At 34.1% G+C, this 243862-nt stretch overlaps 34 protein-coding genes, 1 long non-coding RNA gene and 2 other non-coding genes across 78 annotated transcripts; 20 read left to right on the top strand and 17 right to left on the bottom strand.

Moving 5' to 3' along the window:
- Positions 1 to 4415: 4415 nt before the first annotated feature.
- Positions 4416 to 6715, top strand: LOC103832909 (FAD-linked sulfhydryl oxidase ERV1). Its single transcript, XM_009109006.3, has 6 exons — positions 4416 to 5113; positions 5471 to 5548; positions 5866 to 5913; positions 6106 to 6170; positions 6254 to 6331; positions 6462 to 6715. Exons 1-6 carry the CDS (start codon positions 4919 to 4921, stop codon positions 6565 to 6567), a joined length of 570 nt encoding a protein of 189 aa, XP_009107254.1. The 5' UTR covers positions 4416 to 4918; the 3' UTR covers positions 6568 to 6715.
- A 10323-nt stretch (positions 6716 to 17038) lies between these two features.
- LOC103832908 (QWRF motif-containing protein 2) lies at positions 17039 to 21219 on the top strand. Its single transcript, XM_009109005.3, has 6 exons — positions 17039 to 19210; positions 19551 to 19670; positions 20128 to 20244; positions 20324 to 20413; positions 20567 to 20674; positions 20770 to 21219. The coding sequence occupies exons 1-6, from the start codon at positions 18041 to 18043 to the stop codon at positions 20836 to 20838; spliced, it is 1674 nt and encodes a 557-aa protein (XP_009107253.1). The 5' UTR covers positions 17039 to 18040; the 3' UTR covers positions 20839 to 21219.
- A 995-nt stretch (positions 21220 to 22214) lies between these two features.
- On the top strand, positions 22215 to 22844 carry LOC117127361 (uncharacterized protein At4g02000-like). The gene has a single exon (XM_033277493.1). The coding sequence runs from the start codon at positions 22215 to 22217 to the stop codon at positions 22842 to 22844; it is 630 nt and encodes a 209-aa protein (XP_033133384.1).
- A 5474-nt stretch (positions 22845 to 28318) lies between these two features.
- LOC103832907 (UDP-glycosyltransferase 79B5) lies at positions 28319 to 31034 on the bottom strand. Its single transcript, XM_009109004.3, has one exon. It carries the CDS (start codon positions 29768 to 29770, stop codon positions 28415 to 28417), a length of 1356 nt encoding a protein of 451 aa, XP_009107252.1. The 5' UTR covers positions 29771 to 31034; the 3' UTR covers positions 28319 to 28414.
- A 248-nt stretch (positions 31035 to 31282) lies between these two features.
- Positions 31283 to 33904, top strand: LOC103832905 (mitotic checkpoint protein BUB3.2). Its single transcript, XM_009109001.3, has 9 exons — positions 31283 to 31532; positions 31596 to 31726; positions 32092 to 32174; positions 32301 to 32567; positions 32660 to 32735; positions 32824 to 32904; positions 33229 to 33307; positions 33399 to 33499; positions 33595 to 33904. The coding sequence occupies exons 1-9, from the start codon at positions 31419 to 31421 to the stop codon at positions 33680 to 33682; spliced, it is 1020 nt and encodes a 339-aa protein (XP_009107249.1). The 5' UTR covers positions 31283 to 31418; the 3' UTR covers positions 33683 to 33904.
- Positions 33905 to 33938: 34 nt separating this feature from the next.
- On the bottom strand, positions 33939 to 36061 carry LOC103832906 (telomere repeat-binding factor 1). Of its 3 annotated transcripts, none has more exons than XM_033276949.1 (7): positions 35816 to 36061; positions 35341 to 35511; positions 35080 to 35258; positions 34854 to 34938; positions 34683 to 34772; positions 34269 to 34587; positions 33939 to 34186 (listed from the first exon to the last, which is right to left on the bottom strand). In XM_033276949.1, exons 2-7 carry the CDS (start codon positions 35488 to 35490, stop codon positions 34167 to 34169), a joined length of 843 nt encoding a protein of 280 aa, XP_033132840.1. In that variant the 5' UTR covers positions 35491 to 35511; positions 35816 to 36061; the 3' UTR covers positions 33939 to 34166. The 3 variants fall into 3 exon arrangements, with proteins under 3 accessions (XP_033132840.1, XP_009107250.1, XP_009107251.1); XM_009109002.3 differs by having other exon boundaries at positions 33941 to 34189; positions 34266 to 34587; XM_009109003.3 differs by having other exon boundaries at positions 33941 to 34186; positions 34266 to 34587.
- A 518-nt stretch (positions 36062 to 36579) lies between these two features.
- Positions 36580 to 41433, top strand: LOC103832903 (nucleobase-ascorbate transporter 4). Of its 6 annotated transcripts, XM_009108998.3 has the most exons (13): positions 36580 to 38426; positions 38672 to 38769; positions 38861 to 39037; positions 39116 to 39216; positions 39307 to 39382; positions 39479 to 39538; positions 39639 to 39823; positions 39908 to 40004; positions 40093 to 40238; positions 40321 to 40412; positions 40641 to 40718; positions 40809 to 40969; positions 41042 to 41260. In XM_009108998.3, exons 1-13 carry the CDS (start codon positions 38339 to 38341, stop codon positions 41258 to 41260), a joined length of 1578 nt encoding a protein of 525 aa, XP_009107246.1. In that variant the 5' UTR covers positions 36580 to 38338. The 6 variants fall into 6 exon arrangements, with proteins under 6 accessions (XP_009107246.1, XP_018509478.1, XP_033133263.1 ...); XM_018653962.2 differs by having other exon boundaries at positions 40809 to 41433; XM_033277372.1 differs by having other exon boundaries at positions 39639 to 40004; positions 40809 to 41433.
- Positions 41316 to 44205, bottom strand: LOC103832904 (ATP-dependent Clp protease proteolytic subunit-related protein 1, chloroplastic). Its single transcript, XM_009109000.2, has 9 exons — positions 43893 to 44205; positions 43080 to 43195; positions 42761 to 42970; positions 42573 to 42677; positions 42425 to 42487; positions 42215 to 42326; positions 41902 to 41963; positions 41637 to 41819; positions 41316 to 41541 (listed from the first exon to the last, which is right to left on the bottom strand). Exons 1-9 carry the CDS (start codon positions 44125 to 44127, stop codon positions 41461 to 41463), a joined length of 1167 nt encoding a protein of 388 aa, XP_009107248.1. The 5' UTR covers positions 44128 to 44205; the 3' UTR covers positions 41316 to 41460.
- Positions 44206 to 52671: 8466 nt separating this feature from the next.
- Positions 52672 to 55304, top strand: LOC117127420 (jacalin-related lectin 34-like). Its single transcript, XM_033277753.1, has 4 exons — positions 52672 to 53117; positions 53219 to 53674; positions 53788 to 54261; positions 54348 to 55304. The coding sequence occupies exons 1-4, from the start codon at positions 52977 to 52979 to the stop codon at positions 54789 to 54791; spliced, it is 1515 nt and encodes a 504-aa protein (XP_033133644.1). The 5' UTR covers positions 52672 to 52976; the 3' UTR covers positions 54792 to 55304.
- A 3175-nt stretch (positions 55305 to 58479) lies between these two features.
- Positions 58480 to 62158, top strand: LOC103832902 (jacalin-related lectin 34). The gene is given in 7 exon segments (XM_033277492.1): positions 58480 to 58497; positions 59818 to 60261; positions 60345 to 60534; positions 60537 to 60571; positions 60573 to 60788; positions 60890 to 61330; positions 61399 to 62158. Coding segments are annotated over 7 exon segments (1653 nt in total). The 3' UTR covers positions 61708 to 62158.
- A 1601-nt stretch (positions 62159 to 63759) lies between these two features.
- Positions 63760 to 64983, bottom strand: LOC117127360. The gene is made up of 2 exons (XM_033277491.1): positions 64425 to 64983; positions 63760 to 64148 (listed from the first exon to the last, which is right to left on the bottom strand). The coding sequence occupies exons 1-2, from the start codon at positions 64981 to 64983 to the stop codon at positions 63760 to 63762; spliced, it is 948 nt and encodes a 315-aa protein (XP_033133382.1).
- A 1055-nt stretch (positions 64984 to 66038) lies between these two features.
- Positions 66039 to 70255, bottom strand: LOC117127168. Of its 8 annotated transcripts, XM_033276593.1 has the most exons (7): positions 69529 to 70242; positions 69320 to 69379; positions 68621 to 68714; positions 68089 to 68283; positions 67840 to 67977; positions 67649 to 67738; positions 66039 to 66293 (listed from the first exon to the last, which is right to left on the bottom strand). In XM_033276593.1, the coding sequence occupies exons 4-6, from the start codon at positions 68281 to 68283 to the stop codon at positions 67658 to 67660; spliced, it is 414 nt and encodes a 137-aa protein (XP_033132484.1). In that variant the 5' UTR covers positions 68621 to 68714; positions 69320 to 69379; positions 69529 to 70242; the 3' UTR covers positions 66039 to 66293; positions 67649 to 67657. The 8 variants fall into 8 exon arrangements, with proteins under 8 accessions (XP_033132484.1, XP_033132488.1, XP_033132482.1 ...); XM_033276597.1 differs by lacking the exon at positions 68621 to 68714 and having other exon boundaries at positions 69529 to 70255; XM_033276591.1 differs by having other exon boundaries at positions 68801 to 70243.
- Positions 66386 to 67159, bottom strand: LOC117127359 (glutathione S-transferase T3-like). The gene has a single exon (XM_033277490.1). The coding sequence runs from the start codon at positions 67157 to 67159 to the stop codon at positions 66386 to 66388; it is 774 nt and encodes a 257-aa protein (XP_033133381.1).
- A 458-nt stretch (positions 70256 to 70713) lies between the features above and the next one.
- On the top strand, positions 70714 to 72937 carry LOC103832901 (tubulin alpha-2 chain). 2 transcript variants are annotated; one of them, XM_009108997.3, is made up of 5 exons: positions 70714 to 70980; positions 71350 to 71584; positions 71683 to 72053; positions 72128 to 72588; positions 72671 to 72937. In XM_009108997.3, the coding sequence occupies exons 1-5, from the start codon at positions 70888 to 70890 to the stop codon at positions 72888 to 72890; spliced, it is 1380 nt and encodes a 459-aa protein (XP_009107245.1). In that variant the 5' UTR covers positions 70714 to 70887; the 3' UTR covers positions 72891 to 72937. The 2 variants fall into 2 exon arrangements, with proteins under 2 accessions (XP_009107245.1, XP_009107244.1); XM_009108996.3 differs by having other exon boundaries at positions 72128 to 72936.
- A 233-nt stretch (positions 72938 to 73170) lies between these two features.
- Positions 73171 to 74603, bottom strand: LOC103832899. Its single transcript, XM_009108995.3, has 4 exons — positions 74240 to 74603; positions 73869 to 74095; positions 73668 to 73775; positions 73171 to 73445 (listed from the first exon to the last, which is right to left on the bottom strand). The coding sequence occupies exons 1-4, from the start codon at positions 74427 to 74429 to the stop codon at positions 73323 to 73325; spliced, it is 648 nt and encodes a 215-aa protein (XP_009107243.1). The 5' UTR covers positions 74430 to 74603; the 3' UTR covers positions 73171 to 73322.
- A 1779-nt stretch (positions 74604 to 76382) lies between these two features.
- Positions 76383 to 76462, top strand: TRNAL-UAG. Its single transcript has one exon. It is a non-coding gene; the product is annotated as a tRNA-Leu (tRNA).
- Positions 76463 to 76553: 91 nt separating this feature from the next.
- Positions 76554 to 81220, bottom strand: LOC103832898 (putative branched-chain-amino-acid aminotransferase 7). Its single transcript, XM_009108994.3, has 9 exons — positions 80564 to 81220; positions 80224 to 80401; positions 79834 to 80010; positions 79615 to 79746; positions 77696 to 77791; positions 77472 to 77588; positions 77250 to 77345; positions 77050 to 77162; positions 76554 to 76936 (listed from the first exon to the last, which is right to left on the bottom strand). Exons 1-9 carry the CDS (start codon positions 80764 to 80766, stop codon positions 76810 to 76812), a joined length of 1239 nt encoding a protein of 412 aa, XP_009107242.2. The 5' UTR covers positions 80767 to 81220; the 3' UTR covers positions 76554 to 76809.
- A 2415-nt stretch (positions 81221 to 83635) lies between these two features.
- TRNAL-UAG lies at positions 83636 to 83715 on the top strand. Its single transcript has one exon. It is a non-coding gene; the product is annotated as a tRNA-Leu (tRNA).
- A 20-nt stretch (positions 83716 to 83735) lies between these two features.
- Positions 83736 to 84763, bottom strand: LOC103832897 (branched-chain-amino-acid aminotransferase 6). Its single transcript, XM_033276589.1, is given in 6 exon segments — positions 83736 to 83982; positions 83985 to 84098; positions 84180 to 84287; positions 84289 to 84405; positions 84482 to 84567; positions 84664 to 84763. Coding segments are annotated over 5 exon segments (564 nt in total). The 5' UTR covers positions 84560 to 84567; positions 84664 to 84763; the 3' UTR covers positions 83736 to 83835.
- Positions 84764 to 91436: 6673 nt separating this feature from the next.
- On the top strand, positions 91437 to 102294 carry LOC103832895. Of its 14 annotated transcripts, none has more exons than XR_004450396.1 (11): positions 91437 to 93258; positions 93468 to 95366; positions 95523 to 95964; positions 96036 to 96667; positions 96779 to 99205; positions 99291 to 99427; positions 99509 to 99643; positions 99935 to 100179; positions 100384 to 100447; positions 100542 to 100695; positions 100799 to 102294. It is a non-coding gene; the product is annotated as an uncharacterized LOC103832895 (long non-coding RNA). The 14 variants fall into 14 exon arrangements; XR_004450399.1 differs by having other exon boundaries at positions 91451 to 95366; positions 95523 to 95607; positions 95784 to 95964; XR_004450404.1 differs by lacking the exons at positions 91437 to 93258; positions 93468 to 95366 and having other exon boundaries at positions 95432 to 95964; positions 96036 to 96213; positions 96296 to 96403; positions 96603 to 96667.
- Positions 102295 to 103202: 908 nt separating this feature from the next.
- On the top strand, positions 103203 to 108283 carry LOC103832894 (receptor-like protein 30). The gene has a single exon (XM_009108992.3). The coding sequence runs from the start codon at positions 105836 to 105838 to the stop codon at positions 108026 to 108028; it is 2193 nt and encodes a 730-aa protein (XP_009107240.1). The 5' UTR covers positions 103203 to 105835; the 3' UTR covers positions 108029 to 108283.
- A 5073-nt stretch (positions 108284 to 113356) lies between these two features.
- On the top strand, positions 113357 to 118168 carry LOC103832893. Its single transcript, XM_009108991.3, has 13 exons — positions 113357 to 113766; positions 113840 to 114209; positions 114731 to 114808; positions 114939 to 115096; positions 115864 to 115939; positions 116099 to 116166; positions 116302 to 116548; positions 116868 to 116984; positions 117103 to 117209; positions 117288 to 117338; positions 117435 to 117518; positions 117619 to 117782; positions 117860 to 118168. Exons 2-13 carry the CDS (start codon positions 113900 to 113902, stop codon positions 118008 to 118010), a joined length of 1611 nt encoding a protein of 536 aa, XP_009107239.1. The 5' UTR covers positions 113357 to 113766; positions 113840 to 113899; the 3' UTR covers positions 118011 to 118168.
- A 1640-nt stretch (positions 118169 to 119808) lies between these two features.
- Positions 119809 to 127825, bottom strand: LOC103832892. Of its 3 annotated transcripts, none has more exons than XM_033276340.1 (25): positions 127607 to 127825; positions 126926 to 127437; positions 126720 to 126844; positions 126552 to 126646; positions 126242 to 126466; positions 126073 to 126163; positions 125777 to 125828; positions 124762 to 124827; positions 123656 to 123807; positions 123469 to 123539; positions 122902 to 123096; positions 122764 to 122802; positions 122319 to 122426; positions 122155 to 122244; positions 121992 to 122067; positions 121809 to 121905; positions 121659 to 121728; positions 121403 to 121579; positions 121210 to 121332; positions 121030 to 121113; positions 120763 to 120947; positions 120535 to 120673; positions 120386 to 120445; positions 120244 to 120315; positions 119809 to 120131 (listed from the first exon to the last, which is right to left on the bottom strand). In XM_033276340.1, the coding sequence occupies exons 2-25, from the start codon at positions 127423 to 127425 to the stop codon at positions 120024 to 120026; spliced, it is 3000 nt and encodes a 999-aa protein (XP_033132231.1). In that variant the 5' UTR covers positions 127426 to 127437; positions 127607 to 127825; the 3' UTR covers positions 119809 to 120023. The 3 variants fall into 3 exon arrangements, with proteins under 3 accessions (XP_033132231.1, XP_009107236.1, XP_009107237.1); XM_009108988.3 differs by having other exon boundaries at positions 126926 to 127443; positions 127624 to 127825; XM_009108989.3 differs by lacking the exon at positions 124762 to 124827 and having other exon boundaries at positions 126926 to 127443; positions 127624 to 127825.
- A 993-nt stretch (positions 127826 to 128818) lies between these two features.
- LOC103832890 (sirohydrochlorin ferrochelatase, chloroplastic) lies at positions 128819 to 130613 on the top strand. The gene is made up of 6 exons (XM_009108986.3): positions 128819 to 128976; positions 129067 to 129302; positions 129391 to 129452; positions 129882 to 129992; positions 130105 to 130197; positions 130331 to 130613. Exons 1-6 carry the CDS (start codon positions 128915 to 128917, stop codon positions 130451 to 130453), a joined length of 687 nt encoding a protein of 228 aa, XP_009107234.1. The 5' UTR covers positions 128819 to 128914; the 3' UTR covers positions 130454 to 130613.
- Positions 130614 to 130843: 230 nt separating this feature from the next.
- On the top strand, positions 130844 to 135440 carry LOC103832891 (putative disease resistance protein At1g50180). Its single transcript, XM_009108987.3, has 3 exons — positions 130844 to 132030; positions 132107 to 132253; positions 133550 to 135440. The coding sequence occupies exons 1-3, from the start codon at positions 131148 to 131150 to the stop codon at positions 135295 to 135297; spliced, it is 2778 nt and encodes a 925-aa protein (XP_009107235.1). The 5' UTR covers positions 130844 to 131147; the 3' UTR covers positions 135298 to 135440.
- Positions 135441 to 136776: 1336 nt separating this feature from the next.
- Positions 136777 to 143916, bottom strand: LOC103832888 (alanine--tRNA ligase). Its single transcript, XM_009108985.3, has 23 exons — positions 143606 to 143916; positions 142917 to 143155; positions 142497 to 142637; positions 141864 to 142010; positions 141570 to 141722; positions 141021 to 141150; positions 140715 to 140811; positions 140425 to 140545; positions 140138 to 140197; positions 140002 to 140052; positions 139833 to 139928; positions 139608 to 139709; positions 139354 to 139476; positions 138925 to 139068; positions 138767 to 138838; positions 138606 to 138681; positions 138383 to 138525; positions 138190 to 138298; positions 137914 to 138101; positions 137727 to 137816; positions 137447 to 137629; positions 137178 to 137357; positions 136777 to 137070 (listed from the first exon to the last, which is right to left on the bottom strand). Exons 1-23 carry the CDS (start codon positions 143880 to 143882, stop codon positions 136999 to 137001), a joined length of 2994 nt encoding a protein of 997 aa, XP_009107233.1. The 5' UTR covers positions 143883 to 143916; the 3' UTR covers positions 136777 to 136998.
- A 9826-nt stretch (positions 143917 to 153742) lies between these two features.
- Positions 153743 to 166361, top strand: LOC103832887 (serine/threonine-protein kinase TIO). Of its 4 annotated transcripts, XM_033278164.1 has the most exons (24): positions 153757 to 153994; positions 154065 to 154120; positions 154214 to 154327; positions 154401 to 154475; positions 154539 to 154631; positions 154732 to 154806; positions 154899 to 154991; positions 155456 to 155519; positions 155606 to 155690; positions 155853 to 155925; positions 161037 to 161105; positions 161207 to 161287; positions 161452 to 161521; positions 161603 to 161755; positions 162008 to 162146; positions 162320 to 162491; positions 162594 to 162695; positions 162772 to 163269; positions 163382 to 164530; positions 164795 to 165028; positions 165152 to 165295; positions 165381 to 165461; positions 165537 to 165725; positions 165920 to 166171. In XM_033278164.1, exons 3-24 carry the CDS (start codon positions 154238 to 154240, stop codon positions 166169 to 166171), a joined length of 3981 nt encoding a protein of 1326 aa, XP_033134055.1. In that variant the 5' UTR covers positions 153757 to 153994; positions 154065 to 154120; positions 154214 to 154237. The 4 variants fall into 4 exon arrangements, with proteins under 4 accessions (XP_009107231.1, XP_033134056.1, XP_009107230.1 ...); XM_009108983.3 differs by lacking the exon at positions 154065 to 154120 and having other exon boundaries at positions 153743 to 153994; positions 165920 to 166361; XM_009108982.3 differs by lacking the exon at positions 154065 to 154120 and having other exon boundaries at positions 153756 to 154064.
- Positions 166362 to 167064: 703 nt separating this feature from the next.
- On the bottom strand, positions 167065 to 170096 carry LOC103832886 (BTB/POZ domain-containing protein At1g50280). The gene is made up of 3 exons (XM_009108981.3): positions 169573 to 170096; positions 168313 to 169488; positions 167065 to 167532 (listed from the first exon to the last, which is right to left on the bottom strand). Exons 1-3 carry the CDS (start codon positions 169633 to 169635, stop codon positions 167188 to 167190), a joined length of 1584 nt encoding a protein of 527 aa, XP_009107229.1. The 5' UTR covers positions 169636 to 170096; the 3' UTR covers positions 167065 to 167187.
- A 3664-nt stretch (positions 170097 to 173760) lies between these two features.
- LOC103832884 (transcription initiation factor TFIID subunit 15) lies at positions 173761 to 177390 on the bottom strand. 5 transcript variants are annotated; one of them, XM_009108978.3, is made up of 8 exons: positions 177240 to 177390; positions 176459 to 176616; positions 176008 to 176348; positions 175704 to 175895; positions 175026 to 175109; positions 174529 to 174610; positions 174283 to 174406; positions 173761 to 174201 (listed from the first exon to the last, which is right to left on the bottom strand). In XM_009108978.3, the coding sequence occupies exons 2-8, from the start codon at positions 176579 to 176581 to the stop codon at positions 174005 to 174007; spliced, it is 1143 nt and encodes a 380-aa protein (XP_009107226.2). In that variant the 5' UTR covers positions 176582 to 176616; positions 177240 to 177390; the 3' UTR covers positions 173761 to 174004. The 5 variants fall into 5 exon arrangements, with proteins under 5 accessions (XP_009107226.2, XP_018508935.2, XP_009107227.2 ...); XM_018653419.2 differs by having other exon boundaries at positions 176459 to 176613; positions 177260 to 177389; XM_009108979.3 differs by having other exon boundaries at positions 176459 to 176610; positions 177240 to 177387.
- Positions 177391 to 185956: 8566 nt separating this feature from the next.
- On the top strand, positions 185957 to 189699 carry LOC103832883 (phytochrome-associated serine/threonine-protein phosphatase 1). 2 transcript variants are annotated; one of them, XM_033278169.1, is made up of 11 exons: positions 185957 to 186137; positions 186184 to 186296; positions 186390 to 186536; positions 186637 to 186704; positions 186832 to 186889; positions 188145 to 188255; positions 188369 to 188419; positions 188512 to 188655; positions 188734 to 188829; positions 188919 to 188990; positions 189353 to 189699. In XM_033278169.1, the coding sequence occupies exons 2-11, from the start codon at positions 186216 to 186218 to the stop codon at positions 189434 to 189436; spliced, it is 912 nt and encodes a 303-aa protein (XP_033134060.1). In that variant the 5' UTR covers positions 185957 to 186137; positions 186184 to 186215; the 3' UTR covers positions 189437 to 189699. The 2 variants fall into 2 exon arrangements, with proteins under 2 accessions (XP_033134060.1, XP_033134059.1); XM_033278168.1 differs by having other exon boundaries at positions 185991 to 186137; positions 186178 to 186296.
- An 888-nt stretch (positions 189700 to 190587) lies between these two features.
- On the bottom strand, positions 190588 to 194633 carry LOC103832881 (putative E3 ubiquitin-protein ligase XBAT34). The gene is made up of 8 exons (XM_009108975.2): positions 193205 to 194633; positions 193021 to 193117; positions 192357 to 192385; positions 192169 to 192263; positions 192009 to 192081; positions 191519 to 191687; positions 191286 to 191371; positions 190588 to 191189 (listed from the first exon to the last, which is right to left on the bottom strand). The coding sequence occupies exons 1-8, from the start codon at positions 193304 to 193306 to the stop codon at positions 190860 to 190862; spliced, it is 981 nt and encodes a 326-aa protein (XP_009107223.1). The 5' UTR covers positions 193307 to 194633; the 3' UTR covers positions 190588 to 190859.
- Positions 194634 to 197731: 3098 nt separating this feature from the next.
- LOC103832880 (protease 2) lies at positions 197732 to 201708 on the top strand. The gene is made up of 11 exons (XM_009108974.3): positions 197732 to 198003; positions 198538 to 198821; positions 198904 to 199098; positions 199224 to 199570; positions 199797 to 200088; positions 200208 to 200366; positions 200447 to 200812; positions 200893 to 200958; positions 201047 to 201095; positions 201217 to 201340; positions 201465 to 201708. Exons 1-11 carry the CDS (start codon positions 197832 to 197834, stop codon positions 201553 to 201555), a joined length of 2145 nt encoding a protein of 714 aa, XP_009107222.1. The 5' UTR covers positions 197732 to 197831; the 3' UTR covers positions 201556 to 201708.
- Positions 201709 to 212718: 11010 nt separating this feature from the next.
- Positions 212719 to 217088, top strand: LOC103832879 (CCA tRNA nucleotidyltransferase, mitochondrial). The gene is made up of 8 exons (XM_009108973.3): positions 212719 to 215097; positions 215173 to 215225; positions 215335 to 215384; positions 215459 to 215557; positions 215787 to 215896; positions 215979 to 216257; positions 216316 to 216378; positions 216449 to 217088. Exons 1-8 carry the CDS (start codon positions 214702 to 214704, stop codon positions 216971 to 216973), a joined length of 1575 nt encoding a protein of 524 aa, XP_009107221.1. The 5' UTR covers positions 212719 to 214701; the 3' UTR covers positions 216974 to 217088.
- A 408-nt stretch (positions 217089 to 217496) lies between these two features.
- Positions 217497 to 219566, bottom strand: LOC103832878 (scarecrow-like protein 3). The gene is made up of 2 exons (XM_009108972.3): positions 219336 to 219566; positions 217497 to 219064 (listed from the first exon to the last, which is right to left on the bottom strand). The coding sequence occupies exon 2, from the start codon at positions 218999 to 219001 to the stop codon at positions 217664 to 217666; it is 1338 nt and encodes a 445-aa protein (XP_009107220.1). The 5' UTR covers positions 219002 to 219064; positions 219336 to 219566; the 3' UTR covers positions 217497 to 217663.
- Positions 219567 to 220086: 520 nt separating this feature from the next.
- On the top strand, positions 220087 to 225052 carry LOC117127317. The gene is made up of 2 exons (XM_033277334.1): positions 220087 to 224481; positions 224742 to 225052. Exon 1 carries the CDS (start codon positions 220947 to 220949, stop codon positions 223494 to 223496), a length of 2550 nt encoding a protein of 849 aa, XP_033133225.1. The 5' UTR covers positions 220087 to 220946; the 3' UTR covers positions 223497 to 224481; positions 224742 to 225052.
- A 181-nt stretch (positions 225053 to 225233) lies between these two features.
- Positions 225234 to 227358, bottom strand: LOC117127318 (B3 domain-containing protein REM7-like). 4 transcript variants are annotated; one of them, XM_033277343.1, is made up of 5 exons: positions 226933 to 227358; positions 226375 to 226437; positions 225991 to 226285; positions 225823 to 225908; positions 225234 to 225741 (listed from the first exon to the last, which is right to left on the bottom strand). In XM_033277343.1, exons 1-5 carry the CDS (start codon positions 227128 to 227130, stop codon positions 225442 to 225444), a joined length of 942 nt encoding a protein of 313 aa, XP_033133234.1. In that variant the 5' UTR covers positions 227131 to 227358; the 3' UTR covers positions 225234 to 225441. The 4 variants fall into 4 exon arrangements, with proteins under 4 accessions (XP_033133234.1, XP_033133235.1, XP_033133232.1 ...); XM_033277344.1 differs by having other exon boundaries at positions 225823 to 225905; XM_033277341.1 differs by having other exon boundaries at positions 225234 to 225908.
- An 8136-nt stretch (positions 227359 to 235494) lies between these two features.
- LOC103832876 (7-dehydrocholesterol reductase) lies at positions 235495 to 239329 on the bottom strand. Its single transcript, XM_009108970.3, has 13 exons — positions 239057 to 239329; positions 238259 to 238481; positions 238117 to 238172; positions 237919 to 238021; positions 237764 to 237829; positions 237268 to 237381; positions 237029 to 237155; positions 236814 to 236914; positions 236355 to 236480; positions 236189 to 236253; positions 236019 to 236100; positions 235846 to 235928; positions 235495 to 235759 (listed from the first exon to the last, which is right to left on the bottom strand). The coding sequence occupies exons 1-13, from the start codon at positions 239140 to 239142 to the stop codon at positions 235693 to 235695; spliced, it is 1299 nt and encodes a 432-aa protein (XP_009107218.1). The 5' UTR covers positions 239143 to 239329; the 3' UTR covers positions 235495 to 235692.
- Between the last annotated feature and the right edge of the window lie 4533 nt (positions 239330 to 243862).

Here is a 243862-nt window from a genome sequence, read left to right as displayed (position 1 = left end):
AATTATAAATTTATCAATTGAATATACTTTTATCATATTTATTTAAGTATAATAATTATATTTTAACATGATCATGACTATAAAGTAGATAAAATAGGATATAATTTAATTATTTTTTAATTTATAAACGATAACTTAAAATACATTAAGTTATTGTTACGATATTTTTACACAGATTTATTAAAAAAATTTAAATATAATATATACAAATGAAAATATATTATGATTAAAGTATTTACAAAGATTTTATATTATTAGCTTTAAAGAAATAGATGTTAATTTTTATACATGTATTATATAGTTTGCTAATGTTAACCCGTCTTACCAATGTATTATATTTATTTTTGAACATAAATATTTATACTTACGAAAATAAAATATATAAATTTATAAATGTAATACAATTTTATTATATTTAGCTCAATATAATAATTTCTTTTAATATGATTGATTATGATTATATAACAGACAAAGTATTAAAGAAGTTTTTATTTTTCATTTTATAAACGATAACTGAATGTATTAATGTATAATAATATTTCAAACTAATTTCAAAATTAGTGAAAATATATAAATATAATTTTGAAAATGAAGATCTTGTAAAAATCTTTTAAAATAGATTTGTTAGGATTTTAAAATAAATATATTTATATTTAAAATGAAAAGATATCAAAAGATATTATGATTAAAGTATTTTAAAGATTATATGTATTATTAGTCTTAATAAAATACATTTAATAAAATTTCTAAGTGATAGTCCAAATTAAAAATCACACATGAAAAAAGTCATGACTTCTATTTTAATATATAAGATTTTCTCATTTAATTGATGAAATGAAAATTTGTTAACAGATAAATATATGAAATCTATACTAAGAAGTGGCGGTATACTTCATTTGCAGAGTTGCAGAGGAGGAACGTTCGAGAAAATGTGCTAATATGTTAAACTTAATTGCCTTATAGTTTATCTCTAGGTATCTTCGTCATGTTTCTTCTATATCCTTACTACTGACGTTTATATTTTTAGCGCTTTATGGCTATCGTCTATCTAAAGATGATGAATAATAAAAAATATTGTAAGACAAAGCAAAATTGCATACTACACTGATCCGATGAAATGAACAAGGGAATGACTCCAATGAGTAAAACCCTCAAGCTGATCCTATTCATCAATTTTTTGTTTAAAGAAAACTGGAAGCCTTTTCAAGTTACTTTATATCAAAGAAAAATATGAATAATGCGAAGGTAGTTATTTTTTTAAATATTTTCAAGGTTCATTTGTTAACGTAGTTTGAACTGAATATGTATCTCTGATTTATGCGGTCAAGTTGTGAATATAGATCACAAAACCGGAGACATATGTAAAAGTTGACAAATAAAAGCATATTATTAACAATTGCTATTTATCATATCAATAAAAGGATGAGAGTGAACTTGGAACATGGGACACTGTTTTTTTCCTTATTAAAATACTGCAAGTAATCACAGAGAGATGTGACTACAAAAAAAAAAAACATAGAGATGTCAAAATAATGAAATACAAATGAAAAATAACATATGAGCTACAAGACTCACAGTCTAGGTTGGTGTAGATATTATGTAATCAATTGGACAAAGTGCCTCTTTGTACATCACTTGGACAAAAACATATTATGTGATTTTATCCACTAAAACATACACACTAGGGAGATGGACAAAAACTCATTACTTTAGAAAAAACATATGAACATATCTAACCATTATGCCTTATTACTCAACAAATGAAGTCCAAGAACATAACACTTCTAGGCAGAGGTAGAACAATCATGTAAACATCAACATAACTCATTAGAATAGTTATCATAACAAGACCAAATCCTAACAAGATCCCATCAAAATACTTCCCTAAAGTAATATTAGATCATACATATTTTATAAGGACAATTATATACAGTAATGTTCTTTGTTAAACAAGTGCATTAGTTTTTAAATAAATAAAAAAATTAACTACTACCCAACAATTCTACATCCATGAAAGGACGTCCAACGAATAGTCACTGTGATATAGCATATATTGTTAAAAAATATACAAATCAAATTAATTTGGAGCAATATGATTTAGAATATTTTATAGTTGGAAAAGAAAAAAAAATTTAGCAAAAAAAAAAAGAAAAGTAAAACTCTTTACTAAAATAAATTCACAATATAAAATGATATACTAGTAAGCTTCCAAGAAGTTACTATGTAAAAGACTTTATCTAAGGCATTGTGCTGTTATGTTGGCCTTTTTTTTTATATGAAATTTTCCAGTTAAACTATATACTTTAGGGAAGTACATTGATGGGATCTCGTTAGCGGCAAGTATTTTGATGGGATCTTGTTTGGATTTTATCTTCTTATGATAACCATTCTAGTGACTTATGTCAACCCCTACATGATTGTTATACTTCGGCCTATAAGTGTTGAGGTTCTAGTTGGATCTTATTTGTTGAGTAAATAAGCACAATGGTTAAATATGTTGAGAAAAACCACATTTGAAATCATAAAGTTGGTAAAAATTTACATTTTAAATCTTCATGTTTGACATCTAACATTCTAAACAATGAAACTAATTTTCGTAATACATTAAACATTTAAATTAGCTTACTTAATCGTCAAGTAAAAGTTACAACCGGTACTTTTCATTTGTCGGTAAAATAGGGGACGTGGCAGTTACTTTTTTCATTTTGTTTCATTATTTTAATAAATAAAACAGTATAACAAATAAAAGTTATATAAACTTTTGAAATAACTTGAAACAATTAGATAAAAATTCAGGAAAATCAAAAATAAATTGAGGAAAATAAAAGAAAAATAAAAGAAAATAAAAGAAAAATAAATAATATTTTTATAAAATTTCAGAATAAAATTAAAATATTCAAAATAGTGAGTTTTTGTTTACCTCCCTGATGTGTATGTTTTAGTGAATAAAATCATCCAGTATGTCTTTTTAACAGAATCTTGAATAATTGCGATCTTTTTTCTATCAATAAAAACACGAGAGTGAATTTGGAACAATCTAAAATGTGTGTTTTTCTTATTAAAATACTTAAAATTTTACAAAGAAATGTAACTGAAAAAAACATATGGACGCCAGTATATAAATGAAAAATACAATATGAAACTACAAGATTCATAGTCTAGGTTTGTGTGAGTAAAGCTTATAATTTAACCACCACAAGTTAAGATTCAAGTGTAAATATTAGGTCATAGTATTATTTTTTTATTTTCGTGACGCCAGTATATAAATGTGCAACTTATTTTTATTTTCGTAAATCGTAAAACTACTCTTAATAACAAAGTGTATAGAGTAGAAAAAAACTATAAGTCATACTCCAAATTTGCTAAAAATGAAACAACAATAATAAAACAAACTGTTTTGAACTTTGTCAAAAATACAGTCAACAATAATTTATAAAAGAAGAATACAAACTCAGATTAAAAACTTACATACAGTAGTAGTAAAAAGTAAAAATTCAACAAATTTAAAACATACAATCCGAGAGTCCGAAAAAAAAACTAGTTAATATAAACATTAAAAAATGGATGAGATGGATATAACAGTAGTCACAGGACTCATGACAAAAACAAATCGATGTATTCGTGAAACCATGTGGAATCATGTAATATACATTACACACAGTATATTAAATAATTTCTAGCATTTGTTTTTTGAGTTAATTAATTTATAATGTACATATTATACATTACACACAGAATATTATATCCAACTAGGTTAAGATCTGCACATTGTACATGAACATTATATTTACTATTTTTATGTATTATATGTTCGTTTACATATTTATAAAATAATAAATACATATTGAATAATTAAAAATAAATAAACGTTACATATATAATTAAATTAGTGTGAACACAAAAATAAATTTTATTAATCCAAACAATCCTTTTTTCTATTTTAGATGGTATATAATTAAATTTAAATGACATTAAAATATATATAGTATATTTTAATATTGATATATATTAAATGATGCTTTCAACTCATATAGTTTTTGATAATTTGTATATTTTTATAAAAAAAAAACTTTAAATCATTGATGACAAAATTTCATTGTGTGATTAGTAGTTATAGTAATTTTTAAATTTTTAAAAAAATTCAAGGCTAAGTTTAAGATTTAAATATTAAGTTGTCAATAAAATGTTCAAAGCAAATTTTGAAATTTAAATATTTATATATTTTATATGGTATATAATTTAATTTAAACGATATATATATATATTTATATATCTATTTACACTTAATAGCTATTAAATGAGACTTTTTACTTATATGATTTTGTAATCATTTGTATTTTATCATAACAAAAATTTAAATCATGGAAAAAAATTTGAATGTGAGATTTTTAACAGTTTTACTAATTTATATTCATTTTTAAAAATTAAAATATAACATATACAAAAAAATCTAATTTTTATTAAATGGTTAATATAGTTGTTTAATCTATTTTACTAATTTAAAATTAAACAAATATGATAGAGAATGCACTAATTTTTATCAAATCTTAATTATTCAAAATCATTAATTTTCATATATATTTTAGATACATTAGAAAATTTCGTAATTTTTATTTAAGGGAAGAATGAATAACATTAATTAAGAATTTATAGTTAGTTTAACAAAATCTTATTATATATTTAGATGGACCAACCTGTACAGATTTTAAGATTTATTGTGGTGACGATACATGACTCATGTAATTTCATGATATTTAGGACTGTAAATGCAATTATGCATTAAGCAAATTAACTATTGTCTTTTTGCAATTTTTAATATGCGATTTTCATTTTTTTTTTCACACAAAAAGGAAAGCAACGGTCTCTAAACTATCCACCATCTCTCTCCTCGTAACATTGTCCTTCAACAAAGACGAAAATGGCTGAGAATCCATGGCAGCCTCTTCTCCATACCTTCGAGAAACTATCGAATTGCGTCCAAACTCATCTCTCCAACTTCATCGGCATCGAAAACACTCCTCGTTCGTCACCCACAATCCAAAACCCAATCTCCTCAGACTCTTCCCCAACAATCACAATCAACAGTTCTAATCTTCAGAAAATTCCCCTCAAGGTTCGAATCTTTCTCACAAAATACAATTAGGGATTCAATTCGGTTTAGGATTTGTTGTTGTTTACACTCTTCAATACATTCACCACCAAGTGTTCGATGAAATTCCCCAATGAGCCACTTCTACCTTATCTTGGTTACATTTAGTCGAACCATCTCTACGATGTTGTGGTATGAAAATAGTGTAACTAGCCATGAAAAGCTGTGTCCTGCTTCCATATTTTAAGATTTTCTTGCTAAAGGTTTCACCTTTAGACACTTATTGGAAAAGGGTTTCATGAGTAAGTATGTAAGCCCATCTTCATTATACTGCACTATATTATGTTGGTACCCTTTGTAGCTTACACTGTCTTCTTTCAGGACAAGCCTATAGGTCCTGTGACTAAAGAAGATCTCGGAAGGGCTACTTGGACATTTCTCCACACTCTTGCTGCGCAGGTTGGGGTTTCTTGATTTTCTTAAATTCTAATCGTATTTTTAGTAACCATACTTATCCTCCTTGAAACATGAGAGATGAACATGCTTAAGAGGTATCTTTTGGGTATAGATTTTTTGGTTGGAACTCTTTGAGATTAGGGAGAGCTGAGAGTGCTCTTTGATTCGCTTTAGATTGCCCTCTGTTCAGTGAAATAAAGAGTTCTGGTTCAGTTTATCACGTTAATGAGACCTCTACCAGGTTATAAGTAGATGTTTGTGTATTGTTTAATCTCAGGTACGTATTCTGAATCAGATGTTTTTTTTCTCTTTCTCATCAGTATCCAGAAAAACCAACAAGGCAGCAAAAAAAGGATGTTAAAGAACTGGTACAACTCTTCCGACCCTAGTCTATATGTAATTTATATAAGTTAGTTTATCAGATCAAGTTGAAATTTATAGTAATGCTAAAACTTTCATCTTGATACTTCTAAAATATATCAAGACTTGACCTTTTCGACCAGCAATCTCAAGGGTTCTTCATGTAAAAGCTTATAATGAACATTTTTTCGGTGGTGTAGATGGCAATACTTTCTCGAATGTACCCTTGTAGAGAATGTGCAGATCACTTCAAAGAGATCCTAAGGTAAACTTATCTTGTAACTCATTGCATCTTACTAGAGTTGATTTTCATCACTAGTTCACTCTTCTTTATTTGGTTCGTGATAGATCGAATCCTCCACGAGCTGGATCTCAGGAGGAGTTCTCGCAGTGGCTTTGCCATGTACACAATACCGTAAATAGAAGGTAAACTGAAAGGAGAGTAGTGTTAAAGTTATAGGGAGGGACATTTTGATACATCTCAAAGTTGTGGGGCATAGTCAGAGAAAGAATTGAGAAACTTATGATACATATGTGCAATTATAATATTTTGCAGTTTGGGGAAATTGGTGTTCCCTTGCGAGAGAGTGGATGCAAGATGGGGCAAGTTAGAGTGCGAGCAGAAAAGTTGTGATCTTCATGGAACTTCTATGGACTTCTAGACCTCATTATATTTTTACAAATTTACGACCGATTTTATTTACTATTTTATGGAAAGACAATTCCAACAAAGTAAAATTAGGTTGTATTAATTACAAATAATGAATAAATAAATAAATAATATAAATGGTGGAAAACATATAGATCGTGCTTAAATTAGTGTCCTTCATTTTTTGCAATTTGTCTAACGTCGCCTCTACGAAACTTGTGAACAACCAAAATCAAGTACTTAAATTACATATTGGTTTTGATTCAAGGGCACTCATGATTTGATAAATATACTGAATAATTACTTGGATATGCTAAATAATTTTATAATATTATACACCAAACAGTTCCCCATGTGTATCATGTTTTGTGCAAACCCCATATTTCAAATAATCGAGTAATATTGAATTTTGATCTGTTTACAGAACCGTCGACCGGCCTTGAGAGAAACAAAAAGCTTGGATTTCCAGACATTTATTTAAATCATCGGCAATTAAATAAAATTAAAGTGCTCAAGCAGTTTAGTGGTAAATGTAGCTGGTACGAAAAAGTTTTTAGTAGTTCATTCCTTTTCATCTCTATTTTTAAAATCTATATTAGATTTTGACCCGCGTTTAGAAAGCGCGGGTTTATTTTTGAAATTAAATAAATTCTTCTTATATAAGAGATAATATATATGTTTGAATACATTTATCCGAGTACACTGAACCGTACCAAACTGGAAAAAAAAACTAAAAATTAAGCTAAAATTTCATAAATAATCGAGCATAGAAAAAATAGAAACCAAAGTAAAGACCAAATCTTATATATTAAAAGAAAAGTCATGACTTCTTTTCATGTGTGATTTTTTTAGTTTGGATCATTCCTAGAAAATATCATATTTAACATAAGTTTATTATTATATCTTTCAATATCTTTATCTTTTAAATATATTTAAAATGTTCTAACAAAATCTTTTTAAAATCTTCTTAGAATCTTTTTAAATTTACTTTCAAAAATTAGTTAGTTTTAATTTAAATTATCATAAAATATAATTATAAATTAAAATTGAATATAGTTTTGGTTTATAAACGAAAATTTAAATAAAATGAAATTAATTAATTTCACAAATACATTTATTAATAATTTTTAAATATTTTGTTAGAAATAAATATTTATTTTTAATTTAATTTTTTTAAATTTGTTTTCTAATAAAATAAAAATCATGATTTTTTGATGAGTGATATTTTTATTTGGACCATCATTTAAATTTTATATTAAATGTATATCAATAATGCTAATATACATAATATTTTTAACTACTTTAATCATAATATCTTTTATATCTTTTAATTTTTCTAATTTTTTTTTTTTAAATTCTAACAAATCTCTTGAAAAAGATTATAATAAGATCTCAATTGTCATAAATTGAATATAAATATTTTCAACTAATTTTGTAATTAGCAATGAAATGTTACTAAAAGAATACAATTATATCCTATTTTATCAATTTTATAATAATATCTATCATTTTAAAATAAAAATGTTATATTGAACAAAATATGATAAAATTATTTTAAATTGATAAGTTAACATATTTTATTTTCATAAATATAAAATATTTATGCTAAAAATATAATATGTTGGTATAAGGGTTAAACTATAGAATACATGTATAAAAATTTAACTTATCTTAAACTTTTTAATATACAGTAATTTATTATATAAAATTAATAAACATTAAAAAATTACTAAAAAAATCTAGCGATTTGAATTACGGATCATGATTATAATAAATTAAATACAAAACTGTTTTCATGTATGTCGTTTCATGTATTAAAATTTTAGTTTAGTAATCAAACGCAAATTCAATAAGACAAATATATAATAAGAAACATATATATGTGATGATTTTAATTTACAGCATGAAAACTATAAAATTATTATATTTGGTATAATTATATAAATATTTAAATATGTGAGTAACATTAACAATATATAATAATTATGTAAAACCAAATATCTATATATATAAATGTGAAAATATATACCCGCACGGTTGTGCGGGTGGAAATCTAGTGAATACTTAAAATTTTAAAATACAAATTCTATACCTAATAAAGATAACTAAACCATTTAAAATTTATACTATTAATAGAATTATATGTGGTAATGATCACATTTAAATAATCTATCATATATTCATATGGATTTATTGTTAGAGCAATTATATAATAGATTATGAGAGAATAATAAATGAATTTATTTAAATCATGTAAAGTATTTATATAGTTAGAGAAATATTAGTTAAGACCAAATTAATAGTTAAGTCTAATGAAATGGTCCAACAACCTTGTTTAGGTAGATTTTTTAGAATTGCTTCCCTTTTAATAGTATAGATTCTTTCAAAAGAATAGTTCTTAACTAATAAACATTAGTTTTTTTCTTAGTTGTTTCAGATTTTTATATGCTCAGGACTGACACTGGACTTAAAGTAAGAACTATACTTGCAGTTAAATATAGAGAATATTCTACTTGGGGATTAACTAAAATTTGCATTTCTCCATTACATTTGTCACAGAAGCTACTTGTTCGAGACAAACTATTTTGGAATTTTGTGTAGTGATGACTACACCACAGAAACAACACATTTAAAACTCCTGAAAAAATTGGTAGACATGCGAGAAACTTTGTAAACAATTTATTTAATGACTTACAAATAGAAGCTTACTTCGTTTTTACACTCAAAAATTATATTAAGAGAAATAGAAAAGGAAAGAATATATAAGATACATACACAGTGATAATGTAAGAAAAATCGCACCAAAGTGTTTTAGAAGGACTATTTTGTTTTAATTTACATGAAATTTTGAGATTTTAAGATTAACTTTAATTTTATTTGAAACTGTTCAACCAATTAAATTTTACAGTCTTTTTTATGATTAGTTAACTGATTTTAAAATTATATCCTTGAAATACTTTTTTAGAGAAATAATTTTTTTTTAATCTTTGTATACTACTACAAAACATCAAATATTATGAAATAAAGAGAGTATAAAAATGTGTTGGGGACATAAGTGAAAAGGATGCCCTGGAAAATAGAAAGGTGAGAGTATTAAATGATCACTAGATTTTGACCCGCGCTTTCAAAGCGCGGGATTACATTTTGTTAAAAAATTATTAACCCGTATAGATCTAGGTGTTTGGTTTTCGATTCGGTACCACATCATCTTTTCGGTTTGGTTTTGGTTCGATTTTGATTTTTAGTTTTTGGTTCAAGAGATATATAAACTGTTCAGTTATTTATGATTTATAAATTTGGATTTGGTTTTGGTTTTGGTTTGATTATTTTGTTTTTCGGTTCAAATAACAATGTTAGAAATCTGATAAAATTTTGAGTTCAATTCAGTTTTGGTATGGATTTCGTTTTTTTATCTTGATTAATTAATGTAAAATCATATTTTGGATAAAATTTTGGATTACTTTGATAAATTTAAATATTTTGATACAAATTTTTTTGGGGTATTCGGTTCTATTACAAAATTAAGATAATGTTAATATTTAAAATAATAGGGTAATCAAGTTTTATAAATAATATTTTAAGATATTTGCTCATTTTGAAAGAAAATATAATTAATAAATTTAAGATACAAAACTCTATTTTGTTTATTAAAAATTAAATACTATTCTCAACACTTAAGTTGGGAAGCATGAAACCTCAAAATCATATATGAACTTGAAACAACACATACCTAAGTTTCAAAAGAAAAACACAACACATATACTTTCTTTTCTTTTTTTGAAAAAAAACACAACACACATACCTACGTATGATTCGTAGGAAAACATGAAACAACACACATACGTAAATGGTATCGGATTGACTCTTTAATCTTATAAATCTTTATTAAATTTAAAATATAAACACACATACGATAATACAGTTAAAAAAATACTATATTAAATAAAATTTGTTAACTAAGTGAAAAAAATTTCTCACACAGTCTCTTGTGAGAATGAACAATATGTATTTGAAATATGGGACATAATTACTTCTGAAAATTTCAAAGATGAGATATACATAATTTATCCTCTTTAAAAAATCAGTGATTTAAGAATACGTTATATAATTCAAACTGAAACCTTTGTTTTGGAAAATCAGATCATTTAGATTCTGGAATCTCTTATTCGTTTGGCTTTACTTAAAGCCTTATAGATATTTTGTTTTACTTAAATACTTATAGATATTTCAAGTAACAGATGTCTTCTCTTGCTTAAAAGGAGCTCAGCAGTGATTCTCAAATAAGGTAGTGTCATATAGGCTACTACATATGATGCAACAGAAGCTAAAACACAAAGTAACACAAAGTATGTAATACTTTAAATACTTACATGTTTATAGATATAATATTTTTCTTGTAGCATGAATTTTGATCCCCTGCAAAACGATAGAAAAGATAAACAATGAATTAAATTTTCATCAGGATAACGCTACACTCATTTAAAATATTACGGGATTTATAAGATAAAATAGACTCAACCTTTTTGCCTGAGAAAATAATTTTCAAGGTCTCACCAAATTGTGCAGTAATTGCTTCTATGTGTGAATGACCTTAACTTTGATGAACCATGTCGTTTTGCAAGGCTTCGCCTCGTCAAGGTATGCTACTCTCTGCATAGCCACATTTTGTATGCAAGAATGATGAAGAGAACGTGGTTGCCTTGACTGATATATGTGTTCGTATTTATGATAGTCAATAGGTAGGGTTGTTTAGATAGTCGGATGTAATATGGTTGTAGAAAATCTAGTTTAAATCGCATATCTTGCAAATTGAGGCAATTCTAGTTATGGATAACTCAATATTACGTTTGGTAAATTTATTGTTAATTATATTCAATGATCGAAGATTCTAGCATTTGCTAGTTGATATTTGGTGTTTGAATATAAAGTTAGAGTAACGTAATATTCGTTATTGTTAGGTAATTATATATTAGGCTGAAGATTCGCAACCACATTCGGTTACCAAATCTGTGTAGTTATTTAATAGTAGCTAAAAGCTTTTAATGGTTATGATATTCTGTGTTTGTTTAGAAATTTAGATATTCGACCATTTACTTTTAAATAGTATAAAAATGACGGCCGAATATGCCTAGTTTTCATTAGTTTTATCTAATTTTCTTTTGCAAAAAAAAAATCTTTAATATAATAGCTATTTTCTGTTAGCAGAAATCGTGGAAAATGATGGTTACAACAGGCATATTTGGATTGAATATAGGTGCGATACCAGTTGTGATTGCATGTCGAATTAATAGATCAATATTATCATCTTTTTTACAGAAATATTGCATAAGTTTTAAATAGTAATTAATTTTTAAATCATTACTGTGGAATATCAATCGAGTTTGCACACAATACAAAATGAAATGTTTAATATTAAATAATTTATTCAAATCGGTAAGACAATAAAGTTAGGGTTTACGGTTTGTTTAGCAAGTTCAAAGATTAGTGTATAGGGTCTTTTTGTGTTTAGGGTTTGTTTTTATAAAGTATATGATTGGGTGTACCCATTGTAATCACAACAGTTGTTCTATATCTATGGTTGAACGGTGCAATCGTTTGTACATTGATTGTAAGTTATGAATGGTTGAAATATTATATGGAAGAAAGTATAGTTTTAACGTTGAAGCTTGCACAATCCAATATTCAAGTTAAGTCTCCTGAAAAATTGAAATGTTAAAGGGTCAGTGTTGATGGAACTTGATGATTTGAATTTCAATGGACAATTTTTTTCGTACATATAGTGTTTAAGCAATGAAAACCAGAGTGTTATAGCAATTCAAGATGGTTTAAAAACTTTGATACATATATATCTATACGTTTATGTATGATAGAAGAGATAGAAAAAGATACTTAGAAATGGTAAATTAACTAAACCCGGACAAGTTTCTAAAGTTAATGAGATGGTTAATTAAAACGTTTTTCATAAATGATAGTATTTAATTAAAATCATAGTTTAAACATAATCCAGTGGCATTGTCTTGTAAATATTGTTGAAACGGAAAAGTATCTCAAAAAAGGGCCTTCTGTTTTAATAGTATTGATTACTTATTTGTCAAAAAAGATTTTGAATATTTTAAATACTTTCAAAGTTGGCCAACAAATATATTTTGGTCTCTCTAGTGAACGAACAAATATGACTAGCCATAAACTATGAAGTATGCTTCAAGTCACATATCTTAAGAAACTTCGCTCATAAAATATTAATCTATAATGATTTTAAAAGAGCTTTTATGTACAGTAATGGACATGGACCTTACAAACATACTAATAAAACACTACTACAATACATGCCTCATGCGTGTAGTTATATATTAGCCTAACATTTGAACTTTATATCAATTCTTTAATGTCATTTTGGATGTACATTTCTAAACTTTTTTTGTTAAACAAGTACAAATCTTTTTTAATTTCAACTACTATCCAACAAATATATCATCTATTATAATGACGTTTACGAAGAGGCATTGTGATATATCATATTGTGTTTAGAATATATAAATCAAATTACTTTGAACCTAGATGATTGAGAATATTACAGTTGGAAAAGAAAAACTTGTTACATAAAAGTTCCACTAAATAATACGATATAGTGCTAAATATTGTGCCTTCAAGAACTGAATATAATGATAAATCTGGATTGATTGGTCTAGTAGAAGGAATAATTTAGAATAACGTTATAAGTTTGGATATGTTTGAGTAAACGAATGCAGAAAAATGTTTTTGGCTATTTGGTTACCGATCTTAGGTGTATAGTAATCTGAAATAAACTTATTATTACCTGAGAACATGCTCCATCCAGATAATAGGAAGATATGTCAAGTAGTTTGTATTACTATCTTCGCAGTGTCACAAAAATAAGTAATGGAAACTTCAAAAGGAAATAACACGCACGCTATTGCTTTGTTAGTGTAATGAAGTTGTCAAAGTAGTTAGATGGTGCTTTTGTGTTTGTGAGATAGAGATAGACTCTTATTAAAAGGCCTTTTCCTTTTTTCCAATTATTAACAATCAAAGAGATGTCATCCCCACACCTTATCTAACAGTTTGGTTTAGTGGTTTAACTACAAATCTTAGAAGACAATTTACTTTCAATTGTTTAAAAACTTTGAAAGAATCAACGTATACATGATGAAAATGATCCCGGAGTTTTGGGGGTGTGCCCTGCCCGTTTTCGAATCGATTAAGGTACGCATCTGTTTATTGGAAGACCAAAAACTTAATAAGACTACATTTTATACATTGATATCATTAATATACGTATTCTGTATCCTAAGCATTCAAAACAATTTCATTGGGTGATTTTCGTCTCTAATTTAACAAAATTGTAACAGTACTAGTCGATGATGCATGTTCGTACACTCGTATCATTAGAACTGTCAATGAGCATGCACACGAGACTTTTTAGCTAGTACATAACTATATTAATATAAATGTATATTTTACTCCCTTCGTTTAAAAAAGATAAATATTTAAAAAAATTGTTTCACAAAGATAGATATTTTATATTTTTATGAAAAAATTGTAAACTTCAAAAAAAATTGATTTTATTCAATTAATATTGGTTAAAAATATTAAAAATTAAAAATTGCAGAAAACATTAATACATTTCTTATAGTGATTTAATGTGTTTTTTAATATGTGTGAAAACGCTAAAAAAATTATCTTTATGAAACGGATGGAATAATAAATATTTGAAAATTTTTATGTTTCTTCGTTTAAAATTATACTAATATAGGAAAATGATGATTTTTTCCTAAAAATCATCATTTAAAAAGTTGTTTGTATTGCTAAACCCTCATGATGCATGGTTTTTTTTTAAAGGTGATGCATGGTTGTTTGTTGATAAATATTCTTGTTGTTAACATATTGAAACTTTTGAGTAAAGCTCTTTAAAAGAAGTTCAAGAGGAGCATGATCATTTCACTATTATTACCATATCACTACTATTTATATACTCCCTCCGTTTTTTAATATAAGTCGTTTTACAGCTATACACGTAGATTAAGAAAACCATTAATTTCTTATATTTTCTAAACAAAAATATCATTAATTATTTACCTAACCACAATTCAACCAATAGAAAAATAGAAGATATATTATCATTGATCATACAACATTAATTATTAATAAATTTTACATACAAAACCGAAAACGACATATAATTTAAAACAAAAAAGTTTCTCTAAAACGACTTATATTAAAAAGCAGAGGGAGTATAAAATATCGAGACACAAACGTTAATTAATTATTTGATAAATTCTAAACTGATTGTTATTATTATTATTTTTTTTAATTGTTATTACTGTATTATTTAGAGAGTGGTTTAAGATAGCTTTGACTCTAAGCAAAAATGACTAAGCATGGACTAACTAACACTCACTACGAAGCAAGAAAAATATTAATGGAAGCTTAAAGTGACATTACATCTTTTGATTTTCTATAAATATTTCATTAACGTTAATAGCAAAATACATTACTTTGCTTGTAGTGATATTATCTCATTCTCACGTACGTACACACTTTCCTTGAGAATAAAATTTAGGAATCCCTACATAAATTGACCCATTCTTTTCTCTCTCGTTGACTTTATATTGACCGTATACGACCGAAACAATCAAGAGTAAACGTAAAAGCTCATATCTTAGGAAAAAAGGTATAAAATAGCATATGAATTTTTCTTTAAAAAAAATATGGGAAAATTTGGGAAAATACATTTATATGAGATTTTAATTTGAAAACTACACAATTATTTATTTATTTTGAGAACTACACTTTTGTACATGTAAATTGACTAAATTATCCAATCTGTATATTTAAAATTATTGTTATATAATTTTGTCATAACTGTTATTTAAATAGTTAAACTAAAAATTTCACAAGAATGATATTTTTATTTATTTTCTTTTCAGAAAATACTATTAAATCTAAATAATATCTTTTTTAAGTATATGTTTATTTTTTCTGAAAAAATTATATATTAAAACAAAAGTCACAATCTTGATTCATGTGTAATCTTTTAAAAAATACACTTAATAGACATATTCATAGAAAGTCATGTTACATTTAATCTCTAATTTTATCATTTAAATTTGGGCGTACCAAAAATTTTTATTGGGCTATCAATAATTAAATTTAAACGATATATGATCCATTAGATTTTAGATAATATAAATTAAATAGATATAATTTAATGTTTTAATATTATACCTCCATATGTTAAATATTTAAATATTTGTCTATGTTAACTTTTAAAATTATAAAGATTTTTTTTAAATAACAAAATTTATATTATCTAACAATAATTAATTTTTATTGCCTTAAACCAATAAAAACAAATTTTAAACTATATAGTTTATTTTAAAAATTAAACAAAAACTAAATGTTTAATTATTTACTCGATAAATTTCGATAATATAAATCTATGAAGCGAAAAGTTTAATTTTTTAAAAAAATTCTAAATTTGTGAAATATTAAAATATCTTTGAATATGACAATAAAACAATATTTTACTAATCTTTATATATATATTTACAATTTTAATAATAAAATAATAATGTGAAAATAATAATCTGAAAATATATATAGAAAAAGATACAAATACATGTGAAAGTTTGAAACAATCTATTCAATGAAAAAATATACCGTAAATTTATTATGTTTTAAAAATTGATAGACATATATATATTATAATATATATCAATTTAGAATTGAAAACAAAATATTTATATAAAAATAAATGAAAACGAAAATCCGCGCAACCAACGCCACAAGAACATTGTGACAACATTCTATCTAAAAAATGATTATATAAAAATACTATTAACTTCTTTGGAGTCTTGAGTTTTTTCTTTATTAACTTTGTAGACATCAGTTTCTTAGTCGTGAGTTTTTTTGCATTACAAACTAAAGTTAGGTATGACAAAAAATTTTTTTTATAAATTATTGATCTAATATATAATGCTAGAAAAGTTATGATTATTTCAAAACATAAACAATTTTGATTTTTTAAGTTTTATATTGAATTAGGGTAAAACTGTGTTTTCACATATGAGAAAGTGTAATTATCAAAAAGAAAAAAATAAGGTATATTTTTCAAATTTCAAATCACAAACAGGGTATTTTTCAAATTCTCCCTATATATATATATATATATATAATATTCTTTGATTACAAATGCATTATTGACATGATTACCTGTTTTCAATAAATTTGAGTCAATAGTAATTCTTTTTTTTGTCAAGGGAATTAATAGTAATTCAATAAATTTATTTATTATAGAAATTACTAGTAACAAAGCATAGAAAACTTCAAAAATGATATTTGCAATTATTTTTTTAAAACAGAAAAGTTTACGTGTTGGTTCTGTTAGCTAGATTAATTTGTGGGTTTTTTTTGTAACACTTTTTTTTTTTTAATTTGTGGGTTAATATATGGAAACTATAAGTATAAGAAGAATACCAATTTAATTAAGTCTTTCTCAAAAAAGTAAATCAATTTAAGCACATGCAAATGTTCAATCAACTTTATAAGAAGCTTAAAGATAAACCAATTTTTCCTAAAATGTTTTTCTGATGATAATTATTCTCAAGAATGATAATATAAGATTTCATGGTGGCCAAATATATGTATCAGAGGAGAGACAGTATCATTTTGGTTATTTTATGTGAATTCGTGTAAACATTATAGTTAAATACCATGTTATATAAATCAGCCACGATAGCTGGAAGATCTATAATCTACACAATAAAAAAAAAAGAATTTGACAAACCACAATTTTAAAATTTGAATTATGCTAATTAGCTATAATGGCTGCACTTACCATAATAGATCACAAATTCGCCAAGACTGAAAAATTTAACGGACTAAAACTTTGAATTAACTGATAATGAAGACTGCATTTATTCAGGTAACTACGAATTAGCAAAATCGCAAGAAAAAAAAAACTACCTTATTTTTCTTGTAATTTAAAAATAATAATGCGAAAATCATGGTTTAGGGAGATATTATTATACTGTAGAAAGGTCAGAAACTAAACTAACATCTGACAAATCATAACAAAAAAAAAAAAATAGGAATAAACATGCCAAACTCTAAAGTTGATGTAAACTTCTGAAAAAAGCCAAAATAATAATAATAATTTAAAGAGGTCATAAAAACCCAAAACAAAAATAAGATTTTGAGGAAACCTCTACCCCAAATCCACAAACCCCCACTTGCATTTTCTCCCCCATCTCCCATCACTCTCTCTCTCTCTCTCTCTCTCTCTCTCTCTCGTCTTCCTCTGCTCCGAAGCAACACAAACTGCAAAAATTCCTTCTTAAATCCCAGAATTTGCAAAAACCAATCTCTAAAAGTTTCGGTTTTGATGAGTTTGAGTGAGAAAAATAGTCAAATCTCTTGAACGCAATGTGAGGATCAACGAATAAGAAGAAGAAGAAGACCAAACAATGGTAGCTGGAGTACTCTCCAGCACTGACCCAAGAAACGCACCTCGAGATCGGCCCAACAATGTCGGAAGCGGACAAAGAAGACCAACAAGAGGCAAACAAGTCCCCTCTCGCTACTTATCTCCTTCCCCTTCTCACTCCCTCTCCTCCTCCACCACAACAACCTCATCCTCTTCCTCTTCTTCCTCCTCCGCCTTTCTCAAGACAACTAAACGACACCCATCTCCCTTACTCCCTCGCCCTACAAACTCCACTTCAAATCCCATCAAAACGCCGTCGTTACTACCTAAACGCTCGCAATCGGCGGACCGTCGCCGACCCTCGGCAGCTCCGGCCGAAATGTCGGTGGCGACGAAGATGCTCATCACTTCCACTCGGAGCTTGTCTGTTTCCTTCCAAGGCGAAGCCTTTTCGCTTCCCATTAGCAAAAAGAAGGAGCCTGCTTCTCCGCCGGTTTCTCACCGGAGATCGACGCCGGTGCGAGATCAGAGGGAGAACTCGAAGCCGGTGGACCAGCATCGCTGGCCCGGAGCTTCCCGGAGAGGAAAGTCCGAGCCTTTTGCGCCGAATCCGCTCTTTGGTGAGAGTCCTAGGGTTTCTATTAATGGAAGGTTGAGTTTAAATATGGAAAGTGGAAGAAGAAGAAGAAGACCAAACAATGGTTTATTAACCTCTAGTGACGTCACTGCTTCTGATACTGATAGTGTTTCTTCTGGTAGCACTAACGGCGAAACCTCCAAGTCAAGGAGCTTGGCTTCTTCTGCTAGGTTCTGGCAAGAGACTAATACCCGGTTAAGGCGGTTGCAGGATCCCGGTTCGCCTAGTGTGTCATCTCCTCGTGGTATGGCTTCTTCTCCTGTAAGAGGTGGTGGTGGTGCTGCTGCTATTCGCTCTGCTTCACCGAGTAAGCTTTGGGCTACTACTACTACTACGACTTCATCTCCAGCTAGGGCTCTTTCGAGTCCTTGTCGAGTGTCTGATCAGATGAATAACCGCAAGGACACGCCTTCGATTCTTAGCTTCTCTGCTGATATTAGGAGAGGGAAGATTGGGGGAGATCGTGTTGTGGATGCACATTTGCTGAGGCTTCTGTATAACCGTTACTTGCAATGGAGGTTTGTTAATGCGAGGGCAGACTCTGCTTTAATGGTGCAGAGATTGAACGCAGAGGTATGGCTTATGAGTTTTTTCTTTTTTCTTTTTATGGATTGTATAAGCCACACCTGCTGCAGAATTAGAAAAGGGTATGATTAGTTCGTCTACGCTTAGGATCTAAATGCATTTATGGAACTTATCGTTTAGTCTCATTCTAGGTACTAACACCCCCAGATAAATCATATGACAACATGGAGTTTAAGCATGAATGTTATAGTTAATTTTTTTCTGCATATAACTGTTAGTTGAAATCTTTCAAGGAGATGGTTGTAAGTTTAAACTGAAAGACATTGTTTCTTGGGGGTTTATGGTATAACATAGAATGTGATAACACTTCTTGTTTTCTCTTTGCCAGAAAAACCTGTGGAATGCATGGGTATCAATCTCTGAACTGCGCCACAGCGTTACGTTAAAGAGAATCAAGTTACTTTTGCTAAGGCAGAAACTGAAACTGGCTTCTCTTCTGAGGGGGCAGGTAAGAATATGAACCTCTTTCTATTAAGATTTCTCTTGATTAAGATTTGTTTATTTCAATTTTTGGGAAAGAAGACAGATTATTCTGTGGAATTTAGCTTAGTGATTCATTCTTGCTGTAGAGAGAAAAGAAAGTTTTGGATATAACTTAATTTAGTGCAGAATGGTAATTGTACTGTAACAGGTTTAGCAAATGAATCTGGACTCTAGCTAAATTGTTTGTATGGTAGGTAAAATTGTTAGATCTACCACTAGAAGAAGTTGGTATACTTACTTGCTTAGATTCATTTCACAACAACATTCTGAATCTCTGACAAGGAAACATAAGATTTTATTTATTTTGAAACTGAAGCACTAGAATCCCCCTTGGGTGGTGCATATAAAAATAAAGAATAATAGTATGGATGTTGATTTTGATATTAGTAAATAATAACTCGCTTGTGTATTTGTTATTGTAGATGGGATATCTAGAAGAATGGTCTCTTCTAGACAAAGATCATTCAAGTTCTTTGTCTGGAGCAACCCAAGCCTTGAAAGCCAGCACGCTTCGTCTACCTATTGTTGGAAAAACGGTGGTGAGTTACCTATGTGACATAATATACTAATAGCCCTGACATGATTGTTTTGGCTTTAACTTTTAAAACATTGTGTTAGGTTGATATCAAAGACCTTAAGTATGCTGTTAGTTCAGCTGTTGATGTAATGCAAGCTATGTCATCTTCCATATTCTCGCTTACTTTGAAGGTAAAGTGCTCTTTGTCTCTCTATCTCAGCGATTAACTTAAAAACTGTCTTTTCAAAGCTAAAATCACATGTCTTGAGTCTGAAATGTAATTTGTCTTGGGACAACCCTTGTGTGTTTATGGATTAAGCTCATTTCTGTTATATTATGGCTAGGTTGATGAAATGAATTCTGTAATGGTGGAAACGGTGAATGTAACTGCAAAGGAAAAGGTTTTGCTTGAAAGATGTCAAGGTTTCTTATCAAGAGTAGCAGCAATGCAGGTAAACAAATTTTCTTCTTGTTCTTTTGTCAGGTTTAGATTTATCTGCAATGTCTATATTCTGACATTGACTTGGGGTAAACACAAAACAAACAGGTTACAGACTGTAGCGTGAAGACGCACATAATACAACTAAGACCAATCACAAGCAGCTTGACTTCATGACTCTAGAAAAACTGATCTTCCTCAAGAGAATATATTTGTTCTTTTTGACTACAACAACAACAGTTCTCACCAAGAACAAATTTGCTAACACGGGGCCTTTTTCTTCCTCGAATCTCGACCTTATCGTTTTCAAACCAAGATTAAGGATGAGGCTCGCGGGTTTATTGTCGCCATCTCTCTCTCTTTCCCCTTGCTCTCTCTCTTGCTTCTCGTAGTTTTTTGTTTTTATGTAAGTTTGCAGGTAATTCCTCTAAAGTAAGTAAGCTTAGTTTTGTATACAAAAGTTTTCTTCTTGTGTACATATAACAGATGTAGTAATGTAATGAATCACTGATTTTGTCTTTCCTTTTTTTTGTTATAGACTTGTTGACGTTTTTATAATGTTAAGCGGTCTTGTCTTTCTAGTTTATGTGCCTCAACGCCTTGTTTGTTGTTAACCTTGAAGTCCACTGATTTAGATCCTGATCTTTTTATAAGGTGGTACCATAATTTATACCAAGCATCTCTACATTTTGAATATTTGTATAAAAGTACATTATCTTTCTATAATTTATACGGTGTTTTGCCGGTTACTTTGTATAACATTTTGTTCAGGATAATGATTTTTTCCGGTCAACAACTCCATTAGATTCGAGTGAATATGGAGCAATAGTTTGGTAGATTAATTCTATGTTCTTTATAGAATGCATTAAATGGATCATCATACTCACATCTTTTATGGCTTCTAACTCTATCTTTATAGTTGTTCTAAGTTGATTTTCAACATCGAATTTTAATTCTTTGAATTTATCAAAGGTTTCATCTTTATTACGTAATAAATATACATAATAATATTTTGTGCAGTCTTCTATGAAAGTCATAAAGTATATTTTCTCTCAGTTTTTATGTATTTTAAGTCACATAAATCAAATCTAGACGTTCATTTATTCTTTCGACATGAAGTGATAAAGTTTTTGTGAGTTTAGCATGTATGCATACTTCGTGGAAGTCTTTTTCTCTCTAATATTGGCGATTTCCGGCAAGGTCTAGTGATCGTTTATTGCCTTTTTTAATCAGCTCTTTCCCTCGTCGTTGAGTGGATCTTCAATTACCGGCAATTTTTGCTACGGTATCTTTTTTGGAAAGTCTTCAGAATTTCCTTTATTGGTGACCGTCAAACCCAAGTCTTTCTCTTTTTCTTCCTCTTGAGATCCTACTTTCCTTATTCCTCCTCAATCAAACCTTAACTTTCCGGTTTTGTTATGATTTCTCAAAAAATCGTCATTGAATTTTGCCATATTAATAGTAAATTCTCATCAATTACGTTAGACCTTCACCCGAAAAATTCTCATCTCCGTCATAGCTTGATCTGCTTTGAACTTCCGACTACGGCGAATATGGCTGATATGCTCCAAAAAGCAATTAACGCTATGTCTATTGAAGACAATGAAGCACCCCTCTCTCTCCCAGATGAACCCCGCTTCAGAGTCTTTGATGCTAATGAGACAAGTCTTCTTGGAAGGCTGCTGAATCCAGATTGTCAATCGATGACAAGGATGATTGAGTACATGCCGACTGCTTGGAGGGTTTACGATCGAGTCCGAGCAATAGCTTTATCTCAAGATCGTTTCCAGTTTATCTTCCAGAGAGAAGAAGACCTGGAGACAGTACTGAAGGATCGGCCTTGGTCTTACAACCATTGGGCTATGGCTTTAGAAAGGTGGACTGCTAATCCTCCGGAGGGCTTTCTGAACTCTATGGATCTGTGGATCAGGATCAGGAACATACCGGTGAATTATTTCACTATTGATACCATGTTTGCTTTGGCGTCAGAAGTTGGTAAAGTGGAAGAGATCGCTTACGATCCTAAGATTTCACATACCAAGGAATACATCAGAGCCAAAATATGTTTTGACGTCGCCAAGCCAGCGAAAGCTTCTAGGAAACTGAATATTCCTGGAAAAGAGCCGGCCTTGATAGAGTTTGAATATGAGAAAGTGCATAAGCGGTGCTTCCATTGCTTGTGACTTACTCATGAAAAAATTTGATGCCCATTGTTGAGGAAAGATGGTAACAAAGAAAAACAAAGCATGAGGGGGCAGGATATAACATCAAAAGCTAATGTTGGAGATTTTGCAAGCAAAGCTCTGAAGATTCTCGATGGTCCCCCGGGGTTTCCTCCACTGTTTCCAGAACTTTCTCAGCAAGATAGGAAGATGGCTCTGTTATACATATCTCATGCAGATGATACGGAGAGGAATGCAAGAATTGAACGTGTGAAACAAGGCATTGCAGATAATGCAGCAGAGGCCTCTATTAGACTAACAAAGATCACTCATGAGCTTGATAAAGGGAAGGGCCATGTCTTCTCCTACATGGACAATCCAGTTCCTGCTAAGAAGCCTAATTTGTTGGGCATTGGAACATCATCGGAGGAGGATAAACTAGATCACCACGAGGAAGTAGCTGAGTCTTCTGCGACTATAAATACTTCTGTCTCTGCTCCTACTCAGATTCTGACGGGTTTTCAGCTCGGCCCTTCTTCGGGGGGGGGGGGGGCGAGTTTCCGGGAATTTGAGCTTAAGCAAGTCACAGAGGAAACGTCCTCCATCATGGAAGAGAAGGAACAACACGAGACAAACATCTGCTCTCCCGGTCTCCTCAACACGATCAGATTCTCAATCATCCCCGATCAAGATGAAGAGAAAATCTTCACCACCACCTTACTCATCCGAACACAAAACCCCAAAGATCACCAAACCTTCGGTGGCTTCCGTATTGAAGCCGCTGCTGCCCCAATGAGTATTCTGAGCTGGAACTGTCGAGGTGCAGGAGGCACTGAGACAGTTAATCACCTCCGGGGACTTAGACGTTAATTTTTCCCGGATTTCTTATTTTTAATGGAAACAAAGCAGCAGTCAGAGTATGTTAAAGGTTTACAAAAAATTTTGGGATATGATCATTTGGTTACAGTTGATCCGCTTGGTTTAAGCGGGGATTTGGCGTTGATGTGGAAAGATAGTTTTAAGGTGTCGGTTTTGGAAGCAGATAATAGAATCATTGATGTGAAGGTTTCTTATGGTACATTGGATTTCTATCTCACATGTGTGTATGGAGATCCAGTGAGGGCTAGAAGAAAGGAGGTGTGGGATCGCCTTGAGAGGATTGGTTTGGTGAGAGACGAGGCTTGGATTTTGGCTGGTGATTTTATTGAGTTAATGTCAAACGAGGAGAAATCAAGAGGAGCGATCCGTGAGGAATCTACATTTTGGGATTTCAGAAACTTGGCTCAGAATTGTAAGTTGAAGGAGATCAGATTTACTGGTAATAGCTTATCTTGGAGCGGGTGGAGAGAGAAGGCTTGGGTCCAATGCCGCCTTGGTAGAAGCTTTGGGAATAATGAGTGGTTCACCTTGTTCTCGCGTGTGTGTATGGAGTACCTTGATATGTACGCCTCTGATCATAGACCAATTCGGATCTGTTTTACTCATGAAAGAACTGGAGCACACAACAAGCGGTTTTTCTTTGACAAAAGGATGACAACAAGAGAGGGGTTTGAAGAAGTGGTAAAACAGAGTTGGGGTGGCGTTAATGGTGATAAGAGCACCATCATGGAGAGAATCATTCGTTGTAAACAGAGAATAACGAGGTGGAAGAAGCGTACTGACATGAACTCCAGAGATAAGATCACTCGTCTTAAAGCGCTGCTTGAAAAGGAGGTTTCCAAAACTTGCCCCTCCAACAGAGTCATGCAACGTCTAAAACATGAGCTTGCTTTTGCGTACCGTGAAGAAGAAACCTACTGGAGACAAAAATGTAGGGAGGAATGGCTGAGGGAGGGGGACAGAAACACTAAGTTCTTCCAGAACTGTGTTAAAGGAAAATGTATGCAGAACAGAATTTTAATGTTGTTGGATGATCTGGGAAGAGAACATTTCTCTGAAGGATCCAAAGGAAATATTGCAGTGGACTTCTTCAGAGAATTGTTTCGCAGTTCAGACCCGTTTGACCTTGAAACATTGTTTATCCGCTTCAGAGGAAGAGTCACTGATGAGATGAATGTGCGGCTCACGTCACCGGTGTTAGAAGAAGAGATTAAAATGGCAGCCTTCTCTGTTAAAGGAACCAGTGCCCCAGGAGATGATGGTCTAACTGGAGCCTTTTATCAAAAATATTGGCATATTGTTGGACCGAGTTTATCTGAGGAAATACAGAAATTCTTTCATACATCCATAATGCCGGACGGGTGGAATCACACTTTGCTCAGTCTCCTCCCGAAGATCACCAAGCCAACAAGGATGCAAGACATGCGACCCATCAGTCTCTGTTCGGTGCAATATAAGATCATCTCCAAAATTCTCTGCAACAGACTGAAAACTATCCTCCCTCAGATAATTTCAGACACACAAGGGGCATTCATATCCGGGAGATTAATATCTGATAACATTTTGATCGCACATGAGATGGTCCATGGTCTTAGAACCAACACTAAGGTGTCAGAGGAGTGCATGGCGATCAAAACGGACATGTCGAAAGCTTACGACCGTGTAGAATGGAATTTCCTTGAAGTTCTGATGGAGCAAATGGGTTTTGATAGAAGTTGGATTCGCTGGATCATGTCATGTGTATCTTCTGTCTCGTTCTCTGTGTTGTTAAATGGTAACTCCCACGGGTACATCAAACCAGAGAGAGGAATAAGACAAGGAGATCCCTTATCTCCATTCCTGTTTATTTTGTGCGCAGAAGCATTAGTTCACTCGCTAAATATGGCTGAGGAGATGGGGCGCATTCAGGGTATCAAACTATCTTCTTCAGGTCCTGCTGTTCATCATTTGTTATTCGCTGATGACAGTTTACTGCTGTGTAAAGCAAGCGGCACTGAAGCAAAGGAGATCCTTGAATGTCTTAAAGCTTATGGAGATGCCTCTGGACAGGTTATTAACCTGCAAAAGTCATCAATCATCTTTGGTTCCAAGGTAACTGACTCTATCAAAACGGAAGTTAAAGACATTATGGGAATTGATCAAGAGGGTGGTGAGGGCTCTTACCTCGGTCTTCCGGAATGTTTCAGTGGTTCCAAAAGGAGACTACTGAGCTTCATCAAGGAGAAACTCCATGGGAGACTGAATGGATGGTTTTCGAAATCACTTTCCAATGGAGGGAAAGAAATTCTCTTAAAGTCAGTAGCTATGGCTTTACCTGTCTATGCCATGTCCTGTTTTAAACTCCCTAAAGAGGTATGTGCAAAGCTCACTAGTGCAATGATAGAGTTTGGTGGAGCAGTGGAAATAACAGAAAAAAGATCTCATGGGTGGCATGGCAGAAGCTGTGCAAAGACAAAGAGTTGGGAGGACTAGGTTTCAAGGACATGGAGAAATTCAATCAGTCCTTGCTTGCGAAACAAGCCTCTCGTATTTGGCAGAATCCTGACTCTCTTCTTGGGCGTATTATGAAGCATAAATACTTTCCAAGATCATCTTTTCTGGAGTGTGGTTTAGGAACAAGACCTTCTTATGCATGGCGTAGCATCATCCATGGAAGAGAGCTCCTAGCACAAAGTCTATTAAAGAAAATTGGTGATGGGGCGGAGACTAGAGTCTGGACGGACAAATGGATTATGGATGAGGCTCCCAGGGCCCCACAGTATAAGCAAGATGCTATTGTTGATCTAACTATCACAGTGGCAGATTTGATAGACCCTCAGAGGAATACATGGAATTCTAGGGTGCTCTCTGAGCTCATTGTTGACGAGGATGTGAGAATCATTCAAAGCTCATGCCTTAACGTGAGAGTACCGGATTCAATTGTCTGGGGTTTTTCCAAGAATGGGAGGTATGATACAAGAAGTGGCTACAAAGCTCTGGAAACATTTCAAGAAATTCAAGCCCCAGGCACCTTTACTCTTCCACCATTAGAGAAAAGACTTTGGGGGGATCTTTGGAAAACCAAAACTTCGCCAAAACTCAGACATTTTATGTGGCGTGCTTTATCAGGAGCTCTGGCGGTTAAAGAGAGAATCAGATCTCGCGGAATCAATGTGGACACCACTTGCTTGCAATGTGGTCTACATGAGGAAAGCATTTGTCATGTCCTCTTTAACTGTGAAATGGCGAAAGAGACATGGGAAAGATCTCAGATACCTCTGCCTCAATCAGGTTTTTCATCCACCTCTGTGTTATTAAACCTCCATCATCTGATGAGAGTAAGTAAAGATAAGAAACTGGACTATGAGACGCGAGCGAGGTTTCCTTGGATATTGTGGCATCTATGGAAAGCAAGAAATACTTTATGCTTTGAACAAACAAGGGTTGACTCCTCTGTCATCCTTACTAAAGCAATAGAAGAGTCAAGAATTTGGTTTCTGATACAGAACAAAGACAATTCCATGAACTCTAATGTTCCGATCGGCCGTGGTAAGCAAATGTGGAGCAAACCTCCCATCGGTTTTATTAAATGCAATGTTGGTTCCTCATGGATTCCAACGCACATGCATAGTGGAGGGTCATGGATTGTTCGTGATTTTCGGGGGGACACCTATGGAACACAGCCGTCGAGCCTTCACAGGCATTCAATCCAAGCTGGAAGCTGAACTGGAAGCAATCGGTTGGGCGGCTGAAGATCTTCATTCCCTTCACTGGAGCAAGGTCATTTTGGAGATTTCGTCATCACAAGCATTAGAAGCTTTGGAGAAACCGCATACTGCGCACCACCTTTCCAACGTGATAGCTCACACATCTGCCTTGCTGAAGAAGTTTCATGTATGCCAGGTTGAGGTTGTGGATGATAACGCTAATAGAGTGGCAAAAGAGATTGCAGTTAGTGTCACTAAAGATGGAAGATTTCAATCTTATGTGGCCCGTGGAGGACCAACTTGGCTGGCTAACATAATTCAGTCTGATGCACGCTGAACCAGGACAACTCTGTGAGTTTGATGCTCCTGCTTTTCCGACCAGCTTGTATTACTGCAGGCTTGGATTTCCATTATTTCCTCTTACCCCTTTTGATTTGAGGTTTTATTTATCTTGCTAACACCTACTGGTGTTGTGTTGTTTTTTTCTTTTATTTGAATCCCAAGCCAATTGTCTTGGATAACAATATGTGGATTTTATATCTTCAATGAAAAAAAAAAGCATGTATGCATACTACATATTATTCGTTACTTGTTTTGCATTTTGGATTAGATTTAGATTCACTAATTTTATATTAATTTGTAGTTCGCATGACCTAATTTTTAGTGACATATATTAAAAGACTTAACCAAATAAACAATTGGCTTTGATTGAAAGTATTTAATCATCACTGATAAAACATTTATATAAGTTTATAAACTCAATTTCACGCTCTAAATACTAAACACTAATTAATAGTCACTAAACTCTAAATTCAAATATTATGATATTTTTAATTGAAAGTATTTTTGAAAAGTGGTATCCAAAGTAAGGCTCTATATATAAAGTTTGTTAATTTCTATATTTGTTTCAAACTAATTAATAAAGGGAAAAATTATTCGAAATTCATATTAAGAATGTAAAACACCATTAAAACATTTATTTCAATACATAAGAAACGTTACATTAGAATATAAAAAGTACTCAATTCAAGACGATTTTGTGTTGTTGACTTCAGCCTCCAATGCTTCAACAAACTTATCAGCATAACCACTCAACAATCCAGGACTAACCAAAGTCTCTTTCAGTTTCATATGATTCCTCTTCACTAAATTCCCAATCTCACTATCTTTATCCATCACGGATTTAACTGCATCTCTCAAGCTCTCTTTCGAAAACCATCCTGAATCTTCTCTATGAACTTTCACAGAAACTTCTAGTTCCTCACTCAATAATTTTGTGGTGAGAACTTGATCACCTAACTGAGGAATAAACACAATCTGACAATCACTAACCAGAGATTCCCACATTGAACCGGATCCACAATGGTTCACGAAGCAACCTACTGACTGATGAGACAATATCAAAGGTTGTTCCACCCATCCTCCCCAAACGATTCCACGCCCTTTAACCCGTTCTTCAAACCCTTCTGGTAAAGCTTCTTGAACTGTTGAAGAGCCTCTTGGCAGCTTAACTGCTACCAGAAATGGTAAACCAGTTAGCTCCATCCCTAAGCAGAGTTCTTGAAATTGATCTTTCTCTAAAATGGTTTGGCTGCCCAACGCACAAAACACTACCGAGCCCGGTTCAAACCGGTTTAACCACTGATTCCACTGATCTTCTAATGGTTTAACACTCTTTTCTTGCGGCTCAGGGAACATTGGACCGGTCAAAAGAACTTTTCTCTGGCATTCTCTCTCGATGAAACTGCAATATTTACCCTCGATTTCCGCGCATGTTCTTATGGAAGCTACGTCAGAGTTCTTAAGCCCTGTAATGATCCGACTAAAGAAACGTTTGTGGGAGTTCGTGAAGATAGAATAGAGGTTGGCGTCGTGCCCACGAAAAGCCACTTTCGAAGAAGGATAACCAGGCTGTTGAGGAAACCCTAATTCAACACCAGGTGCAAGAGCAACAGCTACACAAGCTGCGGATACAATCTGGTAACTCACACTCTTGACTCCAAACTCTTTGGCCATTTCTGGAACCCAAGGAACTAAATCAAAGAATATTAGGTCTGGTTTCAAAACACGAACCTTTGCTTCGATTTGATCGCGTAATAGATCCATGGCATCGGATATGAGTTTCCCAGTTGTGTTTGGTGGGAGATCTGCGGTTGTCTCTGCGCCAACAGGGAGACCTTCAACAGGAGGAAGAGTAAGAGGATGGAAGCAAATGCTCTCTGGGTGCAGGTTAAGAGATTCAAGCTGTTTCTGAGCTTTCTTGGGAAGCAAGAAGGTTATGCTATGACCTTTCTCAGCTAGTTTGTTGGCTAGATGAAGATATGGAATCATATGACCAAAAGCAAAACATGGGTACATAAAAGCATGAAACTTGGACCCCATTTTCTCAAGAGAGCAAAAGGAAGAAATTTGTGAGTCTTTTTCCCAAATTATATAGAAGAAAAGTCGCTTCTTTTGATTTTAGATGCTCCTACTCTTCTCTGTTTATCTCTCTATATATCTATTAACTTACCTCAGTTTTAAAGGATGTGTAGTTTTTATTTGATATTTAGTCCGGTTAGGTGGTGCTAATTGGTGATTTGCATGTGTCATGTGTTAAATGTCAGGTGAATCCAGGTGAATCACGTGAGGAAGGAAAGATAGTTGGTGAAGTATGTGAGAGAGAGAGAGAGGGAGCATGATGCTTTAGATGTTCTAGGAACCGAGATGCTCTTCCTCTGCTCAGTTTATTTATCTATATATATCTAACAGTAATTAGCTTAACATGATTTGTTTTAGGTGAGGTGTCATTATATTATTAATTGAGATTAGTTAGGTTAGGTAGTGGTAATTGCTGGATTGCATCTGCATGTTCCTTTTGTTAATTAAGGAATATGTCTTTGTCCATATTTTGCTTAGTTGGGTTTTTTTTTTTGTCTTTTGCTGATAGTATGAAGTTCCCAAGCTATACCATATCACTGAACTAGCAACAGCAAATCATGGAAACCAAATCATGAGTCAAGTTTTGGAAGCGAACTTGGGAAGAAACTTGGCAAGGAAGACACAAGGTCTATATTCTCGACGGACTTGATATATTATGAGAACCATTTGCACCACTTTTAGTTAAGTACTACTGTTATTAATTAGGATTGAAATGTGATCAATATTGTGATATATTTTTTCATTTTTCACAAATATTTTTAAAACACATTAAATTTGCATGTAAATATACTATCTTCTGTGATTATAAATTTTAAATAAAGTTAAACTGTAGTAATTCAATAAAAGTTATACTAATTTATTATCATTAAATAACATAAAATTTATAGAAAACACACAAAAATTTATCTTTTTGAAACAATATTTTTCTCCAAAACATTTATCTTTGGGCATGGGAGGTATATTTTTTTTGGAAATTGTTGGGTTAGGTAGTCATAATTAGTGGATTGAATGTGTATCATGTGCAAATGTCATGGATCATTGTGATATAGATCTTGCAAGATATCCGATCAAGAAATATGCTATATGTGAATATTATCTTTACATAATAATTCTTTTTTTGCTTGAGCAACTATATAATATAATAATATTCATTTTGTATTCGGTTTAGTGCATGTGCTTGAATTAATACATAAAACAACTTTAACCAACAAAAAAAATTTATATGGAGAACTTTTATCAGGCAGAAAATGAAGGTCGCTGGAGTCCGTTGTGATGCGGAAAAGTACTTTGATTGTTAAACATTACGGAACAAGATCATTTTGATATCAATGTATTGCCGAATAATACCCAGGCGTTTCTGATATTTTTCTGACGTTTTTCACTATTCGATCTGGATGGTGAAATACATGGGCCTAAATGATGGCCCATTACGAGATATTTCACGGCCCAGTTAAGCTCTTTGTACAAGAAAAGTTAAGAAGCCACAATTCAACCGAGATAACACAGATCCGATCCTCTCTTCTCTTGGGAGAAAATTTGAAATTCAAATCAAACGCTCCTTTTCTTCCAAACCCTACTTCTCTCTCTCTCTCAATTTGTATACTTGAGGATGACTCTGGTACCATCCATCGGTCGCGAGCTCTCAAATCCACCGTCTGATGGGGTATCTAATCTGAGGTTTTCCAACAGCAGCGATCATCTACTCGTCTCTTCATGGGATAAGGTTAGAATCTACTAGTACATTTGAACTCTGATCTCTCTTAACCCGATGATTCTTTGTTCGAAGAGTGTGAGACTGTATGATGCGAACGCCGATTCGATGAGAGGGGAGTTCAAGCATGGAGGAGCGGTGCTCGATTGCTGCTTCCATGACGACTCTTCTGGGTTCAGTGCCTCTGCCGATCATAAAGTTCGACGGTATGCTGTTATTTTGTGTTCTCTCTCCTTGGTAGTGGTTTGGTGATGCAAAGTGAGTACAGTGGAGTCTCTTGAATGCTTTAGCCTTTAGCTAGTATACATTGGATGCGTGTAAAGTTTCAATCTTTAATGAAGTAAGAATGTTTCAAGTAAACGACATTCTCAGATTGATTGCTTTCAAGTTTTATTTTTTTTCTTTCTCAACTTAACTATGATTAGTAATATGCTTATTCAATTATTTCTGTGAAATTCAGGATCCTTGGAAGAAAACTTATCTGTTTTTTTTTTTTTTTTTAATTTGTGTTTGGGATAATGTTTTGTGAATTCTTGATGATTGGTTTCTTGTTTCTCTTGTTGTGCATCAGAATTGATTTCAATGCTGGCAAAGAGGATATTCTGGGGATGCATGATGAACCAGTGCGGTGCGTTGAGTATTCTTATGCTGCAGGTTGGTCAACTTCTATTCATCTTCTAAGTTGCTTACCTTGATTCTTTTGATAACTAGATATAGTCATCCTAAAGTATTGGTGCTTAGTGTTGTCCCCGCAGTCTTAATTGAACACTATGAATACAGGGCAAGTCATCACTGGAAGCTGGGATAGAACGATTAAATGTTGGGACCCAAGAGCTGCAAGTGGACCGGAGCGCTCACAGATTGGAACATATAAGCAACCTGAGCGCGTCAACTCTCTTTCTCTCGTTGGAAATCATTTGGTTGTGGCGACAGCAGGAAGACATGTCAACATTTATGATCTCAGAAATATGTCCCAGCCTGAGCAGAGAAGGGAGTCCTCACTTAAGTACCAGACCAGATGTGTGCGTTGTTATCCCAATGGAACAGGTTAATTGGCTCACATGTTGCAAGTTGCTACCTTCTTGTTCCAAGTATACTCAGTAGCCTCCACGCTTATGATTTTTATTAATACTCTGCAGGATATGCACTTAGCTCTGTTGAAGGGAGGGTTTCAATGGAGTTTTTCGATCTATCAGAGGCTGCTCAAGCTAAAAAGTATGTTCATAATGCTTTTCCTGTTACCTCTTTATGACGAATTTTACTCATTGTTTGATCCGACAACTATATTTCTACCTCTTTTCAGATATGCTTTCAAATGTCACCGGAAATCCGAGGATGGAAGGGACATTGTCTACCCTGTAAATGCAATTGCCTTCCATCCGATGTAAGTCTTTATCTTAGAAGGAACCTAATTGTCTCCTTTCATATATACGGTTGCCTCTAGTCTTAGCTAACATTTTACAGAAATGGGCAGATGATTACGGTTTATTAAAATAAGAAGGGGGCATAAAATTGTTAGTCTAAATGCTGAAAATCAAAATCTAGTGCCGAGTAGAACAATTAACTGTGTAATGCCTGGTTTCAAACATATTGTCTTAAAATGTTTGTTCTTGAATCCACTAGATATAAGGAACCTGTGGGGAAAGTTTGAAACTTTAAGTTCTGTTGCTATATCGGTTCTAATAACCTAATGGTTTTGTAACTGTAGTTATGGCACTTTTGCTACCGGAGGTTGTGATGGTTTCGTCAACGTTTGGGATGGTAACAACAAGAAGAGGCTATATCAGGTTTAGCAATGACAACAACTTCTGATACGATTTCTTTCAGTGTTCTTTTGGTAACGAAGACACATCATTAACTGCTCTGTTTTTTTCGTAGTACTCAAAGTATCCAACGAGTATTGCGGCGCTGTCATTCAGCAGAGATGGTGGACTACTGGCTATTGCTTCTAGTTACACGTTTGAAGAGGGAGACAAACCGTAAGTGATCTCTTAGTTAGATCTCATCAGGCATATAGAAACATCCATACGGCCACACTATTGTGTTTGATTTTGGATTGATCTCTCTTTTGTAGGCATGAACCGGACACAATCTTTGTTCGGAATGTTAATGAAATTGAAGTGAAGCCCAAGCCTAAAGTATACCCAAATCCTCCTGCATAGTCCCGAACTATGGAATGAGCAGAGTTATTTGGACTTGGTGTTGCCCAAAGAAAAGATTGTAGCATTTTATCTTTGTTGAGCTTTAAAAACTTATTTTGGCTGTAAAGTGAAGTATGTGAACAATACATTGGCATTAGAATCTGACGTTGTGTTCTTTTGGTTTTGAGTAAAGTCCATTTACTCTGTGGTGGTAAGAAAAAATAACTATGGCTTTGGAACTGAGTTTTGTTGTGTTCCTATGGTTTTGAGTTTTGTCTGTAATAATGCATCAGCGTTTAGTTCAGTCAAGCTCAGGCATATATATGTACATAGAAGGTCCGAAAACCTCACTAAATTTTTTCTAAGTTCACGAATCTAAACAAAATGGATATAAAACTTTAAAGGAACAAGTAGACAAAAGTAATCAACACACAAACACTACTTCTAACGCTTCTCTCTCTCTCAGTTCACCTGCAACACATTTAGCTTCTTCCTCTTCTCTCAGTCACCTCAAGTAAGGATCATCTGCTGAACCAAAAATTCAATACATCCATTACAAAAGGTATTTTCTTTGTCAGAGATTTCATGTGTTATGTGTTTTTACCACATTGCAGTTGTTTTATTCCTTTCAGGGACTTTGAAACTTCTTCAGCGAATACTTGAGCTGCTTCTGCTTCGGCTTCTGCAATCTCTGCTTGCTTTGCAGCTTCGTCAGCCTCTGCCATGGCTGCTTCTGCCTCTGCAACTGCCTGTGCTGCAATTGCTGCCGCCTCATGTATGTTCACAATCATCATTCTAGCTAACTCTCCATCAACCTCTGACTGTCTCTGAACACTCACTTCATCTTTATCAGACGATGTCCCCAAATGTCTCTTCTTGTGGGATGACAAAGCAGTGGAGTTTGGAATTCTATACTTGCGTTTAACCTGTAAAAAGAGAAAGAAAACTCCTGATCAATACAACCATGAAGCAAGTTGATTGCATAAAAGACTATATGCACATGATTGTTATTAACTCTTACCTTGATAAGCTTGCCACTACCAAAAGCAGACAAGTACTTTAGCTTGGAAGACAGCAACTGTTTGAAGTTCGGCGGTACCTCATATCGTTCCTATATCAAACCCACTGAGAATCATCACATTGAAAATGTAGGCACCAGTTGTTTTGACAGTACATCATAAAAAGTGAGTACCTGGATGTAGTTACCAATTGCTGTTTTGCTAGAACCACCAGGCTGTTTCATGGTACATATTGCTTCCGTTATAAGGCTATCCAGCCTGCAATGTTTTTTACAAAAGTTACAAACACTCTGAAACAGTAAGTTTCATACAGTAAGTGTGATAAGACGCTAACATAACATTGCAACAAAAGCATCTCCTCTCCAATGAAAGAAACAGAGATTAGATGATGTTGCTGACCAATTAGGTGTCCTTGGAGACGAAGCTTGCAGTGCAGAAGAGCCGGTGGTAGAAAAGTTCTTAGCATCCACCATTTCTAAGATTTCTTCATCACTTGGCAATGAGCCAAGCGTCCTTTTAACAGGCTTGGGACGCGATCCGGATCCATACCCCATGACACTAATGTTTCTCCATTTATCCTGTCTCAGTCCAACAAAAACAAAACAAGGCTGAATCACTATAAAGTTGAGAGAAAGGGTGAAGAAGGAGTGATGAGATGACCTTAAGATCTACATTGGAACGAAGGAACAAGACTTGACTAAAGTCAGGGTCTTTGAGGATGGTGCGCCATCTACCAGGGCCGTGCTTGGCAACGGCAGATCTTAGAGCTGACTCTTCTTCTTGACTCCATTTATGCTTAGGAGCACCCATCACGATGTTATAACTCTGACTCTGCAAACCCCATAATAACAACAAGCATATGTAAGAAAGAAAATGTCTTTGTCGGAACCGTTTTTCCTTAGATAAAAAGATCATTTCTTTCACTGTAACCCACAATTCCCTCTCTGCACGCAACCATAACTAACAGTTGAAAGTCCAAAAGTTGTTACAGAATCTCTAGTTGCAGTAAAAACCCTAATCCTCTGTTCCTGCGGGAACCCTAGAATGTGATACCAAAACCCTAGAAAACTTATAAAGATTCCTCCTTTAGATTGAGACCCTAATCTCATGTTGATAAAGAAGAAGATGAACTCACCAGATTTCGGAGGGGAATGTGATCACTGCGAGAACAATTCAGTGTCTTTTTATTTTGTGAGTCTTCTGAAGAAATAAAAATTAGGGTTGAAGTAGACACAGCTTACTAACGGACATCCGTCCGTGTTTTTATAATTGTGGATTAATAATTTTAACACTAATAAATCATTTGAAGTTAATGGATGGGGTTTTGGAAGAATATTAAACGTTGGTGTCATAAAGAAAATGTAAGAATAAAAAAAAAAGGTATATTGTGTGGTTTTAAATCTGTCGTTTATGTGTGCTACAAACAGCATTAATGCATTATCCTCGTGTTTTGTCATCTGCATTATTTTTTATTTTTAAAGATAATTACAAACTACAAATTACGCAAGTAAGGGGCTCATTCGTTTTCCCGCTAGGACCGTAAACGCAGCTTTTGCGGTTGGTAACGGTTGACAGCGTTTTGAAACAATTATACAAATCGCTACAAATCGATCCAAACTGCTCCGAACATCTTAAAATCAAAAGCTGGTTCCACCTAGCGTTTGCGGTTGCGGATAGAAAAATAAATATAAAACTATTTTCACAAATATTTTAAAATTCTAAATTAAAAATTTTAAAATGGAAATATTATAAATAAAAATATAGACAGATTTTATATATTAATTAAAATTCATAAACAATATCATAATTTGCTTTATAAAAACTTTAAACTAACTATTTATTAGAATTTTTAAACATTTATATACACACATATATAAAGATATACACATATACAAAACGAAATAAAATATTTTTTTAATATTTTTAATATAAATCTTCAAAACAAATTTTGTTAAAATTATAACTTTCAACTAATTTAAAATTTTATAAATAAACATAATATTTTTATTAATCATATTATATTGATAATTATTATATTTTATTACAATAATATGTTTTTTATATTTTTAATGTTATAATATGTTAATATGTGTAATTTATTATTAAGCCGCTGTGATATCTTATAATCAACCAGTCACAAATATCCCGCAAACGCAACAATTTTCAAACGTTGTACCAGTCATACAAAACGCTTAATAACGTTTGAAACTGCAACCACCTACATCCGCAAACTCCTGCACCCGCAACCACAACCACAACCACTGCGTTTAAACTCGTCAGGCCCTAAATAGATTGAGTCTTGAACAAGTCGGACTGGTGGTCTTAGAGCATCTCAAAATGAGGGTCTGATAGTGGGTTACTCCAACAAAGATCCCCAAATTGATCTTTAAAGTTTTATGTAATTTTCATTTTTGTCCTCAATTTTTATATAATTTAACTATAGTCATTATATTTTCATAGATAGATATATTATAACTAGGCCCTAATTATAACACAATATTTATAACTACAATTTATTATAACACAAAATTACATAAAATAATAATAAAACACACATTAATTCATAAAATATATAAAAATATAAATTACGCATTATTGTTATTTCCATAGTATTCCCATATATGATCAATCAACGCATTTTAAAGTAAGAAATGAGCCTCTTGAGTTTTTATCTGAAGATTACGAGTCAAAAATTGTTGAAATCGATAAAAAAAATTAATACAAGTTTTTAAACAGATAAACATATGTGAGTTATAAATTGATTAAACACATAAATATATTTAAATATTTAAGTGAAACATAGTTATAAGCAACATGGTTATAAGGATTAAAGTGATAAGAAAATTAATACTAGTCTACATATATGTGAGTTATAAATTTATAAAATCTAAACTGAAAAGTAAATAGTATTTTGAGGACTTTAATAGTTGAACCTAAAATTTGAAATTTAACTATTTAGACTTTCAAAATTTGAGAGTTTGAAGGTCTGTTAGAAAGCCAAAAACCTCAAAATTCAAAGGTTCGAGGTCTACAGGAGATGATCTTACTGACTGTAATGGTCTTTAAAACGGGTGGGGCAATAGCACGAACTGGCATTTCTAGTTGTTTTTGTCCTTTCAAAAATAACATTTTGATTTCAAGATTCTGCATCATGTTGATTGTTGAGCATGTTAGTACTAGTAATACTATTATTATTTAAAACAATAAGTCATACCAATTGGTCAAGAAGTATTTATTATGCTCAATCTTGGTTAAAAAAGGAGAGAGGAGAATGTTTAAATGGTTGATGGAGTTAGTTGTATACTTTTGGGGCATTAAGTTGAGAATAATTTGCTCCTTCAGAAAAGTTTACTGGACTTTGTAATCTCACACATCATATCCTTGACATTAATATGACAAAATGGGGAAATCTGGTTAAGTCAAACCAGTGCTTTAGTCCGGTTCATTTTTCTATATACATGTTGCATTAGTGTTAATTACGTGCACGTGAGCACAAGGTAGAATAAGAAGAAGAAAAGAAACAGTCAACATAGTTGCCCGCCTAACGTTTAATTAACCCCTTCGAAGCCATTTTAAGCAAAGTTTTGAATATATAGCTCTCACAAATATTGTAGAACTTATCGAAAAGCTAACCAAAGAAAGAAAGTTGCAGAGAGTTATGGCGAAAATTGATGATTTTGCGCCATTTCCAGTTAAAGATCAGCTTCCAGGAGTTGAATATTGTGTATCCAGCTCTCCAAATTGGCGTATGTCTGTTAAACTTCATTAGTATTTAGTTACTTGTATGTTATTTTCTTAAAGAGATTCAGCACCATGTCTTAGCTTGGAATGCATATGATTGATAGTTCTCGTGGAAAAATAGATCAACAACTCTCGCTATATTAGCCGTCAAGTTACTTTTAATGTCTAACCGAATGAATTCATGTGTGTATCAATGGTGATAAATGGTTACACAACTTGTTTATTTATGTTTATATGATTGACGATGCAGCTGAAGGAATAGTTCAAGGGTTTCAACATTACATTGTAATGCTAGGAACTACTGTAATAATACCTTCCATACTCGTTCCTCTCATGGGTGGTGGCGATGTAAGCATTAACATCAATCTCAACTCCTAATTATGACGCACTGTTTTTTCTTAAACGGATAAAAACTGAGAGATTATGACGTCATTATCAGGTGCAGAAAGCGGAAGTGATAAACACAGTCCTGTTCGTGTCGGGAATAAACACGTTACTACAGAGTTTATTCGGGAGTAGACTTCCTGTCGTAATCGGAGCTTCTTATGCTTACGTCATCCCTGCTCTATACATCACTTTCTCTTACCGATTCACTTACTATCTTCATCCTCACGTGGTTAAATGACAACCCACTTCTTCTTTTCTTTGAAAACATTTGAGAGTTTAGTCCTGAAAATAAATGTTGTTAATACAGAGATTTGAGGAGACAATGAGAGCAATTCAAGGAGCTCTAATCATTGCTTCTATAAGTCACATGGTAATGGGTTTCTTTGGCTTGTGGAGAATCTTGGTCAGGTCAGGAAGGGGACATAGAGCTCATGTTGTGATATACTTGTGTAACAAGGAATCTCAAAACCCTAATCTTTTGTTTTTTCTTTGTTATAGGTTTCTCACCCCTCTCTCAGCAGCTCCCCTCGTGATTCTCACCGGAGTTGGCCTCGTCGTCCTTGCGTTTCCTCAGGTAAAATGATTCAAGATTAACTCCAGAAAACATCAATTAGGTTTAGGGTTTTTTTTGGTTAGCGTGGAGCTTAAGAATAGTCTTTGTGTTGTGCAGCTTGCAAGATGTGTAGAGATTGGACTCCCAGCGTTGATCATACTCATAATCTTATCTCAGGTCTAATTCAATTTTTTTATGAGATTTTATATGAAACCATAAGCTCTAAATCTCTGACAATGATTGTGTGTATGTTGTTGCGTGTTCTACAATCTACCAGTATCTTCCCCACTTGTTCAAGTGTAAGAGATCAATATGCGAGCAGTTCGCTGTTCTCTTCACAGTAGCGATCGTATGGGCTTACGCAGAGATTCTAACAGCAGCTGGAGCTTACAATAAAAGACCTGACAGTACACAGCTCAGTTGTCGAACAGACCGGTCCGGTCTCATTAGTGCTTCCCCATGGTCTGCCCATCTTTCATTTAGATTTTCCTCTGTTTCCCGATCAAAACAGAGGATCTGTCTGAAGATTTCTTCCTTCTTTCTCAGGGTGAGAATTCCATATCCGTTGCAGTGGGGACGCCCAAGCTTTCATGCAAGCGATGCATTCGCAATGATAGCTGCTTCTTACGTGGCTATTGTTGAGGTTTTGTCACCATCTCAACTTACATTCTTGGTTTACAAAAGGATGATCTTGCTGAAAGATTAGGGTCTTTATGTTTGATCTTTGTTAGACGACAGGTTCACTCATTGCTGCTTCAAGATTTGGTAGTGCGACCCATATACCTCCCTCGGTGCTTAGCCGTGGCATCGGATGGCAGGGCATAGGCGTTTTGCTGAATGGACTGTTTGGAACTGCAACCGGTTCCACTGCTTTGGTGTAATGAAATCAAATCTCTTTAATATAGAACGTTCTCAGGTGCCGGATCTTAAACTTTGTTGTTTTTTGTTTGTTCTTGTAGTGAAAATACAGGGCTGCTTGGACTAACAAAGGTTGGGAGCAGAAGAGTGGTTCAGATATCTGCTGGTTTCATGATCTTCTTCTCCATTTTTGGTAATACTCCAAGCATGTGAAATTACTTGGAAACAATTTTAATCGCTAGGCAGTAATTATATATTTTATAGGAGATTAATGATTAGCCGGACGCCTAGATTGTTTTTGAACATCTTGACCGATTTTAAAGAAAAAAACAGTTAAGAAAAATCATTTGCTTAGATACAAGTTGCCGCCTACACCGATTTTTAGAAGGCTTAACCATTACTAAACTTGTGAAAAATACAGGCAAGTTTGGGGCTGTTCTTGCGTCCATACCTTTACCGATATTCGCAGCATTGTACTGTGTTCTATTCGCCTATGTTGGTATGTATATCTCAAGAACTAGACTCTTTCTACTCCTTTTAGCTTTTTCTATAAATGTGACTGAGATCAGGCAGAGGACCTTGTGAACAGCTTCTGCAGGACTTGGCCTTCTTCAGTTCTGCAACTTAAACAGCTTCAGGACTAAATTCATCCTCGGCTTCTCCATCTTCATTGGTCTCTCTGTCGCACAATACTTCACTGAATATCTATTTATCTCTGGTTGTGGACCCGTTCACACTCGCACTTCTGCTGTAAGTGTGTTACATCATCACTTTATGTTTGTTTGTGTCTTGAGTGTAATGATTCGTTTGTCATGGACGCAGTTCAATGTGATCATGCAAGTGATATTCTCTTCGGCTGCAACGGTTGGGATAATGGCAGCCTTCTTGCTGGACTGTACTCATAGCTATGGACACCCTTCGGTGAGGAGAGACAGTGGAAGACATTGGTGGGAGAAGTTCAGAGTCTACTACACTGATACTCGAACTGAAGAGTTCTACGCATTGCCTTATAACCTCAACCGATTCTTCCCTTCTTTCTAAAACTCTGAGACTCAGTTTCTTCAGTGTGTGAAACCTGTATCTAGAGAGAGATCTATGTACCACAAAACAAGATCCCAACTAGAAAACTTTTGTATGTTTCTTTTATCTTGTGTTTGCTTAGAGATTGTAACAGCTACATATTCCAGAGTGACTAGGCAAATTGAGATTCAAACTCTTTTCTTTTCGTTTCGAGTAACTGATCATCTTAGTCCGGCTGGAGATGTTGGATTGCCTCCTCCAGGTCTTCCCATGGCTCTCTGGGCAAGAGACCCATCATAATCCTAAACACAAAACGTTTTTTCCATTTCAGCATGAATGAAGCCAACATAAAGAAAACTTGGATTTAGGTTGATATAAAGTATAGTTTGAAACATACCCGCTTCTCGAAGGAACTATCCTGCGAGTTAGCTATCTTGTCTGCGATACCATAGTCAATGGCTGCTTGTGCTTGGAGATATTTAGGTCGCTTGATGTCCTCGTTGATCTGCTCTTTGGTTTTACCTGTTCCCTTAGCTAACAGCTCGATGTAATACTCAGTATTTGCATCAAGCTCCTTAGCCTGCCAGAGGAATATTCATTAACAATACAAGTGAAGAAAATTTCAAGGATTACATAAAAGGGTACAAGAATGTGAGAGCCACCTTTATCCACATGTCTATGGCAGCTCCACTTGATCTGTTTACTTTTGGCAGATATAATTTTGCTGCACCATAAAAGCATCAGAACTTAGAAGCTTCCACATTGTGAACAAGAGGTACTAATAAGCATGTCATGATCTAATGCAAGGTTAAGGCTTCAAATGGTATCATGCGGAACAACTAAAGTGCGGTTCTAACAGTAACAAAAACTTACAAATACATATGTATATCTAGAGATTTTTGTTAATATTAACCGTTTTATCCGTTACCATTTGAAGTTTAAAAGTAGATATCTTTTGAGAGGAGAGAACCATACTTGATGAATGTGGCTGAACGGCACGATAACCCTTTTTCCCCAGAGAAAGAAGCATTGCTGCTTGACCAAAGGCCATGCCACAGTTGATAGTGTATACATCTGATTTGCAATACTTTTAACCCACACAAAAAATTATAGAAACAATGAAATGATTACTGTAATCATCAAAATAAAGATAAATGCACAGATTCTTTTAGTAAGATGACTTACAGAAATGGTGTCAGCTATGGCATAAGCCTCTGTCTCTGACCCAACAGTCTCCATCTTCTCATTCTACATGGCATTAGCAAAAGGAAAATAGTAGATTAGATCAAACAGATTGTCCAGATAATTCCATCAAAAGACTTCTCGAACTGACCTGAGTCCCGGGTGAATTGATGTATAGGTAGATGGGCTTTGATGGGTTGTCATAGTCTAACCACATAAACTGAGCGACGAGTAACTCAGTAACTGCAGGGACAATCTGCGAGTAAAACGAAGCAAGATTAATGCCTGATCAGAGATGAAACATAACAATTAAGTTATCGAGACATGGGGAAGTCTAACTGGCATGCCAAGGTAGCAAATCCGAGCATCCAAGAGCAAAGAAGGCAAATCCGGAGGAGCGGTTCTTGGTCTTGCAGATCCTCCTCCGCCGCCTCCACCTCTGTACATTTGGACACTCATGCTGTATCTTTTGGGATCTGCTGCATTCATGCCAGACATACTCCATGTTCCTCCGTTGTCTAGATAATTACTTCTAGATGAGATGCTTTCCTATTAACAACAAAGAAGCATGCCAAAAAAGACAAAGACTCATATATTAGAGAAGAAACTGTGTAACTGTAAAATGGAATGATAAGATGGATTAAAAGAGAATATTAACCTCAGTAACTTTCTCCGCTTGCCTGCGGACAGGGCTGTCCTCTGTCATGAACATATCCATTTGAGCTGGATTAAGCCCGTAGAAATACTGTGGTACATTCTTGAAGTTCTGCGTCACTAACAAAAGGCAAGTAACATAGAATGTCAGATCAAGTTGAAGGCAAATGTTGACGAATTGAAATCTCAACAAAGAGTTGCAGCAATCAAACTAACATTTAAAGATTCCATTACACAGACAACATAACATATAAAGGGCAAAAGGCTTTCACTTTGTTGAAACTAGTAAGAGCACATAGTTTAACCCCAAAGACATATTCTTTGCTTCATACAATGGTGGATCACATAGTTTAACCCCAAAGAAATAATATTTATTACATTCATCGTCCTATACTTAGCATCATCATTGAAGCTTAATGGGTCACAGAGTCCTATCAGTTACAGAGTTTGGTATTTAGGTACTTCATGTAAGCTAACGAGAGGAAAATAACAAATTTTCTGACCCATTTAATCACCATATACAACCGAAGAAGGTTGAGAGACCTAAGAACTAATCAAGAACTGCAGCAATCAAACTAATATTTCAAAAAGTCCATTACACAAACAACATATAAAGGACAAAAGGCTTTCACTTTGTTGAAACTGCTGGAGCCAAAGACATAATCTTTGGCACTAAGGTACTTCGTGTAAGCTAAAGAATCAGAGGAAAATAGAGAACTTTGTGACCCAATTCATCACCAAAGACAACCAAAGAACGGATAAGGTTGAGACCTAATAACAAATCTATACCAACAAAGCTGAAGGAGAAGTAAAAAACCTCCATCTTTGAGATTGTCTCCACGAAATTGTTTGGGGATGTGGTCAAAGCTCATATCTTTAGCAGAAGCGAAGCAATTCGATCGTCTTGTGCGTCGAGGAACGCTAGAGCAAGGCATGTTCGAGGAGAAGAGCTTAGATCCCGACATGAAGGGTGATTTGGGAAGCACGAACTTGGAACAGACAGATTCATGGTTCAGCTGCGAAGTAAGAGGAGAGACCATCGAAGTCGCCATATTTGATCCGATGAAGAAGAAGTTGATTGAAACGAAGGATGTGCTGTTTTGGGATGTTTGAGGTGAAACTAGGGATTGCTTGTCATTTTTGCTGTCGTCAGATGAAGTAAGCACAGTCAAATCTCTACCAAACCAGAATCGGTTTGGTCTTGGTACCGGTACAGATCAATCAGTGTCTTTAACCGGCTCCGTCTCGATAAATTTCTGTCCGGGTTTCATATCTATTTTTATTAATCAGGGGTTTTGCTTAAGAAATTACTTTTCTTTTATGATATTAATAACAATTAAGATTTGATTCCTTAATTAAGTTATTTGGAAGACATGAAAGTTTTAAAGAGGAGTTTCAACAGCTCAGAAATCATTCATATATCACGGACACAGAATTCAAAGGCGGACAGTCTCGCACGCAGTGCATGAAAGCAACTGCCGTTTGTCGTTCATATGGATGCAGAGCTACCGGGGTGGTTCGCAGAGTCTACATGAATCTGCTTTGTTTGCTGACAAAAAAAAAATATATCAAGACGATCTGGTTACCTAATTAACAACCTAGTTTCTTTTATTATACATAGTACTAGGTTAAGATCCGCGCCTTGCGCAGGATGAACATTATATATATAAATTATTTTATATATTATATGTTTATAAAATATTATGAAATAATAAATATATATTAAATAATTAAAAATTCATTATCTACTACTAATATAATTAAATTGGTGCGAACATATAAATAAATTTTATAAATCAAAAAAATATTTTTTCTATTTGATATGATATATAATTAAATTTAAATGATAGTAACATATATATGGTATATTTTAATATTAATATTTATTAGATGATGTTTTTTGCTCATATTTATTTTTTATCATTTGTATCTGCTATAGAAAAAAGTCTAAATTAGTGATAGCAAAATTTTCACTGTGAGATTAATGGGTTAAGTAATTTATAATATTTTAAGAAATTAAGTTGTCAATATTTTTTCAAATTTTTTATCAAAAAAATGTTCAAAGTAAATTTCAAAATTAAGATATTTATGTATTTTTATATGGCATATAGTTTAATTTAAAATGATACATATATTTATATATCTTTTATTTTTGATACTTATTAAATGAGACTTTCAACTTATATTATTTTTTAATTATTTGTATCATGTCATAACAAAATTTTTAAATCATAGATCACAAAATTTGAATGTGAAACTTTTAACAGTTTTAGTAATTTATACTCGTTTTTAAAAATTCAAAATATAATATAAATAATTTTTAAAAAATTTTATTATATGGTTACTATGATTGTTTATTTTATTTTAATAGCTTAAAATTAAACAAATATAATTATAATACACAATTATTTTTATCAAATCTTTATTATTCAAAATCATTAATTGTCATATATACTTTAGCCACATTAGGTAATTCCGTAATCTTATTTAAGAAAATAATGAAGCACATTAATAATGTATTATTGTGATTTGATAAAAAGCTTATTATATATTTAGATGGACCAACATATTTCTCTAAGGATTCTAAGAATCATTCTAATGATGACACGTGACTACAAAAAATGTTGCAATGCTTCTCAAATAATATATAGGGGATATTAAATAATATATTATTAGATACATTTTTTTTGGTAGACCTATTAGATAAATTATTTAATTAAACAAAACTTATTTTTTGTTTGTTCTATTATTAGTTGGCATTTATTTTTCTCAAATGTCTTCTATATCTCTGGGTGGATATTTGCCTTTTTAACAACTTAACTTTATTAATAACTAGTGGTATTCCGGTGTTACGCGTCGGGTTCATATGTTTTATTCTCTAATGAGTTCAAAATCGTTCATAATCCTTGAATCACCAGTATATGTGGATAAGCTCTTACATTGTGTGTGTATGTTCTTTTATCTGCTTTGTATGATGTTGTTGGAGATGTTACATTTTGATGGTCGATATGGGTTTCTAGCAAACATATATTATGTTTTTATGTTTTCTAGTTGTTGGGTATTTTTTTTCTTTTGATTGTTCATTAGGATATATAATTGTTTCTACTAAAGAGTAAATTAATAATTTGTTTTAGGAAATGTCACATTATACAATTAATGTACTATATCTTCAAAAGCATCTTAGTAGAAAGGATGGGTTTCTGTTTCTAAATTCCCAACGTTGGTCTTCATTTGTTTTGTTGCTGATTTTTGAACTGTAAATTTATTATAATGGGATAACTATAGGTTTATTTAAGGTCAATAGATGTATACTTCTATAGTTTTATGCCGAGGAGAAAATGATAGTTTTTTTTTTTTTCGTGTAACTTTTTTTTGTTTAGATTCATTTTTTCTTGTCTACCAACATATTTTTTTGTCACATTTGTTGTTGTAACTAGTAATTTTTGGTGTTATGTTTTAGATTAATGGTTGACCATATTTCGTATTTGTGTAATGAAATCTGCCCTATATCAGTAAGTTGCGTAATATTTGTGTGTCTCTTCTTTAAGTTGAGCAGTAAGGCTGACTTCCGATCAACTCAACCAATATGTTGTTGATAAACCAGACATTTTTATAGGAGATCCGTTTAGGATGAAACGGTTTCTTTGTGGACGTTATGCATTTCACTTAAATGACAATTGATGTATAATTTCTTACCAAATGGATTATGTTACTTTTCAATGTGTTTGAAATGACCGAGTCAAATTGATAGACAATTTATTTGCTTGATCATCAAGAAATCAGAAGATAGGTTCTCGTTCTAATAAATTTGGTGGCTCCATTTTGGTTTTCAGAAATCATGTTCTTTCTTGTTTGTTAACTAAGAAGTAAGAGTTTTAAAATTCATTTTTTATTGGAGCTGCTTGTGTTTATTTGTAAACTAATTTATCGATGAGGAGCTGAGTTTGCACAATCATTTCCGAACCTATCTGAATATGCCTAATAAATATATAATAAATGATAACTTCTATATTTTTTTTAAGTAAAGCTTTGGTCCAACAGGTTTATCAGTTAGCAAGCCAAAAAAAAAAGAAATTGAAGTGATCTAGGTGGGAGTTCGTATAGTGTTTTGATTTATAGCGAAGAAGAAAATTAAATTCTAAAATTTCATTTGGTTGAAAAGAGATTTAAAAAAGCTATGAAAATCAGTTTATAAATGCAAATTATCATTTAACTCTCACCTAAGATCCATCCAATTGTGTTAATCACCATTCCAACAACTCGAGAAACAAAATTTTTGAGAAACTCTCGAGCAACATCACATAAGTGAAAAAAAATAACAAAAGATGATTTCAACAAATCAATCAATAAGTCAATAACCTAATTATTTCACTAACAAAACACAAACACACATAAATAAACATATTCCCAAGGCTTATCACCCTGCTAGATTGCATACTAAACCAGCCTAGAATCAAATCTTGAAAGACCATTCACTTCGAAAATACTTGTAACCGTTTCTAGACACAGAATATGAACAGTTATGCAATGATTTTGAAGGATGCATTACTTTGTTCATTGTGGTCTAGACTCAGACCGTGTATTGAAATAATGTCCAAAGGGAAAAATATACCATCTCATACTAAATACACCAAATTTTCAGAGTCTTGAACTTCACTTTTTGCTTATAAGTTCCTGAACACCTGAGACTTCAAAAGTTCATGAACCCTATAAATCTTTACCAGTCAAAAGTTGTATCTTGGAACTATCTCACAGTTATAACAGATTTGATATTATTTTGGATCACCCACCCTTGTGGACAAGGGACATCTAGGGCAGCCAAGTGAAGATGCCAGTTCAGTATCCTCGAGCAAGCTGGTGGAACACCTTCCATATCGCTTCATCTGCTACCACCTGCTCTATAAATGTTTTCTCCTGCTTGGAAACACACCATGTCATGTTCAAGTAAGATTACAAAGACAGTTCACTGAGCACAAGAGATAGAAGTAAAAAGCCATACCTGGAAACTTTCCTTCACTGTGTCTAGATATGGTAATCGAAAGGCACACGTGTGTAGTGGAGACAGTCAACAGGCCATTTCATAGCAGTGTAGTTTTCAACGGAAGTAACCCTAGAGTTCCAAGTAACCGTAGAGTTCTCAAGTCCGTCCATGTTTTCCAATCCATTGATCGCTTCATACCCATCAAGACACACACAATCTTCCTAAGGTGCTTATCTTAATAAGACATAAAGTCTAGGGTTAAACATATAGATAAGATACCTGAAACTTCCAGGACCTAGCGTATGCTCTTGACCCATCGTCTGAAAGTGTAGTAGCTGCACATAAGCTGCATCCCACAATACTCAGCTGGTTAGGGTCTTAGATATCAAACTAAAAACGAAATAAGTTTTCTGATACTCATGTTATGAAGTTCTTGGACTGCATGTGTATTTACGAAAACAAATGATGTGATAAAAAGAGACGTAATGGAGGAGACCTGGAGATCTTCGCCTAAGTCCACCATCCACCAGGAAGATATACGTTTTTCTTCCATTTAAGGCCCTGCAAAGGAGGTAAGCCAAAAAAATTAAGTTGAAATCAAATGACTGAAATTGGATATACTCGTAGAAACAAGGATATTTTTATAGTTCAAGCCAAGTTGCAATCATATAAAAAGAACAACCTTTGATGGACCATACCACATGGGTTTTTGAAGCTAAAGCCTTCGGATAAGTGAGTCTTGAAGGGGGGCTGCTGGATGTAATGATGATTTTCTGTTAACATCGAGAAATTCAAAGCATAAGGAACTCTTGCTCCAGTTAAACTCCTTCTCATGGTTCTTGGAAGACGACTTCAACAATCTCCTTCACCGACCTACCTGCTCACACGACAAAAATACACACAACTTTCTCTAAAATTCATTCGCCCTCTTTTTCCGTAAGTAGTTGCCAAGAATCTAGTTGCATACCTTTCTTGGTACCAATATCGAAGATTCCAAATTTGCGGGGCTTAGGCATTTTAAGAGCTTTAGTTATGCAAGTTCCATGAAGGGTCTTGTAGTATGTTTGTTCCTTTAATATGCAGACAAAAAAACAAATTAACATCACACAAAGATTGGTATGTAGTGAAATGACACAGCAAAGAGAGCTATACTTACCTGTAGAACGAGGATGATGCCTTGTCCAGCATCAAAGCAAGCACCAGAGATAGAGATCCTTCCATAATCTCTGAGTTGACTCAAGTTAACAGAGAATTTGCTTAGATTTCGTCGAAGCTTTGCTGACCAGATGGTTACTTTGGAATTCGATGAGGGGGATTGAATGCTGGACAGTGGATCAGTGGGTTAATTAGGCATAAGCTCGGTCCCAAGTAAAATCAATGAGACGTTACGGAGAAGAAGGAAATGCGATCGACGAACACAAAACCTGAAACTTTTGTCAGCAAGGTGCAGAGTGGAAGTGACGATAAATGATAGGTTTAATTTGGGCCTGTTATTAAAGACGATTTGTCTTTTGGAAACGCAGATCCGGTGTGTGACTTGTTCTGCCGTGAACATAGCTCCCTTGTGAGTCGTTTCTTCATTGGCCTGACTCTGCTTGGCGGTGGAGTTCCGTCGAATCTCCACTCAAGCGCCGGTGGAAGGTTGCTTCTTCTCTTCTTGACGTGTGTCTCAGGACGCAGGGCGTTCGTCCACGTGGTGGGATGACCCAGCATCTTCTTCAACGGGTTTCTCCCTTAGGCTTATGGTCCAAGGTGTTCGCTTTTAGTTTTGGCCCGTTGGTTGGGCTTCTTTGTTCTGTTTCTGTTGGGCTCGGTTCGTTTGGGCCTTGTTCCTTTAATAAAAGTCCAGTGAAAAAAAAATCACCCATTGACATGCTCTTACAAAAAACTATTACATACTTCTGGATCCACATTAATATTTTATATGTAGGCCATTGTGATGAGAAAATTATTGTAATGATTAAAAAAACTAAATAATAACAAACCTCGTTGTATAAAAATCCTAGGAATCCTCCTCATTAGACTTCTGAACGTTGTCACATGTTTACAATAATAGGAAGAGCAAAAAGTCAATGGGAAAAATGAGTCAATCTTTTATATTTTCATGCGTAGGAACGTCACAAGAAACTATTACATAGTTGTACACATTAATATTTTATATGCAAGCCATGTGATGGGAATTTATTGTTATGTTAAAGAAAACTAAATTATAATAAACCTCGGTGTATATATAAATCCTACCATTACACTCTCCTCCCACACCGATCCTCATCCTCATCATAAGATTCAGAATCAGTACAATCAGTACAATCAGGTATTTCATTTTATATACATGTATATTAACCTGCTTCTTGAAATAATCAATTGATTCGTTTTTTCCTATCTCAATACAAGTAAGGGACACAAAAATGAGTCAGTGTATATATTTTCATGCGTAGGGACAAGAGACTATTACATACTTGTGGGTAGATACACATTAATATCTTATATGTTGGCCATGTGATGGGAATCTATTGTTATATTGTTAAAAAGTCTTAAGTTATAACAAATCTCGCTGTATATAAATCCTATCATTAGACTCTTCTCCCAAACCTGATCTTCATCCTCATCATCAGATTCATAATCAGTACAATACAATCAGGTATTTCATATTTATATACATGTATATTAACCTGCTTCGTGAAATAATCAAAAATCATAAAATTCATATAATCTAAATAGGTAAACTTTTAATATTGAATTTGTAAATATGTACATAACACTATTAGATAATATTGTACTTTATAAATAATTCAGATTTATTTATTAACAGTTGTTTGCATAACTTTCTAAGTTTTTTGTATCCTTTTATAATAATTCTTAACTAGATTTTAATCCGCGCTTCAAAAACGCGGATTTTTTTCCGTTAAGAATATTGTTTGATATTAATTATTATTTTGGTTTTGATGTTTTGAAGTATATTATTAAGTTATAAAGTGTTATTATATCAAAAAAGTAAAAGAATTTTAGTTTAAAATTATATAATTTATCAAATAGTTTATTTTAGATTTTATATGTGTATTCTTATGTTACAACGTCATCGTTGTGTTTTGGGTGTATTTTGTAAGAGTTATATTTGTTGAGTTGATGAGATAAAAAATTTACTTGGCAGATTTTGGGCTAATCTAATAGTATATATATTGTAGAATTTTTAATAGTTTTAGCAGTGTTTTCATACCCGAACCAAACCTACAGTCTCAGAAGTAAATCAGGTGATTCATATAAATCTGGTCTGAATTTTGTTAAAACCTTATATATAAAAATCTGATAAAAGTTGGTAAAAACGTAAAAACTATCATTAACCCGCTATCCAATATTGGTTGACCCGATAAAATCCCATATAAATTGGATGATATTTTTTCAAAACTCAATTCAAACTTTTGAATCAAGCTTTGAAACACAGGGTTAATACTTTTTCAAAAGAGAAAAATCTTGTTTAATTTAGGTATTCCAAACCTAGTGAAGAGTTTATACCAATCTCAATATGTTTAGTATATAATATATGATTGAATAACCCGCGAAAACCTGCAAGCTTGAAACTCAAATAATATAAATATTAATTCTGGACCTAATTATATTTGTAAATTTATTTTGTTATTTAAATTGAATTACAGAAGTGGACTTGTATTTGAGCATATTTTATACTAAACATTATTTGTTGCCCAAAAAAAATACTAATCATTATTTTGGATTTTAGTAATTGTGCTTCATAAGTAAAAATCAAGTCAACTTATTTTTTTTATAAAAAAAAAGAGAGAATATGGAGCAATATTTTCTAAATTATTTGTATTTTTTTAATTTTCCATAATATAGTTTAAGTGGTTGTATCTGAATTATAGTAAAAACTCAATTAAATAAGTTGGCCCGAGGATAATTTTTAACTAACTTCATATGCATTTTTTCAAATTTGTTCAGTACTTATATGTTAATATCGTTTTTATGAACTGAAAATAATATAATATACTACTAAGTTTGATCGGTTCTATAGTAAAACATGATTTTGTGATAATTATTTATCATACTTCATTAACTCATTTTTAAAAAATACATGTATTACTTACCAGACTATTTTAATTCAAATAACATGTATTATTTAATGGTGATATGCACCATACCATTCGTTTTATATAGATATGAATTTAAGAATTAAAATAAACATTATATAATATATATATATATATGGTCACATACATAATAGATTAATCTAGGGACCCACGAGTTTATATATTATTGCATCAAAAAAATATTGGTTAGTAAATCGTATATGGGATATCAATAACTAATAAATGGAGAAATTTATACTCAAGGGGTGAGATTTATAGAAGGTAATATAGTAGTTACCATAAATATAGGAGTGTCACACTTATAATATCTAAAGAAAATCAAAGAAATTTATGAAAATATATTGTTAGGAGAAATTTAAGTAGGACCATGAAATTATAAATTCTTAGGAAATAGTCCAAACAACCTTGTATAAGTAAATTTTTCAAGACTGTTTTCCTTTTAATAGAATGGATAAATGTCATATTTTATAAGTTTTGTCTCAGGCCTCTTCAAGGCTAAGAAAAGTAGAGCAACTCCAATGTATAGGTTCTCATTGAGTATATGTAAGAAAAAATATTAAAAAATTGGAAAAGTGGAGGTAGTCAGATATATCGATCCTCAGTTTGGAGTCTGCAAGATACCTTCTAAAAGTTCCATTAACTAGCTGTTGTAGTGTTATTTTCTGAATGGATTAAATTTTAAAAAGAAAAGAAAAATTAATTTAATAAAAATAATATTATTATATAGTTAAGAAACCTATTTTTAGTATCTTTGCGTTGAGGTTGATCATTACTGGTTGGTTATATACAATATATGAACAGGTAATCGAAGGCGACGATGTCTTGGGACGATGGTACGGCCAGGAAGGTGAAGAAAGTTCAAATTACGTACGATGACGTCATCTACTCAGTCCAGGTTACGTACGGAACCGCACTTCAAGCCCCGCGTCGTGGCTCTGTTGGGCCCATGTCTGTCGAGGTTAATTGAAAGAGTAACATACAAATGTCTTTTATATTGTCAGTTTTAATATATGTAACACAGTAATTTGAACTTTCGTTTTCTTACATACCCAATAATAGTTCACTTTGGAATCGGACGAGTACATAACAGCTCTTTCTGGTTACGCGTTGAGCACGCAAGACGTTGTAACGTCGTTGACTTTCACAACGAACAAGAAGACTTATGGACCTTATGGAAACAAATTTGGTTATCAGATTTCTGCTCCTGAGAAGACCGGAAAACAGATCGCCGGTTTTCACGGTACCAAAGACAATATTCTCAACTCCATCGACGTTCACTACGCTCCCATACCCACTGGAACCGGCGGTTCAGAGACCGGTTCAGGGGTTCAAAAGTTGCCTGGAGAAGGTCTCGTGGGTGGAACGGCATGGGACGACGGATCTGATCACGATGGCGTGACAAATATATATGTAGCAAGCACCTTGTTGGGCATTAAAAACGTAATGTTCGGCTATATGAAAGATGGACAATCGAAACAAGGTGGCCACCATGGTGGTGACCCTACGAAGCAAGAGGTAAGTTAAGAAGGTTTAATCGAGTTTGTCTTTTTTTTTTCTTCCTAGGATGATTTTTTTTTATTTGTAATGCCATTTTTAAGATTAAGGTTTGACATTGTGAATCACTCCAGATTGTGATTAACCATCCGGACGAGCATCTGGTTTCAGTCGAGGGTTGGTATGAGTCCAGCTCCAAATTCATCATGGGAATCCAGTTCAAAACTAACTACAAGATTTGTGCTTCCATGGGCTATAGATACGAGGGCGGTAATGATTATAAATTTACTCACCAAGTTCAAGACAAGAAGATCATCGGGTTTCACGGTTTCGCCAGCAACCATCTCAATTCCATTGGAGCTTATTTTGCTCCGTTATCCTCCACCACCACCCTTCCTATCGGAACAGGTGGTTCAGGAGCTCAAAAGTTGGGTGCACAAGGTGTCACTGGTGGATCTGCATGGGATGACGGGTCCTATCACGACGGTGTCACAAAGATAGTCGTAAGAACATGTACGCTAGGGGTTCAGTTCGTTAACTTTTTCTATGACAACGATATCGGAGCAGTTCACGGTGCGCCAGGTGATCCTACTGGTTCAACGCAACATGTAAGCTAAGAAGGTTAATTAATCGAGTTTCTCTTTTTCGTTATCCTTAGATATTTTTTTGGTACTGACATTGCGAAGCACTGTAGATTGTGATTAACCATCCTGACGAGCATCTGGTTTCCATCGAGGGTTGGTATATTTCTAATTACATCAGTGGAATCCGATTCAAAACAAACCAAAAGACTTCTGTTTACATTGGCTATGAATACACGGGCAGTGGTACTATATTTACTCTTCAAGTTAAAGACAAAAAGATCATTGGGTTTCACGGTTTCGCCAGCGACCATCTCAATTCCATTGGAGCTTATTTCGTTCCAGTACTCTCAACCCCAACCCTTCCTATCGTTCTCCCGAAGAGGTTTGGAGCTGTGTGGGACGATGGTACTCACGACAAAGTTAAAAAGATCTTTATAGGACTAGGCCAAGATGTTATAGCATCTGTCAAGTTTGAATACATAAATGGTTCTGGAGTGGTTAATGGAGTTGAACATGGGACACCAACATTGCTTGGATTCGAGGAGGTACGTTAAAACAAACATATAATAACACTCAGCATCTAAGACAGTTTTTACTTTTTAGATAATAAAAATCTACTCTATTAAAATAAAGTTCCTAAAAAATCTATAAATTTTTTTTAATGCTGATTTATTATGATATTATAATTATGAGAAAAATTACATAGATGGTTCGACAACCACAATACTATGATTATAATTAGACCAATTCATTAACAACTTAACCAACTAAATTATATATATATATATATATATATATATTTATTTATATATAATATTAATATATCGTATGTTCTATTTTCATTTTATAGTCCATTGTTTATTATTCTATTTTTATGGTCTCTTAAACAATTGCATATCCCATTAAATATCACATCTTATATGGTTTATATATCTATAAATATGTTCGCTTCTTTCCTGTAATGCCACGTCATCAAGTCGTGCGTTATAAGAGTGACACGTGTCCCATTTTATATTTGGGGTCAAAATATAACAAAATGTTGAATAAATGAATGCAGTCAGGGGTAATTGAACCCAGCAACTCCAGCACTGATAATTTCTCTTAGAACCACTAGGCTAAAGTCACTTTTTATAAATATGTGGCTGCGAAAATACTTATTATCGTGTCGGCTGGAAACCCATGCTTCTTCTGCTTGTGGCCAGGACCGGCACTGACTGACGTCAAGATGAAGATCGTGAAGTTAAAAACTTTGCTCCAAACAGTTTTGCAATGTTTCCAACCTTTATAACTTGATGCATATAATATATATCAAAATACATTTGTTGTACACGCTTTTATTAGTTTTGCTTTTAAAAAAAGTATTTGCACTTATAAATGTTTTGTGCCAGTGAAGTAATGGTTGAAAAATCTTTATACATATGTCATTTTAAAATAACACCCAACTTCTATATATAGTCAATACATATGTCCATGTTATATTCTAGACTAAATATTTTCTCTTTTAAAAATATAGAAAACAGTTTTTTTAGTCTACAAGCAAATGTTGTAGAGCAAGTATGCATTATACAAAATAATATATATTTAAAATCTATACGCAAAAACATAAAAGTTGTTATAGACATCTTTCTGACACATGCACACTCCACTATGAATAAAAAAAAAACAGTATTGTCATCAAACTTTATCACAAATCTACATTTGTACATCTATAATTATGAGTTGGACAATTAGTTTATTTGATACAATATCAAATCAAGAATAATCGAAAAACAACTATACCACCGCATACTAATAAGTAACACATAACAAAACCAAATTCTTGAATCTTAAAACAAATTTCAACTCGAACATCTAGTGAATATCAAATTAACTAACATCCCGCCGGTAGGACGGACCGATCCTAGTAGGTTTATAAATATTTGTTCTTCCTTAGTTATTAATTTGCACTCAACTATTTAGGGATCTTGGTCAAATTCTCGATAACGATGTTCCATCTAATTAATTTACATTCATCTCAATATGAAAAAAAAAAAATTAGCATCGTTCACAACATATTACGTATAATATGTGGAGAGATTTACATAGTTTTAACTTACTGTATATTTAAATTAAATTCAGTGTTTTCACAGTATATACAAAGCAAACTTAAAACAATATTTGACATAATCAAAGCATAAACGACGAGCAAACATGATTCATAACATATTACATATTCAACCACACAAGTGTGGTCGAGTAATAACACTCACATGGAAAGGTGTTAAGTCCCTAGATTTAAAATTTAACATCTCAGATTTACCATATTGTGTGATCATGTGAAATGGATATATCTAATTCTCATTACAACAACCAGATAGTACTCATGTCACCGGGACACCCAATAAAATTTGTCAGTTGAACCCAGAGCCGTGCCTAAAGCATACAAAATGAGGCAATTGCCTTAGGCCCCCTCTAAAACTATTAAATTTAAAGTCCTTTTTTCCTAGTACTTGGTTTAATTAGTTATATTAATTACATTTAATTTTATTATTTAGTTAATTGTTATATCACATGATAATTTGTATCTTGAATTGGGATTCTTGAATTTGCAACGGTAATATTATCTATTTATATTGTGAATTAAAGATAGCAATTAATAAATAGATATAAGTTTTATTTTTCATGTTTGTAAATAAATATTATAAATATTTATATATTTTAAATATCTTATTTTTATTTTCAATATATATATATATATATATATATATATATATATTATATTCTATAATTATAAAATTATAAATTTTTGGTACAAATATAAAAACTTGTATAATTTTATTTTACTAATATTTTTTTTAAGAAATTTAAACCTAGATAAAATTATATTATTTGTCTCGGGACCTCACAGTCCTTCGCACGGGACTGGTTGAACCTCAACCGACCGCCGAATAACCTCGAGCTATAACAAAACCATATTATGTATTTAACCTATACAAATGCATTATATTTAAACTATATTCACAACGTATTACATATATAAACTATATTTACAGCATATTATGTATTTAAAATATATATGGTATATTCAAATGATATTTGACATAATATGTTTTAAAATAAATAGACGATGAATTTTTTCAAACTACATTCTTACCCAATTTTATTAGTAATCAAATCTCAATAAAAATAATATGTAACAGGATTATTCTTTCAAAAATTATTTTTCTTCACAAAATTGAAAAACCAAAACCATATTCGATATATTAATCTTAACAATACTTTGCGAAATATAAAAATTAGTTGCAAAGAAATTATTTAAGAATATTTTTCCCAATTTTTTAATAGTGAAAATCTTAAACAAAATATATTTTAACTAAATCTTGATATAGATTATTATACATATAACATCTATATATCTTATTAAAATAGAATTCATGATTTATTTTATGTGTGATTCTTTTATTCAGGTTATTCCTTACGAAGTTTATCAAAGATTTTAAAAGATTCTGATTAAAAATATTAATTTATATTATAATTATGAAATAAAAATATTATATCTACTAAAATAGAATTCATGGTTTATTTCATGTGTTTTTTTTTTTGGAATAGCCTTTAGAAACTTTATCAAATGTATGTTTTTATTTAAGCAATAATATCCTAACAAAAAAAAAATTATTTAACTAAACTTAATATAAATGAGGATATTGCACAAAACTTAGACTTGAAATATTTCATTATTAATTTAAAAATTTATTCATTATATTATCCATTTTAGTTTTCACACAAAAATAAATAAATATGATTCTATTATACATTTTAAAGCAATTGTTCATTAACATACACTACGTTTATGACATGTATACCGACTGCTTCAATTAATTTGTTAAAGCGAAATGTAAATATGTTATTGTATCTTTTCAAACATCTATATTATTAAAAGAGAAGTACTCATTAAAAAATACTCTTAAGTTTTCTAACTTATTTACACTTCCATGCCACTGAGAATTAAATTAAACTACCTATTTTAATGCTTATTTTTTTCAGTTAAATTAATGAAATTTCTTTAATCAAATTTAAACTTAATGTCATTAAATGAAACTACATATTTTAATGCTTGTCTTTTTCAGTTAAATTAATGAGTTTTCCTTAATCAAATTTAAACTTAATGTCATTAAATGAACCTAAAAATATATCATATTTAATGTAGCTTATTACGGACGAGTACGGTCCAATAATGAACTTGAATTTTATTTTTACGAAAACATGAATCACTTGACGTATGTAATATTTAAAATATATTAACTACAATATAACAAATGCATATAACCTTCTTATATTTTAGTTTGAAATGATCATGCTCAAGTTTTATATAGCCAACTTACATCATGCATCGATCGATGTACAATATTCAAACTACCTACAGTTTTCGTTTTCTTTATAGGATGTATCAACCAACCAATCATTCTATTGATTTTCTAAGCTTTATAAAAAACAAATCAATAAATACAAACTCAAAATCTAATATCTTCTATTAATCAAAACAGAATATCTTCAATGTCGTATCTTTAATGTACCTATTAAATATAGAAATTGTAACCATAATTACACTAATTATAAGAATAGATTTGATTACAACCAATTGATCTATTACTTCAGTAATTGATTTGCTTGCAGAAGAGAAAACAATAAATTTAAAATTTGTAAGAATGTAAAGATGTAGAGATTCCAACCAATTGCCTATATTTGCATATGATTTTCGCATAATAAGCTTCAAATTGAACATTAAAAAAGATAGAGAGATTTTTTTAATCTTTTACCGACACAGAACTTAAACAAAATGAAGAGTTAAATGTAATTTTTTTTGTTACACTTTCCGGAAAAAACAGTTACAACATGAGCTTTCATAATAAGGCCTTTTAACATATTAATGTTATGAACATTTAATAATTATCTTGACGAAAAACATAGACTATAAATAATTTATTATTAATAAAATTATGAAATTATTTACAATTTGATGACTAATTCATCGCCCTTTTTTATATGTTAAATTTTTCGTAGAAATTTAAAAATCATTGTATTTTCTTTAAACATGTATAACTAATTTATAATCTTTTATGCCATTCTAAGTCATAATATAACATTTCTTCATATTTTACATTAATAACCATTGTTTTTTACTTTCTCTCTCGTTCATAATATAAGTAGTTGTAAATTTTTTTTTTGTTTCAAACAATAAATAGTTTTTACATTTCAAGTATATTGTGTGAACAACGAAATAAACTTAAACATTTTTATAATTAGTTGAAGTTGTATATTAAATGATACTTTTTTAAATGTAACATTCTTTTTAAGAACAAGACTTAGGTTAGGGGTGAACCTAAATTTTGTTCTTTTTTAATATCAGTGCTTTTAACAAAAGCTAGTTACGTTTTTGAAACAGATGAATTATAGATAATTAAACTGTATAAGGAGTATTAGTATTAGATTTATAAATTAACTAAGATACTTAAAGAGTATTAGTATTACTTATATAGTCTCTTGACAGATGATGATGCCCTAACGTGTCGAATTTCTATTTCCATATATATACATTAATAGTTCACTTTGGAATTGGGGTTAGACGAGTACATAACGGCTCTTTCTGCTTACGTCGAGACGCTGAGCACGCGAGATGTTGTAACGTCGTTAACTTTCACGACGAGCAAGAAGAACTATGGACCTTATGGAAACAAATCTGGTTTCCAGATTTTTTCTCCTGGGGAGACTGGAAAACAGATCGCCGGATTTCATGGTACCAGTGGCAATGTTCTCAACTCTATCAGCGGTTACTACGCTCCCATACCCACCTATAAATTGGTTGCAGTAGGTGGCACAGGTGGGTCGGCATGGGACGACGGATCCGATCATGACGGCGTGACAAAGATAACCGTAAGAACCGGTGGGGTAGGGGTTCAATACGTTAAGTTCGACTATGTGAAAGCTGGACAGCCGAAACAAGGAACCCTCCACGGTGTGCACGGTAGTAGAGGTTCAACGCGAGAGGTAAGCTCAAGAAGGTTTGATCTTGTTTTTCTTTTTAATCCACTAGAAGGATTTTCTTGTACTGACATTGTGAACCACTACAGATTGTGATTAACCATCCGGACGAGCATCTGGTCTCAGTCGAGGGTTGGTATGATTCCTCCAATGTCATCTTGGGTATCCAGTTCAAAACTAACCTGAAGACTTCTGATTACCTAGGCTATGAGTTCGAGGGTACTGGTACTAAATTTACTCTCCAAGTTAAAGACAAAAAGATCATCGGGTTTCACGGTTTCGCCAGCGACCATCTCAATTCCATTGGAGCTTATTTCGTTCTGTTACCCTCCACCACCACCACCCTTAATCCTATCGTTCCGCAGAAGAAGCTTGGAGCTGTGTGGGACGATCGTACTCACGACAAAGTGAAAAAGGTCTTTGTAGGACTAGGCCAAGATGGTATAGCATCTGTCAAGTTTGAATACATAAATGGTTCTGGAGTGGTTAATGGAGTTGAAAATGGAACACCAACATTGCTTGGATTCGAGGAGGTACGTTAAAACAAAATATATAATATAGCACTCCAAGAAACCTCCTTTTTATACATTTTCTGTTTTGATAGAACGATTGTTTTATTATATTACCTTAATAGTTCACTTTGGGACCGTACGAGTACGTAACGGCTCTTTCTGCTTACACCAAAACGCTGAGCACGCAAGATATTGTAACGTCGTTGACTTTCACTACGAACAAGAAGACTTATGGACCTTATGGAAATAAATCTGGTTTCCTGTTTCCTTTTCCCGAGGAGACCGGAAAACAGATCGCCGGTTTTCATGGTACGGGCGGCAATGTCCTCAACTCCATCCAGGTTCACTACGCTCCCATACCCACCGTCCAAAAATTGGATGCACAAGGTGGCACTGGTGGAACGAAATGGGATGACGGATCTGATCACGACGGCGTGACAAATATATACGTAAGATCAAACATGGATGGCATTCAATACGTAAGCTTCGACTATTTGAAAGCTGGACAGCCGAAACAAGGAGCCCACCACGGTGGGAGTGGTAGTAGAGGATCAAAAGGAGAGGTAAGGTTTTAATGGAGTTTGACTTTTTTCCTTTCTCCCTAGGATGATGACATTGTGAATCACTGCAGATTGCGATTAACCATCCGGACGAGCAAGTGGTTTCAGTAGAGGGTTGGTATGATTCCGCCAATGTCATCTGCGGAGTGCGATTCAGAACTAACCAAAAGATCTATGATTACATGGGCTATAAATTTGACGGTACTGGTACAAAATTTACTCTCAAAGTTCAAGACAAGAAGATTATCGGGTTTCACGGTTTCGCCACCAACCAGCTAATTTCCCTTGGAGCCTATTTTGCACCGTTATCCTCCGCCACCGCCCCTCCTATCGTTACCCCGAAGGAGGTTGAAGCTAAGGGTGGTGATTTTAATTCGTAAAATTTGGAGTCCATGTCCTTCCCATCACCAACTGATCGTAGAGATCTTGAATTTGTCACACTTTGGGGTCTCTCTCTTGATGATATTTGAACGTTTGAATAAGCTGATTCTACTTTTCTTCTTTTTTTCCTGTTTGTTTCATCTTCTCATCAATGGTTTAAGTTTTTTCTTTGTGTTGTTAAACTGTCTTTTGATGGATTTTTATTCATTTTAATAAAGGAAATTTGTTCCAGTTGTTTATAGCTCCTTAAACCATATATAGCACTCCAAAAGACACTTAAGGTTTATTAAAGGGCAATTGTCAATAATAGCACCTTTTGAGTTTTTGTCACAAAAATGGTATTAGAAAGAGAAAGTCACAAAAATAACATTCATTAAAGGGTAAAATATCTCTAATACCATTGGTTTAAAATTAAATAAACAAACAAAAATAAATAAAAACAAATAAATTTTTTTTATAGTTTCAGATTATATGTTTTCAGATTCAAAATTTTTTATAATTTTATTTTGAATTTTCTTTTTTCAATTTTTTTTTTCAAATTTTATTTTTATAATTCAAAAATACTTTTTGAAACTGTTTTTTAAATTTTTTATTTTTTATTTTTTATTTTATAAAATTTTAAACCTTAATTCCAAAACCCAACCCTTAACTCTAAACCCTAAGGTTTGGATTAATTAACCCAAGAGATATAAGTGTATATTTACCTCTTTAATGAAACCTATTTTTGTGACTTTGAGCCTTGAGTGCTAGTTTGGGAACAAAAACTTGGTTTGGTGCTATCCTAGTCTTTTTCTCTTTATTAAATCACTAGGATAATACCTACGCCTTGTGCATAGTAAATTCATATGAAAATTATTTAAGAAATATCGTATGGAAAAAATTTATAGTATTGATCGAATTAATATATTTGGCTCTTAAACAATTTTTTATAACATTTTTTTGTTAATTACATAATTTGTTTACTAATGAATTGATCCCATTTTTAAAAAATATTTAGGTCAAAAAATTATTTATCGCATAAAAACCTAACGTTTAGGCTAAAGAATCTCATGCCTACTATTTGATTACAATGAAACTATGTTAGCTCGGTTTTATATCATGATTTAGCAATTTAAAATTTAATTATGATTATGAGAAGTTTACGTTCACGTGCGAATCCTATCTATCTTCGATATTTTTCTCATTTTTGTGTCATTTTTGTTATTGCTCGATATAAATATTGATTTTTGACTTTATTCTCATTTTTTTTCTTTTATTTTGGCATGATATTTTGAAAATATTTAAGATTCAAAATTATTAAAGAGATACATACTTAGGTTAAGATATGCATCTTGTGCAGAATAAGTACTTATTTTATATTTTTCTGCATATTATGAAATAATAAAATAATAATTATATATTAAATAATTAAGAAATCAGTTACTATTATGTAATAAACTGGCTTGCATATATAAATCAAATGACCGCTCTGTTTATTCGCAATCATTTTAGAATAAATAAATCAAAACAATCAATTTTATCTATCGTATATGATATATAATTAAATTTAAACAATATAAAGTATATATATTAACATAAACACCTATTAAAATAAATTTATTTATTTATATGATTTATTATCATTGTATCTTATTATAGAAAAATATTTAAACATTGATCACAAAAGTTTATGTGAGACTTTTAACAATTTTAGTAATTTATACTCGTTTGATTCTTGGTAGGCATCTCTTGTAGTGACTGCATCTGTATTCGTTTCCTCTTAGAGCATGAGCATTGGTGAACCCCCTCTTGGGGTTCACAAAGATTTTTTAATATTTTTTAGTGGGTCCATGAATAGTTATGAACCTGTATTTGTTGTTTTCTGCATTGGTGAACCTCAAGAAGGAGTTCATAGGAATAAAATAATAATAAATATTTTATTTTTTAAAAATTTAAAAATATTCAGAATACATGATTTAAATATTTAAAAATATTAAAAATATTTTTTAATTTTTTATTCAATACATAAAAAGTAGATTACGTAAATCAAGAAATTCAATAACATACAAAGCTTATTCATTTTCATCACCGAACTTTTGCCATATATTTTCCATTAAATCAGCTTTCAAACGAGCATGCTTCTCTGGATCTCGAACTTCTCTGCGCATGCCTAACATATCACCGACATGAATACTTTGTCTCCTTGTCACCCTCGAACTTCTGCTTGATTCTCCGGACTCGAACTCAGAAGTATCAATTTGAGCGTATGCGTGTCGTTCGTTCTCTACTATCATATTGTGCAATATGACACAAGTTCGCATGATCTTTCCTATCTTCTCCTTGTCCCATTGTAGAGCTGGGTTTTTAACAATTGCAAACCTCGATTGCAATACTCCAAAAGCCCGTTCGACATCTTTTCTGGCGGATTCTTGCTTTTCAGCAAATTTCTCGGCTTTAGGACCTTGAGGAAGTGGGATGGATTGGATAAATGTTGACCAGTTTGGATAAATTCCGTCAGTAAGATAGTAGGCCATACGATAAGTGTGGTTGTTGACCTTGAACTTAACTTTTGGTGCTCGACCATGTAAGATGTCATCAAAAACAGGGGACCGATCAAGAACATTGATATCGTTGAGGGTACCTGGTAAGCCGAAAAATGCGTGCCATATCCAAAGATCTTGTGATGCCACGGCTTCTAAGACAATTGTCGGCTTTCCTGAACCACGTGTGAACTGACCTTTCCAAGCCGTTGGGCAGTTTTTCCACTCCCAATGCATGCAGTCGATGCTGCTTATCATCCCCGGAAACCCCCGTACCTCTCCAACATCGAGTAAGCGTTGAAGATCCTCGGCTGTAGGTTTTTGTAGATACTCATTTCCAAACAATTGTATTATTGCATCAGTGAAATTTGCCAAACACAAACGTGATGTACTGTCACCAAGTCGGAGATATTCGTCATATGTATCTCCCGATTGACCATATGCCAGCATACGTATAGCTGCCGTACACTTTTGAAGTGCAGAAAGCCCGTTCCTCCCGTGAGCATTTCGTCTTTGCTGAAAGTATGGAACTTCATTACTTATATGTTCGACAATGCGAAGGAACAATGGCTTGTTCATTCGAAAACGCCTCCTAAACATTTCCGGTGGGTATGTAGGATTTTCCTTAAAATAATCGTTCCATAGTTGATTGTGTCCTTGTTCCCGATCTCTGTCGATATAAGCTCGTCTTTTCGGCTTGTTGCCTTGGACCTCAACTATTGAGTCAATGTAATTATCAACTACTTCGTCGACCATTTTTTATATAGCTTCATCAACTTCATCACTTGATGAGGAAGACATTGTTGATGTTTTCTTCCTAACATGAGAAAAGGGGATTTGTAATTTCATATTTTATTTTAACTATAATTCTTTCTAATTTTCATAAACCATATTTTTCTAAGAATCCTATATTTTTACTTCATCCATATTTTATTTTAACTATAATTCTTTCTAATTTTCATAAACCATATTTTCTTAAGAATCCTATATTTTTACTTCATCCATATTTTATTTTAACTATAATTCTTTCTAATTTTCATAAACCATATTTTTTTAAGAATCCTATATTTTTACTTCATCCATATTTTATTTTAACTATAATTCTTTCTAATTTTCATAAACCATATTTTCTTAAGAATCCTATATTTTTACTTCATCCATATTTTATTTTAACTATAATTCTTTCTAATTTTCATAAACCATATTTTTTTAAGAATCCTATATTTTACTTCATCCATATTTTATTTTAACTATAATTCTTTCTAATTTTCATAAACCATATTTTCTTAAGAATCCTATATTTTTACTTCATCCATATTTTATTTTAACTATAATTCTTTCTAATTTTCATAAACCATATTTTTTTAAGAATCCTATATTTTTACTTCATCCATATTTTATTTTAACTATAATTCTTTCTAATTTTCATAAACCAAATTTTTTTAAGAATCCTATATTTTTACTTCATCCATATTTTATTTTAACTATAATTCTTTCTAATTTTCATAAACCATATTTTCTTACCAATCTTGAAGGTAGTTGCTCTTGTATGTTGTTGAAGGTAGTTGCTCTTGTATGTTGTTTGTTGGTCACAGACTTCACTCCTTGGTTAGCCATGCCAACTGGCGATTGCTTCCATTGCCACAAGCCAGGTCATTGGCCGAAACGTTGTAGTTTGTTGTATGTTGTTGTAGTTAGATTTAGTTGTTGTAGTTTGTTGTATGTTGTTGAATGTTCGTTTTGTAGTGAGAAAAGAAAAATAAACAAGACAAACAAGACCAACACAGAGAAGAGAAACAAAAGCAAGAGAAGAAATAGAAGATAACTTTGATTAAAAAGCAGAGAGTAGAGACATCATTTATATAGAGAGACATAGAGTTACAACATAGCATATCCGTGATCTGGTTTAGTACATCCGTGAATCAAGTTCAGAGTTACAACAATAGCAAAATACATAGACATAGTACATGAGTGACCTGCAGTGTAGAAAGAAACATAACCCGTGACCTGAAACAACCTAAACATCCAACCCGTGACCTGCAACACTGTCACCTCCAACCCGTGACCTGCAAAAGAAAAGATAACATAATCAGTAAAGCAAAGCAAGGAAATACACATCAACTACTCAAGCAAAGCAAGAAAATACACACAATAGACATCAAAGCATTTCAGAGATGAGTTTATTCTTGAGAGCCACTTCATTATCAGAAAGTGTGTCTATGTTTTTGGCTAGCAAACGATCAAGGATCTTTTGTCTGGAAATGGTGTTTTTCTCAGCTAGGATGGTATGTATATGATCATAAGCTGCTTCATTTGGCTTCTTGCGTTTAGCAGCTTTGCTAGCCTTAACACCAGGAGGCCTAACCTCTTCCTCCTCACGCACCGCCTCCGCACCACCTTCCTTCCTTTTCTCCTTCGGCTGAGAGTGTGACCTCCACTTCTGATCAAACCGAAGTTCCCTCCAGCAATGTTCAAGCGTGAACTTGAGATGGTAGTCATTGAAATAGATGTCATGCGCAGTCTTCATGACATCATTTTCACTTTGCCCACTCGCTTGCTCCTTCAGAGCGGTTTCATGGGAACCCACAAACCTGCAGACCTCTGCATTCACCCTTCCCCACCTCTGCTTACATTGACCCCACTCTCGAGGAAGGGAGCCAATGAGCTGAGGACTAGAATTGAAATACGCCTCAATTCTCTTCCAAAAATCCCCTAACTTCTGTTCATTACTAACTATCGGATCTTTGCTGGTGTTTAACCAAGCACTGATCAGTACAAGGTCTTCTTTGGTTGTCCACTTTCTCCTTTCCGGTGGTTTAACTAACCCGGGTGAGTTAACTGCAGCCTCAGCAGAGTCAACGTCTATTGGACTACTACTCTGCGAAGCTAATAGGTTAACAAACCCGGGAGCGTGAAGGGGAAAAGGTTCCATGTTTGAGGGTTTTGTGTTTTGGTTTTGGTTTGAGGGTTTCCTGTTTTTGTTTTGGTTTGGTGTTAAGATGTTTCTGTAAATTTTAAGGGTGGAGCTACTAGGTTTTTAAACAAGTTTTTACGTGTGGAAAGAGATAAAATTTAACTAACTATACCAACCAAAATTCATTACAGAACAACTACATAGTAATGAGCAGTCAATAGACATCAAATCAGGCGAAAAAACACCAAGGTTTACGTTTCAAAAGAGAGAAAATTAAACTATCTCTACCAACCTAAGTACAATTCAACATTAATCACAGCAACCAACCAACCAACAATTAATGTGTGGATTTTATAATATCTACTTGTACTTCTAGTTCTCGTACTAGTTTAGTTTATGTCTACTTCTAGTTCTACAAATAGTTATACTTTTGTTCTACTTCTAGTCCTACGTCTACTTCAATCCACAGATAACAATGACCCTAGATATAGTTTAGCTGACTCTAACCTTTCATTGTCAATCGAAGCAGACCTTCTCGAGGGAATGGACCTGCACAGTGAGGTCATAGACAGCCTCATTCAGTGAATTAACCTGTTCCTGGACATGGCAAAAGTATAGGACAGTTGTGTTAGTAACTGTGATACAAATAGAAGGAAAAAAATTTACAGCGATGATAGAGCTCAAAATGTTTGACTAACCTCAAGTCTCTCAAACCGTTTACCAAGATTGGACACCCCCAGCATCACCTCCTCAGCCTCTTCCACCCGTTTAGTTAGCCTCTCCAGCTCCTCCTGCACACCTATCACCCAAGGCTGACGATAATGGAGCCCATCAGCCTTGGTTATAACATCAAGAATCATCAGATATACAACTTACAATATAGAACATAAAGATTGATGAGATTATGATATACAACTTAAAATGAATTTAAATAGAGGAGACTTTACCTCGTAGTTTCTGCAGGTGAAGAACCGCTTCCCAGGAAGAGTGTCGTAGTCCTCCTTCCCGCGCACCTCGTTTATGAGTCTCCCACCACACGGACACCTTTTAGGAATACCGTACTCAGAATCCGCCACGAAACTTAACATGTTGATGTGTTCGTGTTGCTTCTTTGAATGTCTTCTATCTTCTTCCGGATCCATCTGTCAAATAAATGAAGATTTTGTTAAATAATTACTCGTAAACCACTATCACGATCTGCAACCCTAAACCCATCACTCGATTTAACCCATAAAACGAAACCCATCACTCAATTTATAAACCCATCACTCACCCATAAAACGAAACCCTAATTGGATTTCAAATCTCTGAAAAAAGAACCCTAAAACCAAAATCAATCACGATCTACAACCCTTGATCGAAACCCATATATCGATTTAGATCCCTAACTCGAAACCCCCAAATTTTTTTCAAAATCGAATAATTGCTTCCCGACCCCAAAATCGACCCAATAAAGCTATAAACCTACAAGGTACTCACCTACGCTGGTGGAGAGAAGAGGTCGTCGTCGATTACGTCGACAAAATCGCCGGGAATCGTCGTCGCACGAAAAGTCGCCTCTCACGGTGAAACCCTAGTTTTATCAGAGAAAGGGGAAAATGAGAAGAAACAAGACATGGCCCGACTTTCCTCCTCGTCAACGCGGAACGCTAGACCTACTAGTGTACGCCGCGTGGCAACATCCGCCCCTTACGGGTTCATGCGCAAGGCCCGTTTCATCAAACTAATCGATTTTTTCCTTTTTTTTTAATCCACCGGGCCTAAGAAACCGAGCCCATGAACCTGTTATAATCCGCTAATGCGGATGGTCTTATGTCTCAAGAGCTGAATTGGTACCAGATGTTGAGACCTATTTTTATAGCTGCTATTAGTAAGCCCATACTAGGGCACTGTTGGTTTTCTTTTTATGTGAATATGCATATTTCTTTTGGGAAGGTTTTGATCTTTCTTTGAAAATGGTGGTTTATTTTTATGCATATTACTTACATTCACTAAAAATTTCTTAAACCAAGGAAACTGTTGGCCAAAAAAAAAAAAGAAAAAAAAAGGAAATCGTTGGCCTAGTCTCATCTAAGTTACAACGAACCTATCATGTGGAAGACGCATAAATGGTTACTACATTAAAAGCTAGCAAACAAACTAAGAACAATTCTAATGCAAAACTGAACGTAGCTTCACCTTTAATCAGCTTACAATCTTAGCAATTCAGCCATATGCCACAAAACTCACAGTTCCACGCTATAATCAAAATTGATTTACAAAAAGAGAAACTTATTAGTATCATCATTTCACCAGTATAAAGTTAAAACGAGCTAATAAAACGTATAGCTTCAGTCTCTTAGGATGCCAATAAAGAAAAAAACATTCAAATGAGAGAAAAAAATCACCAGCTGTTACTTAGAACCCCTGTTCAAAAACGCGGGCGCCTAGCCGCTTAGGCGTCCGCCTAGTCGCTACTCGGACCACTACTGCTGCGATTTTGACCAAATCGGTCAATAAAATCGGACACCAGTTAGTCGGCCCAAAAACAGACTAATCGGCCCAATAAAGCGATTAGTCGGCCCGTCAAACTAACTAATCGGCCCAAAATTTTATTTAATAGTGATATCTTTGGGCTTTACTGAAGCCCGATATCTTAACAAACACATCTCATGTAGAAGACATATATATAGAGTCGTATTTCTCTTCCTTTTTTTTGTGTAACCGATGTGGGACTCTTGTGCCTTAACATTATAATGCGAAAACAAATATTTTGCACAGATGGGGTATCGAACTCAGGTTGCCCAGGCGTGATAGAAGTGGTCTTGACCACTTGGAGACATCAACCCTTTGACGTTTTACGCATATGTCAATATATATACGCATATACTTATAATAAAAGTACAAAAACTAATCTCTAATTAATTCCTTATTTATTGTCTAGACCTGTTTATATACATATATATTTTTTAAAATTGATTTTATTAAAGTTAGTTATTGATATAAATTTGAGTGTATATAAATTATCACATTATAATGTTATTTAAGTTATATATTTAATTTTAATTATTAAATAAAATAAAAAATATTAAAAACTAGGCCCCGCGTATATCCCGCTTAATCCCCGATTTTTCGGTAACTCGATAGGCCCGAAGTTACCGCCCGACTAGCGCCTAGCGTAGTTTCAAACAGGGCTTAGAACTGTAATCTGATAGAATTGCAGTGAATAAGCAGACATTTCTAAAGTCCTAAGTAGTTACTCTCATTCTAACTTTGATTGGATTGCTGCAAGGGAATCGAGAGAGGCCACCACGAGCACGAGATTAATTCCATATAAGCGAGCAAGACTCGGTATAGCAATGGCCGTGGCGATTCATTATTGCTTCGGTTTACAGTAGATATTGGTCTGATCCGGTTTAATTCGGGTTGAGCTCCTCTTATCCGCAATTAAAGGGATTTTGAATTTCAAAATGAGAGAGAGAGAAACGGTCATTATCCCAAACAACCAAAATTCAAAATTAGAAAACACGCAACAACACCCTGTCATCTAACCGTGGTTAGCAGTTACCCAGTTACATCGTCACACGTGTCCCATACGAGCCGTTACCCTAAAGATGGATTGGTTTCACGTATAAATATAACATCATCCGTGAGGCCTAAAAATCAATTAAACCAGATCTACTTCCCAGGAGAGAGCGTCTTCATACACGCCCTCCGATCTCATCTTCTTCTTCATCGTCGTCTTCCCTGCGAATCTCTAAACGAAAATGAGGGAGTGCATCTCGATCCACATCGGTCAAGCTGGTATCCAGGTCGGAAACGCCTGCTGGGAGCTCTACTGCCTCGAACATGGCATTCAGGTTCGCTTCTCCCTCTCCCTCCATTAAATCAGATCTGACGTATTTATATTGCTCTTAGGAATTTGTAGATCTGTTCGACCTATGCTTGATTTCAATATCTCGTCAGCTCTGTGGTTTAGATCTTTTATTGAGTAGTTTCCGAGCTGTAAAACGGTTGTTTGCGTCGATTTGGTGTCCTTAGATCTGACGTATTTGATTACGCTTTAGAGTTCGTAGATCTGTTCGACCTAATTGTTTAGATCTGTGGCTGATTTGAGATTCTGATGTATTCCATGAACGAGAGAGAGGCATTGGTTGATTCGATGTCGATTTTTCTAAAATGTTGTTTACTTACTGATATGTTGTTTTTGGAATCTGGATTTGGTACAGCCTGATGGACAGATGCCGAGTGATAAGACCGTTGGAGGAGGTGACGATGCTTTCAACACCTTCTTCAGCGAGACCGGCGCAGGGAAACACGTCCCTCGTGCTGTCTTCGTCGACCTCGAGCCCACCGTGATCGACGAGGTCAGAACCGGTACTTACCGTCAGCTCTTCCACCCTGAGCAGCTCATCAGCGGTAAAGAAGACGCTGCCAACAACTTCGCCCGTGGACATTACACCAGTAAATTCACACTCATCCCCTTCGTTAAGATTCATCTTTTGTTATCTCTCTCTCTCTCTCTCTCTCTACTGTTTAGTAATTGTAATCTTTTGCTTCAGTTGGGAAGGAGATTGTTGATCTCTGCTTGGACCGTATCAGGAAGCTCGCTGATAACTGTACTGGTCTCCAAGGCTTCCTTGTCTTCAACGCTGTTGGTGGTGGAACTGGGTCTGGTCTTGGGTCTCTTCTCCTTGAGAGGCTCTCTGTGGACTACGGGAAAAAGTCCAAGCTTGGTTTCACTGTTTACCCTTCTCCTCAGGTCTCTACGTCTGTTGTTGAGCCTTACAACAGTGTCCTCTCTACTCACTCGCTCTTGGAGCACACTGATGTCTCCATCCTCCTCGACAATGAAGCTATCTATGACATCTGCAGACGTTCCCTCAGCATTGAGAGGCCTACTTACACCAACCTCAACCGTCTTGTCTCTCAGGTATAACAAACAACTCTTTTAACACTAATTATAGTAATTGATGTTGCTTCATTACTGATGTGGTTTCGTTTCAGGTTATCTCATCTTTGACTGCTTCTTTGAGGTTCGATGGTGCTTTGAACGTGGATGTTACCGAGTTCCAAACCAACTTGGTCCCGTACCCAAGAATCCACTTCATGCTTTCCTCCTACGCTCCAGTCATCTCCGCTGAGAAAGCCTTCCACGAGCAGCTCTCAGTTGCTGAGATCACAAACAGCGCCTTTGAGCCAGCGTCCATGATGGCCAAGTGTGACCCACGTCACGGTAAATACATGGCTTGCTGTCTGATGTACCGTGGTGATGTCGTCCCCAAAGACGTGAACGCAGCTGTCGGAACCATCAAGACCAAGCGCACGATCCAGTTCGTTGACTGGTGTCCGACTGGGTTCAAGTGCGGTATCAACTACCAGCCACCGACTGTTGTTCCGGGAGGTGATCTTGCGAAAGTGCAGAGAGCTGTTTGTATGATCTCCAACTCTACAAGTGTTGCTGAGGTGTTCTCGAGGATTGATCACAAGTTCGATCTTATGTACGCCAAGCGTGCCTTCGTTCACTGGTACGTGGGTGAGGGTATGGAGGAAGGAGAGTTCTCGGAGGCTCGTGAGGATCTTGCTGCGTTGGAGAAGGATTATGAAGAGGTTGGGGCTGAAGGTGGTGACGATGAGGATGACGAGGGTGAGGAGTACTGAGAAAGATTGTTTCGTGTTGTTTTCTGTTATCCTCTGTGTTTGCGCTCGAAACACTCTTGTGACGAGTCTTTTGGTTTGCGTTTTCTCATATCGGTGTCTTGTTGTTTGAATTCTATTATGGTTATTACTATCCATCTCTATTTGTGTTTTCAATCCTCTCTCTGTTTTCTCATCAGTATCTAGTTTAGTTGCGTTCTCGGTATAAATAAATATTTTAGGTTAAAAAAACATCACAAAGATTCTCAAACTTGAAGTTGAGTTGAATTTTTATTTAACTTAATCTAATTTTACTCACTATGAAAATATATTTGATTTAGTGGCTTGTCTGGTTGTTTGCCATGTTTTTTATGGTTATGATTTCATGAGAAAGTTTGGCACTTTTTCTACAATGAGGTGAACCCTTTTCAAAAGGTGCAATAATACAGAAGTAAAATTATTATTTTTTACAACCGTAAGGAACAGAGAAAAGAAGATATATATACTTAGTGCAACAATATATTTAACTACTACTTGCGTGGAGCAGAGAGAACACGTTGTGGTGCTAATTAAGACGAGGATTGATCCCAGAGATCCTCTCATCCTCCAAGAGAGTATATGGATCGATGTAAGGTGGTGGTGAAACCGGAGTTCTGCTTCCATCATGAATGAAATCTGCTCCAAAGTACTTTTGCAATTTTCAAACAAAACAACACAATCAGTCCATAAGTTGAGACAAAAACTTACAAAAGAAACCATAAAACTCATTGACACAATGGGGAAGACAGAAGCAGTTAGTTGTTTGGGATAGTTAAAGAGACTAATCTCCACAATGTATGATCACTAGTTCTTCTTCTTCATTGCAATCGTTAATTCAAGGATAATGAAGAAAAGAACCTTATCAACTTACAAGGTAAAGGGCAGAGAAGGCGCCAAGGGTTAAGACTATCAACGGCCAAAAACCCAAGAAGAAAGTCCCTCCGATCGTCAGCAAGATCCTAGCACGTGGAATCAATCCCTGCACACAACAAATCAACGAAAAGGATCCCAACTAAACACAATCTCTGACAGTTATTATGAGAAGGAGCTAGTAAATTCCTATATCTCTGACCTCAAGCCCTTCGCTGTTTAAAGCCAAGGATCTCTCCCTCTGGTTTAACAAGCTTTGGTCAAAGGGAGGAGTAGTAGTTGCAGTCGTCTTAGAGGAGCTGTTTCTAGTGTCTTTACCACCGGTTTTGATCTCGTCAACATCTACTTCATAGTCTTGAAGCAAGGAAGTAGGAGTCATACCTCGTCTCTTCAACTCTTTCATAAATAAAGATTCTGGTGGTTCTTCACCTACAAAACATCATCATCAACAACAACAAAAAGACAAAATCAAACTCCAGATTCAATGAACACCATTATGATACTAAAGCAAAGATTAAACACAGATTAAAGAGCTAATCAATCACAAACACTCCTATCTTAGAAAGAGCTGACCTTTTGACTGGTTATCTCCATTGTTAAGAGCAGATGAACGAACCCTAACACATCGACCAAGACGACCCCAACTTCGAGAATCTGCTAATCTGAAAATCCTTTTTCTAGATTCCAATTTTACTGGAGATTTGTGGCGGGAAATCGATACAGGAGAAGCACAAAGTCTAACAATCTCCAGAGACGAAGCCATCTTTCGTTTTTTTTCTTTTACTACTCGATTATCCTCTTCAGTTCCCGGAAAGGATCATGTTCAAGAGAAGCTTACACAAACTCAGACAGGAGAGATTCGATTTTTTCTCGGACAAAATGGAGAAATGTGTCGGAATATTCATAGCAAGTGGTGGGTGGTGAGAGAGAGGGGGTGAAAGTTATCAACTTTAACTATCGATGCGTATTTTAGCATAAATACTGCATACTTTTGCTAAAATGCACCGAAACTCTCAGGGTATGTCATGTGTGGTGTGTGGCTGCTGAATTGCCGCAACGAGGTTGGTAACGTAACGCGAGACTCCACGTCTCGTTTATGTTTCGTCCTTTTTCTCCGAATTATTTGGTCACCAAAAATAGAAGAGAAAAATCATTCATATTTAGTTGATACCAATGTGTAATGTACCATCTATCACATGTTTGTTTCAATAATACATACTGTCACTTTCGGGTACGTTTATTAAAGATTCCACCAACAAACAACACAAGATTTCGAAATTTATCCTTGTACTCTCCTTTTAAGTCAAAATTGCTAAAGGATAAAAGCTTAAACAATAAGTTTTAGTTAATACTAGCTAATGTACTAGTATATCACAGGTAAATAAACTTGTATTCTCTCTAAAAATTAAAAATATATTTTAAAAACATACTTAATAAATGATACATATTTTCTAAATTAAAGAAACAACACAAGCTTTTAAAATTTTAAAATTTATTTTATGATATTTTAAGTTAGGAGTCAAACAAGAAATTCAATAGTCCATAAAAGATCTTTTTGAATGATGAATGAATTTCATGAACAATAATATCAATGTTTCAATAAATTTATATAATACATAAGAGGTTCCTTCTTTCTCTTCTTTCTTTCTTGTTGATTCATAAAATGCTTTAGCAGGTGAAAATGACATAATTCAAATGAAAAATATAAATGTAAAGAATGTGACACATCCATTATTCTACCACCCTACATCTTTATTAAGTTATATAATTTTAACATTAAAAAGAACGTATTTTATTATCGAATTAAATCCAAACAAATGCAACTTGGTTGAAAATTACAATTAAAAATGTACAGATGACCCATCTCACCAGAAACGGCCACCACCTGCAAAAATGTGCACAAACGCCTCCATCATTGCTATTACACTGCCTTTGTTGGTTCTGAGAACTTGCATTACATTTTCACATATTGAGCGGAAATTTCCTTCGATGCCACTAACTTCCATTGCTTTGACAAGCATTCTTTGGCGAACGGAACCTAAAATTGGGTACTAATTCGGGTGTTAACTAATAAAAAGTCTATCCTTATATCAATTCTCGAAACCCACAACTCTTGCAAACAAGTATATGTGGATAACATTATAGCTAATTACCTTTTTCAGGAAACTTCTCTCTATTCATTGACGCCTCAAAACAATATTCTCCAAAATCAATATGCATGATATGGAAAGATGGACGTGTTAGGTTTATGCTTGGGGCTATCTTCTCAATATTGAATTGGCCAAACTTAGATACATTCATCAATAAGTCCAGAATTGAATATGTTTAAATCATCGTCGAGTAAAGGGAGATCTGGAAAAGGCAAATACTAAAACAATCCCAATAAACTTATAGAACATTCAGTTCAAAAAAAAAAAACTTATAGAACATGTTGTTTATCCATTATCGTTATATTGTACTAATAAAAAAAAGTTATATTTTACTAATTAGTATAATTCGTCTATTGAAATATAATTCAGATAATAATTGTGGTGGTGATATAATGTTGGGGCTATAAGCATCGGCGAGAGGTTTGAGTCACATGCTAAATTTGTTTTGAAATTGTAGATATACATATTGAAAACATTTGCAACTAAACTTAAGTTAACTGAAGATAGGGAAAGGAGACACTATAATAAGAATATAATCATTAACTAGTAGTCAATGATCATTAAATGATAGTTTGGCCGAGTGGTCTAAGGCGCCAGATTTAGGCTCTGGTCCGAAAGGGCGTGGGTTCAAATCCCACAGCTGTCATAACATTTTGATTTTTGTGTTGATCGTCGTTAGTGACCAAACCACTGATTTCTTGCACATCACTCAAGTCAAACCTAATTACATCGATATATGAAAAACAAGGTACTTTAAAACTTTTATTACGGCCTATGTTATTTCCTCATTGAATGTTTTTTTTTTGTAACAGCTCATTGAATGTTTAAAACTCTTAAAACAAGAACTCTATATATAGAGACTAATATTTTTTCGAACAACAATGTTACAATTTTATTCCTTTTAAATTTTTTTCATTGTTTTTGATTGATTTCTTTATTCTTTATTCTTTAATTTTGATTTTCTTTGTCTTCACCTTTTTTTAGCAAGATAATCTATTCATCACAACCATTGATCTCCACCATCCAACTCTTCTTATCTTCAACAATGCCCATCTGAATATTGGTTAACATCAAGTGAAGCTTGGTAGATAATGCTTCTTCTCCTGTCCTGTATTTTATCCTGCGGTCAAAAGTAGATATGAACAAAAATCAAACATTAAGTAACCCTAGAGTTGGAAAGATTGAAGAACTAATGAAAGGGTATTGTAAGTTATATCATCAAAAACTATTTACTTCTTATCATGAAAGGTCACGGTTTCAACAGCTTTGACGACCATTGCAGTCCCTGTGCAGAAAACTTCTTCTGCCTCTAATAGCTCCTCCACTGAAACATCACGTTCTTGAACCTGTGGTACATTTTGAAATAACAATCCATGAATCTTGAATACGCGAATACGTGATAAGGTATTATATATAATATAAAGAGTTGGAACCTGGTAGCCGATATCACTGGCTAGTTCGCTTATGCTTTTCCTTGTGATTCCTGGTAAAATGGTTCCTGAAGTTGGTGGAGTAGAGACAATATTTCCCTATAAAAACCGTTGATTACTAATGAGCTTATGCACAAGTATAATCTAAAGGTTGGAAACTTATATATATATATATATATATATATATATATATATATATATATATTAGTTTTGAATGTTCTTTACCTTAGTAATAAAGATATTACATGTAGAAACCTCTTCAATGTTTCTGCCAGTTGCTGCGTCCAGGAACAAGATATCAGAGAAACCTGATGATTTTGCTTCGAACAAAGGTTTCACAACCTTTTTCAGCAAGAAAAGAAAACTGATTAGATATGTAAAGAGGAAAATAAAAGAATCACTTCATTAATAACTTGGCGCCTTATGTATTTATTTCTGGTGTTTCTTACTGGAGAATAATTTGTGCAGCTCTTCACACCGCCAGTTCCACCAGTATGGGCACGGCGATACGTATGATCGACTATAAGGTTCAAGCCTGAGCTTGCCTACAAAGTTAACAGTCAGTTTGTAAGTGCTATAGCCTATAGTCAGGCCCGGCTTAATTTTTGAGTGGACCTTGTGCAAGTTCTAACTTTTCAGAAAAGTAATTTGCAAAATAGAACCCTATACAACTTTGGACCCTAAATTCTAACTAAATTTATCTTAATTTTTAGTGGACTCTGTGCAAATGTGTCTTGTGCACATGGCAAGAGTCAGCACCGCCTATAGTGCATATGGTTCCACAAAAAGAATAACTTTATTGATGATGTTTAGAGTCCATTTTTGTTCCTTAGACTATTTACCAACTTATTTCTATTTTTTCTTCTATAATAGAGGTCCTATAAAATAGATATGGATATTGACTCCAATGTTTTTTTCTATAATAGAAGAATGTTATATTTTCAAAATATGTTGGGTTGAATTCTCTTGCAAAATATTATTTTTGTTTCAAAATGATGCATATTTTAGATTTTTCACACATATTAATAAAATATATTAAATTTGAGTATTAAATTCATGTTATTTTATTATCTATTTCCTATAATTCTAAACCAAAAATAATTTAGTAAATGTAATTATTTTTTTGAAAGTTTACAATTAATGATTATTAATTGACTGAAAATGCATTAAAAATATGTTTAATATTAAACATGTATCTTTTTTAAACATTTTTTTTCTAAAACATTCATCTTTATGGAAAGGAAAGAATATCCCCTATATATTATTTGAGAAGCATTGGAACATTTTTTTGTAGCCACGTGTCATCACTAGAATGATTCATAGAATTCTTAGAAAAATAGATTGTTGCATATAAATATATAATAAGTTTTTTATTAAATCACAATAAATACATTATTAATGTGCTTCAATATTTCCTTAAATAAGATTACGAAATTGCCTAATGTGGCTAAAGTATATATGACAATTAATGATTTTGAAAAATAAAGATTTGATAAAAATAAGTGTGTATTATAATTATATTTTTTTTTAATTTTAAGCTATTAAAATAAATTAAACAATCATAGTAACCATATAATAAAAATTTAAAAATTATTTATATATTATATTTAAATTTTTTTAAAACTAGTATAAATTACTAAAACTGTTAAAAGTTTCATATTCAAATTTTGTGATCTATGATTTAAAACTTTTGTTATAAAATGATACAAGTAATTAAAAAATAATATAAGTTGAAAGTCTCATTTAATAAGTATCAAAAATAAAAGATAAAAATATATGTATCATTTTAAATTAAACTATATGACATATAAAAATACATAAATATTTTAGTTTTGAAATTTACTTTGAACATTTTTTTGATAAAAAATTTGAAAAAATATGGACAACTTAATGTTTTAAAATATTATAAATAACTTAAACCATTAATCCCACAGTGAAAATTTTGTTATCACTAATTTAGACTTTTTGCTATAACAGATACAAATGATAAAAAAAATATGAGCAAAAAGCATCACCTAATAAATATTAATATTAAAATATACCATATATATATTACTATCATTTAAATTTAATTATATATCATATCAAATAGAAAAAATATTTTTTCGATTTATAAAATTTATTTATATGTTCGCACCAATTTAATTATATAAGTAGTAGATAATAACTTTTTAATTATTCAATATATATTTATTATTTCATAATATGTTATAAACATATAATATATTCATTTCGCTCAACGCGCGGATCTTAACCTAGTTTACATATATTCGATAAACATTTAGCTGTTCGAACTGATCAACATTTATTCGATCAGTTGTTAGAGGGAGTTTGCTACACAGAGTATTTGAATAACAAAAAGCCTCACCGTATGGTAATTTCCAACAGGAGATACGTAAATGAGGAATGTATATTCAGGTGCTGAAGCTATTCCAAGGACAGCACCAGTACCTATGAGTAGAGGCCTAATATACAAAGATCCTTTACCAGGAGGAGGAACCTATAGCCCAAAAACCGTAAAACACTTTAGCTACATATAAAGATCAATATTAACAAGTGGCTTTATGGAATTAGAGAGCTTAGTTACCCATTTCTTGTTGGCAAGCACAGTTTTCTTAACTGCTTGGACGAACTGGTCGGAAGAAGGAGATGTCATACAAAGCCTGTCTGCACCAGTTTGCATACGAAAAGCGTTTTGGTCAGGCCGGAAGAGTGTGATCCGTCCGTCTTCAGTCCTGTAAGCCTTGAGCCCTTCAAATAGTCCCTACAAATTACACAAAGCCAATCAAGTTAAATGATTTCTCTCAAGAATATTATATGAACACTAACACTACAATATTTTGCTTATAGAAGAATTTAATAAGATAAAAATGAACATAACCGAATTCATAAGGAAAATATGTGAAAACGAAAGTTTTAACTTTGATTAAACGGTTTACTTCTTATATTTAATTATTTATTGAGGGAGAACAAAAACCTGGCCATAGTTGAGAATCCCAGCACAAGGGCTAATTGGAATGTCCCCATAAGGAACAATCTCTCCTTCTGAAAAGCTCTCTCCTTGTTTGCATTTCGACATATACATATAATCTGTTGGAATCAGAGAGAATCCAAGCTCTTCCCAGTTCACGTTCGCATATTTTTCATTTGCTTCACTGTATTAATGAATGCCACAGAAAAAAAGAGTTTTCAATAACTAGAAAAGGGGTTGTTAGATGAACATGGGAACCTCAAATCAGGACTCTTTTGACTAAAGAAAGGTTATGTGAAATATAAAAGAATTCAGTTTTATAAAAAAGATGATGATAGCGTCGAACCTTGTGAGAAGAGGTACTGATGAAGAATGGGGCACAGAAGGAGCCATTTTGGATAGATGATGACAACGAGAGCAAGAAGGGGTTCCGAGCTTTGGAGGGTTGATGTGCTTTGAGAATGACTTAATTAACACTTGGCTTTTTATAGGGACAATAACAAACAAACTCTTGGAATCCCATTCGCTTGTTTGGTACACAAATTCCATCCGTCATTTTAAAAATATTTTTAAAGACTAAAAGCTTTATAGTTGACAAACAAAAAGCTTACGGTCAAGGGCTAGATTAGAAGCAATAGGTGAAGGAAGATGCATGTGCTTTCCGCGGAGTTTACGAAAACACACGCCTGTAATTATTGTGTACAAAAGCCTGAATTGATAATACACGCTTGTAATCAATTAAAAATAAAAATAAAAAACTTCATAGCACAAAAGCTTCACTTCGAAAGCGAAATGAGAAACTTATGGAAACTTTCGTGATCTGGATTCCAAAATGCTTCAAGAAAACCATCTTATCAAGACTTTGGAAGCTTATGCTTCCGGACTGAAACTTGTTTTTCCATTTCAAAAACCCAAAAACCCAAAAACAAAAAAAATCAAATCATGTTTTATATGTTTCTTATTTTACATATCAGATATAAAATAATATACAAATACTAAAACTCATAGTTTAAATTACTATATTGTGCATAATAATTTATTTTATAAGAATTTTTACATATATAGATTCAGAGATTGTATTAATCATTTGTTAGATATCAAAAACAATTAATTTGATTAGTTGATTCCTAAAAATTTTTTTTTTAGTTTTTCACAATATATTACAATTCGATTATTTTTCTATAAATTATTAAAAACGAATATAATAGTTTGTATTTTTTATTTGGAATCATATAATTATTATTGATGAGTTTTATAATATCATTATCTTATATTTTTACTATTGTATATATATATATATATATATATATATATATATAACTTTCACACAATTTTGGTTTTTTTTTTTAATAAAAAGAACATCTCATTTGCACATTTTCATACAATTTTGCTTATGTATAACCGCTTTCGATTCTATGAAATGTAGGCTATGAAACATTATTAAGATGCTATGAAACATTATTAAGAAAAACTAATCGATGAAGCCAATATAAGTAAATGTGTTTGTAAACACACGTTTGTAGCATTGGGATATATAGATTTATAAAATACAACAGATTTTTATCATAGAAAAATGAAAAATTTCATTTAAAAGTAGATCATAATGTGATTAAACAGTAGCTGCGCCATTTTAACAATATTAATATATTATTCTAAATAAAATATAGTAGTTTTATCAATATTTATATATTCTAATCTGAGGGATTAACTCGAAACATGTACTTCCTTTGTTTCGTAAGAGTATCATTTTGACACTTTTTCTTGTTAAATATAAAGTGTTATTTTAAAAAAATTCAGTAAAAATTATAATTATTATAAAATTTAATATTAATTACAAAATACATTGGTTTTATAAATAATTTTATTTATCTCAGATAATATTAGTTAAATAGATGTAATTAATTAATAAGAGCATAAATGTATTATAATTATTTCTTAATATGAAAATGTCAAGATGGCACTGTTTGAGAAACTGAGAGAATTGGTTCCAAATGTTCTCAAGAGACATGCAACTGTACACACAAGTTTTACATGTTAATCAATCGCCAGTCACGACTGTTCAGTCGTTTTTAACCAAAAAGCCAGTCTTAGTTTATGTATACCTACTAGAAAAATATGTCCATCACATGCAACTTGTATAGAATTTATGTATCAAAGTCTACGATTTTTTTAAAAACTAAATATATAAGATATGAAAATGGGACGTTACCTAATTTCGTACTATTTTAAGACCAAATGATTAAAGTGGCCGATCTTGAAGGCCAAACACCACATACTAGGTGTCTATTTACAGGTTAAGGAGTTTAGGAAATTGTACAAATATTGATTCATTTGCTCATGATATACAACTCTGCCTTTAAAATGCAATATACTCAACATGCATGTATGATAAAAAGAGAACTTAAAATAACCCAACTTTTCAAAACAATACAAATAGAAGAGATATACATATTGAGTAATAGATTTTGAATATAAGCAAAAAGACTTCCAAAAATCTGTCTAACTAGTGGCCATTCCTTTTAACCAAACACAAGCGGGTCTACTGTTTATATAGAAATACATAGTACGTAGAATCGTCTGTCCCTCACATGCAACTTTTACAGAATAATTTTATTTTGGCAAAGTCGTATCTGTTTAAAACTAAATATAATTTAGAAGCGATAGTACATTAGTACTAGTATATTACTAATATCTTACTATTTTAAGACCATATGATATAGAGGCGGGTCCACAAATTCAAGGTGTCTATGTAGTGTACGTTTGGAGTTCAGAAAATTCAAAATTATATATTGATTCAGATGGAGTGTTAATATTATGCATATAGATTGAGATATGCTGAAGATATATATATGGCTAAACATGACAAACTTTTTCCTTTATTAAATTGCTTATAACTTTATAATTTTAGAATCGGCCATTGTTTGATCGGGAAACGGTGAGACGTTTGGTTTTAGATGTGGGTTAAGCAGAGACGTTTTATTGGTGGTTGGAAAAACGTTTAATTGGTTAAAAAAAAAGGAGATGGGTAAAATAAAGGAAACCGGAGTTCAAAGAGCTTTGCCGGAAGGTACTATACGGCGAGAGAATAAAGGTAAAATCCTAATCTAAACGCTTTTCCGACTATATCAATAAGACGTCTCCGCTTAATCCACATCTAAAACTAAATGTCTCACCGTTTAGTACTGTTTCCCGATCAAACAGCCATGTGGCTAAAAAACCCATGATATCTCTAGACGGACCAGCCTGGTGAGGACAATATACAAGTTCATCCTTAAACTAACGTTTTTTTTTTAATTCCTGAAAATAACTTATCTACTGAAAGACTGTTAGTGCAAGCGAAGCAATTAATCGAAGTCTTCTATCACGTTGTGTGCGAGAAAATGAGATTAATGTAGATCAAGAATTTATAGTCAGCAATGACAGTTTGGCCGAGTGGTCTAAGGCGCCATATTTAGGCTCTGGTCCGAAAGGGCGTGGGTTCAAATCCCACAGCTGTCAATGCTTTTTTTGCAATTTTAATATTAAATGCATCCTTCGCTTTTTATTCAAACAGCTACGACCTTTGTCTTCCTAATTGAACGATATCGTATAGGACCTTCAAACTGTGACCAACTCTGCCTATTGTATAAGAGGGTCTTCATTGCAAGTCTCATAAAAGAAAACACGAAGAGAAAAGATAATTTGCATCAGCATTGAATGAAGCTTCGTAGACAATGCCTCTTCTCCTGTCCTGTATTTGATGAAATGGTCTTGGTATTAATCACTCACTTTTTGTCATGGAAGGTCACGATTTCAACAGCTTAAACGACCACTGCAGTGCCCGTGCATAACACTTCTTCTGCCTCTAATAACTCATCCACAGTAACATCTCGTTCTTGGACCTGTCAAACATTTCTTGAATCTTGATTTCATCAAAAATGTCTATACAATATTACATGATTAAGTGAACTGAATGTTGGAACCTGGTAACCAATATCACGAGCTAGCTCGCTTATGCTTTTTCTTGTGACTCCTGGTAAAATGGTTCCTCAAGTTGGTGGAGTAGAAACAATGTTCCCCTAAAAATGATTGATTACTAATGAAGATGTTAAATGTAGACGCCTCTTCGATGTTTCTGCCAGTTACCGCATCTAGAAACAAGACATCAGAGAAACCTGAAGACCTTGCTTCTACCAATGATTTCACAATCTTTCAAAATTTATCCAAGAAGAAATCAGTGAACTTGTTGCCATGTATTATGTATTTATGGTGTCTCTTTACTTACTGGAGAACAGTTCGTGCAGCTCTTGACACCACCCGCTCCACCTGAATGGGCTAGGTGATAGTTATGATCAACTTTCATGTTCAAGCCTGAGCTCACCTAAACACAAAGACAACCATTTCAATCTTGAAAATAGTCTTTTTAGCAGAGTTATATATCCAAAAAAGAGGAACACACATACTCACCTTATGATAATCTCCAACGGGAGACACGTAAATGAGGAACGTGTACTCAGGTGCTGGAGCTACTCCAAGAATAGCACCACTACCTAGAAGCAGAGGTCTTATATACAAAGCTCCTTTACCCGGGGGAGGAACCTTCGACCCAATAAAAAAGATAACACCGTTTAGAGAACTTCTATTAGAGCAAATTATAATCAAGAACCATACTGAAAAGAGAAACATTAGTCCGCAAATCCTTACCCTTTTGTTGTTGGCAAGGACAGTTTTCTTGACTGCTTCAACAAATTGCTCCAGAGAAGCAGGTGTCATACAAAGCCTCTCCGATCCATTTTGCATACGAAGAGCGTTTTGGTCAGGTCAGAAAAGCCTAATCCGACCGTCTCTCGTCCTGTAAGCTGTAAGACCTTCAAAGAATCCATGCAGCCAAACCAATACCTTAAACTTATTCTCTCAAACTCTCATTTCTATAATATTATTTGAAAAGTCAATTTTTTATGAGTAGATTCATGGTCATCGTTTACATTGATATTTTTAATAAATTAAAATTATTATGTAATTGTCGTTATCAGTATTTCTAATTTATGTTTTTTATTAATAATTTTTTTTAAATAACAAAAAAATCTATAAACCTACTATAGCTATTTGAGACTTTTTTTTATGAATTATTCTTAGATAATTGTTGAGAATGCCTCTTGAGATGCCATTAATCTTCCCCCTTGAGAAAATTAAACTGACATTCATGAACTATTTTTTTGAACGCCGATAAACTGCTTGCAAAACATGAACATCTAGTTACACCAAGAGTAGTGGTGACGAATTTGGTATCCAGGTTTGAAGCGGAAATGAAGCTTAAAGTTTACCAAGTAGATCGATGTGGGTTTGAGGTTAAAGATGAAACGATGAAGTATGTTGTTCATCTGGAGAATAAGAATTGCCCTTACAACGTTTTAACATTGACAAAATAAAACAGAGTTTATTCAAAAGTTTCTCTGTATTTTAACTGTTTCAGAGTTTAGTCATGAGTTTCTCTGTTGTGTTTGTCACCTGTTAATACGAAGGAGATACATTCCTAGACTATATTTGCGAAGTGATTTTGCCACATGTCTTTTCTACAAATAATTTCACAAAACAAATATGATATGGCTACTGAAATTGATGACGTGTCTTATAGCTTAATATGACATGGACAATTGCATTTAATGTTAATTTATACTTTTGGTAAACTTTCTAAAATATGGTAATAACTCATATATTACATTTAATGTCAATTTATATTTTTGAATTTTTTTTTAGAATATGAGAATAACTCATAAATCATCATTAAAACAAATATATTCAAATATGGCATTATAAATTTCGAAATATAATTTAATTATATATTTTTAAATTATACAAGTTTATTACTAAAATTTTCAAAAATGTATACAATTTTGTTTAGAAAATTATAAAAATTTAATCATAAAATCATTATTTTCTTATTTATCTACAAATTTTCTAAATATTGTTTAATTTTAATTTTTGGTAATTATGCAACTTTTATAAATTTATTTAATATATATAATTAAAATAAATAGATAGAAAAATCTATCTAAGATTATAATTTTCAAATATATACATGCATATTCTTAAATATAATTTTTATGTTTAATTAAATAAAATTTATATTAAAATATTGATATGAAAAAGAAAATTTACAATATTAATAAACTTTTATTTTAAAATATAATTTATATTTATTTGTTATAAACTATTCTAAATTTTTTTACTGCACATGGTGCAGGAAGACACCTAGTATTCATATATGTATACATGTATGTGCACACGTTTAGGTAAGGAAAATAGGGGTTTGGTACTGATTTTATATATTATATTAACTAAATCAAAATTGGTTAAGGAAAACCGGTCATTACAGATTGGAGAAAGATGTTATTTAGATTAAAGTATACTAAATTTTAACACACGCTTTGAAAGTGCGAGATATTTTTCGTTGAAAATTTTATTAATCCATATATTTGTTCACTAATATGTTTAGGCATGTGCGTTCAATTTTCAGTTTGACTGTAATTTGTTACTTTTTGTGTTTTCAGTTTCGGTTGTGATTTTGTTTTTTTTTCGAATTAAAAATATAGGGACTGTTCAATTATTTGTGAATTTAGGTTTGGTTTCGGATTTATTAGTTTAGCTCTCAGTTTGATTGGGATAAATATATTAAAAACTCGATAAAGTTTCGAGTTTAGTTTGGTGCTGGTTCGGTACCTGTTTTTTGGATAATACGGTTAAAAATCACATTTTTGTATTTTAGAACAAAATCTGCTAGATTTAAATATTTAACATATAATATTCTTGTAATTTCGCTGTATTGAGAAATTCCTATCTTACATAGTAATATTTCTTATCTTTTATAAATCTATTTATATTGAAGTTGATTTTAATAATGAAAATAAATTATATTTAAAACTCTTACAAAATATAATAACTTCCCGAAAACTATCAATATTTTTTTTAAATTAACATTTGTAATAGAAAATAAGAACCATTTAAAAATTAATTCATAAAAATAACCATTTTTAATAAGAACAAAATTATCCATGTTTATGTTAACAAATATAAAAAAGTAAAAATTGAGCTTTAAACCCTATTGGATCAAAAATTACAGGAAGGGTTACTGGTAAATTGGGCATACAAATCAACGACCAACTTTTGTTTTTTATAACCCAACCCAAAACATGTTTAAGTATCCAAAAACCGACAAAAGAGAATGCTTAGGTTTTAGAAACTTGGACAGAAAGTTGGGGGATCTTCTATTTATTATCGATTTTCTCTATCTTTTAAGATTAGTATTCGGAAAATTCACTTACCATGTCAAATAGAATATATTCTCTGCGTGTTCATCAAGTTAATTTAGTTAAATCGGAAAAACTTGTTTCTATATATTATCTTTTGAATTTATTGTATGTAGCAATTATGAAAATGGATGTTATAGAGAATATTCTTGGAATTTAATTGATTTGAATCCGAAAATCTATGAGTTTCTATTTATTATGTTTTATATTTATATTTATATACCAAATTTGGTAAATATAAATATTTAATTATTTAAATATTATTGGCTGTTTAAAAGGTCAATAACATTGAAAACCAATGATTTTAAAATATGCTAACCCTATACTATAATAGTATAATTAATATTATTAAAAATAATATTTAATATAATATATAAGAAAATTTTAAATAAGACATAGGCATTATAATAAATTCCAATATATTTGGTATAGTTTTTTGGACAACGGATTTTTGATGGTGTTAATAGGGTTTGAATAGAGTTAGGGTTTGAATAGAGTTTTAGGGTATAAGGTTAGAACACAAACGAATATGGATGGGTTAGTAAACATACAAGAAATGGGCTAGTATGGGTTTGAATAAAGTTAAGGTTTGAATAGAGTTTTAGGGTATAGGGTTAGAACACAAATGAATATGGATGGGTTAGTAAACATACGAAATGGGCTTAAAAAATGATGGATAAATTGTTTAAATTATTGGGCTGTTTAGTTGGACAGAAACATGCTACTTTCTAATTTGTTGGACTTTTAATTTCCGAAAACCATTAAAAACAATTGAAAAAAGTAATGTAAATTTTTATAATTAATTGGAAAAGTCAGGGGCATAATCTTAAGAAGAATTCTGCTTTAATAGTATTGATATATGTTCGGATGAGTTCGGGTAGTACTTCGGGTTTTGGATACATCTGATCGGGTTTGGATATCCAAACTTGTTCAATACAAAATCCGAACCAGAAATTTTGCTATTTCGGTTAGGATTTTTTGGATCGGGTTCGGATTTGGGTTCGGCTATCGGATAAAATTCCCTGGCCTAGAAACTGGCATCTTCTTGTGGTCGATCCAAAATGCCTCCGACCATAAGGTTAAAAACAACATAAGTGTTTACCAGTAGAACTAACAGATCAGGATAAAATCCGCACATCTTTAAGGATGATTCTAAAATAGCATGACGTTAATGCTAATACGAAACTGGCATCGTCTAGTGGTCGATCCAAAATGCATCTGACCACAAGGCTAAACCCAGCCTTCATATATCTATTGAATTTGTTTATGTGACTTATCTTATGTGTCACTCATATATGTAATCAATATCTATACTATACTAAAAGGGGGATATAAGCCATGGAGAGAGTGTCCACATAGGATAGAAAAATCAACCAATCAAAGAATCCGAAATTGCCATGTCATCTCATTTATTTTTCGTAAAAAATAAAAAAACAATGCGAAGGTGAGAATCGAACCCGGGTTAGTATGATATATATATATAGGACAGTTACCACTAAGCCATTGAAACTTTCTTGGACACATATACAAGAACCACTAAGTATATAATCACAAATTCTTATGTACATTTACAATAATATGAATTCAACTTTCAAGACTCCGATACTTTGTTTTGTAAAAAAAATAAGTAAGTGACTAAGCTAATATATTCTTAGAAATTGTGAGAACGTTGACAAATATGAAAAACATAGATTTTTGTTTTCGTGACAAAGTTAAGAATTTTGTAAAAGTAAGTTTAACATATAAATTTTTGTGACAAATATGAAAAAAACATAGATTTTTGTAAAATTTTGACAAAACAACTCATAACATACTTCTCTAATGTCTTAATAAAATATTATTTAAGAGTGCAATAATTAAATATATTAATTCAATAAATTTTGTAATTTATAGACAAAACAATAACACAACAAATTTTGAAACATTTGTTTAACCTATCAATTTTTTTTTCATGAGAATCCAACTAAACAAGATAAAAATAATAATTAGATTTAACAAATATTTAGTTACCATTTTATTCAATTTCGATTAATTTCAAATTATCATAATGTATCTTTTTGAAGTTACACATATGAAAAAGCATAGATTTTTGTACAATTTCACAAAACAACTCAAAACATATTTTTATAATGTCTTAATAAAATATTATTTAAGGATGCAATAATTAAATATATTAATTCAATAAATTTTATAATTTATAGACAAAACAATACCACAACAAATTTTGAAACATTTGTTTAACCAATCGATTTTTTTTTCATGAGAATCCAACTAAACAATTAGATTTACAAATATTTAATTACCATTTTATTCAATTTTGATTCATTTTAAATTGTAATAATGTATATTTTTGAAGTTACAAAAAAATAATGTTCTTTCTTTATTACACTAGCATTATATATAGATTCTATATACACAAAATAAATATAATATAACAACATAAACTTGCTTTTCCCGATTCATATGAAAACTTTTTAAGTTATCCACCAAAGCAAATTAATTAAATCAATGAAATTGTTAAAATACAGCAAATTAATATATAATTTTATTTTAAATTAAATTATTTAAAAAGTGTATTTTCGTTAAAACAAAATAATAAATTAGTAAAACTGATTTGATGGTAATTTTTATGATATATATATATATATATATCAATTCTGTGAAAGAAATAGAAGCTTAATATGAAAAAAAATATTAAATACAAAAACCTCTAAAAATTAACAAAAAAAACTAATAAATTAAACTATGATATCACTTAAAAGCTTCTTTGACCATATTAATAAAATATTTAAGCGATAATTAGACAAATTTGATTTTTTTTCCAGCAACAAGTTTATTATTAATTAGCATCAGTTATTTCAAGATGTTTAAGAAATGGTGGACAAAAAAATAAGATGGACATTAATGATATATGAACTATGAATAGTACTTTGTGAAGCAGACTTAGATAACATATCTGCACATCCATTTTCAGTCCTTTTTATGCCTAAATTCAATTTCTTCAGAGTAGTTATTCCACAAATAGATCGTATGAGATATTGTTTTGATATGTAGATTTGTTTTTTCAATGTTAAGAAGATTGATAACTGTAAAAATATCTCCTTCGTATATGATATGTCTATAACCGAGTCTCCAACATGAGACAAGTTTGTTTAAAAAGTAAATAATTTTATTTTTCTTATATTATATAATCAATATATATTATTTACTGATAATAAATATATAGTTATTCATCTATCACAAATATCTATGCAAATATGTGAATCAAGTACAACAATCAAACAACATAATGATTTCCACAAAGAAAATTTAAAAAATATATTTATGTTATGTAGTCATATTTTATATTTTTTAAATAATGTAATACAATATTATACATTATTTTTTTAGAATTGAGAAATACATATATCACTTAGACAAATTAAGCGATAATTAAACAAATTTTATTTTTATTTTGTGAGCAAAAAGTTTATTATTAATTAGCATTACTTATTTCAAGATGTTTAAGAAATGATGGACAAAAAAATAGGATGGACATAAATGATATATGAACTATAAATAGTTTTTTGTAAAGCTGACTTAGATAACCCATATGCATATCCATTTCCAGTCCTTTTTTTATGCATAAATTCAATTTCTTCAAAGCAGTTATTCCACAAAGAGATCGTATGAGATATTGTTTTAATATTCAGATTTGTTTATTGATTGTTAAGAACATTGATAAGTGTAAAAATGTTTCATTCGAATATGATATGTCTATAACCGAGTCCCCAACATGAGACAAGTTTATTAAAAAGTAAATAATTTCATTTTTCTTATATTATATAATAAATATATATTATTTACTGATAATAAAAATATAGTTATTCATCTATCACAAATATCTATGCAAATATGTGAATTAAGTACAACAATCAAACAACATAATGATTTCCACAAAGAAAATATAAAAAATATATTTATGTTATGTAGTCTTATTTTCTATTCTTTAAATAATATAATACAATATTATACATTATTTTTTAGAATTGAGAAATACATATAATATCTTATCCGCGCGTAGCGCGGTTAAAAAATCTAGTGCTTTATAAATAGTCAACACCAACCACTATAACGTCTCTATCTAAAATACACTTAACATATACTTATATAATCGAAGTAAAAATAAATACACGTAGGGGGGCCAAATCTTTATATATATAAAAGACTTTGTTTCTCTCCTGGGTGTGCCAACGAGGACGCCACGTCATAAATCCAAGCCCTGCCGCGTCGACACGTCAGAAACTCACCGTTTCACTAAAGCGTTCTTATATGGTTACGGGCTTTGCGGTGGGCTTTGTCATGCAATTTGATGTTAAGGCCCGACGACAAACAAATTTGGTAAGAACCCTAATCCGGTTTGGAGAGCGCCTCCGTGTTCTTCGCTTCTCTCATTGGCGGAGACGACGATTTGGATTTCTTTAACGTTATGCGTTGTGATTTTCTCCCATAAATCCTCTTAATTTGCAAACCCACTACCAGACCTTTCGATTGCGTCGTTTGTCGACTAAATCGTGTATAAATATCTCTCTTATGCTAACCACGACTTCCACATCTCTCTTCTACACATCTTACTTATATTCATATCTCTGTGCTCATCTCTGTTAATGGCTAACACGACTGCTTTTTTCCGATCTGAAGTCTGGGCGGTGCTCATCCGTTGTAGAGGCCAGACTGCTTCGATTCTGGAGGCTAGGAATGTTAAGCGTGGTGGAGAGCCTATGTGGATGGATTTGCTCATGGTGGATGTTAACGTGAGTCGTTTTTTGTTCTCTTCTTTGTATCAAGCGTTCTGGGTTAATATTAACAATTGTGCCGTTATTCTTTCTCTGTGAGCTCTAGGCTGTTTATATGTTTGATATTTTTCCGGTGAACCTGATCGTGTCTTACTTTTAAAAATTTCCTTAATTTTTTTTAGATGCTGATGTGCATTGTTTCTTGAATTTTTGTAAGTACATGCATAGATAGATAGGTCGTTGTGAATAGAGCTATCAATTTCTCATGCAATCAAGTTCACCCACTAATTCTTCTTCAATGGAGCTTTAATCCAGATGAACAGATTACATGATGAACAGATTAATGATTTGTTGTATTACAGATGAACAGATTAATGATTTGTTGTATGCTGATCCATCTCATGATTTGTTGTATTACAGATGAACAGATTAATGATTTGTTGTACGCTGATCCATCTCTTATTTTCTTAAATACTTCTAACTCTGTAATTACAGATGAACAGATTAATGATTTGCTGTACGCTGATCCATCTCATGTCACTTGCCAACACAAACACTGGTTTTCCAGGTTTCAATTGTTAACCCTGCTATACAAATTATAAATTTCACTGCCAAGTAGCCTTAATATTTTCTTTGGTTAGCAGACTTGGTTGGCGAAGTCAGGGGCATTAAAACGATTTACAACGAAGAGACCCAGAGTACTTAACGTCTCATGAGAACCACAAGGCTTGATAGGTATATGACAACCCTGGTGTTTTTTTTTTTAATTTCCCCCATTACACACATTGGTGACTTGCACGTTTGTTCAAGGATGAAAAACATGGTGTTTGGCCTCCGGCCCTCCGCAGGCACTCAACTGTCTGCTTGAGTGTATTTGGTGGGCTTGCTGGGCAGAAGGACAAAAAAAGGCGCTACTCTGATGTAGAGTAGAACCAAAGTTTGTTGTTGGAACAAATATATATACCCAAAGTTTGTTGGAGGTAAGAACGAACTCTCTTTTAGGATTTGTACACTAGGGTCTTGGGGTTAAGTTGTGGTTGTGTTCAATACATAAGTGAACAAATTTTTAAAAAAAATGTCTACCCTAAGTTTGAGGAAGCCCCTCTTTCACGCTAAGTTGCTATATATTGACGCCTAACCACGTTTAATATTGGCAAAATCATCAGACACATAACCTCTTTGATTGCAGGCAGGCTGTTCATCAACGCTTCTTCTGGTACTCATTCAGCTCCATAGAACATTCCGATCAGAGATAGAGACAGAGAGACACCATTGGGTGGCCAAGTATCATGAGAGGAAAACCAAGAAGGTCAAGAGATACCATAGATTCTTTTGCGTCTTGCAGAGAGATTGGCAAGGTGATTGAATAAGACATGATTGTTCTTAATTTTGGTTTACTATTTTCAGGAACTTATGATCCTGATTCCTGGAACTAGATGGTTTCTTTTGTTTTCTTTCAAACCGATATTGCAATATATTCTAGAGAATTACAGCGTTTCTCGCACCATGCCTGATATGAACAGGCCGACGAGAAAGAAAGTGATTCGAATCAGTCTTCACCAAAACTTGGGATTAAAATTAAAGTTGGCGGTGGACTTTAAGAGAAAACAGAGTAACGAGACACCAAATATAACACTCAAATGATTTCTTTGGACACAAGTAACTGATATGTGTTGGGAAGTTTTTGTGGCGTTTAATCCTTCAATGTAAAAACAAAAAAAAAGATGCACATTTATGGGTTGGGTGATCGATCTTCTCTCTTTCTCAAGTCGCAAATATGAAAATGAATTTAATTTGATATATTCAGTTGCACATAATTTCATAACTGTCATAGTGGTACAAAAAAGAAATTTCTAAAGTAAATTACTAACATTAATCACTTTGTCATAATTATTTATGAATATACAGTATTTGTGGTTTAAATGTTGTTTGGGATTCACACTCTAACCCAACTAGGAAGATAGTTAGAAGTGTATAAACAAACTTTTTAACCTTAGAACTAAATGATTCTAAAACCAAAACAAATCTTAAATCAATTGTAAACTTAACAATTATTTTGCATAAGAACTTAAATAACCGACACAGAAGAGTATTTAGATCATAATTAAGATTTAATTCGACTTTTGATCATCTTGCTCATAATTCTATCAGGATTTTCAGTTATAAAAACAATAAATTGTAAGTTTTAATCCTTTCAAATTTGAATAAAACCATGAATAAGTTAAAAATAAATTATAATATATCTATCAATTTATATTTATAATGGTTTAAAAATCACATTTATATATATTCAAATACAAAAAACGTTGCACAAAAAAAGACGTAATAAAATACATGTCAAGATTATTATATTTTTTAAAGAAATTATTTTAGTAAATAATTATTTTTTAAAGAAATTATTATAGTTAGATAAATAAATAATTTTAAAAATAAATAGTAAAATAAATAGTTAAGATTATTGTAAAAGATTATGAAAGTTTATGTTACTTTTAGTGCTGACAAAAAGAATTAATACTACTTTTACTTAAAAGTGAATTTAAAATAAATTAATATTTTTATTTTATTTATTCGACCCCCCGCCCGTAGGGCGGGTTTACCCTAGTACAATACTAAAAGTTGGATATAAGCTCCATTGAGCCTATCCACGTCGGCATAAATAATCATCCAATCAAAACATTTCGTTTTGCCACGTCACATACTGGTTTGTGTATTGTGGGCTTTAATTTTTTAAAATCCGTTTTGTTTGATATATGTTGCCCATTAAGCTCAATCATAAAAAAAAATCCTAAAAACCAGAAACGATGAAAGATGAACTCCAGACCCTTTAGTATTGTTCTTCGTCGTTTCAATTTCTCTAACTAATTAACACACTACTCCATCTCTGTGCAATCAAACCTCTCGAAAATTCACATCTACTTGGGAGTACTTAATCGCCGGTGGCCAAATATGCAGCTTTAATATAACCAAAGCAATGATTGCCAGATCCACTTCTCCGGAAAATTCGAGCACCGAAACACCAGCGAAATCCCACATCGTCTTGGAAAGCTTCAAGTCTCGACCTTTCTGCATCCTCTGTCTGTTAACTTTGGTAACGTATAGATTCCCTCTACAACCTTATATATATATATATATATATATATATATATATATATATATATATATATATATATATATATATCATCTGTTTCTGATTACTTTTTTCAAACTCACACCTTCATTTGGTCAAGCCATGTGTTGTTTGCAGGAATCTAGGATCGTGGCTCTATCAGTTCGCATGATCCATCAAGACCCAAATTGTTCATAGTCATTGATACATCCTATTGTTTTCCGTAAAAGTTTGTTTAATTCAATTATCATAATCATGTTTTCGGAACATATGGTTCTGAGTTTTTTCTTATTTTGTTTTGTTTTGTGGTTTCTTCCGTCAAGTCTCAGCTTTTTGTATAGTTATGTGTTTGCAGGCGTTTCCAGGTCATATGAACACTGTTTCTTGCCTATGTTTCAGACACGGGATTTCAGAAGTCTATTCTGGTTCTTTTGATCGGAGTGTCAAGGCGTGGAATGTACAAGGTTGAGCTTTTGTGCAAGACAGTTTCGGACACCAGGATGAGATTCTAGCCATTGATGCGCTGAGGAAGGAGCGTGCACTTACTCTTGGAAGAGATAGAACCATGCTATTACACAAGGTAATAGACTGTTTTTATCATATGGTTTCTGTTGTTCTGTATATGTAAGTTTTTGTTATATGGTGTTTTAGATGTCTGAGACAAGTTGTACGATTTACCGTGCACCTGCATCGTCTCTTGAGAGCTGTTGTTTCATCAATGATACTGAGTACCTGTCTGGTTCGGACAAGAATGGACTGTTGAAAAAGATACCAGTGTTTCTCCTTAAGAATGCACATTCCGTTGTAGCTGGTGGAATCACCACTAATGGTAATTGAATCTTAACATCATTTAGTTGCAGAGATCATGATGCTCTGAAAAGTCTTAATGCTTTCTTCTTTTCCTAAACCAGAAAATGGTGATCATGATTGTGTGGAGTATAGCAACTCTTCCACAACGAGTTCTTGGGTGAGTTCAGCTGCTGTGTGAAGAGGTAGTGACTTTGCCGCATCTGGAGCTGGTAATGGTTTTGTGCATTTGATGGTTGTTGAAGCAAGTGCCCTTTGGATCTTTATTCAAGCTTCCACTGGTAAAGTTTATTTCCTTAATGTTTTCTAATATTATGTTGATGCATCTGTTGTTTCTGAGAGTGGTTAAGAGAAAAGCATTTCACTTCACCAAGTAGTAATCTCACAGTGCTTCTTTTATCATGTTAGAAGACTGGATTTGTGAACTCTATGGCATTTGCAAAATCTGGTAATTTTTGATTGTTGGTGTTGGACAGGTATGCCATCATTCTCTCTTATCTTCCTTTTTTCTTTGATCTATGCTGTGTTTTTTTTTTAATGCTAATTTCAGAATTGTTATGGGTTTTGTGATATCAATATGTTGCAAGAGACGAGATTTGGAAGATGGAGATGCATAAAATCTGTGCAGAATGGTGTGGCAATACATCCCTTAAGGCTGTCATAAGGATTTAATGAAGAGTTGGTACTTATATTTTTCTGAATCTCAAGTTATGTAATGGCTTCTACTACAAGAAGTTTTGCTCCATTTCTGTTTGTTTTATTGTACCCTATTTTTTTATAATACAAGAGTGAGAAAAACTTTAACTTTTTTGAGGTCCTGATGAATCAAAGATGTGAAGAACTACATATAATTTATATAAAGGATAACTATTAGTAACTACTATCACATTTAGTTAAGATGTTTGCTCATCTGAACTTTAACTGTTCTTGATTTAAAGCTAAGAGACTCCTGAAACAACTGTTGCCATGACTAAGAAATGTACTCACCTATAAAGTGAAGCCATTAACTTCAGTGGATAAGTTTGGATATAATGAACACACCAAAAAAGAATGTGATTTCACAAAGAAGTCATCACCACACTTTGAATAAATGGAAATCGTAAAGTTGCCGACCTCACATTAACAACATATACATACTTTTAAATTTTAATATTGAATCAGTAACGTAACAAACAATAGCAAAGACTTTAAGTTTTCAGGAATTACGTAACGGTTGCTACCTTATGTCTTCGCCTCTTAACTTTTCTCTTGACTCTTAAGGAACTCTCAGCCTGCACACTTGAGAACATACTCATCTGCACACACCCTAACAAGGTGAAACAGAGCTTGCTATTAGACGTACCTACACCCAAATGCCACGGTGAAGAAGGCTCCTCGGGCCAACACCTTTGAAAGCATCAAACTCAAGTAAAAAAAATCACTATATAAAACTAAAATAGATCATCAACAATCACCAGAAAAAATGTAACACACATAACAATAAAACAGACATGGCAGTACTATAGAATAAAATACACTAAATCATCGTACCAACTTTGCATAAAGAAAAACACATGAAGGCCAAATCAATAAGACAAATAATTAACAACAGTATAAAAATATTAGTTATTCTTACTTTAGATTTTCTTCAATGTCAAATTGAAATACAAATCAAATATAAAAAAATAGAAATCACTACATTTTACATAATTTTTTAATTTTGTGTTCTTCTAACAAAAAAAAACAATGTTAGTGGTCTTTTTTTTGTTACTTATGTTAATGATCTTTTCAACTTAAATAAAAAATTAATAAAATATACAATTTGATCTTAGAATAAAAAACTATTATAATTTTTTTTTCAATATAAATTAAATTTCCAAATGTTTTATAAAATTATATTATATTTTAATATAAAATAGTTTCAGTGTAAACCCACCTGTCCATAGGGTTTCTGATCATAAGATAGTGAATATTTTCTACCAAAATTTTGCAGATAGATTATAAAACTACAGGTTAAAATATTACAGTAATTATTATGTAAGTTATTTATACCAAAAATAAAATGAGGGTTCTGTTAAAAAAACTAGAAATTTATATTTTGTAATTTTCTTTTGTTAATTATTAGTATTACTTATGAAACTCTTACTTGCATTAACTACAATGATTTTTTCAATCGTTATTTTTTTTCTATTTAATTTAGAATTCTATTTCTTCTGTTTTTAATTATAAGTTTAACAATTCAATATATTATATATATAAACAATATGATCGGAAATTTTGTTTAAAATAGTAGGATAAATGATTATTATTGAGTGACCACAAACAAATAATAATTTGTTAGTCAGAAAACGAAAAGCTAATATTTCCACGTCAGTTTTTGTCTTTTTGTTATTTTAAAAGAAAAACAAGTATATCTAACCTATACTAAAAGGTGAATATGAAGCCTTGTGAAACTATCCACGTCATCAATTAAAATCAGCCAATAAGGTGTCTGAAATTTGCCACGTCAGCAGTCCGTAAATTTATCTGGGCTTAAAGTTTAGCCGGTCCGGTTCTGATTGGTTTCGGGCAGCCCAAATGTGGTAGATACGGCTTCCATGTTATCCTCTCTTCCAGAACTCAACGTGGCCGTCTCGGCTTTTCAGAGTCTCATCTCTTCGCCTCCCCTTTCGTTATCTCTTCACATTCCCTATGGTTCAATGTATTTGTTTTAATTCTACCATAATTGTTAATCCCATTGAATCCAGATTCCATGTCGTCTTCTCCCTTTCATTCATCTCAAATCTATAAATATAAGCAGGTTGAGAGTATGATGGATGCTCAGCACGATTGTCAGTTTACCATTTTATTAAGCTAGAAAAATTTTCAAAAATGTCTTCCTCCGATGCTGTTTTTTTGCACTCTGCGTTTGAGGCTCTCCGCCTCTGAAGATCCGGCCAGTTCATTGTTGCCAAATTAATCTGTTTTTGGGACTTGAAAAACATCAAAAAACATGGTTAATTCATGGAAATCACTCTACTTCTCTTGATGATAAGGTATTATAACTACAAACGTTCTTTTTTCTCAAATATTCTATTTTTCCCATAGCCGATGATCTAAATATTCAATCTTTGATTGCAGAATTCGGTGATACATGGATTCATCCTGCTGGTCGCGCCTCTTACTACCGTCCGTCTTTGCGAGGAGGTTCAGTCGTGAAGTTAATTAGAGAGAGGAAGGAGCTGTCATTCCAGTCAAAAATCAGGGACACATATGTGGTATGATTCATTATTTCTTTGCACGATTGGATTTGTGCATCGCCATTGCGGTTGAGATTGCAGTTATTTTTGATAAAATAGGAAGTTGTTGGGCGCTCTCGGTGGTTGGAGCGGTGGATGGTATAAACAAGATCAAGACCCGAGAATTGATATATTTGTGGGAACAAGAGTTCATAGACTACTACAGAGAGGACGGCAATGGTGGCTGTGATGGAGGTACATCAGCCAACACTTTTTAAGTTCATTTATCTCAAGTTAACGAGATGAATCACTTTGTACATTTTTCAAAGTTTGGATTGTAGACTAAGATGTGAGGAGTCATAGTTTCAGTTTGCTTTTTTAGTTAACGAGATGAATCACTTTGTCTTTGAAACCATTGTCATGAAATTGTATAAATCAGACGGTCTTGACATTCTACAAATCTGTATATCCATTCGACACTGTCACCAAAAATATTCATTTTCTTTAAGAACATTGTCATGAATTTTTGTGTTTGTGCTTCCTCAGGGTTTGTGTACAGGTCCATGTGAGGATGGCTTTGGAAACCATGATGTGCTAGCCGTGTGGCATGGAACAACAGTCGGAGGTGAAGACTACTGGATTATTATTTGTAACTCATGGGGGTCATATTGGGGAGAAAGCGGATACATCAGGTCCTAACGTAACTATCATAAATCAACCGGGAAATGCAAAGTCGCAGCACGGTCTATACCCAATCAAGCCAAGCTCTCCATTTGGTTTGGTGTCTACAGGTGTGTTTAAATTTGAGGTTTTATTTGCTATTCAGATAATTGGTTGGGCATGGTTTTGAGATACACTTTATAGGCAATAAGCCCAGGGTGCCTCTTTTAATTAATCATGCTCGGTTTTGGGGTATTATTGAAGGCATCCATATTATTTAATTGTTCATAATTAATTCTGTTTATTTGATTCGCCATGGGAATCTAATATTGAAGTTGGTTCTCCACGAGCAAGGAATGAAGCTAAGTTGAGATACAAAGAGAAGAAACTCAAGCACATGTGAGTTTTTTTTTTCTTTTCTTATTAAAAAGCGTTAAAAAACATAGTTTTTACAAAAAAAAAATGATTCAAGATTTAATTGTTTGAGTTGTAGTATTGGGAAAAAGGTTCGATATGCATCTCGCAGAGCGAGAGCTTACCCGAGAAAAATAGTGAGAGGAAGATTCGTAAAAGCTGGTGACAATTATGACTATGACCCATCATCACTAACCATGAAATCAATGAGTTTTCTCTTCCCCTAAAACAATGTATGTCTTCTTCTCATGATGATGATATATGATTACTCTTATACGTGGTGAACCAGTTTCTTCTCGGAAAAGTAAGCCAAACTCTTTATCTTTTTGCCTACAGTTTTATTTTGAATCGAAGAAATCAACATGTTGCGGCATGGAAACGTTGGAGACCTGCACAAAGAATGCTTAGATGTAGTGAAAGTGACGAATTGGGTGGAAGGCCAAAATGGGTGAAAATATAGCAATTTTGCTTCTTTTTTTTTTAAAACAGAGCTCTTTCTTATGTTATTTACTTTTTTAATATTTCTAATCATTATGTAACAGGGAAAATCCTAACTACTTTTATTTGTAAACTTAGAAAAGAATAACTCTAAAATAATTTATGTTATATACATATATATTTTTTTTTACAAAACTCTAAAAACTCAAACTTGATTCTTCATATTTTATTAGTTAATTGTGTTACCTATAATAGAAATATTTATTTCAAACTAAAAATATTTAAAAAAAACAAATTTAAAAATTAGTTATATATAATTTAATATACAAAAATTCACATACAAATAAAAATGATAAATGTAACAATTTAAATAAAAAATATTATTTATAAACTTAGAAAAGAATATATCAAGAATATTCCTTTTTAGGAAAGAAAATAGAAAAATACATTGGAGACAAATCCATATCTATTATGAAAGTCTTCTATTTTAGAGAAAAAAATAGAGGAATACATTGGAGATGGTCTAAGGCATGGCCGACGTAAATGATCGACGTTGAGATTTCAGCTTTTTTGATTTTTAATATTCTAATGTTTCAATATAATTTGAATATTTCCTTTATTTTATAATATAATGGTTTAAAAGTATTTTTTGTTTCACTATATAAATTATTTTTATATTTTAATGTAACTTTATATTTATTGGATATTGTGTGGCCAATAAAATTATGTAAATTACTGTTTAATGATTAAATTTATATATTAAATGACAGTTTTTTAAAGTAATAACTTTTAAATATAAAAAATTTTAATTAAAACTAATTACATTTTGAAACAGATAGAGTAATCTATAAACTAACTCTATATAGATATGACGACAAAATTGTAAAGTGGTCTCACCTTGAATTTCTTTCATTTTGTGCATTCTTAATTGGAAGGAGATAATCAACATCTAATATTATGCTACTCTCAGTATATTAGAAATTGTCGAACTGTAAACCAATTAAAGATGATGTAAGGAAGACATAAAGATGTATTTCCAGTTATCACAAATATATAATCAATTGACAACAACTTAATTATGTCCAGCGTAGAACAACAGAGAAGAGTTTTCATACCTTCTAATATTATAATATCTCACCACATTAGTGGTTAAATCAGTTTTCTCTAGCACAAATACTCACTCGATTCTTGGAGTTTAAAGCTTTTCTATCTGATGATATTAGTAGTTTGATCCCAAAAAAATGGTCGAACTGCACATTGTAATTGGAGAAAGAAAACAAACAAAAATCAACCTAAGACTTTTAAGGTATATGAAACAAAAATTGGAAATAACAATTCTTTGCAATTAAAGAATAAGGCAATAAAATTGTAAAAATACAAAATAAAACAAAAAATATACACAGGAAGAAAGATTTAGTAAAATAAAATATAATATAATTTCCATAATTGATAGTGCTTAGTTACACTAAAAAGTCTAAATTTACAACATACACAATTTATTTACATCTTTAAACCTATTATCTAATTAAAATAATTCTAAAAAAGTGTCACCATGAAGGATTAGAAAATATATGATAAAATACAATACATAACATTAAAAATACATTATCACTAATCACTAAAAAATCATGTTAGTAGAAATAAAAATGAAATGACAACACATTTATTAAAATCATAGAACGGCACGCAACAAAGTGTTATTAAATATATAAACTACAAATTAAATATGCTCAACGTAAACACACATAAAAATGAGAAATCATATCTGGATATATTTAAATAAATAGTTTTAAACATATTATATTCTTGAAATTTTAAAATTACTTAAAAATAAACTAAATTATTAAAAAACTTAATATACAAATAAAACTAAAGCGATATTTTGTAACATCAAAAATAATAAATGAATAAAAAATATATTATGTTAATAAAATAGATTTTAGATTTTAAAGACTTCTAATTCATGTAATATTACAAAATTCAAACAAATTTTATTACAATTAATATTTTAGCATTGGATATATTAAAATAATATTATAGATTGATATTCAATTGTAAGTTTTCAACTATTACACGTTAAAAAATACTATTAAGTACGGTTTTTTTTTAAAGAGAGTTTTATATTTTAAGTAGGTTATTGAGTACTTTTTCTTTTCGTGAATTTATTCGAGATGAGTTTCCGATCATTTAAACTAAGATAATTTATGTTCTATACATAATTATATATTTTTTACATAAATCTCGGACTTGATTCTTCATATTTATTAGTTAATTGTGTTACATATAATAGAAATACTTACTTCAAACTAAAAATAAAAAATCAAATTTAAAAATTAGTTATATATAATTTAATATACAAAAATTCACATACAAATAAAAATGATAAATGTAATAAATTTAAAAATATATTATCCGCGCGTAGCGCGGAGAAAGGATCTAGTATTGTTAAAAATGTAAATAAAGATAACTAACTCTTTTTTATTTCATTTTAAAAATGTATTTCTACTTTATTAGACCAAATTACCATTTCTCATTTATATTTCAGTTTCTTTTCTAACTATGTATTATATAAATTCTGAATTTGTGACTTAATAGAATTTGATTTTTATGTATATCAAGAATCTTTTAAATAAAATTAAAAATAACTGAGTCAAACTTTTTATCTATTAAATAAATAAATAAACAAGAAACTGTGAATTTTTGTGGGTCAAACTTGATCCTTTTATATCGGAATTTTAAAAGACACATAGCTTAATTTAAATGTATTTCAATTTGTGATTCATATATTAATATACTTCTCTGTCTTTCTAAACTTTAAAACATCATTAGTTCATTATCTAAGATGAAAAATTATTTTCGATCTTTACTTATTGGTCTCATCATGCTCACAATTCTTCTACTTGGTTTGTATTTACATTTACAACTTTACTAATATATTATATAATTGTTCTAAAATAAATTTAATTTGATGCCGTATTATTTAATATACTTATATAACTTGTATGTCTATAATGTAATACTGAGTTTACTAATTTCCAAGAATAAATAATGATTAAGAAAAAAAATGTTTAGACTTTTAAATTAGTCTACAAATAAAAAAAAACACAAGCATATTTATTCAAAATAAAAATAAAATAATTTCCTATTCCAAATACGAAAAGTAAAGGTATGTTTTGATTTTTAAAAACATGAGTAATGGCGACTGCTCAGAAGGGAGGACCAATAATCCCATAAACTTGTGTTGAAAATTACCCAGACAAAGCTGGAAAATGTGATCTCGACCAATGTAAATCCCGATGTACCAAACGTAGGAAAAATGGGCAAGGTAGTTGCATTGATACATGTAAAGGATATATGCAATGCAGATGCGCTTATCCTTGCTGCCGTCCCTGATTTTTTATCTACTTGAAACTCAAATAATATTTATAATAATACTGCGCTTTTATCAATGAAAAGAATTAAAGTATTAATAATTTGTTGGTGTTTGTGGTGTAATAATGTGTACTAGGTTACCCAATATAAATAACAAATTCTTATATATCTATCTTCGTATACAATAACGTGAAATGATAAAAAAATATATTAAATGAAAATCAGTGTTTTAATTTCATATAACAACTGAAAGAAAAAAAACTTAAATTTCTACCGTTTAGCAACTTCAAAGTCAAAGTCAGATATTTTTTCCTTTATGATCTATATAATATTTCATAGAGATTTAACCAAAAAGGAGTGTTAACCATTTTTTTATCATCGAGATGCATACTCAATTAAGATTTTTCAAATCACCTAGTAGCTATGTGTCTATATAAACAACTAAGGATAGTTGTTTCCGAGCACTATACGTTAGACTGTCTTGTTTTGTATTCTCCGTTCGGGGTACATATATGAACTCTGAGTGATTGAAGCTCTCTTTCAGGAGTTGAATATTTTCCAAATAAGTTGTAAAAGCAGACCATTATGCTGGTTCGGTTACCATCTTCACCAATTGAGAACAATATATTGTAAACATCACATGTAAATATCGTAAATTCTTTGTACTTTCTATTTCCCAGATGAGGGCCAGTTCAGAATGAAAGTGTGACATGCTGGCTCTCTTGTTCCTTGTCTCCATTAGCTTATCAAAACCTTCCAAAGTACTGTACCATTCTTGCCCCGAGAAATTATCATGAGTTTTCCATGATCCATCTGTAAAATACTATTGTCCCCGTATTTGAGGTATTGTTGACAAATCACCTCCCTAGATTGGGCGACCCTTTGTGCTAGTGATGTTGGTTGGTGCCTCATGCCGAAGTGTTGATTCAATTTCTGCCAATTGGATAGTGTCTCTAAGATCGATATCTATATTTCTAAAAACCATATTGTTCTACATTTTTAAATGTACAATAGGATTCATGCATACTGATGATTATCTATATGTGGCTTAAAACCCTCCAAAACAAATGATCTATATTTGCAAAAATTGATTGGTAATAAAAAATAAGTCGATTCGATGGAATCTGTAAGAGAGCTCATACTTGGACAACCGGAAGACATTAAAAAATACATAATTTATTGACTTAAACAGGCTATAAGAGAAAAAGTGCCAACTGATTTCAGATCAAAACCCATTCTGCTATCAAGTCATTTCTATTTGTCCTTTCTCAAAAAAGTCATTTCCATTTGTCACATTTTTCAAATCTTTTGTAGTCTAAAGCTTCGAGTGGTTTACTTATATTTTTCTTCCCTTTCATTTTCGTTGGATTTTTTCAGGGGACGATTTAGAAAATACATTCAACAAAATACAAAACTATTAACCAAGTTGACAAGTATTCGCAAGACTTCCCAAGTAATCAGCTCCACCAATTAATTAGCTCCTTCTATATAAATGAGGACGCACATGCAGAAGTACTACATAATCTATTTTACTCCACCCAAAAGAACAAATAAAAAGGCATAATGGTTCGTAAACAAAGTTATTGTTATTTCTTCTGCTTTATTTTTCTCCAACTATACTTTGTTGTTTCTTCTACACCCCATCTTTGCCGCCATGACCAGAGGGATGCTCTTCTGGAGTTTAAAGATGAGTTTCCAAATCTTCAGTATAGCCCAAGAGCGAGTAATACATCATTAAGCTCATGGAACAAGAGCATGGATTGTTGTTCTTGGGAGGGTGTCACATGCGATGGCAAATCTGGTGAGGTGAATTCGCTTTATTTTTATTCAATTTTCCTCAACAACTCTCTGAAAGAAGATAGTGGCCTTTTTAGACTCACACATCTTCAAAACCTAACCCTTAGTAATTGTTGTCTTCATGGAAACATCCCTTCTTCAATAGGAAACCTTTCTCAACTCATAACGCTTGAGCTTTCCAGTAATAAGTTAGTAGGTCAACTTCCACCGTCAATGGGAAACCTAACCCAACTAAGATTCCTTGTCCTTTCCCAAAATAACCTTAGTGGCAATATTCCTGTGTCCTTTTCCAATTTAAAGGAGCTGGTCAATTTAGACATCTCAAGCAATCAATTCACGGGTGGAAATTTTCCTTTTATACTGCCAAATGTAACCAGTTTGTATAGACTTCCACTTGGGGTGAGTGGACTATCCAAATTGGAGAATTTTGATATGCATGACAACTCATTGTCTGGGCCTCTTCATACATCATTATTCATGATTCCTTCCTTGACATGGGTTGATTTTAGCGGAAACTATTTGGAAGGGCCGATAGAGTTTGGAAACATTTCATCGTCGTCTAGGCTTGAATATTTATTTCTTGCTAATAACCAATTCAAAGGCACAATCCCCACCTCTATATCAAACTTAGTCAACCTCATTCATCTTGATCTTTCCAACAATAACTTAGAAGGCCAAGTGCCAGGGTGGCTTTCGCAACGGCAACAGGTAATGCTTTCTCAAAACTCTTTCAACAGTTTTGAAAAATCATGGGAAGTTTTCGACGAAACAAACATGGAGGCGTTGGATCTTCGTTCGAACTCATTCCAAGGAACGTTTCCTTATTGGATATGCAAGCTTAGATCATTACGGTTCTTAGATGTGTCCGACAATCTTTTCACTGGCTCGATCCCTCAATGTTTAAAGAACTCCACTGCTTCTCTTACCTATCTAGTTCTGCGTAACAATAGTTTCAGTGGCATTCTCCCAAACATATTCTTCAACGCGACACAGCTAATCTCACTTGACGTTAGCCACAACCAGCTGGAAGGAAAAGTTCCCAAATCTTTGATCAATTGCAAAGCCATGCAACTTCTAAATATGGAAAGCAACAGATTCGAGGACGAGTTTCCATCTTGGTTGGGTTCTCTACCTTCTTTAAATATCTTCATCCTCAGATCAAACCAATTCTATGGGCCGTTGTATCACAACAACCGCCTATCCATTGGGTTCCAAGCTTTAAAAGTGATTGATCTCTCAAACAATCATTTCAGTGGAAGCTTGCCCAGTTTCTATTTTTCCAACTGGCATGAAATGACTACATTAACGGGGAACTATGATGACTCATACATGGAATACTACGTCTACTATGCTGCTGTTTATTATAATTCCATGGAAATGGTTAATAAAGGGGTAAATACGGAATTTGAGCGGATCCGACAAGACTTCAGAGCCATTGACTTTTCGAGAAACAATTTTTGTGGAAGTATACCCGAATCCATTGGATTGTTGAAAGAGTTGCATCTTCTCAACGTGTCGGGTAATACATTCACAAGCAATATTCCTCAATCGTTGAAATATTTGACAAAGCTCGAGACACTAGACCTGTCTTGGAATCAGTTGTCTGGTCAGATCCCTGGAGGTCTTGCAAGCCTCTCGTTTCTGTCGAGCATGGACTTTTCGCACAACAATCTCCAAGGTCCAATACCACGAAGCACACAGTTTCAAAGCCAGAACTGTTCTTCGTTCATGGACAACCACAAACTCTACGGTCTCGAAGAAATATGCCGTGAAACTGATCATGCCCCTAATCCTACACCACAAGCTTATGAAGACTTGTTTGAGCGAGAAGAAGAACGAGTAATTAACTGGATAGCAGCAGCAATAGCCTATGGACCTGGTGTGTTTTGTGGACTGGTGATTGGACATATTTTTGTGTCACAGAAACACAAGTGGCTTACCGAACGTCATCTCTTATAGTCTCTCTAAGCATTCTGATCGGCATGAATATTCGTATTATTCAGGTGTGTTTTAGAAAAACTCTGTTGTGTTTGTAATTTTATAATATAAGGCTTTGTAATAAACGTCTTCAGTGGTATGCGACAGTGAAAATATGCACTTGTTTAGAAACTTCTTTCAACTCTGATCTTAACTCGACAGTAAAATATAATTTTGAATTGTTCGAGTGTAGGAGCAGGAGTTGTAGTTGTTTTAGAATAGCTTCAAGTTACTTAATTTGCTACTGGTTTTGATTTGGATTAGCTTTAATGATAATTGTTGATTGTTTCACTTGCTTTGAGGATGGCTTATGATGCAGATAGAATATTTGGAAAATATTCTCAATATTATTATCTAGTTTATTGTTAATAGGATAATTAATTTATTGTTTTAGGATTTTTATAGTTTTTTATATATGGTATATGATTAAGTTTGTAGTGAGTTTATTATTTGATTAATAAAATTGAGAGTTTTCTCTTTGTTTCTTGTTCTCGATATAGATCATTGATGATCTCAACGAATTTTTAAAAAATTGGTTTATTTGGAAATTTTAAGACTAAACAAATAACTTTGTGATTATTTTAGTTTTCCAGAAATTTTCAAAATCAACGGATCTCTAGTTCTATTTTATAAAAATTTTCCTTCATCAGTTTATCACACCCGTCTTTTTATAGCGACAACAAGTAAACAAGCTCCTTATGTCTAATCTTTGTAGTGTTTTGTTACTAGTGCATAACTTGTAGAATCTTCAACTATAGGTGTTGAAAAAAGAGTGATGGCTAAAGACTATAAACTAAAGTGGCGGTTCTTTGTTGAACAAAATGTGACTGGCCATTAATTTCCGAGTAATTAGGTGAAATAGCTAGTGAACGGTTGGTAAAACCAAAAATGTTATAATATAAATATAATTGATCATATTGATAAATAAAAATTAGTTTATATCCATAGTAAATGATACTAAAAATCAAATACTAGAAAATATTTCTGATGTAATATATTTATATAATAGTAGTGTGTTTATAATAAAAAAAAATCGTTAGTTTATATAACTATTGTGGATATATAGTGATAATAGACTTCTTATAAATATATAAATGAACAATTATTGATTTTTCATACTTAAAACTTTATTTTTTTAATTTTATAACAATTTTTGTTTTTTGTAAATTCTGCCAACATATTCATTAAGCCCAAAAATATTTTAAAATAACACAAATGCCCAACAATAAAAAAACATTACACTTACTAATCCAAAAATAAAGGATATTTCTTTTGTTCAAAAATAGATGATATTTTAAACATACTAGGTGTACTGCCCGCATATGCGGGCATGGTATTCTTATAAATATTTATCTATTTATAACTATTAAATCAAAACCAACATAATAAATTATTAATTATGTTTTTTAAAAGATAAATCAAAGACTAAAATTTATATTTTATAATAAAAATAAATATTTTCAGATAAAAACACAACTTAGTTAAGAATTATCTTATGTTTTAAAAATATATTTTATTTTTTAGAATTTTATTATATTTACGTATAGTCAATTATCTAATATAACATATAAGTAAAATATTATTAATATATATTCATTAGTTTTTATCAAAATATATAAATGGTTATTGTTGTGTTAAATTTTAAAAACATTCACATATTAGAATTATTTTAGAAAATCATTAGCATTTAATTATAAATTGTTTTATATCTAACTATAAATTTTATAATAAAATATTATTTTCAGATAACAACATAATATATCTAAGAATTATCTTATGTTTTAAAACATGTTTTTATTTTTGAAAATTTATTATATTTATTTATAGTCAATTATCTAATATAATATATAAATATAATATTATTAATAGAAATTCGTTTATAATTATTTATATTTTAGATAATTATTATTGTTATTAATTTTTAGATAATTCTTATTGTTATTAATTTTAATCACTTATTTAATCAGATAACTTGTTTTTATTTTTGACTAATTTATTTAATTTATTTATTAAGGGTATAAACTATTTATTATTAATTTTAATCACTTTTTATTCAGATATATTTGAAATTCGTTTTTAATTTTTGATTAATTTAGATAGTATATTCATTAAGGGTATAAACGATATTAACCGCTCTAACTTTTAACGTGAGAGCTCGATTCCAAAAATTTACTTCGCAAATAATAGTATAGATATATACAGAAATATTCACAAGTTCTTTTACCAAAACATCATCATTAAAACATATATTAAAACCAAATTATAATATAAACAATAAATTATCAGTGGTTATAGAGTTTTTAATAAAATTAAATGTTATCTAGAAATATAAAAATATTTTATACATTGAAACATCAAAAATGCTCAAAAATATCTGATATTTGAAAATGGAGGGAATAAATTTTATCACTTGCATACAACATTACATAATACCATACATTAATAAGTAAATAGAATGACATATGAAACATAGGACTAAAATTCAAAGGTGGTTGAGACTAGGATTGGACATTTTATCCATTAAATTTTATTTGATTCATTCTTCGTTTCAATTTGATTTGAAATTAAAATTTTTGATTTGATTCGTTATCTGTTAATTTTGATTTGATTTGTTACTCGTTTATAAATATTAAAAACTAATATCCGTTAAAAAGGAAAAAAAAATACACCGCCCCGAAATATATATCTATAATTAAATATATAATTTTAAATGTATTATTTTATATAATTATTATTAACATATAATTTTGTTAATGTTATTTATAATATTACTTATAAGAGTACTAAATTAAGAAATGAGCATAAAATATTTATAAGATTATAATTTTTCTAAAATTTAATGTTTTATAAAGAAATTTAAATAATTTAAATAATTTTTTTATATTATGTAAAATAATATATTTTTTAAAAATAGTCTCGTAAATTTATTTCTACATTTTTTTGTATTGAATAAAGTAAATGAGATATCCATAAATATCTAATAAAATTTCAGATATCTAAAAAACCCGGTATTCAAACCAAATCAGAAATTAGATATCCGTTAAATACGAAATAAATTATATTTACTGGAAATTATGGTAAAATTCTATCCGTGTCTGCCCCTAGCTGAGACAATACCTGTAAACCAATAACATTGACAAACTTATTTTTTTTTATTTTTTGTTTTTACAATTTTTTAATTTTATTTACAAATTATATATTTATTTTACTATAAAAATCATAAAATAACCAAACAAATAAAAAAGGTAGAGTACAATAATCTTAACCTAAAACTTCCACAATCACAGAAAAAAAAAATACCATAATTACACTAACTCAATAAACGTTTTGAGCTGGAAAAATATCAACAAAAAAGACTAACTTACCTTATCATAGAATACCCTAGCTAGAACAAAAAGATGTCAGAAATAATTAAAAAGATAAAATTTGAGACAAATCAATTTCCCAAACAAAAAGGAAGGCGATCAAACACCAACTCAAAAAGCCAATAAAATGGGTTAAAGGAATAATAATCATCGGACCATAAAACAAGAAGTACAACCACTAGTTAAAAGGTAAAAAACACCTAAAAAAAACTAAACAAACACATACAAGGTGCTTATGCCAGCGAAGAACTACAAAACTCTGAATAAAAAGGGACCAAGGCTCCAAAAGACTAATTCCGGACAATTACACCAAGAGATGAAGAGAAAAAGAGAAAAAAAAAAACTGAGGAAGGGAGAATGAAAGCCAACCATCACCGAGAAACTAGAGCTCAAGATTGAGACCAGAAACAACTTTCCAAGTCCATATAGCATACACAGAGAAATGCACTATCCAAATCTTGAGTAGCAAATATGACGAAAGGAAGAGCCACCAGAGAAAAGCATCAAATCACCAAAAATCAGATTTTGAAAACCAAGACGAGCAAAGACTATCGACGACAAGCCAACGATGAGGAAGATAATATCAAAAACAACTAAACTCTGACACAATCCAACGAGATGTAGTTTCTAACATTAGCCAAAATCTAAAGAAGAAAATGTCAAATATTAACCGAAACAGCCTACAACACCGTGAGAAACAGCCGCACAACTGAAAATTTATAAGCCTGATTTATAACAAATACCAGATAATCTAACAAGAAAAAAATGTAGGAAAAAACAAGAGCACGAATATGAGTATTTTCCCAGTGATAATAAAAAACACTGTACACCGGAAAAGAAAACAAAATACATAGATGTTGGCAGTTTAAGGTCAAAATATGGCGAGATGGCAAAACACATCTTAAAAGAGTAATGATAAAAAAATGTAAAAAAAATAAAATAGAAATTTGACGCTGAAACGTCAATCTTAGGATCAACAGATGCCTAAGTGAAAAATTATTGAAATTCAATATGCTTTACATCAGAAACTCAATTCACCACTAGCAAATACTATTATATACACAATATATTATTGAAAAAAAACAAACACATAATATATTAACATATTACCTACTACTACATGATACAATAGAACACTAAATAATGCTCTTTACAAATAAAGATTGATCACATAATTACATCATCTAAAAATTATATTTAACAATAATAAAATAATATCATGCGCGAAGCATCAATATTAGACATATTTTTATAAATATTGAACCAATACATGAAACAAACAAAAAAAAATATTTTTCATAAATAATTTTATTTTTATTATTTTTTATTTAGTTTCTCTACACCATGGAAATTTTTTATAAAATGAAAATAAACATAAATTTCTCAAAAAAAATCTAAAATGGTTTTTGACCAAAAGAACACACAAAAAAGTTCTATTAAAGAACTAAATGACACCTATACTACTCTATAAATATATAAATATATATAAATAAAAACTTATATTGGTTATTTTAATTTTTGTGTGTTTTATCTGCTGTAAAACATTTTTAGGACTACCTAGGATATTTTTATTTTCAAAAAACATTTATTCAATTCAAAACTTTTTGTTTTTTTTTTTCTTGTCAGCATTGTTTGTTCGAACCTTTTTTGAAATTTTGTTTTAAAATCCAAAACCCTTTTTGAAAGCATTTTTAAAATTATTATTTGAAATGTTAATTATATATATATATGTATATTGAATCGTAAGCCTACTCTCCTCTAACTTCTTCTTTAAATCTAAACCCCAAATTTAAATAAGTTAATTATACGAGTATAAATGTTTTTTACGTACTTAATAAAATATATTTTGGTCATTTCGATATCTATATGCTATATTTGTAATTTTTATAAAGATTATCCTAGAGTATTTTTTTCTGAAAATTGTAAGTATTAAACGTTAAATAAAATATTAAACAAATGGGGGAAATAAACGAGAAAAATCAGATCAGGAGCTGAATTGATCATTCCCGGTTTAGAAGAAATCTCAACCTTAATGCTGCCTTCCTCCACATTCTCTCGATTCTAGCGACGGAGGAGGATTCTATCGCCGGACTTTCGGCTCCGAAGGACTTACCCCCCGGCGTTGTCGTCCTCCGTACATCTCTGTTTCTCTGCCGTCACGAACACAAGGCAGAAGCTCAGTCTCTCTGCTGAATCTGACTGTCAACGAGATCTGTGAAATTCTCGCGAATTGTTTCTGTGATCTGCCCGATTCGCGTCGTCTTCTCTCTGGATCTGAGTTTCGATTTGAAGTAATTGATCTGTGAAACCTCGAATCGGGGGTTTCTCGCTGCTCCAGCTCCATTCAAGTCACGCGTAAGTCATCAACACGCATTGTGGATTTCATAGCCTTTCTTTGTACCTTATGATTGTTTTTACTTGCTCTCAGGGTTTCTATGCATTGCTTGGTGCCTCTGGCTGAATAGTTGTACACAGAGCCGTTGAAGCGATGTTATCGTCACGGTTTTCATTTTTGGGGATCGGCAGTAGTTCCAGCGAGGTTAATGACTCTTTGGGTGATTCTGGGACCAAGATTAAGCCATCTCTAAGTGTGCAGACGGATAAAGATGTGTACAGGCCTGGAGATTTCGTTTTTGTAACTCTTGAGGTTGGCTATTCTGCTGTGAGGGATCATGAGAACGGGGCTAGCCCCTCGGTTTTGGTTGACAAGCTTAGTTTTGAGGTTAAGGGAGTTGAGAAACTGGACGTTCAGTGGTTTTCTGCTCAAAAGCCATCACCAGGAAGCAAAGGAAGAAGAGGTACTGAAGGAGTTTTTTTTTAAACTGAAACTATTATATGTTATTATATCAGTTTGTGGAGATTATCACACTCTGGAAAGTAGGCTTGTGTGTTGTTAACGTATGTGGTCTATCCCGTGAGGATAACTATGGAATAAAAATGAAATAGTTAAGAAAAATGAAGAAAAATATATCCAAGGGGAAACGGCTATCAAACTAAGCATTGAAAGTATGTGATATTTCTTTTTGTGTTTCTTTAACTTCCTAGACTTTCAGCCTTCATGGTTCTTTCTTTAGAAACATTGCATATTGTATTCAAGAAATGATGTTCATTGCACCTTTATAGCATTTATGGAACTTAATTGCCTCTAGATGTATATACTATAGCTGTACTTGCGTCAGTATTATATTACAAAAAATGATGTGCTTCATGTTCTTGATCCTCACAAGTTTGAGGAAAGAAAATGATACTAGGTTATGTGCCTTGTATGTGTGTACCTTTGTGATGATGTGCTAATCGTGTATTTTTTTGGAGTTTTCAGGTGAACACATCTTCCTAGACAGTTCAACACCATCCTTGATCTCTAATCAACTCCTATCTCCCGGTGCTAAGATGACATGTAATCTTTCCTGATCCCTTTCTTTAATACTATTGAATAATAACGTAGACTATGCTGGATGGCGACAGTTAGGGCTCACAATGTCAATCTTTGAGCTCACAGCCATCTTTGTTTGTAATTCCATCTACAGTAATGGTTCGAGCTGCACTCCCACAGATTATACCACCTTCATATAAGGGCGCTACTTTACGTTACCATTACTATATCAAGAGCACATTAAGCGGAAGATTGATGGCATTAGAAAACAGCCAATTCTACAAAGACTCGACAAAAGATTTCATCGAAGTGGTTAGTTTACTTGACTTTCCATGTTCTCTTAGGTGCTATAGGAGAAATACATTGTGTTTTATTAGAAGACTAAACTGGGGTAAACCCAAAAATTTGTACCTTTCTTGTGAAAACTTGATTTCGTAGACGAGAGTATGAGATTGGAACATAATGTTTCTTAGTATAGTGCTAGCTAGGCGTCCTTTGGTTTCTAGCCTCCTTGATGCCTAATTGATAAGACAATCAAAGAACTTTGTATGAGTAATTCAACATTCTTAAATCATCTACTTGTTGTTTCTCTGTGACAATCGAATGGCGATGCACCAGGGTTTATGTTCAAACAAAGAGGTTGAAGCATGAGGTATAAAGCCTAGGCTAGTCTAGATGTTCTTGGAAAAAAAAATAGGTCTCACATGAGCCTACTTGTTATCTTTGGCCGATTTGTCACCGGAGTAAGTTTAGTAGTTCGGTCAACTAATTGTAATATCCTTTTAATCAAGAAGAATTGTGTCGCTTTTTTGATTTGGCATCCTAATAAAACTTTGTCCCAAAAATTGGATGCCATGTTTCTGAAGTGGGAGTACGAGTAGTTATGGCTCAATGAAATTCAATCTACATGCCTTATATAATTATGCGTCATGATGCTTTATAGAAAATATTTAAGTGGATGCATTTGGTCTTAGGACTCTTGTTTTTCTGAATATCGTTATTTCCCCCTTTTGTAATTGGATTTTTCTATTCGAATTTGGCATAATATTGACCCGTGGTCCTGTTTGATATATCAACAGGAGACTCGAGTCCCGATACAAGTATGGGCAATTCAGAAGAACAACGGGTTACTTTTAGAGGAAAGTCAAACCGATGGTAAGCTTTGTTCTCAAGTTTCTAATGAGGAATTTTAGTTTAGGCTTCAAAAATGTTTATTCATAAGCCAATAAATTACATAACTTTGCAAGTTTTTTTTCCTTATTTTTGGACGGCATTAGCAGTGCAACCTGATGAGACTCTTACGTTTTCTTTCAGGGATTGTTCCAACCAGTACCATCCAGACAGAAATATACTGGAAAGGGATGGATGGGGACTCGGAATGGGTATGTCATGCTCACAGTTGTATCATATTACTGTTAATCGACTTTACTACTGCTTGTACAGCTTTTTGCATACCTACTGGTTTCATTTGCATGCCGGTCAACATAAAAACACTTAACGAACTGCATTTAATGCAGACTAGGGCAAATGACGCATATGATAATGGCGAGGATGGATATGACAGTTCACGCGATGAGATCTCCTCTGTTTCTTCCTATCCTAACAAAGGAAATCTAAACAGAGCTTTTGGTAGTTCAGTGTCCTTGAATTCTGGACCAAGATTATCTTTGAATGCCACGTCATATATTGAAGGTGTTGGATCATCTCCAAAAGAACTGGTCTCTCAGTTATCAGCTGCTGTGGTGTCTTACGACTCTGGACCTGGTAAGTGTTACTGTGCACGTAATTGCCTGAAACATCAATTTCTTTTGTTGGGTCACTGAGAATGTCAACCACTTCATGTAACACCTCTGTTGTGTGCTGAAAAAGAAGTGAAAGGATTACTTCACTAACACAAGTGTTTCTGTCTTCAGTAGAAGGCTGATTTCAAAGATAATCTGAAAATATTATCGTTCTCAAATAACAATAATAACTGATTGATGCTACTTCGGAATATTCCCCGTTATCCATTTTGTTTATTAGCTCTATAACTGGTGAGCAAGGAGAGGATTACTAAAGAATGTTTCCATCTTTTTCCTAATAGATGGCTTTTCTCCTGGTAAATCATCAAATTCCGTGATTCCAAGCCAGCAACTCAAGCAGACAAATGGCCCAGGAGAATCAAACTCACCTGAAGCTGGAGCTGGAGAACCAATTCCATGTAAACTAGTCTACTCTCTCAACCTTCTCGAAGTTTTAAATATTTCACATGTTGTAGGCTTCATTTGACTGTGGATTCTGCAAATAGCAACTTATCCAGTGCAATCATTTTCTTGCAGCAGAAAGATTCACACGAGGAAGATCTTACAACATCAGAATGGATGACCAAGTCCTACTTAGATTTTCTCCGAAGAATGCAGACTCTACTTATTACTTCAGCGATAACGTAATGGCATTTTCATGTCATTTCACATTTCTTTCATAATCCTACCTTACTAACTTCCAGTGGTAAAATTGTTTGTAGATTGGTGGAACTCTTACTTTCTTCCATGAAGGAGCTAGAAGATGCCTTGAGGTAAATCCACAAAGTATTTATTTTCTGGTGTATAATCTGAATCTGATGAGGCCATATCAAGGTCTGTTGATTTTGATTATCGGTATCCGATTTCAGGTCTCGGTTACACTAGAAACTTCAGAGACGATAAACAGGAAATTTGTTCATCCGTCGAGGAGAAGTTCTCCAACGCATACTAAGGTACAAATACAACAGAGTTTACTCTGGTGATTGACTTCGTTTCTGCAAAGAAGAGCTTTGCTACTACATTGCATAATGTTGTGTCTTCTCTCAACAATAGGTCCAAAGCGATCACCATGAAGTGGTGGCAGACCTTATTCAGACAAGCTTTCTTTTCTCGATTCCCACGGATGGTCCAATGTCGTTTACTACACCCCGTGTTTCTGTGCAATGGATTCTTCGGTTCGAGTTCCTAATCACCCCGAAGGATGTAGACTTGAGCAGGTATTAATTCTCTTTCAGTCTTTTGAAGTGATCAAGGTGTTGAAGTCAGTTTCTTTTGGTTGTGTTTGAATACACAGGTATGAACATCCGTTGTTAGTCCCGGAAAGGGAAAAAAGCGAATGGGTTCTTCCGATAACGGTACATGCACCACCACCCAGAACATCATCACCTGCTCAAAACCGAGGCGATAAGCTATATGGTTTGGAGCCTTCTTGGATACGCAGCTAAACCACTTCATGCAATGTGATTTTCTTTTAATTCTCTTTTCGAATATTTACCACAAACTTTTGTTTTTCATTTTATATACTAGTTGATAAATAAAAAACCATCTTCGTCTGGTTTGAGAGCAAGGTTATGAACACAAATGCATAAACTACAATATTTCATCAATTTCAGGCAGAATCTGAAATAAGTGTTTTTTTTTCTAAAACTAGTCGAGAAAATGAATAACATAGGTGTTAGCGGTTCATGCAGAAAATTTGATTTAGTTGACTTTTTTGGTTTACATTAGTTTTTTTAATTTTCAAGTATTTTATTTATCAATTCGCTAATTATTATTTCTATCAATTATCTTCTTCTTTTCGAGTGTTAAAAGAAATGTATGCTATTTAAGCAGAATCTCAGCAGAGATTTTGCCCCTGCTTTTTCAAAATAATTACAACCTTCTGCTATTGCCTAATTACAATCGTGCATATTAATTCACCAATCATAACTAACTATTTTTAAATCCAATCACACAACATTAGAACCCAAACAGATTCGACCCAATCCCAAAAACAAAAATGGCCCAAACTAAAGTTTCAATTTCTGTACAGGTCTTTTAAAATAATGGGCCATTTGGGTCTTGATATTCAACATAGATATTCAACATAATTGAAGCCTATTATATTATTTGTCCTTTTCAGATATAAACATACTGCAGTTTTTTGTATTTAATTTCATTATTAGATGAAACTTTTATAAATTATTATTTTGAATAAACATTAAATATGTATAACTAAAAAAATTATTATTTAATGAATTTTCGATATATTAGTTATGATAATTAAAAATATATACAATAAACTTTAAAATATATAAACACTACATAATTAGTATTATTTATTAGAAATACAACACTTGTTGAATCCATTCTAAATTTCATTCCTATTTTGTATACATAAACAATCATTTCAAACAGAATAAATACAAAGAATACATAAACAATAGGCACATTCTTAAATGTATTATAAATTATAAATTCTAGGAAAAAACTTCTACTTTACAAATATTTATCATTTTCAAATAAAATTTAAATAGAAAACAATCATGCGCTTTCAAAGCGCGGGTCAAAATCTAGTTGAGTCTTAAAATCAGAGTATGATTAAGGGCTTTAATCGTAATGTGAGCAGTAATTTATATAGCTGTTGTAGAATTAATGCTGTAGATGTTTTTGTTTTGGGAAATACCCTATAATATCACTAAAAAAGTTTATGTCACAAATATACTCTAAAGATTAAATGACCAAAATGTTTCATTAAAAAAGTAAATATACACTTATATCCTAAGGTTAACTAATTCAAACCTTGGGGTTTAGAGTTAATAATGGTGATTGGGATTGAAATTTAAAATTTTATAAAATAAAAAATAAATATTAAAAATTTGAAAATAAAAATTTATAAAATAGTTTCTCAAAGTATTTCGAATTACAAAAAGAAAATTTGAAGAAAAAAAATCGAAAAAAAAAGTTTGAATTTGAAAACATATAATCTAAAACTATAAAAAAAGGAAAATGTCTTAGGATAGAACTAAAAAGTTTTATGTCACAAATATAGACCCTAAACATCAGAATGACCAAAATGTGTTTTCCATGGTAGCTTAACTAAAGCTAATTAAGGAAAAATTGATAAAGACAACTCTGAAGATGAAGACCAACCGCTACGTTTGGAATAGGAACATCTAATCCCACCTTTTTTCAAAAGAAGAAAAGTTTATTATTGGCTAATGACAGTGTTTTCTAAAAAGAGTTAAACTATAAGAAATCAAATGCGGACAAATGTTTATCTTTTAAGGTAAGATTAAATCTTCTAATTAGAACACTGATTATTCTATAGGGACATAAAGATGAAAACATGGAATACTTGAAAAAAGATACAACACTGAGCTACTACCATATGATCTAACAAAGAAAAATAAGGAAAGAAAGTCACTGGTTGTGTAAACACTTAAAAAAAATTAAACTAACAACGCTGAAAGTTTTCTTCAGAAGCCAAAAGGAGACTTAGTCCTGCTTCCTCCTTCACCATATTGCTCGTTCCATTTTCTCAGCTCATTCATCGTCGTCGCATCGTATGCCACCGACGGGCTCACCTACACAACCACACATCATCCATACATATGGTGTCACAATCACATCTTTGCTAACGCTAAAGCCAAACAAAACGCTAACTCAAGATACAGATCGATGCAACTAGAATAATACCTTAGCTTTAGATTGAATGAAGTCATCCAAACTCAGCGGCCGTAGACAAGGGGACGCATCTGCTCCTTCACCCTGAGGAGACAAACAAGACAAAACATCACGCAACAAAAAAAAAAGATGTGGAAGCGTTTGATGTTTGTACCTTTTGTTCTTCCTGTAAGAGTTCTTGAACAGGTCTGTAAGCAGCAGCAATGCATAGATTCTGCAATATAAGACCCACAAAAGAGAAAATGAATCAAGAAAGTACAAAGCACACACCACAAGCTCTGGCGTCTGGAAACGAATACTAACCTTCAAATCACTACCGGAGTAACCTTCGGTTTCTTTTGCGAGTTTCTCGAATTGGAAACCCGGTTCAAGATTTTCCGGAGTGAGAAATATTTGCAGTATCTTTAACCGGTTCTCTGCATCTGGTAAGTCCACATATATCCTACAGTTCACATGTATTAAACAATCTTTCAATATAACATACAACGAAACTTCATAAATGTAAATGAAAACTCTAATCAGGTGTTTTACCTTCTTGGTAGACGACGAATGACAGCATCATCAAGATCAAATGGACGGTTGGTGGCACCGAGGATGAGGATTCTTTGGCTGTCTTTTGATCTAAGCCCGTCCCAAGCTGCCATGAACTCATTTCTCATTCTTCTGGTAGCTTCATGCTCAGAAGAGCCACCACGAGCACCTAACAGACTGTCGATCTATTAAACATAAAAAAAAAGAGTACCCCATCAGTCGCATTCACTCATCATAAAAAATGAAATTTAGACGCAACATTCTCACCTCATCGACAAATATAATAACAGGTGCTAGCTTGGTTGCATAGGAAAAGAGAGCCTTAGTGAGCTTCTCTGCATCTCCGAACCACTACGCCAAACAAAGAACCGAGAAAAAGAAAGAGTCAGTTAATTCTTCTTCATAACTAACTAACATACAAAACGACACAAAACACTGTCCACTCACCTTTGACGTAAGAGTTGAGCCAGTTATGCTAATGAAGTTTGCTCCAGCTTCTGTTGCAAGGGCCTTGGCAAGGAGCGTCTTACCCGTTCCAGGAGGACCAAAAAGCAATATTCCTTTACAGGGCTGCACCAAAAAAGCTCATGTCATCAGAACAGTGAGTAACAATGCTATGTACCAAAGAGAATTGTAATACCCGCAAGAGATTTCCACGGGAGAAAAGCTCTGGCCTCCTCATGGGGAGAATAACCAACTCATTTAACGCCTTTTTCACGTTTTCAAGAGCACCAATGTCTTCAAACTTGACCCCTATCTCTCCAGGAGCAACCACAGCCGAGACAAAGTTTCGTTCATACTCATCTTTAGCCATATCCTGCAAGAAACTCTCTCTTAACACTTACTTTTCAAGATCTATTTACAAGAGTCCAAGGGCAGGAGGAAACTAAACTAACCTTTAAGTTTTGTGAAGGCTGTAGGGAGTTATCTTCTAATTTTCTTAACCTCGCAATTGAAATCTCAAGGCTTGACAAAAGAAAAGGCAGTAAGATAACACAAAAAAAAAGTTACAGATTCACAATATAAAGCCACAATCATGTATATACCTTTCTCGAGGAAGAGACAAGCGGCCTCCTTTAACTAATGGTTCTGGACAAGTGGCTAAATAATGATTTCTTGCCCAGCCAATAACTTTCTCTGCTTCTGCAAAAACAAAAAACAACACAAGTGTTTAAACTCGGCAACTTAAAATGCAAAACAAACCAAGTGATTCAACCTGAGTTACTCACTTTGCTTTGTCAATATCACGCCATCGGTGTTCACTTGGAATAAGTCTGTGCATAACAACTCATGTTCTTCAAGTACCTGCAAATCAAAACATTGAGATTAAACGATTAGTGAAATCATTACACGCTCGACTCAATTTCTCTCAATGAAATTAAAACTAAATACCTTAAGTAACTCATTTATATTGCTCCGAGATATCACAATTCTCCTATCTTCTCCAAGTTGTTTCTTGAACAGTCCAAGGGCATCTTCTTCCTACACCATGATTTTAAAAAGAAGCAATGAAATAAACTGTGATTCCTTAAGAGCTACATAGGGATCCATCATACCTTTGGAGGATGTAGGCGCATAACATTAGTGAAAAGCTTGTATATCTCATTCTCCTCTGATCGTTTACTTCCTGTTAATCCCTCCGTTAGACGCTTCAACGGTAGAGGCTGCAACACACCACAATGAATATCAAGAAGCGTATAACATTGCAATGGATGTCTATAAGAAAAAGCCGACCCACAAACTAAGCAAGAGGCATATTAAGGATAACGATACAGTCTCGCACGTGTTGCAAAATATAAAAATAACTTGACTAATTCGCAGCTGCCACTTAACGGGTATTCAAAATGTTATATAACTTGCAAGTTCTCATCAGATGATTTTCTTTGTGGGACTAAGAAGACATAAGAAGAAGAATCTCAGCAAACTCATGCAAAGACAAGTGCACCATGGTAAAAAAAACTCAACTCTATTAGTAAACTGCTATTTTAATGTTTAGCTTACCAGTTTCGCAAACTGGCTAAAGTTTGGGAGCACCATCGTCTGTTTTCAATAAGAAAAAAAATTAACTTGTTCAACAACTGATCAGGAACAAAGGCCGAACAATAACCATTGACGAGTGAGATATGTTGAAAGGCTTACAAATTTCTCTTTTTCTTTTGAGCCTGTTTCTATCTTGTTCTGCCCACACATCATAACAATCGGACCAGATAATTTATCAAACATCTCCTGGACTTTGTCTACAAATTCCTTTCGTCTTGCTTTAGGCACAGCTCTAGACAACCATTGCGAGAAGTCTGGAAAATAGACTATAAGTGGTTGATTGGATCCCAAAACCTACAAAGACACGAAAACAATTGATTTACTATAGCGGACAATGTACTTATAACCACATTAATAAGTACACATACAGTTAGGAACAGAGGCAGACTTGGTCACAGTTATCACAACACACCAGTGAAAACTAAGGCTACTGGCAAAACGGAGCATAGCTTCTTGTTGTATACATATATTTATATATATACACAAAAATTCAATCAAACTAAAATAAAAAGTTCTTAGCACTTGCTACTGTCGGAGAGATCATCTTCTAAGACATGAAAATTTACAACTTACACATATACAATTATATAGCCAAAAGTTTCAACCTGAAACTGATACATGCATGAGTAAAGCTATCAAGCAAAGTTAATGTACTTCCAAATATACCTCATTTAACGCCTCCATAGCAATGTAGCCATCAACTGCTTGCATATCCATGTCGAGTTTGAGCTCTTTAGCTGCGTAGAGAAAAATATATTACTTAATTACATTTCAAATGATGTCAGCCATTACATAGTGAGTGATCCTCTTGATTCACATATCAGCCTATAGGAATATTGTGAAGCAATTATACCATCTACCCAGTGGATAGGTAACGTTTGGGGCTGTTCTGCTGGCTTTTCCTCACTTCCCTCTGATGTTTTATTGTCGCCAGAGTCAAATATGACCGCTACACGGTTCCCACTCACTTCATATACCTCTCCACGTTGTCCTTTGGACAACGGCCTGCAAGAATATAAACTCTGGTTTAAGAAAAAACTTATGGCGTCTTTGAATTTTCTCAGACCTCTTCGAGGTCACTATATGTTGCAAAGGAGTTCACAGAGAATAGAATGCACATTTTGCAGACAGGTCAAATTACAAAAACCACAAATGGCGTACAGCAAAAAAAAAAAATCCATTCACCAATTGACAGAGATAATGGTAACTGGGAGACTAGTGAATGGCATCTGAGAAGAATCATTTCTAGAGAAACTATGATGCAGAAAGGAACTAACGGCCACATCAAAAGGCAATCATCCTAACAGAAGTTTGCCTCACTTCCAACGCTACATGTGAAATTATTCAAACACAAAGCCCCAATGATTCTCAATGGCAAATCCAACTCACTTGGAACAATCATAATTAACGTTTGGTTGTTAATAAGAAAATAACTATCAACAATACTAGGCAGCCATCGATCTAAAATATTTTCAGACCAATGTATCATGGAAGATATTTATGCGCCTGACACTACAAGATGATAGGCCATAGTCTCAAGCGCAAAACTTCTAGTACCAGTAGTCAACTTGTTCACTCGACAGGTAAAATGACAAAGTATATAATCATAAAGAAACAGACAAATCTACAAAAGAAAAGCATAAAAAATCTGAAGAAAGCCAGACATTGTATAAGCTGAATCAACTCCGTAAGACAGACTATTGATGTAATGAAATTATCAACTAGACATGTGCTACATCTCTGATCAGCTGTCAGACTTAAGAAATTCAAGATTTGAAGTACACTCAAATATGAAAAAAGACCAATCCTGCATCAAGTTCACTGTCTAGACACCCAACGGTGTCTCCATCCTAGAGCAAGAAATACATCAAAAAAGAGACCTGGAAGACGAAAGATAAAACCTAGAAATAGAAGACATTTATCTTTTTTATATTTACACTAGATGACTTACCAACCCACCTGCCAGGAATAACGGTAAAAGCACTTTTTTGACCATCAGATGTAGAAATCTTCCCCAATACGACCCTGTGATCCATTTACAAGCCAACACAAAATAAGGATGCAATCATAATTATTAGCTTTGGTAACTCGAAGATGTTTCTAGGATAGATCAGATCACAAATACGGACATCAACCAACTCCAAACCACTGGTAAGAAGGTCCAAGTTTACAGGGTGAAGGCTTTGATGCCTTATATACAAAACTTAGGCTAACTAAGAACTTGCTAGAAGGCTTACATGCCTTAATAGACTACAAAAAGACATTCAAATAAAAGTACATAAACAAGTATAGAAACCTGATATGTATTTTAGAGGACTATACATATCAGAGGAATTAAACTGAAAACCCTTTTTTATCCAATCAAATGTAAATTAAATTACATGGACATGGGAAAAGGATATAAACACAAGAAACAGAGATGCACCAATTTTGTAGAACGGCACCATCAAGCATCAACATGGAAAATTATAAGTAGCTACATATCAATTTCCACTATATACGCTAACTGACAAAATACGAATGGAGTAAAGAGCTAATCATTGCTCAGTCCTGGGGTGGTGAGTTAATCATTTCAAGCTGTATAATGCAGGATAGTTCTAAAGCAAGTAAAACATCAAACACAATCAATGATTAGAACATGAAAGAAAGACGGCATGCATAACTTATAGCTGACAAGGATTCTACAGATCACTAGAAAAGCAAATTTCATGAAGTAACATGCCAGGTGGGGTGCAAGCACTAAAAGAAACCGTGCTACAAAAGAAAATTTATAAAATTAAGATCAAATTGTTTCTCCAACATTATGCAAAAGCTAAACATCTATTTTGTTTTCTGCCATATCTTTCGCCACAACAAGTATTATATAAAATCTTCTAATGAACCACACAGTCCAGTAGAGCCATATCCACAAATTGAAATATTTAAGCACAAGTAAAGAGAGATAGTTTCCCGCAGAAGTGAATCAGTATATTACCTACGCTTTCCTTCGTCTTTCTTAGCCGACCCAACATACCTAACTTGGTCTCCTGCAAACATGTTAAAAATTTCAGAAATGAAAGTGGTAAAGCCAAAAGCCAATGAGAGAACAAAGAAAATCTAATTAGATACAAAGAAACGTTACTTAAACAAGCTAGACCCATTCAGGAAATGAATACACTAAGAACATCTAGAGCTTCTACAACGATGAAGGTACATCAAAGACCCTTGACAGTGATAAACAAACACCATTTAATGCAAATGCGGCAGGTGAACGTGCTGAGAGTTAGCTACCTTTCTTAAGAGGCCGCTTAGCTTTATCACTATGATCAACAGCTATAGCTTTAGGAACCTCAGAAGAGCCAAGCAACTGTCCAGACATTCTCTGCCAAATGTTTAATACAAATATTAGAAAATGTATATGATAAGGTAACGATATGAGTCTCACATTAGTAGATCATACCTTCTCTATATCCTCTATGTCAGCTCCAAGTTTCTTGAGAACTTCTTTAGAAATCTCTAGATACCTTTCTTCATCGTCACTTCCCTCTACTTTCGCCTCACTGCTACCCTCCTCGTCATTGTTTGCATCTGTTTCTTCATCGGCTTCCGACTCCGCAGTCTCATCATCTGACTCCGCAGCCTCATCATCCGATTCAGACTCTTCATTGTAGTCATCAGCAAAATCCTGACCAGAACCAACAAAAAATCACGCTAAAACATTCATAAAAGGTTCCAAAGCCATAGCAAAAATAAACATCAGAAAAACTCACGTAAGGAGCAAGAACACTACTGTCAAGAATCAACAGGGGAACTTGCGAGTCTCGAGCAAGTGCTCGTACCAGCCTCTCACGGTACAGCTCAGTGCCTGTATTAAAAAAAAAATCATTATCCATACTTTGATATAACAAAAAAAACAAGACATCAAACACTGCTCGAACCTGGAACACTTTGGAGCAATATTCTCCCACTTGAAGAACCTAAACGAGAGCCATACGTGGACGCCACGTTTCTTTGTTTTATATGCGAGCTAACACACTCTACTAGAGTGTCCTTTGTGTGCTCGCTGGTGAAAAAAAAAACAGATAATATTAGCAAAAAAAAAAGAGAAAAAAAAAAATAAGATAACAAAAGATTGTTTAATTACTGGAGGTAGTAAGGAAAGGACTCAAAGGAGAGCTGAATAGTTTCCCAAGGCTGAATCCTCCGCGAGAACTCATTCTTCAACCTCTCTCGTTTATTAAGGAAAGGTGATTCCTTGTTGCTCTCGCTCGCAAGCTTCTCGTTGTTGAGCCAATCTATTTGGTCTTGCTTTCCAAGCTGAGCGTGAGAATCAAAACGGTTAACTCCTCCAAGAACGCTCTTCTCTTTCCCAGTCTTTTCTTTGCTCAGGTTATCCTCACCAGCACCATCGCCATCAGAGCTAAACCGACGCAACTGGCTGTTCAAAGAGAGACACAAAGAGTTTCCAGAGGCAATAGGGAAGCAAGATGGGTGCTTTCTTGTGAAATGGTTTGTTAGTGTATTTGCTAATCTGTAGGATGGTGAACCGGTGAAGTCACGAGTCGGTGGTCTAGCTAAGCATTTGTCTTGCTTCAATACAAAACAACTTAGTCTCTGGTTCCTTCTTATCAATCTTGAATACATCGTTAGCTACTTGTATCACTGCAAAACAAAAAGAGGGAGTCTTTCATTTAATCGAATGCAAAAAAAAAAAAAAGGAGCAATTCTTTCGAATTCGTGAGAACACTTTCCGAAAAGGCCTAAATCTCGAAAGTTTCCAATGTAATACGAAAACCTTAACTTGGTTAAGGCACAAACAAGTGTCTCCTCATGTGTTCGTACCTGTCTTGGAATAATAGAGATATTGACAAAATCGATTTTATGCTCATTCCATCTTTAATAGATTGTAATCAGAGGCTTGGCGGAAGAAGATGTGCGGCGATAGACTTGGAGAGAACCAGAGACGAGTTCGCTAGAGAGAGGGAGAGAGAGACCGAACTTGTTAGGTTCCGGAACTGAGTTTCCGACCGTGTTAAATAATATATTCTTTTTGCCATTTCTTTTGTTTCATTTTCATATGGGCTTCAGAAAATAGGCCCATTTAAGGCTTAACTAAGGTTAATGGGATTAGTGCTCGTTGATTAATTTACTCAAGAGTCATCCCCTTAAAACTATAGCTTAGAGCATGTTTATCCGGGATCCTTAGTGAGGTTCTTAGTATGTGGACCCTCACAAAACCCTTAAAGATCGATTACGAAAACTACTAATTAAGAACCGATTTTAGTGAGTTTCTTACATTATTCGCGGAGCCCACTGATTCGTGGCGGCCCGCGATTAGTTTGTTTATTAATTTTTTTTTTGTAAAAATAAACCTAAGAAACCAATTGGATTTCTCAGGGATAAATATGCTCTTAAGGATACTTTTCCTTCGTTGACAAAAAAAAAGAAAAAGATACTTTTCCTTCATTTGGATCTTCGCATAAACGATTGTGTGCTTAGTAATTAGGGTTTGACAAATGAACCAAATTCGAAAACCCAAACCAAATTCGGTCCAATAAAAATAAATAATAAGTGAATCCGACATAACATGGGTTTTCTCCGAATCAAACCCGAACTGAATAAATATTTGAAATTTTGAATCAATAAGTATCTATAATATATTTGGTATACTGTATTTGCACATAGTTTATGAGTTGTTCAGGTCATTATCTTTACTCTCTAATTTACTTAATTGAAAATTACACTAAAAATATAAAAAAATCATGACAAGAATATTTCTCTTTTTTCTTTGTCTATATTTCATTCGATCTTTATTTAGTTTGTGGGTTTAACTAAGTACAAAATAATATTACGGAACCAAAAACCCGATTAAGATTCGAAAACCAAAATTAGGGTTTAACAGGTTTTTGAAAATATTACTAAACTCCAAACTGAATCCGACTAAACTCGAACCAAATCCGAACCGAAATTTTATAATATTCTACTGGGGCTAAATTTATAAACCTGAAATACGAACCCCGATTAAACTAAAGGCTCACTAACGGCCCATTTATGTATTTACAGTTTTCTCGAGGAATTATGGGAAAAACAAATAAAGTGAAAATGGAGTCAGTCCCGACAACAAGTTTATCAGATGAGTTCAATGGCAGCGACTCAATCTCACTTCTTCATCAACCTGAGAATCTCCTCCCAACGGTTCTTTTATCATTCATTACCCTTATCTCCTTTTCTTCTCTTGTTTTGCTCTATTCTGAAGTTTTCTCCTCTCAACTTTTGTTGTTGTAGCAATCTCAGAGCAGATGCTCCTGTTTCATCTTCTTCTTGTGAGATGAATCGGCCATGGGCTTTGCCATGTTCCTTAAAAGTTGACAACGTTCAATCCCGACGAATAAAGAGAAGAGGATCTCCATGTTTGGCGAGGTTCGAGAATGGCGAGTTGCTCAGAAGTGGGATTGGTGATGCTGATGGGATTATAATCGTAGACCACGGTTCTCGTCGCCGAGAATCTAATATCATGCTTGGTGAGACTTCTCTTCTTAATCTTATGCTTTGTTGATTGTTAATTGTCTCATTACAATAGATGTAATTAATTGTCTTGAGAGTTTCCAGAGGAGTTTGTGAAGATGTTCAAAGACAACACTGGCTACCCTATTGTGGAGCCTGCTCATATGGTAATGTTTTTTTTTTTTTTTTATCATCTCATGTTCCTTTAGAATGCAGTATAACCTGAGACTTTTCAGTTAAGTTCACTCCATTTCTGATAGTTTACCTGACTGAGATCCCTTGTTTGAACCACTAGAGTTGCATTCTTTGTGAATTTGATACAGTTTGTTTGTAGTTTCTCATGTTCCTTTAGGATGCAGTATGTGACCTGAGATCATTACTCCATCTGATTGAATTGACTTGTTTGAACTACTTGCATTCCTTAGTTCAAAAAAAAAAAAAAACTACTTGCATTCTTATGAAATTGCTAAAATCTGATCTCTTCTTTTTGTAGTTTTCTGATTATGTTTTAGACTTAGCTTGAATCGACTACTTGGACATTCTTTTTTTTTGTTTTGGTTCTGCTTTCTATATTTCTGATTTCTTATTTACACTAGGAATTGGCTGAGCCGTCTATAAAAAGTGCATTCAGTCTGTGTGTACAACAAGGAGCGAAACGTGTTGTTGTTAGCCCGTTTTTTCTGTTTCCTGGAAGACACTGGCACCAGGTATGTCCTTGTGTATGTTTCTTGAAGCTTTTAGTTGGTCTACTTACTGGGGATGTTTTTGGAGGATTCTACACTAATAACCTTGTGGGATTATGGCTCTTAATTAATCAAGGATATTCCTGCTTTGACGGCTGATGCTGCAAAGGAGTTCTCTGACATCTCATACCTCATTACTGCACCTCTCGGCCTCCATAATCTCCTCATTGTAAGAAATAACTCTTGTTTTTTTTTCCAATCATGGAAAGAACCACTGGAGATTCATCCAACTTGCTACTTAAAACGTGTGAGCACTTCAAGCCAGTCTGCTTTTAGTAATCTGCTTATGTTTCTTTCTACAGAACGTTGTGAACGACAGAATCCAACATTGTCTGAGTCATGTTGAAGGTGATGCAGACGAATGTCTCGTTTGTGCTGGAACAAACAAGTGCAAGCTCTACAATAGTTCTGAGGCTCAAATGTAAGAACGGTTTTTGTATATCTGCTGGTTTTCTCTAACCTTTCGGATGAGGAAAACAAAAATAAACAGGCTTGTTGTATTGTTCACACTCATAAGTTATTACACGTTGTAGTTTCACCACACCAATTGAAAAGACAACAATCATAATAACAGTTATCTGTGAAGTCTAATCTAATCTCATTCCTACCAGCAAATTAAGAAAGCCAAATCTGGTGTTTTGCATATCAGCCACAGTTCATGGTTATACAAAAATAAGATTCTCTATGCTTTCTTCGGCCTCTTTATTTGATTGGTTCTCATTAATTGTACCTTTTTTTTTTTCTGAGTAAGCTCGTTTGTTTAAACATGCGGTAGAGAAGAACTACAGTTATATTACTGTAGTATCTGCAATTAAAGGTGAGAAGGAAAATGAAATGTATGGTTGTAGGAGACCAGGAAGACTTTTGAAAGTCTCCCACCAAAGTGATGGATGAATATGTGGATGTGATGGTTCATGGGCCATCACAGAAGAACATTTCAAGAAGTGGTTTGGTAGCTGTACCAGAGAAGTATGTTCACATGGTGCAAAGAGTTGAAAATCAGAAAGGGACAAATAGTCTTGAAATTGAATCTTTTGCCATGATAGTTAAATGTTGACTCTTATAGTGTAGGGAGTAGAGACTTGGGAGAGTCAAAGCTGTGAATCAAGAAACAGGCAAATGGCAGAAGCTATTGTTTCCGTGACAGTGCAGAAGCTAGGGGAGTTTCTCCTTGAAGAACCTTTGTTCTTGTTTGGTATAGGCGACCAGGTGAAGCAGCTGCAAGACGAACTGAAGCGTTTGAGGTGCTTCTTGAAAGATGCAGATGAGAAGCAGCGTAAAAGCGAGAGAGTGCGGAACTGGATTGCAGAGATTAGAGAAGCTGCTTACGATGCAGAAGATCTCCTCGAAGCATTTTTCCTCAAGGCGGAATCAAATAAAGGAAAAGGGATCAAAAAGGTGTTTAGGAGGCTTTCTTGCATGTTGAGTGAGGCGGTTTCACTTCATAAGGTTGGCTCAGAGATTAGAGAGATCACTTCCAGGCTTTCTAAGATAGCAGCGAGCATGAAAGACTATGGTATAAAAGAAGCTATGGACGGAGAAAGTTTGAGTTTGTTTGATAGTTTAAGAGAGCAGAGGCAGTCCTTTCCATATGCCGCTGAGCACAATCTTGTTGGGTTAGAGCAGAGTCTTGAGAAGTTAGTGAATGATTTAGTTTCCGGCGGTGAGAAACTAAGGGTCATGTCCATCTATGGAATGGGTGGTTTAGGGAAGACAACTCTCGCCAGACAGGTTTTCCATCATAGTATAGTGAGGCGTCACTTCGATAGGTTTGCATGGGTTTATGTTTCTCAAGAGTTTAGACGGAGGCATGTTTGGCAAGAGATTCTTTTGAGCCTCAGCTATAAAGATGAGAACCAAAGGATACTTAGCTTGAGAGATGAACAGCTTGGAGAGGAGTTGCATCGGTTCTTGAAAAGGACTAAATGTCTCGTTGTGCTTGATGATATATGGGGCACTGATGCTTGGGATGGTCTGAAACATGTCTTTCCACATGAAACAGGTACGCGACTCAGTGCTCTATGATTCTTGTTATTTCACAGTATGATGAAGTAAAAGTCCTGTTCACAACACTGCAGGAAGCAACATAGTACTCACCACAAGGAACAAAGAGGTTGCTTTGTACGCTGATCCGAGAGGTGTACTCCATGAGCCGAGATTGCTAACACATGAAGAGAGTTGGGAGCTGTTGGAGAAAATTTCATTACAGGGACGAGATAATTTAGGTAATACAACAGCTCTATTTCTACTTTGCATTCGAGTGTACTATATTTTACAATATTCAAATCTTAAAAACTCTATAAATTAATATTTTATAAATTAATAAACACCTGGTAATCATTATTTTCTAATTGGGCTACAGCAAAATATGACAAGATTCAACAAGATAATAGTTTTTTGAAAAACTTATGTAAATATATGGTCTTATTATAACAATAAATTAATAGTTAATAAATATATTAAGTTTATATAAGTATAAATCAAATCCCCTAGACTATATTTGCGAAGTGATTTTGCCACATGTCTTTTCGATAATCAATTTCACAAAACAAATATGACATGGCTACTTAAATTGATGACATGTCTTATAGCTTAATATGATATGGACAATTACATTTAATGTTAATTTATATTTTTGGCAAACTTTTTAAAATATGGTAATAACTTATATATTACATTTAATGTCAATTTATATTTTTGGAATTTTTTTAGAATATGGAAATAACTCATAAATCATCATTAAAATAAATATATTCAAATATGACATTATAAATTTCGAAATATAATTTAATTATACAATTTATAACTAAAATTTTCAAAAATATATACAATTTTTTTAGAAAATTATAAACATTTAATCGTAAACTCGTTATTTTCTTATATATCTACAAATTTTATAAATATTGTTTAATTTTAATTTTGGTAATTATGCAAATTTTACAAATTTATTTAATATATTTAATTAAAATAAATAGATAGAAAAAATCTATCTAAGATTATAATTTCAAATATATACATGCATATTCTTAAATATAATTTTTATGTTTAATTAAATCAAATTTATATTAAAATATTGATACGGAAAAGAAAATTTACAATATTAATAAAATTTTATTTTAAAATATAATTTATATTTATCTGTTAAAAAATATTTTAAATTTTTTTACTGCAGATGGTGCAGGAAGACACCTAGTACTATATTGTTTGTTTTTATTTATAGTGAGTCCATCTTTATCTTTTCCAAACAATTCAAATATTTTGATGTTATTTTGTAATATAACATCTAAAATGCATCTAAAATTAATGTATATGTAGATTATATACACAAAATGATTTAATAAAATGATATGAAATTTGTATTTGTAAAAGTTAATCAATATATACCATACAATCAATTATTGTTATAAATATATGACTCTAAAAAATCCATTTCTATAAATTAATAATTCTATAAATAAGAAAAATATTGCAATTTTAATATTATAATTTATAGAGCTTTTACTGTATTTACCATTTTTTAGAGCCAATGTTGGTCAAGAAACTGGAGGAGATTGGGAAACAGATGGCCATAAAGTGTGGAGGTTTACCTCTAGCTATAACGGTTCTAGGAGGACTTTTGGCGATGAAAAACACATTGAACCAATGGCAGAGAGTGCAAGAGAACATCACACCATATGTTTCAAATGGAGGAAGTAGCAATGGAAGTAAGAGTATGATGGTTGCAGATGTGTTGTCCTTGAGTTATGAGGACTTGCCTGCCCATTTGAAGCAGTGTTTCCTATACTTTGCTCACTATCCTGAAGATTTTGAGGTTCATGTGGGAACATTGGTTAGTTACTGGATCGCAGAGGGAATGGTTATGCCTGTAAAACACACGGAAGAATCTGGGATGACAGTAGAGGATATAGGGCAAGATTACCTTGAAGAGTTGGTAAAGAGAAGCATTGTGATGGTTGGGAAAAGAGACATTGTAACCTCGGAAGTGATGACATGCCGTATGCATGATCTAATGAGGGAGGTGTGTTTACAGAAAGCTGAACAAGAAAGCTTTGTGCAAGTTGTTGATTCAAGGCAACAAGAAGAAGATGAAGCTTTACGGTCTCTTTTGACCAATACATCTCGCAGAATCTCTGTACAAATACATGGTGGTGCGGAGGAACACCGGATCGAGAGACTTTACATGAGTTCTCAGTGTAGATCTCTTGTGTATTTGATGAAAAATCAAGGAAGTCAATGGACACTTCTTGGTAAGGTCTCCTTCAGAAAGATGAAACTCCTTAGAGTTTTAGATCTTGAGGGAGCTCAGATCAAAGGAGGGAAGTTGCCAGATGATGTAGGAGATCTCATCCATTTGAGAAACTTTAGTTTGAGGTTGACAAATGTGAAGGAAGTTACATCATCTATTGGAAACTTAACGTTGATGATTACTCTAGACTTGTTTGTGAAGGGGAAACTGTATATTCCAGATGTGATATGGAAGCTAAAGCGGCTGAGACATCTGTGCATGCCTTCAGAGCTTGATCCAAGAACGAAGCTGGACTTGAGTACTCTAAGGAACCTGCAACAGCTCTGGGACTTCCCTGTTGGACAATGCAATCCAAGGGATCTTCTGGCAATGATGAGTCTCAGAAGATTGTCCATCAATCTTTCTTCTCAAAACACAGACTTTGAGGTTGTGTCTTCTTTGAGTAGAGTCTTGAAACGTCTCCGTGGCTTGACGATTAACGTTCCCTGCGAACCTATGCCTCCACCAGTTGATATAACACAGTTGGTTTCTGCTTTTGCTAATCTCTCCGAGCTGGAACTCTTCCTTAAACTAGAAAAGCTCCCTGGGGAACAGAGTTTCTCCTCTGATCTCGGTGCCTTGCGGTTGTGGCAATGCGGGTTAGTGGATGACCCGTTTTTGGTTCTTGAGAAGCTTCCGAACTTAAAGATTCTTCAGCTGTTTGAAGGATCATTTGTTGGTAGTGAACTTCATTGTTCTGTAAATGGTTTCCCTCAGCTGCATTCTTTGACATTGTCACAGCTTGAGAATCTAGAAGAGTGGACTGTAGAAGACGGTGCCATGATCCGTCTTGTTTCTTTGGAACTGAAGTGTTGTAAGAAATTGAAGTCGGTTCCTGAAGGAACGAGGTTCTTGAAGAATCTACAAGAAGTGGAGATTGGGAACATGACAAAAGCATTCAAAGACAAGCTGGCGTCTGGTGGTGAAGACTTTTACAAGATTCAACATGTGCCTTGTGTTGTTTTTGAGTATTGTGACCTTTAAGAATTTGGATGTTATGATCTTGGTAGAGTTTTCCCCTTTTAGGTGGAAAATTGGCAAAAACCTGCTAAACTATAGCGAAAATGTCTTACGGTATAAATAAATAGTTAATAATATTATAAAAACTGAAACTGTTCTGATCTTTTTCATGTAGTAGCATAGTTGGTTTTTTTCAATTTGCTAATAATCTTTGTGAGCTAGAAACTGTTCATGAACCTAGAGAAGAAGCTCCCGGGAGAACCGAATTTCGACTTTGTTTCTATGGAGTCAAAAGTGTTGTAAGAAACTGAAGTAGGTTCGTGAAAAATCTACAAGAAGTGGAGAGTAGAAGAAACATGACAAAAGGCTTTCAAAGACAAGCTTGGTTTCATGTGGTGAAGATTTCTACAAGTTCAAACATGTGCCTTGTGTTGTTTCTGAGTATTGTGGTCTTTAAGGACCCAACATCTAATACTTGGGATGTACAGCATAGTGGCATCCTCTATTACAAGAATACTGCCCATAGTTGATGTCCACTGTTTTGTGACAAAACTCCACAAGAAAATTCATGATCAGAAGGAACACGGGAGGAAGTGTGAGAGAGACGGTGTGGGTGACGGGTGAGCTTAATGACACGAGGTAAGTAGATACACATACTATGAACCATGAAGTTACAAAGCAGACAAGAGTAAACAGAATCCATGATAGCGGAAAGAGAGAAGCCACAAGCATCACAAGGCAAAGGTGAACGGGACTCTTCTAGGAAATAGGGTAAGAGAGTGGTCATGGAGTTTTTGGTTTTCAATAGTGAGAGGTGGTGAGTCCTTTGCGCAGTAAGAGTGTAAGCTGAAATTGCATAAAGAACAATGATAGTACATTTTGCTGCCGCCTTTCAATTTTTTCCGACAAGATTTGCATCTTTTGTTGTTTTCGTCTGAAGAACCATAGTACACTTCATCTTCATGTGTACAGTTGTCATATACTTCTGACCCGGATGAATGAATAATAAATTGGAATAAGGGGTACATCAGAGCTACAAAAAGTTAGGATCTAAGACGGTGATGGTGAGAGGGTGGAGTAGATGAAAAGAGTGTCTGATTTCTGGAGGATAAGTGTGACAACCTCTGTGAAATTCCAAATCACAAGTAGCACAATAGTTATAGTACCTGGAACCTTTCAAGTTCTGGCCTTTGCATGCAAAGCAGACGGAGAGTGGAGGATCAGATCGTTGCCTGCAAAGTTTGAGAGGGTTTGCAGGATCCGACCGACGACATGGGGGCTTAGAACGAGAAAAATGCTTAGTTCCTTTCATTGGGGTTTCTCTCCTCTTTGGAATGAGGACTCCTTTTATTAGAGTGAACCGCTTTGATATGTATGCAATTTCTTTTTAGTCAGCTAGTACGAGACGAGACAACTTGCTTTGCTATTCGCTAACACTTTAAAATGGGTCAGTTGCTTCCACTTGTGCTAAAACCGTTAACAACATTGTCGGTGATATCATCATTCATACATAATACCAGGATAAATATATAAATGATGAGTTCAACATGCATAACCACCAATAATCAGATGAGTTCAACAACATGCATAACCACCAATTGTGCTAACTTTGACTGAAGTAATCACCACATTAAATAGATCTTACAATGAGTATAGCGGTACACAATGATATCAAATGAGTAGTGGTTGTCCTGCCCACACAGATTGGTGTAATTTCCAGACAAATCAGTTGAGTTTCATTGATGCAAATGATGCAGCCAGATCCAAAGCTGCCTTCACTTGAGAAGCATCCGTTCCCTGAAAACCAAAAAAACATGCTCCAGAGTCAACCTACGTCCATATATTTCTCCGAAAAAACTAGATTAACATCCATTAGCACATGATCGCCAAACCCAGACACATACCTGTCCAGATGCGAGACCGCTCTTCCCTTTTCCGCATCTCCCTTTTAAAGGACCCAATGCAGTTGTCAGCCACTCAGTGACATCTAATTGCTTGAACTTGTCAGATTTGTCAGGAACTCCTGCACACACAACCGCCTTGTTGGTCGTTTCATCTGTGCTAAACACCATTATCGACATTCCCTGCAAGATGATTCACCAACAAACCCTTTATTCAACTTTCTTAACTGACTAGTTACTAGAAGTCATGCGTTAAGGAAATGGAGATTTGCCTTCTTTTCCATGACTTTCGAAACAGCTTCTCGCACGGCTGCTGCATCAAGACCTACATCAAGCTGAATAATGCAGAATGTCTTCCCATCTGATGCGGCAGACTCTGCTGCCTCTGTGGCTACTTTGACAGATTTCTTCAGGTTTTGCTCCGCTATTTTCTTTTGAGCTTTCCTCACTTCATTCTGCAATGTAAAAAAGAAAACTAAACTAAGCGGGAATCTAACAAAAGTAGATGGCAGAACAGAGAGATGCTCCGTGTAAAGCTGAATAAGAGCTTACCTGAAGCAGAGCAATCTTGGCCCTTATATCTGCCTTTTTGGCTGCTGGGATAATTGCTGAGTCTACCCGGCTTTTCAAAGCAGCAACTTTCTGTGAAGATGCAAAAATGAAGACATTAAGTTTGACATGAATAGCAGGTAATGGATTTAATTTGTGAAGGTATGAGAGAGAAGAGAGGAGATATAACCTTTTCCAGTGCATTCCCCTCTGCTTTGGATGCATCCTCGACTTCTTTTTCAAGTGAGGACGCCTCATTCAATGCATCAAAAGCACATTCAGTAGTCACAGCAGTTACCCTACGAATACCTTTAGCAATTCCCTCCTCGGATAGAAGAGCAAAAGCTTTGGCTTCACGGGTGTTTGTTATGTGGGTTCCTGCAATTTTCAAAATAATACAATACTCAATAATCTATTCAGAAAAATAATCTTCAAGTCCAAATAGTTATCGCCCATGGAAACCAACCTCCACAAAACTCAGAAGAAAGCGAAGACCATTCATCGTTTTCAGGATCAGCCAAGAGGTCCTCGACCTGTCTCCCAATTGATACCACTCTGACAGGATCAGGGTAGACCTAAATAGAATAAGAGAGAACGATTTACCAATTCATATAAACCAAACTAAAAACGCAATGTCCGAGAACTGGTGTACATCTTACTTCTCCAAACACTGCTCTAAGACCTTTGATTCGCTTGGCTTCAGAAAGCACCGCTTCCTTGGAAAATACATCCAATTCATCCTTGATCTGTTTATTCACTATGGATTCAATCTTTCTCAAATCTTCAGGATCAACCGGCTTGCCTACTCAAAATTATGGAACTCATTAGACAATTAAAAAGAGCATCCATATCAAAATGAAAATGATTTATTGAAGAATGTACCGTGGGAAAAATCAAACCGCAGTTTTTCAGGAAGGACTATTGACCCCTTCTGATCAATATGATCTCCGAGCACTTCCTGAATCAACGCACATGAATGTTTTAAGACCAATAAAAAAAGAGCAAATAACCGTTTAGGTAGCTAAATTATAGAAAAACGATACCTTCAGGGCAAAATTCAACATATGTGTACAAGTATGATTAGGAGCAATGAGTTTACGTCTCTCATAGTCAACCTACACACATAGATAACGGATATGAAAACGATAAGTGGTACCAAATACGCTGAATGAGACAAACACTGTAGGATGCAGAGCGATACCTTGCAAGTCACTTTATCCCCAACAGATACCTCTCCAGTTTCTTTAGAGAGATAGCCAATATGAAGAACGAACCCTCCAAATATTTGGACATTGCATACGTTGAATGTACCAAACGAGCCTTCAATAAGTCCCGTGTCGAAAATCTATAGCCAGAGGAAAATGTTAGGAGCACTGAATTTATATATAGTATAGGGAGTGTGTATCCAAAGCTTAGACCTTATGAACGGTAGTTTGCAAAACCGAAAATAATTATAACATGTTATATGCCAACCCATACGTAAGTCAAACTGTGCAACTTCTTAGATGATGGTGTTTACTGTCAAGGCTACACATCTAAGTTGAACATAATGAAGACTGCAGTTCCAAATCATATGATCAGGAACGAAACAATCATCAAACTAAATTACATATCAAATATAATGGGTTACCTGACCACCCTGCTCAGCATAGAAACTTGTAGACGCCAATACTATTCCCACGTTATCGCCAGCAGCTGAACTTTCTAGGAAAGCAGAGCCAGTGTAGATCGCCTTTACTTCACTCTCGTGATCCTGTAGCAAAATGGAGCACGACCATTGCTCAATAAAAGCTTACTTTAAGCAAAGTTCAATTAACACTTTGTGCCCTAACTTTTTTCTTTTTACGTTAACATAATAACAACTCTGCAATAAGTAGGACAAACCTGGAACCAAATGTATTTAGAAGAATCATCTGTTGCTAACACACCAGTCTTGTGCAGTGTTGATGTAGCATCAGCATCCATAACAATGGCACCTCCAGCTTGCTACCAAAATTTGACATTACAAGTTTAGTTAACAGATACTGTAAATTCAAACATGATCTATCGTCTCAAGGAAGTTTGACAACAAACAATCTTTAACGAAGTAAAAACAATAAGTTGAAGCACCTTATTCTGGGCACTTCTCGATCTTTCCCTCGCCTCTTCCATGGCTTTGTTGAAGCCATCAACATCAACGAGCAATCCTCTTTCTTCAGCCATCAACTGAAACCCGGGAATGGAAGTTAAAAATATAACATAAAACACTTTCAAAAATAGATACGAATGGTCCAAATACCTGAGTCAAATCTAATGGGAAGCCAAACGTATCCCATAAGACAAAAGCATCCTGAAAACATTGAAAAGGGCTGTATTTTGAGAAGGAAATTCAAATATACAGATGGAAATACTGCAAATCTAACATATATGAGAACCTCTCCACTCAGTGTATTCCCCTGAACTGCCTGTCCAGCTTTCCGAAATTTCTCAATTCCCTGCCGTGAAAATAAATATAATCAACCTAATTGTTCATAACATCACTTAACAACGAAAAATAAGGACAAACATGTCAAACCAATTCATCTTTCAGAAAAGGGCTCCTTATAGAAAACGGTATGATGAATTACGTCCAACCAACATAATTAAAACTGAAAGATGACAGAAATTGCTAACAATATATACGAAAAGGTGTCACTGATATTAAGCTGCGAATATCCCTCACCTTTGCCAAGGTCTTGCAAAAGCTCGCTTCCTCTTCTTTTATTATCTCCGTGATCTTTTTCTCATGTTCCTTCAACTCTGTAAAGGTATCACCCATCACTCGAATAACAGAACTGACGAGCCTGCAAGTGAAAAGCGCAAACTGATTAGTGTCAAACACAGACAGAGCTAACATGCGTATATAAATATATGCTGCATTTACAAAGATGCAAGATAAAAATACATGTTGCAGTAACAAAAGAAATGATATTGAGACAACACATGCAATGACAATCAAGAGTAATTTTCTACCCATTGAAAAATCCTTCCTCTGCTTTTAGGATCTCCTTTCCATAGCGAACTGCTCGACGAAGAATACGTCGCAGAACATACTCACGGCCCTCATTACCTGCAAAAGAGTGTGTATCATATGGTATTTGTTAAATTACAAGAGAGAATAGAACCTCTACCGAATACCCTAATAGATTCGGTGAGCAAGAAAAATCGCATGAACGTGCAGAAGTATGAACGCAAAGTAAATGATTGAATACTAAGACGTTTCAATAAATATTTTGTTGTATAGCATCAACGTAAGTGAGACAAGAGACATGGTCATACCTGGACGAGAGCCATCTGCGATAGCAAATGAGAGTGTTCTAATATGATCCGCAACCACTCTATATGCCATGTCAACTATGTCCACATCTTCCAGACCAACTTTTCCAGAATATGGCCTGGCTCCTGTGGCCTAAAAGTGTGAAAGCAAAACACCTCAACTTAAGATGCACAGCAACTAGGGAAAAAGAATACCAATCCGAACTCTTTTTTATTCTTTCACAGAAAAATACACAGCAAACAAGAAAATGATCTCCACGTACCCATACTATGACACCTTCATCATTATACCCCAAATTCACTAAATCAGAAATATCCAAAACAATTGGCAGAGTGTCACATAAAAGGTGAATAGCTGTAACCTCTCATACATCAGATAGGCAAAGATGGTCCTAGAATTACCAAGACCCATAATTCACTTGACAGTAGATAAACTAAAATGATGATAGTCCTAGTAAGACGAGAAAAGCAACCCTAAGAGAAGCTACACAATAGTAACTCGATATATGAACATAAAGTCATAAACCTTCAACAGAAGGATACACAAATTACCTTCTGGATGTCATCAAAGATAGGCATGAACACATCTGTATCGTAGTTGCTCATTTTGTTTTGAAGAACAGAAGTTAACCTCTCGAAACCCATTCCGGTATCGACATGCTTAGCGGGCAGAGGTTTTAGTGACCCATCACTCTCTCTGTTGAACTATTTTGAAAATATGCATAACAGACCTCGTTAGAGAAAACAATTGAGAATATAATAACAAAGCCAAAGAAGCAAGAACAATGGAATACCTAGACAAGCAAAATGGAACTAAATGAAAATATGGAAAAAGAGGGTTTATACCTGAATAAAGACTAGATTCCATATTTCTAAACATGTTGGATCGTCATTGTTAACTAAGGATGCTGCATCACGGTTACCAACACGATCATAATGTATCTCAGTACAAGGTCCACACGGACCTGTGTCTCCCATTTCCCAGAAGTTGTCCTACAGTTTCACCGAAAGTTAGATGAAAGAATGGTAGCAGTAGAAAATCCTTGGTTCTACATTTGGTACAACGTTTTTCACTGGGAATCATAAAACTGGTTTTAGAGTCTGCCAACCACCAAAACTTGATAGCGTATTCCTACCAAAAAATACATTCAAGCTTACACTTGACAGTAGTTATCATTGACAATTCAATGTATCCTTTATACAAGGCAATATTCCCACGTAAGAATAAACCTTAGGGAAGAGAGAATCAAGAAGTAGCAGACATAAATTAACAAAAGTCCCAGATTAAACGTTATTTATGTTCAATACACATGAGGTCCATGGAAATTTATTTTATTTTTTCTTAAAAGGTCTAATCACCTAAATTTAACAAACACACGTTTTTATGTTGATTTAAAGGTTAAAGAAGAAACGAAAAAGGTGTTAACTTCATTTTTACTTAAACAAGTCGTTTTTAAAGGAGTAGTAAAGCAAACATACTTTGCAACCAAAAGGCAGCACACGTCCAGGTGGAAGAAACTTTAGCCATATATCTCGAGCCTCGTTATCAGGTTGAAGGCCGGCTTTCTCATCACCGCCAAAATAGGTAGCATAAATTCTGTCCGTTGGTAGCCCATATACCTGAGACATAAATTCGATCACTCAAATGACAATAGAGGAATCACTTAACAAAACTATGACATACTGTTACAAGGACCCCAAATAAAAAGAAAAAAAAAAAACTTCACAAAACTGTGACATACAATCGCAGGAGAAAGAGAGACAATACTTCACTGTATATCAAGCCTAATTTCTTAAGTCAGGTAAACAAAGATAGATGCCCTGACGTGCGGGAAGAGACGATGTACTCTTTGAACCCTAAGAGTATTTCAAAACAAGAAACCAGTTGCTCTAAATTACCTTAGTTAACAGCTCCCAAGCCCATTCAATGGCTTCCTTCTTGAAATAATCACCAAACGACCAGTTACCGAGCATCTCAAAGAAGGTGTGATGGTAAGTATCTTTCCCCACATCATCGAGATCATTATGCTTCCCACCAGCTCGAATACACTTCTGAGTGTTACATGCCCGGGTTAGCTTGCTGAGCTCCGTGTTTGGGTCAGCTGTCCCTAAAAATATCGGCTTGTACTGGTTCATTCCTTGAAAAAAAAAAAAACAGAGAACTTTGAATGTCATTCGTTGTTCTACTTATCGCCAGACACACAAGAGCAACAAACACAACTAAGAATCAATAACAGGACACTTAAGACAGTATATGAAATCTCCCAAAGCTGTAAGAACAATGAATAAAACACTCAACTCAACTCCACAAGCAGTATCCGCTACGAGATTAGCTTAATTCAATAGACGTATCAAGAAAGCTAAGAATCAACAGTATACGAATCTCCAAAACTAATACAGTCTTATCAATTTCGATCAACTGACAATTAAGAGTGAATAAACCCCTAAAGCTTCGAAAACAATGAAGAAACCACTCCACTCAACACCACAATCAGTATCCGATACGATATTAACCTAATTCAATAGAATCTGAATCCCACAGATCGACCAAGAAAAACAATCAAGAATTGGCGATCGGAGTTTGGTACCGGCGTTAGCGAAGAGAAGAGTAGGATCGTTGTGGGGAACGACGGGGCTTGATGGCCAGAACTTGTGACCTTTCCCCTTGAAGAAATCGAAATACGTATCCCTCACTCTCCTCGCTGGCCACTGAATCTCTGATGGTTCGGAACCCGGCATGACTGCGACGGAAGAGGAAGAGAAGCGGAAGTGCGAAAGAAAATGGCGGCGGAGATTGGAAGAGTAAACCCTAGACGGAGGTTTGGTTGAGGGTATCAGAAGATAAACGGCGTTGCCTAATCTCATTCCCTTGTCTCTCCTCTCATCCTATCTTATGGGAGCCGTTAAAATTATTATACAGTAATAATCCGATTCCTTTTCACTCAGATAGTAAAAATAATTTATTCGATGCACAAATGGAAAATTTTACCCGTAAGGTGTGAAAATCATGAAAACAATATTTATATTATTTATGATTTTGTAATTCTATATCATTAAGCAGTTAATAAATTATACATATTTTTGTACAAACATTCAATAACAACATATTTTGTAAAAAGTGATTTAATTAACTTTATCATATTTAACATAAAGTCAAGAGTCTAAAAATAGAGATATTTTGATGATTTTATTTTAAAAATATATGAGATGATACAAAAATGCTGAAGACCATCGGGAGATTGCATCATCATTCATTTGTCTATGTGGTTTACGAAAAAAAAACATGATTGGAGCCACGAATTCATAATCCACAACCAAAACAATGGATAAGAGTTGTTAGTAAGAGATAGGAAAGTGTTACTAATCAATACTATTAAATTAGAAACATGACCAATTGATAATAGTTGAGTCCAACTATTTATTTAAACAGTCACTTATTATTTTCTTTATGTAACTGTATTTAATTATATTTAAACACTAACCACATATGATAATATCGTAACCTCTCCTTAATTCCTATATTTTCGGATCCATAGTTCTCAGTTATACTAACTAAAATCCACGGTTATGAAAATAAATGACAGTATATGTCCGACTAAATATAAACGTGATCTCTCATTTGTATTGTTTTGTGATCAATGTTTACAATAAGAAACACATTGATCTTTGCGTGAAGTTAGCTCTTGGTATGGTCAGAGAAAGGTGAAGATAGACGGATGGATTCATGTCGTATTATGGGTTTATGGTTCTCGCTGGTGGTGTAATGGGTAAATCAAACGGAAAAAAATCAGAAGCGACTGAATTATTGGAGAAGACAACCTCAAGCTTCAAGAGTTTTGTTTATGTGGAGAATAAAATAGTATACTATATATATAAAATATTTTTCACTTTTATTCTCACCCTTAATATTACTAAATAAAATAAATACTATTTTCACCAACAATTACAGTATAAGTTTAGATTATAATTAACTTTGATATATTTCAAAAAAATCATTATCACACTACAACAACATAACTTACATATCAGCTCAAGAAGTTAGAATTTATTGGACTAGACGTTAATTTTTTCTAATTCTGAAAGTTTTACACATACACTAAATCTATCAATTAACAAAACACATAATGTTAAAATGGAGTTTAACGGGTTTAAGTGGATTTTTAATAGAACCTATATTTTGACGGGTATTTTTTGTTTTATTTTTTTTGTGAAATTTCGTTTTATATTTGTATTTTTTGTTATTATTTTGTGTTTGATATTAATTTAATTGATAGAATAGATACATAGATTTGCTAAAATAAATTAAATTTTATATTTGTGTATAAATTCAAAATTGAATTATTTTTACCAAATTTATGTATATATTCTATCAAATTAAATTAATATTAGCACAAATTTTATTACAAAAAAATTATAAAAACTAAAATTTTTTAAACAAAAAATATACCCGCCCTTTCAAAGGGCGGGTCAAAATCTAGTATGATCTTAAAGTAATAAAGTTGGGGCTGCTAAAATCAGACTTACTAAACACAATGCATCCAAACACAAAACATGGTAGTAAAATCTTTTTAGATAATTGTTATATGTTGTGGATCATGTTCTTATCCAAGATGAAACATAGTTGTACCTAAAATGTATGAACATGGTAGACTAATTTAAAACTTAGTCATTTAGTATGTTTTTAATCAAACCGTGTTATTGGATGATTTAAAAGTTGAATAAATCAAAATATGTTGCATCATCAACCCAACTATATGGTATGATTAACTGCATACTTTAAAATAGATTTTGGCTTTATTTTTTCATAAAAAAATTTATGAGTCATTTTAGATTTACTTTTTGAAAACATATTACACATATAAGATTTTGAATAATTTTTTTTTTTAAATTAGAGAAACTAGCTTCAGAATCAAATATATATATATATATATATATATATATACTTCTTCATAACACTCTTAACAATGTATAATCTTTCTAAGGTTATTCATTTGTGGAAATGCATTGTGCATGCATAGGACAATCTAATAATCTCTCTTAAGTCATACTAGATTTTGAACGCACTTTGAAAGCGCATGATTTATTTCTTTTAAAAAAATTTGTCAAATTTTTTTAACTATAAGGTTATATATATATTTTTATATAAGATAATCTAATATATTTACAATTTTGTTGATTTTTATGCATTTAAAATATACTTGTATGATGGATATGATATAAAAATGTATTTATATTCATTTAGTAATTTTTATTAAATGTAAGCTATAAAGTTAAAAAGTTATTGGGATTTTTAATGCATACTGAAAATATACAAAAATATTATATACAGATGGATTCCGTGGGTAAAAAATGGGTTTGCATTTATTAAATATGATTTTATAACTGTTTCCCAAAAAATAACAGAATGTAAAGTTTTTTTAAAAGGTTTCTTGATATTTTTTGGAACTCTTCCGACTATTTTCCGAGATACGATGAAACAAATAACCAAGTTATATTAGATTATATTTTTATATGAGAATATTATACATGTTTAAATGTAAGTTTTGTACTCATCATTTTAATTAGACGGAGTGAATATAATAGTTTTTGTATTGTTTATACTTATTGATTTAATTAGTAGAGGTGAATATTGAGTAGGTTAATTTTTATTTTTCCAGCGAACACTAATTATAGATTGATCCATATGTTTCTTTTTTTCTCCAGTGATAGATTTTTAGGTGGATCCCGTCTGTTTTTCCCATTTTTTTCCTTGTTTTAACGATTTATTTAAACATGACCAATTGATAATAGTTGAGTCCAACTATTTATTTAAACAGTCACTTATTATTTTCTTTATGTAACTGTATTTAATTATATTTAAACACTAACCACATATGATAATATCGTAACCTCTCCTTAATTCCTATATTTTCGGATCCATAGTTCTCAGTTATACTAACTAAAATCCACGGTTATGAAAATAAATGACAGTATATGTCCGACTAAATATAAACGTGATCTCTCATTTGTATTGTTTTGTGATCAATGTTTACAATAAGAAACACATTGATCTTTGCGTGAAGTTAGCTCTTGGTATGGTCAGAGAAAGGTGAAGATAGACGGATGGATTCATGTCGTATTATGGGTTTATGGTTCTCGCTGGTGGTGTAATGGGTAAATCAAACGGAAAAAAATCAGAAGCGACTGAATTATTGGAGAAGACAACCTCAAGCTTCAAGAGTTTTGTTTATGTGGAGAATAAAATAGTATACTATATATATAAAATATTTTTCACTTTTATTCTCACCCTTAATATTACTAAATAAAATAAATACTATTTTCACCAACAATTACAGTATAAGTTTAGATTATAATTAACTTTGATATATTTCAAAAAAATCATTATCACACTACAACAACATAACTTACATATCAGCTCAAGAAGTTAGAATTTATTGGACTAGACGTTAATTTTTTCTAATTCTGAAAGTTTTACACATACACTAAATCTATCAATTAACAAAACACATAATGTTAAAATGGAGTTTAACGGGTTTAAGTGGATTTTTAATAGAACCTATATTTTGACGGGTATTTTTTGTTTTATTTTTTTTGTGAAATTTCGTTTTATATTTGTATTTTTTGTTATTATTTTGTGTTTGATATTAATTTAATTGATAGAATAGATACATAGATTTGCTAAAATAAATTAAATTTTATATTTGTGTATAAATTCAAAATTGAATTATTTTTACCAAATTTATGTATATATTCTATCAAATTAAATTAATATTAGCACAAATTTTATTACAAAAAAATTATAAAAACTAAAATTTTTTAAACAAAAAATATACCCGCCCTTTCAAAGGGCGGGTCAAAATCTAGTATGATCTTAAAGTAATAAAGTTGGGGCTGCTAAAATCAGACTTACTAAACACAATGCATCCAAACACAAAACATGGTAGTAAAATCTTTTTAGATAATTGTTATATGTTGTGGATCATGTTCTTATCCAAGATGAAACATAGTTGTACCTAAAATGTATGAACATGGTAGACTAATTTAAAACTTAGTCATTTAGTATGTTTTTAATCAAACCGTGTTATTGGATGATTTAAAAGTCGAATAAATCAAAATATGTTGCATCATCAACCCAACTATATGGTATGATTAACTGCATACTTTAAAATAGATTTTGGCTTTATTTTTTCATAAAAAAATTTATGAGTCATTTTAGATTTACTTTTTGAAAACATATTACACATATAAGATTTTGAATAATTTTTTTTTTTAAATTAGAGAAACTAGCTTCAGAATCAAATATATATATATATATATATATATATATACTTCTTCATAACACTCTTAACAATGTATAATCTTTCTAAGGTTATTCATTTGTGGAAATGCATTGTGCATGCATAGGACAATCTAATAATCTCTCTTAAGTCATACTAGATTTTGAACGCACTTTGAAAGCGCATGATTTATTTCTTTTAAAAAAATTTGTCAAATTTTTTTAACTATAAGGTTATATATATATATTTTTATATAAGATAATCTAATATATTTACAATTTTGTTGATTTTTATGCATTTAAAATATACTTGTATGATGGATATGATATAAAAATGTATTTATATTCATTTAGTAATTTTTATTAAATGTAAGCTATAAAGTTAAAAAGTTATTGGGATTTTTAATGCATACTGAAAATATACAAAAATATTATATACAGATGGATTCCGTGGGTAAAAAATGGGTTTGCATTTATTAAATATGATTTTATAACTGTTTCCCAAAAAATAACAGAATGTAAAGTTTTTTTAAAAGGTTTCTTGATATTTTTTGGAACTCTTCCGACTATTTTCCGAGATACGATGAAACAAATAACCAAGTTATATTAGATTATATTTTTATATGAGAATATTATACATGTTTAAATGTAAGTTTTGTACTCATCATTTTAATTAGACGGAGTGAATATAATAGTTTTTGTATTGTTTATACTTATTGATTTAATTAGTAGAGGTGAATATTGAGTAGGTTAATTTTTATTTTTCCAGCGAACACTAATTATAGATTGATCCATATGTTTCTTTTTTTCTCCAGTGATAGATTTTTAGGTGGATCCCGTCTGTTTTTCCCATTTTTTTCCTTGTTTTAACGATTTATTTAAACATGACCAATTGATAATAGTTGAGTCCAACTATTTATTTAAACAGTCACTTATTATTTTCTTTATGTAACTGTATTTAATTATATTTAAACACTAACCACATATGATAATATCGTAACCTCTCCTTAATTCCTATATTTTCGGATCCATAGTTCTCAGTTATACTAACTAAAATCCACGGTTATGAAAATAAATGACAGTATATGTCCGACTAAATATAAACGTGATCTCTCATTTGTATTGTTTTGTGATCAATGTTTACAATAAGAAACACATTGATCTTTGCGTGAAGTTAGCTCTTGGTATGGTCAGAGAAAGGTGAAGATAGACGGATGGATTCATGTCGTATTATGGGTTTATGGTTCTCGCTGGTGGTGTAATGGGTAAATCAAACGGAAAAAAATCAGAAGCGACTGAATTATTGGAGAAGACAACCTCAAGCTTCAAGAGTTTTGTTTATGTGGAGAATAAAATAGTATACTATATATATAAAATATTTTTCACTTTTATTCTCACCCTTAATATTACTAAATAAAATAAATACTATTTTCACCAACAATTACAGTATAAGTTTAGATTATAATTAACTTTGATATATTTCAAAAAAATCATTATCACACTACAACAACATAACTTACATATCAGCTCAAGAAGTTAGAATTTATTGGACTAGACGTTAATTTTTTCTAATTCTGAAAGTTTTACACATACACTAAATCTATCAATTAACAAAACACATAATGTTAAAATGGAGTTTAACGGGTTTAAGTGGATTTTTAATAGAACCTATATTTTGACGGGTATTTTTTGTTTTATTTTTTTTGTGAAATTTCGTTTTATATTTGTATTTTTTGTTATTATTTTGTGTTTGATATTAATTTAATTGATAGAATAGATACATAGATTTGCTAAAATAAATTAAATTTTATATTTGTGTATAAATTCAAAATTGAATTATTTTTACCAAATTTATGTATATATTCTATCAAATTAAATTAATATTAGCACAAATTTTATTACAAAAAAATTATAAAAACTAAAATTTTTTAAACAAAAAATATACCCGCCCTTTCAAAGGGCGGGTCAAAATCTAGTATGATCTTAAAGTAATAAAGTTGGGGCTGCTAAAATCAGACTTACTAAACACAATGCATCCAAACACAAAACATGGTAGTAAAATCTTTTTAGATAATTGTTATATGTTGTGGATCATGTTCTTATCCAAGATGAAACATAGTTGTACCTAAAATGTATGAACATGGTAGACTAATTTAAAACTTAGTCATTTAGTATGTTTTTAATCAAACCGTGTTATTGGATGATTTAAAAGTCGAATAAATCAAAATATGTTGCATCATCAACCCAACTATATGGTATGATTAACTGCATACTTTAAAATAGATTTTGGCTTTATTTTTTCATAAAAAAATTTATGAGTCATTTTAGATTTACTTTTTGAAAACATATTACACATATAAGATTTTGAATAATTTTTTTTTTTAAATTAGAGAAACTAGCTTCAGAATCAAATATATATATATATATATATATATATATACTTCTTCATAACACTCTTAACAATGTATAATCTTTCTAAGGTTATTCATTTGTGGAAATGCATTGTGCATGCATAGGACAATCTAATAATCTCTCTTAAGTCATACTAGATTTTGAACGCACTTTGAAAGCGCATGATTTATTTCTTTTAAAAAAATTTGTCAAATTTTTTTAACTATAAGGTTATATATATATTTTTATATAAGATAATCTAATATATTTACAATTTTGTTGATTTTTATGCATTTAAAATATACTTGTATGATGGATATGATATAAAAATGTATTTATATTCATTTAGTAATTTTTATTAAATGTAAGCTATAAAGTTAAAAAGTTATTGGGATTTTTAATGCATACTGAAAATATACAAAAATATTATATACAGATGGATTCCGTGGGTAAAAAATGGGTTTGCATTTATTAAATATGATTTTATAACTGTTTCCCAAAAAATAACAGAATGTAAAGTTTTTTTAAAAGGTTTCTTGATATTTTTTGGAACTCTTCCGACTATTTTCCGAGATACGATGAAACAAATAACCAAGTTATATTAGATTATATTTTTATATGAGAATATTATACATGTTTAAATGTAAGTTTTGTACTCATCATTTTAATTAGACGGAGTGAATATAATAGTTTTTGTATTGTTTATACTTATTGATTTAATTAGTAGAGGTGAATATTGAGTAGGTTAATTTTTATTTTTCCAGCGAACACTAATTATAGATTGATCCATATGTTTCTTTTTTTCTCCAGTGATAGATTTTTAGGTGGATCCCGTCTGTTTTTCCCATTTTTTTCCTTGTTTTAACGATTTTTTATGGATCTCATCATTAACATCAGAATATTTCTCAATGGCATAAAATTGTAATTATAGTGTCAAACTATGAGCAAAATTCTAAGAGATATTTTGCTTTAATAGTGTAGATATATTGTTGGCTATCCAATATATATGTTTCTTAAATAAATATGTTTCTTAAAACATCATTAGAGTTTGTTTTAAGGATTTTAAGAAATGATAAAATCTCGAAGACAAATTTTTAAATTTATTTTTCTTTAACAGTTAAATTTTTGACTAATAAATCATTTTTTAGCATGCATGCCTAGTTCAAATACTTGAAACTTTTGATAGGGTGGACAACCATGATGCCAAAGCTCATTCCAGAATACCTAAAATTCAATGCGAAGTCTAGCAAATATACATACACCTGAGGAAGTTAGATGTTCCAAAACAAAGTCCAATCAACACCTTATGTTGCCTCTGTCATTCCCCAATAAACACAATGTCATTCAAATAAAAACATATTATTAAAATCTTCTTAGATAATTGTCTGAATGTTTAGATCATGTTCTTATCTAAGATGAAAAAATAATTGTACCTCAAATGTATGAACATTGTTAAGAGTACTTTGAAACATGGTATGTTTTCAATGTTACTAGATGATTTGAAGTCTAAAAGTAAAAAAAAAAAATGTTGCATCATCAACTATATGGTGTTGATTGGTTGCATATTTTTAAATAGATTTTGGTTTCAAATTTTCAAAAACATTAACCAGCATTTAAAATATAAAATTTTGTTTTAATTTTGAAAAACATCAAATTAGCCATTTAAGATTTTGAACAAATAGATTTTCAAAAATTAAAAGAAACTAGTTTCAGATACAAAAATTATCTTATACTTCCTCATATAATTCCAACAATAGTTATTCATTTGTGAAAATGCATTATGCATTTAGTATAAAATGATAAATTAATTTAGTATGTGTAATTTTCCAAATTTATTTTGACCAAATATAAAATTTCGAAAATAAATAATCCAAATTTTACAAAAGATAAAATCATATATTCTAAATATATAATTTTTGAAAATGAAAGACGAAAAATTATGTTATAAAATCAAAGTAAATAATATTATGTTAATTTAATTAAAAAAAAAACTCAATACCATAATATCAAAAGGCTAAATTTTATGTTTACCACTTTCATGGTACCACTTTTCATCTTTACCACCACTAAAATGATATTTTCAAAAATATTTTCTTCATTAAGTGGCAAAAGACTCTTATACCCTTGTTATATATATAATAAATTATTATTTAAATAAAAATAATAATTAAAAAAATAAGAAAAAATTTATGTTTTTGAATTATACTTTTTCAATTTCGAACTTCTTATAATTTTTTTTTTTTTCAAAATTTCTTTTTGAAAATCGAAAATTATATTTGAAACTATTTTAATTTTTTTTGTATATATTTTTTAAGTATTTATTTATATATTTATTAGAATTCTAAATTTCACATTCCAAAAATTTTATTTCACCCTTCAACTTTAAACCCTAAGTCTAGATTAGTTAACCCTAGAAATATATCTGTTTTTTACCCTTTAAAAGTGAGGGTAAACGTGGTTAGTGTAAATATGAAAAGTAATACTATAAATGTGGTAATTTCCCATATCAAAAATAACATATATCGATTAAATTTACTAAAATAATATAGATTTACTGTCTAAACAAAAAAATATTTAATTATAAAATCTGGCAAAATGCTAAAATAAAAGATGTTAAAACCATATTTTTAAACGCAACATATAAATTTAAATGATCCTATATAAATATCAGTTATATAGTATAATTAAATAATTTTTTAATGTATTATAAGCAAACTGTATAAATTGAAAAAAAAATTGAAAGAGATTTTCTATTTGATTATTTTAAATTATAAATTTATTGTACCGAACTCGAAAACTTATTAGTAAGAATTGACAACTATAACAAAATAAAATATATAAAACAAATCATTATATATCAATAATGTCGAACAAGAAGTCTAAGCAATACAATTATAAAGTTACGTGATATATAACAGTAAAATATAAATTACATATTAATAAACGTTATACTGAAATGAAAAATACCTAAAACTCTAGCTGGAGTTCAACTAAAGTTCCACTTTTATGGTTTTCAACAAATAAGGCCTGGCCCGTTATTTACTAAAACCTTTTTAGGTTTGTATTTGCAGTTTTATAATAGTCTGAGATAAACACCCTCTAACGAAAGGACTGAGTAGAAGAATATCTTCCCTCTTTTTGAATTTCAAAAGTTTCCAATAATATCCCAAGCACTCTCTCTCTCTCTCTCCAACGGATCTCTCTTCTTCGTTTACTTCGCTTCACCGCCGTTCCTCATCGGCGGCGTCTCCACTTCTGCCATCTCCGCCGGTCACGCCTTCCTCTACTCTACTCATCTTCGCGAGCCACGGTTCTTATCCGTCTTTACTTTGCTTAAAATCATCGATTCCCCCGATTATTCAGATATTTTCGCCAATCAGGTTTAGGATCTGCACTTCTAGCTTAGTCGATTCGCTAAATCGGAACGCAAAATAGTGTAGAGATCCTTTCGAAGCTTTTTGATTGAACTAGACATAGACTCTCGATTATTGGTGTATTGAGGAAGCTGATTCGTTGATTTATATGACAGATTTGAACACAGTCGTGCTGAATCATGGGTGTTGAGGATTATCATGTGATAGAGCTCGTTGGTGAAGGCTCGTTCGGGAGGGTCTACAAAGGAAGACGAAAGTACACCGGCCAGGTGAATTGATCTTGTTCGTTTAATCTTGTACTGACTGATTCCAAATCTTACTTTGATGAGTTTTATTGATCAGACGGTGGCGATGAAGTTCATTATGAAACAAGGGAAGAGTGACAAGGATATTCATAGTCTAAGACAAGAAATCGAGGTTAGAAACTTCTTTAATTCACATTCATGTGGTATCTCCTAATATTTTTTTGTATGCTTTCAGATATTGAGGAAGCTCAAGCATGAGAACATTATTGAGATGCTCGACTCCTTTGAAAACGCACGAGAGTTCTGTGTTGTCACTGAGTTTGCCCAAGTACTTTTCTCCTCCCTCTAGATTCGTAAAGAACTGAATTGTGAATCCTGTAGTCACACCTAGATGAAATAAATTAATCATGATGTAACACTTTTCACAGGGTGAATTGTTTGAGGTTCTTGAAGATGACAAGTGCCTTCCGGAAGAGCAAGTTCAAGCAATTGCCAAGCAGCTGGTAACACGTTTTTGTCAACATGGCTCTTATTACTACATCTGAGTTCCTTCTTTTGTGATTTAATAAGACAATGTCCAAACTCCTAAATCCAGGTGAAAGCATTGCATTACTTGCATTCTAACCGTATAATCCACCGTGACATGAAGCCACAAAACATTCTTGTTGGTCCTGGGTCAGTCGTTAAGGTAATATAACATTTATTTTTCTGCTTCCAAGAATTATGCTTGAATTTCTGGTTTCTATGCCTCGCACACACATCATTTGTTGATATTTTGTTTCTTGAAGATGGAAAATATGATATCAAGAAACAAAATATGATATGTTTAAAATTACATTACGATTCTTCTACTCACGTTTTTTTTACAAGTTTCTTCTACTCACGTTCTCAACTTATGGGTAACTCTTGAAAATGATACATGACCCTTGGAACTTTCAGTCTAATGCTTGTTGAAGAAAACTAAGTTTATCATGTAAATTTACATGAGAAGAAGAGGAAACGGATAGCCTTGAATCTCATATAATTAGCTAATTACAAGTAGCAACAAAAGTAGTTTTCAACGCAGCTTTGATTATACATCTGTCACTGCAGCTTGTTATATTCTTTTCCTTTATATCAATTTTCGTACATACTTTTTAATTGACTTTTCAGCTATGTGATTTTGGTTTCGCTCGAGCTATGTCTGCCAACACTGTGGTTTTGAGATCTATTAAAGGTTAATATCTTTTATTTTCGTTAAGCCCATAAATGAATAGATAACTCAATATGTCGTGCCTTATTAAATTTCCAATCTTACTTCAGGCACTCCACTGTACATGGCGCCAGAGCTTGTGAGAGAACAGCCATACAATCATACCGCTGACCTGTGGTCTCTTGGTGTTATATTGTAAGTGGCTAAACTCATTTTACTTGTCCTACTTCCGTTGCATATATATGTGATGATTTTGATAGATTTTCTTTCATAGTTTTTCATTTTTGCTTCATTCTTGTGTTATGTACATAATACCACACTTTGGATGGTTCTAAATAATCTCTTATGATACATTAGGTATGAATTATATGTTGGTCAACCTCCGTTCTACACTAATTCTGTGTACGCTCTCATCCGTCACATTGTTAAGGTATATAAATCATTGCATATTCTTGTTCATCCAATATGCTAAAGGTTTGAGCTAACAGTTTAGTGAATCTTTAAGGACCTGATGTAGGAGACTCTTAGATTTACATAACCTAATCTAGAAGTTTTCCTTTTATTTCATGTTTTCTTTTTATTATAGGGATTTACCTTTTTATGTTTTAGGCTCTCTCTATATAAGAGAGTTTTAGGTATTCTGTTTTGGATATTCATATCTTTCTTATCAATAGAAGTTTTTAAGCTTTTATCTTTTCTGGTGGATTCCAGAGCTTAATATTCGAGTTCTTGCTTGAGAGCTTGATTTTGATCTAAGGGTTAGTGTTTGCTAACCTTAGTGATTTCCGACTGCGTCAAGTGGTATCAGAGCAAGGTCTTCTCCTTCTCTTTTCGAAGCTTGATCAGCCATGGGTGATCAACCAGTAACCAAAGCCGACTTCGAGGGTTTCGCAGAAGGTTTAAGGGAGGCAACCACAAACCTCACTACTGTAACTGCTCAATTGGCAAATCTGGTAACTGCGTTAAATAATCAGGTTGTGGCTTATCCCAATCAGGTTAATAACGCCGGTCAAAGAGGTGGAGAAAGAAGACCAATTCGGGGTCAACAAGGTCGAAACAATCGTGATGTTATTGTTGATAATTCTAGTTCAGAAGAAGAATCAGAAGAAGAAATAGCTGAAGGAAACCAACAAAACAATTATGATTATCGGGTAAAAGCCGATATTCCATTGTTCTATGGAACTATGGGAGTGGAGGAGTTTCTTGATTGGCAAATTGATGTTGATCGATTTTTTTGATGTCATGGGCGTTCCTGAGAATAAACAAGTTAAGATGGTAGCTGTCAAACTGAAGAAGACTGCTGCAGTGTGGTGGGATAAACTCGTTGTCCAAAGGCAAAGACAAAGGAGAGGACCAGTTAGGACTTGGCGTCGAATGAAGCAATTAATGCTGGAGCGATTCTTACCGGAAGATTACGAACAAATTCTTTACAAGATGTATCTCGATTGTGTTCAAGGAAACAGAACTGTGACCGAGTACACAGCTGAATTCTTGCGTTTCTCTGAACGCAATGAGTTAGGCGAAACAGAGAATCAGAAGGTGGCTAGGTACATCAGTGGGTTAAAGGGTTCTCTTCAGGGAAAGATGGGTTTGCAAACCGTATGGACTGTGCAGGAAGCTTCCAGTCTAGCATTAAAAGCTGAGTTAATGGAGAAGTCATCACGCGGGTTCTCAACATTTAGAAGAAACACGGCTCAGACCAATTTTGAACCAACAAGTGAGAAAGAAAAGAGTGTAGCCAATAAAGACTCCAATCCGGGAAACAAAGGAGCTAGTAGCTCTAACTCAACCCAACAGAACAAGGCACCAGCTCAGAGACAAAACAATCCTTATACTAAGCCTTCCATTGACAAGTGTTTCCGATGCCAAGGACATGGTCATAAATCAAATGTCTGTCCAAGTCGGAGAACAGTTGCTATAATAGAGGAAGAAGATGAAGAGGATGAAAGGGATTTTGCTGAGAACGAAGAATATGAGGGAGCTGAATTCGCTGAAGAAGAATCTGGAGAGATGATAAACCTTGTGCTGCAACGAGTCCTGTTATCATCTAAAGAAGAAGGCCAACGTAAGAATTTGTTTAGAACACATTGTTCTATTCAAAACAAGGTGTGTAATGTGATTGTGGATAATGGAAGCTCAGAGAATTTAGTTTCTCAAAAGCTGGTGGACTATCTGAAGCTACCCACAACCCGTCATGAGAAACCATACGGTCTTGGTTGGGTGAAGAGAGGATCACAAGTTCGAGTTAGCATGACTTGCAAAGTTCTCATATCTATAGGTAAACATTATAAGGAGGAGATCACTTGTGACGTTCTTGACATGGATGTTTGTCACATTCTTCTTGGACGACCTTGGCAGTATGATAACGATATCACATATCGAGGTCGAGACAATGTGATAATGTTTACGTGGGGCAACCATAAAATTGCCATGGCACCTGTTAAGGATTTTTGTAACACTGCGAAGGAAAAGAAGTCAAGTTTCTTGGTTATGACACATGACGACAAAGAGCTTGATGGGGATGTTCAAGAAGCAAGGTGTTTCTATCCCTTGGTTGTTAAAGGGTTGTTGAGTGCAGTAACGGAGGAAACGTCAACCCCAAGAGAAGTGTTAGAAATTCTGGATGACTTCAAAGAGTTGATTGCGGAAGAACTTCCTAATGATCTACCTCCCATGAGAGATATTCAGCATCATATTGACTTGATTCCAGGATCCAGTCTGCCAAATCTTCCCCATTACCGTATGAGCCCTAAGGAGAATGAGATTTTAAGGGAACAGATTGAAGATTTGCTGAGAAAAGGATTTATTCGTGAGAGCATGAGTCCATGTGCCGTACCGGTTCTGCTAGTTCCTAAGAAAGGTAACCAGTGGCGGATGTGTGTTGATAGTAGAGCCATTAATAAGATAACCATTAAATATCGATTCCCTATACCCCGGTTGGAAGATATGCTTGATGAGTTGTCAGGTTCTAAGGTGTTTTCAAAAATAGATCTTCGAAGTGGCTATCATCAAATTCGAATCAGGCCTGGAGATGAGTGGAAAACTGCTTTTAAGAGTAAAGACGGATTATTCGAATGGATGGTGATGCCTTTTGGGTTGTCAAATGCTCCTAGCACTTTCATGAGATTAATGAACCAGGTTCTCCGCCCGTTCATTGGTTCTTTTGTGGTGGTTTATTTTGATGACATTTTGATATACAGTAAAACAAAAGACGAGCATATGGAACATTTGAAGCAAGTTTTGCAGGTTTTACAAGAAAACCAATTGTACATCAATCTAAAAAAATGTACGTTCAGCACCAACAAGCTGTTATTTCTTGGATTTGTTATTGGTGAAGAAGGGATTCAGGTTGACCAGGAGAAAGTGAGTGCCATAAGGGATTGGCCGGTTCCTAAGTCAGTCACTGAGATACGCAGCTTTCATGGTCTAGCTACTTTCTACAGAAGATTTGTTAGAGATTTTAGTACCATTACTGCGCCTATCACTGAGTGTTTGAAGAAAGGGAAGTTTCATTGGGGATCTGAACAGGAAGAGAGTTTTGCTTTAATTAAAGAGAGGCTTTGTACTGCACCAGTATTAGCCTTACCCGATTTTGACAAAGTGTTTCAAGTGGAATGTGATGCTAGTGGTGTGGGAATAGGTGCCGTCTTATCACAAGAAAAACGACCGATAGCTTTCTTTAGTGAAAAGTTAAGTGAAGCTCGCCAAAAGTGGAGCACGTATGATCAAGAGTTCTATGCGGTTTTTCGAGCTCTTCGACAATGGGAGCATTACTTGGTTCAGAGAGAGTTTGTTCTATTTACAGACCACCAAGCTCTAAAGTATCTTCACAGCCAGAAAGTGATAAATAAGATGCATGCTCGTTGGGTAAGTTTTCTGCAAAAGTTTCCTTTCATTATTCAGCATAAGTCTGGAACTCTTAACAAGGTGGCAGACGCCTTGAGTAGAAGAGCTTCCTTACTCACTATCTTAGCACAAGAGGTTGTGGGTTTCGAGTCTTTGAAGGAGTTGTACGAATGTGATGTTGAATTCAAGGAGTTATGGGGCAAATGTAATGGGAAGCATCCTTCGGCAGATTTCCACATACGAGATGGTTATCTTTTTAAAGGAGACAGGCTGTGCATTCCTTGCTCGTCATTACGAGAAAAGTTGATTCGCGATTTGCATGGTGGCGGCCTTAGTGGTCATTTGGGAAGAGACAAGACCATTGCTAGCTTGGAGACAAGGTTTTATTGGCCACATTTAAGGAGAGATGCGGGTGCTATAGTTAAAAGGTGTTATATCTGTCAGGTTTCTAGAGGACAATCTCAGAACACTGGACTTTATATGCCATTACCAATCCCAGAAGATATTTGGCAAGACTTGTCTATGGATTTTGTGCTAGGCTTACCTCGTACACAGCGAGGCGTCGATTCTGTGTTTGTGGTCGTTGACAGATTCTCCAAGATGTCGCATTTCATCGCTTGCAAGAAGACTGCAGATGCCTCTAACATCGCCAAGTTATTTTTTCGGGAAGTGGTACGTCTTCATGGGGTTCCTAAGACAATAATTTCCGACAGAGATACCAAGTTTCTGAGTCACTTCTGGATTACACTTTGGAGAATGTTTGGAACCAGCTTGAAACGGAGTTCTACAGCTCATCCACAGACTGATGGGCAAACCGAGGTGACGAATAGAACTTTGGGAAATATGATTCGAAGTGTTTGTGGAGATAAACCGAAACAATGGGATCTGGCTTTACCTCAAGTGGAGTTTGCTTACAACAGTGCCGTGCACTCAGCTACAGGGAAATCACCTTTTTCTTTGGTCTATTGTTCTATTCCGAAGCATGTGGTCGATTTGGTTAAGTTGCCTAAAGCTCCTGGAGTTAGTATCTCAGCTGAGGCTATGGCAGAGGATATTCTAGCAACTAGAGACGCTGTCCGAGCGAAGTTAGAAGCAACTGGCCAAAAGAATAAAGAAGCAGCAGACAAGCGTAGAAGACTCAAGGTTTTCAAAGAAGGAGATGAAGTGATGGTGTTTCTACGAAAAGAAAGATTCCCCGTGGGCACATATCGCAAGCTACAGCCTCGCAAATATGGTCCATTCAAGATTTTGCGGAAGTTAAATGATAATGCTTATGTGGTGGCACTTCCAGAAGACATGAACATTTCTAATACGTTCAATGTGGCTGACATCTATGAATACCATGCTGATGGTGTTCTTTATCCAGAAGAGAACTCGGGGTCGAGTTCTTTCGAGGTGGAGGAGACTGATGTAGGAGACTCTTAGATTTACATAACCTAATCTAGAAGTTTTCCTTTTATTTCATGTTTTCTTTTTATTATAGGGATTTACCTTTTTATGTTTTAGGCTCTCTCTATATAAGAGAGTTTTAGGTATTCTGTTTTGGATATTCATATCTTTCTTATCAATAGAAGTTTTTAAGCTTTTATCTTTTCTGGTGGATTCCAGAGCTTAATATTCGAGTTCTTGCTTGAGAGCTTGATTTTGATCTAAGGGTTAGTGTTTGCTAACCTTAGTGATTTCCGACTGCGTCAGGACCCTGTCAAATATCCTGATGAAATGAGTCATAATTTCAAAAGCTTTTTGAAGGGATTGCTCAACAAGGTGAAGTTTCTATTGTTCCAAGCTATATTTACCATGTATTGATATTCGTAAGACTTATCTTGGAAAGTGCTAAAATGTTTGTATATTACAACGCAAAATAGGTGCCCCAAAGTCGATTAACCTGGCCTGCTCTTCTCCAGCACCCCTTTGTTAAAGAATCACTAGAGGAAGCGGAAGCCAGGGTAACAATCTTCTACTGATGACTTACAGTTTGCAGCTTGTGTCTTATGGACAAAATATTTGTTGAAATTGTCCTTTACGTTCAATTAAAACAATTTGTGAATTGGAAAAGATTGTTGGGATAATAGTAATAGATCACTAAGAAGATTTTGGAACTCGTATTCAGGAAATGCATACAGCAGTAGTGGACCATAAGGCAACTTGGAGACAAGGAAATGGAGGACAACAAAGAAACGGTTTGTCTAACTTCAGTCTGTGGTTAGACTGTCTCTTAATTATTTTTATCCTTTATTAATTTTGTAGTGTTAATGTCACAGAAAAATGTGACTCTGCGACCCCGGTTAAAGACGCCTCTGCTCCAGGAACTCTAGCTGACGTTCAGTCAGATATGAAGAGTGCTGTCGAAGTAATTTCTCCATCACCTGAGGCCTTCCTCGGATTCCCAACCCAAGAGGATATCAAAAGTGCAGGTAGTGGGAGATTTTATTTGTTAATCTTTTCTTCTTACTCTTTTTATAGGATTTTACTTTAGGTTCGGTACATTTCAAATATAAACCCAGTTCTCTCTCATCTTCTATAGATAGTTTCAGAAACTCCACAAACATCATGATATCTGTGAAAGGACTTTAATCTTCTTCCGGAATTTCTAAATTATTTGTCCTTCTTCATAATGGACGCATATACCAACATCGTTCATGCCTGTGTTGTTTTTCTCATTTCAGGTGACGCAACATTAGACAAACTGGAAAATACATCCCGCACTGCTAAAGGTGCAAAAGTTATATGTGAAGATGATAAAGCAATGGATGTTATTTTGCTTTCACTGGAAAGATGTTCAAAATCCACGCAACAGTCTAAAAGGTAAAATTTGGTGTATGTGTTGTTTCTTTAACCTACCAGATCATATTAACGGGAACAGAAATACATATTCTATGTAAAATAAGGTTTGAATCCTCTGGTCTTGTGATCTTCTACTCTCCTACAGCGATTTGCTGCAGTTTTATGATATTCGCATTGTCTTCATGGGTGTGCAGGGACAAAGATGTTGCTTGCTCTGTTCAGTCCCTCAGAATCATTTCCAATTTGGTTGCCGCTCGCGCCATAGTTTCAGTTGGACTGATTGATAAAATAACATGTGCACTGCTAGATTTTACTGACGCTCTTGTTGGGAAGAAATCATCCGAGTTCAACAACATAATACCAAAGGTGAATTTTCTTGAGCAAAACTTCTTCCTTGTTTTTGATTAGATCTTCTACTTTATTTGAGAGTCAGAGATGATTCGTAACGCTTGCTTGTTTCTGTATCAGAGTCTTTCAGTGACTAAAAACTTGGTAGGGCATATTGAAGGCAGTAGCATACATAGTTCCTACATCAGGCACTGGACCAAATTAGTGGAAATCTTCGTGCAGGTGACCTTTCTTTTCGTGCAGAGGTTGTCTTGAGATCAAACCAATTGTACTTATTTATAAATTTATGTGTATGTAGGTTGTCGGATGGGAAGAAGAAGGGACTGGTAGAATTTTATACGAGGCATGTTCTTGCATCACAACGATGCTGTCTCGTGTTGCGGAAAATCTTAAGACTTCAACTCCTGATTCTACTTCGCAACAGATTTTGGAGCATGCTAACATGTCCCGCATAGTTGATCATTTGTGTCTTTGTTTGGCTTCTTCTGGGTCGAGTTTAGCTTCTGGTTCTTCACACATGTTAGCAGCAGCTTGTGAAGCTTGTAGAGCAATATGGATTCTCATAGATACTTCGGAAACATTGTTCAAGAATGACAACGCCTACATATTTCCTCTCGATGCCTTGCAAAGCCATCGTCTCTCTCAGCTTGACCAAAGAAACTGTGAGTGGGGTCCGTTATCTGAGAAACTTGTCGATACAGTGACAAGAACATTTCTCCGATCAAAACATTTGCAAATAGCTGTCAGCCATTGCCTCCACCAACGAGTGGAGGCTCCATTGATTTCTGCAATCCAGGTGATTATGTGATGCTCCCCTCCTTATTTAGCTTTGTAAACTTACAAATTTTGTAGCTTGTTTCTTTTACCCTTGTTGAAACTAACTGGAAACGCCTTCTGTGATTCATCAGCTCTTGTCAAGATGCTGCCTTCACAATGGACTTATGCCTAGCGTGCTTTGTGGTCTTCCCAGTTCACTGCCTATCACTACCACAGTCAGTGGTGGAGAGGATGGTACTGTTATTTCAGAAATATTTTCTATACTATCTTATGCAGCATCAACGATCAAAGACCAACAAACCGGAGAAACAAATAACATCAAGGGTAGACTAAATAATCTGGTGTTCCATTCATGCCTTCTGTTGGCAACAGTTGCCCAATGTTTGAACTTAAGTGGGAGAAGTTCTGCTCTGTTGATGCTAACAACTTCTCCAAAGAAGCATCTACATCGTCTTTCTGCCATAGCCAATCATATTGCCTCAGAGGATAAAATCGAAGCTTCCCTTCAGAATCACTCCGCATCAGCTATGCTTGCTCTTGCATCTATTCTCTCTCTTGAAAAAGGATCTTCTGCTGAATCTTCTGTCTCTGAGATGGCAGTGCCTCTGATTCCTCGAGCTACTAAGCTGTGTTATCATCTACGGCCTATGCCAAGTAATGAAGGTGAAGTCATATCTCCTTCTGCCAAGTCTAATCTCACCAAATGGCATGGACTTCTGGATGGATGTATTGGTTTATTAGAATCCAGATTGAAGTGGGGAGGACCTTTAACTGTACAACAGCTTATTGCAAGTGGTACACCATCGCTTCTTATGAATCTGTTAGCTGGAAGACTTTCAAATGCTTCCCCAGATGACATCAAGAACACTCCCAATAGGACTGGCTTGTCCCCTATGGGCTTTATATGGGCTGTTTCGTCTCTATGCCACTGTCTTTCAGGCGGCACATTAACTTTCCGTCAAGTTCTAGTGAAGACTGAAAACATGAAGCTGGTTTCCTATTTAATGTCTGATGCTCATCTCAAGCTAGTAAAGAGCTGGGGAGGTCCTGGTGGAGGAAAAGATGGAGCCAGAGAGACGATCAATGTGATAATTGATCTGCTTGCTTTTCCTTTTGTTGCTCTGCAAAGTCAACCAGGTCCGTTATCTGCCACTGCTTCTGTGAATAGTGGATTCATTCTCAACGTGGGCTCTCCTGGCGTGAGAGTGTGCATCGAAGATAGAGATCTGCTAAAAGCTATTGAAGAGGATATGGACAAATACATAAAAGTCCTCGTGGAGGTTAGTTATTCGATTCTGTTTCCTTGATTTTATATACAATTATGTTTGTTTGTTAATTAGAATCTACAGCTCATTTCTCATGATTACGAGCTGAAATCACGTAATAGATCATTATATCGGCATCAATTAGTAATTTCTTTTAACATTCAACAATGTTAACTGTGACTAGTAGTTGGGTTTCACTTCTTCACCCAGCATTCTGTTTGGTTCTTAGTGCTAGTCATTATGTGAACTGAATATATCTCTTTGGATTGAACTTTTCAGGTGGGAGTACCCAGTTTAATTCTCCGTTGCTTGGAACACTTGGACTTAAAGGATCTAGTAAGGCCAGTTGCTTTTCTTGCCAAAATGGTGGGTCGACCACGTCTTGCGGTAGAGCTCGTTAGCAAAGGTCTGTTGGATCCCAACAGAATGAAAAAACTACTCAACCAGTCAAGTCCAAGAGAAGTCATACTTGATGTTTTGATGATCATATCGGATCTATCGAGGATGGATAAGGTACGATTTCTAAATTCATAGAACGGAAATAAACACATGTTGCATTCTTTTTGCTTAGACACATAGGATTGTTAAGTACACATGCTACTATCTAACTTGTTAGTATTGTCGTCTACCGTGTAGGCTTTCTACAAATACATCGGTGAGGCTTCTGTGTTGCAGCCTTTGAAGGAGTTCCTCACTCATCCGGATCCAAATATACGTGCAAAAGCGTGTAGTGCTCTTGGCAACATGTGCAGACACAATGAATATTTCTACAGTTCTCTCGTAAGTAACAACACTTTGAGGAGCTTTATGTTTTGAGAACAGAGTGTTCCTTCTTACATTGTCTGCGTGTTTGTTCTTTTTGTAGGCGGAACATCAAATCATCGGTCTCCTCATTGATCGATGCGCTGATCCTGACAAAAGAACACAGAAATTCGCTTGCTTTGCTGTAAGCTCATCACAAATTAACAAACATTTCATAAATATTTTGATCAAATTTTAAAAGAGGTCCCTTTTGTTGTAGATTGGGAACGCTGCTTACCATAGTGACAAGCTGTACGAAGAACTAAGACGATCTATAACGCAGCTCGCAAACGTTTTGACCTCAGCCGAAGAAGACAAGACAAAAGCGAACGCTGCTGGTGCATTGAGCAACCTTGTCCGAAACTCCAACAAGCTTTGTGAAGATATAGTCTCCAAAGGAGCTTTACAGGTTAAGTATCTGCACTCGTCTCAAATCAATCACGAAATTCTAAAACGGTTTCACTCAATACCTCGGATATTAAGTTGTTCACATAGATTTCTCAGGTCACAAACTAAAAGCTTGGTGTTTAATATTGTGTCTTGTCAAGATTGTGTGTCTCAGGCAAGAAACTGGTGTCTAATTTCGCGTATTTTGTGGTGCAGACGTTACTGAAGTTGGTTGCGGATTGCTCGGCTACTGCTCTGAACCCGAGCAAGAAAGAGACTGGAAGTGAGTCACCGCTCAAGATAGCACTCTTCTCGCTGGCTAAAATGTGTTCGAACCACCAGATTTGCAGACAGTTCGTGAAGTCATCGGAGTTGTTCCCTGTCATCGCAAGGCTTAAACACTCGCCTGAGACTAACATTGCTCACTATGCTTCAGTTATTGTCGCCAAAGTTGGTGGTGATTCTTAAGAAAATGAGATGTACGTCCCTGTAAATTCATTATGTTACAACACTGTTTCATTACTTCCTAGTATTGTTATTTACGTTTGAAATTGATGAAAAATGCGCAAACGGTAGTAAACTGAGATCACATCAGCTAAGACCGATCACAAATATTATTGGTTTATGTATTTTTATTGATTAAAAAATTTATTTCGTATTTACAAATCCAATTAAAATATATGATTTTAAAATTTAACCTACAAATTTCAATTAATATTACAAAACCGGAGTTTCTTTCTCGGATTTAAATCTTAAAAATCTACATTACTGTAATTTTCTCTTGAATTTGAATCGATGTATTTTTAACAAAAAAATATAATCAAATATATTAACAATTTATAGAATCAATAACACTAGAACTAGTTTGGATTTTCATTAAGATGCATCAACCAATAACTCTCTTAGTTAAGTTAGGAATCAAAAATATAAATTACAAACATTTTAAGTACAAAACTGAGCATTCGTTTTTTTTTTAGTTTTTCTTGGTTTTGAGAATATATCACTAAATTTATTTTGGTTTGGTTTGAAATTTGGACTATTCGGTTTGGTTTTGAGTTCTATTTTGTGTTCCGAATTCAACCAAAAACGTTTCATATCTCGGTTTATTCGGTGGGAGACAAATTATTCTGATAAAATTTGGCATAGTTCCCTTAATTTCGGCTTATTTATTCAGTTTGTTTGGTTGGTATTTGACGAACTGATCAGTTTTTGTGTACTGAACAAAACCGATTGAATTTTAGCCAAACCAAATATTATCAGTTCGGTTTATTTTGGTTTGATTTGATTCGGTTTGGTTCAATTTAATTTGGAGCCAAATGGGGATCAATTTGCGTGTATGGTTGTTGATTTACTTGGTAGAGAAGTGAAAGGTAATGTTCATAAATTCATTCATAGCTTTTGATATGAAAACGCAGAACTGATTATTTGTACAAAACTCTGTACAACACTGGGACGCAAGTGAGATTACCATTTGACCTCATAAGTCATAACCCTTCTCTGAAACTATCCATAACCTTCCAGTTATATCCTCCTTTAGTCTTCAACTCCTCAGCTAATTTCTCTGATATCTCAAAGCCTTTGAGGTGCAACATTACATGCTTCTTGTCTTGTGAGTGTCTACGACTACGACACGTACTCTTGTTTACAAGTTTCACCTCTTGAGTCCTGTGTTCTTGATTTTCACAACTGGACTTGAGTGCTTGAACGGCCACGTCTGGGGGGATCTTAGGGTTTCTGGCAAGCTGTTTGCAGGTCTCCCTTGTTAGTTTCTTGTAATTGAGGCATCGACATATCTTTGTTCGATCTTGTGGTGTCAGATTCGAATGAGACTGTACAACAACAACAACAAAAAAACAAAAATTAGAATCGACTTACTATATAGGGCACTGATATCAGTTTGCAATATATATAGGTTGTAAATTTAAGAAAAATTGATGCAAAATTTGAAATTTTCTAGAAAAAACGATCTAATATAAAACTGCAATATCATTAGTTCTTTAAAGTTCGTATTGGGAATTTAATAAAATGGATGTCTCCAAATTTTTTTTTTTTTTTTTGAATATGGATACTTGCAAGAGTGTTTCACATGGCAAATGATAGTACCATACCCAAAAAGAACTATAGTTTTGAGTTTTTAGTATAGTGTTATTAATAGTATTTTTAAAAGTGGTAAAAGGACCAGACAGACAAGAATACAGAAGAAATTGTATCGTTGTGAGGTAATCTGACAGGAACCCCACGGCAGCAACAAGACAGTGAAGAAACTGAAGATGACTCCAAGTCTTAAATATAACATATACTCTCCGTGTATATACACATAATCACAAATTTCAAATCTTTATGATGATTAAAAGAATAGTTTCACTCTGTGTATGATCACTTGATTAGTATAAGAAACCAAAATGTATTCAATAGAAAATTGTATTGAAATCTATCTGTCACTTGTCGTCTTCTGTATGTCCAGTACAAAATAAAATAAAAACTTATTTTCTATTTTATTTGTCTCACTTTGTATTAAAAACATTTTTTGTTTGCATAGTTGGTGAAGAGATTCAATAAAATCTTTGTAAAATAAAAAGAAAAATTCAAGAAAATAAAAAAAAACTGACCTGTAGATAGATGTCAATGGCTCTGTAAACTCCATCAAAGCAATCCCTAGCTGAATCTGGCAAACTCTCTGCAACTCCAAGGAACTTGGATACTTTCAAATTCTGATCTGGAGATATCTCTCTCAAATACTTATCAATCAACCTCCCAACTTCTTTCACATTTGATTCTTCTTCTTCTTCTTCTCTGCTCTTCACAAACATTTTCAGCAACCTTATCACAAGATCAACATTGTAAAACCCACTCTCTCTGCTTCCTCCAGCTGCAGGTATCAGAAGATCATCAAGTGTTGCTTGATCCAGCATTTCTCCAATTAGGGTTTCCAAACCGGTCTTTGACTCTCTACTTAGAGTAAAACTGGATAAAACACGAAGAACCCAGAAGAGTTTCCTGCAAGAAAACGCTGTTTTACCAGCTGAAACCACTCCTCTAACCGCTGTATCAGCTAACTCAGAGTACTCAAGCTTGTTCCTCATAAGCTCTGTCTTGTTTGACTTGGTTTGGAGTCTTGTCTTGAGATAATGAAGAAGAAACTTAGTTAGTACCAAACTTTTTACGTTGGTTTTGTAAGCTCCAGTGATCCTTATTAGCTTCAAGATGATCATTGGGGAGAGACTTGACATATCATCAAACCACCACTCGTTGCTTCTTCCGCAAGAAACTGTCCAAGAAGTTAACCTTTTGTCTGATTCAGGCGTGTTCTTGGCCGACGAAGGCGAAGAAGAAGACGGAGAAGAGGGAGAGAAGGCTTCTGAACTCCGAGAGATTTTTGTCAAAGCTGAGAAAATGAGTTTATCGACGAGACCATACGAATCCGCGTGGAGGAACACTTGCTCTTGCTCGCAGTTCTTGAGGCTTAAAACGATGTCGTTCCAAGAACCATAGAACACTTCTTCAAGAAAAGTCTCTGTCTGAGTCAGAAGGTTAGAGAAACAGAGCTTCTCTGTCATGCCTAGAAAAACAGAGCAACAGTACAGAGTCGAGACATTTGAGACATCGATTGAGATTCCTCCGTTGTTGTAACAGAACCTTGAAACCAACTCAAACCCATCTGGTCCACCTGGAAACTCGTCGATCTCGATAGTGATGACTTCTGGATCTTTATTCTTCTTGTTTCTCTTCTTCTTGCTCTGTTTTATCATCTTCCTTAAGCTCCCAGAGTACTTTGAGATCACATCCTAAAACAGAGCATACAGAGAAATAACTAATAAGAAACAGAGCATAATCAAGATTCGTTCTTTTAGGTTTGGTTTTTGTTTTACCTGATTGAGGAAGAATGTGTATTCTCCATTGATATTGATTTGGAGATCGTAGAAGAGAGACATCTCTCACGATTTTTGCATCAGAGTATGAAAGCCTAATGAGTCTTGTGACTTGTTGTAAGCTTTCCGCTGTTTATTTTGTGTGTATTTTTGGATTTTATAGAGCAATAATTATAGTGGCCACATGGAAATGAGATATGTATAGTGTTTTATTTGTCTTTATTTATACCAATGCAAATACATATAAATTAAAATATATTAAAGAAAAATTATACGAATGTAAGACAAAAGTTTGTGTTCAACTATAGTATAATTTAATACAAAATATATAGAAAACCACATAAATTTTTCAAATTATCTCAAATTCCCATGAAATAAGTTTTAGTTGTTTGTCTTGTTTTGTTGTTTTATAAAAGAATGTTGTTGAACTTTGATTCTTTGAGAAGATTGACTTAAAAAATAAATTAATATAATTGCTTATCCAATGCACAATTTTCATGGTAATAATACAATTTATTTAGATAAAATAACATATATTAAAGATAAATTAGACGGAAGTTAGACAAAAGCTTATGCTGAACTATAGTATAATTTTTATTTTCAAAAAAAAAAACTATAGTATAATTTTATACAAATATACAGAAAACCACATAAATTTTCAAATTATCTCAAATTCCAATAAAATGATTATTTGTTGTTTGTATTGTTTTGTTGTTTTAAAGTAGGGAGAATTTGGTGTATATACATAAGAGAACATAAAATAAAGAATATAGTCATACTACACTAATCACTATTTGATGGGACAATTTGGTATATTTTTGACTTTATTCTCCTTACAAGCGTGCGTCACGTACATTTAACATAATAAACATATTATACCGTACTATGTATATTAAGTAAAAAGTATAAAAAAATACAGAAAAATATTCAAAAATAGCATGCATTTGAAGAGGAGGAGCAACAAAGGAAGAAGAGGAGAGGAAAAGGAGGAGGAGGTGGAGGGAGAAGGAGGGATGAGAAGTAAGAGCAAGGGCAGGAGAGAGGAAGAAGAAGAGGAGGAGGGAGGAGGTGGAGGGAGAATCGGAGAAGGAAGGAGGTAGAAGAGGAGGAGGGAGCTCCAAAAAATTATACTATTTACGTAAATATAATAATATACTACTATAAGTATTAGTAACATATTGTTTTAAATACGTTTAATGAAATGTATTATTTTATTTTAATTAATAGTATAGTATATTTTTTGTCAGATATTGTTTAAAAAAATTTAAGTTATGCCATATATAAAAAAAAATATGTATATCTTTAGTAACAGAATAATTTGGTTGAATTATATTTGATTCAAAAGATATACATAAATAAAATTTGGAGGAAAAAAAAATAAAAAAGACAAAGAAAAAAAGAAAATAAAAAAAACAAAAGAAAAATAAAAATAAAAATCAATAGTTGAGATTGTTCAAAGGATAAAACAAGTAATATCACATAAAATACACAGAATACTCTAGCCTAATTGTTGTTATGGACATACACTTTATTTCTTTTTTGTTATGTGCATGTGCCCTAATTTCCCTTTAAAGTATGCTGTTGAACTTCGATTCTTATTCCTTTGGGAAGGATTGACTTCTTTTTTTAAACTACTATAATTTAGTATTTTCTTATCCAATTGCACAAATTTTCATGGTACTAAGCTACTGTCTACATATTGTAGTTTTCTTTCTGTAAAGAACAATGTTTGTGTTGTTCAGTTCAAAATTTTACAGAAAATTCAAATTCAAAGTTAACAATATCTTCTTCTTTTTTGCTTATATATATATTTACTTGTTTGTTTATTTTCATACACGAATAAAACTGATAATTGTTAGAAGAAAAACAAATTAAGTATCTCATACTTCTTAAAAGTGATTCAACTGATGAAGTTTGGTATGGTATTTAACTTCATGTGATCAAAACCCTATATTTTGTAGACGGTATCATAAATAATTGTTTTAGCTAAAAAGAATTCAGTTCAGATTAGTATATCTAGTTATCTATCTAAGATGTGACCAACTAGGATTGAAAATGCCTCGTGTCGAGTTGAACCGTGTAGTCTGGTTCAGTCAAGGCGTCTTGCTTTCATTATGTGCAAAAGACTTTCAGTGGGAGATCAAACAAGAGTTTGGAGTCAATATGAATTATATATTTTTGTGTGGAGAAGCGAATGAATCAAAGTATCACACACGCAGGCCTCCACACACGACATGAATTAGGTCGAGCTCTGCCACATGCTTCTTGATTTGCTTGGGAGCAATGGCTCAAATACCCATTTATTGAATAAAAAACATTGATTTTTCTTTAATTAATCCACGTTTTTTTTCTTTTTAATTAAATGTGTATAATATTAATGAGTTTAACCCATATTTGAACCAGCCTTACTTGGTATCCGATACGCACCCCCGAGACCACTATATGATGATTTAGGGATGAGCTTAGCTAGGAGCAGACTACGAACACCACGGTCATGACACCTACGACCTCGGCCGTGCGGATCCAGAAAAACACTTAACATGGGGCACAATATATAAATTTATATTGTATTAAATATAATTTGAAAAAATTAAGTAAACTATAGCTTTTAAAAGACATCGGTCATTAATTTTTCTCAAAATAATAAATTATAAAAAAGAAATTTCACAATTTTAAGTATTCATTTTCAATAATATCATAAAATTATATATGCACATAGTAATTTCATTATAAAAAAAATTTCATTTTTTAAAATTTTTTGTCTTAAGCATTGAAAAATAAACTTTATAAAATAGTTGTTAATGTTAAACTTCAATAAATTATGAGTTTTTATTTTGACAAAAACAAATATTAAAAAAAAAGTGATTGAAATACTATAGATTGGCTACTATTTTTCAAAAACACTTTCAATTAGAAATACCTTAAAATTTTAGTTTATAAATTATTTTTTATGGTTTAGTATTAAAGGGGTGAGATTGAGTTCTTAAATTTTTTAAAGAGTTAGTTTAGTCTTTTTTGATCATAAATTAAAGTTATTTACGGAAATAGTCATCTTTTTAAAGTAAATTTGAAAAAACTAACATCAAGTTTATGGTATATTAAATAAAATAAAACAGTTATAAAAAGAAAAGTTTAAGTAGTAATATCAAAATAAAATATTTTATGGAGTAGTAATTAAAATGTATAGAAAGAAAAGAACAGAAATGTAAAAAAAAAAAGAACAGAAAAGCAAAAAAAAAAAGAAAGACAAAGAGACGGGAACATCACAAGACTTCGATCTTGGGCTGGCTGACTCTGGGTGGGGCACGATTTACCTGTAATGACCGAATTAGCTACACATTTTTATTTGTACACAACGTTACATAAGAATTATATATCAAGTAGCATGTGGCACGTGCCACACCCACTACCTACGTGGGTCCGCCCGTCCCGTAGCTACCTAAGAATAATCTAAGGATATATGACGATGAACTCAACGTCATGCTATAAAATCAAAAGCAAGGATTACGTGTTTACATGTTGAAATTATGCCCGTAGCTACCTACAGTTTTCTTTAGACGTTGTGTTAATCGTCTCCATTTACCCTGCTTAATTTTTATTATATATTTAGTGGTATTTATTTTAGTGAATTCAGCTGTTTTAGTTTATAGTTAAATCGCTTAGTTAATATTTTTTGAACAAATCCACTGTAGAGTGATATCAAATTTAGGTTTTTGGTGTCTTTCATTCCGTATTATATTATATAATTTTGGATGACAACAAAAAAATATAACTTTGTTTAGCGCCTTCTACTTTGGTAATATTTTTCTACTTTAATTTTGAAACAGAGATTTACATCCCAACACATAAAACTCCATTACGAGATTGTCATGTTTATGATCTTGTATTTAAAAGTTCTTGTTAAAAATACATGTGAATGTGTGGGGTCTATACAAAAATGGTTTTTTTCCCTGGTGTATGTGCGAGACCACTACGAGCTTTATCATCGTATTATTTCCAAATGCGACCATGTATTTGACAGCGACATGATACCAAAATATACCTCCCCGTCCCCGCAAAATACCAAGCGCCCAATTTTTTCTTATCCTATTTTAGATTTCTGAGAAATTATTATCCACAAATATCTTCCATGTTCTATCCTTTTAGTTCGTTTCATTACAGCGCTGAAAATGATTGGCAATGAACAAGAGGAATCACACAACAAAGTAAAAACCAAACGGACAACTAAAATTAATACAAAAGACAAGAAGACATGGGATAATAATATCTCTGAACATAATCAGACCACTGAAGTAACAAAAGACTTTAAACTTCACACCATTAAAAGAAAAGGCCAGAGAAATGGAATGTTACCCACCATTGTAGAAATAAAGTCGATAAAACATTAGAAAAGATGAGAGACTAATAATAAAACCCCTAATTGAGCAATCTCTCAGTTACGGTACCTGCTTCCACGACCATAGTCTCTGTCCCGGTCACGGTCATAGTCTCGCTCCTTGCCTCTTTCCCTCTCTCGGCTTCTGCTTCTGCTCCTGCGTCTATGCTTATCGTAGTGATGATGATCCCTATGCTTGTCGCCACGGTCTCTTTGCCTGTCTCTGCTTCTCTCTCTTCCATCTCTATCAACCCCTGCACATAATATATACACACGGAATAAACACTTTGTATCATTACACTAGAGTTCTCTGAGGAAGTTAAAACAGAAAATACCTAGTTCCTCGACATCCCACCCAGCACGACCAGCAGCAACAGCAGGTCTGGCGTCAGCTTGGTGTGTTTTAACACGGTACTTCTTCTTTAGATTCCCAAACTCATCATACATTTCACCATCATCCTGAAATTTTTATGACATAAAGTTAAAACGGTATGCACAAAAAAAAGAACCTGAGAACTCAACTGAACTGCAACAAGGAAAACACAAAACACAGAGAACGCTTCAGCGAAAGAATATTTTACTTGTTCCGCCTCACGCCTGCGTCTCTTTGTTTCCTCTAATTCTTGTTCATCCAATTCCTTGTAACCACCACCACGACCTCCCCTATATAGAAAAATAAAATGAATAAGCGCAGGTCTTTCAAGAGAACAACAAGGCCATCAAGCTGTGACCTACACGTTTCTTTACGTAACTCTAATTTGGCAACGATAAAACATTTCAAGTGAGGTAGTCAGAGAAAACATTTTTGATGCAGCAGCAGCTTTCTCATACTGAACACAGTGGCAAAGGAAGCACTCCGTCAAATTGCAGAAGAGAATATTGTATTCTATTTTACAATTGTCTATTAGGCCATCTCTAAAGAAGAATAAAAATTCCCTGCTGACAAGTGACAGCAAAACTACTAAAATCTATAAATGTATCCTAAATTCACCGCAAAATCATTATAATATCAATCCTCAGCTCCACACTGCAAAGGAACAATAAAAAAGGCAAGCTTATCATTGACACTGAGGCATACCTGACACCACCTTCATTCTGACCAGGTTTATTGGTGTTGCAGACATTACATTTTAAACGCTTAGCCCAGTTGACATTGCCGCACCTGATAAATAGAATATTAGAACAAATGGATTAAAAATCAAAGTATATGAACACTAAAGACCGAAATTAGAGCATATATACCAAATGAGAGTGGCCTCCTAGTTAAACTAGTAGAAAAATAACATAAACTTGCATTTAACTTACAATCCATAATTTGTATATCTGACGCAGAAATTTAACACAGCCTCTGCACAAAATAACTTCCTCTAACGAATCTAAGAAAACTCAGGATACTGGATTCAACCACAAGTTACAACCCACTTTTTCAGTTTGTCAGTTATCCCAAGGCAATTTACGAAACTAAAATCAAAATTTAAAAGAGGAACATGGTGGCTTCACACATTCTTAGGGCCAGTTTCAGTGCCACATCATTTATAAGTGAAAGGTTAACTGACATTATCAATAACATTCACATACAAGCGATAATCTTTTCCATACATCCAACATATTAATCTTATATCCAGCACCACCCGAATGTCTTCTTTTGCTATGGAATGTAAACTTTCTATTGCAACGTATTTTTAATAAGTATTAAACGCTCATTATCATGTGAAAGTGAACCAACTATTATTTCAGACCTAAACAGATTACTTACATTGGACAAGACCAGTCATTTGGACCAAAAAGACCAGTAGAAGCACCCTTCCCCGGTGGCCCACCATCAGCACCTCCACCTCGGCCCCTTCCACGACCACCACCACCCATGCTGCCACCAGATGCACCAGCTGGTCTGGCAGTTCCGCAACGGTTACAAACCCCACGGAACGCAAAATTCACGTTTGTGCAACTGCCAATAGAATAACAAATGAGAACACTAAACAGCTAAAAACTCTGAAATATAAAACTGCAAAAAAAAAAAAAACAGTGGATAGATGAAGCTCCTCACCGATGTCACAGACCTTGTATTTGGGCACATCCAGTCACCGTCCTGCTGCCATGGCTTAGCGGAAGAATCACCCTGACCTCTCCCCCTTCCAGCACCTCCATCTATTTCCTTGTTAGCAGCACCCCCATCGAATCCAAAAGACTCACTCGGATGATCTCCTCCACTTTTGTTGTTCTTCGACTCCGCCATAAAAACTCCAATGATGCTTCCATGAAAATCTTTGTTATTGAACCACTCAACAGCAGCTAAAGCAGCATGCGGGTCCTCATAGGTAACAGTAGCATCTCCTTTCGGCTCATCAGTCTCTTTGTCTCGGTACAGCCACACCTTGGGAGTACCAGTTCGTTTGTCTCTCTAGATAAAACCAAAAACGGTAAGAAGTTAGACATCTTATGGATTAAAAGAATTCAATAACGTTCAAAAAGTAAATGAACCAAACGATTAGTACCTGGCTAATACCATACCTTTAGTAACCCAATGGTCCCAAAATACTCAGCCAACATATTCTCATCAGTTCCTAATGGGAGATTTGACACGTAGACTGATCCATTCGTAGGAGCAGCTCCTTTCGTTGAATATCCAGCCATCTTAATCCAATAACGACGCAGTCACGAATCTGTAACTGATAAACCAAACAGTTTACTTAATCATAAATGCGTCACAAGCATACATACAGAAACACAGATATAGACCTAATCAACACTGAAAAGCGTTATAATTCAATCAACATACACAGCCATGTTCTTAATCCAATCTCATCAAAACAAATCTATCGCGAATGAATCTGTAAATGATAAACAAAATAGCTTACTTCAACTTCTCATCATAAACCAAATGATAAACCAAATAGTATATTAACAGACACAGCCATCTTCTTAATCCAATTTTATCAAATAGTTTATTAATCACGATATAAGAATGTGTTCATCACGAATCTGTAGATGACAAACCAAATAGTTTATTTAAATTCTTCATGCTTAAACGCATCACAATCATACATACTGAAACAAAGATATAAACGCGTGAAGCCACCAATCCTTACACATAGCAGCCAAAGATGAGCCATAGGACTAGAATAACAATTTTAAACGCTTGAGCTCTCGGAAACGTAACCAATAGAACAAAAAGAAGAGAGGCCGATTTTGGATCCAGAATAACTAAACACGAGGCAAGGCAACGAGAGAAAGGACTAACGAAGATGAGAAATACAAAAAAGAGAAGAGAAGAACGGAGAGAGAATCTTACCGGCGATGAGGATCAAGCGGCGACGGAGAGGTCGTCGGATTAGGGTTTGCAGTCTAGTGAGAGATCTCGAGGGGTAAGCTCATTCAATTGTTTGGTTGTTTTTTGCTTTTTATTTATTTATTTACTTTTTTTAAACAAGCCTCCGTGAAAATTATCTTAAATTTTGCGTATAATATCAAATTACAAAAAAAGAAAATTAACTTTTTTTTTTTTGCCAACATTTTCATTTCCTTGAAATGAAGCCCAATGGGCAATTACAGAGGTATCAAATATAGTAAAGTCCAACAAAGATATTACATTAGGTTAAACAGAGAAAACGGTGGATGAAAATCAGATTGAGCACGTGTCAAACTTTGGGGATGCTAATCTCAACACGTGTTACATACGTGTCCTTCATGCTAAGTTTCTCTTTTCCGATCACCGCAAAGCTTCTCCGCCTGCAGCCTCCTCCGTAATCTCATCCATATCTTTGTCTCTTATCACCATGACGAAGCTTTGATTCCCCCGCCAATGGAGATAACATCTTCAATCTCTGATACCATCTGCAGTTACTCTTTCTTCCATAACATCCGTTCGCTACCAAAGAAATATCCTGCCATTCTCCAGATGTGCACAACAACGAGAAAGCTTCAGAAAAGTTGGAGAGAGACTTCGTTGAAACGCTTCTCTTTATGAGGAGCTTCAACTCTACTGTGTCTTCCAATTAATTTCCTAGCTTAATCAATCAACTCAAAGAAGCTAATTCGGTTGGATACTTTGCCTATAAGCCAAACGGCTAATCACTTTTAAAGGGCAAAGATTGATTCCTCCCAAAATTAGATTTGAGAATCACCAGAGAATACCATTCATCTCTTGATATTGAAAGGGATTTCACATTAGGACAAAGAAGAAAGAGCCGTGAGTTTATTTAATCAACTGAAATCAGAGATAAGAGAAATATTAATGAGAAACTGCTCTGATTCAGTTGAGATAGATACAAAACAAAAATCGCCATCGCGAATATAGAAATCCGCTGCCGGAACTGAGATCGCCTAGCGAAGATCTATTATACAAAGGAAACAAAAAACAAAAGAAAATTGGTAACCGGTAGGCACAAGGCCTCCGGCCACCGGAGATGCAAACTCTGATTTAGAAAGCCCTTAGAGAGAAGATGGAGAAAATAATATATCACAAATACCTAAAAAAAAAAAGAAAATTAACTAAATTTCAATTTTCTTACGTTTCATTTTTCTTTTCCGTCAACTGATGGTTTATTAGCGGCACTAAAACCCAAAAAAGGCAAAGCCCGAAGCATAACAACACAAAACAAAACGACACAAAAAGCCAAGACGAACGGACCAGCATTATACAAACTCTTTGGGCCGAAAGCCGAAAAAGAAAAACCGTTCAGAAAGCAAAGCGATACCCTTCCACCACGTGTACGATCGACAAACGATTCAGAGAACACGCGTCAAGAGAAAAAAATCACCACCTCCTCCAAAAAGAGCCACGCCGAAACTCCACCGTCTGCGGAGGCAAATCAGTGAAATACCAACTAAGCGATCTTAACGGAAGACCAGGACGCAACCGGATCACCACTTCAGGAAAGATAACCACTGTCTTCAATCAATTTGAAAGAACTCCAATCTTCCTACTTGAACAAGGATCCATCTTTAAAGATTGAGAATACCTTAAAGATGGAACGACCTAATCTCAGGAAAAGAAAGGTGACGGAGGATCAAATCAAGAGTCAGTGGTAGATCGAGAGACAGGAAGCGACGATCAAACGGAACCGGGAGACCCCGGTGAAGAGCCGGCGAAAACGATGTGATGGAATCATCTCTTCCCAGAAAAAAGCACCACTTCTCGGAGTTGAAAGCCCGAACGATCGGGAACATACACCATGCACCAAAAGAACCCGGTGATGGAAAACAAAACTAGTCTGGTGAAGCTCTCCTTCCGAAAGATCCGGAGTTGATAAGAAGAAGAGGCTTTGACAGATAACTCTCTCTCTCTCTCTCTCTAAAGAAGAGAGAAACCGATTCTCCGCCCACTTTCTCTTTGGGTCCCACTTTCCCGCCCATATAATAATAATGTATCATTTAAATAATTGTAAATATAATAATAATGTATCATTTTAAATAATAGTAAATATAATATGGTAATTATAGCTTAGTATTAGTGATTTAATCTGTAAAATATAAATATATTATATCATTTACATACCTATATTATTGATATACCATAGATTTTACCTATTTTTAGCCATGATATATAAATGTTTTATGAGTTATTTGTTATGTTTTAGAGTCATTTTAAAGTATTTACAGGTTCATGAGTGTTTTGGAGATATATGATGATTTTGGGAAATTTTGGAAATAAAGTTAGAAGAAACTTGTAGATGTCCATCGAACAAGCCTAGAGTCGATATTTAGAGTCAACCATTGATCGACCGACAACTCTTATCATCGATCGATGTCGAAGCGCGCAAGGTCCGACCTGGTTCTCAGCCGACTTAAAGCTCAAGTTCCACAACATTAATTTACAGTAATACCCCTAGCCGGCTTTAACCTAATATTTATGTGCTCTGTCATTATTTTGGGCAACATACGCTTTCATACTTTCTACTTTTCACATCAAATCACATTTAAGGTTTTTAGTAGTTTGGAGAAAAGATTCAAGACTCTTTCAAAGATTTGTACTGGAACTCCAGTTTTTCTACCTTATTCTATCTATGCAATTTATTCAAATATTTGTTATGTTCTGCTTTGTTATATCGGAGTAGTTACTCTTATTAGATTTAAGGTTACAAGTAATGTTATGCGGGGTTAGCCCAAAATATAGATACGTTAAGGTGATAAAGATTTCTTTCATAAGAATTTTTATTAATGCTTTTGTTCTAGAGTAGCTAACTAGAACCCTGAACTTATGATAATTAGGCGCAAGCGAAAGTATGGTCTCTTACCTGAATTAATTCCCTTGAGCTAGGATTGCTAGAAACAAACATCGACTGATTTAGACAAACTAGTGAACCTATCGAACAGCTCGGTAATGTTTGACTAGGTAAACATCGAGCGACACTAGTCACATAGCGTCAATCGACGTTCGAACTATATCAACAAGCGACGGCTGAGATGTAGACTTAGATCAATAGGATTTATTCGCACGCAAAAGCTGAAATATTTTGCAATTAAAATTTGTGTTCTAGCTAGGATTAAAAACATTAGCATCTATATCATTATAATCCCTTTTACCTGAAACCTTAAATCTAGCTATTTTTCATAATTGTTTACAGCCAATCAATCAATCAATCGAACAACTGTCATGTTCACCTCTATTATTTACTATTTAATTGTTTGCCTAACTTAATTCATAAACTTGTTATGATTTATTGTTTGCCCTAACTCCTTGTGGATTTAATCCTTAAGTACTACGACTAAACCTCTTCTTTGAGAGAGTAAAACCACTCTTTGGGATAATGTGAGTGATATCAATTATCTATTATACATGTTATCCTTCACTTATAGTTTATACTAAAATGAATAAATTTATAATCAAATTACAGTTATATATTTCTACATGTGTATTAATTCATGTCTTTTTAAAATTCATATTAAAAACTCTCTAAAAATTACCCAATTTGTATTTATTTTTGTATTTCTAATAAATTTTTTTATCGATTGTTATATTAGAATCACATGATAATGATTCAATAGTAAACATTTGATATTGATTTTTTACATTTTTAATTTTAAAATAACAAAACTTAAATTTATTTTGTTTAATACAACTAGGCAATTATAATTTTAAAAATAAAATAGGATATTGGCTGTAAAATTTCAGTAATAGTTTATTAAATTTCATATTTCAGATATATTCCATATTAAAAAACTATATATTTTTAAAAAAATTATTTGAATCCCTGATTTTTAGTTTGTAAATTACAAATATATTATATGTATCACACAGTTATATTGTTCACTATATATGTCACCATTCATATTTTGTTTTGAACCATTTATTTTAAACGAATCACAACTGTTTAGCATTATGTGTTCCTCTTTTACAAACCACAGTTAAACTATATCGCATTATCTAATCCAGTTGAGCCTGGATATATTGTACTGTATAATTTTTATTTTCTGCTCCTTTGTGGACTAAAAAATGTTTCAACCATGATTTTTATTTTCTTGTAGTCTATAATTGTCAAGAGAAAGAGATAACATGACAAAATACCAATTCCTTAGATATTATTTGATAAGTGATTTGTCATGAGTCAATATGAATAATAACATGGCTTAAAGTTAACTGTGACATAAACATTTATATTTTATGTTGATATATATTTGTGGTAAGTTTTTTTTTAAATATGATGATAACTCATAGATCATCATTAATATAACTATAAATAAAATAATAATAGAAATAAAATATAATAATATTTTAAAATTTTCGAAATATTATTTAATTCTATTTATAACTATATCACTTTTATTACTAAAATAATTCTTTCAAATTTTATGCAGTTTTTTCAAATTGTAATTTTCTAATCCCAATACCATACTATTAGTTTCTTTTAATGTCTAAAAGTTTTAGAAATATTATTTAGTTCTTTTTTTTTTGATAATTGTATATCTAAGAAATTTTCTCTTAATTTTGTAGAATATAATTTCAGAAATTGCCACAAATATCATATTCATAATAACACTTTTCATGTTTACACTAACCACTTTTACCTTCACTTTTAATGAAGGGTAAAATACAATTATACCCTTAGGGTTAACTAATCTAAACTTAGGGTTTAAGTTGAAGGGTGGAGTAGGATTTTTGGAATGTGAAATTTATAATTCTAATAAATATATAAATACTTAAGAAATATATAAAAAATTTTAAAAAATAGTTTCAAACATAATTTTCGTTTTCAAAAAGAAATTAAAAAAAAATACAAAAAAAATTCGAAAACATAATTCGAAAACATAATTTTATTTTTTATTTTTTATTTTTATTTAAATAATGATTTATTATATATATAAATAACAAGGGCATAAGAGTCTTTTACCACTTAATAAAGAAGATATTTTTGAAAATATCTCATTAGTGGTGGTAAAAATGAAAAGTGGTACCATGAAAGTGGTAAACTTGTAATTTTCCCTATAATTTAATATATTTTAACCAAAAGAAATAGATAAAAAATCTTTTGAAGTTAATTTCAAATATTACATATATATTATCAAATATAAATTGAAATAAAATTATTTATTTTTATCTTAATTTAAATATAATAAAATAGTATTTAAAATTGACAAAATTATATTTTAAAATATATTTTAAAATTTTAAAATTTTATTTCTGCACATCCCGTATACTATATTTGCGAAATGATTTTGCCACATGTTCGTTCTACAATCAATTTCACAAAACAAATATGACATGGCTACTGAAATTGATGACATGTCTTATAGCTTAATATGACATGGACAATTAAATTTAATGTTAATTTATATTTTTGGTAAACTTTTTAAAATATGGTAATAACTTATATATTACATTTAATGTCAATTTATATTTTTGAAAATTTTTTTAGAATATGAGAATGACTCATAAATCATCATTAAAATAAATATATTCAAATATGACATTATAAATTTCGAAATATAATTTAATTATATATTTTAAATTATACAATTTTATTACTAAAATTTTTAAAAATGTATTGAATTTTTTTTTAGAAAATTATAAAAATTTAATCGTAAAATTATTATTTTCTTATATATCTACAAATTTTATAAATATTGTTTAATTTTAATTGTTTGGTAATTATGCAACTTTTACAAATTTATTTAATATATTTAATTAAAATAAATAAATAGAAAAATCTATCTATGATTATAATTTCAAATATGCATATTCTTAAATATAATTTTTATGTTTAATTAAATCAAATTTATTTTAAAATATTGATACGAAAAAGAAAATTTACAATATTAAAAAAAATTATTTTAAAATATAATTTATATTTATCTGTTAAAAATATTTGAAATTTTTTATTGCACATGGTGCAGGAAGACACCTAATGGTATATGAAAAGATGTAGTCAATATGTAAATGTAAGTTTGTTGAAAACAAATGTAAATGTAAGTAAAGATATTTAAAGAAAATATTTGTTTTTATCCTGTACCATTCACTGTTTTAAAATAAAAGTAATTATTTTATTTTTGTTAAACAGAAAAAAATAATTCTTCAACAGATTTTCCTAGTAGTTAAACTAACAATAATGATTAAGCTTGCTTAACGGTCTGCGTCAAGGTGATCCCCTCTCGCCGTTTCTATTTGTGCTGTGTACAGAAGGGCTCACACACCTATTGAATAGGGCAGAAAGATTAAGCTTGCTTAACGGCTTGAAGTTTGTTGATGAGGGGCCCTCAGTCCACCATTTGCTGTTTGCCGACGACAGTTTGTTTATGTGCAAAGCGTCTGAAAATCAAGCTAGGACTCTGAACCAAGTGCTCGAGGTGTATGGCTGTGCAACAGGACAGACGATCAACTTGCAGAAATCAGCCATATCCTTTGGATCTAAGGTTGATCCTGCTGTAAAACTTGCGATTCAGAGGGTGTTGGGTATCTCAAATGAAGGAGGTTCAAGCAAATATCTGGGGCTGCCGGAATGCTTTAGCGGCTCTAAGATAGAGCTACTAGGCTACTTAAAAGGAAGGGTAAATGGTAGACTGAACGCTTGGTACCTAAGGAAGCTATCACAAGGCGGCAAAGAAATTTTATTAAAGACGTCAGCATCGGCCCTGCCTGTTTTTGCGATGTCAGTCTTTAAACTCCCGAAAACAATCTGTGCCAACATGTCCAGTGCCATGGCGAATTTCTGGTGGGGATCAGATGCGCACATCAGGAAAATCCATTGGATAGCTTGGGAGAAGCTTTGCTTGCCAAAGGAGAGTGGTGGAATGGGATTTAGGGACTTGGAAGCCTTCAATCAGGCGTTGCTGGCTAAACAGGCGTGGAAAGTTCTTACTTTCCCCCACTGCTTGTTGGCCCAACTCCTCAAAAGCAGATACTTCCCAAGATCTAACTTTTTGGAGGCCAAACTGGGTGACAAACCTTCTTTTGCTTGGAGAAGTTTGTTGTTTGGGAGGGAATTGATACTTAAAGGCTTGCAGAAACGAGTTGGCGATGGAAACTCTATACACGTTTGGACGGATAAATGGGTCGAAGATGAAGCTGATGGGTACGGCATGAGAGCTCCCTGGATAAAAAATTGTACATTCAATGTGAATTTGAGGGTAAGGGAGTTGATTGATTTCCAAAATAGAAGATGGAATATTCAGGCATTGGAAGAGGTTTTTGTGCCTTCAGACATCCAAACTCTTTTGAAGAACCAACCAGTGACGTCTAAAGAAGATTTCTGGGTGTGGAAGTTTAACAAATCTGGGGCTTACTCTGTTAAATCAGGGTATTGGCTAGCGGCCCAGGAAAAGAGCAAAGAGATACGTCAAGTAGCGGAAGCTCTTCCATCCCTCAACAGCCTGAAATCTCAAATCTGGAAAGTGCAGACGGCCCCTAAGATAAGAACTTTTGTATGGAAAGCCGTGTCTCAAGCCCTGCCGGTTGCTGATCTACTAATGGAAAGGGGAATGAAGTGCGATGATAGATGTCAGCTGTGTGGCTTTGAAGGGGAATCAGTGAACCATATACTCTTTTCCTGCCACCTCCCTAGGAAGTGTTGGGCGGTATCCAATATTCCTTCTCCTCGGGGTGGGTTCAGCGATCATTCGATCTATGAAAACATCGCATACCTCCTGAAGGTTTGTAAGGATGTAAGGTTCGATGTTGAAACCAACAGAAGCTGGCCGTGGGTCCTATGGTACTTATGGAAGAACAGAAATGCCTTTATCTTTGAAGGAAAATTGTTTGAAGCAGAGGAAATCATAAAGAAAGCCAAAGAAGAAGCTGATGTCTGGTTTGTGGCTCAACAAGTTCAGAGTGGAATGGACCAAGTGGAGGCAGGCATGATAGAGAAGGGAGGACTAGGTAATGCTCCAAAAATCACCAAAGGATGGGTCCTTTGCGAGTTTGACATGGACTGGTCCAAAGGTCTTGGGCTAATGGGGGCGGCGTGGATAGTGAAAGATGAGAAGGGAAGCGTTCTACTTCATAGTAGGAGGGCTTTCTCGGATGTGAAGTCGATCAATGAGGCTAAGGTACAGGTCTGGTTGTGGGTTGTAGAAAGTATGAAGAGTTTGAGGAAGAAGAAGGTGATCTTTCTTTCAACCTTTGGGGATATTGTTGAGGCAATAGAGAAACCCGCCAAGTGGCCTAACTTACAGTTTGAAGCTACAGAGATTAAGAGAGAGCTGCAGTCTCTCGAGGCGTGGGAGTTAAGGATTGGACTTTTGGCTTCAGTTAGATGTGCCTCTTTCATCGCTCAGAGTGTCAGGCAACTAGGTATGGTGCAGTCTTATGTAGCGGTTAGCCATCCACGTTGGTTGGATCATTTGTATGTGAATGAAAGTGGAGCATCTGTTAGCTAACAGAGTCATGGAGAATTCTTTTTGGTCCACCCTTGTTGGGTGTTGATGTTGATTGTGTAGGTAGTTATCCTAACTGTTTTTTTGGGAGGGTTGTGGAGATGTATTGTGATATGCTCATGATGGTTGTAAAAGCTTTTTGGTATATATAAAGTTTCAATTTGGGAAAAAAAAAAAAAAAAACTAACAATAATGATATAATAAATGTGATGCAAAATAAGTGATGTTTGATGTGTCACTAAAAAAGAGAGACGGATCCGAGTTTGAAGACCAAATTGGGTTTTGGGTCAGACATTGGTTTGTTCCTCGTGTCTCTTTACGTAACCCTAAACGAAACGAAACCAAGGCGGAGAGAGCAATGCTCTGTTAGATCCAAATCCGAAGAGAGAGAGAGAGAGAGAGAGAGAGAGAGAGAGAGAGAGAGAGAGAGAGAGAGAGAGAGAGAGAGGCCAAAATCATAATGGATTTAGATCAGTGGATATCCAAGGTCAAAGACGGCCAACATCTCTCCGAAGACGAGCTTCACCTCCTCTGCGAATACGTACCTTCCTACCCTCCCCCTTCGAATCTTCTGCGATTCTAGACTTCTCAACGGTTGATTTGGTAACGTTTATATGGTGGTGGTGTTTAACAGGTGAAAGAGATTCTGATTGAGGAATCAAACGTACAACCTGTCAACAGTCCTGTCACCGTCTGTGGTGATATCCATGGCCAGTTTCACGATCTTATGAAGCTTTTCCAGACCGGTGGTCATGTTCCCGAGACTAACTACATTTTTATGGTAATGAACTTACTGCTCTTCTTCTTGTTTTATTTTTTTTGGGGGCACATCAATCAGTATGATGTTGAATACTTAGGAGGTTTCTATTTGCTTTTCTCAGGGAGATTTCGTTGACAGAGGTTACAACAGTCTTGAGGTTTTCACTATTCTTTTGCTTCTCAAATCAAGGTATGCTTTTTTTGAAACTCTTTTAATAAGCTCATGTTTTCTGTCTCACTGTATATGTCATAGTTCTCGTGAGAATGCTCTTTAAGCTGTTAAACACACTGCTCCGTTGAGCTCTTTAATGTTGCAGATATCCAGCCCATATCACACTTTTGCGTGGGAATCATGAAAGCAGACAGCTTACTCAGGTATGTTTTATTCTGTTTCCCTGATGTTTATTGTTGCAATGCTCTTCACGCAGTTCCTAGGAGATAAGTTAGTTTTGAATTTAATTGGATCCGAAAGTTATATATGTACATGTGGTAATGTCATGCCAGACGTAGACATGGATGTTAACTAATATGCGTTTTAGGAAAATTTTGCAATGCTTTAGTAACATGATCCTTTGCACCCATGAGTTTTCTTGTTGGAAGCTGTGTTTTAAAAGGCGCATGGCGCTCTAAGGCGATGAGGTTGGAGCCATGCGCCTTGCGCCATGGCAGTCCAAGGCGCTCGCCTTATAGATAGTACACATTCAAACATATAATAGTAGTATAGAGCTACAGAGGAACTTAGAAATGCATTGATAGTTTCCTAGGTTAGAAGCATGTGTACGTGGTAGCTCTACACACTATAACTGTATGGTTATGTACAAAAGATAGTTATAGAGTAGTTCAGACAGTTAGAGTCGTGTACAATCTAATATAGTCAGCTATACCAGTTAGTCATATACACACTAATACAGTCACCTATATACTCATTGATAAAATCCAATAACTAAAACAGAGAACTTGAAAACTAAAAATCTAAGCTTCATGTTGTAAGGGTCTTTAAAGGGTTGGTCAGAGTAGTTGTTACATGGTTTTCAAGATGTTTTAAGGGTTTGGTAAAAGTAGTTTTTAATAGAAACTACAAAGCAGGCTTTTGAAGCGCTTAAGGCGCATTGTAGTTAAGCCAAAGGCGCAGTATGGCGAGCGCCTTACGGACTTAGCCTCGCCTTAGAGGTCTATGGCGGTGGGACCGTCGCCTTACTGCGCCTTGCGCCTTTGCACAAAAGGCGATCGCCTTTTTAAACAAAGGTTGGAAGTTCTTGATGTATGTCTATTCCTACTTAATATCTCATAATTTTTGTCAGTGAAGAAGATTGTATGATATTCTGTTGTATTCTGAACACTTTTTGTGGTAAATCTTCAATATGATTAAGCTGAGGAGTATACCTATTCCAGTATCTGGTGACAGTTATGATTATATATTCTTACATTAGTGACAAGTCTTGGGATGTTTGTAATCAAATAATCCAAGACAACCACTGTAAGTGTAAATATGAAATGATGCTGTTTTGCATACTTTCTTCCTGCTCGCTGTTCTCGTTTAATTGTTCTTGTTTAGTTTTTTGCTACGCTTTGTTTGTGTTCCTGCAGGTTCATTTTTGATAAAGTTGTTGTCTTAAACTATATTTGCTAGGTCTATGGTTTCTATGACGAATGCCAAAGGAAGTACGGTAATGCTAATGCTTGGAGATACTGCACGGATGTGTTTGACTATCTTACTCTTTCCGCTATTATAGATGGCACTGTAAGTATTTTCCTCATGATCTTTGGCATTGTATTATGATGTATTTTCTCTTAGACTTATATGAATGTACAAGTTGTATATTATATTTAAAAAGTATTGCTTCCTCGGTGTAGGTTCTATGTGTTCATGGTGGCCTTTCACCAGATGTACGGACAATTGACCAGGTCAAAAAGTGCTGCTTTTTCTATTAATCGTTTTCTTGTTTTCACCCTGAATGATTAGAATCTCATACTTCAGATCTTATTTTGTCCTCTAGATAAGATTGATTGATCGAAATTGCGAAATCCCGCATGAAGGACCATTCTGTGATCTTATGTGGAGCGATCCTGAAGATATTGAAACATGGGCTGTAAGTCCACGTGGCGCTGGTTGGCTTTTCGGGTCCAGGGTTACCACTGAGGTATGTTTGTTTCTTGTTGTTGAAAATTTCAATTAATCTGTTAAGAAACACTTCTTTAACTTTGGCTTTTGTGTGCAGTTTAACCATATAAACAATCTTGAACTAGTATGTCGCGCACATCAGCTTGTCCAAGAAGGTCTCAAGTACATGTTCCAAGACAAAGGACTTGTAACTGTAAGTGTGGTGCTTCTTTTGATTCATTTTTTTGAAGTATAATAATCTGCTTGGTGATGTTTCTTCTCTTTAAATTTTTGTGTGTGAAGGTGTGGTCTGCACCTAACTACTGCTACCGCTGTGGGAATGTGGCTTCTATGTTGAGCTTCAATGACAACATGGCAAGTCACTTGTTTCCTCTTTTTCTACTGATGTACCATTATCTCGTGTTTCATGTTCTTACACCTATCTCTAAACAAGAGGGGTCTCAGTTTACGCGTAACCCTTTTGTATCTATTAAGTTGCTCCTTTTGGTGCTTGTCTCTCTAACCCAAACATGAACGAACTTCTTGTTTATGGAAGTTAGACAGGTAGTTCTTGTGAGATTGTTAGAACTATATTTTTGACTTTTATATATATGTGAAATGACCTAGTTGGTTTGTAGAATCTCTGTGCCTGAATCGATTGTTCTTCTGTAGAACTATTCTGGAAAGTGTTTAGGATCTGATCCAGTCCTCACTGACGGTTATGCTTTTAATACCAGGAAAGGGACGTGAAGTTCTTCACGGAGACAGAAGAGAACAATCAAATGAGAGGGCCAAGAACAGGTGTTCCTTACTTCCTGTGATGATCCTACATTGTTAGTCTCATATTGTTCTGACGAAGTTAGCGCCATTACCGTTGGCTTATGTTCTTGCAAGGTATATCTTCTCATGTTGTGTTTACACTTCCATTGTTTTTACGTCTTCTTTTGGAAACAAACACATTTTCTTGTGGAATTGATCGTCACTTTAGCAATTCTAGTGGTTTTGATGCAGTTTTTTTAACTTTGATCTCTGACTCTGGACGTTGTTATACATGTGTTCTGTATGTAAGACCAATCTTCTCATCCATCCCCTCTTTGTTTTGTGCGGTTAAGTTTCGGTTATTGCTGGATTGATTAAATCATGAAACCGTCAAAGTTCAGTAATAAATAATTCACCAAACGAAATGTATAATTAGCAGTAATGCTAGATTTGGGTCGGGTATTTCAGTAGCCCTCAGGTTTATTTGCATTGGATACTTTATTATTTTGTCTAACAAACTGAAGATCCTCCAGATCCATATCTGAAAGTATTTGACAAATATTTAAATTATTCGAATATATTCAAATGATCAAAAAATTAATGTAGTTAGTAATTTTCATATAAATATTTGAATTATCAGTATAATTGATTTTATGTATGTATAAATATTTAATATTTATAGATATCTATAATATTTTTTGTTTAGACTGGTGTGATTGGTGATCATTCTGAAAAGAAGAGCAACGAATAAGAAATGAACGTAGAGAAATAAAATTGCAGAAATGAAAATGAATTGTTGTTCTATCTCATATTTAACAAGGAATAATTTTATTCTTTATTTTTCTACAAAAAAAAAGAATAGTAGGATACGAAAAAGAAATATTATTCCTGATAATTTTTTTTTAGGAATGTTAGAGAGACACTATTCACATATTTTGTTAGTTGGATATACAGACCCCCGATTGTTGTGTAGGTTGTAGTCTTGTAGAGGCTTTATACTTGTGTAAATTTTCATCAAAACCAAATTTTGTCAATCAATTTTTTAAAACCTTTGAAATCTTCAATTTAAAAACTATTTTTGAAATTATTCTTTTTGTTGTTCACCTTTTTTTAAACTACTTTTAGAAAACTTTATAAGTTTTTCCTTTACCACTTCTTATAAAGTTGTCATGATTCACATTCTTTTTTTTGTTCATTTCAACCCAAATAAAACAGACAACACTTGAATTATAGCAAAATGATTATCTTCTATATAATTTGAAAGGGAGAGAGTATATAGAAAACAAAAACCATCTAATGAAACCCAGACGTTCAAACATAATAAAAGCCCAAGATTAACAAAACCAAACATAAAGTTGGAAAAAAAAAGACAAAGAAAATTGATAACTGAGTCGTAAACGAAGCCAGTGCGGACATGAATGGTGAGGATCTTCGAGTCATAGAGGAGATAAGATGATTAGTTTTGTCTTCCTTTTTTTTTTCTGTTCAAACATGATATAACTTAATGACCTGATCAATGCTGGCACGACATATAGGACATTTCTTGTTTTTGATCTCTTTCAAGCAAGAAACGCATCCAGCGACATGTCCGCATGGCACACATGCTGCTTCCGATGACGCATCCTCACAAATCACACACACTCCAGATCCTCCACCACTTCCTTTACTCTCATAGGCTGCACAAGAGAATGATGGATAGTGAACAGAACCGTCTTCTGTTTCCACCGTTACGGCTCTCGGTAGAGGAACTGATGGCGTAACCTCATTGGAAATGATATCTTCAGTTGTTTTCATAAACATTGGAGGATTCATTGGCTGTATAAATTTCCAATTATTATCAAATGAGTCAGAGAGACACACAAGTATGAAATATCTTGACTTCCTAAGTTGTATCATTATGGCAAAACATACCTGTGGAGTTCCTTTACATGCCTCACAAAACGAGTTCAGATGTTTTATGTCGCCCTTGGTTGCTGCTGCCAGCTTAAGTCGCATTTCTAAAAAAAAATTGAGGTCAAAACGGAAAAATATAAATAATGTTTTCAATTAAAGGTTGAAGCATCAAGTAAAAGAAGAATAGCTTTCTATGGTTACTAAATATTTTTTAAAGCAAGAATAGGGAATAAAAAACTATATACACTTACGCCTATCGACTTGAGCCCAACGCCTAGCGTGAGAAATGTATCCCCTTTTTCTCTGCTTCTTGAGCCTTGAGGAGTTACAAACAATCATCACTGAAGCATCAGACTGATCTGATCCAAGCTCCTCCAAGTTTGCTTTCCACAAAGGAATCTCCTTCATGGGTTTTGCATCCTAGTTATATACACATCATAACAGTTTCATAAGTATAATGGATCGTGTATCTTCTCAGTTCTCATTAGCCACTTTCTTACATTTTACTGTTCGTTTTTCTAATCTTGGCCTAAGTGGTCTCTTAGGTTCGCAATTTAACCTATCATGAAGCATGTTTCATGCAAAGTTTATGTCATTATAAGACTTTTTAGTCTATCATGTATTTATTTATGCTTTTAATTTAAAAGTCTTTAGTAAACAAAAAACAGTTTCATAAGTATAGTAATATCAAAACTTGGAAACAAATCCTAGTTTCATAAGAGAAAGGATTATATTTAGTACCTGAAGACTAGCATACACAACTAACTCCAACTTCAAAGGGTTTCGAGAATCAGTTGGTACGATAACAACCCATCTGCAAAAACACAAGTCCTAAAGCAGATTCATATTCATGTGCAACAGTAAGAAAGACAAGAAACAAATAAAAAAGAAGGATACTCACACTTTTCTTGAAAGAAGCTGATCAGGAGAACATAATTCAAGAAAGCTGGGGCCATAAAGTTCACGCATCCAGCCAGAGAACAAGCAGATGCGACTCTGCATAATCAAACAGTTTAAAAAGCGTATTAAATCATAAAACGTCTCATGCTGTTTACTCCTTTATTATAGAAATAGGTGTTATTAGCATACCTCGATGGCGCGTACAGTATCGCTGTAACCTTTAGCCAAAGCCGTGCTTAGAACCTTTTAAAAAAGGCATTCGCCTAGGGCCCCTAAATTTTGTAGAAATTTTAGGGCCTCAAATTATAAAAAAAAAATACTTTTACATGGTAGTTAACATATTCTATTAGTTACATTTTTATTTTTATTTGAATTTAAATTGGACTTTTGTTTAAAGTAACTAGGTTTGTAATCATTTTTGCTATATTTTAAATAAAACTATAAAGATTCTACTTCTAAAAAACTATAAATATTTGATCACATTGCTCTTTTTTTTATATGCTATGAGTTAGATTTATTTTATATATTTATGAGAATTTGATAAAGAAAATATAATATTTTTAATATATAGTTTATTATAGTTAATTTAAATGCTAAGATTTACATTTTTGACAGCTACCAACATTTCAATCAAAAATTTATATCTTTGTATTTATATTACAAATTCATACTTTTTGTTCATGATTAAAATTTTTATTTTATAAAATTTTGGTGAAGAAAATTTAGAAAACGTTTATGTAATAATTCAAAACTTTTGAGTGTTATATATATATATATATATTATTAAAATATATCATGTAAAATATATTTTTGAACTCGCCTCGGGCCTCCGAAAACCTTCGCACGGCACTGCCTTTAGCCCTAGCAACCTTAAGAGTTTCTGCTACATCACATAGCTCTGCTTCTGCACAAGCCAAGATTAGTGGCGTTCTTCCATCTTTATCAGCCCACTACATCCAAAACGCACAGTTGCAACTGATAAAAACGAAATCTTACAATTATAAAGATGTGAAGATGGGACTAGAAAGAAGAAAAACCTCGAGTCCTGCCCCTTCATGGCAATGGGATTTGATACTTTCGACATCGTTGTGATTCACTTTTTGAAATAGCATCTCGTCTTTAAGCTGTTGTTGCCCCATTTTACTAAAAAATTGGTTTTATCACGATGATTAAACAATTAAAAAAGGGGATATATATATAGAAGAATTCTTTAAGAAAAAAGAAGAATATATATAATATAATATACAAGGAAACTACTAAGAAAATAAAAAGTACTTTCCTCACTAAAAATAAATGATTTTCTCTTCTTTTTCTTTTCTTTCTAAATGATGAAGTGTCCGAGAAAATAAAGAATTTGACTTTTAATTTAGTTTTTTTTTTTGGTGTAAATGTTAAGAGAACTTTTAATTCAGTTGTCCGCATAAAAATAGTATCTAAAAATAAAAATTAATTACTAATTATATATATATATCTAATATTAAATAATTATGGAAAGGTCGTTGAGGAAGATGCTGACGGGACTAAAATACATTTGATCAAAACAAGTTAATGGTGATATTTGTTATTCAAGTTTCATCGGGCCAGATGATTATTGTTCCCAACGATGACCAGGTAGTTATCAGTCTCGACAATTATATTTCAAGTTTGGTTCAAATTCAACAAATGCAGGCAAAAGAAAAAGGTGATTAGTCCATTTCTCGTCGTTTCTGTTTTAATTTTTTTGTTTGTTTAGAAGTTAAATATTTATGTTTAACTTTATATAGTCAAATTTAGTTTTTTTAGTTCTGAACTTCTGATACTAGAATTTGGTACTTTTATTTAAATTCATGGTTTATGATTTCTTTTCACTTTGTATGTATATAAGTATCAAAAGAAAGAAACATAAGTAGTCAAAAACATATATATATTTCTTAAGTAAAAAAAAGAAAGCTAAGAAGGTTCGTGGAAATATCATGACTACTTAGCAAAGACGTGTCTGACAATTTCAAAAGTTGACTTGGGACACAGAGCAAGGCCAAAATATCATGACTTCTCCTTGGCAACGAAGTGTAGTTCAAACCACTTGGAGTTGAATGGTCAGAGGAGACCAAAAGTCTTTATAATTCACATATTTGGTGAGAATTTGTTTCTAGCAAATAAAAATGGATTAACTGCTGAAATGTCTTTTAAATTCAATAATTATATTTTATTTGAATCTAAATAATTAATGGAATATGATCGGTTAATTTTGACATAAGCAGGGCTGGGCAAAAAACCTGGATCCGAAGAACATAACCGAACCCGATCCAAAAAATTAGTACCAAACCCAAACTGAAATTGATTAAATATCCGAACGGATCTAAAATTATGGTATTTAAATAATTGAAACCGAATCCGATCCAAACCGAATTATTTTAGGTATCCGAATGTATCCGAAATAGATTTATAAACCTATATATTAATTATATTTAGATTTAATGTATATTAAAAAAATCAAAAATATATTTGGTACTTTTAACTTATCCAAAATACTTGAAAATGTATACAAATAATCAAAAGTAAATGTCTAAAATAGTTAAAGTATACTCAAAATATCAAAAATACTTAAAATATTTATTTATTCTCTATCCAATTCAAACCAAACCAATTTATATGTTAAGTTTAGATATTTTGATATATGTTATTCAAATTTATATATAATATATTATTTTGTTTATAGATTTTCAGTAATTTAAAATATATAATGAATTTTAAAAATTTTAAAATAATTTAAATGAGTTATGCGAACCCGAACCGAACCCGCAAAGATCCAAACCGAACCCGAACTGAAATTTAGAAATACCCGAATGGAACTGAAATATTTGACCTGGAAAACCCGAAACCCAAATAGACCCAAACCGAATCTAAATCTGAATAGGTACCCGAACGCCAACTCCTAGACAAAAGTATGAAAATAAACAAAATTTGACCATAAAAAGAAAGAAAATTAAGTATTTTAGGCCAACCATTCACAACATAGTACTCGTTAATCAGTTTTTCATCTAATTACCTTCATTTGTGACGTGCACCACGACTGAAGCTTTATCCCAAAAATTCCTTCGACTGAATTCTTAAAATGTTTCTACTTTTATAAGCATTCAGATTTTTTTTTACACTATTATTTTGAAGCAGTTTGGAGTTTTGTTAAGGTCTGGTTATTTTATTGATGTTTTGATTTGAGTTTATAAAAAATAGTTCAACAAAATACCTTTTATAAACACTTTGATTTGTGTTTTTCTTTGTTGGTCATATATTTCTCGAAATACAATGGAACGATAGCAGGGTTCATATATTTCTCGAAACATATGAGAATAAAATGAAAAAAATAAATTGGCATACTGATCCTTTAAAAAAAGTGAGTAAAACGCGAATTAGAAATGAATTTCGAACAACAACTGGTCAAAATCCAAAATGGCTTCCATTGAAAAAAAGTTCTATTTTATAAAAAACTGTACGACATTTATCGCCGATTGGGCTGTATGACTGGAGTTTCATTTCACGAGACCACTAAAGCTATTCAAATGGATGATGAATGATTGAATGATCGTATTCAGGTAATCTTTGAACATCATATCCATCTGCTTTTTTTTTATTAGAAAAGTATAACATATTTTTTTTCAATTTAGGAAATACATGATGCTTCAAAGCTCCGGGCACACCCCCTCACCGATCTCGCCAAATTGGATTGGATTTTTTTAGGCAAACATATTTCAATCAATGATGGATACTATCCAGGTTCTGGAGTGGATCAGAATAGGGAGTATGAGCCAGTTACCGAGAATGAATACGACACTGTGAATCTAGAAGATGATTTTGATGTGCCTTCAAGAAACCAAAACGAAACACCATCTTCCTACAACCAGAGTTCCGAACAGGTGTACGGAAACACTTCGCGTAGTTCATCTTCAGCACGTAAACAAGGAACAACAAATGCTTCATATGACTGTGTGACAAATGAAGCTTACATGAAACAAATAAAACTTTATGAACGAGCCCAAGATAACAAGCTTGAAGGTGCAATTGTCTCATTAACACTCCCTGGTCTTCAATATGAGTCATTGTTATATTAGGGACCAGTGACTGTGCTTCAAAGTAATGAGACACATGCATGTGTTTATCTTACACTACCCGACGATGATGATAGAACTAAATATCTCGAACGAATGACATGAATCAGTCAAGAAGTTGAATAAGAAAATTCAAAATTGAATAATTTTCTTTTGTATGATTTTAATTCATGTTTGATTTTATGTTTCTTATTTATCAAATAATATTTACTTATTTTAATAAATTACTGTTTTTTGTTAGAAAGAAGCATTTTATCGAATGCTTGAAGATGATGAAACAAAAGATGGAAGCACTAAGTTTGGAGAATCCTTCATCGATCCTTATTCTGTGAGTATAGAAAGGCAACGAATGAACCTAGATTCAGAAAGCGGTCAAAGATATGTGTATGAATTACTTCATGGCCACGATGTACAATGCTATAACATAATTCGAATGTATCCACAGGTATACATTCAGTTATATGAAAAGCTTAAGGAGAATTATCAGTTGAAGGAGACTGATAACGTAGGCATCGAGAAAAGTGTTGCAATATTCCTTAATATATGTGCTCAAAATGTAACTCAGAGGTATATGTTGGGAAGATATTCGGTCATTCGTAGGAAATTCCATGAAGTGTTGAGTGTTCTCGAAAAAATGGCGGTTCATTTGCTTAGACCTGGTCCATATGAGCTCACGCAACCTCATCCTAGGTTACAATCCAATAAAATTATTGGCTTACTTTAAAAGATTTATTAATGCAATAGATTGAACACATGTTTATGTCACTAAGATTCAGAAAAGTATTTGAATAGAAAAAGTGATACTAGTATGAATGTTTTAGCTGTATGCAATATGGACATGTTGTTTACATATGCATATATAGGTATTCCGGAATCAGCTCATGATGCAAAAGTTCTAGCACTAGCAATAGAGGGGCCTCATCAATTTCTGACTGCACCTATTGGAACGTAATATTTGGAAGATTATGGTTATCCTGTTCGACCTGGATTTTTTACTCTGTATAGAGGGTAAATATATCATTCTAACCAATATGATGAAGCTACTCTACCCATTAGTTACAAAGAAATGTTTAACAAAAGACATTCTTCGCTACGTTATGTTATTGAAAAGAATTTTGGTGTGTGGAAAAGAAAATGACGAGTTTTAAGAAAGAAACATAGGTACAATATATATGTTCAAAAAAGAGTGGTTGCAGCTTCAATGAGGCTGCATAAGTTTATTAGGCTATCAAATTTATGAGATGTTGATTTAGATTCGGATTATACAACTGATAACATCCTAACAACGAAAATATTTTACCAACAAGATATTAAGAAATCTATATATCCGAAAATCCTAACTAACAGCATTGTTTTGGGATTGTTTGGTTTTGTTCAAATTAATGAAATGATACGCATCCTAGAATCTAGTGTAACCGTATTTGGGCATATCTATCTAACAACTCGTCGCGTGTCTTGCGCTCGCTATATAAAATCACCACGTTTCCTTTTAACTTCCACTTTCTAGCAACCTCGTCGTCGTCTTCTCCCCTTCCCTCGTCACACTGAAAATCGGAGCTTCATCATCATAGCGTGAGACATGGCGGGAACGAGATCCCCTCCTGTTGCGAAGAAAGTGGAGCACGCGATGCATATGTTCAGTGACGTTAGGGTTGACAATTACTACTGGCTCCGCGACGATTCTCGTTGCGATCCCGACATGCTCTCTTACCTCCGTGCAGAAAACGAATACGCTGATTCCGTCATGTCTGGTGAGTGAGGGTTCTTACTTCTTAGTGATTAGGGTTTAATCGCTCTTCGTGTATTGACTGTGGAAGCTGTTTCAGTGACTAAGCAATTTAAAAAATCAGATTATTGATTAAACTATCAAATAATTTCATATAACTGGATCAAAATATTGGAATAATTTATTTATTAAATAATATTAATGTCCAAAATTTGTGTGGGATGCCAAGTTGGATCTATCTGCTGCACGACACTATGGTCTTGATCACCAACAAAAAAAAAAGCAATCTATTTGCATATCTGGAGAAAGTGTCTATCTATAAACTATCTCCTTAATGATCAGTCTGGTACTTTTCATAGATTAGGAATTTACTTCATAAAAATTTGTTACTTTTAAATTTAATATAGCTAAATAATACTTTTATATATACATATTGTATTTTGGATTTTTGGTATCTTTTCTCTTAAAAGATATTATTTTCTTGAATTCTAGCCATGTTTCATTTTTTCGGGTTTGGTTGATGTTCATGCCTAGTGTTGACTGTGGAAGCTGTTTTCAGGGACTAAGCCATTTGAGAACCAGCTCTTTGCTGAAATAAGAGGAAGGATCAAAGAAGATGACATATCTGCACCTCTACGCAAGGGTCCTTACTACTATTACAAGAAGAATCTTCTAGGCAAAGAATATGTTCAGCACTGTAGGCGTTTGATCGCTGACAACAAAGCCGAGCCTTCTGTGCACGATACCATGCCAACTGGGCCCGATGCTCCTCCTGAGCATATCATATTGGATGAGAATATCAAGGCCCAAGAGCATGGCTACTACAGAATTGGTACCTTCAAGGTTTGAACTTTTGCTATCCCTTTCAAGAGTTCTGTTTCAAACCTGCTCTTTGTTAACTTTTTTTTTTTGATTCTGTCTTCAGGTTAGTCCTGATCATAAATTGGTGGCGTATGCAGAGGACATAAAAGGTGATGAGATATATGCCGTTCATGTCATTGACTCTGAGTCCCTGAAACCAGTAGGGCAGCCGCTTAAAGGAGTAACTTGTTATCTTCAATGGGCTGGTAATGATGCTTTGGTCTACGTAACTATGGATGAAATCTTGCGGCCTGACAAGGTTTACATCTGTTTTTAAATTATATTTTGATTAATTAAGTATTGATATTAGTTCAAATTATGACATTTGTATGGTTACTATGTTCGGCAGTCAAACTTTGTGGCTTTCGTGTTTCTTTGTAACAGGCTTGGTTGCATAAGTTGGGGACAGAACAAAGCAGTGATGTATGTCTTTACCACGAGAAGGATGACATGTTTTCTCTTGATCTTCACGCCTCTGAGAGCCATAAGTATATATTTGTTGCTTCCGAAAGCAAAACTACAAGATTTGTCTTCTCCCTTGATGTGTCCAAGCCTCAGGATGGTCTCAGAGTGCTGACACCTCGTGTAGATGGCATCGATTCATCTGTTAGTCATCGAGGGAACCACTTTTTCATACAGAGACGAAGCAGTGAATTTTACAACTCTGAAGTGGTCGCATGCTTAGTTGATGACCCATCTAAGACAACAGTTCTGATTCCACACAGAGAAAGGTAAAACATTCTTGTCAGAATCTATTTACCCTTTGTCAGTGTCCTTATCCATAGGAAGTTTTTTTAGTCTCATTTATATTTTTTTTATGATGCATTATTCAATTTATTCCATTGCTATGTTGAGTTTTATAATGCTAATTGAGTTTTATGATGCATTATTCACTTGAAGTTAAGCTCACCTTGGATCATATAGTTAATTATTATAATGTATTTTTTATATGGACAGTGTAAAGATTCAGGAAATTCAGCTCTTTAGAGATCATCTAGCAGTATTCGAGCGTGAACAAGGACTGCAGAAGATAACGGTTCATAGGCTTCCCTCTGAGGGACAGACTCTGAACAGTCTCCAAGCTGGTCGTAGTGTTAGCTTTGTGGATCCGGTCTATAAAGTGGACACAACAGAGTCTGAATTTTCGTCCAGTGTTTTAAGGTTCTGCTACAGCTCGTTGAAGACACCACCTTCGGTGTATGACTATGACATGGATAGTGGCACTTCTGTTATCAAGAAGATTGACACAGTAAGTAAACCACTTTTTTTTCTTTTGCTTTTACAGTTTTTTTTATTTTTTTTCAGTATACAAGCTTGCCTTATCTTTAAACGTGGTCATGGCTTGATATTTATTATAACCTCCTGCAGGTATTGGGAGGTTTTGATGCGTCAAACTATGTGACAGAGAGGAAGTGGGTCAGTGCAGCTGACGGAACTCAAATTCCAATGTCTATTGTTTATAACAAAAACCTTGCAAAGCTCGATGGGTCTGATCCGTGTATGCTGTATGGATATGGCTCATATGAGGTACTTTGAGCTGAAGCTTTTATGGTCCTTTCACTTATATTTTTATGGTGCTAATCTATTGATTACTCTCATCGTTACAGATCTCTGTGGATCCGTATTTCAAGACATCAAGGCTATCCCTCTTAGATCGTGGTTTTATCTACGTAATCGCACATGTTCGTGGGGGTGGTGAAATGGGGAGACAGTGGTACGAGAACGGGAAGCTGTTGAAGAAGAAAAACACGTTCACTGATTTTATCGCTTGTGCTGAGTCTTTAATAGAGATTAAGTATTGCTCAAAGGAAAAACTGTGTGTGGAAGGAAGAAGTGCTGGTGGTTTGCTGATGGGTGCTGTTCTTAACATGAGGCCTGACTTGTTTAAGGTGGTTGTCGCTGGAGTTCCTTTTGTAGACGCTTTGACAACAATGCTGGACCCAACTATTCCGCTTACGACATCAGAATGGGAGGTGGGGTTTGATGCTTGTTTAATGCCTTCGAACATAGTTTCTTTCTTACATGTGTTATGGTTGGTTTCTTATATTTGTAGGAATGGGGTGACCCTAGGAAGGAAGAATATTACTTCTATATGAAGTCGTATTCCCCTGTTGACAATGTGAGTATATTGTCTCTTTTAGGTATTATCTACAATACATGACATACAGAAGGTCTCTGCTGCTGATGCATTTATTCCAATATAACAGGTTACGGCGCAGAATTATCCAAATATTCTTGTTACTGCTGGGTTAAATGGTAAGCATTCAACTGTATTTATACAGTTTGGACTCAAATTTGTTTCTGAATACGGTTAAAACAGGCATGATTATTATAGTTTCTGACTTGTTGATGTTTTTTAAACTGGTTGTGGCAATAGATCCAAGGGTAATGTACTCTGAACCGGCCAAGTTCGTGGCGAAACTGAGAGAAATGAAGACTGACAACAACTTGCTTTTGTTCAAATGTGAGCTTGGCGCTGGACATTTCTCCAAATCTGGCAGGTACTAGAACGAACGTAGTGCATTTGTCTCTCAACAGTACAAACACACATCCTTTTGTACTGGACTCTAATTATGTTCAAACTAACGAAGGTTGGTTTTTGGTATGTTTGATACTGAGGTGCAGATTTGAGAAGCTTCAGGAAGATGCGTTTAAGTTTGCGTTCATGATGAAAGTTTTGGACATGATTCCTGAGTATTCGCAAGAAAGACTCTAATAGTTTATGCTTCTTTTATTTGGTCTTTTGTTAATGCTCTGATTCCTTCAAGACAGTTTATGCGTTTGCTCTCTAATAATGAGAGAGACCATGTTTAAAAAAAGTTCCTACCGTTATCTATCTTTTGAAATTAAAGGTTATTTTATTCTTAAATGGTTTGATTGATTCACAGTATTGAATCACTGCTGATGCACAAAATTTAAATTGGATGTAATTTTAACTCCAATAAAACGACAAAATGACATCATTCCACTAAAGTTAATGTTTTATTATAACAAGTATATTTTATTATATACTAAATGAAAGCTCAATAAAACAAAAACACAGTCTCATAGTTTATAAACACGAAGCCTAATAAACATTGACAAAACACACCAAATGTCAAATTTGATAAACATATGAATCTATAACATAATGAGTATAAAAAATTAATTTATTGAATTATCAAAAGTTAAAAATATATGATTATGAAGAACAGACATCCGCGATCAAAAGCTAGTTTAGTAATATAATTAATTTAATCCGCGATCCTACTATTTTATCATAACACAATTAAAATATGAAAAACTATCTTTTATTATATATCATTTACTAATACAATTAAACTAATCTTTATAATTAGATCAAATTTATATATAAAACAAATATATGGTATTATTTTGTATTTGTCTTTTTATTTTAACAAAACTAAATGTTATTTTATCTTAATTTTCAGTTAGTAATGTTATTGAACAAACATTATCATTTAAATCATACTGTAACAAAATAAATATCTTGTTCATTTGTTTTGAAACACATCTTAGGCATTTGATATTTTTCCTTTTAGTAAGATACAATTTTAGTTTGTGTTTATATATTTGATATATAAGTTTTTTTTTTTTTTTTTTTTTTGTCATCGACTTTTACAGACTCATATTGACTCTGTAAACCAAACTGGGTGATCTACATCCATATGAACAACATACGACAGCTGCATCCTAGTTTTACGGGCTAGGCTATCCGCCATAGTGTTTAGCGTTCGTGGAACATGGATGATGTCTGATCTTGTGAAACTCGCCTTCAGGATCTTATAATCTTCCAAATAATCTGCAAAAGCTGGCCATTCTTCTGGTTCCGAAACCATCTTCACCAATTGAGAATAATCCGTTGCAAATGTGACCTGAAATTGACGTAAGTTCCTCATACACTCCATTGCCCAAAGTAGCGCTTCCATCTCCGCATGAAGAGGAGAAAGACTAGCCCGAACATTCCTCGCCCCCAATAAACCATTAAAACCCACTAGTGTACTGAGCCATCCTTGCCCTGAAAAGATATCATTCTCTTTCCAAGAACCATCTATAAAACACCATCTACCCGGAATTCTCGGCAAAGACGTAACCATAGGGCGTGGTTCTGTTCTCTGCTCGTTTAAAACCTGGGCCTCCGCCCATAGTTTAGATTCTGTTTCGGCCAACTTGAGTGTATCCATTGGGTCAATATCCAAATTACTAAACACTTTATTATTACGTCCTTTCCATATGTACCATAAAATCCAGGCAAACTGATGATCCTCCATTTGTGGTAGAATTCTCCAAAAGAGATGATCTATATTTGTGAAAAGCGACTTTGTTGGAAAAACATCTGGGTTCGACGGTATCTTCGAAAGAGCCCAAACCTGAAGCACTGGAGGACATTCGAAAAAAACATGATTTATCGATTCCTCATCGGCTCCACACCTGGCACAACAGATATCTCCTTTAATCCCTCTCCCTTGTAAATTTTTCCTAACTGCTATACTTCCTGACACGAGTTGCCAGAGAAAATGTTTTAACTTTGGTGGACATTTTATTTTTCAGCAATAAGCCTTTAAGACATTAACCGTAGGCCCAATCATAGAGGGTGGTCGTGCCCTATCTGGGTAAATCCTCTCCACCTGATATCCTGATTTAACTGTATATTTGCCATTTTTGGTAAAATGCCATCCATCCCGATCTATCCTCTGAGTTCTACTCAGTGGTAGACTTTCTATAAGTTTTGCATCTTGTGGTTCCACCAAAGCCCGAATTGCCTGAGAATTCCAAGTACGCGAAGTGGAATTAATGAGTGATTCCACTGTAAGGTCCGGATATAAATTATGATGATTTTTATTAGCTGGTCTCGGACGAGTGGTTGGGAGCCATGGATCATTCCATACAGATATAGAAGAGCCTGTTCCCACCCTTTTAATTAGTCCTTTGCTTACCAGAGATCTAGCAGAGATAATACTCCGCCATCCATAGGATGGAGAATATGAGCGAATCGGTTCCAGGGGTGAAGCATTCCTGTAGTACCGACCTTTAAAAACTCTGGCAAATAACGAGTTTGGTTTCTCTATGAGACGCCAAAGCTGTTTGCCAAGCATCGCTGTATTAAAATCAGTGATGTCTTTAAACCCCAAACCCCCTTCTTCCTTATCAAGACATACTTTGTCCCACGATTTTCAATGCAAACCTCTGGTACTTCCCCCTGGACTCCACCAGAATTGTGCTACCGCACTCGTCAACTTCTTTGCAGTTGCCTTAGGTAGTCGATAACATGACATCACATGATTAGGTAGAGCTGTGACCACTGATTTAATAATTACCTCTTTTCCTCCTTTTGTGAAAAACCGAAAAGCCCATCCGGTAACTCTACAATTTAACCTCTCCTGTACAAAGCTGAAAACTTGTATCTTAGATCCCCCAAATTTTCAGGCAGCCCCAGATAAGAGCCCATTCCGCCTAAGTTTTGAATCCCCAGAATATCCCGTAATTCCTGTCTGGTCCCTTCCTCAATCTCATGTCCAAATTGAATCGATGACTTATCAAAATTTATAAGCTAACCAGATACCTGTTTATATTCCGTTAATATCCTAAGAATGGTTCGACATTCTTCTTTTTGAGCCTTACAAAAGAAAAGACTGTCATCCGCAAAAAGCAAATGAGATATTGATGGACATGCTCTTGCCACCTTCATTCCCGTTAGCCGTTTCTCTGCCTCTGCCTTTCGTATATTTGCGATCAAAGCCTCTGTGCAAAGAATAAATAAGTAGGGAGACAGAGGATCCCCCTGACGTAATCCTCTATGTGGAACAATTAGACCGCGCGGTTGTCCATTTAGTAGAACCCGATATTGAACTGAGGTTATACATTCCATCATTAACTTGATCCAGTGAGAATCAAAACCCATCTTTCGAAGTAAAGCTTTAATAAAATCCCATTCCACTCTATCATATGCTTTACTCATATCCGTTTTTATTGCCATATACTTTCCTTTGCATGCTTTATTAGTTCGCAGCCCATGAAACATTTCCTGCGCTATAAGAATATTATCCGAAATCAACCTTCCAGCTACAAACGCCGATTGAGTTTCTGAGATGAGCCTGGGGAGATATAATTTCAATCTCTGACATAATACCTTTGAAATAATCTTGTATCCCACATTACAAAGACTTATTGGTCTCAATTCCGTCATCCTTGTAGGTCTCTCCGTTTTTGGAATCATACAAATATTAGTAATATTTAATCTAGCATTCATTTCTCCGGAAACCAAAAAATCATTCACCAGCTCCACCAAATCTGCCTTAATAATGTGCCAGGAGTGTTGGAAAAATAATGCTGTCATACCGTCCGGTCCAGGTGCCTTTTCTGGGTGCATCATAAAAAGAGCCTCCTTAACCTCCTCCTCCGTAGCTAATCTCAACAAACGTTGATTTATTGGAGGGGTGATAGTCAAAGGAATTTCCATCAGAAAATCATCAAACTCTGTAGGTGAAGAAGAGGTAAATAAATCCTCAAAATAACTAACAGCCACCCTTTCTATCCCATTTTCCTCGGTAATCCAATTCCCATCTGCGTCATGTAACCCAACAATCCTGTTTCGTATCCGTCGCTGTTTAGTTAAAGCATGATAGAATTTTGTGTTGAGATCTCCAGATGAGTGCCATATATTTCTACTTTTTTGGTGCCAATACTCTTCTTCATCCCTATAAGCCTCTTGTAATTTCCTAGACACTTCCATTATATCTTCTTGAGTCCTTGTGTTATCTGTCTGTACATCCTCCAGAGCTTGCTGTAATTCATTTATTTTTTCTTTTCCATAAGGTGGATTGTTTTTCCGCCATTTAGCAATTTCATGACGACAATTACTAATTTTTGCCACAAAACTCTTCCCTGGACCCCCAGTTCTATCTTCCCTAGGATCCGACCATCCCATTGATATTGACTCCATGAAACCATCTCTTCCAACCCATCTCTTATCAAATCGAAATTGCCCTTTTCTTCTAGTAACTTTATCTTCTAAATAAGCTACCACTGGTCGATGATCCGATGCCACCATTTTTAAATATTCTGTATAAGAGCATGGGAATAAAGTATGCCATTCTTCATTTGCCAAAGCACGATCCAGCCGGCACCGAACCATCACTGCCCCTTTCCCTTTTCCTCTTCTCCCTTGCCATGACATTTTATTACCCCTCGCCGGAAATTCCACTAACCCACTATTTCTGATCATATTATTAAAAGGAATAAAAGAATCCGCATTTCTTAAAGCTCCTCCATCTTTTTCATGGTTTCCTGTGATCTCATTTAGATCTCCAATAACGAACCATGGTTCTGATCGTGAAATTCCATATCTAGTTAAGCGCTCCCATACATGGTCCCTCATTTGTTGATTTGGATCTCCATACACAAAAGTGATATAAGCCGTTTTCCCCATGACCTCTGTTTCCACATCTATCATTCGGTTACTAGAATATAGCACTTTTACTGGATAATCATTGTTATAATAAAGTGCTAATCCACCACTTCTTCCCATTGGATCCACTGTGACCAAATTATCGAAACCCAAATGGGCCTGAAAATTCTGAATAAACTCTTTCTCTTGTTTCGTTTCTGATAAAAAAAGAAAATCAGGTTTATGCTTATGCCTTATTTCCCGTAAATAACTTATTGTCCATTTGCTACCCATTCCTCTACAATTCCAACTGAGTACTCTCATTAAAAAATGATTTTTATATGCTTCGAGAAGCCAAATTGATGGGAGTAATGAAACCCAAAATTCTCGACCCAAACCTTATTCTTATGCATGACTTTGTCATACAATAATTCCATAACAATTTTCCAAACTGTGGCATGAACAAATTCATGTATTTGCCAATCCAATATCTCCATCGTTCCGAGAGAAACAAAATCTAATGTATCATTCCTTTTATTGTACCATACTAAAAGATAATTTCCAACTTTTATAAATCCCATATATCCTTTATTAGAACCGTTGTAATCCCAGCACCCAAACCTATTATAGCTCAAATCCATATATTCCAGTACACAACCAAAAGATAATATTGTGAAAGCCATCGAAAAGATTTTTCCTGTCAAATGGACTCCATATATTCCTCTCCGGACGTATAACTGTCCTACTTTATGTACCTTATTCCACAGCTCCATCTCATAAGACAAAGTCAACCGTCTCCTAACCTTATTTAAAACCATCAATCCCAATCTACCTTCGCGGCATAAACCCATTTTCTGCGTAGAAAAGACTCTCTGTGCTGGGTTTAATGAGACCCAACAGAGTAAACGCATCCAGAAAAAGATTCTGAATTCCTCATCCCGGTATCCAAACCTATAAACCATTCCAAAAACCAACAAATTTGCGCCAAAGGAAGACCCAAACATTGTCCTCAGACCCGCTTTCTGCAGATAACCAACTCGCTTCCTAACTCCCATCCATAGTACGAACGTAGTGTTCCTGTACCAAAGACAAAACCCAATGAAATACAGCACATTAGCATATGCTTCTACTTGAAGAAGCCATAATGCCTTGGTGACAATCACACATAGTTCCATACAAGGAACCTCATATTGTAAACCGTTATTCTCCTGTGATCCATACACTCGATAATAAGCGAACCCAGCAAAGGAGAATACTTCATACCGTGAGGTCAGAAACCATAAAACCGAAATCCAACATAACCAACTTTTATTCCAATAGGTATTCAAACTGAAAACTGAACTGACAATCATAAAAATATAAAAAACCATGACAATAATAAAACCCATAACCCTTATACTGACTATGATATTACTCATAGAACTTAATACAAAACCAATACCACTACCACCACGAGCCATCCCCTGCTCTCTCCTTCTCTTTCTTATACTCTGATCCATAAAATTATGGTTTAGGAGGTCCCAGCTTCGGGATTGAGGGGCCCTTATTCTCCATCTGCTTACCAGGTTCACCATGGCGAGTTCCAGTTTTACCTACAGCCCTTTTGCGTGGGGAAACCAAAGCCTTGGCTAGTCTCATTTTTGTACTAGCTGCAGTGCTTATCGTCGGCTTGAACAACCTCTTGCGAGATCCATTTTTCTTTCCCACATCCCCATCAGCCATATCCTTTTCAGCCTCAACATTAGTCACTTGTTCAACCTCGCGGTTATCCTCTCCACTTGCCTGCTCTAGCTCTCTCAATGCTTCGGCCATCTCCCCTTCAGAACATTCCTCAAGATCAGCCGCGTCCATGTCCACACCATGCTCTAGAAAAACCGCCCTTATCTCATCCATATCCATGATCCGATCCGTATCCCCACCATCCTCAACCTCATTGACATTGCCTATCAAACTATTCACTACTTGTAGCCCATTCTCAGTGTCCATTGGATCCGAGATGACTGCTGCTCCTGTAGCTTGAGTCTTAGCAAGCTCCTCTTGGAACTCAAGGGAAGGTGCATCTTGTTGGACTATCTCAACTAGCTTATTGTCTTTGCCCACTTTAGCTTCCGAACATTGTAGTTCCCCCTCCTCCCGTTCTTCTACGCAAGGTCCTCTCATTACCAGTTGATCTCCTGCTTGTCCAGTTGCTTTTCCAGATATGCCCCTACTCCTTTCCTCCTGAGTAACTCCTCTTTCGTCCTCCCTACGTGGCATTCTCTGCCTAGACCCCTCTCCATCCCCTCTGTAAGTTCCCCGATTATTAATTGAGTTCTTGTTCCCTTTCTCAGCTACACGCCTCCATTTGTGATCATTCTCTTCCACCATCTTCCCTTTACCCTTACCATAATACTCTCTCCCATCTCTTTCCTTCTGCTGGTTTCCGGTATTCCCGTTTATGACAACACCCTTGTAACTCCTGGCCCTCTCCTCGTGCTTGCCACCTTCAAACCACCCGCCATTACCATCTCTCCTCTCTCTTTTCTTCTCCGGACTCTGCTTCACCGCTGGTGGAGCAAGAGGACACTTCTCATCCTTGTGGCACAAACTAGCACAGGTTGAGCAAAATCCAAACAACTTCTCATACCGTAGAGTGATCGTCACTTCCTCCCCATCATAAAACTCTCCTCCTTTGAAATCCACAGTGGTCTCCAAACAGAGTTGTTGAAAACCATCCACTACTACGTGAACTCTTGAGAGCTCAAGATCCACGGATATTAATCTCCCAAGAGCACCACCAATGCTCTCGAAAGTGGGGAGGTCTTGAACTCCATTGGAACACCTCGCACCCGAACCCAAAATGGAATCTCGGACGGAAACATTTGTGACTTCCTAGGCTGCCACCTTGCAATCGCCAGCATCCAGTAATCGAAATGATATGGTTGCAGCCTCAGCACGGCTTCAATCTCTTCCTCCGTCTGAAAATCGAACTGGAACTTCCCGTGACCCAAATCTGTGCCCACCACACGATCCTCCAGCTTCCAAATCTTTGGGATGTTCTGCAACAGTGCCGGCATCTCTTGCTCAGCTGGATTCATGCATCTCCCAATTAAGGTTCTTGCATACGTCTTAATGAGAGCCGAATTATCAAAATGTGGAACCGAAATCTTCAATCTTTTGCGAGTGCTCTCGCCCTCCTTCATAGCTCCACCAGTTTCCAATAGCTGACCCTGTGTCATGATGATCCACACAATGCCAAACTCTAGTTTTTTATCAATAGGAAAAGCTAGGAGACTTAAAAATGTGATGTAGGAAAAACTCCTCCCCCCACCACGGTTTTTATATTGTTTCCACATACCTATTCCCTCTACCCAAACAACTCCGTCATTAGTACCAAATCTGTCCGTAATAAAACCATGATTATCTCCCTGAATCCAAATAATCCCCAGTATCTTGACCTCACACTGAACCCGTATCCAATCAAATCCATAACGATTGGTTCCCATCCTCGCATAAAAGAAAAGTATTCCTTTAGTTATGCGATCCAGAATAATACCTGAAGATTCTTGTGATCGCGAATTGAAAGAGATCCATCTCACAATCCATACGATACCATCATCACTTTCCTTAAAGTATGATCCCCGAAATCTTATATTCCTTAACCCGAATTGAAAAACCATGAACATCCATCGCTGGATCGTCCTCACCAGAATCTTCCCAATATCTGATTGATACGCATCCCCAATCTGCCGAGATCCCTCGATTCCGTTCGAGGAAAACCTCCTAAGCCAACCATAATCTCCACTCCTCCATTGATTTCCAGGATCCCAATCTCGAAACTCCATCGATACCCTAAACAAGAGTCGCCATCGCCGTCGCGTTTTTTGAGAGCGTTTTTGTTTGCATATACATTATATATTTGATATATAAGTATAAGGGAAAACTGCCAAAACGGAACAAAAATTAGGATGGTTGTCCCTTTAGCATAATACCATCACTAAGCTGTCTCTATAGTATAATATTTTTATAATTTCAAAACTAACCTTTTATTAATTAAATTAAACACAAATTAAAACCATTTCTAAAAAGTTTAATGAAAAAAGATAAAAATAAAATATTTTAGAAAGGCAAAAGAAATGTAAAAACAACTAAAAACAGAAACGAAAGACACGAAACCAAATATCCCGTAAACCTAATCTTCTTCCATATCAAAATCCTCCACAATCATTCTTTTAAAATCCTCTAAGGTAGAACTTGATTCAATAACAGTAGCCTACCCCTTTTGTCACCAGCCAAAAAATCCATCTCGTGGTTGCACCAAATCCTCAAACACCACATGTTGTATAGATCTGCATCATAGAACAAGAGTTTGTAAAAATCACAAGACAAACTATGGAGAAATCAAAGATTGATGAAGAAGAAAATGCAAAATCGTTTTTATATATATTTTGGCAAAGCAACTCGATCAAAACACGTTTTAGGAAGTTGGAATATTTTTAGAATATTTTCTTAATTGAAACTTCCATAATTTTCGAAAACATGTTTTCTTATCCGTAGAAGGCACAATCTACAATGAGTAGAACCATGACAAAATCTTGAATGCAATTTCTACTTCTACAATGAGTAGAACCATGACAAAATGTTGAATGAAATTTCTACCTCAGGTAGACGTACGTGTTGTATTTAGATTTCACATTCCAAAAATTTTAGAATACTTCGTAAAAGTATAAATTGTATTCGAGAGAAAATAGTAGAATTAACATTTGCATATTTAGAATTTTAATTAAAAGTAGATTGTTCGTTTTTTTTTTAAAAGTAGATGGACTAGTTTATTCTGGAATTCGTATTCTACTAACCTATTTTTCATAGAAGACGAATTCTATTTTTTAGTAGAACGTAATTTAAAAATTTTATTTATAAACTTTTTTAAAAAAAAAATATGTGTTTGTAATTGTGTACATGGATGTTTTATTAATTGTTTATATTTTTATATTTTTAATAATTGTTTTGATTCTTAAAACTATTTATTTCATTAAGTTTCAGAAATAGAAAGGGTAAAATGGAGACATAATGGACAAAATTGGTTTTATACCAAAAGGACAATCATCCTAAGTTTTTGTTCCATTTTGACGATTTTCCCTAAGTATATTTAGAGAGTGAAAGATGGATCTTTCGTAACTGTATGGGTTTCCAGCCATCGAAGAAAAAAAAGGAGATTTTTTTTGTTTGTACACGCCACCGGGACTAGGATTTGTTTTCTAATAGTTGTTCTTTTCTTTGTTTTCTAGTATTATGTTTGTTCTTTTTCTAAGTTTTTTAGGATAATTTTTTCCGCCAGTTTTCATAATCAGAGATATATTCGTTTTTTTTTATCAAAAAAAAGATATATTCGTTTTCTTTCGATCTTCATTGTTAACCTTTTCGAGGGAATTTATTCCGGAATAGCTTTAACCAAAGAAAAAGATCTAACTTTATATGAAGAAATTTTATCGTGTAGGCAATGAAGATGATTGCAGACTGTTGTGATATGGGAATGCACTTAAATTGTTAAAAAGCACTGAACAAGATCATTCTAATATCATTGTATTGGCAATATCAAACCAAATTTTGGTATGGACGTCTATCATTAATTTCTCTTGTAGTCGTATTTGTCATATCATATTTTACAGCAGATTAGATTGTTTTTCAAGAGTTTGTTTTCTTTTTGATGCAATGTATAATATCAATTTGTATGTTTCTTTGATTGACGATATTGAATAATAAATTTTAGACGAACAAAATTACAAGAAAATGAAAGATGAGAAAAAATTCATAAATTTTAAGAAATAAAATTGAAGTGTCATTTTTTGGTGTTTCAATTGATGATGTGGCTTAATGAGAGATAAAATTCTATTTTATATATAGAGAGATTTTCAAATTTCTATGCATCAATACTATTAAATGAGAAGGAGTCCTAAAAAATCTACTTAAAACAAGTCAGAGTTGGACCATTTCATTTAACTAGAATTCCTATTATTTCTCATACTACTAACTTCATTATTCTTCATTAAAGGCAAATCTATATATATAAAAATATGTTCGCCTTCTTCCTGTGATGCCACGTCATCAATTCGTGCGTTATGGAGTGACACGTGTTCCAGTTTATATTTGGGGCCAAATAAAACAAAAATTTGTCAGCGGTAATTGAACCCAGCACCTCCAGCACTTAAAATTTCTCTTAGAACCAGTAGGCTAAAGTCAATTTTTATAAATATGTGGCCGCGAAAATACTTATTATCGTGTTGGCTAGAAGTCCATACTTCTTCTGCTTGTGGCCAGGGCCGGCACTGAACTGACGTCAAGATAAAGATTGTGAAGTTAAAAACTTTGCTCCAAACAGTTTTGCAATGTTTCCAGCATTTATAACTTGATGCATATAATATATATCAAAATATATTTGTTGTACACGCTTTTATTAGTTTTGCTTTTAAAAGAAGATATTTGCAGTTATAAATGTTTTGTGCCAGTGAAGTAATGATTGAAAAACCTCTATACATATGTCATTTTAAAATAATACCCAACTTTTATATATAGTCAATACATATGTCCATGTTATATTCTAGACTAAATATTTTCTCTTTTAAAAATATAAAAAACAGTTTTTTTAGTCTACAAGCAAATGTTGTAGAGCAAGTATGCATTATACAAAATAATATATATTTAAAATCCATACGCAAAAACATAAAAGTTGATATAGGTCTCTTTCTGACTCATGCACACTCCACTATGAATAAGAATTAAAAAAAAAACAGTATTGTCATCAAACTTTATCACAAATCCACATTTGTACATCTATAATTTTGAGTTTGACAATTAGTTAATTTGATACAATACCAAAGCAAGAATAATCGAAAAACAACTATAACACCGCATACTAATAAGTAACACATAACAAATAACCAAATTCTTGAATCTTAAAACAAATTTCAACTCGAGTATTTAGTGAATATCAAATTAACTAATATCCCGCCCGTAAGGCGGGCCGACCCTAGTTAGTCATAAACAATGGTACTAACCTAATTCTCTACATATACGTTTACTATATATATATTATTCCATCATAATTATTTTGTGTTATTATTAAATAATGTCCACTCTATATTTATATATATGGTTACTTGTGATTTATTTAATAGTTAATACCTTCGGAGACTATAAACAGAATACAATATCCATTGTAAATTTTTTTTTTTTTACAGAGATCAACCATTATTTTATACCAACCTTATTAACTAAACTGATTTCATTAACCACGTTATATATATGAACACTTCAACATTATCATTCACAAACTAAACAATGTTTGTCACAACTTAATATTCCAAATTGGTTGTATTATTTAATACCAAACCAATTCCTATACGAATCCATAGATATGATTATGGTCTACATAAAACCGGTTCAATATTTTCATCTGCTATATTTTCAGAAAATGGCTATTTATCTTTGGTTCTGTTAAATATTTAGTCTAACCAATTATAAATCGGTTAGTGATAACTTCTAAAAACTTTGAAAACATATTGTTATTTATTAACACTACATCGATACTTTAAAATAGGTTAGCAGTAGAACTGTGTTTTAGAGCAAAATCTACTTATTTTAAAAGATAATATTATTTTGAAAATAGTTTTGATACTATGTGTTATATTAAACATAGTTATATATATATTTGAAATAAATAATTATATACATAAATTAAACTTTTGGTTATCTAAATTATTTAGCAACCAAATAAAAATATTCGGGTAATTCAAGTTTTGGGGTTATCCGGTTTATAAATAGTATTATTTTAGGATATTTGGTTATTTAAAATTGAATGTAATTAATATTTTTAAATATATAATTTTTATTTGAAAATTCAGGTACTCATTTGGTTCTCGGTTCGGTTTCAATTTTTCAGTCATAGATATATGATTTGCTCTATTATTTATGCAATTCAGTTTAATTTTGGTTTTTCAGTTTGGTACGGTTTGGTCCGTGGTTTTGGATAAATGTGCTCAAACTTAAACATTATCTTATATAAAAATTCTTTTAAAATATATTTAATTACAAAAACAAATCTGCGCTTTTCAAAATCTAGTTCAATCAATTAAAGTTTAGAATTTTTTTATTACTAGTTGAATGCTAGATAATTTATATATTTAATGATTCGTTTTGAAAAGTAAATAATTTGCTTAATTTTTGTACTTTTACTAAAATAACTTATATATTTGGAAAGAGAGATACTTATTTTATTGAATAATAAATATAAATTGCCGAAAATTGGAATTAAGGAAAAGGAAAAAGAAAAAAAGAGTAAAGAAGACAGAAATATATAAAGGAAGTTTGGATAGATACGTCCCAGTGGTTTCATTCATATTCATAGGACCCTTCCGTAAACCCTAGCCTCTCCGCCAAGCTGTAGTGTTTTGTTTTGTAATAGATCGAACGTCGTCTGTATAGTAATAATCATCTCCGATGACAAACGTCGAGCTAAGAGAACGGATCCACGTTACTGAGAACGAACGGGAAGTTTTCGATCTGCTTCTCCGTGCCGTCGGCAGTTTCAGTCCCGAAACGAAGCTTCGCGTAGCCGGTGGTTGGGTGCGCGATAAGCTTCTGGGAAAAGAATCTAATGATATTGACCTCGCAATCGAGAAGATGTTGGCAAGAAAATTTTTTTACAAGCTCAACTATTACTTACGTTCTCAAGGGGAGGACAAAGTACAAGGCCACGTCATTAAAAGTAAACCGACAAATGATAATAGACGACCAGTGGAGACAGTGAAGATGCATATTTATAACCATTCGATAGATCTTGTACACTTGAGATCTGAAACACACGAAGGAAATAGTCGCAATCCTGTTAAAGTGGTACTTAGAAAAAAAAATTATATATATGATCTCTTTGCTTGGAATGCCATAAACAAAACTTCTCTTTTTGTATAGGGTTTTGCCACCCCAGAAAAGGACGCTTATAGGAGAGACTTGACTATAAATAGGTAAATCTCATCTTGACTCAAGAGAGACAAATAAGTGGCGTACCTAATGGATATGCGTATCTGACGTGACGTCTTTTTTTTTTTTTGATGTCGTATGGTTTTTTCTCAGCTTATTCTACAACCTTCACACTGGCTTAGTAGAAGATTATACAGGAAGAGGTTTGTGTATCGTAGTGTTTTTCAATTCTGTGTTGTATCTAAGAAGTTGGTTGTTTACATACTTAAAATCACAGGTATCGTTGACCTTAAGTCTAGAAGAATTGCCACTCCATTGCCTGCCCGAGTTAGTTTATTGGATGATCCCCTGCGAGTTCTTCGTGCTATACGCTTTGGTAAATTGTCTTTCATTTCATTTCTTTTAGTTAGGGTCGGTCATGAGAATTTGGAAGGAGATGTAAGCGATTTAGTAAAGATTTCAATTTTTTTTTGTAACTTTTCTTTATTAATTTGGAGGTTTTTGGGAAGTAGAGTGGAATGTTTCTTTTGGTTTTGCCCAAGACCGGCCATGCCTTTATTTTTGATCTCTGTGGTTATCGGCTACATGATTGCTATAACAAACAGGTGCAAGGTTTGGCTTTACGCTGGATGAAGAACTTAAAGAAGCTGCCTCCAGTGAGGAACTTCAGGTAGCCCTTGCAGTTAAAATCAGCAAAGAGCGTATCGGGAACGAAGTAAGACTTGAGCCTTTTCTTGCCTATCTTTCTTAGGACTTTTTTGCTTTAAAAGAAAAAAAGAAATGATTCACTGGTGCAGATCGATTTGATGATATCTGGGAACGATCCAGTACAAGCAGTAACCTATCTCTCGGATTTGAAACTATTTGAACTCGTCTTTGCACTGCCCTCGTCGTCTGAGCCCGCCCCGTCTGAGAACTGTAGCAGCCTCTGCCTAGCCTACTTGGAAGCTATGTGGAACCTCATTCGAACCCCTGGGCTCGGAAACTTCAGCGGTGAACAAAGAAGGCATGCTCTATATGCGGCTCTGTTTCTCCCGTTTAGGAAAATGGTTTACAAGGACACCAAGGGGAAATTGGTAACTTAGAATTATTTGAGCTCTTTTCTGGCTATGGCTGACTAAAACCCTTTTACAGGTTCCCGTAGTCAACTACATTTTCAAAGTCTCCATGAAGCGAAAGAGCAAGGACGCTGAAACAGTGAGCTCTCTATATTAATATGCTTTAGTGAGATCTAACTTTGATGGGTAACAAAATCTCTCTCGTGTAGGTTGTCAACATACACCGCGCCACGGGGAGATTCCTATCGTTGATTCTTCATCTTCAGTTGAAGAAGAATGACGTTTCACAAGTGGACAAACGTGAGTGGGGCACTGATGTATTCGAGCACTTGGAACTCATCTCTCGAAATGATCCGGAGTTGCCGGCTACATCGAAAACAAGAGTACTCGCAGGGTTTCTTCTTAGAGATATCAAAGACTTGTGGCGTCTTGCTCTCTTAGTATCACTATTGCTGTGTACGGATGACGACATGAATTTGGGTTTCCAAGTTGACAAGAAAAGAGAGGTTTATCTAACAATTCAGGGCACTATTATTCGTGAGATGGGTCTTGATACTATCTGGGATCTAAAACCTCTGGTGGGTGGAAGTGATATCGTTAAAGCTCTACAACTTAGAGACAATAGAGGACCTATCATTAGGGAATGGCAACATATATTGCTGACATGGCAGCTAGCTTATCCCAAAGGAATGCCGCTCAGACAGGAATGGGTAAAACGAAGGAAGGTAGCGTGACTTTTGGGATTAGGTTAAAACGATTTCGCACTTCTTTTTTTTCTCTTACAATCATTACTAAATATTATTTGTGAAATAACAACATATCTGTGTTTTTGTTCGTCACTACTTCATCTTCTCTTCTCGCCTCTCCGCTCCTTTTGGTCTTGAAAACGTTTTTCACTAATCACTATATTTGAATCTCAAAAAATATACTGATCGTACTCGCCCAAGGTCAGTCATCTTTCAACTTTTTTTAGCATATACATGCCCACAAATATTGATGCAGCATATGAGTATATATATATATTTTGATTATTATAATTATTTGTATAATTATCTTAGTTATTTAGATTGAGTTTTCGTTTTTGGTGTAAATAGTATTGTATACGTTATATTAAACCGTAATTAACTTCAATTTCTGAGTGAATTCCACGGTACATCGGTTATTTTTTTTTACATACACAAACGGTGGAATCGTATGCTTCGCATCGATTTGAATTCGGTTTTGAGATCAAACCAAAATGAACCCAACAAACAAATACAGTGCTGGAAACTCAAAAGGCATTTTATATGCAGAAGGCAGCAAGAAGCATTTGCCAAAACAAGGAAAACGAGACAGAAGTCACAGTCAAGAGACAAGTAAGATTGTGTCCCTGCTCATAAAAAAAAAGAAGAAAATACATAAGTCACAAGTGTTTATTATACCATTCACTTCCTGCATCTCCAAGCTGAAACTGAGTATAGAGGTCTATCTTGCCAGCAAATCACTGCACACCCACTCTCTTCTTTGATCCTATACCCATCAAAACCATACCCTTGAAGCAACCTCCTAGCCTGCAACATGGCATAATAGCTAAGAGGAACATTCCCAAAACCAGCCAAATCAATCCTCTGGCTCCATTTCTCCAGCTTCTCATGTCTTTCTCTTCTCTCAGACCCTTCACACGCTATGATGTTCTTGATCTCCTCTCCGAAAAGCATCTTCTCCACTTTCATCCTGTCTTGAGACGTTCTTGGAACTTTCGTCTCCAAGCAATCAAACAAAGCTGCGTAGGTGTAGAGTGATTCCAACAGTCTCTCCATCACCGTGGAGCCGTTGTGGTCTGAGTCTTGCTCAGTGACCACCATGATCTTGGGAGACAAACCCCATATTGCATTGAGGAAACTATCGATCTTTCCTGAATTAGAAAGAGGCAAAGATGAGGCCGAGTCGCCGCTCAGGCTGTGTCCATTGTTGCTGGTCACATCAGAGGCCAAGAGGTTATGCAACTGAAGAACCGAGCTTACAGCTAAGGCCTCTCCTGTCTTAACACGCAACTGCTCCACGTTTAAGCACTGTAAGCTACTCACAACGGGGTTAAACTGAAACGGGATATCGAGTTTCTCTGCCTCCTCGATTAGTCTGTGAGCCATTTGATCAAGCACTTCCTTCTGGTGGTGAACGCCGGTGATTCTCAGATGCGGTGGACCTTCAGGCCTAGAGTTAAAAGCTTGAATCAAAGCAAGCCATTGAGCCGGCTCCGAAGCGTCGAGATCAATCACATGAACCATCTTCTCACCTTCCATAGCCTCGAGTATAGCTCGGTTAGTGAGCAAGTAAGACACTTTTAGTATAGGGAACATATCAAAGAACAACCTCCTGACATGAACCTCCTCGGAGACATTGCTGGTTCTTGTCTGAGTTGCGTTAAGGGCCTTGTAGAGACCAGGCCAAGACTTGAGGATTCTGTTGGCGAGCGCTTCGGTGAAGTAAGCTGCTACACGCTGCATGGTGTCTCCGTCAGGGGAAGAGAGAAGAGAGAGCTGCTCGAGAGCCGCGTTTGCGTTCTGGAGGCTGCCTGAGGCCACGTGGTTGGCGCAGGTTAGCAGGAGGTGGATCAGGTAGAGACCACGCTCCTCTGGTTTGAGGTCTTTGAGGGAGTGAAACGGTGATGAGGAGGGAGAAGGGAGGAGAGTTGGTCTTGTGAGTGACATGGTTGAGAAGACTTGGAGCGGTGATGAAGCTACAGAGGATGTTCCATTGTCTTCTTGGAACATAGCCACCATATCAAAGCGAGAGTCTAGAACTCAAACCCAAGATTCAGAATTTCTTTTAAAGATCCAGAGAATCTGCAGCAGTTTTTAACAAAAGTGGTGAAAATTGTTAAAGAACAGAGGAATTAGGGTTTTGAATACTTTAGATGAAAGTACAATACTTCTAAAACATGTAGATTGATAAGTACTAACTGATTCAAAGACAACACCACCTAACTGAAAATTATCTGGATTTGATAAAGAAAAGAAAGCAATTTTTTTATAAACAAGAACAGGAAAGAAACTAGCAATGATCATAGAACAATAACCAGCAAAAAAAATAACCTATAAAGGAAAAAAATCTTACTGGAATTTGCAGCAGAGGAAAGAAAATGTTGAAGCCTTCTTTTTTTTTTTTTTGGGTTCTATCTATGTAAGATGTGTGTAAGAAGAGGAGAGAAGTCTCTAGTGGTTATCTTGCGAGTATAGCGTGTGGACTATTGTAGTTTGGGGAAAGGATTGAAACTAAAAAAACACTAAAACAGAGGGCATTGTTCCTTTTGGCTCTACGTACCAGACAATGCGTGATAGTCGGTTTTGTCTTCTTCCTCTTTGTCTTTTCATTCCCTTTTAAGGAATTAATTAAAAGTGGTCAAATGTTTAGTTTCATCGTTAAACCATATAGTAGTTGTTATGTTCACATATGACTAATGACTATTCATATTTTTATTGCATTTATTTTACTAATGTTGCACCGACTATGTTTCTAACAGCCTACCACCGTGTGTATACATCCCCACTAGAATCAGTATTACAAAAGAAGTCTTACTTGTAAAAAATAAGAGTCTTGCTTGTATAATTAAGCCATTAAAAAGTCTCACTTGTAATTATTTTGAAATTAATTTCTTTGTGTTTAGATTATGATTCTTGATTTAGAGAAAACTAGAAAATAAGAAGTTCAGTGAAAACCCACTTGTCATTATACATTTCGGAGTTATCTTATTATAAATGCATATACCGACACAACATGTATGTCTGTATTCGAGATTGGAACCTCCACTTTTATAGAGTTTTGTCTGGACATGAGGTGGATTTGGAATAATATTATTTTCTAATATAAAAGGTTATTTAATTTTATTAAAAGAAAAGGCTGTTTTGGTAAAGTAATGATTCTGAGAAGAAGGAAACATCCAAACACGCCCTAACAAAGACAAAAGATAACCCAAAAACCATCTCTTTTGTTTTTGTTATTTTGCTGAAAAAAATGTATTTATATTTATGAAATTGAGATGAGGCTGAAGCTTGGGACATCACCTCATTTGTCCATCCTCCTCATCACTCAATCTCCTATACCTACTAAAATCATCTATACCCATAACTCTTTAATGAATTGTGGAAAGACTAAACTGACCTTGATTTGGGGGGATGGGTTGAATGAAAATCGAAAATTGTAATGTGATTGGGTTGGGTTTGTGATTGAAATCGTTGGTTTGGGAAGTTTGGTTAATGGTTTTATTAAAAAAAAATTAATTGAGAAAAGCTTAATCTTCTTCCTCCCCCCCCGCAGCTCCCCCCGCTCCCCTCCCCGAGCAGCTCCCTCCCCCATCCCCGCTCCCCCATCCGGCTCTGTCGCCGCAGCTTCTCTCCTCCTCCTCCATTTTCAAAGTGTTTCCGGAGGTCTAGAGTTGGGTATTGCAGGTAAACTCAGGTCCCCCAACTTCTCTTGAGAAATGCATGTATTTGGAATCGAGCTAGGAGCAATGCACAACGGCATTGTTTAGTTGATGGGTCAATTAGTATAGCGATTTGGTATAAAATGCATTAATGTGGTTGAATTAAACGTTGATAGATGCGATTCGAAACCTAGTGTTTTGGATTATTGTTGGAAAACTGAGAAAAGTGGAATAACTAGGAAAACTCGAACAACTGGTATAACTTTGTTTTTGTTGATCTTGTGCGATATTTTTGGCAGGATAGAATGACCAATAACGTATTCGTACATTTTACATATGAAGACTGCATGTATGGTATATCTGTGAAGGCATCAGTGGAGGATGTGACGTTGTCAATGTTACATGAAAAGATATATAAGAAGCTTGGGTTGGATGAACGTAAGGAAAAACTGAAATTGAGCTACATTCCGATGGTGATACGTTGCAAGAAAGCTGTAACTATTGCTGATGATGACGATCTTTATGTTTACCTCGGATGTGTCGATAAAGAGAACCAAAGATGTCTTTTGGTTGTGGAGAGTAGTGAAAGGTCGGGAGCGAGACCACAAGATAAACTTTCGATAGCGGGTAAAAGTTCTGTTGGTATGAACTACAACGATTTGCAGCTATTGGAACATGAAGTTGGACCTAATGCCATTACATTGTACGTTGGTGAGAACCAGGGGAATAACGAGGTGAGTGCTAAAGAGACTGGTACTGGTATGGAGACTGATACTGGTATGGAGACTGATACGGCTGCGGAGACTGATACGGCTGCGGAGACTGATACAGGTATGGAGAATGATACGGCTGCGGAGACTGATAAAGGTATGGAGAATGATACGGCTGCGGAAACTGATACTGGTATGGAGAATGATACTGCTACGGAGAATGAAACGGCTGCGGAGAATGAAACGGCTGCGGAGACTGATACCGTACATCCAACCGCCGATAAGTATGTTGAAGAGCCACCTGCAATAGTACGGAGTAGTTGTATAGAGGAATGGGGCGATGGTTTGAGTCTTAATAAACATGACGAATTTCCAAGTAAGAAGGCAATTCAGGAGATGGTGGATAGAGCTGCATATTGTGAATGTTATCGTTATGTCACTAAAAAGTCAGATCGAAATCGATTGGTGATAACATGTTCGCAAGCTGACTGCAAATGGGTAATACGAGCTTCAAGGATTGCTGGGACAGAAATTTTCTCAATAAAAAGCTACACGAAGATGCATACATGCTCGCGGACACAACAAAGTGACAGCAACGACAAGAGAAGAGCGTCAGCAGAAGTAGTGGCAAGTTTTTTGAATGAGGAATTCCCAGGAGATGTGCAAACTCCAACTCCAAAAGATATTAAGGCTCTGGTTAAGTCCAAACTTGGTGTCATGATATCCTACTCCACAGCATTGCGTGGAAAGAATTTGGCTTCTTGTGATACACGTGGTAGTCCGGAAGATAGCTACAGGATGATGTATAGCTATTTGTTCATGTTAGAGAAAATGAACACGGGAACAAAAACTAGTGTGAAATTGGATGACTCAGGTAAATTCAAGTACCTCTTCATAGCGTTGGGAGCTTGCATTGAAGGGTTTGCAGTTATGAGAAAAGTGATTGTTGTCGATGCAACATGGCTGAAGAACGGATATGGGGGTGTTCTAATTTTTGCCAAAGCTCAAGATCCTAACCGTCATTGCTATCCACTTGCGTTTGCTGTACTTGATGGAGAGAATCATGCTAGTTGGACCTGGTTTTTTGAGATGCTTAGAAGCGTTATACCAGACTCTTCTGAACTGGTTTTCATGAGTGATAGAAATCCAAGTCTGATATTTGCAATAGCAAACGTGTACCCTCAGGCTCACCATGGTCATTGTTTATGGCATTTGAAGGAAAATGTTAAAGGGCATGCTTCTAACGTCACCAAAGATGTAGTCGGGCATAGATTCATGGAGTTGGGAAAGATGTACACAATGGCTGATTTCAATGCTGCTTACGAAAGATTTAAGCTAAGGTTCCCTTCAGCTTACACGTATGTGGAGGAGAAAACTGAAAAAGACAAATGGGCAAGGGTTTTTTTCCCACGTGACAGGTACAACTTGGACACAAGCAACAGCGTGGAATCAATGAACAAAGTGTTTAGAGAGGCAAGGAGGTGGGCCTTGATACCAATGCTGGATTGTATCATTAGGACATTCTCTGATTGGTTTAATCAACGTCGGAAGGATGCTGTTTCACAATCATTGGGTACCATGCTAGTGCCTCTGGTTGAGAACTACTTGCACGATCTATGGGTTCTTGCGCGAACGCTACCTGTGCGGGAGCTTAATAGTTATGAGCTAGAGTACGAGGTCAAGGATAGTCATGGGAAGATGTTTTTGACGAACTTGATTGCCAAAACTTGTACTTGCAAGGTGTGGGATTATGAAAAGATTCCTTGTCTGCACGGACTGGCTGCTTATATCTATTACACTAATGAGGTGGATAATGGGGGTGGTAGGAGCCGTGATATCAACATAGTATATCATGAGTTGTGCTCAAAATACTATTGGACGGAACTGTGGGCATTGGCGTATTGCAGGACAATTTATGCTGTGCCAGACATGTCTGTATGGGAAGTCCCGGATCACATCAGGGAGCTGAAGATCATACCTCCGGATCCTATCAAGCGGAAGGGAAGGAAAAGAGTTAATAGACTTCCATCTGGTGGAGAACGCCGTAGGAGGACACAGAACAAAAAGCGGCCTAGGCAAAATTTTGGTTTCAATTGGCTGTTATTTGGAAATGGTTCAAGCCCTTCAGAGCAGAACACGGCCTAACCACAACTTGTTACTCTGTAATTTGTATTTTTTTTGGAAAACTCTGGAAAACTATTTTATCATCTTTGTAAAACTGCATTGTGTTTCGAGTGTGACATTATTATTATGTAGATGGAAACTTGATTCGTTATGACATTTACTATTATGATTACTCTAGTCTGACTAATAATTCAATTAAACATGTTTTTTTCAAAACTTTCTCAAAAATTATGAAAACTCTTACTATCTCCATAATAAACCTTATAGTTTCACTCACACTTTGTGAATGAAGAACATGTCACAAAAGAGATTATCAGGTAATGTTTGTTTCCCAAATATTTGTGCAGTGAACAAGATAAATATCATGTTCAAGTACTAAAATCGAAAGTAAAACAAGAAAACCAAACTGAAAGCACTGGTAACACTGAATAAATTATAAACCACAGAAAGTACAACTATGAGCAAATCTCGTAAAACTAGTATCTTATGTAAAACTAAGAACAAATTTCGGGGAGGGAAATGAAATTACATTGGCGCCAAAACATATGAGGGAAAATAATTATTTTAATTATTTTAACTATTTTCATTTTCTTTCTCTATTTTCTTCCATTTCCCCTCTATGTCACGTCCCATCTCTCTCTCTCTCCACTCCATCCCTCTACTTCTCTCCCTCCTCCCCCTTCTTTACCGAGCCATCTCTCTCTCTCTCTCTCTCTCCACTCCACTCCATCCCTCATTCCTCTCTCTCGATCTCTTTCGGTTTCTCCCATTTCTCTCTGACAGTAATAACTGAAGCATGACTCATCCCGACGAGGAGTACAGTCACATGAAGGCCTTGAAGAGACACAACGACATGCTTGGTTTCGTGGCTGATGCGCAGTACGGCGTCCCGACCAAGTGCCCGTGTGGTGGAGGTATCATTCCCGAGGTATCTCCGTGTAACAAGTTTCCCAATGATTTTGATACGCAACCTGGAAGGAGGTACTTCACCTGCAAAAACTTTGAGGTAATTTTCATGTTGTGCAAAACTGGTAAAACTTGTATAACTAGAACCTGCTAAGCAGGTAAAACTTGCATAACTTGCTAGGAAAACTAGGAAAACTAGGAAAACTAGGAAAACTAGAAAAACTAGAAAAAACTAGGAAAACTAGAAAAACTAGAAAAAACTAGAAAAACTAGAAAAAACTAGAAAACTAGGAAAACTAGGAAACTGGTAAAACTGGAAAACTTGAAAAACTTGTATAACTTGTGATAAAACTTGTGCAGAATAATGGTCTCCACTTTCGTACGCCGTGGGTGATCGCGATTCAGGACGAGGTTACTAAGTTAGTAGACCGTGTCAAAGAGATGGCTGAGGAGATTGATCGCCTCAAGGCTCAGCTTTACCAACTCCACCGTCCATGATCCCATCTTGTTGCTCTAAGTTGTTGTTGTTCTAAGTTGTTGTTGTTCTATGTCTTATGATGGTACTTTGATCCATGTTGCTACTTTCCTTCTCTATGTGTGTGTCTTATGACTCTATGTGTGTGTCTTATGACTTAAACTATCTATCTAATGTTTATGTGTTTTGTGGTTTACTTCTCTATGCGTGTGTCTTGTGACATTATACTAAAATAACAAGTTTGCAACATCAAACCAAAATCAAGAAAATGATTAACTAAAAGTCGAAAAATGATTAACTAAAGTCACAGACCAAATCTATATTATCATTCAGGACGTGAAAATGATTAACCAAAAGTCGAAACTCTATATAACTAATTGACATGAAAATGATTAACTAAAAGTTTGCAACATCAAACCGAAATAACAAGTTCAAAGTACCATCAAATCAAAATAACAAGTTGAAAGTACCAAAAAGCAAACATATAAAAGACACACAAAATAAGTTCAAAGCACAAGACATTGTGCTCTTAAGATCAAGTCACAACCAACATAGACGCGTCCCCAACTAGAACACATGATCTTCCTAGTTCACCCGGGAGGAAGAAGCAATGTCACCTGCAGATTTAAGACACTCCTTACTTGGAGAACAGACACACATCAATGGCAAAGTGTTCCCATCTCCAACCACATTGAAGACAAAGCTGTCTCCAATGTGGCATTTGTTTTCAGCACAGAACTTTCTCCACCCTTTGATGTAGTAGAAGCCGCCTGATTCGTTAAATCGCATTGACACATTCCACGCCTTTCCCTCTATGTTCACTAGTTTCGCCTTCTTGCATTCTTTGTTCAGAGCATTACAACCAGTAGCCCCCACAGGGAGATTCTGCAACAAAAGAACATAAACATATGTGTCAGAACAACATAAAGATGTGTAAGTACACAAAAGAACACTCGTTTCACTCACAAGTTTGTCTTCACGGACATTAGAATCCGTGACCTCAGCCTTAAAACAGTAGTCCCACGAGTAAGAAAACCTAGCCCCTGTTCCTGCTGAAACACAAGAAACAAACAACAACTTCAAAAAACCTCATAAGTAACCTATGCTAGTGCGGTGACTTTGAATCACACTTACTATTGTTCTGGTGGTCATGGGCTTCTTCCATTGAGTTGGGATATGTGTACTGGATGTCACAGCAGCTCGGACCAAAGGGAGTGACGTGAAAGACCATGGAACCTTTGAGTTTGAAGATGACAATGTCTCCTATTCGAAGGTCATGTGCCTCAGCGAACTCCTTCCAACCTCGGGTGAGTCGCCTCTCTTCTTGTATCACTTGCCATGTTTGATCCATAGCGTCGGATGTTAGTGTCCATGTGTTCCCATTCGTCTTCCCTTGGATGTGCTTGGAGAAAAATACAATGGGTATTGTCTGCAATCAAGATTTGAGGTAAGTTACACAAACAAGGAAGAAATCAGGTTCTTGCAATCAAGAAAAGGCAATACAGAGAGTGTGTTTACCAAGTGAGTCTGGAATCCAGGAAGCAAAGGTTGGAAGAAATGAGGTTCTTGCGGTTGCACCATCTGCAAACAAGAAACAAAAGCTAGACAAAGTTAGACGCATGTCAAGGAACTTGCTAAAGTCACAGACCAAATCTATATCATTCTATATCATTTTCAGTTTTATTTAACCATTTGCTAAAACCGAAAACTAGCAAATGAACTCAATCAAGCATCATGAACTCCATCGACTGAGCTAGCATAAAATTCTCAATCAAGCATCATGCACTCGATATAACCAAAACTAGCATCATGAACTCGATCAACAGATCTAATTCATGAACTCAATCAATCAAATACGCTAAGCAAAGCCGTCACTCGATCGATGGACCGAATCTAAAAAACCCTAAGCAACTTAATTAACCATTTGGTGGTGTCGCCATCTAAAAAACCCTAAGCAACACTAAACAAAGCCGACGTTTTCTCCAACCCTAAAGAAATGAACCGACGTTTTGTAGTTTCTTCATAAAAATGGTAAACTCGATCGATGGAGAAACAGAACCGACGAGGAAGACATACCTTCGGTTGTGTCGCTATCGGTGGGATTGGCCGTTGCTGGTCAGGAGTCTCCTCTTCGGTGGAATTGGCCGTCGCTGGTGGGGGTAGCGGGGATCTCCCTCGGTTGTGTCGCCGAAGTGTCGAGAGAGGGAAGGGCTTCCCGAAAATGAGAGGGAATCGGGTCTGGTTTGGGGATTTAAGATAGGGAATTGGTACCATTCGGTTTTTGGACGGTTATGTTTTAATTTCGGGTCGAAATTAGGGATTGGTTCGTGGTTCAACTCAATTCGGTTATTCCTTTGGTTAAGGTAGGTACAACCGGTAAATACTTCAAATGTTCTAGGGTTAAATGTAATTTCCGGCTTTTTATTTAACTTACCATTTTTGTTTTGTTTTCATGTCTTACAGAGATTAGAGATATAGCTGGGTGGGTATAGGAGATGATGTCCCCTGAAGCTTGGGTGTGGGATTTGTCTGTCTTCTTTTAATGTTCATTGTCTTTTCATAACTTTTTCATTTGTCCTTTCTCTACTTTTAAATGCCCACCTTTTGTCCTTTTCTCATATTTCTCTCTCTATTTGTTTTTACTGTGTGAGAACATAATCACATTTTTAATTAAGATCATTGACCGACCAAAGATTCTCTATAAATAATGGAATACTTTTTTTGATCAACTTAATGAAATACTTTTACTATGTAAACTAGGCGTGAGATTTATATTCAAGATCCGTTATCCAATCCGGGATTTGCTTCGATCCGATCCGAAAAAACAGATATCTAGAGGTCCAAATCCGGATCCGGATCTTGATTTTACAGATCTGACGGATCTAGAGGTCCAAATCCGGATCCGAACTTACTATTTATTTAAAATTTAATTATATTTATATATATATACTATATATAATTTTTATATAAAATATAGAATTTTTAAATTTTATTCAATTTCAATAATTTTTCATTTTAACAAAAATTTAATAGGCTAAATAAATTAAATAAATCATTTTAGTTCGCTAGTTTTTATTTTAATTTAAAAAAAAAAGTTTTAAAGGATCCGGATCTAGATATCTGTGGATATTCGGATTTTAGTCAGGATATCCTAATTCCAGATATCCGGAGAGTTCAAATCTGGATTCGGAAAGTAATTTTTCGGATCCGGCGAATCCGGATCCAGATCCGAATATCTCAACATACTTCGGATATCTGATCCGTCCCAGGACTAATGTAAACATTATATAAAGAACAGTAAAACAGTATAAAATGAAAATACATGCATAACAAAGCCGTAGAGTTTTTTATAGTATTAGTAAGACATTTAATACTTCTTCTTTTCATATTAGATTCTTTTCATATTAGATGACGTTTTATACTATAAACAGAGGTAAAGAAGCAGCGGTGGAAATAAAAAGTCGTTTCCCTTGTTTGGGCCAAGATTTCTCTCTCGCTAAGATATCTCATTTAGTGGGTGGAGCACAGCTGTCATAAAAAAGTGCCACGTCCGCCTCAAAACTTATCCTTTCTGATCGTTTTGCGGTGGAATCTTCAAGAGTTTCTAGGGTTTGTTCATAATATCGACGGTGAAGATAAAAATTTCCAGGCAATTATAATCATCAGTCAAGATGTCGCACGCGATGGATAAAGCTATGATGACGTTATCGTTGGATGAGGAAGATGAACCTTTTGATATGCCGAATCTTCCCCAGTACAGATCGTGTGAAAGAAATTCCAGAAGTCTGGTTGGTAGGATTTTGAATCCAGACTGTCAGAAGATGCCGGGTCTGATTAGAAATATGCCAAGGAGCTGGCAGAAGCAAGGAAGGGTTAGGGGAATCGCCTTGTCTAAAGAACGCTTTCAATTCATATTTGATCATGAGCATGATCTGTTGGAGGTTTTAGAAAAAGGGGTTCATACCTTCAATGAGTGGACGCTTGCAATTGATAGATGGGTTGAGTATCCCCCAGCAGATTATCTTCAGTTTATTCCTATCTGGATACAGATTAGGAATTTGCCGATCAATTACTATACGAGGGAAGCTATTACAGCGCTGGGTGAAAGGATCTTTGGTGATGTGAAAGTTGTAGCCTTTGATCCAAACAAGCCTCAGATTCAAGACTACGTTCGCATTCTGGTTCGGTTTGATGTGTCTAGACCTCTGTGGAAGTCGAAAGTTGTGAACTTACCGGAGGGGGGTTCCACGGTTGTCCATTTCAACTATGAGAGAGTTAAGAAGAGGTGCTATGAATGTCAACGATTGAATCATGAGAAGGATGTCTGTCCGTTGATAGTTAGGAAACGAAGAGATGATGCAACGCAGAGAAGAGAGCGAGTCATGATGGATGTCAATCAAAACAAGCCTATCCTTACACCTAGTGACCCGCTTTTTGGAGTTCTTTCTGAAGAGCAAGTGGGTTTTTGTAAGACAACGGGAAGAAGGAAAATTTCACCAGAGGTGCTGGATGAGATGAGAAGGTACTTGCTGTTGGCAACAGAGGAAGATAAAGTTATCCGCTTTGATCGTGTTAAATCTTCTGTTGCTGAAGCTGAGAAAGATCCTCTCCTTCAGAAGACGATGTTGCGTCTAGAGGCTCCTACTATTTTCACTGATCAGGTGGATAAAGGAAAAGGCATTGTATTTGATTTTGACCTTAACACAGTAGCAGAGTCGAAACAGCAAGGTCAAGGAGGGGAGTTGAAACTGATGGCTTCTGCGTTTAAGGCTGGTAATGCGGGGAAGGGACTGCAGGTGGCATCTTTTAAGCAGTCTAAGAAGCGGGATGACCTTATGAGAGATGTTTGTTCTCCATCAACTGATTACCTTCAGGCCCCTCCCTCTAAGGGCTTCATTGGATTAAAGGATTCTTCTTTTTCTTTGGATGTTAACTCAACGGAATATGGTCCTGGATACCCTGTATCTAAACCATCCGGGGTTGCTCAGAGAAATTCTAATCAAAGAAGAAGAAGACCTTATATTAAGAAAAGGAAGGAGCAGAAGGGTGGATCAACGGGTATCCTCCATGAGTTATATGGAGAAAAGGAAGGAGATGAAAGAACAGGGTCTAAGAGATCAGCTTCTGGAGCAGGCTTCGAAGATCACAAAGTTGTGTGGTGCAAAGAACCAAGGGTGATCCCGAATGAGGGATCGCCGAAGTCTCAATGAGCATAATTAGTTGGAATTGTCAGGGCCTGGGGCGGCCTCAGGGCCTGACAATTTCACGCCTGCGGGAGATGCGTGAAAAACATTTTCCGGAGGTGCTTGTGCTCATGGAAACGATGAATTGTAGAAATGTTTTGGTAGATTTGCAAGTCTGGCTGGGGTATGATAGAGTATATACTGTAGACCCTGTAGGCCATGGAGGAGGTTTGGCCATTTTTTGGAGGAGCCCTGTTAATATTAAGTTTTTGGAGGTTAGTAAGAACTTGCTGGATTGTATCATACAGTTTGGGAACTCTTCTTTCTTTGCGTCGTGTATATATGGGCCTTCTGTCTATAACGAAAGGATGGTGTTATGGGAAAAACTTAGTAGGATTGGAGTAAAGCGTAAAGAAAGTTGGTGTGTATTTGGTGATTTTAATGATATTTTGCATAATGGGGAGAAGATTGGAGGGGTGTGGCGTGATGATGAATCATTTATCCCGTTCAATCAGATGGTGAATGCTTGTAAGCTAGTGGAATTGCAAAGTCATGGGAATGGCTTTACTTGGAGTGGATTAAGAAGCAATTCTTGGGTGCATACGAGATTGGATCGATGTTTTGGCAACACGGCTTGGTTCAAGAAGTTTCCCTGTGCTAATCAATCTTTTTTAGATAAGAGGGGATCAGATCACCGCCCTGTGTTGATACATCTCATCGATTCCCAACATTCTTATAAAGGATGGTTTCGCTTTGATAGAAGACTCCTGGAGGTTGATGGGGTTAAAGCAAATGTGGAAAATGCGTGGTGTTTGGATGGTACTAGTGGTAACGCGTCACTGTCAAATAGATTAAAGGCCTGTAGAAGATCTCTCAGCGGTTTGAAGAAGCAGGTTAATATCAACTCGAGGGATAGGATTTCTCAGATTGAGATTGCTCTGGAATATGAACAATCAGCCATGCTGCAATCAACAGAACGTATTTGCTTTTTAAGCAAGAATTGGTTAAGGCTCAGAGAGATGAAGAGTTGTATTGGTGGCAGAAGAGTAAAGATAAATGGTTGGCTAGAGGAGATAAAAACTCAAGATTTTTCCATACCTCTGTCAGAGCTTCTCGAGCAAGAAATTCACTTGATAAGCTCCTAAACCCTCAGGGAGTTGAAGTTTACTCGGAAGCAGATAAAGGAAAAGTTGCTGTGGATTTTTATACTAATCTCTTTCGATCATCCAATCCAGCTCCGTTTTCAGAGTGGTTCCAGGATTTACAACCGCGAGTCTCTACTCTTATGAATGGAGAGCTGACCAGACCAGTTTCAGCTGCGGAGATCCGGGATGCGGTTTTCTCTATAAATCCATCAAAGGCTCCTGGTCCTGATGGCATGTCTGCTCTCTTCTTTCAGAGTTTTTGGACGACGGTGGAAGCGCAGGTGGTTCGGGAAGTTCAGAGGTTCTTTCACTTTGGAGTTCTTCCGAAAGAGTGGAACTATACACATTTATGCTTGATTCCCAAGACTCCAGAACCAAAGACGGTTTCTGATCTTCGTCCGATTAGCCTCTGCTCAGTGATATATAAAGTGATTTCGAAAATCATGGTTTCAAGACTTCGACCATGGATGCCTGGGCTTATCTCACCTACCCAATCTGCCTTCGTTGCAGAAAGGTTGATGTCGGATAATATTACTATTGCTCACGAGATGGTCCATTCTCTGGGTGTGGTAGATACTCCGGCTTCAGAACAAATGGTGGTAAAGACTGACATGTCGAAGGCATATGATCGAGTGGAATGGGGTTACTTGCGGTCAGTTCTACTGGCACTTGGATTTGACTTGAGATGGGTGCAATGGGTGATGAAGTGTGTTACCACTGTCACTTATTCTGTCTTAATTAATGATCAGCCGCACGGAATGATAGAGCCTCAAAGGGGACTTCGTCAAGGAGATCCCCTGTCTCCTTTCCTTTTTGTCTTATGCACAGAAGGTTTACCTCACTTACTTTCTAATGCTGAGAGAAGGCAAAGCATTTCTGGGATGAAATTTGGAGTGCGGGGCCCTTCAATTCATCATCTCTTGTTCGCAGATGACTGTCTTTTCTCCTGTAAAGCGAATGAGGAGCAGAGTAATGTGCTGATGAATATTTTGGGAAGGTATGGAGCGGCCACCGGTCAGGTTATCAATCCTCAGAAATCTTCGATTATGTTTGGTAAATCAGTGCGGAAAGAGAATAAGATCAGAGTCAAACATATTCTAGGGATTGAGGCAGAAGGTGGGGAGGCTAAGTACCTGGGATTGCCAGAATGCTTCAATGGATCTAAGGTCAAGCTCTTCTCCTATCTAAAAGAGAAAATGGGAAGAAGGATTTCGGGTTGGCATGCGAGAACTTTATCTCAAGCTGGAAAAGAAGTGATGATAAAAGCTGTCGCTTCAGCGCTTCCGGTATCAGCAATGTCGGTATTTAAGATCCCGAAAACGGTGACTACGTCTCTCTCAAGTGCTTTGGCCAATTTCTGGTGGAGTGCAGTGGAGCATAAAAGGAAAATCCATTGGATAAGCTGGGAGAAGATGTGTCTACCGAAGGACTTAGGAGGGATGGGATTCAAGGATCTAGAGAGTTTTAATAAGGCTCTCCTAGCCAAACAAGCTTGGAGACTTATTAATCTTGAAAGTTGCTTGATGTCGCAGGTTCTTAAAGGGAAATATTTTGAAGGGACATGCTTTGTTAAAGCTCAGCTGGGCAAACGACCGTCTTATGCCTGGAGGAGTGTCTTAGAAGGAAAGGATCTTCTTGTTCAAGGTCTCAAGGTAGCTGTGGGGAATGGATCTTTGCTCAAAGTTTGGACTGATCCATGGCTGGAAGATGATAATGGAATTTGTAGGCCCCCATTACGAAAACAAAGGTTCTTTAATGTTGAGTTACAAGTGTCAGAACTTATCAATTACCATACAAGAAGATGGAGCAGGAGGAAATTGAGTGAGCTCTTTGTACCTCGAGATATGATGATTTTGGAGAAGAACCAGCCGGTGATCTCTGAACATGATTCTTGGGTATGGAGACATACAAAAAGTGGCTTATATTCAGTAAAGTCTGGGTATGAGTTAGCTTTTACCTTGAATAATGTAGAATTGATAAGGGATCAGCAAGTGCTTCCCTCCCTTAATCCCCTCAAGGATCGTGTTTGGAACCTTTTGGCTCCATCAAAGCTGAAAGTGTTCATTTGGAAAGCATTGTCTGGTGCTTTATCTGTGCTTGATGGGCTTAGGGACAGGGGAATGAAGTGTGATCTGGAATGTCAGACATGTGGACAGACTGGGGAATCTATTAATCATGTTTTGTTCTCTTGTACCTTTGCAAGACAAGTGTGGGCTATGACACGGTTTCCTTCACCTCCTGCGGGTTTTGACAGCTTTTCGATCTTTGCGAATGTGAACTACCTCATTTCCTTTTGGGAAACAAAGAAACATGTATTTGAAGCTACCAGAAATTTTCCATGGGTCCTTTGGTATTTGTGGAAAAATAGGAATAACCTGTTGTTTGAAGGGGCTCTCTTTGAAAGTGTACAAGTTTGTACTAAAGCAGAGGAGGAAGCCTCTCAATGGTATGCAGCTCAGAGTTTGGAGAGAAGGAGTACAAATGATAATAGGAATCGATTGATTCAAGCATCTGCTGCTTGGAAAAGGCCTCCGGAGAACTTTGTCAAATGCAATATTGGATTTAAGTGGGAGTACAAAAAGAAAATTGCAGGAGCTGCATGGGTGGTAAGAGATTCAAGAGGAACGGTTTTACTGCATAGTCGCAGGTCTTTTGGGAATGTGGAATCCAAAGATGATGCCCAATTTCTTAGTGTGGCTTGGGCTATCGAGAGCATGAGGTGTCATCGTTTCAGGATGGTATACTTTGCGGTTGAAGGAAGGATGTTAGTTGATGCGATTAACAAGCCGAGTGATTGGCCTTCCTTCAAGTTTAAAGTATTTGAAATCAGAAGTATTCTAAGGGATTTTTTGGAGTGGAAGATGTTAGCTGAATCGTATGAGGCGAATAGAGGAGCGCATCTGATTGCCACTAGTGCTGTGCTGGATCGTCGGTTCCAATCTTATGTCGCTAGAGGCCAGCCTATTTGGTGTTCTGAGGTTTTTCATAATGACAATAGAGATAGGCTTGATGTTCTTTAGCCTAGATGTTATGGCTGTTTTTGTAAACTCTGGTCATATTTTTTGGGATGTATATATATAAATATATAAGATGGCAAAAAAAAAAAAAGATGACGTTTTATACTATACTTATAGAATTATTATTGGGTTCACCCTAGAGAGTGAAATCAATAGAAATCTGTTATCTCATATTCAGTATTTTCTTTTAAAAAAATATTGTGTTAGTTTATATTTTTAAAATAAAAAGGTAAAAATAAATAAAAAATAATAATAGTTGCAAAAAAAAATTAGCACCGTCAACTAAACCCTAAAGCATAAATTTTAAACCCTAAATTTTTGGGTAAATCCTAAACCCTTAGATAAATCTTAAACCCTAAATTAAAAACACTAAATATTAAATCTTAAATACTAAACACTAAACTCTAAATACTAAACCTTAAATAATAACCACTAAACTCAAAACCTTGGATAAACCATAAATCCTATGTTTTAGGATTTATCCAAAGGTTAAAGGGTTATGAATATGATTAAGAGTTTAGTATTTTTAAGATTTAGTGTTTAGTGTTTTTGATTTAGGGTTTAGGATTTATCAAAGGATTTATGGTTTATCCAAGGGTTTAGAATTTATCCAAGGGTTTAGGACTTAGAATTTAGAGTTTAGTGTTTTGCTGACGACGTTAAATTTTTTTAAAAAAAATTCTTTTTGTTTGCAATTAGTATTATTTTTTATTTATTTTAAATACATAATATATTTGACAATATTTTGTTTTCTTTTTTGAAAGATACCAAATATGAAATAACAAATTTCTATTGGTTGGCAAACCCGATGAATCTAAGAATAACTCTAAATATAAATATTAAAAATAAATTTTGTTACATAGTTTTTGATAAAAATAAAATTACTTAAATATGTAAAAACACCATATATTATGAGACGACGAAAATCACCTAAAACATCATCTATACTGAAATGGAGGGAGTATAATTTAAACCGAAAGTCAGAGAATGGTATTTTAAAGAGTTCGGACTTGTAAGTTCTCTTAATGTTCATATATAAATCGCCATTTGGTAAATCTGTGTTACAACTAGAATTGTGTGGATTTAAATCAAACATCAATTACATGAGTTGTCAAATTAGTTGGGAGAGGTCTACCACATAACTGCAAATACAAATATCATAAAATCCTTGGGACTTAGTTAACAGAGTATTGGTCTAGATTGTCAATAGGGGTAGAAATACATACTGTCACACAGTTGAACTGGTATAGTTAATATTTTATAACTTATTTTATGCATTAAAAGGGTCTAATATTAGTAAAATTACTAACTTTAGACTAAATATATCAAAACCCATAGCTAGAAATTCAAACGTAGCTTACAAATCAGCAAAAAAAAAAATGTCTACACGCATCAATTTGCTTTTTCTTCATTTTTTGGGTCTTAGGATAGTTCAAACGTTCCATTTAATGAAACAAAGTAGAGAAGAAGAGAACACAAACTTTAATACAATCAATAGATTCCCGGAATGATCCTGTATTTGACTTTCTCGCAGTACAGCTTCCAGTACTTTCCATACCTTAACCAAAAAGAAGCAACAAACCCAAAGTAAGAACAAAGAGAATGTGTTAACGTGGTTATATTAATTCAGATTTGGTGGCTTACTTTGATCGGCATCGGTCATCGTCTCTCTTGGCTCGATCAAAGAGAAGAATGGTGAGGAATATGACGTAGAAGTAAGGCAAGAACTGGTCCAAACAAATATTTATTTAAGTCTTAAAATGTAGCTCTTGCAACAAAAGCTTATAACAAACCAAAGAGATGGAGAAAGCATTTACGTTATTAAAGAGAGCCGGTACGGTCCAGAAGAAAGCACTTGAGATCTCAGGAACATAATGGAAATGACGAGCCAATCCCCACCTGCACCATCAAAAAAAAACATGTTGTTGTGATGGGACAACATGTAAAACTAATTGTAGTGATAGCATAAAGTAGAGAATAAACTCACCATCCAGAGGTTAAGAGAAGACTGGTTTTAGTTTCACCAGCTGTTGTCGTATATGTCGCCACAATCTGCAACAAACCACGAGACCATTAACTGTTCATACTCATAGTAATTTTTAGAATTTGAAAAGGAATTAGCTTAACTTCACCGAGTGTATTGTGATCATTACCTTTGATGGGGCTTTGCCCCAAACCGAGCATTTCCCGTTTGTCCTCCTGAACTCTTGCCTTTGTCTATCGCAGTCATAGTTTATGTAAATGCAAAGGCATCCCGCCACCAAAATGTATATAGCCAACTGCAGACAAAGGAAGGATATTATATAGTTTTAAGAGATAGAAATAGAACTGTCCCATGTTCTCATGAAGGTAGTTGTGCTACTACTGTGCTTACATAGACTGATATCTGACGACTAGAATCATGAGCCATAATAAGAAACGATTCAAGCATATGTTAAACGTTCTATACTATAACTCTTTAAGTAATGAATAATACTTTAAGAAACCAGATTCTGGTACTGTGACATTAAGCTTAACCTTCCTTGTTGTATCTTTAAGGTTCTTCACACACAAGGGTATTTATTATGTATCGCATCCTCTATATTGGATAATAAAAGTTTTATTTCTTGCACCTGAGTTCCAAGTTGGACTGGGTGGTTCACAAGGTACATGCCTGGAGAGGTATAAATAGAAGGCACCCACACCAGACAACCCCAGCAAATATAGAATCCAGCTGAAAATTTTAAAAAAGTATAAAGCATGGGAAGAGTTAGCTTTAAAGGCCAAAGAGTAAAGCAACTTTTGCTGCTGATGATGATGTAATTTGATATATGTACCACAAGCATACCTCGGTCATGTGCGATGTCCATGGTGTTCCAGTAACCCGCTTCCCACCAGAAAAACTTGGTGACATAGACCAGCATCAGGATGGTGTTCACCAACATTGAATCAGATACTTTCCCGTTTATTTCATACTGGTAAAAAAGTGACCACAAATTGGAAGAGCTGAGATTCACTGATCAAACAAAGATTCAAAGAAACCTCCAGGTTATATCGTAAGAGTGTGAAAATCTATCTAGAAAATACCTGTTTAATGCAGTACGTGACGGCAAGAACAGCCCAAGACATCATACCGAATCTGCAATTAGTAAAAACTTTGATGTCAAAGTTCTTACCAATCCGAGGGTACAACTCCATGCCCTGCAAGTCAGGACGAAAAGATACAGTGAGCATAGGAATGCTGCAAGTTTCATGTGTTAATGATAAGCTGGACCCAAAGAGTGAGATACGACTATGATTAATAACACTATTGGATACTTTATTCTTTTCCTTCACCTTTTGATATTTAAGACCATATTCATACCAAACTAGCTTGTGTTAAGTCAATTAGATGAAGAAATGCTACTAAGAAGACACTGACTTGACTAACTGTGGAATTTCACGAAATCATGACCTCCTACTGTCTAGAAAAAAGCAAGATATTCATGAGTATATGACTAACATTGGCAAGACGTTAGATCTTTAAGTAATCCCAACCACTAGTCTCAGAAGAATAAGAATTTAGTAAGCAGACATAACTCACCCAATAGAAGTCGATAATCAGGTTACCACATGAACCAGAATCACTTGATGAAGGTGCAACATGACCCTTGTACAAGAGAAAAAGACAAGCTTTAGAATTTTACACTAAAAAGAAAAGCAACACAATACACCATCATGGCATAGAGACACACTTACCTTAATGTATAACAAAACACAGAACACAAGGCTTCCAAATATTAGTGCCGAAAATATTTCCCCCAAATGATCATAGACAATTGCAGGGTTGAATATCCCAAACCTGAATAGCAAAAAAAAAGAACTCAATCATACACTTGAACCAAACTGAAGTTACCTTGTAAACATTTCATTCGAAAAGAAAAGAACTTTGCTTACCACCAAAGACCAAGATAGGTGGCTAGTGTCACAAAATAGGCAGCCATACCATTGGCCTGCAGCAAGAGACAGTTGTTTTGTTTTGTTAGCATCAACTTCCAACACCCAAAGTCTATCTGAATACTTAAGTTTGTCATAATACCTTGTAAACCGGTCGGTTCCCCGTAGGAGAAATGGGACCTTCAACTCTTTTACCAGGGAGTAGCAGCTGAAGAGCAGCCTCAAATGCTCCGTAGCAAAAGATGATCTTCCAAGCGATGGCGGTGGGTCTTGGCCATATGTTGATGAGCCCTTGAACTCCATTCTCCCACAAGAAGCTACCGGTCTGAACAACAGAACCTTCCTGATGAACCATCGTGTACCATCTGCATTACCAAGAAATTAAAAATAAAAATTTAAATAACAGAGATGTAAATGTTACGTTTCAAGAAGTCAAACTCAACTCTACAAATCAGAAATAATAAATAAAAAATGGCCATAAATTTATTAGGAAACAAAAGAACATTGCATGGACCAAAAAAATTGTCGACTATATGAGTTTCGGTTTTATTTTAAAGCGTTGTTTCAGTAAGTCATTCTAGTGTGGGTTTTAGTGGCCGTCTCTTGTGGGTTTTTAGTCTTGTTTCAGTAAGTCGCCCCGGCGTAGATTTTAGTAGCCGCCTCTTGTGGGCTCTCGGTTCTGGGGCTATTTCATTTTGCTGACAGCTTATATATGAATGTTTTTTTTTTTTTTATGTTGTTTCCTTATATATAAATGTTTTTTTTTCACTTATGAATGAATTTCAATTTGAGGAAAAACGAATCTACACTCGTTGCTTAATCACAATCTCAGTCAATAACAACCAATCACATATAATGTAAAACGATTTGAAGATCTAAGCTATGAACTAAGGAGGATCACAGATTGTGGGAGCCGATCTGATAAGTAATGAGGGCTTACAGGAGGATGACGAAAGGAGGGCAGAAAGCGAGTAGCGATAGCATCGATGCGTAAGTCACGATCGGAGAATGCACAGTCGCCGCCATCTTCTTCTTCTTCACTCTCGCTCGCGATCTCTCTCTCGGCCGAGAAAAAAAAACTTTGAATCTGAGTGTTGACTCAACGCAACGACTTGTGCGAAGTTAACGAGGGATTGGAGAGAGAGACGATCAACCAACAACAGTGAGTGATGGAAAAATGTTGTAAAATAATCCACGTGTCATTTCCTCTTCAAATGTTTTTTTTAAAGATTCCACTCTGTCCCTCCTGCTTTTTTTTATTAGGCCGGGGCCATATAAAAGCTCCGAATGGTGACTGCAATTTGCACGGTACGGGACAAGCGGTTCAACTGCGATTCGGTTTTAACAGTTATAAAAATGTATAGATATATAGTATATGTATGCATTTTTGTTACTGTTAACTGCGGGGCGGGACGGTACGATGGTCACCATTCGAAACCAAAATGGTATCTGGACCGAAACTTCCAAACCAGATTAGATTTAGATTTTTTAAGGTTTTGAATCGAACCGAGTCAAAACCGACTCGAATCCGATCCGAATTTGGGACTTTTTTCGATTCCAATCCAAATCTCCTTCGCCTTCTTCTCTCTCAAAGCTCAATCCTGTCACCTGCAGAAATAAGAAGGAGAGGAAGCTGTTGCACGTGAGAGAAAAGAAAAATAAATAGAGATGATTGTAACTGAGAGAGAGTTAGTTCGTTGGTTGGTGCCACTTGTCGCTTGGGCTTTGCTTCTCATGGAGAGCAAGACAACTTTCTCTTGTAACTCCTTTGTTATTGATAGGAAAGTGGCTGTGTTCTTATCAACTTGTGATACTACTAAGTCAGTGTGTTTATATGATACAACAAGGTCTTAATGTATTAACAGGTTGTAGCATTCTTGAAGTTTTACTAGTTTACAAATTCTACGGTGAAGAACTAAGTGAAATGTTTGGTTATGAGGAACATCCCTATGGTTTCTACACATTAGCTAACACTGTTTCTGTATCGTATCGTATCGTATCAGGAGTATATAGTGGAAGACCGAGACTGCAAGAATGTTCCTGATCTTGACCAGAGTCATGTAATGGAACTTAGAATGTTGGGACCTTATTGACCATATCTATACCAGAAAAGAACTTGTTGGATCTATTACTCTTCATGTCACCTATAAATTATACACTTCATTGATTTTTGCAGTTTTTTCTTTGTTTATGTCTTCTGATGAAACTGTGTTTTTTGTTCACGCATACACCTCACACAGTCACACGCAAACTGGTTTACAAAGTAATGTTTTGATAAGCATCTCTTTTTATTCTTTGTCCAATTCATACGTATAAGGCTAGAACCTTGGGGACAGTTTCAACCATCCAGGATCGCCAGCTACACACTATTGAACAAAAATAAGGGAGGCAAAGAAGACTTGGAAAAAGAATTTAAAAAAAAAGGAAAAAGATGGGCACACTTGTTTAGTAGTATGAAAATTTAATGTTCCTTGTGATACACGTTTAAGAAGAGCTTCCCTTGCCTCTGCTGCGAGTGCGATGCGATCCCTTGAGGCTGCACCACCAGTTCCTGCTGTCTGGATTCACAACACTTCACGGTCAATAAAAGAAAGACAAAACCAAAACTCCATATTTCGTTCGTTTGATGAAGATGTTTGCATCGTCGCTATGTAAGGGATGCAGCAGCAGAGCTCACGCCATTCTCTCGCTCTCTCCTTCTCGCATCATTTCATTTATAATTTTGTCGAAGTGCTTGATGACAAGTCGAAAGACAAATGGGAGATAGCAAAAGCCTTCAGCCAGTAAAATAGTTGGGCTTCTATGGGCCCATTTGTAAATAATAATGTGTGGGTCTAAATTAAGGGTGGACACTTCGGTTTTTTTCTCGATTCGGTTTGAGTTTGGTTCGGTTTGGTTAGTTCGGTTCTAGTATTTTTCCAACGAAAATAAACCATAGTTAGTTTGGTTTGTATTCGATTCAGTTGGGTTTGTTTTTTTGGATCAGTTTAGTTAGGTTCTTCTTAGTTTAATTTTTTTTAAGAAAAATTATGTTTTAAAACATAAATTATGTAAACATAGTTAGTTTGGTTTGGTTCGGTTCGGTTTGTATTCGGTTCAGTTGGATTTGTTTTCTTGGATTAGTTTAGTTAGGTTCTTCTTCGTTTAATTTTTTTTAAGAAAAATTATGTTTTAAAACATAAATTATGTAAACATAAACTATGTGAACTAAATTCAATATAAAACTGAAACAAAAACCTTTAAAAAATCAAAAAGTATATAAGAATTAAAACAAATAAAAGTTTACTAAAATAAAATAAAAACCAACATCATTAGTAATGTCTCTTATATCATTATTTAAAAGTATGCAATGAATCACCAATGTCTCTTATATTATTATTTAAAAGCATGCAATGACTCATCTTCCATGTGACGCTATGGAGAAGAACTTTTGTTTTTAGTAAAAAAAATTAAGGTTTTAGATTTAGATTTAACATCCAAATTTACATATATAAGAATATAAAAATACAGATTTTTATATTTCTTTTAAATCAAATATTTTAATATTACATATTCAGTTATAAGAATATATGTTAATGAATGAAAAATGTAAAATATGTGGTTTGATATTATAATTTTAGTATATTGGTATTACTAATATTTTAAATTTAAATAATTACAAAAATACATCGATTTCTCGGTTTGGTTTTCAACCGAACCGAACCATTCGGGTTGGAGAAATCTTCAACCGAATGGTTTGAAATAGGCTTTGGTTCGGTTTGAATCGGTTTTGGTTCGGTTGGTTCGGTTTGACTCGGTTCGGTTTTTTTGCCCACCCCTAGTCTAAATAAGAAATGGATTAGTGATCTTTCTTTTTCTTATTTATTTTGTTTAATTGCTTTAAAGGAAATTTGCCCTATAACTACAAAAAAAAAAATCAAATTTGTTAAATAACCAAAAACACACTCTCTCTCCAACTCTCTCTTCCTTCTCCCTAGAAAACCAATTTTTTTTTTATAGTTAGTACACAAATAAACCCTAATTGTTTTAAGGGCTTATTGGCGAGATAGCCATATATGAGTGTCAAATTAAATAAGTAGCCATGATTTTGACATAATTAAATGTCAGATTTTTTGCACCCAATCTAACCGGTTATACCCTTTTCAGCAACAAGTTTCCAGTTGCACTGTCTAAAGTAAATGACGTGGTTGTTTTTTGTGCCTTATTAACAATCATAGAATTGTAGTGAAAACGTACATCAGATATATTTAACACATGTGATGAAAGAGTATGCATCGACATTAGATAATAATACACATAACATACGTAAACGTAATGGATATTTGATGTTATTAAAATTGCTATTCCATATAGATAAATAGCATAGTTCATGTATTACATGCCAAGATATATGTGTTGTAAGTACTCAATGCTTCTCAAATGATAACCTCTGGAAACATGGTTATAACAGAGTAATCCATTGTATTTTATATAGAAATGAACTTTTTTATATTTCAAACATTACGATGATGAAGAACGATAGCGCATTTGTTACAAATCATGCAATTTCATCTTAAGTAGAATAGTTTGTCAATCGATTTCATCTCAAGTAGAATAGTTTGAACATATAATTTTTCATATTCTATTTCAAATAGATTATGCATAAAAGATCTCACACAGACAAGTTGTATTGAATAAACCATAAATCATAAATCATAAACTCTAAACCCTAAACCCTAATATAATCTCTAAACCCAAATAGAATGGAACAAAATAAATAATACAATACATACTGGTCAAAATTATAAAATGTATATAATTGCATGGAAAGAAGTTAATGATGACCTAACCATACGACCTCGCCTTTTAAATACTAAACCCTAAACTCTATTCACTAAACCCTAACCCAAATATAAACCCTAAACCCACATATCAAAATCTAATAAATACATAATATTATATATGTAATATTAAATTATACAATATAGATCATAGTATGTTTTTTACAGATTCAAAAACATTTAGCCATAGTGAGAACTTAAGAAAATTACAAACTATAGTTATAAACAAAATATATCACTTTTTAGTAACCGTCAAATAGAATGGACCATGATAAAATAGTATAGTAACAAAATATATCATATTACAAAATATTAAAATACATATTGTTTTACATTTCTATTCTATATGCATAAATACATACATTGGTTTCGATTATAGAGATAGAGGTGATCGCCACTGCACAAGTCTTGTCTCTCACCATAAGAGTTTGAAACTCTATTATTCGCCATAATTCTTCGCCATCAACATAGAAAATTTCATCAACAATCTCACAATTACTATACTATGCGGACAGACATCTGTACTATTCCATTTATATATCCTAATTCTGAGAGAAGCTCCAAATTCTTCTAGATAAATTATGTACCCTAATTCTGAGAGGAGCTCCAAGTTGAAAGAAAATAAGCAGGGACGAGAAGACGGTGAAGATAATCAATAGAAAACAAGAAGAACTTACGGGAGTTTCAGAGATTTGAAAAGAATCGAGTTGGAGAAGTTCGGTAGAAAGAGTGTGCTACTAACCGCCGCTTAAACCCTAACGGAGACCCCTAATGCCGAAAACGAGTGACAATGGAGGACGAATGAGATGACAAAGAAGGACGAAGGAGATGGAAACTCTATCGATTACATGCAGAGTCGAGGCTTTGGAGGAATTCGGTGAACGACGATGAAAGTTAAAAGAGAAAGATGTGAACGACGGTGAGAC

This window comes from Brassica rapa, chromosome A08 (assembly GCF_000309985.2).
Source record: "Brassica rapa cultivar Chiifu-401-42 chromosome A08, CAAS_Brap_v3.01, whole genome shotgun sequence".
NCBI classification, from domain to species: domain Eukaryota; kingdom Viridiplantae; phylum Streptophyta; class Magnoliopsida; order Brassicales; family Brassicaceae; genus Brassica; species Brassica rapa.
This window is presented reverse-complemented; position numbering and strand designations above follow the sequence as displayed.

Bases quoted from the DNA above. Each gene is read 5' to 3' on its own strand.
- LOC103832909 (XM_009109006.3), top strand. From the start codon at position 4,919: ATGGCTGAGAATCCATGGCAGCCTCTTCTCCATACCTTCGAGAAACTA. The intron at 5,914-6,105 runs GTACAACTCTTC...TCGGTGGTGTAG, and splicing joins AAAAGGATGTTAAAGAACTG to ATGGCAATACTTTCTCGAAT. The intron at 6,332-6,461 runs GTAAACTGAAAG...AATATTTTGCAG, and splicing joins CACAATACCGTAAATAGAAG to TTTGGGGAAATTGGTGTTCC.
- LOC103832908 (XM_009109005.3), top strand. From the start codon at position 18,041: ATGGTAGCTGGAGTACTCTCCAGCACTGACCCAAGAAACGCACCTCGA. The intron at 19,671-20,127 runs GTAAGAATATGA...TTGTTATTGTAG, and splicing joins CTTCTCTTCTGAGGGGGCAG to ATGGGATATCTAGAAGAATG. The intron at 20,414-20,566 runs GTAAAGTGCTCT...TATTATGGCTAG, and splicing joins TATTCTCGCTTACTTTGAAG to GTTGATGAAATGAATTCTGT.
- LOC117127361 (XM_033277493.1), top strand. From the start codon at position 22,215: ATGGCTGATATGCTCCAAAAAGCAATTAACGCTATGTCTATTGAAGAC.
- LOC103832907 (XM_009109004.3), bottom strand. From the start codon at position 29,770: ATGGGGTCCAAGTTTCATGCTTTTATGTACCCATGTTTTGCTTTTGGT.
- LOC103832905 (XM_009109001.3), top strand. From the start codon at position 31,419: ATGACTCTGGTACCATCCATCGGTCGCGAGCTCTCAAATCCACCGTCT. The intron at 32,736-32,823 runs GTATGTTCATAA...ACCTCTTTTCAG, and splicing joins GAGGCTGCTCAAGCTAAAAA to ATATGCTTTCAAATGTCACC. The intron at 32,905-33,228 runs GTAAGTCTTTAT...TTGTAACTGTAG, and splicing joins GCAATTGCCTTCCATCCGAT to TTATGGCACTTTTGCTACCG.
- LOC103832906 (XM_009109002.3), bottom strand. From the start codon at position 35,490: ATGGGTGCTCCTAAGCATAAATGGAGTCAAGAAGAAGAGTCAGCTCTA. The intron at 34,588-34,682 runs GTAAGAGTTAAT...CTCTTTTTACAG, and splicing joins GTAGTGGCAAGCTTATCAAG to GTTAAACGCAAGTATAGAAT. The intron at 34,190-34,265 runs GTAAAAACACAT...TTTTTGGTTCAG, and splicing joins AATAAAACAACTGCAATGTG to CAGATGATCCTTACTTGAGG.
- LOC103832903 (XM_033277369.1), top strand. From the start codon at position 38,339: ATGGCGAAAATTGATGATTTTGCGCCATTTCCAGTTAAAGATCAGCTT. The intron at 39,038-39,115 runs GTTAAATGACAA...TTGTTAATACAG, and splicing joins ACTATCTTCATCCTCACGTG to AGATTTGAGGAGACAATGAG. The intron at 40,005-40,092 runs GTTTTGTCACCA...GATCTTTGTTAG, and splicing joins CTTACGTGGCTATTGTTGAG to ACGACAGGTTCACTCATTGC.
- LOC103832904 (XM_009109000.2), bottom strand. From the start codon at position 44,127: ATGGCGACTTCGATGGTCTCTCCTCTTACTTCGCAGCTGAACCATGAA. The intron at 42,327-42,424 runs GTAAGTCATCTT...GTGGGTTAAAAG, and splicing joins CCATAGCTGACACCATTTCT to TATTGCAAATCAGATGTATA. The intron at 41,964-42,214 runs GTATGGTTCTCT...TTTATGGTGCAG, and splicing joins CGTTCAGCCACATTCATCAA to CAAAATTATATCTGCCAAAA.
- LOC117127420 (XM_033277753.1), top strand. From the start codon at position 52,977: ATGTCTTGGGACGATGGTACGGCCAGGAAGGTGAAGAAAGTTCAAATT. The intron at 53,118-53,218 runs GTTAATTGAAAG...ACCCAATAATAG, and splicing joins TTGGGCCCATGTCTGTCGAG to TTCACTTTGGAATCGGACGA. The intron at 53,675-53,787 runs GTAAGTTAAGAA...GAATCACTCCAG, and splicing joins GTGACCCTACGAAGCAAGAG to ATTGTGATTAACCATCCGGA.
- LOC117127360 (XM_033277491.1), bottom strand. From the start codon at position 64,983: ATGGTCGACGAAGTAGTTGATAATTACATTGACTCAATAGTTGAGGTC. The intron at 64,149-64,424 runs GTCAGTTCACAC...CACTTCCTCAAG, and splicing joins CTGCCCAACGGCTTGGAAAG to GTCCTAAAGCCGAGAAATTT.
- LOC117127359 (XM_033277490.1), bottom strand. From the start codon at position 67,159: ATGGAACCTTTTCCCCTTCACGCTCCCGGGTTTGTTAACCTATTAGCT.
- LOC117127168 (XM_033276596.1), bottom strand. From the start codon at position 68,283: ATGGATCCGGAAGAAGATAGAAGACATTCAAAGAAGCAACACGAACAC. The intron at 67,978-68,088 runs GTAAAGTCTCCT...GTTATAACCAAG, and splicing joins TCACCTGCAGAAACTACGAG to GCTGATGGGCTCCATTATCG. The intron at 67,739-67,839 runs GTTAGTCAAACA...TGCCATGTCCAG, and splicing joins AACGGTTTGAGAGACTTGAG to GAACAGGTTAATTCACTGAA.
- LOC103832901 (XM_009108997.3), top strand. From the start codon at position 70,888: ATGAGGGAGTGCATCTCGATCCACATCGGTCAAGCTGGTATCCAGGTC. The intron at 71,585-71,682 runs GTAAATTCACAC...CTTTTGCTTCAG, and splicing joins CGCCCGTGGACATTACACCA to TTGGGAAGGAGATTGTTGAT. The intron at 72,054-72,127 runs GTATAACAAACA...GTTTCGTTTCAG, and splicing joins TCAACCGTCTTGTCTCTCAG to GTTATCTCATCTTTGACTGC.
- LOC103832899 (XM_009108995.3), bottom strand. From the start codon at position 74,429: ATGGCTTCGTCTCTGGAGATTGTTAGACTTTGTGCTTCTCCTGTATCG. The intron at 74,096-74,239 runs GTCAGCTCTTTC...GATGTTTTGTAG, and splicing joins TGGAGATAACCAGTCAAAAG to GTGAAGAACCACCAGAATCT. The intron at 73,776-73,868 runs GTCAGAGATATA...TGTTGTGTGCAG, and splicing joins TAAACAGCGAAGGGCTTGAG to GGATTGATTCCACGTGCTAG.
- LOC103832898 (XM_009108994.3), bottom strand. From the start codon at position 80,766: ATGGAATTTGTGTACCAAACAAGCGAATGGGATTCCAAGAGTTTGTTT. The intron at 77,163-77,249 runs GTTCCAACTCTT...AATGTACCACAG, and splicing joins CCAGTGATATCGGCTACCAG to GTTCAAGAACGTGATGTTTC. The intron at 76,937-77,049 runs GTAAATAGTTTT...TTTTGACCGCAG, and splicing joins GTGACCTTTCATGATAAGAA to GATAAAATACAGGACAGGAG.
- LOC103832894 (XM_009108992.3), top strand. From the start codon at position 105,836: ATGGTTCGTAAACAAAGTTATTGTTATTTCTTCTGCTTTATTTTTCTC.
- LOC103832893 (XM_009108991.3), top strand. From the start codon at position 113,900: ATGTTATCGTCACGGTTTTCATTTTTGGGGATCGGCAGTAGTTCCAGC. The intron at 115,940-116,098 runs GTAAGCTTTGTT...GTTTTCTTTCAG, and splicing joins AGAGGAAAGTCAAACCGATG to GGATTGTTCCAACCAGTACC. The intron at 117,210-117,287 runs GTAATGGCATTT...AATTGTTTGTAG, and splicing joins CTTATTACTTCAGCGATAAC to ATTGGTGGAACTCTTACTTT.
- LOC103832892 (XM_033276340.1), bottom strand. From the start codon at position 127,425: ATGTATTCAAGATTGATAAGAAGGAACCAGAGACTAAGTTGTTTTGTA. The intron at 122,245-122,318 runs GTATGATGGATC...ATCATGGTGTAG, and splicing joins TGCGCCTACATCCTCCAAAG to GAAGAAGATGCCCTTGGACT. The intron at 121,580-121,658 runs GTTAGTTTAGTT...AGTTTCTTGCAG, and splicing joins AGCCTTCACAAAACTTAAAG to GATATGGCTAAAGATGAGTA.
- LOC103832890 (XM_009108986.3), top strand. From the start codon at position 128,915: ATGAGTTCAATGGCAGCGACTCAATCTCACTTCTTCATCAACCTGAGA. The intron at 128,977-129,066 runs GTTCTTTTATCA...TTGTTGTTGTAG, and splicing joins CTGAGAATCTCCTCCCAACG to CAATCTCAGAGCAGATGCTC. The intron at 129,993-130,104 runs GTATGTCCTTGT...TAATTAATCAAG, and splicing joins CTGGAAGACACTGGCACCAG to GATATTCCTGCTTTGACGGC.
- LOC103832891 (XM_009108987.3), top strand. From the start codon at position 131,148: ATGGCAGAAGCTATTGTTTCCGTGACAGTGCAGAAGCTAGGGGAGTTT. The intron at 132,031-132,106 runs GTACGCGACTCA...ACAACACTGCAG, and splicing joins TGTCTTTCCACATGAAACAG to GAAGCAACATAGTACTCACC. The intron at 132,254-133,549 runs GTAATACAACAG...ACCATTTTTTAG, and splicing joins ACAGGGACGAGATAATTTAG to AGCCAATGTTGGTCAAGAAA.
- LOC103832888 (XM_009108985.3), bottom strand. From the start codon at position 143,882: ATGAGATTAGGCAACGCCGTTTATCTTCTGATACCCTCAACCAAACCT. The intron at 143,156-143,605 runs GTACCAAACTCC...TTTTTTTTCAAG, and splicing joins TCTTCTCTTCGCTAACGCCG to GAATGAACCAGTACAAGCCG. The intron at 141,151-141,569 runs GTAATTTGTGTA...TCACACTTTTAG, and splicing joins TCTTTGATGACATCCAGAAG to GCCACAGGAGCCAGGCCATA.
- LOC103832887 (XM_009108983.3), top strand. From the start codon at position 154,238: ATGGGTGTTGAGGATTATCATGTGATAGAGCTCGTTGGTGAAGGCTCG. The intron at 155,926-161,036 runs GTATATAAATCA...CGACTGCGTCAG, and splicing joins TCATCCGTCACATTGTTAAG to GACCCTGTCAAATATCCTGA. The intron at 161,522-161,602 runs GTTTGTCTAACT...TTAATGTCACAG, and splicing joins TGGAGGACAACAAAGAAACG to AAAAATGTGACTCTGCGACC.
- LOC103832886 (XM_009108981.3), bottom strand. From the start codon at position 169,635: ATGTCTCTCTTCTACGATCTCCAAATCAATATCAATGGAGAATACACA. The intron at 169,489-169,572 runs GTAAAACAAAAA...GCTCTGTTTTAG, and splicing joins ACACATTCTTCCTCAATCAG to GATGTGATCTCAAAGTACTC. The intron at 167,533-168,312 runs GTCAGTTTTTTT...GTTGTTGTACAG, and splicing joins CCATTGACATCTATCTACAG to TCTCATTCGAATCTGACACC.
- LOC103832884 (XM_009108978.3), bottom strand. From the start codon at position 176,581: ATGGCTGGATATTCAACGAAAGGAGCTGCTCCTACGAATGGATCAGTC. The intron at 176,349-176,458 runs GTATGGTATTAG...GGTTTTATCTAG, and splicing joins GGACCATTGGGTTACTAAAG to AGAGACAAACGAACTGGTAC. The intron at 175,896-176,007 runs GTCTGTGACATC...TTCTATTGGCAG, and splicing joins TGGATGTGCCCAAATACAAG to TTGCACAAACGTGAATTTTG.
- LOC103832883 (XM_033278169.1), top strand. From the start codon at position 186,216: ATGGATTTAGATCAGTGGATATCCAAGGTCAAAGACGGCCAACATCTC. The intron at 186,537-186,636 runs GTAATGAACTTA...TGCTTTTCTCAG, and splicing joins AGACTAACTACATTTTTATG to GGAGATTTCGTTGACAGAGG. The intron at 188,256-188,368 runs GTAAGTATTTTC...TCCTCGGTGTAG, and splicing joins CCGCTATTATAGATGGCACT to GTTCTATGTGTTCATGGTGG.
- LOC103832881 (XM_009108975.2), bottom strand. From the start codon at position 193,306: ATGGGGCAACAACAGCTTAAAGACGAGATGCTATTTCAAAAAGTGAAT. The intron at 191,688-192,008 runs GTACTAAATATA...GTATATAACTAG, and splicing joins TTGTGTATGCTAGTCTTCAG to GATGCAAAACCCATGAAGGA. The intron at 191,372-191,518 runs GTAAGTGTATAT...ATTTTTTTTTAG, and splicing joins TTGGGCTCAAGTCGATAGGC to AAATGCGACTTAAGCTGGCA.
- LOC103832880 (XM_009108974.3), top strand. From the start codon at position 197,832: ATGGCGGGAACGAGATCCCCTCCTGTTGCGAAGAAAGTGGAGCACGCG. The intron at 198,004-198,537 runs GTGAGTGAGGGT...AGCTGTTTTCAG, and splicing joins CGCTGATTCCGTCATGTCTG to GGACTAAGCCATTTGAGAAC. The intron at 201,341-201,464 runs GTACTAGAACGA...ACTGAGGTGCAG, and splicing joins CATTTCTCCAAATCTGGCAG to ATTTGAGAAGCTTCAGGAAG.
- LOC103832879 (XM_009108973.3), top strand. From the start codon at position 214,702: ATGACAAACGTCGAGCTAAGAGAACGGATCCACGTTACTGAGAACGAA. The intron at 215,098-215,172 runs GTACTTAGAAAA...CTTTTTGTATAG, and splicing joins GTCGCAATCCTGTTAAAGTG to GGTTTTGCCACCCCAGAAAA. The intron at 216,258-216,315 runs GTAACTTAGAAT...ACCCTTTTACAG, and splicing joins AGGACACCAAGGGGAAATTG to GTTCCCGTAGTCAACTACAT.
- LOC103832878 (XM_009108972.3), bottom strand. From the start codon at position 219,001: ATGGTGGCTATGTTCCAAGAAGACAATGGAACATCCTCTGTAGCTTCA.
- LOC117127317 (XM_033277334.1), top strand. From the start codon at position 220,947: ATGACCAATAACGTATTCGTACATTTTACATATGAAGACTGCATGTAT.
- LOC117127318 (XM_033277341.1), bottom strand. From the start codon at position 227,130: ATGGTACCAATTCCCTATCTTAAATCCCCAAACCAGACCCGATTCCCT. The intron at 226,286-226,374 runs GTAAACACACTC...TCTTGATTGCAG, and splicing joins CTGGATTCCAGACTCACTTG to ACAATACCCATTGTATTTTT. The intron at 225,909-225,990 runs GTAAGTGTGATT...CTTGTGTTTCAG, and splicing joins CCATGACCACCAGAACAATA to CAGGAACAGGGGCTAGGTTT.
- LOC103832876 (XM_009108970.3), bottom strand. From the start codon at position 239,142: ATGGCGGCGACTGTGCATTCTCCGATCGTGACTTACGCATCGATGCTA. The intron at 236,915-237,028 runs GTATGCTTGTGG...TAAAATTTTCAG, and splicing joins GGACATCGCACATGACCGAG to CTGGATTCTATATTTGCTGG. The intron at 236,481-236,813 runs GTGCAAGAAATA...CTTTGTCTGCAG, and splicing joins CAGTCCAACTTGGAACTCAG to TTGGCTATATACATTTTGGT.